This window comes from Chrysemys picta, chromosome 19 (genome assembly GCF_011386835.1).
Source record: "Chrysemys picta bellii isolate R12L10 chromosome 19, ASM1138683v2, whole genome shotgun sequence".
Lineage (NCBI taxonomy): Eukaryota > Metazoa > Chordata > Testudines > Emydidae > Chrysemys > Chrysemys picta.
In genome coordinates this window covers 16,894,637-17,097,094 of record NC_088809.1, presented here as the reverse complement: position 1 = coordinate 17,097,094, position 202,458 = coordinate 16,894,637, and the positions used below count along the sequence as shown (strand labels likewise).

At 41.6% G+C, this 202,458-nt stretch overlaps 4 protein-coding genes and 1 long non-coding RNA gene across 10 annotated transcripts; 1 reads left to right on the top strand and 4 right to left on the bottom strand.

Annotated features, from left to right (window-relative positions):
- Nucleotides 1–9,800: 9,800 nt before the first annotated feature.
- On the bottom strand, nt 9,801–11,870 carry LOC135976610 (uncharacterized). The gene is made up of 2 exons (XR_010593892.1): nt 11,728–11,870; nt 9,801–10,320 (listed from the first exon to the last, which is right to left on the bottom strand). It is a non-coding gene; the product is annotated as an uncharacterized LOC135976610 (long non-coding RNA).
- A 5,463-nt stretch (nt 11,871–17,333) lies between these two features.
- On the bottom strand, nt 17,334–98,416 carry ZZEF1 (zinc finger ZZ-type and EF-hand domain containing 1). Of its 2 annotated transcripts, none has more exons than XM_024103465.3 (55): nt 97,924–98,416; nt 89,914–90,058; nt 87,926–88,120; nt 86,911–87,082; nt 85,806–86,005; nt 84,192–84,402; nt 80,153–80,269; nt 78,672–78,850; nt 77,014–77,112; nt 75,430–75,521; nt 74,317–74,465; nt 73,691–73,802; nt 71,887–72,099; nt 71,092–71,192; nt 70,375–70,544; nt 69,067–69,200; nt 68,112–68,182; nt 67,511–67,625; nt 66,693–66,852; nt 65,492–65,613; nt 65,267–65,389; nt 63,726–63,892; nt 62,995–63,076; nt 62,107–62,308; nt 60,223–60,368; nt 59,694–59,934; nt 58,468–58,547; nt 57,297–57,390; nt 56,286–56,802; nt 55,378–55,542; nt 54,187–54,306; nt 53,054–53,215; nt 52,196–52,325; nt 51,785–51,923; nt 50,657–50,822; nt 49,811–50,070; nt 48,238–48,410; nt 47,510–47,666; nt 44,008–44,144; nt 42,746–43,023; nt 41,424–41,598; nt 40,512–40,644; nt 37,677–37,873; nt 36,906–37,025; nt 35,412–35,597; nt 34,975–35,075; nt 34,263–34,398; nt 32,284–32,664; nt 30,426–30,569; nt 29,160–29,328; nt 26,987–27,085; nt 25,949–26,114; nt 23,883–24,036; nt 21,895–21,966; nt 17,334–20,522 (listed from the first exon to the last, which is right to left on the bottom strand). In XM_024103465.3, the coding sequence occupies exons 1-55, from the start codon at nt 98,281–98,283 to the stop codon at nt 20,448–20,450; spliced, it is 8,964 nt and encodes a 2,987-aa protein (XP_023959233.2). In that variant the 5' UTR covers nt 98,284–98,416; the 3' UTR covers nt 17,334–20,447. The 2 variants fall into 2 exon arrangements, with proteins under 2 accessions (XP_023959233.2, XP_005284527.2); XM_005284470.4 differs by having other exon boundaries at nt 32,284–32,643.
- A 77-nt stretch (nt 98,417–98,493) lies between these two features.
- On the top strand, nt 98,494–109,953 carry LOC101943884 (neuferricin). Of its 3 annotated transcripts, none has more exons than XM_005284386.4 (4): nt 98,494–99,023; nt 99,346–99,486; nt 101,123–101,306; nt 108,489–109,953. In XM_005284386.4, exons 1-4 carry the CDS (start codon nt 98,768–98,770, stop codon nt 108,700–108,702), a joined length of 795 nt encoding a protein of 264 aa, XP_005284443.2. In that variant the 5' UTR covers nt 98,494–98,767; the 3' UTR covers nt 108,703–109,953. The 3 variants fall into 3 exon arrangements, with proteins under 3 accessions (XP_005284443.2, XP_005284444.1, XP_023959234.1); XM_005284387.4 differs by having other exon boundaries at nt 98,497–98,700; XM_024103466.3 differs by having other exon boundaries at nt 98,889–99,180.
- A 2,230-nt stretch (nt 109,954–112,183) lies between these two features.
- On the bottom strand, nt 112,184–166,370 carry ANKFY1 (ankyrin repeat and FYVE domain containing 1). Of its 3 annotated transcripts, none has more exons than XM_005284382.5 (25): nt 166,235–166,370; nt 154,128–154,320; nt 151,586–151,704; nt 147,235–147,370; nt 145,085–145,208; nt 142,974–143,123; nt 141,756–141,921; nt 138,757–138,961; nt 137,827–137,895; nt 136,563–136,762; nt 135,556–135,653; nt 134,948–135,173; nt 133,999–134,097; nt 131,954–132,107; nt 130,592–130,760; nt 127,602–127,720; nt 126,499–126,655; nt 124,833–125,033; nt 122,651–122,827; nt 122,134–122,281; nt 121,782–121,872; nt 121,226–121,350; nt 120,133–120,279; nt 119,356–119,446; nt 112,184–116,992 (listed from the first exon to the last, which is right to left on the bottom strand). In XM_005284382.5, the coding sequence occupies exons 1-25, from the start codon at nt 166,242–166,244 to the stop codon at nt 116,860–116,862; spliced, it is 3,507 nt and encodes a 1,168-aa protein (XP_005284439.1). In that variant the 5' UTR covers nt 166,245–166,370; the 3' UTR covers nt 112,184–116,859. The 3 variants fall into 3 exon arrangements, with proteins under 3 accessions (XP_005284439.1, XP_042713697.1, XP_005284440.1); XM_042857763.2 differs by lacking the exon at nt 166,235–166,370 and adding an exon at nt 165,975–166,108; XM_005284383.5 differs by lacking the exon at nt 166,235–166,370 and adding an exon at nt 165,293–165,416.
- Nucleotides 166,371–178,711: 12,341 nt separating this feature from the next.
- Nucleotides 178,712–196,203, bottom strand: LOC135976608 (ubiquitin-conjugating enzyme E2 G1-like). Its single transcript, XM_065573316.1, has 4 exons — nt 196,079–196,203; nt 189,161–189,258; nt 187,751–187,929; nt 178,712–179,822 (listed from the first exon to the last, which is right to left on the bottom strand). Exons 2-4 carry the CDS (start codon nt 189,192–189,194, stop codon nt 179,811–179,813), a joined length of 225 nt encoding a protein of 74 aa, XP_065429388.1. The 5' UTR covers nt 189,195–189,258; nt 196,079–196,203; the 3' UTR covers nt 178,712–179,810.
- Between the last annotated feature and the right edge of the window lie 6,255 nt (nt 196,204–202,458).

Below are 202,458 nucleotides of genomic sequence, written 5' to 3'. Positions count from 1 at the left end.
CTCTGTGCCTCAGTTCCCCACCTGTAAAATGAGGAAAACAGTCCTTCCTTTGTCTATTTAGATTGTGCATCTGAAGAAGTGGGCTGTAGTCCACGAAAGCTTATGCTCTAATAAATTTGTTAGTCTCTAAGGTGCCACAAGTACTCCTGTTGTTCTTTTTGCGGATACAGACTAACACGGCTGCTACTCTGAAACCTATTTAGATTGTGAGCTCTTTGGGGGTAAGGACTGTCTCTCATTACATACGTTATACACACAGCCCCTAGCACATGGGGGCCCGGATCTCATCAAGGTGTTACCGTAACACAAATAATAATAATCATAGAAAGATATTTAATGGGAGAGTTACAGGAAAAAAAGCAACAAAGCCTCTGTCTACTTACTCAGCATAAAACATCCATCATGTACGATATAGGTTATTTTGCTTCCAGGTAGGTGAACACAATGGGAATGGAGTTGTCTTATTAAACGGAATGGAATCTTATTAAAAGTTCCAGGTAGAAAGAAAGGTTTTGGGGTGGGAAAAGGGGGTTGATTGAAACCCCATTGCTGCACATGAGACAGCCCCCCTTACAACATGCTGCCTCGATGAACAGAGCAACCAGAAGTAGCAGGGGCAGGGAGACCTCTTTAAAAGGGAACAATCACGAAGGTGTATGAACAAAAGAAGTGGGTGTATTTTTTTTTTTTTCAGGTGAGCAGAGAAATCTGACAGTGGCAGAAAGGAGCTGGAAAAACAAACAGGTGTGTCTGGCAACAGAAGACGGGGTCGCTATAGCAATGGGACAGTTGATATTGACAAAAGGCTGCCCGCGTGACCTTATTTACAATGCAGTGAGGTCTATTAACTGGTGACATTTCCTGCATGCGCACATGCACCAGGGGAGGTTGATGCACAACGTGTTAAATGGACAGGCCAGCGTGTCTATCGGTGCTTGGGGAAGAGGCAGAGGTGGGACCTGAATGTCAGCACATCCTCTGCAAGCTGGGGCAAAGCAGGAGGGGCCAGGGAGATTGGGATAAGCAACTTTTCAGTTCAGGATCAGTTGCTCTGTCTCTGCCCTTCTGGAGCAGCCAGAAAGGCTGCTGGCCATAGCTACAGGCGAGAAAGGAGAAGCATCAAGAGCGGCTCCATCTCCTCCCCGACCACTTGCCTGCTGGACTGCAAGAGCCCCTGGGAGCCTGCAGTGGCAGTAGACGTGCTGTGCCACTGGCTTTGCCCAGGTGTGAGAAGGGAGCAACTAGCCTAGGTTGGTGCCATCACACGCACACACTCCAAATATGTAGGCAGGTGAGAGATCTGCCATGACGCCGGCCCTCTGCCGGGGGCCCCATAAGACAATCACATTGAATGCCCCAATGAACCAGACGGGTGGGTGGCATCATTCAGATTCTCGCGTCCGTGAAAAGCTCCTTTTGTAACGTCCATGGAGCAGGTGTGGCATTTCCAGTCCACTGCATGTGCAGAGCCACCGACACCCGGGCATGCCTCCACAAGGACCTGTGCAAACCTCCCACTGACACGAGCAGAGGGCGCCATTAGGGGGAACATGGCCCTGAGACTCCAACGTGAAACTGCAGAACTGGAATTAATTTGCAAACTGGGCACCATCAGATTAGGCCTGAATAAAGACTGGGAGTGGTTGGGTCATTACAAAACCTAAACTTAATTTCCCCAATACTAATTTCTCCCTACTGTTACTCACACCTTCTTGTCAACTGTTTGAAATGGGCCACTCTCATTACCACTACAAAAGTGATTTTTCCTCCCTTGGTATCCTACTGTTAATTGAATTGTCTCATTAGACTGACCTCACACTTGGTAAGGCAACTCCCATCTTTTCATGTATTTACACCTGCTCCTGTATTTTCCACTCCATGCATCTGATGAAGTGGGTTCTAGCCCAGGAAAGCTTATGCCCAAATAAATGTGTTAGTCTCTAAGGTGCCACAAGGACTCCTCGTTGTTTTTGCTGACACAGACTAACACGGCTACCACTCTGAAACCCATGGCCCTGAGCAGCTCAGTTCCATGGACTATTATTTAAAATCAAAGGCAGCCCTCTCCCCAAGAGTCTGACATCTCCACACTAAACTGTTCCAAGTCCTGCAGGGCCCATCACCCGGGGTTCTAATCCCAGCTCGGCCACTGACCTGCTACGTAACTTTGGGCAAGACACTTCCCCCTCCCCCCCCCCGTGCTTCTATTTTCCCTCCCATTCTATTGTACTCTCCTTGGGGCAAGATCTTTATTCTGTGTTTGTATAAAGCCCCGACCTTAGCCAGGGATTCTAGCTGCTATTTGCCAATCTTGGATATTTATATGCATCCCCCCCCATACCATTACTGAAGTATCTGAGTAGGGGAAACTGAGGTGCGGGGAGACTAAGTGACTTACCGAAGGTCACACAGGAAGACTGTGGTGGAGCAGGCGACTGAAGCCAGGTTTCCAAACTCCTAGGGTAGAGCCCTAACCACTGGACCATCCTGCCTCTTTTCCTCCCTCGCCACTGCAATACCAAGAGTATAAGTCATCAGTCCGCAAGACGTGGAAAATGGCATGGCATTTCTAACCAGGTTGTATCTATTCAGAAATCCTGCCTCCTCAAGTGTTTCCTGCAGAGCCTGGCTGCAAGCCAAGCAAAATAATTAACACTGTTCAGGTCAAATCGATGTTTCAGGACTTTTGTGTTGGCTCAGCGAGGAGTTGAGGCAGATCGCTTTGCTAGGGGACATTTTGTTTCACAAGGACAGGGAACGGCATATGTTGCTTACTGTTCACTCCGGTTCCATGTCAGGGAGCTGAAGCAGATCCAGTAAGTTCTGCTGTCCACACAATCCGATGTTTCCGCCCACCCCCCAGGACACACAGGAAGTGCCGAGTATCAGAGAGCCATTGGAATAAGCAAGTTGGCCACATCCTGTGGAGGGAAGGTGTGGGGAGAGAGAAAATAAGGTTACTAATGGAAATGAAACACTTGCAACTTCCCTAAGCCATTAGCTCAGGAGCCAGGAGAGTGTCTCAGAGAAAGTTAACGGCCTTGATTAACTAGCCAAGCAGAGGTGTCAGAGCACTAAGTACTCGGTATTAATCTGTACTCCAAGCATGTGTGGAAGCTCTGCCACGTGCACCGGAACCAGCTACAAAACCATGGAAATTAGAGAGGGAAAAGACTTGTTCCATCCCCTCTCTCCCCCATCTGCCCTTCACTACAGCATCAATTCTAGTTCTTTGTACAGCCTTATTTTAATGCATCTCAAAGGATGCAACTCTCCCATTCCAACCGTCGCAATTGCCCTATCCCATTTTTAGGCCTGGAGATCAAGGCCCTATTGGGCCAGGCACCACAGACACATTGTAACAGACAGTCCCAAAGACTTTACAATCTAACTAGACAAGACAAAGGGTGGAAAGGGAAACTGAGGCACAGAGAGGGGAAGTGACTTGGCCAAGGTCACCCAGTAGGTCAGTGGCAGAGCTGGGTATAGAACCCAGAAGTCTCCTAAATCCCAGTCCAATCCTCTTAACCCTGGACCTTGCTGCCTCCTCCATTTCGTTTATAACCCAGTGTTAACTTGAGGGGTTGTTTGGGTGTTTTGCCATTACTGCTTTCCATGTATCGCCCTCCTTTTGAATCTCTGTGTGCCAGGCTATTTCCCATCAGGAGTATTAAACTAGCAATCACATTTCCTCAGTATTTCTAAAGCCCACATGGTTCGGCCCACTCTGCGCAGTTTCAGCTCACTGAAAAAATCATCTGGGAACATCTGCTGCAGCCAGGCTCGAGAAGGCAGCACTAGGCATTCAATAACTCTGCTTGACATCCCTTCACTCCACAGTCGAAACATTAGAGGGCCAGGCTCTACTCTCAGTCACAGCAGGAGTAAGGTTACCAGAGTCAATGGAATTGCCATGGATTCACAGCAGCACAGCTGAGAGCAGAATCCGACCCTCTGAATCCGACCCCCTGCAGCAGCAAGTCTCTGAACCTGGATCAGAATAGCAGTGTAGGTGTGGGGGCTTGGGCTGGAGCACAGGCTCTGTGGCTCTCCTCCCCAGCCAGGTTTCAGAACCCAGGCTCCAGCCTGAGCAGGGACGTCTACACTGCTACTTTTAGCCCCATGACGTGAGCCGGAGTCAGCTGACCGGGTTCTGAAACTCACCGCTTCACGTCTTTTTTTGCTGCTTAGACGTAGCCTAAAACAAAAAGTTCTCCCTCTCGCTACAAATATGTAGAGAACAATAGAGATCCAAGGAAGGAAAGCATCTGAGTGATGAACCCCCACCATATGAATATTGAATCACACTGCTCACTAGCAGGACTTGAGCTACAATTATCAACTTTGACCTGAGACTTAGCAAAAGACTCGACGGTAATGGAAGTCATACATCAGGGCTGACAACTGCAGTAGTCTGCCTACGTACCCTTGCAATGTAAAGCAGGCTGGGGTAAGTGGATTCAACACTTCACCGTCAAGCATGTTCACTATCACCGGGCTGGTGTTTGAGGCAGCACCGTTACTTCAGCAAATGAAAAAGCAGCAAGGCCAGCCCAAGGGAGCTGGAGACCAAATAATTTAGTGGCGTTGGGAAGTAGTTAACATGCTGTCCAGCTGGATGAAGCCGTAGTTCAGATGGAAGGGGATTCCGTGCCAGCATGCCTGATGTATGGGCTCCCAGAGGAATGTCAAGAGAAACAATCCCCCAAATAAAGCGGTCACTGTGTGAAGCTTTAACAGGGGGATGAGGCAGGGATTCACCCTCGGCCAGGAGCGTAACTTCAAAAGAGTCTCGTGGAGGTGGGGAGAGGGGAAATCAAGTGCCAGAAATAGTTTTTAAAGTTAGGTATTTGCCCAGCCCTGGTGAGATTTGTTCAGTTCATTTCACCTGGATGCTTCCCTTCTTCACTCTATAGTGCCATGAGCTCAGGGCCGGCTCCAGGCACCAGCCTGGCAAGCAAGTGCTTGGGGCGGCCAGTCCGGAGAGGGGCGGCAGCTCCAGCTATTCGGCAGCAATTTGGCGGACGGTCCCCCACTCCCGCTCGGAGCGAAGTACCTCCTGCCGAATTGCCGCCGCAGACTGCGATCAAAGCCAAAACCCTGGAGCCGGCCCTGCATGAGCTGGGCTCAGGGACTGGCAAAGTGTGGCAAGGACTCTGCTGCCTTTCTTTGGGATTCGAGAGCTGCAAATCCTCAGGAGAGACACTGAGTCCCCCAATCTATCTTGGGAAGATCTCAGATCGCTCAGGACAAGGAAAGGCAGAGACTCAGTGGGAGGAGACTGCTGAGAGCAGCAGCTCAGTGTACTTTGGAGAGATCATTGCTACCCTCGCAGTCTGTTTATTAGCAGGTTGTTGAATAAAAAGGGCTGATAACTTTCTGCAAGCTTCTGTCTGACTCCCTCCTCCCCACTGGACACTCTCGCTTTACCAGGGCACCTCCCAGGGCACACAAACACACCTAGAAAGTATCCAGGCAAGACAGGCAGAGAATTCAGTTTCAGCAGACTTAGCTCTCCTGCCCTGGAGCACTATTAACTCACTGAGTGCTGGCGAGATTTGGGGGCAGGAAGGCTACAAACCGTGGGCTATCTAGCCCAGTTTTCTGTACAGACACTGCAGAAGCTCTCCAGGCCTCCCAGGAGTCAGGCACGTCTCGAGTCAACGAGCACAAAGTCTCTTTTTGAATTGACCACGCTGACCAAACTCCTGAGCAATGCGAGGATAAGCGTCCCCATGCCTGAGGAAAGTAGCCCCCACAAGCCAGGGCAGAGAGAACAGCAATATACACACAACCTCCTCTCCGAGGCTCAGACAGCAGCTCTGTGGGTGGGAACCCTCGTCGCTGCACTGAGGCTGTATGTCACATTCGTTGAAATGCCGAGAACAGGCGTTCCCAGTCTCTGCATCAGGACACAGTGTTCTTCACTAGGAAGTCATGGCGTTCAGCTGCCTTGATAGAAATTTGGACACACTTGAGCTAATGTACTTACTCTTGTCTATGCTTCAAGTTTCAGGCAGTTTCCAGATAAGAGTAGCATAAAGTCTCAAGTTGGAGCGATATATACTTGGAAGCTAGGGCAATATACATTATAGTCTACTAATGGCCAGGACAGTTACCACGATAGTACATAGCAATACCTACCCATGTCTAGCATTCGTTGTTTTGAGAGAACAGCACTAGCACTGGACATCCAGAGACTACCACTGCATGAAGCACAAAAAGGGAAAACGGACAAAGATTCTCTAGGAATATATGGAACCAGCAGATAGCTAACAGGCCAACGGGCACCATCTCCAGCCCTTTGAGTTGCAATATTTGGCAGCTAGAATGAAACATCACACAAAGAAACATGGTGCTTTTAACAGTAGCCCACGCACTTCAATCACACAAGTTAAGCCCGAGCTAAGGAGATTGCCAGGGGCCCTGCAGTTAGGTTTCTAATTCCTTGAGACCAGGGCCCCTTATTATTTATATGGCAGTACAACCTAGAAGCCTCAGTTGGGGGTGAGCGCTGTATATATATTTCCTAAGAGAAGTCCCTCCACTGTGAGCTAAACCAGGGGTTCTCAAACTGGGGGTCGGGACCCCTCAGGGGGTCACGAGGTTATTACATGGAGGGTTGCGAGCTATCAACCTCCACCACAAACCCCGCTGTGCCTCCAACATTTATAATGCTGTTAAATATATAAGAAAGTATTTTTAATTTATAAGGGGGGGGGGTCGCACTCAGAGGCTTGCTATGTGAAAGGGGTCACCAGTAAAAAAAGTTGGAGAGCCACTGACCTAAACAGACCAGGTAGACAAGGACGGGAAAGGAAAAGCACAGGACCAGAGAGGAGAACTGAAGGCCCACAGCAAGGTCACATAGTAGGTCAGTGGCAAATAGGGTGACCAGACACAAAGTGTGAAAAATTGGGACGGGGGTGGGGGGTAATGGGAGCCTATATAAGAAAAAGACCCAAAAATCAGGACTGTCCCTATAAAATCGGGACATCTGGTCACCCTAGTGGCAAAACCAGGAAAACAACCCAGGTGTCCTGAATCCCTGCCCCCAGTGAGCTACACGCCAGACTACAGGGCCTCTTTGGGATCCTGGCTCCAGGCTGTACAGCATGATTAAAGGCTGTAGCTTGTCTCAAGAGCCCCAATACATTTTGAGCATTTTGTCAGCAACTAAAAGTCACCAGCAGAATTCTTAGCCTCAGCTTACTCCATTGGCCTCGTCCCTTGGGTTTACATGGTGGACACGTGACTGGTGCAGCTTTCTTTGTGTTTTGTCCCCTGTAGTTGAAGCATCTTCCTGAACCAAATCATGATGCTGTGTGCAGTATCATCACGCCACAGTTTATTTAGGAAGGTATCAAGCCATCAACACACAATAGAGGCATACACCTAGGTGACAACAGGGGAGCTGAAGCCCAATTTCAGCAGTAAAAAGTTGCTAGAGATCAAACACATCATAAACTACACTGAGATGGAAAGTCACAGGGAGGCTGATGCTGTTTTTTACATGCATGTAGGATGGACACTCATTTGTAACGCTAACTGGTACCATCGCCCTGCTAGTGCCCTCAAAACCCATCACACGCCCTCAATCAATCCTTTTAATTATGGAATACTCTCTCCACTTCAAAACTATCAGGAACATTAGCACTCTGGGGGATGAGGAAGACACACAAAAGATTATTCGCAAAAATGAAAATGGAAAAAGCCTGATGTGCCATTCTGAAAAGCAGGAAACCAAGTTCTGCTTAAAAAGAGGAACACCTTGAAAAGATGAGCTTGGGAACTTAAATTTGTAATGCTGCTGGACACTGAAGCGGTCTCCACTAGCACTTTTGGTTGGCAAAACTTTTGGCGGTCAGGGGTGTGAAACTCCCCCACCCCCGACCGACATAAGTTTCACCGACAAAAGCACTGGTGTGGACAGTGCTACGTTGGTGGGAGACACTCTCCTGCCAACGTAGCTACTGCCGCGCATTGGGGGTGGTTTAATTAGCACCTACACAGGAGACTTTACAGTGGTGTAGCTCTGCCACTGTAAGGTCTGTACTGTAGACATAGCCGAAGGCCTTGTCTACACTACAGAGTTTTGTCGACAAACGTTATGTCGACACTCAAAAAGCACTATAATAAAAATCGGTATTGCATGTTCACACTCACTCCCTCTGTCAGCAAAGCGAGTCCACACTTGGGGCACTAGCATTGACAGTGTGAGCAGTGCACTGTGGGTATCTATCCCACAGTCTGGCTCGACACCTTCTGCCGCTAGATCTTGTGGGAAGAAGGCTCAATGTCCCATGATGCATTGCTTTCTGTCCCAGCATTCCATGGGCTTCCGATTTTCTTTCAGGGCATTTTTCAACGGCCCTTTGCTGTGCACCCTGGCATCTTTGTGAGAAGGGATGGATCCCGCACTGCTCTCCTATGCTCTGACAACGGTCATGAAGACATCACGGATGGAAGAGCAGTTAATTGCGAAGTTCCTAACTGAAGAAGACTCCCAGTTGCCTGTCATGCTGTGATATATGGATTGGAGCAACTTTAGATTGCTTTTGGCATTCACAGAACAGTTGCATAGGGTAGACTGTTGCTTTTGGGGTCGGGAAACAAGCACTGAATGGTGGGATCATATCCTCATGCAGGTCTGGGATGATGAGCCGTGGCTTCAGAACTTTTGGATGCATAAAGCCACTTCCGGGAATGCTGTGCGGAGCTCGCCCCAGACCTGTGGCGCAAGGACACCAGAATGAGAGCTGCCCTATTGCTAGAGAAGCATGTGGCAATCCCTGTGTGGAAGCTGGCAACTCCAGACTGCTGCCGGTCGGTTGCAAATCAATTTGGAATCAGGAAGTTGACTATTGGGGCTGCGTTAATGCAAGTGTGCAGGGCTACGAAGGACTGTGATTCTGGGAAATGTGCGTGAAATAGTGGATGGCTTTGTAGAAATGGGTTTCCCTGTGATGGGGTGATAGATGGCACACACATTCCAATTTTGGCACCAGACCACCTTGCGACAGAGTACCTCAATAGGAAGGGGTACTTCTCCATGCTGTTGCAGGTGCTTGTGGATCACCGTGGGCGTTTCACTGACTTCAACGCAGGGTGGTCCAGGAAGGTGCACGACGCACCCATCTTCAGGAACACCGGCCCGTACAGAAAGCTAAAAGTAGGAACTTTCTTTCCAGATCAGAAGATTACAGTGGGGGATGTTGAAATGCCCAGAGTGATCCTGGGAGATCCAGTGTACCCCTTACAGCCATGGCTCAGGAAACCTTACACCGGAAATCTGGACAGCAGTAAGGAGCAGTTCAACAACAGGCTGAGTAGGTGCCGGATGACAGTGGAACGTGCCTTTGGCAGATTAAAGGTGCGCTGGCGATGCCTTTTTGGCAGGTTAGACCTCAATGAGGATAATATTCCCATGGTCATAGTTGCGTGATGTATGTTGCATAATCTTTGTGAAGCTAAGAGTTAAAGGTTTGCTCAGGGGTGGAGTGTTGAGGCAGACTGCTTGGCTACTGATTTTGAGCAGCCAGATACCAGGGCTATCAGAGGGGCCCAAAGGGGGGCAATTCGAATCAGGGAGGCTTTGAGGCAACACTTTGAAAATGAGAACCAGTCATGTATATCTCTGTGGTTGGTGCTGCAATGTTACATTACATGTAGTTTTCCTATGAAGCAATGGTGACATCTGGGGCCTTACATTCCAGTAAGCAAATGATTAAACTGTCTGTGTATGTATTGGTAGTGCCTGCTATCTCAATTTGTAGAAAGCAAATAAAGATGAGTTACCATTCAAAAACTTTGCTTTTATTGCACAACAAATAACACACACACACAAAGATGCTTGATGGGAAAGGAGGTATCCAGGAAGGGCAGACTTTCAGAGCTCTGTATAGGTCCAGCTATCATTGTGAAAGTTGTCCGAGGGGATGGAGTGAAGGGGAAACCGAGAAATCCCAGAAAGCGGAAAGGCCTGTGCGGGTGGAATTGGGGGGGGGGGGGGGGGACATGGAAAAAAGAGTTCTTTGAATATGCTGCAGGGAAGGGCAGGCAAGCATCTGCTTAATCTGCAGCGTTATTAAGGACTTCAGCATCTGCGTTTGCTCCTCCATGACTTTAATTATCTGCTCAGTAGTGTCCTTAAATTCCTGATTCTCCTTTCTGTCCTGCCTTTCGGCTTGCGTTCCCTTTCCTCTGCATTGGAGAAGTGCAGTACCTCCCAGAACATGTCTTCTTTACTCAGTCTTGGGCGTTTTCTTATCTGGCAGAGATGCTCGGTCGGTGTGTGCAGGGTGTTCCTGAAGGCCACATCTGCCGAAGCACAAGGAACAATGCACAGAAGCATGATTGTTAAATTCACGCACAGCATTGAAACATTTCAATAAAACACACCTTTTGTAATGTATCCATCACTTTCTCACTGACTCTTGGCAAGCACACATCTCTGCGAACACTCAAAGCATGTCCTCTGGGTTAGGTCCTCTTTCTGCCGCTTCCAGGTCCAAAGTATTCACGGGGCTCTTGGTGATGGAGGTGCGGGTGGAGTTGCCACAGAGGATAGTGTCCAGCTCCTTATAGGACCAGCAGGTGTTAAGGTGCAGCACCGGAGCGACGGTTTGCCTCCCTTACCTTATGGTACGCCTGCCTCAGCTCCTTTATCTTCACTCTGCACTGCCGTATGTCCAGATCATAGCCCTTTTTGCACAAGCCTCGAGAAATCTGCCCGTAGGCACAGGTGCCAATTTTTGTTGGCGCCTGTGGGTGCTTGTGCCCCCCGACCCCTCCCCAAATCCCTGCCCTGGCCCTGCCTCTTCCCTATGTGCTGCGTTCCTCCTCCTTCCCAGCACTTGCTGCGTGAAACAGCTGTTTCGAGGCGCAAGTGCTGGGAGGGGGGGGAGAAGCAGGACGCGGCGGCGCGCTCAGGGGTGGAGGTGAGCTGGGGCAGGGGGTGGGTGCAGAGCACCCACCAATTTTTCCCCGTGGGTGCTCCAGCCCCAGAGCACCCACGGAGTCGGCGCCTATGCCCCTACATATCAAAATTCCTCAAGCACAGCTGGGACTGCACAGCCTCCTCTCCCCATACACTGAGAAGATCCAGCAGCTCCGCCGTGGTCCAAGCGGGAGAGTGTTTGCTGCGATAACTTGCCAAGGAACCTGGGAAGATGCGATGAGGCCTCTCCACGCCGAGCAAACAGGAAATGAAATTTAAAAAATTCCCAGGGCTTCTAAGGAGGAGAGGCGGATGGTTGTTTACCTGGCTGCAGGGCAGTGGAATTCAAACTGCTGACCAGAGCGGTCCTCAGGATGGGCATTGTGGGACACCTCCTGGAGGCCAATTAAAGTGATAAAATCAAGCGTGGTGCCTACACTGGCACTTGGTCAACAAACATTTTGTGCAAAAAGCCTATGTCTCTCGTCAGGGTGGTTTTATTTTGTCGCCAAACCAGGGCATTTTTGCTACCAAAAGTCACATTGCAGTGTGTATGCATCCACTGTTTTGTCAACAAAAGCAGCCTTTTGTTGACAAAACCTTGTAGTGTAGACAAGGCCTAAAAATATGGATTTAGCAGACAGCTGGGTTTTATGCCTCACTGTAACACACCCTGTCACCTACTAACTCTCCATTGTCCTACAACTGCAGAGGTGTTAATTGCTCACTTCATTTTAAGTGCCGTCTCCTACATCATGTGTGAACCCCTAATGCTTAATCTGTCCCACCTTGTATTTAGCTTGGACGCCTGTTTCCTCCTCCAGACCTGAGGAAGTGCTCTGCGAAGCTCAAAAGTTTCTCCCTTCTTGAAGTTGGTCCAATAAAATATTACCTCATCCACCTGGTGTCTCTTTAAAAAAAAAAAAAAAAATTGAAAAACAGTTGACTTTTTGGTTAATATGAGTTTTACTGTAGCTTGTGTATGTAATGGAAAATGGTGAGAAAGCAAGAGAGAGATGACCTATTCTTAAGCATTTTGGTAAGAACAGAGGTCTTGACTTGTTTCAAGAATTCACAAAAGCAACAAGGAGTCCGGTGGCACCTTAAAGACTAACAGATTTATTTGGGCATAAGCTGAAGAAGTGGGTTTTTTACCCATGAACGCTTATGCCCAAATAAATCCGTTAGTCTTTAAGGTGCCATCGGACTCGTCATTTTTGTGGATACAGACTAACACGGCTACCCTGATACTTCAAGAATTCAGTGCCTCTCTGCCCTTTCATATAGGTATATTCCTGCTTACAATAGCAGGCCAAACAAAACATTTACGCACCTGGTTAGGTCCATCTCCAAGACAAGCACTTAAGTATTTAATTAACTTTAGGTATTTGCATAAGGCCATGCCTTAAGCATGTACCTAAAGTTAAGCATGTGTTTAAATGCTTTGATGAACAGAGAGGGACTGCTAGGGTTGCCAACCCTCCAGGATTGGCCTAGAGTCTCCCAGAATCAGCGTCTATCTCTCAGGCCTGGTCTACACTGGGGGGGGATCGATCTAAGATATGCAACTTCAGCTATGAGAATAGCGTAGCTGAAGTCGACATATCTTAGATCGACTTATCTCCCGTCCTCACAGCGCGGGATCGACGGCCGCGGCTCCCCCGTCAACTCCGCTTCCGCCTCTCGCTCTGGTGGAGTTCCTGAGTCGATGGGGAGCACGTTCGAGGATCGATTTATTGCGTCTAGACGAGACGAGATAAATCGATCCCCGATAGATTGATTGCTACCCACCAATCCGGCAGGTAGTGTGGACGTACCCGCAGTGACTATTGAAAGTAATCTGGGAGATTTTAATAGGATATTTTAAGAAAATGACATTACATCATGTTGGGGGGGAAAAAATCTCCCAGAATAGCTTCAGTCAGTCAGAGTTGGCAACCCTAGGGACTGCTGAAGCAGAGGCCTCACAAAACTACACACGGTGGCTATTCCAGGAGCACAGAACACTGAATTCTTTCTGGAGGGGGACCTTCTGCAATAGCTCGGGCTTATACAGTTTTTCATCCTGAAATTTAAACTACTATTCAGACTACACATACTAGGAATTCCTGCACTGCCCCACGATGCAGCCACTTCTGGGGCAGTATATAGCAGCTTAACAGCACACAGCATCATTATGCAATAGTTCAAAGAGATTTACTGTATCCACCTATAACTGCAGGGGAAATACAGGCAGACAGAAAATCATTACTGGTCATGGAATTTGGCCAGAATACTAGGGTTAACATACTTGGTGTCACACAGTCTCTTTTGCTTAAATCTCTTGCGTTTTCATTTCTGCATTCATTCCACAACCATCATAGTTCCTGCTGCGAGATAATGCCAGATATACAGGTAGTCAGCAGCTCCTCTACACTTGCTGCCTTGGCTGCAATAGGCCTTTTATCACTATGACTCAGCCGCTGAAGGCCTTGATTTATATTGCAGTAGCATCCTATGGTTGGGCTTTTCAAAGAGCCTAAGGGACCCTTCTACGAAATGCCAAATCACCTTTTGGTGTCTGAGGCTATGTCTACACTACATAGCTTTCCTGCCAACAACCCCCCCCCCCCCCCCATCCCCCATGAGCGGCAGTGGCTTTGTCGGCAGGAAAGCGCTCCTGCCGACAAAGCGCTGTTCACACTGGTGCTTTTCGTTGGTAAAACGTTTGTTGTTTGGGGGCGGGGGTGCTGTTTTTTTAACACCCCTGAATGACAAAAGTTTTGCCGACAAAGTGCCAGTGTAGACATAAGGCACAAGAGAGCAGTGACCATTGACCAACATTTCAAGAAGCTTCTATCTCACCCTTCATCAGTTTACTAACACTTTCTGCTCTTGTTGCACACAATACAGGTTAAGTCTTTCCTCTTACTTGCCCGGAAGACGTAAAAAAATGCTGAAGCATTGATGGAAGGACAGGCTGTACGGTGGGGAAATGGAACAAGAAACCAGGGGAGGGAGGAGGAATGAAGTGAGGCGTGAGACAGAGGAAGAGCAGGGGAGAAAAACAGCACCAGGAGAACATCCCACAGATTTGATTAAGCAGGGGGCGGGGAAATCTCTATTCACTGAGACCAACCACTAGCGTTTTTCAGGGTAGCACTGTACTGCTGTACATTGGCACTGCCCTAGAATCATACACATTGGGAAAACAGCACATCTTCCCCTAATTTGCAATCACCATTTACATTAGCCCTTCTGTTACCTCCCTCCATGCGTTCCCCAAACCAAAACACGCCTTCTCTGTCCTCTGTTTTCAAGGAGCAGGGTATATTCTTTAAACATTAAGAAATGCTATCAAGCCATTTGAGGATTCAATATGAATCGTGTACTGGGATTGATAACTCTGATGAGACACATTATGACTCAGATTTTAAGGGGAGACGGGACCAATTTTTGTGTGTTCTGCGCTGCCACAGCACTGTACGCTCCTGTGGGAAGTCCTGTATTGTTGCAGCCTGGTTTTGGAGCTGGAGAAAAGAAAGCACAAGTGGAACAGAACAATGGCAGAACAGGGAAAAGTCCTGCCAAAGAGATCTGATTAAACCCATACATTAACTGCTCATTCCTTTCTTATCTCACTAATCTTATTTCCTTAACCTTCTATTTCATTCCTTCCCTATTTACAGGGGACATTTTTCTTAACTATTTGGCTTAAATAGAGAGGTGATCAAATCTCTGCTCCACTTGGGGAGGCAGAATTCAGCTCCTACTCATTCTGAGTGCGGCCTAAGCTTCACGTGTGGTGGTGTTGCTCACACTGTTACAGTTTGGGTAGGTCTACAGAGCCAACGTTAAAATGCTACCGCAGAGCTCTCCCAGCGCTATAATAAAACTACCTCCACGAAGGGAATAGCTCCCAGTGCTGGTGCACTGTCTACACTGCCACTTTACAGCGCTGAAACTTGCATCGCTGGGGGGGGAGAGGGGTCTGTTTTTTCACACCCTGAGGGACAGAAGTTTCAGTGCTGTAAGTGGCAGTGTAGACAAGGCCTTAGACACAGTTATCAGCCTCCTGACTGAGACTGATCTTTCAATGACTGGCTGGTGTCAGCAGAGGAACTTTGAAAAGTATCCTCTTCAGGAACACTTCATTGTGTGTTTGTTTTTATTTAAAAGGTTTGTTTAGGACTTTTGCCTAAAACCAAACTTGTGCTGTTTAGGAGTTCATGTGATTGAGGTACTTGCCTGTCACCTGAAGACACAACCCGCCACTTGTGACAATCACTTTCAGAACAGCTCCCTGTGATAATTCAGTTGTGTCACAAAGCAGCACAATCCTGTTTGCATGAAATATGCTGTTCATAACAAACAAGGGAAACGAAAAGTATAGGATCAGAACACTGGGCTAGACTGTTGTGGATGTGCTCAGATTTTAGACCAGGGCAGTTCCAGTGATTTAAAATGGAGTCACTCCTAATTTATCCTGTTACAACAGAGAGCAAATTTAGGCTCAAGGTCTACGAGAATTCTGTGCAAGTTGCCCAAAACATGTCAAAAAGAGTCTTTATATTTGATTCAGACTTCAGAGGCTGTTATTCACCACCAAGGAAAATACACGGTCTTTATATAGCACCTGTGACCCAGGAGCTCAAAGCACTTCATAAACATTAAGCCAACCACAACTCATTTGAATTAGATGAATATTGCCCCATTTCACCATTGGAGAAATTGAGCCAACAAAGCGTGCCTCCAGTCAGCAGCAGAGGACTACCAACCTAGAGCCAATTCTCAGTCCTGTATTTTAACCACTACACCACACTCTCCCTACATACATAAAACATTTTAAATGCAGCATTCCACAGCCAATGTTTTTTAAGCTAATGTAACCTACAACCATCCCCTCAAAATGACCCCAATCACTTTCACTTTTGCAGCAAGCAACTACACGTTTCCAGACCTGTGTACTGTTGCATCAACTTCCTCAATGACGTTTAATGAATTTACAGAAGTAAATGTAAGGCAGCCCTATTGGCTTCTGCTCCATTAGAAACCAGAAAATCCATGTTTGCAAACTGAAGACAGGCAAAACTGGCTGGGGGGGAGGGGGGGAATAAATAAAGGCACTGCTCCATTTTGCTAGCAATTCTCCGCTGGCAGCTTCTATATTATAAGGGTTTGTCTGTATGCAGAATTGTCCCACTTTCACTTAGAGTGTGAATTTAAACGAATTTAGTTAAACCAGGGCACACGCTTATTCTGGTTTAGCTTAAATTGATTAGGAACAGACATAAGCTAACTGTAGAAATCACTTAAAACCAAAATAAGCATGGACCCACAGAGATTTGGACCAGTTTAGCAGAGCAAATTTTTGTGGACACCACTTCTAAAGTCAGTCTAATGCATTAAAAGGATCTAGTTTCTTAAAGGGCTAGACAGAAGGAGCTCGGATGCTATCAGCTGTAAGGGGTTGTGGCAATAGACTGTAAGAGCATGTAGGTACAGATGCCTGGGGGGGGCAGGAAAGGTCAATGGTATTTGCTTATTTTGCTTTAAGCATGCCATAGAGTTTTGCTCTTAAAAGAAGCCGGGGTGGAAAAAGCGCATCCCACAATAAACGAATGAAACCAGCTAGTTTACAGCCTGATCCTGCTCACAATAACGTGAGAGCAACATCCCCGCCCTAGATTCTCCTCGCCCCTAGAGGCTCACTCGAGTAGAGTACATTCTACAGTTCAGGTTATCAGTATGTATTTAGTAAACACAGTCATGACAAATCTCTCTGGCTTTGTACAAAAGGGGAAACCAACTTCCGGACTGGCCAAATGCCAGAGGAGACTCCCAACTTGTCACTCCAGGGAAAAGCGTTCCCTCACGTTCCCACCAACCAGCCTCTCAGGAAAAAGCCTGTGTAAATAAAATAGGCTTGGTAGCATGCTTAGAAGGCCAACAAATGGCAGCTCTAATGGACCAGTGGGGAGAATCACCCTGGCCAGCAACCTCCTCCCATGTACAGTATGGGAGCAGTTATGGCACAGGAGTGTCTCTCAATGTAGACAAGACTCACATTAGTACAGGAACTCTATAGGTGTGAACCACCACCTTGAAACAAACTGTGGCCCAACCCTACAACTGGATCCACACAGACAGACCCCCACTGAAGTCAACGGGCCTCTATATAGGCACAGGGGTCAGTCCACATGGAACCAACTGCAGGATTGGAGCCTAAGCCAAGCCTCATGTGATGTTTGTGTGGCAGAGTGTGATATCAGCTACACAATACTAAGGAGGACAAGAGGTTTACTTACAGTCATCCTGTCCCTAATGATTAACACTCAAAGTAAACCCCTAGCTCTTGCTGCAAATTCAATATTTAATCTTCAGTGAGGGAAAGAAAAACAGAAAACTACAGACACAGTGTTGTACTTTTTATAGAATTTTTACAATATATTTCTCTTCATTTGCATATTTTACCCACATCTATAACTTTCTTGTTACATGTTGAGCTGAACTGGAATAAATCTAAAGGTCTGATCTATTTCAAACAACCAAAACCGATAAAAATTGCAAAGTAGTAAACCCGTAAGAAAAAAAAATTAAAAACCTTTTAAAGTGTTTAATGAAAACAAGTCACATGTATCATTAGGAACAATGTGATTTGTGTTAAATACATCGTATGTGATTCAGGACACAATCATTTTTTAATTAGGCACATTTTTTTCTTCAGCATACCTGTTTTCCAGCCAGCTTTGTACTATTCCATAGTACCATCTGCATCCACTTGGAACTGCTGCAGGATTTCAGAGCTATTGGTCATAAATATTCAATTCATTTGGTTATGCCTCCTCCCCTTTTTACATGATAGAAAAAAAAATCAATTTTTCTTGCCCCCTAAAAACCCACAATGAAGAAGCAAGTTTTAAGGCAGTGAAAGACTCCGTGTCAAGCCAAGGGACAGTCCTTCACTTCCATCTAGTGGGTGGAAAGAATATTTAGCAGCTAATGCCACTTGTAGCCCTTTGAGAGCAAGATGGCTGACTGGCAAGGATAGTAAGTGGTACGCCTAAGATAGAAACTTTGGCCACTCCTGTGTCATTCTTACAGCCTTTGTGCATATTGTTATATAGAAAGCAAAAATACAGTGCAACAGAAAAAGAATGAGAATGGGGAAACGCCATGATAGGATCAGTGAAGGATCTCTGTACAGTCTGTAAACCTGATGTAAAAAGAGGAAAAAACCTTCTGTAAATAAACTTGGGCAGATCTCAACAGCGCATCACATGCCTTACAAACGACACAATCAACCTATCACCAGGGATTTACCAACTAGCCAGGGACTCGTTCCGAGACAGTGGGTAGGAAATCCACACTGTCCCAGAGCAGCCGTTTTAAAATGCTTATCTGACCCTTTGATACAATACACACTGTTCATGAAAGTGGACTTCAGAAGATGACCACAGTTTTGGTGTAATAACCCCGCCCCCACCCCAGATTCTCCAGTAGGAGTTCATACTGTCAGACAGAGACATGCATTTGGTTTATCAGGGAAGCTCCTAGCCTCTCCTGCAGTCAGATTACAAACTGAGAGGCATCATTAAGAGGGAACCAAAGGATAAGACTGCAAAAGCCTTTACCTATGAGTTAAAAGTTATGATGCAAGTAAATCTCATGTTTAGTACTCAACAATGTCTCACCCTGGAAAGGAAAAGGGAACTAACTTTCATTATGTTAGACTGCAGGCAAGTTTTCAGAGCAGTCTGCATTTCTCTGCCTTTTTCCAAACTTGAGCAGAGGACAAGTTCTTCCTACATTCTGGGATTTGCTTTTACTAAGAGAGCCGTCCCATCCCCCGAAAGACAGTGATTGCAACTTCTGGTGCCAATGAGGGTCTTCAGTTTTTAACCACTTCATTCAGAGTACTCTTTCCAATTTAAACGTCTCTGCCACAACAGCACTGGCCTTGCATTCTCCTAATGGAATAGGAGCCAACCAGCTACTTCCAAGGCTGCAGCACCAATGACCATCCAAAAAATGGGGGCACTAAAGCACATTGCACATTTCCCTCCCAGAGGGAGATAGCACCGCCTTTAAGATACTCCCAGTCCCAGGTGGCTGGAAGAGCACCATTCCATAGACTATTCCCAAATGCAGGGCTCTTATACATATGACAGTGCTAGCCACTGGCCTTTTTGGGCAAATAAAGCCAGTGAACACAACACTCAGTTCCAACACAGTCATTGTCCTTATGCCATTTTGATCAGCTTTCCAGTCTCTACTACAGATGCATCTGGTTCTGCTTTCTTCATAGTTTCATTCTGGGGGGGAAAAAAATCTAAGCACAATAGAAGTTTTGCAGATTTTACATTCAACAAAACCAACCAGGCAATTAGCACACACAAAATGTAGCCCCACAACCCTTTAAGCTCTTTGCAGTCTTCTTTGGAAACGGAATAACCAGCAAATTTGGGCAAGATTAAAGCCAATTTATTTCAACACAGAGGTCTGCTATTTATTCCACATTCAGCAGGAGTAATGCAGTTATTGCTATATGAGATAAATTGGGTTAATCACTAACCCCCCCCCCAATCATCCCTTGATGCTGGGAATCAGGGTTTTCCAACGTTCACCAGAAGGAGCTCCTGGGCCACCAGTAGCAAAGAATATGCCATGAATAATTTCTTGGAAAGATGCCATATTTGAGAAACATACAAGTTATGCATCACAGCCAGTGCTCCTCAGCTTCTCATACCACCTCTTCGAAAGCTACTCCAAGGGAGCCATTGTGGTTTCTGTACTAAACCAGAAGAATGCATTGTACATATTTAAGACAAAGTAGGGTAAGATCAGTTGATCAAACCAAAAAGAACAGTAGAGGCTTTCACCTCTCAGAAGGGTGCTCTGCCATTGGAATCTTAACTGCTCTTTGAATCTCTCTATATTTGTTTTAAAACCTAAAGTTCAGTAATGAGTTAGTTGCTGCAGGTTTTTCTCCATGGGTAGTGCCTTTCAAAGCAAAGTGAAACATGACAGGTTTCAAGAGTGGGCCATTTTTACTCTTACACAGTCCACCAAGGTTCTTCTTCACCAATTTTACTTCCAGTGAAAAATGGATGCTGCTGGTGGCACCAGCGTAAGTTCAGCAAAACTTTTCAAGCGGTCCCTTCCAGTTATAGTCACTCGGTTTTACTGGGAACAGATAGTACAAGCACTGGGCCTTCTCCATTCTCATACTTCAGAAATCTTCTCCTGTTCACTCTCGGAATAAAAAAATACTTTTCTGTTTACTCTAACATGCTACAATATGTGCGTATGTAACTGTAGGTGATGCGTGAGTTACTCCAAAATGTGCTTTTTCTTTGAAGTGCGCTTTTACTTTTACAAATTCTACATCAAAGTGGAAGGAAGGAAGGCTGCAGAGTACCCATACGCTGAAGCTGAAGGAACTTTTCCTGAACAGAGTGAAGATGTTTGTTCCAAGGTTTCTATGGACAAACTATTCTATCCCATGCACTCCAGCCATGAGCCAGTATTAAACATTCCAGAGACTTGTTGATTTGTTTGGATAGTTAATGGCAAGGCTGATAGCAGCAATGTTTTTCAGGGCCTGGAGAGGAGGAAGAAAAGAAAGTTAAGCATCACAAAGATTATCACCATCAAGTAATGGTTACTTTAAGTTCTAAAAAGCCACCCTCTGCTGTGTGAGTTTAACAGACATAGGAATAGGTTGTTCTCTATCCATCTGATTATCTTTTGGCAATGAAGTAAACCATCATGCATCCAACAGCTCTGGATGCTTAACAAAAAAGCAACTGCATTTCCGATTGCCCAGATGCCTCCCATCTGCTAAAGCTTTGCTTATGTAGAGGACAAGTCATTTAAGGTGGATGCACCAGGCAAATCCCATTGTAGTATCACTTCTAAATGAACAGTGGGTTTTACTAAGATGAAGGAGTCTCATATCAAATGAGCTGAGGGTTAAGAAGGAAGCTGCAGATGCCACAGAGACGTTGGGAGAGCAAAATTGAATTCAGGAAGTGTCTGGAAAAAAAAAAAACTCTTTCAGGGCCAAGGGCTGCTAATATTGAATTCAATAGGGAAGATCCCCTGAATTCAGTGGGAGCAGAATCGGGCTCTGTATGACTTAAGTGATAGGAAAAGGAATGCAGAAAGCCTGATGTGGGACACGAGTTTTGGTTTTGATAACTCATCCACTCAACTGCCATTATCTGTAATACTATTCTTGGGTGGCTAACAATAAAGGAGGACACCATTTGTGAGTAGTTTCATCAGCAGGCGCTCAAAGGGACCCAAACAATGGTGTCAGGAAGGAAGATACAAATAGTGCTGGATCTACACCAATCTTGCAAGACTACTCAAATCATCTGGGGAAGGTAAAAAAAGTTTAAAGAGGAGAGTAAATACTTTTTTTCCATTGCCAACCACCATACTAATAAGCAGACAACTACATTTTATGCCTGGGCTTGTAAATTTCCATCAGTTTTGCAAGGTTGATATAAAAACTTACAAGGCAGTTTTCTTGCTGATTAAATTCACATGGTGGACCACTCACTGGACAGACAACATTAAGTTAGGTGATTTGAGTCAGTTTGTAGCTGCCATTTCCTCCCCCTGCTATTTCATATTGATTTTGTTTTTCCTGCACTGGGGCTGCAGTGCCACTATCTGAAACTAGAAGCTCTTTTTTGTAACCAGCTACATTGAAATATGAATGTCAGATTGAGGTGGGTGTGAAGAGGGAACAGATGGTGCACGGATCAGGGCATTAGCCTTTCACATCTAAGGAATCATTATTTAAACCAGTGACATTGAATTTTGGGAGCTTGTGCTAACAACAGTGACTATATATTTATCTGAAATAAAAGCCTATTCTGCAATCAGGAATGACTGGCTGTCTCTTGCAGGACAGAGCAGAAGAGATACTTTGGACAGGGATTATTTGGTTTTGTTTTTTTTACCTGTGCTGTGCAACGATGAAGATGCTCTTCAGTATTTAAGGCAAGCAAGTAGTCCTGTAGAGATCCAAGCTCCTGAAGCAGAAACATGCTCAGTGAGATTGCTTTAGCAAGGTGTTTTTAACAACGTTACTCTACTGATCAGCATTAGCATTCCACTCTCCATAGGCTCTACAGAGCCAATTCATCAAAATTGTCACAAACCCATAGAAACATAAGGCTAAAAGGGACCTTGAAAAGTTATCTAGTCCAGCATTCTGCACATACACAGACCATCCCTGACAAGTGTTTGTCAACCTATTCTTACAGCCTCCAATGACGGGGATTCCACAACCTGCCTTGGAAAACTATCCCAGAGCTTAACTACTCTCATAGTTAGAAACTTTTTCATAATATCTAACTTAAATCTCCCTTGCTTCTCTATTTACTTCTTGCCCTATCTTCAGTGGATATAGAGAGAAATTTTTATAACAGCACTTAAAATATTTCAAGACTGTCATCAAGTCTTCTCTCAGTTTTCTTTTCTCAAGACTAAACATGTTGAGTTTCTTTGACCTTTACTCATAGGTCAGGTTTCATAAACCTTTTATAATTTTTACTCCTCTTCTCTGGACTCTCTTCAATTTATCAACTTTTATTTATTTATTTATTTATTTATTTATTTAAAGAGTGATGCCCAGAACGGGACATAATACTCCAGCTGGGGCCTCACCACTGCCAATCAGAGTTGGACAATTACCTCCCATTTCTTACATACTACAGTTCTATCAATCCACCCCAGAATGATAACAGGTTTTTTTTTGGCAACTGCAACATATTCTTGATTCACATTAAATCTGTGATGAACTATATCCCCTAAATCCTCTTTGGCAGTACTACTGACTAGCCAGTTATTTCCCATTTTGTAGTTGTACATTTGATTTTTCCTTCTCAAATCCTTTGTACTTGTCTTTATTGAATTTCATCTTTTTTTCAGATCAATTCTCCAATTTATCAAAGCTGATGTGAATTCTAATTCTGTCCTCCAAAGAGCTAGAACCCCCGCCCTGCTTGGTGTCATCTGCACATTTTGTATGCACAGTCTCTACTTCATTATCCAAGTCATTAATGAAGACATTGAATAGTACTGGATCCAGACAAGCCTGTGCTGGACCTCACTAGATACATCTCCCCAGTTTGGACAGCAAACCACTGATAACTACTCTGAGTGCAGCCTTTCAAGCAGTTTTGCACCCACCTTATACCACATTTCCCTAGTTTGCTTATGAGAATGTCATGTGGGGCTGCACCACAAGACTTACTAAAGTCAAGATATAATCACATCTTCTGCTTTCCCCCTATCCACTAGGCCAGGAACCCTGTCAAAGAAGGAAGTTAGGTTGGTTTGGCATGGTGTGATTTGTTCTCAACAAATTCATACTGGCTATTACTTATAACCCTATTATCCTCTAGGTGCTTACAAACTGATTGTTCAATAATTTCTTCCAGTATCTTTCCAGGTATTGAAGTTAAGTTGATAGGCCTATAGCTCCCCCAACTGGTCTATAGTTATGCTCAAGACTACAGGAGTTGAGCACAATTTTGACTTTGGGTTTCAGTGTAGATTGGCCCTGTCTATACTGATCGCATACTGTGTTCAAATCCAGCTCAGAAAGAGTGTCACATTTAAACCATGTTTTCAAATGGTTATCAAACCCAGCTCTCCCCTGAGCATAGGCAGAGGCTTAGAATATCCCTCTTTTAGTACCTTAGGAAGAAATGTGCCCATTATTTAAGGCTGTATAATTGATAAGGAGGTAGCATAGTACAGGTATATGTCCCTGTATTAGAACCTGACATTGAACTCAAGGGAAAATGTTTCCAACCTGCCTGGTGCCTATGAAATCCTGACCTATTTGTGCTGAGGAGCCAGAAAGCAGTCTAACAATGCATTCTACATGCTATGCCCATTGCTGGAGAAAGGGGAGCATACGGGTAAATGGATTCCTTACATTCACTCTGCTCTCTGTAACGAAGAAGAGTTCCGTAAGTGCACGATGAAGAGGAAGAAGAAGAATACCAGGCTTGGTCATGTCATGGCACAGGTTATTTTCCATGTGGGTGAAAAGCTGCCAGAGAGGCTTTAACAAGGTGAGGTCACAGTCCCTGAAAAGAAACAAACAAACCAACAACAGTCATTTAAGCGGAATGAGGGTAACTCAGATTAATGACCCCATTTTTGACATGAAGAACAATATTTTCAAAGGAGCCGAAACCTAATGATAATTTCCTGACAGCACTATGAAGCATGTAACAAGAGGCTGATTACAAAGGTAGACTTCGGTTTCGAAATACTTGGTTACAGAAATGTAACAGCTAAATTAAAACTCCATCCTAAAAGTTTAAGAGCCCTAACTTTTTTTGATCCAAGCTCAAAGCATTTAAGCACATGCCTAATTTTTTCCCCCTACACAGCAACGCACTTATGCGTGTGGTTCACATTAGACACTTTCATGGATTAAGCAAGTCTAAAGCACTTGGTGAATAAGGCCGAATTGCCGAATTGGGGGTCTTTGAAATAAATGAATGCAGCACCTCATTAAATGCCTTGATTCCACTGGTTAGAACTTCGCAAGTCTGAGGGTACATCTACACTACAGGGGGGAGTCGATTTAAGATACGCAAATTCAGCTACGTGAATAGCGTAGCTGAATTCGACGTATCGCAGCCGACTTACCCCGCTGTGAGGACGGCGGCAAAATCGACTTCTGCGGCTTTCTGTCGACGGCGCTTACTCCCACCTCCGCTGGTGGAGTAAGAGCGCCGATTCGGGGATCGATTGTCGCGTCCCGATGGGACGCAATAAATCGATCCCCGAGAGGTCGATTTCTACCCGCCGATTCAGGCGGGTAGTGTAGACCTAGCCTAAGTTATAAACAGAAAGGGTGTCCCCATTTTTTTTTTTTTTTAAATTTATACATAGGTATAGGTAATTAGTATCACTTTGCAAGTAACAGGGTTTCCAACCCTGCCTTTCCTCACACTCCCATTCAAACATCACTGTATTGTATAGTCTCTTCTACACATACATAAAGTAGGCATCATCAAAAGAGAACTCAATTTCAGAGGCCTTGATCAGGGTACTACAGAAGAAAATTTGAAGTATTATTAGGGTATTATTTCCATAATAAAGATTTTTACCCTACGTTAAATTGTTGCCCACAAAGTCACAAGTTTTTTGAGCACAAAATGTAAGAAGAAATTAGATACACAGTCAGTAATAAATAACTGAACAACGGCTATGTACCTTTTAGCAAAGTTGCAGATGTTCAGACTTGAATGTGGGCTAAAGCATCAAAATTCACAATGATTCATACAAATTTTATATGTCATTGTCTAAAATTGCTACAAAAATATTTATATAATATATATATATATATATATATATATATACACACACATACACACACACACACACACTCTTCTGCGTCCTTTGAGCCAGAAAAAGCAGGAGGTTTCTGGCACCTTCAGGATTTTACTTAATTGAACATTATAACTGAAGTGAGGGTCCATATATTGACCAACTGTCTACTTCTGCCCAGCACAATCACCTCTGCCACCCAGAATCAAGCATTAACTTACCTGAAGCTATAGCTCCATTTATACAGCTTGCACTGGCACAAATCAAAGAAAGTTACCACCGTTATTGCAATACTGAATCTGGCAATGTTTTTTCTGCACTTTGTTCTTGATCTCCTCATTTTAACTAAGAGAAGGAGACTCACCCTTGGATCCTTAAATTTATTTTAATACAATCAACATGGAATCTGACTTTATTCTGACTAAAGGATTTGTTCCACAGAATATTTTAAAAAGCCATCTAGAAAAAGAAAAACTGATTTTCAGAACATCACTACTTCAACCGTTTTTGGCTAGCAAGCCATTGCTAATACCCATCAGCAAGACAAACTACAGTGTCTACTTTAAATTATGATTCTGTGGCTCTGCCATGACTTGAATTTAGCAAACCCTCTCCTCAAAGGCATGTTTAGTGTACAATGTGGAGCAATGTGTTTACCTGCGGTTGCTGCATTGCACTATCTTCAGGAGTAAGTGGATGGCCTTTAAACGCTGGTGCCCAATCTGGCGGCATGCTACTCCTACCTGCCATTCCCAGATTTTGGCTAGAGGGAGATGTGGAACCACCCTTTCCTCCGATAGCATTTGTTTCAGAATCTCAAATCCTGGAATTGAATAGAATCGTGGTTATTTCTAGAGGGAGACATTCTACTCACCTGCACAACTGTCCTTTCCCCATATATTTAGAATTGTTACAGCAAACAAAAATAAAGATATAAAAGCCAAAACTTGATCTGGAGAAAGAGAATAAGGGCCAACCCCTGCCATCCTTAGTCCTTTCTTGGGCAAAAAAATTAATGGGAGTTATGTGGCTAAATTCCTTACACCTATCTTTGAAAATCCTAACCCTAATATTTGCAATGAGAGTTTTGTCCAGGGAAGGACAACAGAATTTGAGCCCTAATTAATATTGGAGGTACAGTAGGCCTAAGCTAACTGCAAAGCATTCACAATCCAGATGCATATTTCAAAAGACCATTAAAAATATAATTAATCTGTTAAATAAACCAGCGAAGCCTTTCACACTGCATCTGAAAATGAAAACCAGAAGCAGTCCACCATAACAGATATAATTATTCTTTAAACACAACTTAAATTACCTCCATTTACGATTATCATTATTATGACAGCTCTGGAGTGGCCTGTTAAACCCAGAACATAAATTATGGCAAGTATCCTGGAGACTGTGTGTGTGTGTGACTGGTCTCTGGGTTTTCAAGCTTCAGCAGTTTAGATACTGCCGTCAGTGTTGAGCCAGTGCGAATAGAAGTCACTCATCAAAACCCAAGTCACACAATGAATCAAGTCACAACACTATAACGCCTTTTAAGAACACTTGAGGGGAAAAAGCCTATGCTAAGCAACCTAAAAAAAGTACAGGCCAAGGAATATTTATTTAAAAAAAAAAAAAATTGTGAAAGCATGGATCAAAATCATTGTAATAAGTCCTTTTGGTCATGCTCTGAACGGAGCTTACCTGTCTGGAACCTTCCAAGGTGACCTGCCGTCACTGTAAACTTGTAACCCCATTCAGTATTGCTCATGTCAGAGGTAAACCGATAAAACAGTGTATCTCCTGTGCAGCAGGGAAGGAAAAAAAACCATCCACATTAGAAAAAAAAAAAAAAAAAAAAAAAACCAGTAATTCAATAAGGGACTATAACAAAGAATAGAATACAGCAGAAAAGATTATTAAACTAATTTGCTTCTAGATGAAATCATCTTTTACTCTTCTGGTAATTCCAAAGTGAACAGAACATAAGACAAATGGGAGACTAATCCAGAATGCAGAACAGCTGCCACCAGTGTATAAAAATACACAGAGATTAATGCTTTCTATATTTTTTGTCAGATAGTTGCTTCAGACAAGTCTGGGGGGGGGGTTATAAAGGAAACTGTAGTGCACATTAGTAAAGATGTACAGTACTGAGAACTGATGATTTATGAGCTTTTATGTGATAACCAAAACCCTTGTATGTCCAGCAGAATTTCCAGTACATTAACGAGAAAAAGTAGTAAGTTACTAAAGCAAGAATCACTGCTTTTAATTACCAGATGGGAGTCCTTAAGCTTCTGAAACCTCTTTTCTGTACAAAGGATGTTTTTCAAGAGGCTCCTTTCCAGGAAGCTCTCTTTTTTCCTTTTCTTTGGTGTACTGCCTACGGAAGGCAGTACATAAAGCAATGTGTCTATGGCTGTTCATTTCAATGTCAGTAGCTCTTGCTTCCATGCCATGTCCATAAACTGGCACGTGACACTTAGCTATTCACATAACTTCTGGGATGATGCTCTGAAATGACTTGTCAGAAAAGCAGTGCAGAATTGCAGACTTCCATTACAGGAATTAAACTGTTGTATTTGGCCACTCAGAGTTGGTGACAAGTAAACCCTTCAATTCAAGAAGAGTTTTCAAAAAGTTTTATGATCAGACTGTGGAGCAATTCAAGAAGTCCTTGCTGTTTTTATATTCAAGCTATGACTTTATAAAAGGGCAAGGTAGGTATCAAGCTAATACAAAATACCTCTATCCGCTTGGTTACTTATAGCTGCCACCAGTGCTCCAAGTCAGAAAGCCCTTGCCATGCTGCAGCACAAGTCTATGCTAGGACACTCAATAAGTCAACAGTCAAGTTAGTGCATAACTTGCAAAATGAGTCCAATCACATAACCATAGAAATATAGGACTGGAACAGACCTTGAAAGAGGTCATCTAGTCCAGCCCTGTGTACTGAAGCGGGGCAAATATACCTAGATCATCCCTGACAGGTGTTGGTTTAACTTGTTTTTGGAAACCTCCAATGATGGGAATTCCACAACCTCCCATGGTAACCTGTTCAAGTGCTTAGCTATCCTTCTAGTTAGAAAGTTTTTCCTAATATCTAACCTAAATCTCCCTTGCTGCAGATTAAGCATATTACTTCTTGTCCTACCTTCAGCAAACACAGAGTAATTGATCAGTGTCCTCTTTAACAGCTCTTAACATATTTGAAGACTGTAATCAGGTCCCCTCTCCATCTTCTTTTCTCAACACTAAACATACCCAGGTTTTTTTTTTTTAAACCTTTCCTCATAGATCAGTTTTTTAAAACCTTTTTTTCATATTTTTGTTGCTCTCCTCTGGACTCCCTCCCATTTTGTTGCCCAGATTTGGACACAATACTCCAGCTGAGACCTCACCAGTGCCAAGCAGAATGGAACAATTACCTCCTACATTTTACACAATGCTTCTGTTAATACACCCCAGAACTATACGAGTCTTTGGCACAACTGTATCACATTGTTGGCTTGTATTGAATTTGTGATTCATTATAACCCCCAAATCTTTCTCAGCAGTACTATGCCTAGCCAGTTATTGCACATTTTGTATTTGCATATTTAATTTTTTCCTTTCTAAGTGTTGTACTTTGCACTTGTCTTTATTGAATTTCATCTTGTTGCTTTTCACCCTAGTTCTACAAAGCAAATGGAGAACACAAAATTTATTTGAGCAAAGAGGGGATGGGATAAGAGCAGGAGTTTTTCCATGTATGCCACAAACATCAGGGGATATAACGGACATTAAGATCTTGGTCTCTCACACTATAGGCTATCAGTAGCTCTCTACACTTGTTTGTACTCACATACATTGTATATCTACATGGTCCATTTACCTGGAAGCTCAAAATCAGTCCACTTCTGCAGAGACCCACTGAAACTGTGCCGATCCTGTTGAAAATCACTGCTGCTGGACATGATTAATTCATCACAGCCTTCTTCTGTATTACACTGAGAGTCAAATTTGATTGAGAGATAGATAGCACCAGGGATGTGAACTTTATCCTGAGGAAGGCAAACAGATGACACCCATACCATTGCACTGTGTCTGTATAGAAATACTCAAAAGGCAGATTTCAAATAAGGTATAACAAAGATTACGATATCTCTATTTAGGTATCTTCATTAGTTTGGTCGTGGGCCAGCTCAAAGAGTGCCGAGTGCTGTCGACACTACATACAAGAGTCTGCAAAATCTAATTTCTAGCAGTGCTCATGTTTAAATAAGCACAGTTATATTGTTTGCCTGTAAACTGATGCACTAATCCAGAAGGCCAGTTTCCAAGATACTGACCTCCAGGGCACATCTTAAAGGATAGTATTACATGCACTAAAAAACCCTCACAAAAGAATTCCTACTGCATACAAAAGCGAAGAAAACTCCCAGGGTTGCCATGAGAATTTCTGGGCCCAGGGGACATGCCTCTTTATTCTATCTACATGCCCCCTTTCTTTGCTTCATCTCTTTGCCCAATGTGGGACACTGGGGAGATGTCACTCATGGTGCTCTCCTAGAACAGATGACTGCCTTTTACTCTCTAACTAGTATGGTGCTGCCAACTAATATCAGAAAAAGAGAATTATTAAGACTCTGTGTATTGGAAAGGTAGCCCAAAACTAAAAACACAGAAAGAAGTTTCATACTTAATTTTTCACTGATGCCTCAAGAATTTGAGATGCTTCTTGAAATAGGATCTTGGATGAAAGTACAATTTGTTGCCTATTAAACCCATAAAATTCAGCAAAGTACTTCAGCATGTTTAGCTTTAAACACAAGTATCCCAATGAAGTTAATGGGACTACTCACATGCTTAACTGAGGCACACACTTAAGTACCGCACTGAGTGGGAGCCTTACTTATATATTCTTGTACAAGGTGAAACTTAAATAATCGTGAATGCCCTGTTAACTGAAAGGTCATGAGTGAGATTTTCCAGGAGTGCCTCAACAGGTTAGGAACACAAGTCCCGTTGCCTGAACCCAGTGAAAGGCAACAGGACTTGGTCTCCCTAAGCCACCTAGGTGCTTTGGAGAATCCCACCCAATGTCATCAATTCATGCACAACCTGTACATATCATTGCACTCTAACCTATGTAAATTACCTCGAAGTTAGTATTGTTGTTATAAGGGTGTTTGGATTCCCGCACTTGGATTGCCATTCCGGGTTCTTCCATAAACTGACAGGCAGTCAGTGCCATTGTTCCCAACATGCTCTCACTGCATCCATGCAGCACTTTCCGCAAGATCTGAGGAAATACAACACATCATGCAAGGTCAATTTGCTACCAAATCAGCATTTGCAGACTGATTTGACAAGGATTGACAAAAACGTTGTTTTAGCAACACAGCCCCTCAGAAGAGAGAAAACAAGTCACTGGTAGGAAGTAAAAGAGAAACTCACAAATGAAATTGCCAACTGGCCTCATTAGGTGCACATATGGTCTCCTGTAAATGTGGAAGGTTTAATTTAGTCCTTGGACTGCATTTCAAATCCTGCATGTTACTTTAATGAGATTCTCATGTATTGAGACAACTTTGGAAGGCCAGAAATTGTCTAACCTCACTGCATAGATGTTGGCATGAAGACTAATCCCACAATGCCACAATAGATTGAGATAGGTAAATAAAGCCTAAGCCAAATAAGGAAGGTAATTTTGATCCAAAGAATTTTGTTAACATACCAGATAGACCCTTTACCTTCCATATCTGCTAGGGGTTTCAATTTTAAGAAACAATATCAAATACTTCAGGTTTCAAATTGCACAATCTTACCTACAAAAATGAGTCTTATCAAATATCCTCCTACCACTGTTATAAAAGTACTAGTGTTTTGTTTTAAAATTAGTCTTCTGCTGTAATGAATGTCAAAATTAATGTAGGTCCTATCCATAAACAAAAGTGGTGATAGCGGAAGCAGAGTCTGAAATGCAGACTCTAGACTAAATGGCATTTGTTTGGATTTTTAAGATTAGGATACTCAAAGCTGAAATTTAAAACCATAATGATATAACCAGGATGTTTACTAACAAACAACCTTTGGTTTTAGAAAAATATATGGAGAATTTCTTCAGCAATGTTCTTATATATGTTTAAATTTTGTGATTATTTTTAAAGTAAACACACTACTTCCTTCTTTCAGTACCTGGGAAGTCTGGACATACCTATGGCAATGGATGATTCTGACTTAACGCAAGAAGGCAAAAATTAAGAACATGCGAAGACAAAAATGGACTCAAATTCCTTTATGGAAGTTAATGAGGAAGCCTAGAGAGTTCTTTTTGATTTTTCTTTTTGATTAACAACCAGTTCTTAACCTAAGCTTTAAGCATGTGTACAACAGAGGCCAGGGCTGAGACAAGGCATGGTGAAACAGCCAGCTGAATAATGCAAGGAAAGACATTGGAAGAGCATGTGTTTCCTGGACATGAACACATACACTCTTCCTGTAGCGTCCAAAAGCCCTAATCTGGAGACCCACTACATTAGGCGCTGTATGGATATCTAGGTAGTTATTACTTGTCTTCAGCTACAATTCTGAGACCTTGTTTGCTTGTAACAAACATTTTTTTTTTTAAACGCAGAAGATTTTTAAAATAGATACTGAAACCAAGCTAAAAACAGCACTCAAATTTGGCTCCTTATCCCATTGACTTCTATGCAGAACAGAATTTTCCCCATCCTAATCGCTCATTTATTTGAAACAGCTGCATCCAAGAAGTATGTTTTCCAGTTTTCTGTTGGTCACAGTCATTTTGTAAAAATATTGTCAAACCCCATTGTTTTTGGCTGAAGACGGAGTTTTTATTGTAGAAGAAATATGATTTGAAGCTTAAAGTCTTTGAATGTTTTGTATTTATGTTTTTTTAAAAAGAATCACAAGTATCTCTGGGAGTTTGCTAGTCAGCTGGAAGTTTATGTACATACCAGGTTGATTCAAACATACAAATGCAGCCCACTTACCTTCTCCCATAGCTGCTTCTCCTCTAGCTGCATAAGCATGTCCAAAATGTAAGTCATGTGCGCTGGGCCACTGAGCTCCAGGATTTCTTCATTTACTGCCACATCATCAGGCCATTCAGCCAACAACGAGGCAAGTACATGCCTGGCATAAAGCACAGCAGTAGCCTCATTCACCCGATACAGGTAATCCCGCACCGCTTTTTTGCTCCTGGAATCCAGCTCTTTGTGCAAGAGTATGGAACTCTTAGTGCGACGCTGTTTGGCATAGCTAAGCTGGAGATCACTCTCCGTGTTGGTTATCAGTTTCTGGGTAATGGGATTGGATTCTTCAGTGGCTTTATCACAAAGTACAGGTTTTGACTGCAAGAGACAAGCACAAGCCTGAAAAGAGATTCAGGGCAATTTACTTCTTCATGTCTACAAATCTAGGACCAGAAGTTTAATTCATTGTTTAGAGATGGATAATTAGACTCATTAAAAATTACAAGCTCCAGTCTTTCATAGAGAACACAACTAAGCCCGCCTGTGAACAATTTACCTTAAGTTTGCCCCTGGGTGTCAATGGATATAGTTACAAACTATATACCACTGATATTAAATGCAGGCAAGAACCAACTGATTCTAACACAGAGCATAAACTTAAGCTGAATTGTACAGGTAAAGCAATAGCGATAATGCTCCACACTTTTTTTGTGGTTCTCCTGTTAGATGTATTGTAACTACTGATTATCCCAGTAATCACAGCCACTGAAGCGGGACTAAGAAATTAGCAGCTTTATTTCCTTTCTGACCCTTTGGTGAAGATCTAGCTGGCATTTCTGCCAAATACCACAGTGTTCCACAAGCCATGCTAGTCTACTAAGGAACTCAAATGCTCAGTACCAAACACTGATCTATTACCTTAATTCTTGTTTAGTGGAAAATGGGTCCATTTTTCAGTGTCATTTTAGATAAGCCATAAATGTACTAACTTATCAAGTATGCAAAAAGACTACAAAGGTGAATTTTTTTTTTAATACTGAAGGCAAGTTTAGTACTGGAACAGATTACCAATATATGTGGTTAATTCTCCATCACTTGGAGTCTTTAAATCAAGACTGGATGTTTTTCTAAAAGACATGCTGCACTTCAAGCACAAATCAGTGGGCTAGATACAAGAATGACTGGATGAAATTCTGTGACTCATACAATGCAAAAGGTCATACTAGATTATGATAATGTCCTCTGGCCTTAAAAAACAAAACAAAACAAAAAACAATACTGTGAATCCATGCTTAATTTTTTTGTAGAGGTTCATTAAATGAGAACATCCATAAATTACCATGACACTATATTGTAGATCTTCGCAATACTAAATACAGATTTATCCATTTGTAGAAGCCAGTAGGTATTAAATAAGCTGTTTGTTGTTTTTTTAAATAATGTTTTAAATATGTGGTGCCCATAAATAACTGAGCTTCTCCACTGGATCCATGTTGGGCCCATATTCAAGATTTCCTGCATTTTAGTTGCATCCCAATACATGGCCAATTTGCTACCTAGTTATATAGTCACTTAACTTCTCTTTTGCTACTAGAGTCATGCTATCCATTTTGGCAAAACAGATTCACCATTATTGGGTATTATTGAAGCTATTCATATGGTAACATTGCAGTGAGGTGGTCAGCGTACATGTTTACAGTTGTATATTAGGTAAAATCTCTCTTGTATGAAATAGGGAATTCATAGCATTCCAGTAAAGCCATAATTTGTTCTCCTGATCTAAAATCTAGTTCTTCTAGATCTTCAAGAGAGAAGCTGCAGAGAAGTAAGCTAAGTTCTTGCTGATATCTAGCCTATTCTTTTTAACACAATAAAACAGAAGCTCTAATAACAATCTTAAATTTGGACCTTCTAAATTATTTGAATCACTAAGTCTTGTGATCTCAAATTCCCCCCCCCCCTTTTTTTTTTTTTTTTTTTATAAAAAGAGCACACACCAAACATGGTAAGATGATCATGTCTGTATCCACTGCTTTCGAACTCTGCTCTTCCAATCTCAAACGCTTGCTGGGTTGCCATTTCTGGGCCAGTGTTCGGATCCTTTCATCTGTTGTGATTACATCTCCATCAAACCTTAAAAGTGACAAATTTTGCAGTCAATGAACTTAAAAAAAGAAGCTATATTTGCATTTAAAGCTTCCCTGACTTGCATTAGAAAGCTCTTATCCAAGTACTGCCTTATTCTTTTGTGAGGTCAGATCAACTAACATTCTCGTTTGATCTTATTAACTGAAAAATATGTTCATGTCTTCCAACTTGATTTTGCAAGAAGCAGATGGTACCAGAAGCTGCTCTGAGTGCCAGCAAGTCTATGCACATCACTCTTCCTCAGTTAGGATGACATTTGAGAAATACTGGTATCTCGCTGACTTTCCAGCCATAAAAGCAGTTTCTTCTACAAAGATATACTGTGCATGTGAGTAAAGTTATCCAAAGGAACATACAACATACTTCAAAATGTTAGTTTCTGTCCTCACATCTACAGTTCCAAATGTAACAGGAGTCAATTTTCCAATTACATTTTAGGAAGCACTACAAAGCAGTTCCATATCCTTTTCCTTACAGCAGTTTAGCTTCCCTGTTAACTGAGTAAAAGTTACCTTTCACATTCAATGACTATTTTTCTGCTGGATTCGGTAGTTCACTTACCTCTTTTGAACTTCCAGGAAGAAAGAATCTGTTCTTTTCATCTGCAGCTCATACATGGCACGAAGAATATGCAAAGGTGCATTGAGTGCGTCATGCGTCATCTGAAATAAAACTGAGGTAAGGTTAGGCGAGGAAAGGTGAATTTCACTTGGGGTTATTCTCTACACACATTTTCCTGCTCAGCACATGAATCAAGGACTTATGAATTTCATAATCTCTACAGCAATAATTTTCTAAAAACATTAGTAATATTTATTATTGCAGTCCAAGCATAAAATTATACTTAATCTAGGCAATAATACAAGCATCAGTTCATGAATAACTAAAAATTAAAAGTAAAATCCGCATTAAAGACCAACATATGGAAACAATTGCGTGTAATCCAAATGAGGCACAATATCTTCAAAAATGGGAAAAACAGTTAGTCTAATAAGTACCAAGAAACATATTTTGGTTGCTTCATCCAAGCCCTCTAGAGGATCAAGTTTGCTCTGATCCAGATCAATGGGACTAATGGATTGGTCCACATCCTGATCTCGGTCCCTTTCCTCTAGTTCTGTATCCTCACGTTCAGCCAGGGAGCTGATCTCCTTCTTTGAGGAGTACAGCATTATTGACAAAATCTGCATGGAAAAAGGCAACATATGGTAAAACACCTGTAGATAGTATTAGTGTAGGTGCAACTGGCACTTGTAAGAACATTATAAACACTTGGACCACGTTTATTAACACATGCTTTTCTAAAGAGGAACAGCGCTTAAACAGCATTTCCCATTCCATAAATGCTTTACACTTTACAGGCTTCTATGAAGACATCTCAAATAATTAACCATACATTTAAAAAAAACCTGAGAACAAATTAATTCTTCAACAAGTTTGAGTATATTAATATTCAAGAACAAGATAGGAACACAATAGAGTTAGCTGCAATTATCATCCACAAGCAAAATGTTGTTTTTTAGCCACAGTTCCTTTCCTTAAAAATAAATAAGTTAGATATTTGGCTCCAGTATGCACAGTAACATTAACTACTCGTTATTAGGAACGGCAGCAGGGTAACATCACCTTGGTCTTGCCAATTTATATCAACTGTAAGCATCAAGGCTAGTACAGACACCATGAGAAAAACTTCATAGAGCTTGTCTGTTGCCATAACATAGAAAAGCACACTGCCAATTCTCCCTGCAATAACAGATGTTCAAAAGAACAAAGTGTCCAAGTGTATGTTGGATCTCCCACCAGTTACACTATTGTAATGATTCATGTGTATCTGCTTAAGAACTGTGTACAGCATCAGTATCTAAGGCTTTGTCTACACTTACCCGGTAGTTCGGCGGCGAGCGATCGAACTTCTGGGTTCGACTTATCGCGTCTTGTCTGGACGCGATAAGTCGAACCTGGAAGTGCTCGCCGTCGACTGCGGTACTCCAGCTAGACGAGAGGAGTACCGCGGAGTCGACGGGGGAGCCTGCCTGCCGCGTGTGGACCGAGGTAAGTTCGAACTAAGGTACTTCGAACTTCAGCTACGTTATTCACGTAGCTGAAGTTGCGTACCTTAGTTCGAATTAGGGGGTTAGTGTAGACCTGGCCTAATAGGCCTCTTGGAGAGCTACGGATACAATTTTTGAAGTTAAAAGCTGGGATTTTCAACAGGGCTAAAAGAAATTGGAAAAAAAAATAGCAAGGAGACTTTGGCTCCTACCCCCATTAAGCCCCTTCAAAAAATCTCATATTAAATCAGTTCAACACTAGCATTACTCAAAATGTATTTTCCATCATGTTTTGGGAACAAAATGGTAAATATATTTAATATATAAACAATAATGCTTCAAAGAAGAAGTTTACCATGCGGTGAAAATGCAATGCCTTGAGCTGTTATGCCAATGGCTACATAAAATGTACATTTCACAAAATGTTACTTATTCTCTTACCTCCAAGTCTCTGAGAAGCCATGTCTTACTGAAACCAGTTCCTTTGCTGCACTTCTTCACCAGCAGCTTAAGTAAGCCCGACTGAAGAAAGGCTGCTTGGATCTCCTCAAAACCATGAGTCTGTCAAAGAGAGAGAAAAGTTACTGTGAGAGTTGCCTGATAATACACAATTCTCACTGAACAGGACCTTCTTTATGAGAAAAATAAAGGAGAATTTTTTTTTTTTTAATTCCGGCACAACTATAGAGATTCTCACTATTCAAGTCTTTAGCAGTACTCGCAATGAGATGTGTAATACCACTACCACCTCATTGTTGTTAGAGTAAAACTAATTGTACTCTGCACAATAAAAGAGGCCAGATGAACTCAAATGCATAATTTTTTCCTCAGAGTTTTGAGAATTCTCCCCCCCCCAACTCATATTTCCTCCAATCTGACCCAAATCTACCATTATGGTCCAGCATCTTCACAGTCAACCTTATCACAGAGGAAAATTGATCAAACACATGTCAACAATATTCCTTAATATACTCTTTTGAGCTGTGCTCTCAGCCTCTATGTGCAGAGGCTGCAAGGGGTCAGGTCTGACAAGTGACCTTGACTGTTATTACTTATGTTATAATAATGTCTAGAACCCCTCAAGGATCAGGCCCATTAGGTGAGGTACTGCACACATAGGATGGCACCTGACCCAGACAGCTCATAGTCCTCACTCCAAACTTATGTAGCTGGTCAGACATACCAAAAAAAAAAAAAAAAAAATCAAATCACCTTCAGTGTTCTGTATAATCCTTTAAGAGCAAGAGACAAGACCCAGGTGGCTTCCACTGCCTCTGCATAGCTACTGTCCATGCTGGTCTGCAAAAGGTGGCTGGTTATAAAAGCAAAATGCTGGAGATACTGTCTCAGCTGAGTTTGGGATTCAGTGCTTTCTTGTTCACATTTCTGAGCCAACTGGTAGTCTTTTACTAAAAGACAATAAAAAACCTGTCACGTTGGAATTTTTCTCTAGGCTCAGTTTATTATACTTATCATTTGTATAATCATAGCACCTGGGAGGCCCAGTCATGGACCAGGTCCCACTGTGCCAGGCTGTACAAACACGGAACAAAAAGAAAGACAGTACCTGCCCTCAAAGAATTTATAATCTAAACAATCAAACAAAAGGCAACATGTGGCTAGACACATAGACCAGCAAGAGAGTACAAGGGAGACAATACAGATCAGTAGGATAGGCTGCCGTCTAAGCACACTAGCAGCCTAACTTAAGTTTTTTTACAGGAATCACAGCAAAAGAGAGATCCTGGCAAGTCCTCTCCTAGCACTTAGCATTAAGTTAAAACTAAACAAGTATATTTAAGTCAATGATTAATGTATGAATTACATTCCAATAAAGCAGAATCGCATTTAAAACCGGTGACATGAATTCCTTCATGAGGGCGTAGTTCTGCTACAGCCACACATTTTCCTCATTTTTGTTGGAGTGTATTGGTAAAATGTTTTCTCTTGCCTTTTGGTACAGAATAAAAATGCTTGGATAGTGAGCTGTCATCTTATCACTTCCTTTGTACTGAAAATATCGCAAGTATAGTTAAAAACAGCACAAACTTCTGTTTAACACTAGAGAGAGAGTCAGTGGGCTCAGAAGTACAAGTGTTATCTCATGGAACAGACAAAATCGGGGAAACTGATGACCCACAACTGATCTGGTGAATTAAATTATTATGTCTTCCTTTCACTATTCCTGCTAATCCCTGATCCATTTTTGACTCAACCAATAAGGAAACAGGAGAGTGCACACTTATATGACTGAGCCAGGGGTGACCAACCTGAGCCTGAAAAGGAGCCAGAATTTACCAGTGTACATGGCCAAAGAGCCACAGTAATACATCAGCAGCCCCTCAGCAGTGTCTGGAGGGCTGCGCCGAAGCAAAAAAAAAAAAAAAAAAAAGGTCGGAGTGCCGTACCCTCGCTCCCCCCTCTGCCCCCTAGAGCCGTCCGTGTCCCACCACAGCACCTACCACCCACTGGCAGCCCTGCCGATCAATGCCTTCCTCTCCCTCCCCACATCCCGATCAGCTGTTTTGTGGCACACAGGAGGCTCTGGGGGGGAAGAAGGGGGAGCAAGGGCAGGGCAGGCTCAGGAAGGGGGGGCAGGAAGGGGTGGAGTAGGGGCAGGGCTGTGGCAGAGCCAGGGGTTGAGCAGTGAGCACCCCCCGGCACATTGGAAAGTTGGCGCCTGTAGCGCCAGGCCCGGAGTCGGTGCCTATACAAGGAAACGCATTTTAACTTGTGAAGAGCTGCATGTAGCTCTGGAGCCACAGGTTGGCCACCCCTGGTCTGAACCTTCCCGACTATCAAAGTGAAGCTTCTTAATTGGAAAATCCTTTGCTTTCCACCTACTTTTAAATACTACAATAATTTCAATGTTCCTGGCATGCATAATAGTATTTGTTTTATTAGTTTCAAAATCTTAGTGCACAGGTAGAGTTATATGTTGCCACTAATCACTATATGCTAAAACTGAAAAGGTCAACTTTCATAATCTGTTTTGTTTACTATGCAATTTCTATTTGGGCTTGACCTTGTCATTTTTCTGAATAAGCTAAAATTAAATTTTTAAATAAGTCTTTACTTTGGATTTTGCTTGCAAGATAACCACCATAGGATGTCCAGTACAAACAAAAGACACCCTTTAAAACAAATTTAAAGATTACACTAGCAAGCCATTCTACTGCCATGCCCCAGAATGCATCATTCTAAGATGTCAGAGATGATACATCCTCCCTAGAGTACAGATCAGCACATCTGGTACAGAACAATTATTTTTCCATTGAATGTAGCATGACTGTCAAAGTTTCTTGTCTAATCTTATTTCATAACTTCCGGGGTAGATTTCACAGACTTGAAAAGTTGTGTAGTATTAAAAAAAGTAGGCTTTATCTGACTACATAGCCTCGTTCTTAGCAGTGGGACAGGAAAAAACTGGTTGGGTCACAGCTAACAAGTCCATTTATTGGCAATTAGCATATATCACAGGGCCTTCCCGCCCCAGACTCCATCTGCTAGTAGGTGGTCATGTCATATTTACTGCCAGAATGGCCATTAAGATATTTGAAGATTCATTTCTGGGCAGCAGAGTGAACCGACCAGCACATATTGTATGCTGTGCATGCTCCTTCGAGTGGCAGGGTTAACTATATGCAGGAGGAGCAAGTATTTTTAAATTTGCAATTAATTAAAACCTTTTAAACGCTCACAAATAAAGGACAAGACAGCAGCAGTGACCAAACAAACACTGTCAGGTTAAATTCAGATACAAGTACAGTTTTGTGAGGTCTCTGCAATAACAAAATAATATGAAGTGTTATATTCTGTGCACATTTATAAAAGCAACAATTCTTGTACTGGGTGATGTTATATCAGTGTAGAAGAAACCTAAAATTTTTCATCTGCTTTATGGGTGGAAATCTGATATATTTTCTGTAAGGAATCCAGCTCATAAACCTCTGTATAAAATCATTTACTAAAATTTCAGGCTTTGGGTACTCAAAGATACTGTAAGGAAATATCACATGATTTTTAGATATAACAAAGTCAAGGAACCTGTTTTCCTTTTCCGGGTTTTGATGTCTACAACAACCGCCCTGTTTTTCTCAGTGAAGTGCTTTAGGATGATTACATTATGAGGTTCATTGGCATTATCCATGTACACGGAGCGAGTTCCCATACACAGCACCTGCATTAACAGAACAAAGGGAGACAGAGGACTTCAGTTAACAGTCTAACTTTGTATAATACTTATAACTTTTATTTTTTACATTATCTTGCATACTTGGCTGCATTTTGGTTATAGTTAATATCGTACTTGTTATTTAAACAATTGTTCATTGCCAAATGTGTGCTGGTTCACCTCTACCCCGATACAACACGACCCGATAGAACACAAATTCTGATATAACGCGGTAAAGCAGTGCTCTGGGGGGCGGGACTGCGCACTCCAGCGGATCAAAGCAAGTTCGATATAACGCGGTTTCACCTATAACACGGTAAGATTTTTTGGCTCCCGAGGACAGGGTTATATTGAGGTAGAGGTGCATTTAGACATGAAGTAGATTTTTGTAACAAAATACCTCAGGTGCATATTAACAACTTAATGGTACTCCGATAATATATATGAGATACCAATAGTAAGAATAATGGCTTGTTTTATATTGGTATAAAAGCCCTTTTTTGATGTTCAATGTTATGCTATTCTGGATTTCAAGTTGCTGGTTACAAGTTGCCCACAATGAAATGTATCCAAGCAAAACCCGAGCTATGTAATTATATTGTTTTCCATTAGATAAAGGCCACAACCAACTGTGCAAGAGACGAAGGATGAAGTCTCAGACATATCTTTGAGTTTTATGGCTTTTGTCAATTTTTTGGCATTAAAGTGTAGTTTTTAGTGTTTAAAAGTAGAATTTGTAATTATCATAGCTCAAATCATTATGTATTGACCAGTATTCCAATTACCTCTGGAAATCCAACAAGTACCAATAAGGTGAAGATATTGGTGTGTTTTAGCTGGAAGGGCAGCTGCTTAATACAATGATCTGTGAAAGCTGCAATCACACTATGCCACTGTGCAGAGGAGTTCAAAGCTCGGAGAATATCCGCCATGGAGCACGCCCAGTCCAGACCTACACGGCTGGAGAACAAGGTTCGACAGTATTAGGTGGTTTGACTGCAGACTGTTACACAACTATTCTCCCTCAAAACACAAAATCACTATTACATTATTTCCAACTGTCAGAAGGTCTTATTTTTTCATAGCATCACTTGAGGCTTTGAATTCAACAGAAATATGAATGCTATTAATTCCACTCATCATTAAATCATTTAAAAAAAATCATATTGGCCTGCCATCTTAAATAGGATCAAAGGCCACAATGAATAAAAAAAGTTGATAGAAATTCAAGGAAACACATGGTCTTGCTAACTTTAATTTAGGACTGGAAATTTTTTTCCCTTCCTTTACTTCTCCTTGTACATGAGTAAGACAGACTTGGGAAATCTTTCTTCTAGATTTAATTTGCCGATTATTTAATATTTTGATATAATTGGATGCCAAAATATCTTCACATAATACACAGGATTGTGTATTTCCTTGATTGATGAATCTCTAAGACCAGTAGATTCTCCGCGTATTCTATCTTTATATTCTGCATGCTTTTCTAATTGGTTTATTAACCTTTCCAATCCCTCTTCCCAAATAAAAAACCTAGAGTGCAGAATAATGCTTAGCACAGTATTTAACAAAGCATGCTATTAACCTTCACTCTTCAAGAGTGTTCTACTTCCACTTAAGGTACTGAAGACTGTACTTTCAAAGAAACTTTACTCTCTCTCCACCTTGCTAGACCCCTCTACAAAGACAGCTCCCTCTATCCTCCACTATAGGCCTTAACTCCCTATGTTGGTTCTTTCCAGCTTGACCTTTAGATATGACCTACCTTCTCCTGGACTGAGGAACATGTTGGAATTAGGAGGATAGGGAGACAGGTCACATCAAAAGTTTAGGAAGTAGGACTGGCCCTTGCTCTTCTCTAAACCCCAAAATCCTAACCTCTTCCACAACAGTGTCCTATATTAGCCTCTGAAAATTACCCATCTCCCATTTGATAGCATCATGCGGCATGACCCTAAGAGATGTTGACTTCAATGGGAGCCCTGGCTAATACGCACTTCACAGGACTGGGATCAAGAATTAGCCCAGATCAGGTTACACTCCTCCCCTACTCCTGTTGAGCATATAAAATCAAGAATTATCTTTATAGGTGAACATTAAAAAGCACCTGTCTAAGCATACGGCTCCCAGACTGAACAAAAGATGAGTAGTCTTCCAGCCTTCTGGCACTGTAGACCCATCTCCTGCTGCAAACAGGCTGTGTTTGGCTGAAAGGACCTTTGTCACTGCAGCATCGACTTCTGCAGGCATAAGTCTCAGAATTAACTGGCCCAGAAGACCCAGAGTTAAATGATAGGTTTCATTTAAGTGGCCAGCATTGGAGATTACAACCTGAAACATCAGTGGGAGGATCTGTTCCAGGTTAATCAAAGACATTGTGCATCCCTGGGAATAAGAAAGAAAAATCTCATTAGAACAGGAAACATAGCAAAGCCTTTAGTCATAGTTATACAGTATAATGAGGGGTCGAGCAGAAACTTATTAGTTACTCAGTGTTCAGAAACCGTCACCTTTTTGGCTGAAGTTTTCCAGACTTGTATCTACATAAAGGGGGAAAATTTGAGGGAAAGCTATTCAACCAATTCTCAACATGAGGGAGTAAAGAAAACACAATTTTAAAAAAAGTTAAGAACTTTTGGCATGTAGAAAGTTAAATCCGGAATGGAAATAGCTCTGGCTGAGAAGATATTTCCATTGTTAAAGAAAAAATTGCTTTTGATTTGAGAGTTAAACACCTATAAAAGTCATACGGGATATAGGCAGTGAATTTTTTCTAGCTAAGCTTACCAACTGTGCACCCAGAAAAAAAACAGAGACAAATTAACTGCATAGTGATAAGTCTACTCATTGGTGCAAATCAATAGGGACAACCAGAACTGGGGGAAAAGGGCTCCAAGTCGCCCTTACAAGCTGTTTAGGGGATGGGGCCTGAGGCTTTTTCAAGCTGCTTTCAGTTATGTTCCTTTTATATTGGCAATACTTTTCCCATAAAATAGGATTGGGGGTGGGGGGGGAGGAGGAAGAGAGAGAGACAAGGAGGGGAATTTACTCTGTGGTAAAACCTGGTGCATAAGCCAAGAGCAAAAATGTTAACACCAAGTTTAGTTGGGCTGATTTAAAGTTAGACAAACAAATCTGAACTTTACCTGATGGTTGGTGGTTAATTAATAATGTAACTAAATAATGTAATAAAACACTTCAACATTAGCATTTTGACACAAGCTAGCAAAAAGGAGGAACTAGAGTAGCTCTTCCCAGCCTCTCCTTCTCCCATTACATCATTTGTTTCAGCTTGAATTTTCCCCATTTTTCTCACAAATCAACTAGTTTCCTGGGGGTAGGGAGGAAGGGTTTGTACTTCATTCTTACAGATTTGAAAGGTGGTAACATAGCTGCCAGCAAGCCAAGAATCCTCTTCTGAGAGCATTCAGCAAAGACTTGCTCCTGGCTAGGCATTAGAGCCTTCTCTGCCTGCTTTTGGGATGATTCTTCTGAATTTTCAGCATCTGTGTTTTAAATAAACATGAATTTAAAAACAGTACAACTGTAGAACATAAGTGAAAATTTAATATTTTAAAGTCTGAAATAGTAAGTATAAATAGACACACAAAGACGATGGGCTTGTCTACACAGTGCATTAGTGCACACCAGCGGGCTGTCGGTTCTAGACCACACTAGCATGAGGTGCATCCTGTGTGGACCCTGCTGGCTTGCACTACAAGTTCCTTAAAGTGCGTTAATGTATAGTCTCATTTCAAACAATACAACCTTAATGCATCTTTATGACAAGCCCTATATCTAGTAAACTGGCTCAGAGACAGAGACTTTAAAGTCACATCATTCTGATTACCATCTTGTGTATCTCCTCTTCCAACTTTATCAACCTTATTTCAGAAGCTTTTGTGTCTTGGGCTACTAAAATTAGACCACTGCTGTGTATACAATCTGAATGAGTGGAATCCCAGCTTTTAAATACTGCAAAAAACATTTAACTTCCCACTTCACGGGTTCTCAAGAATACGGACTGCTAAAACTATACCTGATTTGAAATGAGTGGGTGAGTATAGCTGGAAAAGACAGATTAAATCAAAAAGTTTTGCTTTTAAAGCATGGGTTGTGATGAAGCAGGATTTTTTGGAAGTATTTTTATGTATCCTCTGTGTGCTTCAGTTTCTCCCTATATTGGGCACTGCTACCCAGTGTGGGAAATAGGCTTAAGACTGCTTTCAGGGCTGACCAAGAGACACAGGAGAGAGACAGATATGTATGTCCCCTAGCTATCTGAGTGGACTGAATGGGTCACTAAAAGGATTTACCGAGGCCAGCCCATATCAACGGAAAACCCAAGATAACAACGGAAAGCCCCAATCACCAGCACATTTGACACCTAGCAAACAATAACCCAGAGGAAGGAGCTTATCTCTGCCTTTCAGCAGGCCCTGTCCAAAGAACAAAGGACAGAGGTGATCAGCAGGCGATAAAAAGAGTTGGTTTCTAGAGGCTGGCTGCTCTCTCCTGGGACTGACTCAGGAGGTCTGAGAGAGACAGAGCCTGACATGGAGTTCACTACAGCATGGCTAATGAACTGCTCCGTCTTGACCAGAATGGACTACGCTTTAGCCTTTATTTCTCTAGGCTAACCCAAGGACTTCCAATACTGTGTTCCAGTTGACTTATAAACCCTACTCGGTTTTGAAAAATGTTGCTTGGGTGCCACTGCAAATACTTGCTGAGGTGCATTCTTGAAGTGTGTATAAATCTTTACAGGAGTCTACCTCAATGGAACTTGCTGGGCAGAGCTCACAGTATTGAAGCAGGAGTACCAGAGCTCAGAAGCTTGAGTCGGGGAGGCAAGGAGGCTGTGGGGCCTACCCTGAAGGAAGGAGTGGGACTCTGTGGGGGTCTGCCACACTGAAAAGGTTCCTCCAAGAGACACTGTGTAAAACAGGGGTCAGCAACCTTTCAGAAGTGGGGTGCCGAGTCTTCATTTATTCACTCTGATTTAAGGTTCTGCATGCCAGTCATACATTTTAAGGTTTTTAGAAGGTCTCTTTCTAGAAGTCTATAATACATAACTAAACTGTTGTTGTATGTAAAGTAAATAAGGTTTTTAAAATGTTTAAGACGCTTCGTTTAAAATTAAATTAAAATGCAGAGCCCCCCCGGACCGGTGGTCCAGGGAGTGTGAGTGCCACTGAAAATCAGCTTGCGTACCGCCTTAGGCACGCGTGCCATAGGTTGCCTACCTCTGGTTTAAAAGCTGGGGTGTAGCACTGTGACGAACTGGGACTGTTCTTAATGTGGTCTTTGAATGCTGAGTGGGGAGTATTGGCTGGGAAGGCAGGGGAGCGTGGCTAGGATGGTCTGCATTGGGGGATGGGAGACTGGCCATGAGGGAGAATACGAGCACGTAACATGAGAACCCAGGAAGGGGTTAGAGGCCAGGTGACACCTTTGCCCGGGGAAACTGAACAAAGGCTGTGGGAGGGGTTGCTGGAGGGGGGAGTTTCAGAGCTGGCTGGTGGAATGGCTGGGAGGGAGACGGGGCTCTGACCCCCCAAGGGGCTGTGGTACCCTGGGACCCCAAGATGCACCTAATTGGGGGGGGATCCTGTTGTCTGTGCCTGCAAGACCTATCTTGGACTGTGTTCCTGTCATCTAAATAAACCTTCTGCTTTACCGGCTGGCTGAGAGTCATGGTGAATCGCAGGAAGCCGGGGGTGCAGGGCCTTGTGTCCCCCCACACTCCGTGACAAGCACTGTTAATCCATGATATGGCAGGCTCCGAACTTGTTATCTATGAGCAGACTTGATTCCACAGCTTTCCCCATTTCCTTATCACGATGCAAAGATCTCAACAGCAATTCAAAAGGAGTAAGAAATGGGTTTGTAGAGATAATTCAAGTTACAGTTACTGTTAAGTCATCTTTCTTTCTCCTTTGAGAATTGCCTCTACATATCTTCACTCTAGGAAACCCTTCATTTCTGGTTTAGGGAGGAAAAACTGACATTATGAGAACGTTGGCTTGTAATTAGATTCTCCAGTCCCTTGTGAGTACAGTCACACATGGATAATATTGTCCACGGGATCTTAAACCTTGTTTAAATATGTTTAAAGTTATGTCTAACAAATAAATTGTATTATGCAAGAGTGCTATTAAACCATTATTTCATAGTTTACTGACCACAATTTAGTTTTTAAAAAATGTAAGCAGTACTTTCTAGATTACATACCTTAATCAATAAAGGCATCTCTATAAAACCTCTAATTTTATACTAAAAATTTAAAAAGAGACAAGATCATAGGCACAGCACAGCTTTTGATGTGCACTTTCAAGAGAACACAAGGGGAAGGAATGGACTTTAAACTAGTAGAAAAATGAAAACAAAGAATACAGGGAGGGGAAGGAAGAGAAAAAGATTTAAATCATCTCTGCAACTTAATACACAGCAAGCAGATAATGATTATATTGAATATATTCACTTGAGTAATCTAGAGAAATGGGTTTGAAATGCCTGAGAGAAATTTACTAAGCAAGAAAGCATGCTTAATCTTTGTAATGTATTAGATCCAATAGCGCTATAATTTGTATGTAGAGATATACTTTACCATAATCACATAATGTATGCAATTCAGTTTGATGTTTCAAACCTACTGCTAGCTATGTGGTAATCTGTACAAATTGAAATTCAGGTAAAATGCTCTGTGGATGGGTATTCCAAAGCCATAAGATTATGAGGTCTTGATGCAGCAGCCTGTTTACTTCAACTGAATCTATTTACAAACGTACAAGATAAGGATGGACACAAAAATACAGCTGTGTATATGGGTGGAGTATGTGTATGTTGGATGAAATGGGAAATCTCTTACCTGGAAGATGTGAAGCTATGTCATCTACAGAATTAAGAGCCAGTGTCTCTGAATCCTGTCTCAAAACATCTTTCTTTGATAAAGGAGCATTAGAAGGATTGCCTTGGCTTCCTTTTTTTTCTACCGAAGACTGAATTTCATCACGAACATCTTTCCCCTAAAAATAAAACAAAATAAATATAGCAAGAGACTGAAGAACATTTTAATTCACTGAGATAAAGCCAGAGAAAGAAATTGAGTCAATTATTTTCACTTGGCAAAAAAAGTTATTTTAAATTATAAAACCCCTTCATTGATATATTTCATGCTATGTTCAAGTCTTAAGTTTCCATATGCAAAATAAAAATTACACATTTTTCCTATGTTATACGTAACGTTACATCCACAAATAAGTTTCTCTTACATGGGAAACTATTTGGCCTATGAAATCAAATTGTAACAGAATTGTAAGGCTGGGGAGGGGCACTACGTCCCTGAAAACTAATTTAAGCGCCCATGGTCCATTCAGAGGGGAAACGTTTTGTCCGTCTTTCACACAACTTTGAAGAATCAAAGTCACCTTTAGAAATGTGAGGTGACCCAGTGATGCAGGTATAACATGCCAGTTCACTTACTGCACCCCACATCACTGGAGAAAAGAATGGAAATATTTATCACTGTTGAGGATCATACAAGAATGGACATCAACTGAACTGTACTTTGGAATTTCGTAAAGAAGCAGTACTTACATTGCAATGTACAAAAGAGCCTGTCCTTGGCTTTTTATTCATTCCCTTGGCTGCTTTATCACCAGCATGGCCCTCTATAGTGCCACCTGTTGGAGGGCTGACAGAAGTGGTCTCATTCTCTGAGAAAGATTCACCTTCTGGCAACATGCAGAGGAGAGCTAAAGCTTTCAAACCTGAGGGGAAAAGATTACAAAATCTATTTAAGGATTGAATACTAAGACACGTAGCCTTTCACAACCAAAATCTGGAAGCTGCTAGCAAGAGACTCAGATATGTTAATCTATATAAAAAGGTGCCACAAGTACTCCTCGTTCTTTTTGCTGATACAGACTAACACAGCTACCACTCTGAAACCTGATTCCAGGATTGTCACTCTAAAGTGGCCAGAACCAGCTACAAACACAGTGGAGAGCTTAGAATATCACCAGGTTCACTCATCACTGGTACTCACAATCTGTTACCATCCAATTTAAGTTCTCAGCCATTTCTGGCTTTTTTATACTTTATAAATTAGACCTGTATGACAGAACAAGCTTTTTCCAAGTTTTAAAGAAAACTTTTAACTTTCAAACACATTTTACACAGAGCTGTATTCTGCCACCTTATGTTGCACTGAATAGAATCTTAGGGCGTGTCTACATTACCTGCAGCGATCAATCCGGGGGGGTGTGTGTGTGTGTGTCGATTTATCACGTCTAGACTAGACGCGATAATCAACTGCTGAGCACTCTCCCATCGACTCCGGTACTCCACTAGGACGAGAGGCGCAGGCGAAGTTGACAGGAGAGCGTCAGCCGTCAACTTACCACAGTGAAGACACTGTGGTAAACAGAGCTAAGTACGTCGACTTCAGCTACGTTATTCACATAGCTGAAGTTGCGTAACTTAGATCGAGTCCCCCCTCCCGTGAAGTCAATGGGACTGTTTCTGCAGCACCTTATTTCACATCATAAATAAGATTAAAAGTATCTGGCCAATAGTGCAGATCAAGAAACACTTTTCATCATGTCATATATTTTTCTTCCTCAGGGCCCCTGTAAACAAGATAACTGTATCCATATCCAGGCACAGTGTGTCTTCTTAAACTGAAAATTTATGAGAAGTTGTCCCAGTATATTACTCTAATTTTCTTAAGCTTTCTTTTTTTCCAATCACATGTTCCGTTATCACTGAGACTATTGTTACTCTAATAATAAGATTTCTAAATGATCAGTTATAAAACATTCTCTGTACTATTAGTGAAATGCAAAGTAGCTTCCCTCTGATATTAATATAATATATGGAGATATACCTCTCTCATAGAACTGGAAGGGACCCCGAAATGTCATCAAGTCCAGCCCCCTGCCTTCACTAGCAGGACCAAGTACTGATTTTGCCCCAGATCCCTAAGTGGTCCCCTCAAGGATTGAACTCACAACCCTGGGTTTAGCAGGCCAATGCTCAAACCACTGAGCTATCCCTATTAAGCTAGACTTTTCTTTCCTTGGAAAACTGCAAAGTGATTAATCAGAGGTTTTGCACCAGGCTCATTCTAACAACTACTGTGTTTCAATAAATGGAGGATTTGGGTCACCTTTTCCATGCTGTGCTTTCATCAGGCAGTCTCCAATGAGCTGTATACATTGCTGTTGCAGAACTCTAGCGTGACTGAGAATCTGCGAATCAAGTTTCTCTCCTACTTCATCCCCACTTGCCAAGTCTGCACAGTAGAGCGTCAAGGCAGCAAACAGCAGCCAAGAATAGTTGTGGATATAAGGCTGGATGAGTCTCTGTCGGTCACTGATTCGAATGGTCACCATCGGATATATTGTGATGCTGTGAGTGGGAAGGTGACTGAAAGAAAGGGTTTACAGTTTAGAACTTAAGTTTAAATGCAAGTTTTCTTTCTGAAAAAGAAGAAAGAATAGAAAGCATGTTTCAAAATTTCTAACTGCAGATCCTTACAAGGCGTAAACTGTCCGAGTTCCATTGGGCTCAAAGGAGCGCTGATGATTTACACTAGTTGAAGATCTGTCCCTAGAACTCCAGCTCTACAAATCAAGTTTATGTGAACCACTTTGGCGGCAATCTCGGAGTGGTGGAGGTAATAAGAAAGTAAATCTCCATAGGTGTAACGAGTGTCTTTCATGCTCATCAACTCTATCTTATCAATCTTCTGATACTTCTGGGTGATGGGATTACTTTTAGGACTACAAGGTGTGAAAGATTTGTAACCAAGTTACTTTGAAGTTTGGGGTAGGATTTAGAGCTGAAAACTTTTGCTCAACATTTGCTACTTTTCTCCTAAGGACAATAATTAGATGTTCTGGGCTCAGACACAAGTTCCCAAGGAGTGACATTAGAGTGACTGACTGTAGGAGGTGTTAATTGCTGCTGTTCTTGCCCACAAGCTGGTGAGTACGGAATCGCATACCAATACCTGTCAGAGTATTTCTTTGCAGAATAACACCCATAGCAAAGATCAAAGTCATCACACACATTGCAGTTCATCCGGCGACCTATAATAACCCCTTGGCAATGATCACAGGCATATTCCATGTTAACCATTTCATGGTCATCCTCATGACCTTTAGGTTTAACGCCACCTACGTAGAATTAAAAAAAAAAGTTTGCATCTGCAATGACCTTTAGGTACAGTATCTATCTTCCCATTCTTTTCATAATGTAATGCCAGTATATGTTTCTTGTTATTTTTCTTTTCTTTTATTATTATTGATTAGATGAGTACACATGACTAGAGAACTCTGTTTATCCCTGTAAGCAGAGAAGTTGAACTACAAGCAGCATTAGATAATCAATGGAAGCCACCACTTAATTTATAAGCTCTGACACCAAAGTTCTGCTAGTAGTTCGGTGAAAAAGGGGAGTCTGAGTTGTGAAGGTATGTCCAAGTTGCAGCAAGTGATCAGATATGCCATATTAGAGAAACTTTTTTACTATACAAATTAGCCTTACCATAGGATCTACAGTATGTTGTGCTTTATGAACTGAATGATCAATGTCATTCACATCACTTATATTCTCTTTTCCAGCTCACCATGATCCTTTCGTAGAATATTGCAATATAACTGGTTCCAATACAACCGATTGAGTTCATTCCAAAAGAAATCCACACTAATCAAATATGGTTACATTTTTGTTTAGGAGACAAAAACCAAAGATAAAAGGAAGGAGAAAAGATGTAAAGGAGAAATTTTATGTTCAGAATTCCATGCCAAATTCAAGTTCAGATGAAACTGGCAACTTGCAAGTTTGAATCCTATAAGCACTTGTGAATTCAAAATTACTCCTCTAGTTGTACTTATGTTAGTGTGTTCATTAAAAAGCACATGATTCAGATATATACTGAAAATTTAGACGGGTGACATTCAGATCAGAAAAAACAGGAAAAATTACAAGTGTTAAGATCTTGGGAAGTTTCCAAAAAAAAAAAACAAAACAAAACCAAAACACCTTTCCCTTTGCCCATTTCATAGAAAACTTTCTAATGCATGATCTGGAAAGACACTGTTTCGGCTCCAGAAGTATTTTCTGACAAGATCCTTACCTAGGAAACAAGTTTTACATAGATCCATATCATTGCACTGCAAACAGCGGTAGCGATGCCAGGGTGCAATCTCATCACAACCATCACATGATATGTCCACGTTCAATAGGTCACAGTAACGAGCAACAAACATGTGCATCTGGAACAATAAATGGACACAATTTACATGTTGAATCTTGCTTGGTTATGAGAAAGCCCTTTCGAAACACAAAGCAGAATGTTCCCTTCTGCAAGAAAGCATGATGAGATATCTACGCATGCACTTCCAAGGAGATTTTCAAAGGCACATAGGGGAGTTCGGTGGCCAACTCACAGAAAGCCAGTGGGAGCTTGCTGTTTCTCTCTTTGTGCCTTTGAAAAAAAATCTCCTGCAAGGAGCATGAAAAAATAAACAACAAATCATGAGGTCACCTTTCTCTGCTTCTCCGGGTCAGCTTGGGCTATCTTTTCATACCAGGTCTCAAACATTACATCCTGACATTCATCCATCCACTCGGAGTTTTGCTTGTAGTCTGCAATCTCATCTTCTTCACTCCACTGACTAAAAAAAGCTCAAAATTAAGTTTGAATGCAAACAGGCTTCCTAATAATGCATTTTGGGATAGTTTATTTAAAAAACTAAAATTCAGACACAAGGTGCTAATGAGACAAGATCACGTATTTCACCTAAAAACTAAAGCACCGCCACAATATTCCAGAGACCTTCCCACCCCCGCTACAAAGAGGGTTGTTAGTTTTTTTGTTTTGTTAAAAAAAAACCACCACACACCGGGGCGAACACACATCACCTGGGAAATCCAAGCTCATAGAATTGCTGTTGGGTAATTATGATAGAATATAGACAAATGAAGATTATTTCCTTCTAGAACAAACGGGCCAAGGGTAAAAGGGTAAGGTTAAAATGAATGCACTCTGAGTCATGCAGATGCGATGCTCATGCCAGAGGAGTAAGATGATGTCTATCTTGCTGGTAACTTGCCAGTAGTGTGATACTGTATGGCAATAGTCAGTTTAAAAACAAATTTCTGCTAGTGCAGAAGTTACTACTCTTTACATCTCTGTAAAGTTTTCAAAAGCACTTAAGACAATGCGACTTAGGAGGCTAAATGATTTAGTAGCTTTTGAAAAATGGGACATAAATGCTTTTGAAAATTTTACATCACCTGTCTTCAGTGTCTTTACTACTTGTTTCAAAGTTCAGAGCTCATTCTTGCCAAAAACTGTACAAAACCTTAGTTCTATATAAAAATTATAGTCTTGCTGACTTACCAAATCACGCTGTCATGAATACTTATGTTTTCTTGTGACATAGTCATAAGAAGAAGTGGTAACTGAATATCAACAAAAAAGGAAAGATCACTTGGTTCCCAGCTCATATCCAAGAGGTGAAGGAGGGATGTCTGCACGCAGGATAAGGCAGGGAGCAATGATCTAAACAAATTGGGAAAACATGACAGCTTTAATCTGAAGTTGAAGCAGTATGATTTTTGGGGAAAAGAATAAAGTATTTATCACTAAACCCTTAAATAAGTTATTGCGTGTTAAATTAAATGAACAGTAGAACCTTACTTTACTAACCCACAAGCTTTCAAAATGCCAATAGTTCTAATCATCAAGTTGATTGTCTCACTATGCAGTTTTAACAGCAAAGTGTGCTGTGGTGCTGTCTCCTGTCACTAATGCTTTGTTATTCTTGCCAAATGTGCTACAGTACATTTACTATTATTGATATACTCCAAAGTGTATACTAAGAGGCAAAAGTTACATTACATATGTCAAAATAAATGAACAAAGTGATCCAGTACTGCTGAATTTTATCCTTGTCCTTACTAATTAGCAAAATTAAGTAAAAAGTGATTTTCTATACTATAGTAGCACCAAAAAGCCCCAATAATAATTACAGCTAAGGCTAAGATTTTGTCACACATTTTAAGTAAAAGTCACAGACAGGTCATGAGCAATAAGGAAAAATTCTCGGAAGCCCATGACCTATCCAAGACTTTTACTAAAAATATGCAGAACAAAATGGGGAGCTGCAGGCTCCCCACACCACCCAAGGGGTCCCGGTCCGGAGCTCCCACGGTGGCCCAGAGCTCGGTCCCCATAGTTCCTAACTGTCAGGGGTGGTGCAGAACCCTACAGCTCCCAGGCACTGGGGCTCAAGTCATGGAGGTCTCTGGAAGTCACGGATTCCGTGACCTCCGTGACAAAATTGCAGCCCTAATTATAGCCCATCGTGTCAGACTGCATACAGAGGAAAGAATGGTCACACCATACCAGAATTTACACTCTTATTTGATACAAGGCAATAAATGTAACTAATAATAGAAGGGAAGGTGTGAGGGAGGACAAAAGTAACAAAAATAACATTCCATGTTACATAGGTAGGCTATGTTCCGTACCTGTCATTAATGCTGTTAAATCCCTTCATGGCATTGACCAAAAAGAGAACAAGCTGATAGTAGGACTCTCGAATTTCTTTGTGCAGTTCAACACCACAACCTTCCAAGTGTCCAAAATAACTAAAAGTTAAAAAGTCAGTTTAGCAGATGTAGAATCCACCACTTTACTTCACATAGCACACTTTGTTCAAATACAAGTAGAATTAGAAGCGAAGCGCAAAACAGGACACCAAACGCAGATTGTTCCTATGGAACTGTCGGAAGTATCAAGATGACTCATAACATTTGACCACCTGGCCCTGAAAAGTCCAACTCAAATAAATTTTAAAAACACACAGCAAGAAAGCAGCTAACAGATCTTACACAGCACTCTATAATGAGAACTCAGTTTGCGCAGCAAGTCAGAGGCAACCAGCTTTAGAATCTACGTAGACACATTATAATCACCATCTTTTAAGAGTTATGTTGAACACCTATCAGTCATATTTAAAATTAATTTATCTTTCCAAATCCCAATATTCACAGAGAAGCAGCTGAATGACTAAAAAGATGAGTTGGTAAAACACTAGCCATAGGACACTGCCAGAGGAAGCTAGTTCCACAACTAAGTATCTAACTGCAGATTAGCTAATACATTAATTCATGTAGAAAAGACTCAAAAGGGAAAAGAACTCTCCCAAGCAAGTATTGCTGACAGAGCAACTAAAATTAATCTAACCCAGGTAGCCTAGCTCCAGCTTAAATTCTTATTGAAGGAAAAAGATGAACCGATCCTATTTAGGAGCAGCAGTTTAAACTGAAATAATAAACAGAAAGCTAAAGACTGTGAATGTCTAAGACTATTCTAGTCTAATTTTCTGTGTTTTCTGTGATCCAGTTAGATAATTGGGAACATTTTAATAGCTATATGCTGCGGGTAAGCTGCTGAGCCCTGTTGGCATAAATAGGAATACTGAAACTAAATCTCCAAGTACCCATATTAAAATGTAAACGATCAAAATGCACCAAAGAAAGTGTGCACAGAATCTTAAATATTGATCTGGGCACAATATATGCACTTGCTCTTGTATCTGTATTCACAAGGCCATCACTTCTCATTCTTTTCACCCTGGGCAATCAGTATTGAGTCAGGGCATGTAGACATGTTATACAGAATAGTGTTAGCTCCAATTTTCTAAAAAAGATACTTACTTTGTAAAATCTTTCTGGCAGGCCAGAAGTTCCAAGAGAAAGAGTACACAAGGTGGATGGAAACAGTGCGGCTGCCCAAGAGATTCTAAACACTGGCGGATTGTCTTCAGCACTTCTAGGATACTTTGGGCTTGGGCTTTCCTCAAAGCAAGGACCTTTAAAATACTAGGAAAAACACAAACTCCCAATGACAACTTCAAAACACCCGTTCTTCAGTACCTCATAATGCAAATCAACACTTGAGAAGTTAAACAAGTTTGATGAGTTGGCACCTAAAATTATTAACTGTACTGTATATTGCCTTGAACACTATGGTAATAACAATAATGGGTTATTTACAAATATTTTACCCAAAGTCGCAGGGTGAGTGGCAGAGCCAGGAATAGAACCCAGGATTCGCAACTCCCTGTTCCAACCTCTAAACCTTGGGCTGGTTCTGGAAGAATGTCCTCTAGTTAAAATTTGCAGATTGGCCCTTTGAAGATCCCTTCTCTAACTGTTCTAGATCTGTTATCCAAGACCCACTAACTCAGCTAGGCAGTTGTAATTTCCAGAAGCAGTTCCTTCCCCATTCAACCACAGACAGGAAGTAACACCACCTCACAAGCAGATTTGATGAAGCAGGGCAAACTGCAGCATAGGGACAGTAAGGGAATGTAATCACTATTCATAATCCTGAAGTTTTATGTAAGTTAAATGAGTCAGTTTAAATATTCCTTGGCAACCTCAGGTGGGTTGTGAGCCATAAGTTTGATGCCTTGATATCAAAATATAATGGACTGTTTTTCAAGTACCTGAAATTAGAGAAATATTACTAAAGATAAAAATATACTTTATCTCATCATCTGAAAGCTCTGAAGTCACTCAACCTTAAATACGATGGACTGCAAATTTTCAAGTTTGCTCACCTTTCATGGGAAAGTGATTGATCCTTAATAAAGTCTAATATATTTTTCAGTACAGGATATTTCTCCTTCACAGTGGGCAGTGATTTAGGCTCTTCCATTGATCTAAAAGATAGCAGCCTTAGTCTTCCACGGCTGAACTGAGATTTGCGAGTTGGAGTGGAGGGAGGAGATGCTGTGTCCTCTTGCTGTGAAACTGTATTTTCAAGGGGCTTACTTTGAGATTCAGAGGCTACTTCTGTCTGGTGTGGGTCTGGCGCTTGCTTAATCTTTGTGTCAGAGTCTACCACTCGACCCCTTTCTGCAGAAGCAGGGTGAATTACTCCATTCGAAGACAATGAGTTTGCTGCTTGAAAATCTGCTTCTACGATAGAACTAGTCCTTTGACGTTTATCATCGTGGTACTGTTGCACATCCTCTACTTCTGAAGCCTCCCAGTTATCAGAAGCAAGATCTTTTGCCTTTTCTCTCACAGGCAAAAATTTTAACAACAATAAGCTCTTCTGAATACAGTGTTTTGCTGCAGTATAAAAATTGGTGGGGGAAGGGGGGGGGGGAAGGCAAGTTAGTAGAATCACCAGATCCAATCTTGTGTAATACCTTTCCTATGTAATTTAAGTAGAAATTGGCTCTTATTTTTTATCTTCTGGCCAGAAAGTCCTGGAAGTATGGTTTCCTGCCCCTTGATAGTGAGTGTCTGGATCTCCCACTATTAAGTGCCTATTCAAAATATTCACACCAACCATACAAAGCATGCAATATGTGAAGTGTCGTTACAAACAACTTTTTAAAGTGACGGTTCAACCATCAGTAAGTAAGATGATCCAGTGCACTGGTTGTTTTCTCATTCTTTAGGAAAAATCTCTGGAGACAGTGCACATCACATCAGCTAATTTATCCCTGTCCACAAACATAAGATCGCCTAAATTGCTAATTAATTTCCTTGAGCACAGAAAAAAATGAGAAGAGCTACATAAGATAAAGTTAGGCTAAGCCATCAGGAAAGACACTTACCAAGGATTTCTGGGTTCACTTCACTTGTTTCTATATTCTGTTTCTCTGCTGTATCATTTCCTTTACCCATCAGGAACTTCTGCTTCATTTCTAACTGTAGATAGGAAGTTAAGTAAATTAATTAAAAATGTGAAATCCTGCCTATCCAGATGGCATGGCAGCATGAAGACTGTACCACAATTAGAGAATCTCATTAGTCCACTCCTGAGATTCTTAAGACACGCTAAGTCTCCAATACAGGAATAGTCCTTTATGGTCTAGAACGTCTTGCTGGTCAGCCTGTGGCACAACCCAGTGCAATGCACTGAAAAGCTTGACTCTTTCAAGCCAAAAGAAAGCTGAGCTGATGATACCAGTTCTTTCAAAGACATGTTGTGCACAACAAGCGTTAAATCAGGTAAAAGTAAGTATGTGTGTATCTCTTCTCTTTTCAGCCAAGAGATCTGATCCCTGTGCATATCTTTAACCGCAGCTGGTGATTTAAATGACAAAAAACCCACCATTATTTTACTACTCTTTCCTCTCCTCCTTTTAGCACAGCAGAACCAAAATAAGTACATGAGGGAGATCTCTCTTTCTGGCTGATGCATAAGCTCTGGAATAGGCTTCCAGGGGTAATTGTGGACTCCCTGTCATTGTAGGTTTTTAAGGACAGGTTAGACAAATACCTGTCAGTATGATAGAAATGTAGGCCTGTCATTGTGGTAACTCTGCCTCAGCACAATAGGCTGAACTTGATAACTTCTCGAAGTCCATTCCAGCCCTCCATTTCTAGGATACTATAATCAAAAGAATTCCAATTGCAGGGCAAAATTCTACCTCTGCACCTTCATTGAAAAGCCTAGGGAAGAGCTTGGCTCACAGAATCTTTAGATACTGGTAATGATGCATGAAATGAAAGGCCTAAGCTGGACTATTAAAGCCAAAATTGACTTTGCAGGGCTGGCAGTCGGGAAAAACATCTTTTTACTTTTAAGTTGAACAAATTTGATCTGCAATCATTGAGAAAAAATAAAAACAGACCCGCCTCTCCCTCCCCCACACACAACAAAACCATGTTTACAAGGCATTTCAAAGTAAGGTGACACAGACTCCGCACTGGGGCTCAGAAGCAAAAATATATGTGAAAGAAGAAAACCCAAATAGAAATAATCATCCTGAACAACCTTACCATCCATATTCTAATCCCATCAGCCAGAGAATATACTTGTGCAAACTCTTCATTCAGAGGCATCTTGCCTCCACTGATGACTGTGAAAACAAAAAAAGAGGAAAGTCTTTTTATTCACTGCTTCAGTTTCACATCACTCAACGATTAAAATAAAACAAGATACCTGCAAAATGCTGTGATAGACCCTGTCATCTACCTCTTAAGGCAATGCCAGGCAGGTTGTTTTGTTCCCTATTGTTCTTACGGATATACTATAAAGGCTGGTAATGCATTAAAACCATCTCCTGTACCCTGACAGCAGACCTATTTGCAAAGTGGAATAATGAATGAGTATGTACAGTTACAGTCAATACATATGGGTCCTGCAAATGTACAGGCAGGACAAATAGAGGCTATTCCCAGGACTTCAATAGGAGTTGCACGTGCTCAGCACCCCTCAGAATCAGACCCTGAGAGGCCAAATAGCACTTTTTTGTTCAACAGATGAGCACTTACTTCAGATAGCATGTTATGACATAGAAGTAGTGTATTGCATATTAGAAAGAAAAGTTGGCAACCCTATTCCCTGGAAAGGTACAAGTTGCAATACCGAGAGCCAACTGCATGAGTTAGGAGCAGAATATTAACTTAAACCCCACAGTGGGTTGCAAGCTCACTTTCCAAAGCATGACACTATTTAGGGGCTTCATTTGCATTTCCTCCCCGAACAGTACTGTTAAAATGTAAATACTTTGTTCCTTGCTGTTTAGGAAATGTTTAATGAGAGCTGAAAATGGCTGAATTAGAGAGAGTTGTGTTCTAACGACGCAACTCATGGGAGACAGATACCTTTGAGTTACAATCCCGGTTCAAAAACCAATGTCCCTTGTGGACTTGGTCAAATCACAACATCTCTGGCTTAGTTTACTCATCTTTAAAACAAGGATAACCCTATTTGCCTATGCGACTTAGAGGATTTGTGACGATTAGCTAACCTTCGAAAAGAGCTGTGATGATGAAAAACACTAACAAAGCATTATAATCTTATTACAGTCTATTGTGGCACAAAGTCTGCCTAGTTGGTGAGTGCAGTGCTGTAATATTTTCTTTATACAGGATAAAACATCTAACCTTCTGAATATTTTTGAAACTAAATACATTTTTCAAGTTTTACAACTGAATTATAATATGATTTCTTACAAAGTATCAGCCTTCATTATTGATATATTCACTAATATAAGAGTTACCATATTTTTGTAGCTTCCCATATAAATCTGGAGTGAGATACACCAAAGCAGCAAATGTGGCGTTCACAGCTTGATCAACAGTGGAACCAGCAACTATATCTGTCTTTGGGGCCTGTTTTTTACATGCCTGTATAAGTCCTTTGAAAAGCTCAGAATTTTGCCCACAGAAATCCTGGGAAGGATCTGATTTTGCAAAGTTGAGAAGAAAGTTACGGCAGTCATCCACATGAGAGTTCTTAGTCTGGAAAGAGTATTGAAACATTTACTTAATATCAGTTTAAAAATGCTTGCATCTCATTTATATATTTGAACAACCCATACCTCAGACAGATGTTACAGTCAAAATGACAACTTAATATAAAGGGCACAGAACAAAAATTTCTCTTCTTTTGAGAATTCAGCAGCCCATGAGATGGCAACCTCAGCCTAGCAGTGTACAGTTAGAGAGGCGTCAGCTCATTAAGCCTGAATAACACCACTCTCGCATAGTGTTTTCCTACCCATAAAACAGAAGCAGTGGCCTAAATACCTCTTTATTTTGGTGCACTTGACTGGGTTCATTTGCTTCCAAAGTCGCCTCAGGACACATCTGATGCCTGAAGACAGGTTTCCATAAAGGAGAATTAAGAACTGATGTCACTTTTGAAGGAGGCAGCTCTGCTTCACTACCTAGCTCTGCAAAAACAGCAAGACAGACATGGATTTATGTTCAATACTAAATATTTTTGTTCAATTTTATATGACTGCAAAAATGCACAATTTTAAACACCTGCCGCGAAAGGAAAACAAAAAGGAAATGGCATGTAGAACAAAGAAAAGTCTCAGACTGACGGTTACTCATGATGTTTAGTGCCACATATGCAGCAGACAGACATCACACCACTCATGTACAGTCTGACTGCTGACATGAATGCAGATTAAAAAATACAATGCTACAGCATGTTACTATTCTAAAAGGCCCTACATTTAAACATCTAAGCTGTACTCATGACCACAGTATCCGACTACTCAAAGCACTTTACAAGCTACAGATACAGGGAATGTAATATCTGGCATGTCATAACCTATAGCATGCAACAAAACGCATATAAATGGATACACTGAGGTACAGATTTTTGAAAATAGAAACCCTAAACTTAAGTTCCCAAACCCACAGTGAGGCATCTGCCTGACTTTCTGGAGTCCTGAAAACTTGAAAGCTCCTGTTGACCTCAATGAGAACTATAGGATGCTCGGCACTTTTGAAAAATAAAGCACAGGTCTACATATAGACGTAGGTTCCTAACTTTGGGATCCTTTTTTTGGAAATCTTAGTTCATATATGAAACATACAGATATGACTGTGATACCTGTGGCCAACCCTTTGTATGTTGTCTATCTTCACAGGCCTAAACCCCCGCAAACACATGCATTCTTAACTTTACTTATGTCAGTAGCCCAATTGAATTCACTACTCATATGACTGAAGTTAAATATGTGCAGAAGAGATTGTGGCACCAGGGCCTTGAATAGCAAGCTCTTTGGGGCAGGGATTGCACCTCCCTGCGCCTGTAGACAGTGCTTAATATATTGTGGGTGATACCAGAATACATGTAAACAATCCAACAGAATCGTGACTGAAAACTTCAGGGAAAGTTTAGGTAGACAGAGCAGAAATCTGGCCAAATCACATGGACAGGTTCTGCACTACAAAGCACTCATGAAGTTTCATACTGACCCCTCAACACACACAAGCAGAAGTTAATATCAGAAGGAATTTTGCATTATGGTTCAGAGGTCTAGTAAATAAACTACAGATTATGCTGACATATGGTGCTCCAATACAGGAACTGAAATAAGTGTTCCCCCAGCTCCTTTTAGATTTAAGAAATTCCAAATGATCAAAGGGAACATTTTAAAATCAGCATAAATTATGTGCTATGAATTCTTAAATTTGCACCAGAAAATGGAAAAAGTAACAAAATCCTCATGAAATCCACAGAAAAGATACAGCATATGCAATGGCAATGAAAGATTCCCCCCACATAATCTGCTTTGACACTTAACATGACCACCTCCAAGAGTCAGAGTAGTTCTGTCTCCAAGTCCATTCCACTCTTGGCCTCTTAAGACTACAAAGGGTGCCAATAGTGATGGAGTTTTTTTGTAATTTTCCCAAAAAGAGAAGGTTAAAGAGGTAGCATAGGCAGCAACCAAACTTGCTGCACATAGCCCACTAAAAAGTTGCCAGATGGTTAAAAATTTTGGTCATTACGAACTTGGTCTGTAACTGGCAACCTAGTCAGAATTTTCTGTTTTCAAATATGAGTGGGCTGGAACAAGATGTATTCCTTTCAAGAATATAAAATATTAGATTCTTGCACCTCATCCCCATCCTGGAAGCAGGACTGCTAGAGAAACTAATTCAACTTACCCAGTTGGGATTTCAGTGCCATACTCCGCGAAGCCAAGCGCCCCATCAACCTGGATACAAGCAGCTGTAAATCCAAGCCCCAAGAAACTGCGACATCTGGTAGGCCATAAGCAGTGATGGAGAACTTGTAGCCCCACTCATTATTACTGCTGTCAGAGTGAAAGAGAAACTGCAGCCGTGGGCCAGCCTTAAAGGTCACTTTCTACAGAGCAACAAAACAGTCATTTTGCCAAATGTACATGACAGGAAGACATTTTGGGGTCATGAATTTCCTTCAGCAATTGTGTTTTTCAATATTCTCACGGTTTCTCTGTAATATGTGCTAGCCCCCCACCACATGACTGAAAAGCCTAGAGCAATTAAAGTTTCAACTTTCTAGTCAAAAGAATAATTGAAAGTTTCAGCCCACAATACAGCTTTTAATGTTAAAAAAATATATAACGGCAGAGAAAGGTTACACTGCAGTAGCTATGAAGTAGCACCTGAGTGGCCACAAGAAAATAATAAATGAATTCAACTTGCCATCTCAAGATTTATTTAAAATTAATGAGGTACAAGGAGATCAGAGAAAAATTTCAACTGTATGTTTAACTGCAGTGAAACATGGTTTTCTACATGCTAGCTGGTAGTGAGTTAATCAGACATTACTATTGGAAAGGACCTTCTGGGTCTTCATTCGCATCACTGTGGAATTACAGATTTCTCCCCTCCTCCCTACCCCTCTGAGCATCAGAGGTGGGTGTGTGCACACACCCACACCAAAGATAAATTGTCAGATTACAAGGTCTCTGCAGAATCTCTTACCTAGGACGCTAAAACACCACAGAGTTCCAGGGTACCCCAATATTAACATATGTGTATTTTGCACAATATTTTAAAGTCACTCACCTTGGGCCACTTCTCAGTGCCAACCTTTGTATCATAACGAGTTTTTGCACCTCTGGCATCAGTAAACTCCAGGTAATCATATCTGTGGAGAGTGCAACTCATTACTTACACATTTTTATTTTTAAAACTTTTGGGCAAGTTTACTTTGGAATTTCTCAGACTTCCCTAACCACCCCACTCTGGAGACTCAGCAATGTAGACACAATCCCTTCAGAGACCTATTTACTGCTTTAGATGATTATATAAACATTTCATTCCTTCATACAGCACATATATGGTCATTTCTACAACATAGCTCCCTGATCCTTAATATCAAGTTCAAATATTAAGCATTTCTCAGTAGTAAGCCAGAAAGAAACAGAGGTAAGTTACAGAAAGGACTGAACTTTAGCATAGTTGTGCTCAAGTAGGGTAAAGTGAATGCTGGGAACACGCAATGACGGCCACAGGTTTTTTCAAGTGCTAATACAAGAGTAATCAATGGAAAGCATAGTTCCACTGCCTGAGGGAGCATAGCCTTGACACTCAGGGCCTGTGCAAAGAGTTTGTCTGCACCCTTTCAAGTGGGAGCTCAGCTGTGTCAAGAATCTTTAAGCAGAGGTGCAAAGAAGAGTACAGGGTGGGTGGTGCATGCTGAGGGTGGAGTAGGTAATGATTCTCTGCACAGAGTGCAGGATTTTCCCCCTTTGTGAACAGTTTTTGGAGTCAGAGATGGCACACTATTAAGTTACCTCCTTTCTGTTTCACATTTTTCATCAAATTCCACCTCAAAGTAGGTTGCCCCAGGACAAAGGAAGACGGAGACCTCATGGCAATTATTTTCATAGTTGTGAGGAGATTCCATTGTCCATGTTCGCAGCACCACGGGTTGTTCTTGCTGCCAGCTTTCCATGTCCACCTGCATAATTAAATACAACAACTTTCACCTTATAGGGTACAAATGCAAAGTGTTCAACAGGAGGATTACAGCACTGCATTATTTCACATCTGAGTCCATAGTTTGGAGTAGCCATATACACACATACATGTACTGTAAGCACTTATCCCTCTACTTACATCACTATAAAGAATGGTGCCAAGTAAGATTATGAAGCATGTACTAGTATTTTCTTAACTTTTTATTTTTCCTCTTTTACCTCTCTCCTGTCTTCAATCCTTCTCCACTGTCCTATGTATTTTACAGGCTCAATCTCAGTGTCATCATCTACTTCTCTCTCCTCCTCCCATATCCAGGCTCTCACGAAACCTCTTATCTTCCCTTCCTTTTTATCACCTCCAAAACCCAACCTTTCCTATCTATTCAAACCCCCCACCCAGGCTTTGGTTAACTATAAATCATCTCCTCTCTGGACTCCAGTCACTCATCTCTTCCAAAATCAGTCTATCCAAAATGCTGACACTGAAACAAATTTTCATCTGCTGCCATATCAATTGCATCACTACTCCTCAAAACCTTTCACCGGCTTGTTTTTTACTAAATCAAGTGCAAGCTCTTCATTTCCATCTTCAGAACAAAAGCATAATTTCATCCTTAAATATATTTTTGCTCTTATTTCCTCTTACTCTCCTCCAACTCCATACCTTGGAATCCAATCTCCCCTTCCCTTTATCTGCTTTTATATACTCACATACTGCAATGATTGGTGTGGTATAAGAACCAGAACAGATAGATTTCCCACTCTCAGTTCTGCATTTCATCATGCAGCTCCATAATACTTGGAGTAGGTTCCCATCTTGTTTCAAACTTTACAGTACTCTTTAAAAAACTTCCACTCTCTCCTTTAAACAAAGGTATCCCATTAATCTTTTCCAACACAGATCTGTGTGTTAAATTGCAAGCTCCCAGGACAAAGGTCCTATCTTTTGTTATATATTTATGATGCAATCAACAGTATTAATTCACATGAACTTCTTAATCTAAGAAGTGATTCTATTTTTATCACATAGTGACTGATTTATGTTCTAACTAGTGACCATAGCATTTTCATTTGATCCACAACACATTTTACGTAAGTAAACGTGATCTTTTGAAATAAGGTGATGATAAACGCATAATCCCTTTAAAGGTTGAATGTTTGGAACAGTTTTCTTACGTAACCTGGTTGCATACTTATAGATGTGACTTTTCCACTATAAAAATGCTCAAAATCACTTTAGAGAGATCCTGAAGGGACAGGAACTCATCAGATACATGGTGGTGGGTAAAGGAGAGGCACAATTCAAAAGGTTACAGAGAATCAGAGGTGTAAAGTATCTATCTATCTTAGGCTACCTTATTAAGACTTTCTCCAGATTCACTACAAAGGTTCCGCAGCAGCTGTGTCAGGGTACTGAAACCCTGAAGTAGGGTGCAGTGTGGAATGTCTAAAGTGCAGAAATCCAACAAGAAAGTCACCTAAGGAAAAAAAAAAAAAAAACACCACCTATAAGTTACAAAGCCGTCATAAATATATTCACACTAAAGGAAAACTGTAGGACATTTCAGTCATTCACCTACCAGCTGACGGGTTGCCATGGCAAAAACAGAGTTACTTAATTTTTCTACTATATGTTTGCCACTGTATTGGGACAAAAGTGATTCTAAAATTGTTCTGATATTTGTCAGGAACTGGCCCACATCTAAAAAAGAAAGAAAACATTAGATAATAAAAAGTTAGCCAAATTGAGGATTCTCTACTGGGAGTCTGTTTTTACTGTGCACCTCTAGTGGGGTTCATGTTGTGCAAAATAGAGAAAGACAGGTGTTGCCCCAAGGAACTTGCGTTCAAAAGGCAGTTGGGACACAAAAAAATGTTTTGCACATATCCACTGCTGGCAATAGGACACTCTGTCACTAACACCACCAAAAGCACAATTCATAGAGAAACTAGTATTGTAATCAAACTATGTCTCCTTGATCTAAAATGCCTGTTTCAATAACTCTACTGTAAACATCTGATTTCCTGGATCGTTGTTTTACTAAGGAATGAAACATGAATTATAAGCAAGGCCAGCAACTTTTAGCTGAACATTTTAAATATGAATAAAATGATTGAATACATAACTAGTATAAAAATAAAAGTATAGAATATAATCCAGGTTTGAATTTAGAAATAGCCCGACATTACAAAGTACAAATTTAATATCACTCTACCATTACATTTATGGCCCAAGTCGTTATTCAAGTAACTTTGGGTTGCTGTGCTGAGACAAAGAATGCTATGGTGATATGCGCCTTAGAAATGCCTAGATTAATAGGTTTTACTACAGACAAAATGAGTTCGGCTTTTTTTGTGATTACCCAGATCTACCAAAATGACATGCTGTCTCATCCAGGGGAGATATTACTTTTGAGGGAGATGGAGGGAAGATGCCCTAATAATGGACAACTAAGGAAAAATATCTAAAATGGAACTAAATATTGTTTCTTCGTAGATTCAATAGCCAGTGAAATTTTTGGTCCAAATTAGTTTCTCATGATTCTACAGACTCCTCAGACATAACAATCAATCAACAACTTTAACCATACTGATGACTGGAAATTGGTCCAGATGGCTCTGGGCCAATTTTAAAATTTGTTAGGAGCACTATAATTAGAAGGATGCTTAGATACTATGATGAGTGTCTAGAGATAAAAATGCTAATCAGCTTCTTGAGATCATATTTTAAAGTCCTGCATTATTGTATATACTAGGCACTGACTCAGCTCTGGAACTTACATTTTTTAAGAATTTCCATGGCAAGAGTCTTGGCTGTATTACCATTGCCCTTAAATTGTAGGTAGCACCATGAAAGGAGGCTTCCCTGTACAGACCAGAATAAGGATGACAGTACTGTGCCACTCTCCTGCTGGGCAACATCCAGCATCATCATTTCACACTGAAAAGCAATAATACAACAATGATATCCCATGCGCGGCAATAATACATCAATGATATCCCATGCACTGCAGTGTGACAGATTATGTGATACACCACCCTCCTCCCCACCTCACACCACCCGCCACAAAAAAAGATGAAAAGCAAGAGACCAGTCATATATGAACTGCTAGTGGTTTAAAAAACACTCATAAAGAAGTGATATTTGAAAGCTGTTTTAGTAACTCAGTAAGATGAACAGCAAACAGGCTTAAGTAATTACAACTACATTTGGGGCAATCAATTAAGGCTTTCAGCACATTTTGTAACATAGGCTAATTATTTTCACATGTGAAAAGTCCTTACTTTCCCAAGCACAGGTCTTTCAGTCTATGGTACCATGACTAGTTCCCATCCTTCAATCTGGTTTAATTAGCTCAATTCTTTTACAGCTTCAAGGCAGTCACTAAGGGACTCTATGGAAAAACTCCCTAAGGCAACCTATTCAGTATGTTGCCTTGTTTCTTAATATTAAATGTAGTTACTGCTTAACATATAACATTTAAATTAGTGGGGGCCCAATCCTACAATCATACAGAATAAATGTTACTCATGTGAATAGTCCTGTTAACTACTGGCTCCAGGAGAAGTGAGAATAGACAATCTCAAATGATAGCTACCTCTCTCGCTGCCACCAACAGAAGGGTATCCATGACTGACAGCACTTGGCTGATGTCAAAATCCTCAGAAACTTCCTTATCTGGTAACAACAAAAGTCCACCTGGATCCTGATCACTGCAAAAGATAGAGCTTACTGAGTAACAGCTAATGATAGAAGTCTGAAAAAGGTGCCCTGTTGTGATGATAATCTGCAGAGATCATTTACACATCATTTCTGAAGGAAAAAATCAAATGTTCTATAAATTTATCAGTGTGGAGATATTTTAAAGATATAACAAATACTCACTGTTTCCAAGGACAACAGTAGTTTGAAAAAAAATGATCAAGGATAAAACAGTAAACAATGCTACTCAGAGACTCTAGGCAATATACCACAGACTCAGTAATTATTTTTACCCTTGGGCAATCTTTTGTTATTGCCTTTTGAGCCAGTCAGTATTAGTAAGATGTATAGATTTTTATTCTCTCAAAGAGAAAGTGCATTAACAATTTTGCTGACTTGCATCTCTCTTTTCAGAAGAATGTGGAATTATTGAAAAAGATCAGTAGGATGAAGATAATCAGAGAAAAAAGTTATTTTTCAATATCAAAGAGCCTTACCTGAAGTACATACACAGGGATCTGAAGGTGAGATGCACAGATTGCTTATGTTCCTGTTCTGTGATGTTTTTCTAGGAAATGGAAGAGGTTTACGTTTAAAAAAAAAAAATTTTTTTTTTTTTTTTTTTTGTAATAGCAAGGAATTACAAAGAATGACAGGACCAGGAAATACTTTTTGTGGACTACAGGATTAGTATTTGCTCCAAGAGATGTTTGGTCTGCATTTTCTTTATGAGAAATATCCATTGTTTGAGCTTTAGCTTTGGTTTGTAAAGAGGTTTTAAAAAAATTCAGTCCCCATTGAAATTGGATCTTTAAGTTCTCTGCCACTAAGCAAATCTTGATTTTAAAATGGCATTTAAATCACTTTTCCTTGCATCTCCTAATTGTGTTTTCTCTAAATGCTACTGTGCTTTATTTTTATACTATAAATGTAGTATCCCATCACACAAGAAATCCTACAGACCCATATGCACATGCAAGAGTTAAAAAAAAAAAAAAAAAAAAAAAAAAAACCATATATACAGCATGTGAATTTTACACTTCCAGTATTCCAGTAGGTTCTAAATCATGAGGAAAAACAGGATATAAATATTCAATACAATATTCTTTTAAGTTCTCACACAGACTTGGACACTAGAACATATGTAAAGTTATTGCATCCTGTGCCTCAGGTTTTCGCCTACATAAAATGGGGGTTATTATATGTAGAAGTTTTATTTGTAAAGTGAGCAGAGCCTATCACTTAAAGGCTACTAATATGGAACTTCACAATGCCATGTTTCCCTCTTTAAACAGTCACGTTTGAGAGTATAAAAGAGCCTTCCTTTGAAGGTTGACGTTCTAAGATAGACCATCTGAACTGAAACTATAACTTTATGGAAAGGTAAAGGCAAGCTCGCCTCATCTGGAATGAAGTGATTGTGGAGCAATCATTTCTCATTGCATGGTTTACCATCATGGTGAAGAGCTGGTCCCGTCTGGTCTGTCTATCTGGGAAGAAGATAGCTGCTCCATTGAGCAATGTGTTCTTAACTTCCTGCTTTAGCATTGTCATGGGTGTGAAGTTGCTATCACTCATGTCCACGACTGTTCACAAAAAAAGGAAACAGTTTTACAATTTCAAATCAATAACCAAGTATATATCTTTAATACACTACAAAATTTCATTTCTTTTCCATGACACTAGTCTTTCCAAAGTACATAAAATACTTATCACATATACATGTAAGGATCTTCAAGAACATTTAGCTTGCAACAAGCTGGGATATACATATACATTGAGGTAGCCTGCTGCGCAACAACTGTCCATATGGACCCTGTTAACATGCTCTAACAGTTCCTTAATCCACTCTGATCTACCCCACTGTGATATGGGAGTAGGATCAAAGACGCAGCAAGGAACTACTAGGGTGTATCAGCGGAGTCCACATGGACAGCACGCTAGTAAAGGATAGATTTCAACCCAGCTTACTGCAAACTAAATGTTACTTAAGGCTTGTCTACACAAACATGTGAGAAAGACTTCTGAAGTCTAGCAAGAAAGATCTTATGAGAAGACCTCGGATTCAAATGACCTGGTTCACTTCAGGACCTTCAATGTTATATTTATTTATAAGACCAACTGTCAAACCTGGTGAAAGAAAAACAAAAAACAAAAAAACCCTTTCAAAATGTACCACACTCAGTACAAAGTCATTCATCTATTCCTTGTTTTTCATAATCTCTTACTAGGTATACTAGTTATTGAAATCATTGTACTTAAATACATAAGGCAAAGTACTGGCTCCAAAGAAGTCAATGACAATATTCCCATCAACTTCAATGCCATCAGGGCCAAGATTTCACTTGTACTTTCCCAACCATGTGGATTCATTCTAGCACAGTGATGAGCGGTTAGAAATACTCGATAGAAGGATTAGATCCGTTTATACTTATTCCAGTACTGAAGTCAAAGGACCAAATTCTCTACTGGTGCAAGTAGATACAGCTCCACTGAAATAATTTGCCATTGCAACCACTTTCAGGCCACATATTATCAGGACAGATGCAAGATCACTTCATCAGAGGCTCAAAGAAAGTACAGAAGCAAGCTCTCAGATAAACCCATTGGTCTAAAATAGCAATAAAGCACAACAATCCGAAACAGCAGCTGGCTTGGGTTTTGGAAAATACTTGTTCCAAGTTCACACAAGTATAAAATGCCTTTAAAACAAAACAACAACAACAAAAGTTAGTAAGTGACAGCATAATATTAACGAACCTTCACACAAATGCCTGTAGAGCTCTACTGCAGCTTCTATTTGGCCAGAAGTTTTGCTTGGAGAAGCTTCCTGAGATTTAATAGTTTTATTGTTTCCAGTAAGCACAGAGAAGCAGCTTTGAAGAAGTTGCAGTAGCACAGTCTGGGCAAAGAGACATTCTTCCCTTGGGCTAAAAGGCAAAACAAACAAGAGTAAAATCTTCACAGGAAGAACTCATTTCCAGCACACACTGCTATGCTAAAGCAAGCATCGCAGTCTCTGCTCTACGAGACAGTGACACTAAGAGAGCCTCCGAGTAAAGAAAACACAGCCAAGAACTATATAGATATAGATAGATATAGATAGAGAGGGAGAGAGATTTTAAAATGGCATTTAAATCACTTTTCCTTGCATCTCCTAATTGTGTCTTCTCTAAATGCTACTGTGCTTTATTTTTATACTATAAATGTAGTATCCCATCACACATAAGAAATATAAATAAATAAATAAATTGCAAAAACAAAAACCCTAACACCTAGACAGGAATCAAACTTACTGTACTGAAACTTAAAGATTACAAGCATCTATGTAATGTTATAGCTAAAAACCCAGATGACACAACAGAGAGAAGGGAAAATATCGGCTACTTCAGCTTAATGGCAGAAAACATCAGCTGAATAAAATGCACTGTATGTAAACATATTTATGGCTAACTTTGTGATGGAGGAGGGCCCTACTTTTGGTGTAGTTTATTGTAAAAATTCCAGAAAAGCTGCAAGTCAAGGCCAGTGAAGTCCAAGAATGATCTGTACTTTAATCCACTTTCTTTTTGTTGAACCTAAAAGAGGCAAAGAAAATATAGGATTGAAGAATTCATTTTACACAGTGAATGTTTACAAAAACACAATGAAAACTGCAACATATGGAGTATGAAAGAAATATCAAGCTGCATCTGAAATGCCACTCCAGCCTCAGGACACAACACGGTCAGGCTCCCATTAGGATGAATCAGCAATATCTTTTCTTTTGGTTGCGTCAGACTAACAATTTTCACTTCCTTTCGTATGTCCCAACTTTCTCACAAGTCTAACTCACACAAATAGTGGAGAACAAGTTCTGGTCTATACACCTGGTTCTAATCCTCCTGTATGCTTCCAAGAGACGCAGCAGGGCTATTTAAAAGGCAGTGGAACTTTTATATACAGTATGTTGCATTAACCCCACTAAGCACTTTATCATAATGTGTGAGATATGGAAATGCAGTTCAGTTCTGGTTTTCTTAAAGAAGACATATTCCTAACTTATTTAAGTGCCCTTTTATAAGGCATCTTAGTATACTAAAAGTCATTTTCCAGACACTTCAAGTTTCAAGACTTGCATATTATTACCACTGAATGTAGTTACAGCTTGCTCTCTGGCCACTACTTTATTTTATAATGCGTCTTTTAAGTTGGTCTTTGGTGTACCACCATTTATTCTTGTAACAAGACCACATGCTTTAAAGAAGTGAACAAATGTGGAGAGAAACATACCAGGTCCTGTGCAAGTTGTTGGATGAAATGAAGTGTCTTCAGGAGAAGGGTTGTTCCACAAATGCTGTCATCTGTTGCTTTGCATTTCAGACAGTTCAGGCTTCTGTTGGGCTCCCCTACCACAGGCCGAAGATATCCCAGAACATTCAGGCCTTGAACTCCTAGGCGCTCTGCGGTATCTTGCCTTGTGCACAAGAACTTCACCATTAAATACTGGATAGAGACATAAAAATAGCAAAAGCGCTGTTCATAAATCCTGATTTCAAAAGCGAGAGCCACACAAACATTTAAGATCCTATGATATTATTCAGGCAAAGCCAGTGCCCTGGCCTACCACCCCACCGACCGTTTGTGTAAAACACTTTAATTCTGAAGGTTCTATACGAGCTACATACTAGGGGGTTCTGTGACTGCCATGTTCACTTGCAAACTCAGTCATTTAATTACCAGCCTAACTCATTTTGTGAGCTGTGTCTATTTCTTAATCTTATTGCGCCAAGCTTTCCTGCAAGTGGAAAATCATTAGCTTAATATAAAAACAAGTAGAGGATAAACATTCAATGTACATTAAATATATATACATGTATTTAACTTGCAATTCTTTCCACATTAGTATAAAGAACCTGAAGCTGAGAGTATCCATTAAGGAGTGCATCCCCAGAGTCCAAAGGTACACCTCTACCCCCAATATAATGTGACCCGATAGAACAGGAATTCGGATACAATGTGGTAAAGCAGCGCTCCAGGGGGCAGGGTTGCGCACTCCGACGGATCAAAGCAAGTTCAATATAACACAGTTTCACCTATAACGCGGTAAGATTTTTTTGCTCCCGAGGACAGCGTTATATCAGGGTAGAGATGTATTTTTTAATCCTGTAATCACAAAAATTTGGGGAACAAATATGTCCAGTACATGCATAACAGTTCAGACAGCTACTGAATAAGGAAATGGCATGTTCTGGATTCCATTATGCAACGGGGACTTTTCACTTTTGTCCCTGAGCAGCCACCTCTGGTATTTTCTCCCCTAGGAAGAAGAGATTTGGGAACCTGAAAGCAAATTAAAATTGAACCCGAAAGAACAACATGCACTGGAAGACAAGTTTCACTTTTAATTGCTGCAAATTAAGACGCTGAGTAGTGCAGTCCTCAAGTAGATCCATGGAATTACTCAAGGAACAAGGTGCTATTTATCATGAATAAGGGTTGCAGAATCTAGTCTTTATTTTAGAGTGGTGGCCGTGTTAATCTGTATCAGCAAAAATAACGAGGAGTCCTTGTGGCACCTTAGAGACTAACAAATGTATTTGGGCATAAGCTAAGGTGCCACAAGGACTCTTCGCTATTTAGTCTTTGTTTCGTAGTAATTAAAAGTGAGCAAATTAGAATATATGAAGAACTGTGATTGTGCAGCTTGTTTCATGTTCTAATCATTAGGCTTACAGTGTAACTCATCCTCTTGACACAATCCAGTGAGTGGAAACTTTCTACACTTTTGAGACAGTAATGTCCATGCTAAATCTAAATCAACTAAATTAGCTCTAACACACCCGGAACGAGTAAAGGACCCGCCGCCGAAGTGCTGCCGAAGACCTGGAGCGCCACCGGGTGAGTAAAAATTGAAAAGGTGCCACTTGTGCTCAGTGGGAGAGCAGCCGCTGTCCTGCTCCCGCCCCTAGCTACACTACTGGGCCTCTTCTTCGGTAACAAAAACCTGATGATTATTTAACTGGTCTTCAAGAAAGCAGGAAGATGATCATTTCCTCATTCACGCCTCAGTCAGTCTGTTCTAATTATTTCTTACTTGGGAAATTCTGCACTGCTGCATTTTGACCTCCACTTCATCCCATTCTTCTTCCACCTCAAACCAGCCAACAGGATCATCCTCTCCCAGCTCATCACATGAACAATCACTTCTGCAGATAAAAGCACATCAACCAAAGTTATAATAAAAAAAAAACGTAGGGATTGCCCCACTGCTGTTACCCAACTATTTTTACCTGTTAGAAAAATTAAAGATTCAGGAAAACGTAGCAGAAACATTTCACATGCACAGACTCCAGCAAATGCATGTCTGCCATAGATTTTTTTATTTTTATTGTCAAAGTCAAGTCAATAATTTTACAGCATACTTGTAGAGAAAGGCAACAATACTGCTATTAGGAATCAGCATTCTGTATAGACACAGCTTCTCAGAAGTATCAAATTGAGATTTTAGTTCAAACTGGGCTGGTCATGATTCAGTTTTAAATGTAGACCTTTAGGTGTTCAGTGGCAAGTGACTTTATTTGCAGCTACAGCAGTAGGCACAAAGAAATGTTAAAGACTTCTCCGACCTCATCCACACTCTGACTTTTATAAACAGGGTAGAGAAGGTTTGCTGCAATGTTAATTTTTTAAAAAATTAATTACCACCCTGCCCACCTTTACCTGTTTTTTAAAAATTGCCTGAATTCTTGAAGCTTCCACTTGTCATAGCTTTCAAATTTTTTAAAATGTTCCTCTGCATGAAATTTTTCTGAAGAACTGTTATAAGCAAACACCAACCCACACTGGGCTCCAATAGCACCTTTCCGAACCTGAAAGGAGAACATAATGCTGGAGCAACACAGAGAAAACTAGGATAACAATAAAATTATGCTTCTGCTTATAAAGAAGAGTTACTCAAATCAAACCAGAGATCAGCAAAATTCATCTGTGATTCTTTGGAATCATATTATTTATTTCCTTTGTTTTAAAGGAACATGACACAGGAAATGTTTCAGAAAGATTAAACATCTCTGAAAGATTAAGGCTCAAACTCATAGCTAAGTTTCATTTTAGCCACCATCTCACCTGGAGCCAAGCAAGAAAGAAAAAGCCTGCATCTTGATTCAATTTGCTTTTCTGCTGTTTTATACAAAAAGCAGTGGCAATTTTTTTTTTAAATTGTTTCCAAGTATCATTGCACTATAATTTTTGAACAGTTGCCCTCTCCTCCATCCCCAACTGATGAGAACCTACAAACACAAGAGTCTAGTCATCCTTAATTCAGGTGGGCACTACAAAGCATGCACACATGCTTTGGGACAATAAACTATAGTTTCAACAACGGAAAAGCAAGCTGTAAAAACCTCATCACAGCTTCCTTCCTGCTATGAGATTCTACCAATGTTTGGGACATAAGTTTTTACCTCCACACCAGAGTAATGTTGCTGTTTAAATACATGGCAAGCATTATACTACATACACAAGAACTAGAAATACCTCATTGGCCTGAATAAGATATAGACAGAGGCCACATAAAATAGATAGAATGCTCTACAGAGTACACTTGGGGCAGCATTCTGTAACCAGATGTAATTTCTATTTTTCTTTTCGTGCAAGTTTCCTGTGACTCATGCAAATACAAAACAAAACCCAAACTGCTGTCACTCAAATTTCTTGCAAATTAATCACAAAGCTGTACATTCAATCAAAGGTGAACAACTGTCTAAATTCCACCACCAAGAAAAAAAGCATTAATACAAGAATCTGCTTGAATAATGCAAACAAGTTCCTTACCTTTATTCTAATTTGTGTCACCTGGAATGTAGATTCAGTTCCTGTAGAAAGAATGATACTTGCTCTGGTCTTTCCAGTCTCAGTAAGAAAACCTAAAGGAACAATGAAAACAGGATGAGGTTTAGAGGACTGTCATCTTAAAGTAAATGGATACAGAATTATAATGAGAGGAGTAAAACAAAACCCAGCGCTCTGTTCTATAGCAAAGATTCAGCCAGTGAATGAGACTTGAGAGTCCAAATGAAATAGTAAATTATAATGCTGGCATTAGTAATTCTGCTTATAAAAGATGATGCTGTATCAAAAGGTGTACATTCAACACAGTAAAAAGCAACAGAGGGTCCTGTGGCACCTTTGAGACTAACAGAAGTACTGGGAGCATAAGCTTTCGTGGGTAAGAACCTCACTTCTTCAGATGCAAGATGACTTGCATCTGAAGAAGTGAGGTTCTTACCCACGAAAGCTTATGCTCCCAGTACTTCTGTTAGTCTCAAAGGTGCCACAGGACCCTCTGTTGCTTTTTACAGATTCAGACTAACACGGCTACCCCTCTGATACCATTCAACACAGTGTTGTGTTAGTATATCCTTCCTCAGGACCGTGTCTTCACAGCCACAGTCTCTCCTGGGACTATGCTATCAGTAACAGGAAATAATTCTTCCATCTGCTAAATTTTAGTGAAAAGTCACTCCCATTGAATGTTATTGGGACCACTGAATGACAGTGTTTACTTATCTAAATTACAGCTTTTCTGAAAGCCAGAACAACACTGTCAAGACCCTTCTACATCCTCCCTTTCCTCTTAAATGAAAGAAAAACCTCAGAAGAACATGAATTATAAACCTCTCCTTTTGTTACAATATCCTGAAGTTTAATCGGTGGCATCAAGAGCAAAATGCCAGGGCAATGTTACTTCAGATAGAGGCTGAATAAGTGGAAGAAACAAAAACAAAACAAAACAAAAAAACTTTTCAATGCAAACACCCGCAAACTATGACTGCAAACAACCCCAAGAAAGACAAATTGATTTCCAATGTGTATGCCACCTCTACAGTACACAACTTCTATGCCCTCAAGTATGTTGTCGGCTAAGCACCTCAAAAGGCGTTCTAGAGAAGTGCACATTGGCTCTGCAAGTCAAAGCATTATTTACTGCCTCATTTATACTGTTATTTCTGATTTTTAAGACCATTTTGACTAAGATAGACATCAACAATTAAAGGACTGTTGACTCTTGAAACCAAATATTCAGCCACCCGAGGATATTCTATATGATTTTCTCTTCCATCCCTCCATCAGTGTTTGGGAAGCCCCTCGTGATTCAGAGCAAAATGCTGCTCTGCTATGAAGTTTTTCACACCAGCCTGCTATGCACTTTCAGCCAATGCACCAATAACCTGACCTAAGATACCAAACTTGTTTTAGGGAAAGGAACAGTTCCTAAGAGCAATTCCCTGTGAGTGAGAATTACAATTTAGAAGCACTGTGTCTACCGTAGTTCCTTTTTTCTAACTGTCAATCAGTGTGAAAATGTACAGATCTGAACCACTACAAGAAACCATAAACAAAAGACTATACACTTACCATCCCCTGTCCATGGCTCAACAAGGAGGTTTTCAGGCCCTGATTTATCTTCCTTTCCTTTTACGTCACATGCCTGAAGGGTTAGCTGTAGCGGCTTTCCTGAACAAGCAAATCAACAGGTTTATCAGAGCTATAAAACAAACAATATAGAGCTTGTTTGCCAATGGCATTCTAAATTCTTTACACAGAGAGAAGGTAAAAAATTAAGGAAAAAAATTGAAGAATTACACCACCACCGGATCTTTATCTTACACAAAGGAAACAAATGCAAAATCCATGTTATTGCATAACAGTTGAAATTTTAAGTGTACAAAGACAACAAATTAAGAATTGTTACAGCTGGAGGACTGTCAAAACACACACATTTTGAATTAAAGCGTTCACAGCACATGAAATAATACTAAATATCACTTTTATTATACAAGAAGCCAGAGATACAGTTGCTGTGGGAAACAGAAGTGACTTTCCAGAATTCTGAGCATAATGTAGTAGTAACAATATTTTATGCGTAACATGTTTACATTTGTCACACACCAGAACCAGCAGTGGAGTCTGGTGAAAGTATTTCTCTACATTAGGTTCACACCTGCATGACTGCTAAGAATATCCAGTAATTCAGGACTGGAGACAAGTGGTTAAAGTGATACCATCAACCTGAGATGGTCAATTTTAAAAAATTGATTAAAAATAATTTTTGGTACTATATACACCTGTTGCTAAGTCTGCATGCTAATTGTCGTTTGCAATCACATTTTCCGATTTAAAAATGTTTTTCATTCTATGTTGTTGAGTGAAAATCCAAACAAACAAAAGGGAAACTGACTACACAGAAGGAAATGGTGATATTGATCATACACAAAATACTGTTAAATGAGCAATGTATACAAACTGAAAACTCCAAAAAAACCAAAAACAAACAAAAAAACCCCCATCACTTTCAGTCATATTAGCCTTATTTGTAACTACAGAGGTTAAAACACGTCAGACAGAAGTAAAGCTTAAGTTGATACCCACAGAAAGACAATTTACTGCCTTCTGCTAGACCAGGTTCATGTTTAAACCTACAATAAACATCCAGATAAATAAACCTATCAAAATCAAAATCAAAAGAGTTGTACTTAGGTCTGAGTTACACTACATGATTCAGCTACGACAAAAAACGTTAACAAAAATTATAAATAAATGTCATTCTACTCTCAGTAAAACTGGACAGAGAAAAAAAATTCAGCAACTTGTTGTAGGAAGACTAGTACCACTAGATAAACTTAATAGAGATGCAAACACCTTTATCATCTTACTACAGAGCCAACTGCCCATGCATTTCTTGAGCACAGGATTACAGACTTCCTTCTCCAAGGTGACATCACCTTTGGTTCTTGGAAGGATCACAAGGATCTCAAATTCTAGTGCTAGCACTGCTCTGATGCAAGTACTGTTTTAGGAGATATACCTTTCTTTTCAGCTTGATAATATTCATTAAAATAAAATCCTTTTATACCCGGATTAAAAGATCAAACAACCAGTTTACACACAGACAATTTGGAAAGCGGTCTATGATTGATCTCGCGCACGCGCGCACACACACACCTTCTCTCTCTCTAAAGGATGCAGTAACTATTCATTTGAGTAGCACTTAAAGATGTCCCTGAAATATTTACCATATTTATAAAGCAGGTTTTGTCTAACAGTTGCCATGGAAGAGATGAGTGAAGAAGCCTTGTATTGTGTGTCCAGATGATCAGTGATAGTACAAAGTGAACTTATCACTTTAGCAACACTCCCTCTGGCTAGGGCAAAAGCCAACAATGTAAGTTCAACCTCTGGAGTGGCATAACAACTAGGAGATAAAAAGACCATGCATAAATATATATAAGAAAGGAAACCTGCAGTTTCATAATCAAGTACATGAAATGGTACATCAATAATTTCAATTAATACCAGTGACTTATGATGTGGCCTATTTATATAGCCATTTAAGCCATCTGTTTATAAAAACTTGATAGCTAATTGTCCTGTTCCAGTTACTGAAATCAACACTGGATGAATCATCCGCTCTTTTATACAGAATCATTGGAAAGGTTTTATCATCTAGTTAAAAACTAGAAGATTAAAAAAGGCTATTTAGCTTTATCACAGGAATTCAGTATTTGAGTTTTTGTTATATTGTTCTTTTAAGAGTACGCTCCTACTAGTACACCCTATTTCAAACATTACCAGTCTAGAGCCTCCATCTGGCGCCCTTATTTCATTCCCTTATATTTGCTCTCTTTATTTCTTTCAAAATTTTACTCTACTTTCTGTACACCCACATAGCTAGGAAGCACAAAAAAGTTCACATCCCAATAACCTGGTGTAGGCAGACCCGATAAAGACATAGTATAACAAAACTTCAGGTTAAGTACAATTGTATGGGAAATGTGCTTATACCTAACACTTGAGGTTTTTTATGTAAATATATTGCAAACATATTAATTTATTAGGTCTTTTTCTTTATAACTTAAGACATGGTTGACTAGTACCTGATCACATGTAACATTTCTAATAAAGTAGAATTTATGAAAAACGGAGATTAAACAAAAGGAAGCCAGTGGCAAAACTTCAATTGATTGCAGTGGGAGCAGGACAGGGCCAGTCATGTTGGTTTACATACCAAAGTAATTCCTTAAACTATTCATGATGGCAATATACTTCCTTATTACAACAGCAGTTAAGGTAAAAAAAAAAAAACCTGAAAGATGGTATCTCATGACTGCTTTTGGGACCAGATTTTCACTATTTCTAGCATTCATATTTTGGATGAATCACTCAGAATTTATTCTCAATGGAAGAAAAGGAGAAAAATGTTATTAACTCCTCCAAAGGTCCATAAACAGTTTTCACTGCAGAACTAATGTCACACCAACTTAACATTAAATATACCTCATCACTATGCCAACGACGGAGGAATGAGCTTTTGGCTTCTAGGTCAGCTAAATGCTCAAACTGAAGAGCCGAGGAACCAATTTTTCATATTTATCTTTGAGTTTGTCAATGTATGAACAAACAAGAACAAATGAGGAATATGACAAATGGAAGCTATTTTTGCAGTACCCATTTACTCTATATCATGTTCTTACCCAAGTATGCTAATGAGATTTACCTGGTTATTCTTATAAGAAAACTATCTACTTCCTCCAAAACATTGGGAGATAAGAAGCTTGAGAAGTCTGTAGAACCCGACGTCAGGGACAGTGGTGGCATGTGCTGCAATGCCTTCCTAGCAAAGGAAAAGAGCAAGACATTAGAAATAAACTCAGACAGAACTTTAGAAACAGAAGATTCAAAAAAAAAAAAAAAAAAAAAAGGAGGGCCTCTCAGAATCTTTATGCTTATGTGGCTGGATCTCTGTGTTTAGGGTGATTGTCTCTATTGTGTGAGGTGCATTATTAATGTTCTTCCTGCATTAGAAATGCAAAGCATTTGGCTTCTAGATGGAGAAAGTAGGGCATGGATTTTTTTTAATAGAAGAGGCTCTGCAAATATCACACAAACCTCAACCCTGCAATTGGATGCACGCAGGCAGACTCTAGTTTAGTGAGATAGAGCACAACAAAGCCATTTGATGAAAAATCCTATGTACTTCTACCTAAAAAGAACACTAAGTAATTCCTTGTTTGAAACATATTTTAAAACAAAGTAGCAGTCCCTTATTAAGAACTAATGATGTGCACACATTAATTTAAAAATGCAAAAATAGCTTTTCTCTTTCAAAAAAGCAATCCCAAAAAAACTTTTAAAGCTTTAATAAAATCTATTTATTTGCTTCCATAAGTCAAACTTACATACCAGTGACGGTATTTTTTCTGCTTACTCTTTAGTTCCACATAAAAAGAGCACTTTCTGGCCCAGGTCAAAATGAATTCTTATGGCAGAGTTATAAGACCCTGAAAATTGGAAGTTTAGAAAGGACAGGCTGCCAGAGTCTTAATTACTAATACTATCCTAAAACCTCTCAATACTTCGGGTTTGTCTACACTACCCAAACTATACTGGCGTAGCTATGTTGTCCTAATTATTAGGGGAAAACCCTGTAGTGTAGACTCAGCCTTCACTGATGGAAGGTTTTTTTTCCTGTTGGTATAAGATCACCACTTCCCTGAATGACAGTAACTACGTAGATAACAGCACAGCTGTATCTAAACTGGGGGTTAGGTTGGCATAGCTACTTGGGTCAGGGTTGAGGTTTTTCACACCTCTGACCTAAGTTGCTAGGTTGACTTAACTTTTAAGAGTAAAATAGGCCTTAGTTTCATGATCATTTTATCTTTTATATAGAATTATTTTCTGATTGTACATTGTCTAGCTCAGGGTTTAGGCTACACAGAAAAGTAGTTTTGTACAAAACACTTCACAGGATGTCATTCTATGAATATTTAAAAGGTAGTAAAAATGTAAGGCTCCAATCCTGGAAAATGTTTTGTACCTGAGGAACTTCTTCAATGGAACTGCTGACATGCATAAAGTTACTCAGCTGTATAACAGAGTTTTCAAAGTCTGTGTATAGGATAAACTATGCAAATTAGAGGCAAAGTTTTCAAAGATTTTGTCATGTGAAGTAGTGGTGTTTTTAAAACCCACATGGAAACTGAATGCCATAAAGCTGTTGTGGTTGTGTTATGATTTTAGTAAGATTTCAAACCTTGAAGTCATTGAGCAGATGACAGTTTGGCAGTTATTCAAGGAACCATTACGCAGCAAAACAACCAGTCACCACAAAAGGAATGCCTGCATTAAAATACTATAAATACCCTACAACAGCCCAGAAATATTCTGCATAATATTAATGGAAAAAACAAAACTGAAAATCATGCCTGAAAATCAAGGTGGGACAGGCCACCACCCTGACCAGAAACAAGGCATCTACAGGAGATTTTTTGCCTGTCACATGCCTGGCAAAATGTGTTTAGTTCCTTTTTGCCACTGTATAAAAACCTGTTCATCAAAAACATGGAAGAAGTTTAATACTTTACTTTGCTATGTTGCCTTATTGATATGAGAGCAGGGATTGAGGGGCTGCTTACCACTAACTGCAGTGTTTCAGGGAGTCTTCTCCAAATATTTTCACTCATGGGATCAAGGCATCTATGTAGATGCCTTATTCCTATGGGTGCCAACAAACAGAGGCCCTGGAAGAAGAGTGAAATTCCTAAATATAAACCTAAACAACTAGACACTTACATATCAGGGCAGATACTGTTTATCCATGAAAATGGCTTAACTGCAGACTGCTCATTCCATACACCACATGGGACACAGTCCCTTTTTAGTGCCAGAAATATCTGGATATGTTCAAAGAACATTCAAGATTTTTAGTGGCTATTAGGATAGTAAAGGCATAAACATTTGGAAGCCTTTTCTCCCACGAAAGGAGATGCTTTAACAAACTATTAAAATCTTATATAGGTATTGGCTATTTTCAGAGGAATTAATATATCAATATGCACAGGGTATTAGGGAAACAAAGAATATAAGAAAGTAAAAATATACTTGTAGAGTTAAGAAGACTACATTAACACAGTTAAAAGCTATAAACATATTTGAATTGATGTGAAGCAACCACTATGTGCTCTTTGAGACTACAATAGAACCTCAGAGTTACGAACACCAAAGTAACAAACTGACCAGTCAACCACACACCTCATCTGGAACCGGAAGTACGTAACCAGACAGCAGCAGAGACACAAAAAAAAGCAAATACAGTACATTTAACACAGTACTATACTGTGTAAACTACTAAAAATAAGTTTAACAAAAGATTTGACAAGGTAAGGAAACTGTTTCTGTGATTGTTTCATTTAAATTAAGATGGTTAAAAGCAGCATTTTTCTTCTGCATAGCAAAGTTTCAAAGCTATATTAAGTCACTGTTCAGTTGTAAACTTTTGAAAGAACCACCATAACATTTTATTCAGAGTTACGAACAACCTCCATTCCCAAAGTGATCCTAATTCTGACATTCTACTGTACTTTTTAAGCTAACGTGTCAGTGAATAATTATTAGCTTGAGTGGGCTGAAACGACACTATCAGGAACAACGGTCCAAATATCTCACCTCTTCTATACTACAAATTACAATCCAATGGAGAAAATCCCTGAGATTTTAACTGTATTGTTTTATTTTAGGAACTACCCCGTTCCTGAGAAATTACAACTGTGCTGGCTTGAAAACAGACTTTTACTTGCAAATGCAATTCCCAAAGCTGTGCTGGCATTAATTGCTGGTGCATGAACAGACATTTTGGCATACGGCTCTACATGAATGGCTATTAAAAAAAAAAAAACTAAACTAAATTAAGCTCCATTCATAAAGAAAATGGAATATAGTCAACATTTATAAATAGTCAACAATGTTGGAAACAGGAAATTAATTCATTCCAGGCTTCTAGGAGAATACTACAAGTCATGGAAAATAAAAGTGAACTATAGAAGTATCTTGCCAGTATCCATTCACCCATTTATTGGTATAACAAGCATGTTATACATCAGGGGTTCTCAGGACAAATTATTTGGTGGCCTCAGAGTGCAGCCACCAACTATTGCTGGTGGCCGCTCTCACATTTCTTCCTAAAATACTTAATTAGCTTTAGGAAAACAAATAAATATGCACATATATACATCCAAATCCTTTTAATTTATTTATTGCTAGCTAGTAAGTCTGTTGTGAAAACTGATAATAAACATAGAAATCTCACTTTTCACAGCAGACTAACTCAGCACAGCAAGCCAGGGGACAAATTAAGCCTTAGGTAGGGGGTTGGGGGAGGCAGCAGGGGCCAGGAACAGTGGGGGGGGAGGGGGGAAGAGGGTTGATGGCTTGGGAAGGCAGTGGGGGGCCAGAACCTGAAGCCCCATAGCTGGGGGACGGAGCCCGAAGCCACGCAGCCGGAGCCTGGGGCCTGCCACTGCACAGCCACAGCCCAAGGCTGGACCCCAAACCCTGAACCCCACCACCCCTGGGAAGGTAAGGAACTCACTGCCTGCCTTAGCCTCCAGTGTTGTCCCCCGGATGTCTCCAGAGGGGGGCAGGGCCCATCCCCTGCTGGCGGCCCCAGCAACCAAGACGGTGCATTTAGGAGCACCAGGGAGGGGGAGGGGCTGCTTCCCCCACAATCACAGCCCGCAATGAAGGTTGGTACTTACTGAGTATTTTGTAGGATAGTGTGAACAAATGCTGGATTGGTCTCCATGGAAGCTGTTACCAATGAGGTCAGCAAAGACCAGTACCAGATAGCTGAAGCATCACACACTGAGATGCCAAGTTTCTTTACTCTTTGATAGCCAACAGCCCTGAGCCCATGGATTCTAGTATCACATCCATCACTAAGGCAACGCTTGATGTTTATCTGTACATCTGTTGGTAAGATCAAACAAGAAAAAAAATAGGTAATTTCTTCCAGCCACTACTAATCAGGATAGACATAAGAGAATAATTAAGTTCAGAAGAAGAACTTCCTAAAGATCTATCTGCATTACAAAAATGTATAACTAAAGAACACAGTATGAATGTGATCAAGTGTGCATATACTATTGCACACGTGAGCGTACATATGCACAGACGGATTTGGAAAATTTAGGCTTCAGAGGACTCACATGACCTCTGAATAGTAGCTCCTGTAACACAAACTAGGGTCAAAAATTATAAGTGAAAAAAGTAAACAAAATACCCCCAAAAGTGCAAATAATCCATGTATTTTACCAAATATTTTACCAGCTTCATCTCAAAGGAAAATTTATTTGGTAAGACTCTCTGGCACCTCCATCATATGACAGTGAAATGCAAATTATTTCAAAACCAGAACACAAGTATTTAAACACGTTTTCTTAGTTCCTTTGCATAGACAATATACTTGCAGAGTTAGTTTTGAGAAAGGAAGTCCCTCTGAGGGCATGTCAAGAAGCTATGAATTTTTTTTTTTTAAATGGAAAACACCCATTTGAACAAATTTCAGAGTAGCAGCCGTGTTAGTCTGTATCTGCAAAAAGAACTGGAGTACTTGTGGCACCTTAGAAACTAACACATTTATTAGAGCATAAGCTTTTGTGCATCTGAAGAAGTGGGCTGTAGCCCACGAAAGCTTATGCTCTAATAAATTTGTTAGTCTCTAAGGTGCCACAAGTACTCCTCTTCTTTTTTCATTTGAACAAAACCATTGTTCAGCTAAGATTTTAAAGCTTCAGAAATTGTCATTGAGGTCTATTCCAAGAAGGCAGGCACAGATCTGTCATGTTTAAGGTAACTACTCTGAAACCTAACACTAAATATAGTTTGTTAACATAAAAATATTTTAGACTTTTTGTTTAACACTTTACAAAAGTCATCTCACTCCTGTACTGACATAGGTGTGAGATATAACCCTTGAATTACATTAAATTTATTTTTCAGGTATGTTTTTTAACCAGAAGTGGGATTTTTGCTACATGCTAGCATCTAGCATATTATAGCACTGCATAAAAGTCACTATAAATGCATTATATAAGTAAATATATATTTCAGCATATCCTCATATCTTCAAAGTGAGATGCTGGAACTGCATCCAGAATTATTTCAGTGGTCTACCTTTAACAAAAATTAAAACCAGATGCTATGCAAAAAGATTTTGTAAAGTGGGCCAGGAACCACAATCAAAACTCTTTTGGAATCATGGGCTTAGCCGAAAGCCTCTGTATGAACACCACAAATTTCAGCAAGCTACCCAGCCTTTCACTTTCAGAAAAGCAAAAAAGAAAACACCAATTGTGTCTTTATTGACTCACACATCTGACTAATGTTAGCGTTTTCCAACAATGTCACGTAGCCAGTGATATTGCTGGGAATGTGAACATCTCGGACCTCCTGGAGATTGCTGGCATTCCTTCCAACCGCCACCGTAACCTGCTGCGGCATATAACTCTGGTCATTAGCTGCCACCGCAATGGACAGATGTCTCAGAACAACATCTGGTTTCATCTTTAAACTGTAAGATGGAGAGAGAGAGAAAGACATATACATTTTCTTTTCTTCTCTTTAGGAGCTAAGGGCCCGACTTTCAGCCTAGCCTCTGCTAATCTCCACTTCTGCAAGCATAAGCAGCTGCAATGGCATTTATCGGTCTAGATATTCATACCTCATCACCATAGCATGTGAATGCTTGAACTGCAGGTGCAATCAGGTATTGTCTAACTACTAATATTCAAGCCCGTAAATACAAAAGTGACCTCTAAGAATCAGGCCCTGAAACTTCACATCATTCAACACAATCTTTACTGTGCTATCTTGGCCATTACAGGAGTGTGAAAGCAGAACAGCACTACAATAGGACTCTCAGGTTTAGTTTCCGCAGTATACTTGTACCAAATAGAAATTTGGTAACTAACTTACACTACAATTCAATACAAATGTTATAGAGTGGAAGATAAGTTTATAAGAACATATATTAAATGTCATGTCCATGTTTACAGAAGCAGCGATACATTTTACTTCAAATTGTGACATAATGAGTCTTCCTTTAAACACTGTCCAGTACAGGTATGTTAACATTCATATTACAGCTCAAACACTTTTTAAAAAGCCCAGAGATGCAAACAAATAAAAATACGAAAGCAACAACCCCCCAGCCCATTCCCATATACCCAAAACAAATGGGGAATACATATAAAACCCTAAGGTTTAACTTCATGTCTTTTTAACCAGTTGAAACCAAAGTGAATGCTTTTCATCTCAATGTAAAGATTAAGATGATGTATCCTATCTCCAAAAATCATATGTTTGCGTCAGACTACTCAAAGGTACAGTCCAGTGATATTAAAATAATCATCTCCCACTGTAAATCCTAAGGACTGACAACCCTAAAATCCAGATGCCTTTTACTATGCTACTCACCGTATCCAATGTGAGCGAGCACTCCCATCTGACTGCCAGAAGGATGAGGTTTCTCCATTAGTCATCTTGTCAATGTCAGCAGAATTGGATGAGGTTTCTATGTGAGTATAGCACTTTGTGACAGTTTTGAGTTTGTCCATTTCTTGGTTACCATTCAGATCACTAGGGCATTCTGTAAAGACATAGAAAAAATAAGTAAGTCACTGATAAGGAATTTTAAAAACAAATACTACACACAAAAAGAAATCAAGTATCCCAAAATAGGTAGTATTGAGGGTATAATTCACAGCTCCTGTAAAACATTCTCTGCAAGTGTGTTCCATATTTAAACAGAAGATATCAAAGCATCATTACACTTAAGCAGTACACTGAGTGTGCTCCCAGGCTTCATCTTAATCTACTACTCTCATTGTGAAGTATTTCTATATTTTGCCTGGAGTTCTGCAGACATTACCTTTTACCATAGTCTTTTATACAGGGGGGGGGGGGGAGGGAGAAGAAGATGGTCAGAGGGTATTATTATTACAGATAGCAAATGGTGAAAAAAAAAGCAAACTAACAAAATGAGGGAAACCTAGCCAGTCATTCTAGAGAGGGAACAGAGCTCATTGCTTCCATGCACAAATTCGACTTGATTCTTTCAACTTGGAGAAAATAATCAAGTATGGAAGACTAGAAAATGTATAAAGTCAAGATAAAAATTTAGAAAGTGAAGTAAGCTATTTAAAGTGTCAAACACCTATTAACGTAGTGCCAGTCTTACTCAAATTCTAATACAATATGCCGCTTGTGTAACCACAGAAAACACATAGCCAATAAGTTAACAGACTTCTTTTCTACGTGACAATTTGCTTTAGAAAATGTTCACATGGAAATGGGTGTCAGCTTCAGAAGTCACTTCCAGCAGAAGTTTAGAAAGAGGTTAGGGGTTGTTGTTCCTGTTGTTTTTAATTCCTACTTCAAGCCCTAGTTACACCAATCACATCATTAGAGAAATTTTAGTAAGTTCACATACCCTTTTCTTTTAGTAGAAGCCTATCTAAAGAATCCTTCAGTACTGAAGACCGCATAGTACAAATATTATTGAAGTACTCCAACACTGGGTAGGGGATGACAGTACTGGAAATGCGGTTCCGATGCAAGAATCTCAGTATCATTGAAGCATGAAGACCAAGGTGCTCTTTTGATTCAGAAAATATGTCAATAAAACCTAGAGAGACATAAAAGTTATTTCTGTTTCCTGTACCACCTATCTCACCCTGCAGCAACCAAACATCACCCTCTCCCCTCGTCACAATATCTTATCACTGATCAGCTGCATTTAAATCAACTAATGAATCAGCTTGTGGAAGAGTTTTCCAGGAGAAATGGTGCAAGCTTAAGACATTTAAAACTTGACTAGGAAAAGCATAAGAACACAAATATGTTTCCGTCATTGGAATGATTTGGATGGGTTGACAAGTGTTATGATTCTAAATTCTCTATTTTGATGTCTCAGATTAAAAAGAACAGTTAAAAAGTTATTCATTGAACAGCATGATGACTTTAATAGGGCTCCAGTGCATTTATTTTAATACTGATTTATTAGATTCTAATGCTAACTTGATAACACTAATTTGACTTGAACAGTGTGCTACATTGGTGGACAGAATCAGACACTCTCACTCTTCTCTGTTAGCCAGCAAGAAAAGCTGCTTGTCTAGTCCTATTAATCACATCTACATCAAGCACTTCTTGAGAAGGATAATTACAATTGTGAAGAAAGTTAAGTGACCGGTACATATTCCATTAAAGCCTTAAGATGCTGAAGTCTGGAAAGTGACAGATGTTTCAAACATCTGAAATTTGGAAGATATGCAGAAGAAACTGATATACATTATCCTTTTTACTTCCTCTAATCGATTACGCATTAGAACATTAACTACCAGAACTCAGACTCTTACATATTAAAGTTTATAATGAATGGTTCATTTTTTAGGCACTTAACATGATATGGCAGTTTTTGAGTTCTCTCTAATACCTTTACTATATTTACTTTAGATGTGTACAAACTGAGCTATTATAAGCAGTATGAAAGCTGAAATTACTCATGGTCATGATTATCTTTGAATTAACTCAGGAAAATAAAACATACAGTAGAACCTCAGAGTTGTGAACCCCAGAGTTCCGAACTGATTAGTCAACCATACACCTCATTTGGAACTGGAAGTACAACAATCACGCAGCAGCAATGACACACAAAAAAAGCAAATACAGTACTGTGTTGAACGTAAAATACTTAAAAAAATAAAATAAAAAATAAAAGGGAAAGCAGCATTTTTCTTCTGTTTAGTAAAGTTTCAAAGCTGTATTAAGTCAATGTTCAACTGTAAACTTTTGAAAGAACAACCATAACGTTTTGTTTGGAGTTCCGAGCATTTCAGAATTACGAACAACTTTCATTCCTGAAATGTTCATAACTCTGAGGTTCTACTGTATGCAAATGATGCACATCAATCAGGACTGAAAACAAAAATCAGAGAGTCAATTATAGTAGCTAATGGGTCCTTTCACTGCCTGTTATACAAAGAGGGTTGGGTGATGAAAGAATGGATGACATGACTGCAGACCTAGTCAGATGGAGTGATAGATGAGGATATCTCAATTACCAAGTGTGATGATGGCATTGCCAACTACATGACATTAGTCAGAAAAATCACTCTGTGATGGCCAAGTTCAATGAGGAACTTATTTTCTATCTGTGATTTAAACCATATAAATCTAAGAAATTTCCCACTCACAATGAGGAAAAAAAAATGTAATAATGCAAGCTAGCTTGCTGGTAATTCTGGGAAATCATGAGTCTTCAAAAACTTCACTTCCGTTTCTCATTTGAGGAAATGTTAACAGTTCGGGGAGACGGATTTAGGACTAAAACCACTAAATTACATTGTTTATTGCGATAGCCTCCCTTGAGGGGGTGGGAATAGGGAGGACAGTGGTTTCCTCATCTTCTTCTCTCACCTGGAACAAGAGAGCAAGCCTGCAGCTGTCTGATTACATGACTAAGTTCCCCTTGAAGATTGGCTCCACTGGAATTCTTGAGGGCCTCCAGCATGTTCTCCACATCCACAGTGCCATCTCCCTCAGCATCAAACTGTGCAAAGGCCTGCACGAAAGATGAAGCAAGGTTGGTATTTATTGCAAACAGAAAAAGAATGGCTGTCTGCGATATTCTGAACAAAAGAACATTCTGAAAGGATTAAAGAAAATCAGCATTTCCTGAAAAACTGAATTCATGGCAACAGGAAATGTGACTTAGCCGATTACAGATGTCAGTTAATTCTATGGCATTGCGCGGCTCTCCCACAAAAATCAATTAATGAGTTATATCTTAGGGGGACAACAAGCCATCTGCAACAGAGAGTCAGCAGGACCATTTGACATCTCCCAGCAGGATCAGCATCTCCTCCTAATAGGGTGGGTTCACAGGAAAACTCTGTCAATCTGGTATGACTAGGAGATCAAGCCAATTCCCCACTGCACACAAATCCATCACTCACTATCACCACACCCAATTTACAGTGGGTTCCCTTCAAACCAGAAGGAACTTCTTGAGATAGTAAAGGTTTCAGAGATGTTCCCTATATTTAAGAAGGGAAATACTATTAGAACCAGAAGAAACTTTTTAAACAATTCCCACTACACACTGTGCTCCTAAACTAAGTATTACATCCAAATAAAGTTGGCAAAAATATCCACAAAGTCAAAACAAGAAGTGAATAGGTGTTTATAAGATTCCATTTCTTATTCAAGCGATCTATTTCCAGTTTCCCAGTATGCTGACCTTAGTGTACATGTATGCAAATTATAAATGTTTATAACAAATACTGTTCTTTATACACTTAAAACAAATCTTTATATCGTGTTAAACCCTCATCTCCAGCTTTTAGTCTTCCCCAAAACTCCAAAAAGCAGTTGTGTTCAAAAAGGCGGCCTATAAAAATAACAAATGCGAAATGTCTAAACTAAGCCATTTTAGAGAAATGACACACAGGTCTTCAGGTACTTGTCTTATTGTTACAGTGTAGTAAATACAAGGAATCAAATTTACTGGGAGAGCGGATGTTTGTGTATGAATCCCTTGTTTTGTTGTTTGAATATCAAACTTAATATGCCTTTAAAAATAACATTAGAGCAGTGGTCACCAACCCATCGATCGTGATTGACCGGTCGATCCTGGAGCCTCTGCCAGTCAATCGTGTTCTCCGGGCTGCTAAAACCCCAACAGCGCATAGTGCTGATGCAGGCTGCTTGCCTGCCCTGGCCCCATGACGCTCCCGAAAGCAGCTGGCTGCTGGCACATCTCTGCGGCCCTCGGGGGGAGGGAACCGGCCAATGGGAACTGCGGGGGTGGCATTCGCGGGTGCATGCAGCGCACAGAGACCCGCTGCCCCTACCCCGATAGGGGCGGCAGAAACATGCCAGCAGACAGACGCTTCCAGGAGCGGCATGGGGCCAGGGAAGGCAAGCAGCCTGCCTCAGCTCCGCCACACTGCCAACCAGGACCCGCCTGTGGTAATGGCCTCCTGGCCGGAGCCTGCACCTTGCACCCCCTCCTGCATCCCAACACTCTGCCCCAGCTCAGAGCCCCCTCCTGCACCCAAACTCCCTCCCTGAGCTTGCACTCCTCACTCCCGCACCTCAACCCCCTGCCCCAGCCAATGCACATCCTACAATTGAGAATGTGACACGGATTTGTCACAATCCCTGAAGGATTTGGGATCTATAAACCACAAAAGACACTAATAAAAAGTAAAACTCATGAAATGTCCAGTGGATTCTATGAGATTAGACGCAGTGTGACCATATAACCCCTGCATCCAAGCTCCCTCCCAGAGCTTGCACCCCTCACTCCTGCACCCCAACCCTCTGCCCTTGGCTCAGCCCAGAGCCCCCTCTCACACTGCAAACCCCTTGGTCCCAGCCCAGAGCCTGCACCCCCTCCCAAACCCCTGCCCCTGGCTCAGCCCAGAGCTCATTCCCACACTCCAAACCCCTCAGCCCCAGCCCAGAGCCTGCACCCCCTCCCGCACCCTAACCCCTGCCCCAGCCTGGTGAGAGTGAGTAACAGAGAGAGGGAGGGAATGGAGTGAGCAGGGCGGAGCCTCAGGGAAGGGGCAGGGTAGATCCTGGGTTGATCTTAAATTCAAAAAGCAATCTTGTGCGTAAAAAGGTTGGAGACCACTGCATTAAAGAGAGGTCATTTGAAATAACTAATTAGCTCAAGATAGCTATTGCCCACTTAAACCAACTGAATGGGCAAAGAATCCAGAAGATAAAGCCTAAAATCAGGAGCCTAAATGCCCTGACAGCATCTCTATGGCACACAGCCCAGTTTCAGTTGAAGAGTGTTAGAGATTTCAGTTTTTCCTAGAGCTGAGAAACTGTTAGCAACAATGTTCAAACACTGTTGCTAGCAGTTTCAGTGGTAGTGAGGTTATGGCATTAAGTGTAACAGCAAAGCAAGAAACTTAGATTTTGTTTCTGAGTGGAACAATACAGTGGGAATTAACTTTGTCAAACATTACTCAGGTTGTCAAAACAGTTCAAAGTACAGTTTAGAGTCAACCCACTGTTGTCTTAATAAGACTTTTTCTCCTGACCTTTGAAGTCAAAAGATAGTATATCCTTATTAATATTGGGAGCAAGCAGCTTTTATGTTAACAGGGCACGCCCTGAATATGAAGAATCAAACACACACCCTGAAAGCACTTAATGACACTTCCACCCAGCAGTAAGCCTGGAATTATATTTGTAGTTTCCAGAATCCCATAGAAGAATATGTTTAGCCCTCTACCATTTAAGCAGACACTTACAGCTCCTGAGAGGAATAGGCTTGATCTGTTGACAGCTATTCTAACCTAATTGCTTAGGGTAACAATATATAGGTGAGATTTTCAAATATATTTTTTGACTCTGATTTTTTTACATCCTGCAGTCAGATCTACGCACATACTAAACTAATTTTCACCTACTATGAAAGTAAGCCTAAAATAATCCACAATTTAAAACTTGTATTCATGTGATACAGAACAATGCACAATTTGCACAGGGCTGCTTATCTGAGTAATGTTTCTCTGGTCCATAGAGAACTACAACAACGTTTCAGTAAATGAAGCTGCCCTACTATTAATTTTATATAGGTTCTTATTCCATGCTCATCACTGTAGCACCGTAGCAGTAACTAATATTTTGGGCCACTAAAGGTATTCATGGTTGGGATTTTAAGCAAATGTGACCACGATCCCCCTCATGACTCAATCTCCCTTCTGACCTTTTTAAAGTATTGAACTCCTTAATAGAAATATTAAGATTCAATACTTCCTACCAAGATTAATATTGAGTACTAAAAATCAGTGGGAAATGGTTTTGGAAAGCTCTTTTCAGATGGACTAAATTGACATCTCTGCTCAGGAAAGAAAGCATGTGAATGAGTTGCCCCCTCCTCTCACAGAAAGAATAGGACTTGGCTGGATTGTCAACTTATTTAAGACTCCATTCTTATAAAAGTATGTAAATTTTCCTAAACTTCATTCCTCCAAAGCTTTCAGTATTGTGCAGTTTTCAAGCTATATATATATATATACACACACACATATATACACACACATAAACATAATAGCTGCTCAAGCACAATATAAACTCTGCTCTCTACTTCCCAGATTTAGTATACCTTTGCACTTCTAGACAACCCATTACTTTGCATGTATATCAAACAAATAATCTATCCCACCAAGGTAAAACAGCTTAATGCATAGTAATGGGTCAAACTTTAGTCTATATTGGTCAGGATTCTGTTGAACAGAAAGTGAAATCAGCTCACATCCTCTCAATGAATTAACTTCTGAACAATGTAATCTATCTTGGAAATCTAAACTTTTGGATCATATGGGCCTGTCTACAATACAGATACAACTACATCTTCATACAACAGAAATGCGTTTAAAACTGCAGCACAGAGGAGACCTAACCAGGTACCCATATTATCCTAGATCCTTTGAAAGATCTTTGATGAAAGGTCATGGGGATATCAAAGCATATTTTAACCCTATTGAATGGACAATTGTGTTAGCACCTTGTTCTCCAACATAGTTGTATCTCAGGGCCTGAGATAATGTATCAATCCATAGAGCTCAGTGGTTTGGATCATTATAAAAACCGATAAGTAGTATTTCACTTTATTACTGCCATGACAAATGAGAAATAACCTACTTTGCTGGTTCTGATAAAGAATAGGCGAGTCAGTGGTTGGATTTCAGCAAATGAAATAAAGGAACATACACCAGAGGGGCCAACTGAAATAAGCCTCTTTTAAAAAAAAATTAAAATTATTTCTTGTTAATTCCCAGCACTTTTGCTACTTTTGTCAGCATTTATTTTGAAGAGTGCATATGTGAAAATATGGTCAATGCAGGACTTTAAAAATGTACCAGACTAAATCTATTAGCCAGTGGCAATGAAAAAAGATGGAGGCAGGACCACTACTAAGGGTCAGGGACCGCATCCTAGTAAGAAACTCAGAATCATTCTGCTAGCTGAGAAGGAGGATGCTGAAATCCTTAACAGAGCGTTGCCCCTTGACTTTGTCCAGGAAATTCATCTTTTGCAACAGTGTATAGCTAGCAGATGTTTCATAAGCTTGATGTGCTCTACACCCTTTCTGACAGCTAAAAAGAAAGCACTCTCCCTTCAACCTAAACTTCACCTCAGGACGTCTTCACTGCTGGGAGAGAATGCCACTAAACTTCTTTTCTCCAAACCTCAGGTTTTTGGGGTTGTCCCAGCTCCTGCTATAATTGCTTCTTATAACTGCAACAGCGGTGTGAAACTGACAGGATTCTTGACAGTTTAACAACTGAGTTTGAAGAGCAGCCATGAAACTAACCAAAGTCTAGTATAATTAATTCTCCTGCTGCTCTTATGAGATGTCTGCATAGTACTCCTGGGTGAATTCTGCATCAAAAAAAAATAAAAATTATGCACCAGCAAATTAAACATTCTGCAAAATTCTGCATATTTTATTTGTCAAAATAACCCAATATAATCACGCCAGTTTCAATTATTTCGTTAATTTATTTCAATACAGACAACAAAAAAGATTCCCACAGGAGTAGAGTTAGAGCAACCCCCTGCGTCCACATGGATCCTCATTGCAGGATCAAGGTATAAGTACCCTGAGGTAGGAGAGATGGGGAGGAAGGCAGAGAGCAGATTAGTCAGTTGAGAGTATGCATTAGCTTAGTGGGGTCTGTCCCTGGTCTCTTCTCAGGGAGAAGTGAGGGTGCTCCTTGCTTCTTTGAGGGCAAACAGACCCCAAGACTCACTTAGCTGCTCCTAGCTTCCCACCCTTCTTCAGCTCCCCCTCCCTTGGGATCCTTGCCCCAGGAACTTTTCCTTCTCAGCTGCTCCTCCCACACTCACTGCCCCCTCCCTCAGGGCATAGCCCTATGCCCTCACCTTTCCCTTCCCCTGGAAATTGACTCCCCTTTCCCACCGCACTGGCCACGCCCAGGCTCCAACACATCCCACCCCTGGAGACCCTCTGCTTCCCCCCACCGGAGACCCTCTGATTTCCCCCCACCAACCACTGAGGCTCCTGTGCTCCCTTGTGACCCACCCCCAGCACAGGTTACCCTATGCTTCCCCCACCCACTACTAGGTGCTCTGTGTTCCCCTCTCCCAGCCTGACTGATCCCTTCCTCGCCTGCCCCACCCCCAGAGGCCCTAGGAGAGCAGAGGAAACTGACCACAAGAGATGCAGTTGGAGAAACCCAGCTCCTGGAGGAGGGGAACCTGCCTGCACATCACTGCAAGTAAGAACTCTGCCTGGGGCATACACCACAAGCAGACCTCAGGTACAAAACTGGAGGGGGGTGGGTGCCCCCCTGCCCTCCCTAAATATCACCTTGGCAAAGGCTCACCACGGCTTTCCTACTGTTCTATGTGTGAGCCCCATGCCTCTGTAGGGTGAGCATAGCAATGGAGGCAAGGGGTGTGCACTAGAGCTGCCTCCCAGTGGGGAGTGCAGGCAACCGGCTGCACAGAGGTGGGGGAATCACCTTGCAGCCCACCCCTTGGGACACGGACTCCGCAGTGAGGCTGCACCTGACCTGCCTGCCCCTCCACGTCAGGTGCACCATGATAGCAAGCGAGGGGAACAGTCTTGCACGCACACATGCCCACCCAGCCCTGCCTCCCCCTCAGGCAGTGATTTACATCTCTCCCAATAACTGAACTGACACGCGCACTCAGAATGGCTGCCCGGGAGGGGCGCATGACCCCTCTCATCACTTCCATTTGCTTCCCCATCAGAATCTATTATTCTGCAGGGAAACAAAAAAATTCTTCAGGGGACATGAATTCTGTGTGTTGTGCAATGGTGCAGAATTCCCACAGGAGTAGCACTAGGCATTCTTCCGATAATTTACTATCTTTGCTACCACCAAATCCTCTCCACTAAAGATAGCAGCAGCAAAAGTGCAAGTGTAGGTAGAGTACCCAGCAGTCGCAAGTGATTTCAATATCGTTCATCTAACCTTGCTCAATACAGGTCTAAAAAAGTGGAAAATATCATAACAGCCTGTCTACAGTAGTGCTACCATCATTGATAACAATACTTCACACTTGGTAAGGCAACTCCCATCCTTTCATGTATTTATACCTGCTCCTGTATTTTCCACTTCATGCATCTGATGAAGTGGGTTCTAGCCCACAAAAGCTTATGCCCAAATAAATTTGTTAGTCTCTAAGGTGCCACAAAGACTCCTCACTGTTAATACCAGATTTATGTATTTGCAAAAAAAAAAAAAAAAAAAAAAAAAACCACCACTAGTGTAAACAAGGCCTAAGAATGGAGCAACTGCCAAAGAGGTCTCTGTTACTCAGCAGGTAAATCTCACTATTGGTTAGTAATTATATTTCTCAAGCCCTCTGTCAGTTCATTTACATTTAGAACATATGATGTTACTTTGGAGTTTTAACTGAAAAGATGTGTCTTAGTCTATACAGACTAGAAAGACTAGCTAGTTTCTATAGCCTAAGGGAAACCATAATTTCTAAAAAAACATATTATGATATAATTGTTTTGCCATTTTGAGTGGCGAGAAAGCATGACAAGATCAGGAAGAAAGGCCACAGTGAGCGCTCGACACACCCAGCTCTGACACAGCCGGCTAGCTGTATAAAGGTGGGTGATGCTACAAATATCTGTGCAGCATTTCCTCTAATACCACTTCCTATTCTTCTCCGGCCTCTTCTGATTCTCCCAGTCCCCACTCCTTATTCCATAATTCCTTATATGCTCCTCCGGTTCTACTCCCTCATCCCACTGCCCTCAATGTCCCTCCTGATCTCTCCCATCACAGCTCCTCTAGCCCACCCATAACTCCCAAATGTCTCTGATGATCCCTAGCCCCTTGAACTCCCTTTAATCCTATTGGGCCCCATAGTTACCCTAATGTTCCTATGATACCCCGTTGTTCAACTCTTTCACTGCCTCTGACCCCTTCAATTCCTAGGTCTCATCTGATTCCTCAGCCCCAGTCCTCCCTGACACCGCCCCCCACAACCTCCACTCAGCTAACATCCTCTGTGTCCCCAGTGTCACCACAACTTCCCAGTTTCCCTCGCTAACCCCAATCATCACATGACTCCCGCCGCCCATCCCTGTACAACTCCCAGCCCCGGTCCCGTGCACTTCGCTAGCTCCCAATGGCCCCAAGCGCTACTTTGTTACATCCTCCACCCCCCTCAGCCCTCCTTCATTCCTCTTCCTCTCCGCCTGTCCTGATCCTCCCACCGCCTGCTCATTCCCCCCCGCAGCGCCCTCCGCAGGTTCCCCATCGGGTTCCTTCAGAACCGCTGGAGCAGGGCGGGGTGGCCGCCCCAGTCCCTCCCTCCCTCCGCACCTACCCCCTTATCCCCCCCGTCCCACCCCCTCCCCGGGTCCGTCCGTCCGTCCCACCCGCTCACCTCCTCGCTCTCGCTGCGGGCCCCGGCCGCCGGCCCCGAGGCGCGGCTCTCCAGCACCTCGCAGAACTGCTCCAGGCTGACGGCCTCCTCGCCGCGGCCCAGCCGCTCCTCCAGCCAGCGCACCAGGGTGCTGTGGTGCCGGGACACGAGCGACTCGGGCAGGGCGGCCTCCCGCAGCCGGGCCGTGGCCTCCCGCAGCCGGGCCTGCTCCAGCAGCACCGTGGCCGGGGGCAGCGGGGGGAGCGGGCCCGGCCCAGGCGGGGAGGCAGCCCCGGGCTGCTCGGCTGCCGCCGTCCCTTCCATCTCCTCCTCAGCTCCCCCCTCCTCCTCCTCGCTGCTGTGGCTCGCCACGTTCCCCATGGACCAGGCGCTCGCTGCTGCCGGCGGCGGCCTCGGGCCTCGCGCAGCCGCCGCCTCCGACCGACCCGGCTTAGTCAGCAACCTCCCCCGGCCCCTCGACACCTGTCAATCCCGGAGGGAGGGGAGTCATACTGCCGCCAAGCGACAGCCGGCGTCGTAAAACCGGCACCCCGGTCGGCGTTTTTACCAAATGACCGTAAAGCGCGAGCCGTCAGCGGGGTGAACGCGGCGCCGTTGCCACGCTGCCGTAATTTGGCGGCTGCGGTCGTCGTGAAACAACCAGCGACAACGCACCGCCGTTTGTTTGGGGTTTTTTTCGCCGCACCACCGTAAAGCGAGAAAAGCGTCGTAAAAACTAAGGCAAATGTAATTGGCCGCGGGGAAAATGGCGGCTGAACGCCCCGTGGAAGAAACGGGGTGAGGCCAATTGTCATCCCCGCCATTTTGATGACGGGCGGCTTCGGCCCTTTCAACTCAGGCTTGGATGGGGCTAGGGGGGCTCCTGGTTCCCGCTCTGGGCTTGGCCGCCGCTTGGCTGCTGGGCCTCGGGTTCGAGCCCAGCTCCTGGCTGCTCCCTTTTTTCTCCGGGCGGGGCCGGCTGCTGAGCCCCGCCCAGCTCGCGCGGTACACGGGAGCGCAGGGCAGCCCCGGCCTCTACCTGGCGGTGCTGGGGCAGGTGTTCGACGTGAGCCGGGGGCACAAGCACTACGGGCCGGGGGCGGCCTACGGTGTCTTCGCAGGTATCCCCTCTCCGCGCGGGACCCCCGGGGAGAGCCGCCCCCCACCCTGCTGGGTGTTGTCCCTCACGGCTGGCAGTGCCAGAGCCCTGGGTTGGAGACTTGCTTGCGGAACAACCCACCCCCCTCAGCCCCGTACGGATCCCGTAGCCGGGGGCAGGTAGGTCGTTGGCCTCCTTGAAAGAAACCGGGGGGCAAGGGGATGTGCTGTGGATTATAGAGCGGATCCTCAGCTGGACCCCAGCACCATCCTCCCCCCGTCTATCTGCGCACCCCCGGGGCTGAATCCTGTCCCAGCTGGATGTTCATCCTGTCTGTCCTACAGGGAAAGATGCCTCCAGGGCTTTTGCGACAGGAGATTTTACCAACACCGGCCTTGTGGATGATGTTTCTGGGTTATCGCCATCAGAAATGTTGACTCTACAAAACTGGCTCTCTTTCTACAGCGAGAATTACATTTTTGTTGGTACGTGATCTGTAACCTAGTCGAGTAATAATATAGGAGCATACCTGGATTAATCCTCAGAAGCTTGTTTGGTTTATATTATCAATGCTTAATACTGTAGGAGGGGCACTTTTGCATCCAAGATCACCATAGAGTAATGGGCAGGCCAGTTGTCTCTTTTCTCTAGCTGTAGGGTTATTCCAGGGAAAGCATTCTTTTAACATCATCTTAATAAAATTTCAAAGTTACAGTTTGGGCTACCACACGCAAAGCAGCAAAAAATTCCCTTTGAAGCAGGTAGGACAGTAATGCGGGCCATATTTGAGAGAGAAAAGTTGCACCAAACTCTTTTAATTCCTGAATTCCACAGAAAGTAGAAAAGAGTGATGTACCAAAAGTCTGTTTGTAGTTTAGAATATACCAAATTTGCTGATTATTCCTTACAAGCTTGTAACAGGTGGGGGAGAGTTGAAGGAAAATGGATATGTTTGAGCCCGGGTCTTACAAACACACATCTGAATAATCCTATTGAGCTCAATGAGACAATTTGCTCACAGCGAACAGATTTTAAATTGGACCTGTTGACACTGAGCCAGGAATACATGATGGACCTCAGCCATGACTCTTGTATCTATGACTGCAAAGGAATTAGGCAAGAGGATTGACTTTGCCATTTAGATAAACTAGAGTTGCCCTGAGCTGTTGGCTAAAAATTGGAAAATGTAGACTGACTTCTGTAACCCTACCTTCACACATAACAATTGTAAACCTGTTTTTTGTTTCTGATCAGCTCATCTTCTTTCACACTGGATAATAGTGACTAATGTTCTCAAAGTATCTGAAATCTCCTGTGTTCTGGAAATATGTCCCATTGATACCAGGATCCATGTATACATCCATCTTACTCCGTACATTAGCCAAGTACCCTGTTTCCCCGAAAATAAGACATCCTCCGAAAATAAGGCCTACTTACAGTTTTGCCTCTCGTTGTAATATAAGGCATCCCCCCGATAATAAGACCTCCCCGATAATAAGGCATCCACCGATAATAAGGCATTTTTCATTTCTGAAAAATAAGACATCCCCTGAAAATAAGACCTAGTGCATCTTTGGGAGCAAAAATTAATATAAGACACTGTCTTATTTTCGGGGAAACAGGGTAACTGGGTTTTGGGAACATTGCAACGAAGGGAATGAAATGAGTGTACATTTTATTTTCTACTGCTACACAAATGTAATGACATTGCAGCATTGCAACAGTAAGAATAGTCTGATAGACCTCTATTTGGCATTTCAGGAGCAGTATTGTCTAGTGGTTAGATAAGAGGACTGGTTGTTAAGCCTGTTGGATTCTATTGCTGATCTTCAGTGTGATATAACGTCTGTGCCTGTTTCTCCATCTGTAAAATAGGCTTAATTCATTATCTCCATCATGTCTATATGTTAATGTTAGTAAAATGTTTTGAGATTCCTGGTCAGAAGGGACTAAGTTGCGGACACTTAATTCTGTTATTTCTAAAATAATATACGTGGGGTGCCCCAAGGCAGCACTTACATAATACAGTATGCTGCTTTTTTAGAGGGTTTCTGGAGTTTTTTTGAGGCATTTTTAAAAAAAATGCTATGGTCTTAGTGGCTCTTTTTGTTCCCTCAAAAGGCAAACTGGTAGGAAGATTCTATGATGAAAATGGGGCACCCACAAAAGCTCTGGAACAGGCCAACGCTGTCATCGAAGAAGTGCTGAAGTTCAAGGGACAAAATGATGAGAAGAAGCAGTTCCCGCCCTGTAACTCTGAATGGAGCTCAACCAGTGGCAGCAGATTCTGGTGTTCCAAACAAAGGTAAGCATTGCCTTCCTGCTAGCATGGTCAGACTCTGCAGAGCCAAGCACCTTGACATCTCTCATCTGAGATCTTATCTATGCTGATCTAGGTAGCACTGACAGTTTCGGGACAGATCCAGCAAAAATTGTTTGTGATATGGTTAGGCCAGGCAGCAAGGATGATTGTTTTGTATAAGTGTGTGGCCTTGGGTAAGCCTCTTAACCCCCTCAGACAGATGAGACAGCTAAGTAAATTATAGCAGAGAGAGAACTCTGCTATAGCTAAGAACTCCTTTCTGTTTGCAGGTTCATGCTAAGTGCTCTAAAATCTGCAAGGGATTACTTGGATCCTCCCCACATTCTCCCCTCTTTTGGGAACTGAGGGGTCCCTGTTCCTGGAGGTTGGGGGGTCTGAGCCCCTCTCCCTGCTCTTAGGGTGACCAGGCAGCAAGTGTGAAAAATCAGGACGGGGGTGGAGGGTAATAGGAGTCTATATAAGAAAAAGACCCCAAAATCGGGACTGTCCCTATAAAATTGGGACATCTGGTCACCCTACCTGCTCTCGTCATGTGAGTTGAGATCAGAGGGTCCCTGTGCCTCTTGGGAGGTGGGCTGAGCCTCTTTCCTTGAAGCTTGAAATAGCTTAACTCTTCCATTCCTAATTCTAAGAAGTTTTGAGTTTTGCTGAACTCTCATTCTGGATGGGCTGAGATAACACAGAATTAAGGCTGCCCCACGGTAGCAAAGCTTTTTGTCAGTGAATTATATCTAACACACAGGAGCGTTGCAAGTATTGCTTAGCAAGGCACTCGTACAGCACTGTGGAAGTCAGAGCCTTATTAGCACTTGCTCACTCTGGCGAGCCTCAGCTTAGTAGAATGGGTAGGAATTCTGTATTAGCATTAACATAGCCTGGGAAGTGGGATCTTCAGAGACCATAAACGTGGAAAGTACAGGTGCTAACCTTAAGATTCTATTGCGTAGTATGTAAAATGGTGTTTATGCTAACTACTGTTCTGTTGGGGCTTTTTACCTAAAGACAGCAGTCTGAGCAGGCGAGTTGATACCTATGTGTGAGCAGCAATTCCGACAACTGAAACCAGTCACAAGGATCTGATGGAAGCATTAGTACAAAATGAAGGATGCAGTTTCCCAGCAGTTCTGCCCATGTAGTGAATGTTGGAGACAGTATCTGTCTGATAAAATTCCTTTGAAGTTTGGCAGACGTAACCAGCATGAACTGCATTCTAATAAAAATCAGTGAAGAAACAAGCACTGCCATAGATACCAGGGCCAAAGGGCAAGACATATTTTTCTCTACTTACAGAGATGTACACTTGATTTTTAAATTAAAAAAAACCCAACAGTTCTTAGTGCCAGTGCTCTACCATGGCCCTGATCCAACAGCATACTTAAGTACGTGCTTAACTTTAAGCGTGTGAGAATGTAAGAACGGCATACTAGATCAGACCAAAGGTCCATCTAGCCCAGCATCCTGTCCTCTGACAATGGCCAATGCCAGGTGCCCCAGAGGGAATGAATAGAACAGGTAATCATCAAGTGATCCATCCCATCACCCATTTCCAGCTTCTGGCAAACAGAGGTTAGGGACAGCATTCCTGCCCATCCTGGCTAATAGCCATTGATGGACCTATTCTCCATGAATTTATCTAGTTCTTTTTTGAACCCTGTTATAGTCTTGGCCTACACAACATCCTCTGGCAAGTAGTTTCACAGGTTGACTGTGTGTTGTGTGGGGAAAAAAACTGTTTTGTTTTAAACCTGCTGCCTGTTAATTTCATTTGGTGACCCCTTGTTTTTGTGTTATGAGGAGTAAATAACACATCCTTATTTTCTTTCTCCATGCCAGTCATGATTCTATACCTTTCTCATGTTCCCCCCTTAGTCGTCTCTTTTCCAAGCTGAAAAGTCCCAATCTTATTAATCTCTCTTCATATGGAAGCCATCCCATACCCCTAATCATTTTTGTTGCCCCTTTCTGAACCTTTTCCAATTCCAATCTATCTTTTTTGAGATGGGGTGACCACATCTGCATGCAGTATTCAAGATGTGGGCATACCATGGATTTATATAGTGGCAATATATGTTCTGTCTTCTTACCTATCCCTTTCTTAATGGTTCCCAACATTCTGTCTGCTTTTTTGATTGCACATTGAGTGGATGTTTTCAGAGAACTATCCACAGTGACTCCAAGATCTCTTTCTTGAGTTGTAACAGCTAATTTAGATCCCATCATTTTATATGTATAGTTGGGATTATGTTTTTCAATGTGCATTCCTTTCCATTTATCAACACTGAATGTCATCTGCCATTTTGTTGCCCAGTCACCTAGTTGTGTGAAATCCTTTTGTAGCTTTTCGCAATCTACTTGGGACTTAACTACCTTGAGTAGTTTTGTATCATTTGCAAATTTTACCACCTCACTATTTACCCCTTTTTCCAGATCACTTATGAATATATTGAATAGGACTGGTCCCAGTACAGACCCCTTGGGGACACCACTATTTACCTCTTTCCATTCTGAAAACTGACCATTTATTCCTACCCTTTGTTTCCTATCTTTTAATCCGTTACCAGTCCACGAGAGGACCTTTCCTCTTATCCCATGACAGCTTACTTTGCTTAAGAGCCTTTGGTGAGGGACCTTGTCAAAGGCTTTCTGAAAATCTAAGCACACTATATCCACTGGATCCCCCTCATCCAGATGCTTGTTGACCCCCTCAAAGAATTCTAGTAGATTGGTGAGGCATGATTTCCCTTTACAAAAACTGTTAACTCGTCCCCAACAAATGATGTTCTGACAAATCTGTGTGTCTGACAATTTTGTTCTTTACAGTTTGCCCAGTACTGAAGTGAGGCTTACCGGCCTGTAATTGCCAGGATCACCTCTGGAGTCCTTTTTAAAACTTGGCTTCACATTAGCTATCCTCCAGTCATTTGGTACAGAAGCTGATTTAAATGATAGGTTACAAATACAGCTGCGAGTTTGTCACAGAAGTCACGGATTCTGTGACTTTCCGTGACTTCTGCAGCGGCTGGTGCGCCTGGCTCAGCAGGCGCACTAGCCACTGCTGGGGCAGTCTTGGGCCCCCGGGGCCCACCGCCTCCACCAACAGCAGAGTTTGGGTGTGGGAGGAGGCAGGGGGTTGGGGCACAGGACAGGGTGAGGCGGGCTCTGGGTGGCGCTTACCTGGGGGCTCCTTGGAAGCAGCGACATCCCACTTGCTCAGCTGCTAGTCAGAGGCGTGGCCAGGCAGATCTGAGGGCTGCCTCTGCCCAGAGCGCTGACTTCGCAGCTCCCATTGCCCGGGAACCGCGGCCAATGGGAATTGCTGGGGCAGTGCCTGCAGGCGGAGGCAATGTGCAGAGCTGCCTGGCCACGCCTCCGCCTAGCAGCTGAGCAAGAGGGATGTCTCCACTTCTGGGGAGCCCCCCAGGAAAACGCCACCCAGAGCCTGCCTCACCCGGTCCTGTGCCCCAACCCTGTTCCCCCTCCCACACCCAAACTCTGCTGCTGATGCTGGGGGGGAGGCACAGAGCCAAGTAGGGAGCCTGCCAGCCCTGCCATACCCTCCCCCAGCACTACCGGGGGCCCTGGGCCATCCACTGCTGCCCATCCTACCCCAGCACCCGTGGGGCCCCTGGAAAGCCCCCCTCCCCCAGTTTTATTTTCTGGTATTTTTAGTAAAAGTCATGGATTGGTCATGGGCCACGAATTTTTGTTTACTGCCTGTGACCTGTCCGTGACTTTTGCAAAAAAAAATACCTGTGACTAAAACAGCCTTAGTTACAAACTAGTTAGTAGTTCTGCAATTTCACATTTGGGTTCCTTCAGAACTCTTGGGTGAATATCAGCTGGTCCTGGTGACTTGTTACTGTTTAGTTCATCAGTTTGTTCCAAAACTCCTCTAATGACACCTCAATCTGGGACATTTCCTCAGATTTGTCTCCTAAACCTGAGCCATTCTTTTTAGGTATCTCCCTCACAGCCTCAGCCGTGAAGACTGATGGGGCTACTATAAGGTGGGTGCATAACTGGCTGGATAACCGTACTCAGAGTTATTAATGGTTCCCAATCCTGCTGGAAAGGCATAACGAGTGGGGTTCCGCAGGGGTCTGTTTTGGGACCGGCTCTGTTCAATATCTTCATTAACGACTTAAATATTGGCATAGAAAGTACGCTTATTAAGTTTGCGGATGATACCAAACTGGGAGGGATTGTAACTGCTTTGGAGGACAGGGTCATAATTCAAAATGATCTGGACAAATTGGAGAAATGGTCTGAGTTAAACAGGGTGAAGTTTAACAAAGACAAATGCAAAGTGCTCCACTTAGGAAGAAAAAATCAGTTTCACACATACAGAATGGGAAGAGACTGTCTAGGAAGGAGTATGGCAGAAAGGGATCTAGGGGTTATAGTGGACCACAAGCTAAATATGAGTCAGTGTGATGCTGTTGCAAAAAAAGCAAACGTGATTCTGGGATGTATTAACAGGTGTGTTGTGAGCAAGGCACAAGAAGTCATTCTTCCGCTCTACTCTGCTCTGGTTAGGCCTCAGCTGGAGTATTGTATCCAGTTCTGGGCACTGCATTTCAAAAAAGATGTGGAGAAATTGGAAAGGGTCCAGAGAAGAGCAACAAGCATGATTAAAGGTCTTGAGAACATGACCTATGAAGGAAGGCTGAAGGAATTGAGTTTGTTTAGTTTGGAAAAGAGAAGACTGAGGGGACATGATAGCAGTTTTCAGGTATCTAAAAGGGTGTCATAAGGAGGAAGGAGAAAACTTGTTCACCTTAGCCTCTAAGGATAGAACAAGAAGCAATGGGCTTAAACTGCAGCAAGGGAGGTTTAGGTTGGACATTAGGAAAAAGTTCCTAACTGTCAGGGTGGTTAAACACTGAAATAAATTGCCTAGGGAGGTTGTGGAATCTCCATCTCTGGAGATATTTAAGAGTAGGTTAGATAAATGTCTATCAGGGATGGTCTAGACAGTATTTGGCCCTGCCATGTGGGCAGGGGACTGGACTCGATGACCTCTCGAGGTCCCTTCCAGTCCTAGAATCTATGAAGAATTCATTTAGTTTCTCTGCAATGGCCTTATTGTCCTTGAGTGCTCCTTTAGCATCTCGATCGTCCAGTGGCCCCACTAGCTGTTTAACAGATTTCCTGCTTCTGATGTATTAAAAAAAAAAAAAAACAAACACTATTTGAGTCTTTGGTTAGCTGTTCAAATTCTTTTTTGGCCTTCCTAATTATATTTTTACACTTCATTTGCTAGAGTTTATGCTCCTTTCTATTTTCCTCACTAAGATTTAACTTCCACTTTCTAAAGGATGCCTTTTTGCCACTCACTGCTTCTTTTACTTTGATGTTTAGCCACAGTGGCACTTTTTTGGTTCTCTGTTTTTTAATTTGGGGTATACATTGAAGCTGAGCCTCTATTATGGTGTCTTTAAAAAGTGTCCATGAAGCTTGCAGGGATTTCACTTTTGGCATTGTACCTTTTAATTTCTGTTTCACTAACTTCCTCATTTTTGTGTAGTTCCCCTTCCTGAAAATAAATGCTAGTGTGGGGTTGCTGTGATGTTTTCCCTGCCATGAGGATGTTAAATTTAATTATTTTATGGTCACTATTACTAAGCAGTCCAGCTATATTCACCTCTTGGGCCAGATCCTGTGCTCCACTAAGGACTTAATCAAGAATTGCCTCTCCTCTTGTGAGCTCCAGGACTAGCTGCTCCAAGAAGCAGTCATTTAAGGTGTCAAGAAACTTTCTTTGTGTCACGTCCTGAGGTGACATGTACCCAGTCAATACTGGAAGATGTTACCTAGGGATGTTGTGTAATCTCCATCAGTGGAGAGCTTAACATGTTATCTAGACCATCTCTGATGCCTGTTTATCTAATAGTTCAGGCTTGTCTACGCTACAAAATTAAGCCCAGTTAAGTTGATGTACAGTCACCACACTAATTAAAGCCATGGTTCACATGCACACTATGCTCCTTCTGTGAGGCATGTGCATCCCCACCAGGAGCGCTTCTACTGACTGAAGTGGGGCACTGACAGCTGGAGCCCTACCCAGAGGGCTGACAGCCAACAAGCACTGGAAGTAACACAATGTCTACATAGACCCTGTTGCCCTAACTACATTGACCTAAGCGGTACACCTCTTGCAGAAGTGGAGTTATGTCGATGTGGGTGACTTACAGTGGTGGGAGTATCATTGTAGTGTAGACATTTAAAGTTAGGTAGATGTAAGCTGCCTTATGTTAACCTAACTCTGGAGCGTAGAGTAGGCCTCAGTCCTATAGTAGTGCTAGGGCCTGAACTAGCTGACCTATTGAGGTCCTTTCCTACATTTCTATGATGCGGTGTGTTCCAGTGTGCTGTTTGATTGAGGTCCATACCATTTTCCTTGGGGTAGTGTTTGGATCTGATAGTGGATGGTGTCTAGTGCATTCAGCTCCTGTTTAAAAAAAAAAAATACAGGTGTTAAAGGAACTTTGCACCTTGTAATACCAAGCCTGAGAAGAGGCAATAGTACACCTCTACCTCAATATTATACTGTCCTTGGGAGCTAAAAAATCTTATGTTATAGGTGAAACCACATATCAAACTTGCTTTGACCACCAGAGTGCACAGCCCCCCCCCCAGAGAACTGCTTTACTGTATTATATCTGAATTTGTGTTATATTGGGTCAGAGGTGTATATTAGGTGAATTAAATTGACCTTTTCTTCAGTAACTTCAGCACTACAGGCATCTGTGGTGCACATAATAAAAGGCATTGTTTTATTGTAAAAGAGTTTATCCACAAGAATATAAAAGGTGTGGCAGTGGTAGAGGGGTGTCTATGCTGTTTGGGGGGATTTTGAGAAATAAAGAATGGATGTTAGGCACTTGCTCTTTCCTGGGTGAGTATCCAGCGTGAAACTGACTTTACAGGGTCCAGCCAACAATGTATTGCTTAGTAGGTCCAACAAAAGTTACCAGAAAACTTGTGGATGTTGGAGAATATGGTTGCTGACTTCTGGAAATGGTCCTTAATCCAGGTTTCAGCATACCTTTAGTTACCCCAGCCCTCCTTCACAAGGGTCTTCGACTCAGCTGTAGGTTGGAAATACACATCGATTGAATGAGAAATAACAGATTGTATTTGATCATATTCTTCCATCCCTAGTGGGGGAGTGAAGAGAGACTGGATTGGAGTCCCCAGGAAGCTGTACATGCCCGGTTCCCCTGATAGTCACTGTGTGTGTGTGAGAACTACTGGACCTCCTTCTGGAGAATTGGATTCTACTGAGCACAGTGACAGAGGCGACTTGGACAATCCTAACTTGCAAGAATACAAGGGATGCCATCCACTAGCTGACTGGTGTATGTTAAAAGATTGAGTCAATAGCCATGTTGGACTTAATGCATTTATTGTCTTAAAATGAAATAGTTGATCAGGTACAGTCAAAAAATGCATGGGAGCTTTACAGTGGATTCTCTGGTATACAAGACTGGGGAGACTCAGTCAGAAACAGGAATCAGTTTGTATAAAATTACTCAGTAACTGTAAACACCATGCTAAAGTGCCAGTAAAAGTAATGGAAATGTGAGACAGGGAGGGAGCATGGTAAGGAAAATTGTTAAAATGGAAAAGCTTTGCCAATACCTGTTTCTGTAGCTTGTTGGTACTCTACAGAAAAATCCTTTTTTTGTGCTAATTGAGAAATAGCTGTATGTATGGAACGGTGAGTAATGTCTCAGTGAAGTGAGCTCTGAGCTAGCACACCACTACACTGTAGATGCAGTTTCACTTACTGAAGCATAAGACAGCCCACCTCTCTTCACTACCATCACAACATTGCTCTTCTTGTGGCAGAGTTGTGCTAATACTCACTAATTTGCACATGCCACCAACTTACTGAGAAATGACTTGTAACTGAAGCCTCTACAGTGCTTTCTGTAGTTGTGCTATTGAACATCTACACTTATCAGATGAACCCAGGACACTAGGTGATGCAATATCCATGTTTCTACCATTCTTTGGTTATAAAACACCAAGGTATACCTCGTCCTTCTTTTCTACCCTCTCTCTCCAAATACTTCCTATGAGTTGTTGTTTCCATAGTACGTAGAAGCCATGAGTCACCTGTTCTAACTGAACAATGAAAGTGATCCACAGAGAGGTAACTGATTTTACTGCTACAATCCACTGGTCATCCTCCTCCCTTACTTATTTACTACCACTACTTGTTGCATTGTCTCACTAGATTGTAAAGTCTTCAGGGCAGGAATCTGTTACTCTAATTTGCAAAATCCAATAGCATTGTGTGTTGCCTAAATACTAATGTAAGTTAGTGTTATTCTCTACAGGCTATGGGTACATTAAACTATTTTACAAAAGAGGAAAACTTCCAGAAGGTCTGCCTTGCCCAGTTCTCTTCCCCCTCCCCCCCAAAATGCTTAACTAGTGCAAGTCACTATGTGACAGTGAGCACAAGAGAGCAAAGTAGTATTCAAGAACACTCAAGTGCTATGCTATGTACCCCCAACACTTAGAGCTAACACAGCAAGTTCACTGTAAACTGGCTTTAAATAGTGTACAGCAACACACCTGGTCATGGTTTATACATTTATTAAAGTTTGTTTTTCTAGTTGTGTTGCCTCTCCCAGTTTCATGGTACTTCTCTCTCCCCTACGCTCCAAGCTTCTTGCTACCTCCCAGTGCTTCTTTTGGGAAGCTGAAGTTAAATACACCTTCAGTTTGCCGGACTGGAAACAAGTAGCTGAAGCTCCCTTCTTTGTGTGTTATGGGGCAAAACTCCACTAGGGGACAGATCTGAAGTGTCCTGGGGTACGGAATTGAGCCTGAGATTTTTAAACTTGTGCCCAAATTAGACTTCAGTATAGCAAGCTGCAAAATCCTCACTCAACTGCAAATGACAAGGGATAGTCATGGTCCTTGTAGTGATAAGAGTATAATGTCTGCCCTTTTCAGGGAATCTACTGTTGGAAAAGACAGTCCTGTCCCCTTGAAGCAGGATAATCCTTACTTTGCCTAGAACAGTAACCCAAATTAAAGGCAAAATGCTTCAAAAAGGAATTTCTGCATTTTCTGCCATTTGTAATACAAGATATCTGATGCACATTTCAAACAAAGGACACTTAATGTTTGGGGACTGAAGGTAACTTTAGATTGTAAAGTCCAGATAAGGGGTAGTTCATTCTCTCCCATGACCCACAACAGAATATGAACTTTATATGATGCACAACTGAAATAGAGACAGGATGTCCAAAAGCCTGTAACAGCAAGTTACTTGCATTGCCTGTCTTTTCATGGTAGCTGTAGGGAGGTGTCTGATGGCAGACTGCTGTACTGAGATTTCATTTCAGCCTCAAGGAAGTGGTTTGTAGAAGATAAACAGCTCAAGCTGATAGGGTGCAATAATCTGCTAGTCTCTCCCTGGGTTAACTGACAGCAGCAGGGTCCCAGGGGGGGGACTAGGTTATTGACCCATTGCAGTATAACTGGGTGCGAGTAAGCCTATGACATTTCATTATATTATTGCCAAAAAAAGTTGGTTTGCAGCAGGAAGCTATTTTTGACACCCGAGTATAATTTATGTTCATCTTTGCCTCACCCCACGGACATCTAACGAGACACAGGACTGGAGATAGTTAGCTTTGAAGCAGTCTGCCAAAAGGTACAACTAAAGGACAAATCTGTTCAACCAAATGAACAAGGCAAACAGTAAATTACTACCAATGCTTGACTTAACCTTGAAACCCACATTACTGTAGGAGTCCTCAGCTGAACAGCCCTTCCTGCTTTTAGAGGAGAAATAATCAGATTGCTTAAGAGCCTTAGTATTCTATCCTAGTGACAACTGAAGACAGGAGTGAGATTAATAACCAGCTAATTAAGTGCCACCAAAGAACAGGAATTGTATAAAGAAAGGAAGCAGTAAGATCCCTTCAAGTACTTATGCAATAGCTCTCCAGGGGAAAACTGTGGCCAAAGGCTGAGTTGATCAATTATAACAGATTTTAACTAGTGACCGATACATTTCATCCTACTGTAGGTTTGAAGCTGCTGAGTGCACTATGAAATCAGTAATAGCTAACTTAGAAATTGAATCATAAATCGGGTTGTCTGGTTTTGAACCAGAACACCTGGTCGGAAAGGGACCCTCCCCCAGCCTGGGGGGAGTGAGCAACAGAGGGAGGGGATGGAGTGAGTGGGGCAGGGCCTCAGAAGGGGTAGGGCAAAGGTGTTCAGTTAGAAAGCTGGCAACCCTAATCATGATACATACCAAAAAAAAAAAAAAAAAAAAAGTCAGATTCACATCAATATGAACACTCTTGAATGGGTAAGGAGTGACACTATACTCTTGGGAACCAATGCTCAGCTGCTGTAATTTGGCAGAACTCCAACACTGAGCAAGAATTCACTAGATGGAGATGGTTATTAGTCACTGAATATCTTCCACTTTGGGGGGTGGGGAGGGGAAGAGGGAGGTATTAAGAATAGCACTTTCACTTCAGTTATGCACATACTGTTTACAACAAGGATGGGTTAGTATGTGCAGTTATATACCCACCCGAATTATATAGCCTCATGCTTGGACTACAGCAAACAAAGTTAGCTTAACGTAAATTACTCCTGTGGACGTTGTAGCATTCTATAGCTGAGGGCTCTGTTAACATTCCTGGAAGGATGATGGGAATTCATCATGATGATAAATCAAGGGGCACTTAGGTGCACTATAAATAAATACATCTATAGGCTAGCATGTAGTTCAGGGAATTACTTCTATAATCAGATGGATCAATGATAATGATCAAGGTATAGTTCTTCAATGAAGTTCATAACATCTCAATTAGTGATTTTTAGCAAGTATTTATTGTTAAAACATATGCATCAAACAATCCTAGCAAAATGCTTTTGGCTGGTTTTACAGTTACTCTGGAGCATCCCTTTTTGAAGTAAAGCTGCATGGATTAGATGACACTTAAAGAGGCATCTGCTAAGTATAACAGGACTTTGCACTCATGGTTTTGCTTATTTTCTTTCAATTAACTTTCAACTCTATTACATTTAATGCATCTGAAGTTAAAAATTGGTTTGGGAAAAACATGAACAGAACTAGTTGATTGAAGGTCCAGACCTGGGCAGTACAGGAAATCAGGACTACACAGGAATGACTGCAGCCAAGCCTATTATTGAAAGGTGTTTGAGTGCATAATTTAATGTCAATTAGGAGGACAGAAGAGTCAGTCTGCCAAAATAATGCTAGTTAAGCAATTATACAAGAATTTTACAATACATGATGTCTGGAATAATCACTATTTGGTTAAGATAATCATTTACAAAACAAAAGGCAAGTTGAAATATAATTAAATCTTATTCCCAGGGTTTACTGGTAATAAACATTTTCCTTCTTGCTTGGAAACTGACTAAGGGTGTAAGACTTCTCTTGATGCACTTTGTCATTACTGGTGCAATAAATGTATTTTTGTATCAAGGTTTACAGCCCATGATGTATTTTATCTAGTTATCCTCAGTTCGTTACAAGACTCATTACAGAGTAGGAATATTGCAAAAATACATTCTTAGAATGGACTGAACAGAAAATGCCATTGTTCTAAGACTTTCTATTTCATAAACAGTAAGGATGACAAAAAAGTTTCACATTATAGTTTGATCTTACCTTTACACTTGGGTAAAACACGCAACAGTAAATTTGTTGCAATAGCCAGGTCTGCAGCAAATTGCTGTTGAGGGGAATCAAAATATAAACTACACTTGGTCTACAAAAAAACCTCCCTATGTTCATTTGTTATACAGATAATCTTATATATGCTACGTGACAAGTTGTACAAGCCACTGGTCTCCATACAGGAAGTCTTTAAGGCATCTGTAAACTTTTAGCAAGTGAATTAGTAATGCTTTGTTAGTACCTTTAACACCAGTAATTTCAAAACACATTCTCATATTTACTAGAGTGAAATAGGTTATTCCCCCCCTCCAAGACTTACTTCAATTTCTAATTGTAAATTAGAATGAGTTTTGTGCTTGGACAAGGGGCTGGATTGACCATGCTGGAGACTGAATTCCTCTTTCGCTACAGAACAAACTCCACAAACTTTCCCCCTTCAGCCTTAAGTGCCTGAAGCCCTAACCTAACAAACCTGCATGTAGGGCCAAGAAGGGAGTTCAGTCTTGTGCTCATCCAACCCTTGACATCTGCAAGCAGACTGATTAACATTTTCTAAGTTGTGAGTATCCAAGGACAGGGGTGGCAGGGTTTTTTGGTCACAGTCGTAAATATACCACATAAAAGGAAGTGCATTATTTGTTTGCCAAGTTAGAAATGTACTGACCACCACCAGAGATCTTCAAGAGCTTTCCACTTGATTTGTGCCCTTTAACAGAGTATGACTACCAACCCTAACACGAAGAGCTGTGAGAAGAAAAAAAATGCACACCAGGTAGATAGTGTTTACTGGAAATGAAGCTGAGGTGTGGTAAACTTCACACCCTGGGGTGGGGTGGGGGGGGGAGGAAATGTAAACATTAGGTCTTTAGTTATGAGGTAAAAGATGGGGGACACTAGGTAGTTTGGGCTGCCTATAGCTCAACTTGTGTGTGGGGGGGTTAAATCTGGCAGAAAACAATGTTTACAAATTTGTTTAATAATTTCTAAGATAGTTGCCAAGAAAACACAGTAAAGGCACTTTAAATTTGTCAAATTTCTGTTAAGAGAATGTAGTTACTTTGAATTCAATCTCAGATGCACATTTCAGGTTGTACATGGAAGGGCTATTTCAAAACAATTGCTGGTGTACTTTAAAAGTGCTAGGTAGGATTTACCAGAGGATTTAGGATTGTTGCATTTTTAAAGCCATCATTAATTTCTATCCCACCCCTCGAAAGTGAGTTTGCAACATGTAAGAGTAGGCTAGTATGAGAAACTGAACCTGCTCTGGATCTACTGTAAAGACTGCCAAGCACATCCCAGAAGCCTTCCCAAATTGAAGTAAAACTGGAAGTCAGATCTGCCTTACTGGACTTTAAAAGCAAGCCTATTAATACTGCTAAGGGGCCAAATAACTCAATTTTACAAGTCAAATATTCTAATCCTTTTGAGACTAATTGCTGTAAAGCACTCGACAGATCAAGTCTTGTCAACTTCTTAACAAAGTCCATTTATGAATCACTATGCAAATAACTCTGGAATAACCACTCCTATCCTCTAGTGCTGCATCTTTCCTCCTCTTGACAGGTTTTAAGTGGAAAAGACAGCAAGCAAATGTGAAAAGTTACACTTGATCACTGGATGTGGTTAGTCAACCAGTTAAACTGACAAGACAATCATTTCTTTGAACTGATACTTTATCCATTTGCAATTTTAACATGGTAAATGGGAATTTAACTTATGCAAACCCATGAGTTACTGACATTTTAAAACAATCAGAAGTGATACATGATTATTCTTAGATTGTCCAGGATTTCTTTTGATCATTTAAACTGTCATGCTTTGTAATTAAGTGCTTTTGAGACTCATTCATGCCATCCTTCTCAAGTGTCTCAGAACAAGTCTGCTGCAAGTTGATATTCAAAGTTAGATATACTGAAGGCAGACACTGTTTATATTAGAGAAGAATACCACCTTTTAAGAAAGTGGCAGTATTTGTCCTTTATTGAAAAAACAACCAACATGATTTGCACTGATAGAGAATGAAAACAAAGTTGGTCCATTATTTCACTCTAGTGTTAAGTTCAGGGTTCCAGTTTTTGCACCAACATATGTTGGAAGACCGATCAGTGAACTAAGATTCCATCTGAAATGCACTAGATGGGTGTTAGGTCTTTATTTTACTGCACAAGCCCAATTTTGCCTAGCATAAAGCAAATATCCTATAAATCACAGAAATATAAAAAAAGTAGCACTCTGGTTTATCGGCTCATTTTACATATATAGGCAATAGATACTGGACATGTCACTATTCCAGAAGACCAGGAAATTAAAGTTATGAATATCTGCACCCCTATTGCACGCACTGTATCACATAGTAGTGGTTAATGAATACTAAAAAATATATACACAACTGATTTGTTCGTGGAGCAGAGATGGGGAATGCTGCATGTAGTCTGGTCTACATTTATCTCCCAGGGCTAAAAAACTAACAAGGCAAGTACACATTAAACTGACACTTTTGCCTATCATACAACAGCCAGTTCACCAGAGTAAGTGCTTACTAGCAGCTAAGTGATTTATGGGCTACTTCGGGGGTGGGGGGGACCTGTGTAATTGTTTCATAGGTTCAGCATATTTAAGAGGGACCACAGCCAGGCCAGAAAAAACCATTATAGTGTGCAAAGGTTTGACACCAGGCTGTTTCACAGTGCAGTCAGAACTCCTTCCTACAACCCCCAACCAACTGCCTAACATTTGATACTGAACCTCGAAATACTGCCAATAACTGGCCATTCTGCTGGATTTGGAGACCTGTTCTGACAGTCTAGAAGTGCAGAAGCAGCTTTATCTCAGTGGAGTTGCTGGTTCCGTCGTGCACTGATTAACCATAGTCTTTAGATCCAAGAAAACTGCTACTAGTAACTAGCATCTCGTAAGATTCATAACTACAGCTCCAGCCCAGTATTCCTTTGCTCCAAGTACAACTACCCAATCTGTTTTCCTTTAGTGTTTCTTCTTCAATTAGTGTAAGCTTAGGTCTGTTCTTGGAGCACTTAAGTTACACAAGAATTGTTTTCAAGCCAGAAAGACCACTGATGCAAATAGTACAACAAAAATGTGGACTTCATCTGTTCTAGCAGCCATGAAGAATGTCTGCCAATTAAAAGGAGCCTGCAAATCCTCTTGAACATGCTGGAGCTAATGAGACATTTACTCAGGAGGTATCAATATGTGGAACTGCAATTCTGAGTCCTTTATAATCAGAGATATTGGAAAGCTCTCTCTTGTAAGGCCACAATTCTTCAGCTATGCCCCTTTAAACCCTGTTTAAAGATTTAACTAAAAGTAGGTCATGGCTGTCACAGCAGAATCCAGTTTTATAAAAAAAGAGCCTTCTATGGAGAAAGGGAACACTCATCTTTGAAGACAATGCAAAGTTACTATTTACCCCTGAAAAACTTAGTGCCATCTCTTCTTAAATAGCCTGAAAACGGCAAGACTTTAGAGTAGCTCAATGCAATCCACTAGGGCAAGCACAGACCTGTTTGTTATTCCTATCAGCACAGGACACCAGGCTAATGCAATTTTAATTCCCAGGCCTGTGGCAACTAGGAGGGTCTATCTCAATTCAGGTTTATCACTCCAATTCATTTACCAGTGAAGTCTATCACAGCCCAACATACTTATAGTCATACAAAATCATTTATACTGGAATATATCATAACATGGTCCTTAATTAGTTCAGTCTATTGCCAAAGGAAGACATGTATAGGCCTCCCCTTTCCTGCGTACAGGGCTTGCTAGCAGAGCTGCTGTCTGAAGAGCACTGACCGAGAATCCCCCTACTCCCACAACATACTAGGAGACTCCTCCCAGAGTCAAGACGTCAAAGCAGATGTTGCAAACTCGAACAGGCTTGTTTAAGTCAAATTTTATGATGGGAATCTCCTTTGTTGAGCATCTATGGCAGAGCAGACGTCCACAGTGGCGGCTGTGGGGGGGAAGAGAAAAGCATGAGTTAGTTCAGGGGTCAGCAGCCTTTCAGAAGTGGTGTGCCAAGTCTTCATTCATTCACTCTAATTTAAGGTTTCAAGTGCCAGTAATACATTTTAACGTTTTTAGAAGATCTCTTTAAGTCTAACATATAACTAAACTATTGTTGTATGTAAAGTAACGTTTTAAAAATGTTTAAGAAACTTCATTTAAAATTAAATTAAAATGCAGAGCCCCCCAGACTAGTGGCCAGGACCTGGGCAGTGTGAGTGCCACTGAAAAATCAGCTCGCGTGCCGCCTTCGGCACATGTGCCATAGGTTGCCTACCCCTGAGTTAGTTGTTTATAATCTCAACCTCAAAACAATGAAGCCCATGTTATATGCTCAGACACCCTGGTGAGAGTGAAGAGTCAATGTTTTAGTGTTTGAGAGGTTACAAAAAGAAGAGTCATCCTTTACAGTAAGTGGCTGATTCCTTTATATAAGAGACCCCAGTGTCTGGTGGCAGAAAGAAGAACTGCTTCCACTAGAGTTCTTTACTCGTCACTGGAGCCATCTTCTTGCTAAGACAACACTTATTATAGGAGCAGTTAACAGCTCCAGCTCTTCACATACCAATAATGCTCTAGAATCCAATTTCATTTTCTGTATCAAACACTAACTAGAATCAGTTCTAGCTTAGAGAAACACGCCAGCCTAATCTGAGGAGAGTTAACTAACACTAAGTGAGTAAGGGCTGGTCTACACTGGGAGGGGGAATTGATCCAAGATATGCAACTTCAGCTACGCGAATCGCATAGCTGAAGTCAAAGTATCTTGGATCGAATTATCTGGGGTCCACACGGTGCAGGATTGATTGCCGCAGCTCCCCCGTTGACTGCGCTACCCTCGCTCGCTCTGGTGGAATTCCGGAGTTGACGGTGAGTGCGTTCGGGGATCGATATATCGCATCTTAATGAGACGTGATATATCCATCCTGGATAAATCGATTGCTACCCGCCGATACGGCGGGTAGCAAAGACATACCCTAAGACTCCATAAATGAGAGTGTGTTACTAATTCCTCAGATTATCTCAGATATTGATCCTTAAACACTGGAAGCTGTTTTGCTAGTCCCACCAAGGGAGCTACAGCAGTTAAATAACTTTATCTCCCCATCTAGGTGATGTGTCTCTTGCATGCACCTTGGCTGTATGTCTCATCAGTCCCTACTGAAAAGCCTAATAATAGCCAACATATTCAAGCCTGGATTACGATTAGGTTTCTACTACAGCTTCCCTGATGAGTGTGGGATAGAAGTCTTCACTTTGAACCCAATGAGAAATATTAGCCAAGAGCAGGCTACATCAGCTTTGCAGATTAGTTCAGAAAAAGCATCTATGGCCACATAGGGCAAAGAAACTGTGGTAGACTCCTGCTAGGAACACCTGCATTTGAAGCACTTTTCAGATACAGTAGAACCTCAGACTTACAAACACCTCGAGAAAGGAGGTTGTAACTGAAATGTTCATAACTCTGAACAAAACATTATGGCTGTTCTTTCAAACATTTACAAGAAAAATGCTGCTTTTTTTAATAGTTTACATTTCATAGTACTGTACTGCATTTGCTTCTCCCCCACCCCTTCGTCTCTGCTGCTTCTTGATGGTGTACTTCTGGTTCCAAATGAGGTGTGGGGCTGATGGACAAGTTCGTAACTCTGAAGTTCTACAAAAGTGTGTATGGGCCCAAAAGCCAATAGACGGTCAGACTGCTTTCAGAGTCCCTGTGGCTTTCCTTCTTGGCTACAGCTCGGGAGCCCCACTATAACCAACAGCAGTTTCCCAAGACAGGATAGGTGAGGTCATCTCTTTTATTGGCCCAACCTCTGTTGGTGAGGGACAAGAAGTTGGTCCAGTAAAAGATATTACTCACCCACCTGGTGTCTCATATCTTGGGACCACCATGGCTACAACTACACAGCTTACAGCAGGTTTCCCTCTCCAACACCCCAGCTCTCAACACTGCAAGTGGCTTCTCACCCCTGATGAAAAAGGAGTTCCCTTGACAGTCAACCGCCTTCCTTACATGCAACTGCAGGCAGCTTACTGCCCAACAGCCAGACATTCAGATGGTAGCCATGGGGCTCGGGGGGGGGGCCCCCCACGGGGGAACCAAAACAAAAAAACCCTCTTCTCCCTAGCAATTGAAGTAGGATATGGAAGAGGGCTTTAATTCAGACAGATCAAGTACTCATTTATCCACATGCATTTTATACCTCTAGAGAAGATTAATTCTTCCAAGACTACTTAAACCAAGCCAGCTATATTCTGAAAATTAGTCATTGGGGGAGAGTAGTAATGTTTAATAAATTAAGTTACCAATGATGCTTCCTTGTTGTGACTCCGAACTTGGCAGTGCATTCATAGCAGTTGGAGCCATCACACCAGGGAGGTTCTTTTGACAGCATATCTGTAAGGAAGTGGAGATACAGGTTCTTCAAGGGTGTAGGTCTCTTGAAACAAGTCTCTCCCCTTCATAGCTCAAAAACATTTTTATGGACTATATTTAGAATGGTCACCTTGCCCCTGTTTTCAGAGCTTAGATTGAATCTGTGATAGCAGCAAACAGCTGAACAAGTGCCCACCAACCTTAATAAAACTGTATTTAGTGCCAAAGTTCAGACAGTTTAGTAGAATTTTCTAAAGTATTAAGTCAATGGAAGCTGGATTCTCTTGCAAATGTTTGCAATTAAAGTGCAACATTAAATGAGTACCAGAAAGGTGTTCTCATTGTCCAAGACACATGCAAAGAGCACACAGCAAGTGGTCAAGGGGTATATTTAACAAATGTTTCACTTTGAAAACCAATGTGATGTTAGTAGATTACCTTCCTCTTTTTTAAAAGGGGGACAGTTTTAAGAGTTATGGCCAGAGTTTAAGCCCAAGTGCCTGAAGTTAAGCACAGATCCACTGAAAAGGTCAGGCAAAGGTATGAGCGCTTGCAACTCTTGGTGAACGGGGTGGAATTTGTGGGAGCCCAGCCCCCCTCAAAGTTGGGACCCTAAATTAGTGGTCTGACTAAGCAGGTCTCACTGATAAAAAAGCCTAGGCTTTTTTTTTTTTTTTTTTTAAAACTTGAGTGCTAAATGTACTTACCCAAAAGTCTAAAGAGAAGCTGTTTTGTAGCAACTTGGTAGTTGAAGATATTGACTCCTTGGTTATTGTTAACCCCAAGACGAGCCCCAGCTCTCACTATAGCACGGCACAAGTTAGCATTTCCCTTCATATAGGCCAAGAGAAGCACTGAAAAGCAAAGGCAGACATTTCCCTACTGGGGCAGACTAATTTTCCCACACTCACAGATGCAACACATGGAGATACTTGTACGACAGATGGTATGGACACATGGAATATTCAAGGACTACTGCGTCAACTTTACAAGTGTTATATGGGCTAGTGATTGTATTAATAACTCAATGGGCAAGATACAGGGATTCCTGCAGGAGCTGAAGTCACTATGAATAAGTAGTGCAAATCCCTAGGCAGGTAATAACTCTGGAGAAAAAAGGTCTCAACCCTTGTGGGAAATTGGACAGACTACTTTTACCTGGTTCAAGAGGTGCGGCAAGCAAAGAATTGACAAATGCATGGAAGCGACTACTCTGACGTAGAGAGAAGTCACATACACTGGATCCAAGAACTGACATAGAACTATGACCAAGAGACAGACCCTGCACTACTTTAATCCTATCAGAATCCCTAGGAAGATGATGGGTAACTGGCTGATAAGCTAGGCCTGCTGTTTATTCAGAGAAAACAAGTATCTTTACAAACAATAAATAGTATTTCACTTTACGAAACCGGGGTGATCACCGGTTAGTCCTGTCATTATCTCATCAGGTCTGACTTCAGTTCAGCATTATCTTGAGGATAAATTAATGAATTGCAGGAGTTTGCAGTCTAAATCTCTCTGGAGAGAGGTGGTCCTGATGGCTAGAGGTCCGGAGTGTAAGGGAGGCAAACTCTAAGAGCCCATAAAGAGATCACAGGTGCCGTTATCTTGGAACTGTGACAAGTTTTAATTTGGTCTTACAAATTAGTAATAGATTTAAATTTATTAATTGAATATGTGCATCTCAGTTTTACAAGTATAATGCCAACTAGTCATGCTTTCCTCAGTTCACATCAATTGCATAGTATTTTTTAAAACAGCAACATTCAGATTCAAGAAATACTATATTCTGGTTACCTGTGTTTCCTTCAGCATCAGGTTTGTCTAGAGGATATTCTGGCATACATTCTAAGAAGAGCTCACAGATGGCTGCTGCATTATCTTTCCCATAATGTCCCAGAATGTGCATTGGTGACTGACCTCTGACAACACAAGATACACAGATATTACAACAGATCTATATGTTATGCAGACCAAGATGCATTTATACTCTTATTATTGATCAGTCAGCTTCAGATGGACTTATCCATAAAGCAGTGTGGCAGCCAGTTTTAAAGCACATCATGGGTAATTAAAGTTCATTGTTTTCTTGAATTAGTGATTTAGAGTTCAATGCTTAATTCATGCTGAGAAAAGATACTGAAATTGCTAAGAGGTGTTTGAATGAAGTGATTTTGAACATTTATTGCTTTGTGCACCTGGAAAGTGCATCAATTGTCAACTTTTAAGTTAAAGCTACAGAACTGAAAAAAGTTTTGATGCAGTTGTATTTATATGCACACATTTTTTGAAGTTACTTATGATCTAATAAAGTCTGTGTTCATGAAGAATAATATGTAACAGCAGTATTTACCGAAGATTAAAGGCTTCAGCATCCACATTACATTCTGTCAGGAGGATACGGATATTGTTTAGACGACCATGCATCACCGCCAGATGAAGAGCTGGGGATGGGGAAAGAGAAATCCAAGGTTCAAGTGGCATTCCTGACATCCCAGAGTCATTAGGAAGCCTGGCAAAGTCACGTAGCCCCCCCCCCACACACACACACTTTTTAAGTTCGATTTCTATGACTTACCCTGTTCCTTTCATACCCTTGAAGAAATTGCAATCCACCCAGCAGCCAGCTCCCAAACCAGGGGATACCAAGAGCTGGATTGCTAAACTGCAAAGATTTGCAAAAGTTTAGAAGTAGATACATTTACCATTATTTCCATTTTCATCCACAGCCGCAAAGTCCACTCCATTCTCTAGAAGGACGGAGCAAATTGTGGGCAGGTCCTGCTGAGCAGCTAGGTGGAGAGCAGTCTGGCGGTGCTTAGTCAGCTCGTTCACCTTCGCACCTGCAAGAAGCTGGTGGGAGACATGAGAATGAAGAGATCCCTAAGAGGTCTCCTTTGAGAATATTAGCAGCCAGTACACTAGATCATTTCCACTTCAATGCATTACATAAATGCTTTCCAATTAATTCTCACACCACTTCTAGATGTGAGGCAAATACTCCTATTATACAGAGATGAACTGAGGCAGATATTAAGTGGTCATATCAAATTAGGCCAAGACTTGGTACTATGACAGATGGCTCTCAACTCCCAGTTTAACGCTGTAGACTCTAGGTGACTGTTGAGCTATTTTAGAAAGGTTTATAATTGGTATTGAGACACTTAAAGAAAAATCAAGTACATTAAGTTCAAATTCATTAGAATCTTCTCCAGTACATACCAGATTGCGCACAATAATTTCTGAGCCCGCTTGTACAGCTAGATGTAAAGGTGTTAGCTTAGAAGCATCCTGGACTCTAGAATTCACATTAGCTTGGACACTGATCAGGAAGAGCACACTCTCGATATCAGAGTTCTGAACAGCTATGTGGAGGAAGTTCCGACCTTTGTTATCCACCTGAGGCAGTGAGAGAGAATATGTGCATACAGTGAAGCCTTACATAAAGGCATTTCTGAAGAGCAAGACAGATCAAGTCTATTGTTGGATGATCACTGGAGCTCTGTTTATCTAGACATATGCTCCAAGGCACAAGGTCTCAATTATTGAATCCTCTTTTTCTCTAGCTTTGAGAAATGCAATCTTGCCCCACTCTCATCCTTTCAGAATGCTACTGCAAAGATCATTTTCCTACCCTGTCACTTTGACCACATCACCCTTCCCTGTGCACCCCCTCTACCAGTTCCCCTTCAATCATACAAAACATCAGCTACTTGTTTTCACCTACGAGGCCCTTCAGAGCTTACCATCTCTCATTCAGTATAAAAAAAGGTCAACCTCTCCCTGAAATGGCCAATGATGCCAGCCTCCATCGCCCACCTGTTAAGCTTCCAAATAAGAATTGTTTTCTCCCATGCTGGAGCTTCCTTTAAATATTTGCCAAACTCCTTATCCTTCACATCTCTCCTTAAAGACGACTTAGCTGTGCTGCCCACAAACTCGACAATCTTTTAGGCTGCTGGTGCACTGAGACATCTGCCCATCATGCTGACCAATAACGCCCCATTGTTTCCTTGGGGCTGTCTATATCCACACGTTTTCTCTGGTCTTGTATTTAGACTAAGCTCCTTGGAGAAAAGGGACTGACGATGTTCTGTACAAACAGAACGTCGTCAGTCACCAAGGCTCCTACATGCTACAATACAAATAAGAGATACCTGCTGCCCTCATCTCAGTCATTATCTGCAAGCAGAGAGCCCATTCTCATTCTTTCACTGTAAAACCAGATGTTAGAGATGGAGACCACCCACTGGATAGCATCAATTCCCTGCAACTGATTCTAAGTTGCCATGAAATATGGTTGAAAGCATTTGCTAAGCTCTTAAAGAGGTCCTCCATTTTCAACCCAGTATTTTACAAGCTTGTATTGTTTTCGATTTTTGTATCTCTCTACATCTCCTATCTTGTTATTAATTTCTAGGTCTAATTGCAGGTTGGAGAATATTTTAATGAAATAGGCAAAACAGGTTAACAATTCTGTTATTTGTGGAACACATTATTTTGGTTAAATGTATTTACATGAGTATAACAGTTAGTGCAAGGGAAGGCAACATACAATCCCAACACACTAATGCAAGATGTGCTCACATGATTATACTTGGTGAGGTGTGTGTGTGTGGGGGGGGAAAAACAGTGAGTGCATGGCACTGTTCACATGTGCCTTAAAGGCAGCATTAAGTAGTGCACCACAGATTTTTAGGATTATATTATACTTCACGGAAAACAAGGTTTTTAGATAGTGCAGGTAACGGATTTAACTATGCACCCAAAATACTCAATAGGTAGTTAACTTACACCAGGTAGGAGGAGAAGACTGCTGAACAGATGTCCGAAATTTCCACCAAAAAGCCTGACAATACAGGTGAAGGTTCCACAGTTTTACATTGCATTGCTAAGTCACAACTAAGAGTGGTGTTTTCCTGCTTCAGAATAAGCTGTCCAAATGCCAGTACTTAACTTAAAATTAAGAATTTATAACACTGTTCTAGCCTTTTACTTCAGTAGAAGTCTGTAACAAGACAGCTTGAAACAAGTTTTATTTCACTACCAAGTTATTGGCACCCTGCTTCTCCTGGCTTTTTTAAATTTTATTATTATTACTAAATAAAGTCTGCCTGGGCTCACCCTTCAATTTATGCTGGGCGCAATGTGGAGATAACATGGCTATAAGAACTGACAAGACACTATATAGAACAATGAGGACGCCAAGGCTCAGCACACCACTTCAACACAGGTAGCCTTTGGTTTCCAGGAGGCCTTGGTTTCATGCCACACTGGATTAATATCTGGAATAAACCAGCTAAGAGCAAAATAAAGCATAATCTCTGCAGGGCATAGGTTACTAACACACCTGTGCATCTAGTCAGTTAAAGAACCTAATACGCAGATCATGTCCCCACCTTACCTGTTCAGCAGCTCCTGCCTCCCGCTTCAGGATTGCCTCTGCGGCTTTGTTATTCTTGTAGGTCATAGCACATGCAAATGGAGTCATGCCCTGCCGGTCACGCATATTCAATCGGATTTCTGGATGTGAAATCATCAGCTGAATGATGACATTATGCTGGTTGCTAATGGCAACATGGATTGGAGTTCTTCCCTCTGCATCCTACAAATAGAGACCACGAAGTTCACATTGCATATCAGAACTATAGCAATAGGCAGAAGCTTCCTCTAGTCTCTAAAACAGACAGAAGTAGTACAGCAAGTGTGGGATATATAGTCCGATGGGGGGGGGGGATGGATTTAAAGGTACTAAATTATTTAAGAAAAACTGTTAAAGCCTCTGTTATTTTAACAGTAACACAGATTAGCTTTGTCCTTGGGAAATGGACTTTAATAATCTGGGCTACCTGTTCAAACAAGCAAATTCACATTCTCAAATACTGCTTCTCCCTGTCCCATAAGAGCCACATATTGTTGGATTCATGAGTATTTAGCAGTTGGGTCCACAATGTGCCCACTGAAGAAACCCTCAAGCAAATATCAGTAAGACTTATTATTTCAGCTATCGACTACTTGAACTTTCCCCTCCCCTATACCTCCCACCTGCCTATTTCAAGTTAAAAAATGGTTTCTTTGCACTTCCTGCATCATGCAAGCACATTGTGTTAACACACACCCTAAAGTAAATATACCAAATAGAGTAGATGAAAACAGTAACTATTGAGGCATTTAGGACTTGTTTCTAGAGGAGAAATAAGCACTGAACATACCAGAAAATTCCATGGATCAAGCAAACACTAAGAATCTGATCTAAAAAAGTGTCTTAATTGATGCAACATATAAAAGAAGATACTTTCTGGATTACCGGACATGCAGACTATGCTAAGATGTGTTTTCAGATTGGTGGAAGTTTTGGAATGGATCATATGAATCATTTCCTACATACATGTAGTTACATATGGGATTGCAGTTCTAACAAACCAATGTCATACATCTAGTCAAACAGAACATTTTGGATAGTCAGGCAGGACCTTTGGGGCATGGATGCACCCTACATTCAGGGTTTTATTAGAATTCTTAATTGTTTTTATTATTTTGAAAGTTAACTTTCTATAATCCAGAGGAAAGAATATATGGAAAGCGATAAACCTCTCTCATCAAAAAGAACTATGAGTACTTGTGGCACCTTAGAGACTAAAATTTATTTGGGCATAAGCTTTTGTGGGCTAAAACCCATTTCATGCATCCAATGAAGTGGGTTTTAGCCCACGAAAGCTTATGCCCAAATAAATTTTAGTCTAAGGTGCCACAAGTACTCATCATTCTTTTTGATGATTAAGACTAACATGGCTACCATTCGGAAACTCTCTCTATTATGAAGTTGCACACATGTATGACAGCAGTTGAGTAGATCTCCCCAGTCCAATCAGACAAAAAACCTTCCAAAACGTGTGGGTAGGAAGGGAGAGCACTGAATAGTCTATTTTAAAGATGCAACATATTGACACCAAAATAGTGACAAAAAGATTCCCATGATAAATCAAAAGCGGCAAGGAAATTGAAAAGAGATTGTTTACAAGAGTGTGTCTACTTTTTTAGAAAGAAAACCTACATATATTTCTACATACCTGTGCATTTACATTGGCACCAAACTCTAGAAGGCACTGTACCACCTCTTCCAGCCCCCAGCAAGCTGCCAAATGCAGAGGTGTCTGTCCATCACGAGCTTCCTCTTCTCCTTCTCCATTAGCACCTGGCTGTCTAGGACTATTTACATCACAACCACTAAGAGGAAAGCAGCAACATATCATATTTCCATGGATGAACTGATACTAACAGCTCCAAACCAATATGGAAAGCTCTTTCCTTACAAGACCTTCACTAGCAGCTATTGTGAATATGTTAAACCTCTTGCAAGAGTTCATTTTACCCTCATCTATGGTCACAGTAGCATCGTTAACACTAGCGAGAATTTACACATTAACATGCATCTTGGGGAAAAGCACTTTTACTACAAAAGTGTTAAACTTTTCATTGTTAGACTACTGAAGGAAACTGAAGTCACTTAAATAGTGTAACTGACATTTCAAAACAGCACTGTGTGAGCTCCCATGCAGTGTGTACCTGGTCGCTTTTGTCAGTGCTTCATAAATGAAGCCTGTTCCACACTAAAGAGTAAAATCTAATAAAAAAAAAAAGACTGAGTTTAATGAGAATGATCAATCCATTAAGATTAATGAAGGGTGCATACCCACTGTTAGTGCAAAAGAAAAGATGTATATTTACCCTCTGCTGGTACACCTATGCTTTGTTTGCAGATGTTAAAAGCATCTTTCTGGAGTACATTAAAAAGTTACCCAACTGATGTGTTGGTTAATGCTGAAGACAGCACCACCCTTCAGTATGATGGACAGTGCTGTCTGAAGGTTCTAAACAAGGAAGATGTGGTGCATAAACATTTAAAAAAAGTTTCCTTTGCAGTGCAATAAGATGAGTGAGAATCTTTTATTGGATTAACTTCTGTTGAGGGTGAGGGGGGGAAGAAGAAACAAACAGACACAGACCGAGACACTTCTGAGCTACACCAACCTGAAGAACTCTGGGTAGCTCAAAAACTTGTCTGTCTCACCAACAGAAGTTGGTCCAATAAAAGATACTGCCTCACCCACTTGGTCTAAAGTCCCGGGACCAACATGGCTACACCACTTTGTAAAACAGACTCATATCTGACCTGCGAATAAGGAAGCATGCTATTTGTTCACTGTTTTCATCAATAGATCTGTGCAGAAGTGTCTGTAAGCATCCACCTGGTCCTGGACCCCAGCAAGTTGCATCACAGCCATGTCTTACCTGAATTAAGAATGAAGCACAATAAGCTAAGATGCCTGCATCTCCGTTATACATTCACTTGGCTATTTTTTATTTTTAAAAGAGCAGCAATGAAACACCTCCCTTCCACCATGATAGTAACACTGCAATTTAGGGTTTTTTTTATTTCTTTTTATTCCTTCAGTAGTTCTTGGCTTTTGTAATCTATGCCCCTTGTGAAAAGGTAGATTAGGAACTACTGTCTCTAGTCCTGTGAAATATTTTTATGAGATTGCAATAAGGGGAACAAGTTTCAAATGTGTTTGGGACCAGATTGGTCATCCATTCAGTAAGTGCAAGGTGGTTTGTAGCTCCAGCTCATCAGATCCATGGTAACTCTCACCACACACAGCAGTAAGTGGGAGAACCAGTACATCCAATACCACCTTCCTATAACCCTGTTCACAGGGAAAAATCCATTGTACATCAAACTTTAGCCATGCTTAATGAAAAGGGACCTAGAGCAGGACGAGGAACCAAATGCAAGTTGCATTCTTCTAGGCAAGAATGGAATAATTAATTCAATTAAAAATCATTCAGAATTATAAATACAACGTTGCCAGAGGACACTCATTCTTTACAGAGTTAAGACATCACCCGGCCCCAACTCTTTCATGCACATGGAAAGTAAAGTAATCTACAACTGTCTGAACTTAAATTGCTATATCCAACCCCGTTTGTTTGCCAACAAGATGTTCTGGAAATTTTCTGGAACAGAAAAAAAAAAAAACAAAAAAAAAAACACCCACCTTGAAGCCAGAGTTTCAAAGGAGCTTAAAAAGTAAAAGACTGGGGGGAAGCTGGCCAGCCAGTTCTCTCAGAGGTATTTTGAGATATATTAACTGTTCATAAACTTTCACTAAGAAGCAAGAAAGCCTTTTTAACACCACAGGAACATACCTAAGCTAAAATTAAAGTAAGCTCACTGGAATAATGTAGCCTTGCTATGAATAATGTAGTTGCACTTCCTTTTGTTAAGGGGTTAGTAACTTTGGCTATAAAAATTGCTTCAAGTTGGAGTTTGACATGTGAGGTGATTTTTAAATTAAATGGCTATTATGATTTATTACAAGTGATCTGCTTGCTAAGTAATATCTGTAGCAAAAGTGATCCAGTTATGCAACTACAAAGGTGTCTAAAGAATAGTTATGGCAATTGAGACAACTTGGAGACATTGCTATTTAACAACTGGCCGCACATAAACCTCACAGAACCTTTACCTAACTTCACACAAAGCCAGCAACAAGACTGGCATAAAAACTGGTCTAAAGTTCCCCATCATATTATTGGGTCAGTAATCAGTAACAAATTGACTTACAAGAATAATTCTAAAAAAGCTGCAGTCGAATATTCCCAATATATCCTCAAATTCCATGCACACTTAGGGCACTGTTTCCCCCCTCCCCCAGAAAATAAAAAACAGGACTAATTAAATTTCAGTGACAAAGTAAATACCATTTTACCATGCATTTCAGATTAATATGTACTTGGAATCTTGCTCTGCTATGCAACCATGAACACAAGAGTCAATGCTTAAATTTCAGAAAGTCACATCCCATAATCTGAAGGAGGTGGATAGAAAATTTTAGAAAGGAGTACAGTTTAAATTTTCAAATGTAAGGGCCTAAAAAGTGACTTTACTTTCCCCGATAGAGTGAGCACCCCCAACTTTAAGGGAAGCTAATGAGTTTGAGGTGTCAATACCTTTGATGGTCAGACCACTTACATCAGAGTTTTAAAAATTTTACCTTTCCAGTTTTGACCCATATATTTATGTTTATTTTACCTTCATATGCTGGAATGCTTAGAACAAGCTTTTAGATCCTTCCAGATAAGTTGCATTGGATTTTAGTAGTGCTGTACTACAGATATATTAACTAATACTCACTGCCATTTCATCATATGCCTTATGTTTAGGTCATTCTCTACAGTAATAGCTAAGTATTTACTTATTTGAAAGTTAGTCTTCCCATCTTAATATAGTATGTATGTATTGGTCCCACACAAAAATCCTAGGCTTAAAAAGAAGCACTCTTATGGAGAAGAGTTATGAAGCCAAAATTTCTCAGCTTGTCAGCTTTTTAAAAAAAAAAAAAAAACCCTCTGATTTAGAGTTACTGACAGTTCCCCCCTTTTTTCTATTTACAGGGTCCCCTGCGGAAGTAACCACTGAAATACCCTCATGTCTCCAACAAAGAGGACCCAATAGTAGTAAGAGCATTGCTGGATCACCTAATGGCTGCATGAGTTTTTTTTTCCCCCTCCCCCCAGACAAAAGTTGAAGCCTGTAAGCTTTATAAAAAACACCAAGTGTGTTAAAAACCAAATTCAGCAGTAAGAGTTACATGGAGGGTACATATAAGCTTTAGTGTAGCTTTACAGACTAGATCCCATACAGAAAAGTTAGCATGTGGTCCAGCAAATACTTAATTCCTGCCATAATACTATATTTTTGTTGGTTCTTTACATTTTCCAACAAGTTCTCAAGGAACCTAAAAAAACCACTAGGGAGGGTAAAGGATGATAGAGATTCAAGAGTCATGAAAGTTTAAAAACTGCACTGGGAAGTGTGTGTTGGCGGGGAGCATTTAAGTTTTCACTAGGAAAAAAAAAAAAAAAAAAGCCACACAAGAGTTTAAAGAAGTCTTCCAAAAAAAAGTTTAAAAGCCCACTTTGGATATGGTAGACTGGTACCAGATTTGACAATGCTACAGAAGCCCATGTTGCTATTGATTCCTACATCATTAGCGTAGGAGAAATTAATTTGGCTTCTCCATAGCATTTGATTATTAGTGAGCCACAAAATCTGACAAACTAAAAAATTGAAGGGTACAGTGAAAATGCTAGTCTTACCAGAGTCGATGCAATATCTTCCAAATTATTTTCCAGGGCAAGCCATAGCGGAGGATTCCCTTTCTCATCTGGCACGGACATGTCTGCCCCTCTGGTACAAATAGCATCAACCACAAGCGGAAGCTGGTTTTTTATAGCTAGCTGAAGAGCAGTCTCTCCATCCTGAGTTCTGTAATATGTACAGTTGCTGTATAAGGTCTATTGTTGTCACCTCATTAAAAAGAGAGCTTCTGTTGCAGTGATCTATTGGCAGACCAATCAGTATCAGCTCTTGATTCATATACTTGGGTTTTAAACTCCTTGGTTAGAAAGAGTGTCTCGTATAAGACACGTTGGACGGGCACGTCACCACATTTAGTCACTAGCCACAAGCTTAATGTGTCTTTTTGTTTCTATTTTTCCTCCAACAGTTAACACTGCCATAAGGTTAAAGCTGCTGTATTAATGGACAGCATCAAGATGCGGTTCAGCATGTCTGTTTCCGGTGCAATTAGGTAACATCTGTTGAAACCAAAGATGGCTTTTTAGGGCAGTTACTGCCAGGGAGGAGCATGAAGTCATCCATAATGAACCACTACTTCAGAGCAAAGGTGAACTAGAGGCAATGGACTATGACAGGGAGGTTTGGCATTAGTCCAACGGTGTCACTCAGCCTATTGACTGGCTCCCACCAATGAGGTGTTATTACATTTAATTTTATGTTTCTAGCCATAATATTTGGAAGAATGCCTTCCAAGGATGAATCAAGTGTAAACCAATGCTAAGCTATCTTTGAGTCTGCAGACAACAGCAGCTCTAAAGACCTGAGGTGCTTCCATTCCTCTTACTGGGGTGAGAATTTTGAAACCTATTGCTGAAAATTGGATTCTCAGATTTAAGGATGCACATGATTTTGTAAAGTTACTAGACCTGGGCACCTATAAAAGACAAGTTTCAAAAGAGAGCAGATCTAGCACTGAAAGAATTTCATGTCACTCCCTCCCCATACCACTACGCTGAGTGATTCAGAATACAAACACCAATAGTAACTAAAAAGTTGAGTTACTGCTAGGGCCATGTTCTAACCCTTGATCTTTGGGCAAGCCTCCCTTTGCTATCTGTAGGAAATCTGACATGGATAGAAGATAGTATGTGTGTTACCAACTTTGTAGGTGGTCCATCAACCATAATTAAAAACTCATTTTGGGACAAGTTATATCCCTCCCAATATCTTTGATTTGAGATCAAGAATTAGGCACTTTAACTCTTGAGCTGTTCATTTAGAGGCAGTTTAAGTCAACCACTTTTCCTATGTATTCTTCCAATTCAGAGCTACAGCAACTGATACACACCCCACCACACACAAAAACCACACACACTTACCTGACATTTATATCTGCTTGATGTTCCAGCAAGAAGAGAGCACTCTTGCTATCCTGTCTCTGTATTGCCATATGTAACAGAGTCTGTCCGTCTGACATGGTGTCATTGATGGATGCACCAGACCCAAGTAGCTGAGCTGCTATGGTGTGCATGCCTGCGAAGTGACAACTTGTTAATATTTATCCCTTCAGAAACGGAGTTACAATAAGGATCCTCTGTAAAGTTTTACTCATGAAGACATTACTATCAAAGCCTTTCCGTTTTTAATATACTGAAAAAGTTAACCTAAAACTTTCAAGTTGCTTCAAATTGAAGTAACGATCTTTAAATACATTTTGATATAAAGCAATAGGTAAAAATCTCAGTCTCTACCTGTAAACCATCACTAGCTAATTTTAACATTAGTACAATTATCTTCACAAGTAGGTGAGGTGGTTAATTTTTTCCACCAGCCACACTGCTAATGCCCCTGTTTAAGGTTGTTTGTCAGTCTTAAATGGAAAGTGGATTTAGTATTCATTAAGATTAGAACACTTGGAGCCAGGCATAGCACAGTGGCTTCCAGCATTGCTCTGATACTTCTTTAGCTTGACCATCATCACCATGGCTAGTCTAACGCTAGGCCTCTCCTGATCAGTGTGACAACTGCTGAACTGCAATGGATTTGTGTTGTGCATAAAAATGTAGCTAGAATGAGACCACTGTTTTTCCTCTTCTAACTGAAGACAGGATTTGAATTTGGCTAACACGTTAGTGCACCAGCTTTACATCTTACTGACATTTCGTCTTTGGCACTCATCTAATCCTAAGTGTCCATCTCTATAGTATTTAGGTGCCTAACCTATCGCATTGCCATAGTTCCAGAACTGCACTTAAAAATGCCAAGCTAGAATAAAGATACATAGCCATAAGATTCAATCACCCTTTTGCTTTTAAGATAATTAAACTGATCCAAAATAGGACAATAGAATGCATAAATCTCCCAGCTATTACATGGATCTGAAGTAGCTGTGTACCAAAATGTCTGACTGCAAGGAAAATTAAGCATACTGGCTTGTCTTTCATAAAGTTCAGATCTCACTTACACAGCCAGAAAGCGATCCTACAGTACATGGAGGCCACACAAACTAAGTGATGGCTAGATACAAGTGTCAGAGCAAGGAGTTATGACTTGTCTGAGTCATTTAAGTGGAAAGTAACTTTGGAGAAATAGGGAAAGGAACATATCCCCACCCCTAGATTGAGGAAAGGGTAAATTTTCCTTTTACATGTAGAACACTATATAGTCTTTCTATCTGCTGGCTCATTATTCTCAGTGTATTAAGCAATCCAAAAGACAAATCTGTCACAAAGTAGATACAAGGCTTTAAAAAAGTGGCTATAAAAAAAAACTGAACCCTAAGTGTTCCATGTGCAAAGTTCAGAGAACTACAGTGAATTTCCATTAGTCCCCCTGATTAATTAAGATTTTATTTCCTCTAGTTTAACAAGGTTTCTAAAAAACCTGAAGGACATACTTTAAGTCTCTGAAGCCTGAGTTGGACAGTAATGTTACTGATTTTTCACCCAAATTTTGGGCCACTCAAGTAAATGACCATACTTCTTATTTTAAGAAAACCCAATAGGTTTATTCCCCTTAATAAATTAGGTTAGCGTAAGTGTAAATGCAAGGCTGTCTGTTACATAAAAGGCAGTGTAGTGCAAGATATCCATGCATGTGTACACATACGGTTAATGATCAGTTCAAGAATTAAACCGAAGCACTAAACTGCTTTTACTTTCAGCACTTCGTTCTCTATTTGTTTTTTCTGTCTTCTTGTCCCAATGTTAACCCTGATACTTACTCAGAAAAGTGAAATGTTTTGAACCTTTCTACCCACTTTTAATTTTAAACAAAAACACAGAGAGCCTTGACTATACAGTAGTTCCATAAACAGAAAAAAGTGATGTTCAATATGGTTCCCCTCCTGACTTGTGTGTAGGATGCACACTAAGTCTTTCACAACTGTTTTCCCTACACAGACTAAGAATTTATAAACCCTTACCAGTCCATAATGCTAGTCCCAATACGGTCTGGTCTCTGGAGTCCTTGAGACTGAAGTCAGGAATGATTTGCAAGTTGTTGGTAGCATGAAGGGCATTAGCTGAAAGACAACACCATAGAATTAACCAAATGTTAAACAAGTGTTCCTGTAATTCTAAGCATCAATGTTACCTTGAAAATGCGATCTCAAAACCTGTTTATTATACTTGGATTTCAATAAACCCAAATGACCATGTCACTTTTTGGAAGCGTTAATTTTCTCCACTTTATGTAGCTCTTAGGATGTTTAAGGGAAATTTGTTGGCACGGCTCAATGCTAGACAGCCTTCACCCATAATATATATAAAAAATTTTTTACATACATATTATATATATATATACACACACACACACACATCAATAACTTTCCAGGATTTTAATCAAGTCCTGCCTTCCAAGGAAGAGCAGAAATATCATGTATTTGCTGCAATTAGACATCTAGACATAAGGACAGTGGATGGATAAGTGGTTACAAAGATCCTAGGCTTGAGTCCTGCCATCCACCTAAACTGAATATTTTTTCCTTAGTGATAAGAGTTTACAATTTTCTATTGTCAGTCTGAAACACAGGGCTAGAAAGAAACTGAAGGAGTTAGTATTTGTGTGAGAGTGTCTTGTGCCTCCCCCATTCTAAGTCCAGCCTCTAAGACTACAGATCTATACTGGCACTGCCTTTACACATCAGGGGAGTAGATTAAATTATGGAAGAATGCAGAACTAGAAAAATGTTCCAGAGTCTCAGCTTGTGCTAAACAAGCAACTGAGAAGTTACTCTTGGAAAAGAGTAAATCTAAATCTAACTCAGTCTATGGGAGACAGATAAGACTCATACGATACATAGCTTGCCATGGTATGAAAGTTGTGTAATCACGCCATCCAGTAGTAGTGATACAGCTTGAACAAAAGCCTACCTTTTTGCTCCAGTATGACTGATACCACATCAGGGTGGTTATATGCTATAGCCATATGAAGGGGAGTTTGCAGATACACATTCTCTGATGCAGGTGGTGAGGATGCATCCTTCTGACTAGGCACTGCTTCTTCAGTCTGGATATTCGGATTGGCTCCTTGTTGCAGAAGCTCTGCCGTAAGGTTTGATAGGCCATGCCGACAAGATGTATGCAATGGAGTTTCTCCCTTTAACAGAAATTAAAAGTTTAGGTGTTCCGAAAAACCAGGAAGCCCCCCAATTAGAGTGGTGTATAGCAGCCTCCAAGACGGTTTTTGTTTATTGTGTACTAGTAAACACTATGCTCAGCTAGCCTATTTTTAACTGAATTTCAGCATCAGCATTTCTAAACATGGACTGATACAGGCATCATTGGGAGATAAGTGTTAACACATCACTGCAGGATGTAATGCCATGGGAACAGAGAACAATTATCTGTTCACCATAATATGGTCACCACCACTCTAGCATTAGAGATTTTCATCAATGGGCAGGAAAAAAGCGCGTTTGGTGGGGTTAGTTATACCTGGATTCGGTTTATCGCAATATAAAACAACCCTAACTTCTTACCCATTTGTTTCTATGGTTCACTTTTGCCCCATGGGTTGCCAGGAAGAGAGCAGCTGCCTCATTTTCTGCTCCAGCTGCTCTCTGCAATAAGCAATTTCCTAAAAGGCAATATGAAAATGCATGCAGAGTTAAAGTACTATCCACCGATTTAAAGTTATAATTTGAAACATCTAGTATCCTTCCCCAAGAGATTTAGAACTCGAAAGACCAGTAGCAGAGATGCTGCTTATTGAACGATAGGCATGTCTGATCAGCCCCTTCAACATTACATTTCATATCACCACAGAATAAGCCACACATTTTGGAAAGGAAGGGAGGACAACTCCAGGACTTGAACAGCATGGAATATTCCTGACTTCACAGAAAGCCTCAGGATTTTCCACCCATTCTATAAGCCTCCTCCACCCCCCGTGACAGCATCTGTAATTCTCATCAGGGAGAGTATACATAATTTTGAAAGGAGTTCATTTAGCCATTTATGTTTTAAGTTATTTTAGGTTACATGTGCAGCTATGAGTCAGAATGCTAGACAATATATAGTAAGGTTCAGAGTCCTTAGGAGGATAGACTTGGAAGGCACAGTGATTTTGGACCAATTCTATCCTGTTAAGGTAACAAAAATAGGGCCAGTGGCAGTTCAGACCTCAGTAGAACAAAAAACCAAAAACCATCACCACACCCACCCACCTTACTTTGAAGCAAGATGACAGATGAATTCATGTAGGCTAGGTCCATCAATGGCTATTAGCCAGGAACGGTGTCCCTAGCCTCTGGTTTGCCAGAAACTGGGAATCAGCAACTGGATGAATCACATGATGATCACCCGTTCTGTTCATTCCCTCTGGGGCACCTGGCACTAGCCACTGTCAGAAGATAGGATGGACCTTTGGTCTGACCCAATGGGGTCATTATGTTCTTATTAAATGAGCTTTTATGCCAAATTTCTACATTTGTGACCTTGTCATGCAAACCTTTTGCCTAAATATGAATACAAACCTCTGTTTTACCTGTTACTGTGTCAGGTGCATCTGTATTGCTGCCTCGCTGAATTAGTCTTGCTGCAAAGCTATTGTCATCAAAGGAGGTTCCATTTACAACAGGGACATCGTCAAAAGGATTTATGGACAGGTCAGAAGACACTTTGATATACTGAACTGCAAGCCACAGAGCTGTGCTTCCCTCATGATCCTTCAATTCTAAGTCTAATCTAACAAATAAAAAGTTAGATTTTTAGATAGCCCCTTATTTGTGCCTCTTAAAAAACCCCTGCACCAAGGAACACCTTCCAAGAATCTGATAAGCAAGACTCCATTAAAAAGAATCACCATTACATAGTTCTATGAACACAACTGCTAAGGTCTTACTAAGACCACTATTCCTTAGATCTGTATTTATAGGCCTTTAAACCCAATGGTGAAGTTAAACCCACAAGGGAAGAAAATTCTGAGGCTGTAGTGAAGCTTGTCTTATGACCACTCTAAGATAGTCACTTAAAAGAGGCAAGTTTCTGTTGGAGATATAGCACTAAAGACTCTCAGTTGTAGATTCTATACACATGTACGTACACATTTTACCTAGCGCATGCACGAAGGGATTGCTCTCCCTAAGGCATCTGAAGTGCCTTATTCATCTCCCAAGAAGGTTAATGGGAGTCACTCCCCATAGAGTTGAACTGGATCCAAGAAGTATTTCAGACTAGCTATTTCAGGAGCCTGATAATTGCTCATCCATTTTGCAATTCTAGTTCAGAGTAGTACTGCTTTATTTTACCTACCCCCAAAGACATTGCTGTGCACTTCACTTCCTTGCAAACTAAGGTAGCATGGGGCGGGGGGAGGAAAAAGGGGTCTTTTGCCTCATCTATACCAAGCCAGAAGACCAGCTTCCTCAGCAATACAAGTTTTCATGTGAAAATCTAATAGCTAGCTCTTACATAGCTCTTTTCATCAGTAGACCTCCATAATGCTTTCCAAAAAGGAGGTCAGTAACAGTATCCCCATTTTTACAGCAGGGAAAAATGGAGGCACAGAAAAGGTGAAGTGACTTGCCCAAGGTCACCCAGCAGCAAAGCTAGAAATAGAACCAAGGTGACATAGGACACACTACTTCATGCAGACTTACACGATGTTACATCCACAGAATCTAGCAGCTGAGGAATGCTGAGTGGCTAGGATTATTGTTTAACAAAAGAACTAGCTTACAGCTATACATTCCTCTCCACTGTACGCTGTGTTTTGGAATACTGTATTCAAATTAAAAAACGAGACTTACTGTTTGCACTGGAGAAGCTGACTGAATACAGGATCATTCCTAACAACAATTGATGCATGTAATGGGGTCCTGCAGAGAGAGAGAGTCAATTACAATTAGGAAGTAGTTGCAAGCTGGTGAAAGACATTTTTCTGACATCGAGATTTCATTTTACATTCCCATACAAGTTGAGACTCAGGTCAGACTTTGACAGTCAGTGGGCAGGTGGTGGAGGAGCAAAGGCCAAGTACAAATCTGTCAACAGAAACGGGGGGGGACACCAGAAGCCTGTTTGGACTGGTGCAGACCCAAACAGTTTAGCTCTATGTAAATCTTAAGCAGCACCCTAAAGATTTAACTTCTCCCAATGGTAGATCACTCAGATCTAGCAGTCTTGCACATTCCACAGCCTACTACTTTTCTTCGATATGACATTTGTTACTCTACCAAAAAAAAAAAAAAAAAAAAAAAATACAATGAAAGTTTCAAAATGTTTTGTATATGGGACTCAAGTGTGGCTGTGTCTAGAGTATCTAGCAAAAACTCTGTGTCATCTTAGCTTGCTATCCAGGGGATTCCAACACTTTGTGACAACTGTTGGCTGTGATGTCTCCCCTCTTATTTCCATTGCTTAACTATATATTGCTGATCAGTAAAGCGTACAATTGTTCTCCATGTATTTCACCAGCCGGTTCCCTCCACCTCATTTCCAAGGCATTGCCTTCAGTACAGTAATGCCTGACAGAAGAATGCCATTTACTAAAATACCACTGGCTGCAAGTTAAAATGAAGGTATTTGCAGGTCTCCCATTGAAATAATCTAGCTTGATTTTTTGGTTTGAGACATCTTTGTCTACTCCCATGACGGTACAGAGACTTCTGAATAAGTTGCAGCACACTGATTAGATAGAAGTGGTTACCAAAGCTAGACATTGCTACCAATATATTCACCTTCCTTTGCAGTCTTGCATGTTTGGATTGGCTCCAGCCTGTAAGAGGGACTCTGCAATCTGTGCCATCTCTGACATCACATCTGGCAAGTGCTTCTTGGGGCTGTACGATGCAACAAGGTGTAGAGGAGTCTCCTGGTCTCCCAGTGTAGCAGCATTCACACGGGCACCATTTTTAATGAGAAAATTGGCAGAAAACTTATCTCCTTTTGGGATGTGCAAAAGGAAGAGATTACACATCTGATTTTAAGATTTGTTATATGCTCTACATAGGCTGTTTTCAGTTAGTTCCATAGGCATCATGAAATGCATTCTTATACAAGTGTTGGTCGATATTAAGTTCCTCCCTGCTAGAAGCCAACAGCTGCAATGTACACCATAAAGCTTATGTCAGGCTGGCCCCTCCAAAAGATACATTTCCCCCTTATTAATGGGCTTCCTTAGAAAGCCAGTGTTTGCTATTTAAAGATTAACTTAACTCTGTTTGAGCTAGGATGGAAGTACTTGGCTAAAATATTTTAAAGCATACCGGAGTGAGTTCTTTAGTCCCTATGCCAAAACTGTAGCTTTTCAGTTAGGGAAAAGGTTCTCCCTGTTGTCCTGCTATGGGACTAGAGCCTTTACAGAGTCATAGGACAATAGCAACAGATAGGAGCTTGTTTACACAAGTTAAAGCTGGTTCTATAAAGTAGTAGGAAAGTCTCATTCTAACTATTCTTAAGCTTTTCAGAGTGTAAGTCTGTATGACAGAGGCTATACCTATAGGTCATTTTGGTTCAAACTTCCCTCTAGTTCAGAAGCTATCAGCCTGGGTGACATCAACAGATGTCAGGGGTCGCAACCATCATGTTACTAAACAAGAGGGTCTGGGTATGTGGAACAGCTTATGCCATTGCTATAGTTATTTTTTTTAGAGATATTTACATTACACTAGTGCCTACAGAAATCAGGGCCCTATCATGGTAGGTACTGTACATCAACATTTTAAGAGACATTTCCTGCCCCTCAAAGGCTCTAAAGTCTACCCAGACAAGCCAGAGGAGAGTCGTATTCTCCCCATTTTACAGCGAGATGAAGCATCTATGGGAGACCTGGGAATTGACCCATAAATGCTAGGTCCCAGTCCAGTGCCTTAAAGCCATCCTTCCTTCCCCGGCCATCCCTGGTTAAGTACAAGAATGTACTGTACTTCCATAAGTTACTGGTCTTTCGAAGTGCAACCTTGGAGAACGCAGAGGAAAAAAAATTTAAAAGGCCTCCCAGTTTACAGGTAACAGTTTTGATATGGCAGTGAATCATACATTATCAGCATGCAGCTTTGTATGCTCTCTATAGAGAGTCCCATGAAAAGTGTAATTTTTCAGGAATCTGAAGAACTTCCCTCAGTCAGGAGAAATTGGGCTGATCCTGGAAGTACTATAAAGTCAGATCATTGGTTTGACTCTACAGTCTGTTCCCCCAGAATACAATGGAGATGTCAAACAGTAAACTACTTGATTGCATCTTCAAGTACCAGGATGTAGTTATCTGAAAGACTTTGAAAGATCAATTTCAAAGTAACTGACAAGAAACTATAACTGAAGTAATCATGTTTAAAGGCTAAATTAAGATGTTTGACAGTGGTGAAGCCCTTGAGGGTTGCCCTTCTGCAAGGTTTCCATGGTTTTATTAAATGCAACCTTCACACAGATAAAGCCAGTTCCTAGAAGGCTTAGCCTTGGCAGTGGGAGTTGAGTGTAATCAGCTCCCTTGCACTTGCATGCTTAGTATTTCCTAGGATCATGCCTGCCCCCCATCCTGTACTTTACTGGTAGAGAGTTAGTGTGACTACCTGCAATTAACCTAAGGCTAATGAAGGAAGTTTGAGCTCCTAAACTACTTCAAATGTAAATAAGCTGTTTGTATGAATACTGAGAAACGTCCCTGTGAGAAGCATTAATTTATTGTTCACCATGTGTGCATGCAAGCAGCAACAGCAGCATTCTACTGCAGCCGGTCAGAGCAAAGAAATAAATGCCTACAACAAAAGACTACGTAACATACAATGAGGCCACTAGGGTTTATACCAGAGATTCATGCAGCCCTCTCTGGTCAGGGAAAGATGTAAGCCAAGAAGGTGTTTCTCCGTTCTTAAGCCTCCTGAGCATTACTGCCATGGCAACTATTTCCTATTGGGTTCTGTGAATCCTCACATGTATCCGCTTTCCTTCTCTTGTGTTGATAGCAGCTCAAGAGTTTCCAAGTGCAGTAATTGAGTTAAGTACCAATGAGGTTTTATTGCCCACTGGAACTTGGAGAAAAAAAAGTCAGTCACCTACACAGACATCTACCTACTATTGACTGTCATGAAAGACTAGGGTCCTCCTCCAACCAGCTGATAGGGAGGACTACTGTCTGCAGGAAGGGTGAGAAACTACTCTCCCTATTAACTAACTCGCTACTGTACAAATAGCTACTACACTCCTTGCAACCCTGAAGGAAAAAGAGGGAAGAGAAATTCTCTCTGCTCACCCTCTCCTAGACATCTGTATGAGCTACTGAGGTTTTAGCCAGTCTAAACGACTTATTAGGCACAGAGTATCACTCCTCCATTAAATGGAACTAGGATTCAAACATCCATGTTCTGAATTCTCCCCTCTCCCCCCAATTTTATTCACCTTGAACTAGGACAACACTGACATAGTTCCTATGAGAGAAACTAGCAGATTCATTTCAGTTGCCAACCCAGCAAGCTAGCATTTACTTCCAAAGAGAATCCTTTTCATGAAGCTTAACGCAGTCATTTCTATTCATGGTAATACATTTATATGAACCTAAACCTGGGGCTTCAACAGTCTCCTTTTGTGAAGCAATTTTTGAAACTAAAATTGAGTCATTGGCAGAAGATATGAAGAGATGCATAAAACCAGTCTCAATTAGGATATACTTCCTACTGGATGAAAGTTGCAAAAGCAAGTTATCCTATACTGTAATGGTAACTTTTGTATTCAATATCCTTACCTCTTTGGATGGCTTTGTGTAACAGACTCCAGCCTTTGTTGTCCACCATATCCACATCAGCTTTGTAATTGACTAATGTTGTTGCAATACTTTCCAATCTTCGAGAGAGGGCTAAATCTAAAGCAAGGTCTCCATTGTGATCCAGTTCATTGAGCTTCCCAGGCAGCTACAAAAAAAAAAAAAAAAAAAAAACAACCACACACAAAACCAACACAACCACAATTTAGTGGGTTGACATTAAATATATGCAAGGGAGCACTCAACCAATATGCAGCTTTAAGTTACATATTGGTTAACTATGACCTACTGTTAAAGAAAAGTTTCAATGCTAGTACTATAGCTAATTAAATCTCTTTAGAGACTTGTCTTACATACACAGAGTAAACAAAGGGACTATATCTTGAGACTGAATTAAAGAGCAAGTACATCCAAGAGCAAGTTCTCTCTAACTGGAAAGCTGATCCTGAAGTTTGTTATGAAACAATTAATTAGTTGGGAAATTTGGTCTTCAATGTTTATGAGAAGGCAGAATCTATCCATCAGGGATTCTCTACTGTCAGAGTTGTGTAAGTGGAGATACTGAAATAGATTCTCAACAGCTCTCAAGTCATATGTTTATATTGGATCTGAATCAGATAAGGAAACTAATATTTGTGACTTCAAAAGAGAGACTTAGCAGTATGTTATTTCTTCAGATGTAGTTGTTTCAAAGAAAGTGGCAAATATACAATAGAAAGGAACTGAGCATTTAACTAAAAAAGGGTGACATTAGCACCATATTCCTAATGGCAAGAAAAATACAATTTATATTACTGTGTAAAGGATATTAAAGGTACTGGATTTATACTGGTTTTATCCATGGATGTAATTTCAACAACTGTAGCTTGAATCATCATACCAGACAAGCCATACTCCATCCTCATTCCTATTAATACATGGTATTTTTATACAGCACTTTGCAAACATTAACTAGTGAATTCAGTACCTTTTGAGATAGGTAGCTAAACATTATGTGCTTTCTAAACAAAGTCTCAATATATGTTTTTTCTTTAACTTGTAGGATTTCCTTCACAGTATGTCACTCTTCAGCCCTACATTTGTCAGCCTGAGTAAGTCAAATTGACTGTTAAAGTGCCCAAGCACATACCTAGCATCAAAGTAAAGAAAAATGTGTCTAGTTCACTCCATTTCAGATAGATACAGTAAAGCTCATCATACCTGTGAATCCATTTCAATAAGATACAGGAAAACAACATCTTCTCTCTCCACTTTAATAGCTTTATGCAAAGGATATTCAGTCTTGGATTTGAACATTTTATACAACAGCTGAGCACTCATACTGCTGAAGTCTTCTTTCCGCAAGTCATCCTGTGAGTAACAAGAAGAAATCAAAGTGAAATTGGTTTGTTTCCATATTGATACTTGTACTTTTTGTTCATATTAAATGGAGTTTTGGTTGTTTGCCCTTCAGCGAAGTAACGTTGAGTATGGAACACTGAAGATAACGGATTCAAAGGCTCCATTTGGCTCTGCTTTGGAGAGGTGTGTGACATGTACAAAGAGCCCACAGGAACTGTCCTAGCAGATTTCTGCCACCCAGTGGTAATCCAACAAGTCTTTCAGTAAGTCTGGGAAGAGATAGTTGTGAATATTCTCATTTTACATCTACCTACTCTGAAATTTCAACTTTTAGTTCTAATGGAAGTTGCTTAAATTTCCATATTTACAAGAGGCACCCCAAAAATGCATTTTTACATCCTCCTCCTGAGGAGAGATAAAGGGGATGTCATAAAAAAGGACAAAGATATTACAGATTGAACTAGTAAGAGTTCCACAGTTGTTACTTGAGACCTTCCTCCAAAAAGTTGGTCTGCTTAAAACAGTCTTTGCACACCTATCTAGTTTAGCACAGTTTGATACTTGACACTTTCCATCAACTCCCACAATTGTAGAAGCAAGGAGTGTTTTAAAGAAGATACAGAAAAGGAGCGATATTTATTTATTTAATATTTGGAGAAAGCGTATTCCCCGAAATCTAAATACTGGAATACCAGAAGGGTCTTTCTAGTAACTGGGACTATTCTAGACACAGGTCCATTTGGCCAATGAAGAAGGATGGTTTTCACAGAGAGGTTTGGATCCTGTCCTCAGGATTTATGAGCAAGTCTATTTACTTGAAAGCAGAGGTGAACAGTTCACTTTTGGAAAGTAATAGTGAGCTGCCTGGTGTGTTCTAGGATGAAGTGCCACCCTGAAGTTCAGATGACAGTAGGGTATCAAGAGTTCCTCTTTACTGTTTCTAGCCCATAAATGCTGCCAACAGCTGCACTATGTGGTTAAATACAAAAGCCTTCAGCATCTAAGGTAGTGAAGATGAGCCTCTGCCAAAAATACAGTCACCATTGATGGTATTTTTGGACAGAAGATAAAATCCCAATAAATCTGATTTCCAGAAGTTACAGTAACCTTCAGTGTAAGTCTTATAAATCCCTAACATAGGAGCCTGCTGTTAGAGAAGAGACAGACTTCGTTATGAACAATCCTTTATCACTTGGTTAGACAAACTTTCATAATCTCCCCTTGGAGAGAAAAAAGTTTTTATATCAAAAATGCAAGATTTCCTATTACTCCTGTGCCGGAAAAGGAATTGGAAGCTAAGTACGTAGCTTTTCATGGTTTAGCTACTACTTCTGATGGCAATTTTAAGAGGGGAAATTTGTTTGTGTAAAGGCAAGAATCCCAAATTGTCCACAGTCCAGTGATGTGGAAACTTCAGACTGTTCAAAATTAGCTATACTGATAGCTGTCTGAACTAGTGGAACCCATTAAACTTGGCTGAAAACTGAAATGGCTTTCCAGCAAGATTCAGTAGCTAACTTCTTGCCATATTTGCATTTCTACTAAATCAGTTTCAGTGTTTTGGTACTTTGATCCTAGAAGGAAACAGACACAGGAAGATGAAAAATTCAAAGAATGGTTTGGGTTGCTTTCTACAAGTGGGCAAGCTTTCAGGGGAGAGGTTGGGTTGAAAAACAAAGACACGAAGAAGGTCCCATCTCCTCTCTTCCCCTTCTCCCTCACAAGGTATGCCTGTTCCAGGAAGACACTGGATGTGATGGAACAGGCACTCTCTTCTGGGACAGAAAAGCAATTCTTAAAACAGCGTGGGTTTAGATCCATTAACACACAATACTAGCATTTAATGGGATTCTGAAGTTTGAAAGTGCTATGTTTCAATACAATCCAACACTAAATCTAAAGTTTAAATCTTTTCAAAGTTTCAGCCTGCAGGCTACTCTTTCCCATGCCCCTTCTATTACAGTACTTACCCAGTGACTAGCTATTATTTCAGCACAGTAGTTCAATAAAGTGCTAGCATTTAGCTCCTCTGCAGTCTGATAGAAACGAATGCAGTTCCTGACGTTTACTAGTGACATGACTCCTTTTTCACACCTGCCAGAATGAAGAAATGGAGTTTGGATCAGTTTTTAGGAAAGAAAGGTCAGATTCCCATTTCCAATGAAAGCTGGTCATTCAATTACAGAAACATCTGAATGCTAACAGTGGTGAAGCAATGTCATGTTCACCAGTACTATACAAGTGCTTATTATTTATACAACTGCCTCCTTAGAAAAAGCTTCAACAGAAATGGCTTTATAAAACTGACCAACCTAAAGACTCCTGTAATAGTGTATTTCACACCACTCTGGAGAGAGCGGCACATTAAAAAGTTCCCTCCAACGTAAGGGAAGACACCCTAATCTTCCCACTGAAGTAGGCTGAAATACATTTGCTCCTGTAAGGACAATAGTTGCAACAGTCTCACATCACCAAGTTTTTGTGGGCTAAAACCCTCAAATAAATTTGTTAGTCTCTAAGGTGCCACAAGTATTCATTCTTTTTGCCGATACAGATTAACACTCTGAAACTTATCACCAAGTTTGACACTCAGTGGAGCTTGTCCAGCTTTCATGCTTAAGAATGAACGAACACTGTAAAAAGTACTCTAAAATGCAGATGTGTGGAAGACAGGAAAGTGAAGACTTTCATCCTTGGGGAGCAATCATTCCTGTCACACTCTTTGGGTGTATGAGAACATTCATTTTTGCTAAGCCTACAAACTTACAAAACAGCATGTTGTACAAGTCAAGGAGACTGAAAGTAGCTTTCATATGGTCAAGGGATCTAGTTATTTTGGACACACCACTAATGGTTATCAGCATACTTGTATAATTATACCATTGCCTCCCATCAATTACTGGAAGCTTAACTAGCAAAATGGAGAAGTACAGTAGAAGACACCGGAAAGTACCTGCATTTCTGCTAAAGGCTGTAGTAAGACACTGGATAATAATTGTTAGAATACTGGATTTTTTAGTACTAGGAAAAAGAAATCTACAATAAAGGATTACAAGCCAAAATTAGACATTGTTAGGCATAATGAAGGAAAAAGTGCCAAAATGAGGTTAAGTGCTAGACTTAAGGCACCCCTCAGTAACTGGGCCAAAGGCAATGGAAGATCACTAGGTACGAACAGCAGTTTGTGAATATATTACTTGGGAGTTAGATCAGGGAAGTTTGTTCCTGTGGATTGAGACTGATCTGTTTTCCAGGAAAGTGTTCACACTATGCTAAGAGCCCTACTTAATGCTGCCAACAACTGCGGGCAGGTTAAAAAAAAAAAAAAAAAAAAAAAAGAGGAAGAAATTGAGAGGCCATTTGAGCAATAACTGACAGAAGCCCAGAATAAGAGGATGCTTTATTTACTGACCTTTAGAGTCATTTCATCTCTCTCCCCTTTGGAAGACTGGGTGAGGAACAACATTAATCCCTGTGATCATTTTGCCCTGCCTCCCTCTTACTCTCCATCCTCCCCAAGCACGTCATTTAGCAATATTCATTTTAGTTTTAAAAATCTGATGCGATTTATAAATTAAGAGGATGGCCAAAATTTGGCATTTAAAATAGCCAATATGTTCAAGATATATTGCTACTATAGATAAGGTTGCATTTTCATTTTAACCAGTCACTGAACGGTGAGGGAAAAAAGCTGAAGAGTGAAGCTTTTATTTCTAGTAATTCAAAAGTCATTTCTTGTCAATACTATAACAGATTTGCTTTGTTTCTAGTCCTGTCACATCGGGGCCTGGGTTTATGAGTAATTGGTGAGTTGAGGGATATACAGGATTAAAGAGTGAACTACACAAGGGAGTGGCTTGTGCAACAGTGCAAGGACAAAGCTTGATTTTTCTGCTTATGAGCAGCTGAAATTCTTGTTCTAGAATTAAAAAATCAAATTAAAAAAGTTTAAATAGTATCTTCCATCTTCAACTCAAACCCATGAGTTAATATCTGCTAACAATAGGATGCAACTTAACAGCTATTTACATTAGCACAAATTAGCAGATTTCCAAGAGCCCGGCTAATTAGAGCCCAGTCACAACATTCTAGAAGCTTGAATATAGTCACTGCAACTTGCCTTTCCCTGAGGAGTTGTAGTTGAAACCGATTAGCTAATTTCATCAGTTCTGTCAAGAATACATCATCTTCTCTCAGTTCTAGCTCATCTGTGTAGATCCAACGCAGCATTGCCATAGTCACCTCAGGATCAGCATCTGGTGAAAAAAGTGAAAAGGTGAAAAACCAAGCTACTTAAGTCTCAAATATTTGCAGTTCAATTGAAATAGCTGTAATTTTACCAACCAAATCAAGTGTTTCTAAAAGAAGAGAGACATCTCTCAGACCTCCAACTAAGCAGGGAAAAGGCAGGTCAACAGTTACATGGGGGATGCTCCTTCCGGACCTTGCTGTCCATTACCCACTGTTAAGATGAACATACAGTGCCTGAAATTCACACTAAATATACCAAAACCCAGTTAGCTCCCACCCCCCCAAAATGTGTAGTTTTGCAGACTGGGCTTTATGGCCCAGCACAAAATAGTGTAATGTAATATATGGAGATATACCTATCTCAGAACTGGAAGGGACCCTGAAAGGTCATTGAGTCCAGCCCCCTGCCTTCACTAGCAGGACCAAGTACAGATTTTGCCCCAGATCCTTAAGTGGCCCCCTTAAGGATTGAACTCACAACCCTCGGTTTAGCAGACCAATGCTCAAACCAGAGCTTACCCCCCCCGTACATACTGGATAAGTGGGGGACTTAACACCATAAGATCTTTGCGCAACTTACTGTTCTAAGAATGACACCAAGTGTACTAAAACAAAGAAAACTGTAGTTGGAATGAAGGAGTCGAATGGTTAAATCTGATTCAATTCTGGTTGGAATCATCAATATTTCTTATCTCTGCAGTTTGGTTCCAGTTCAAACACTAACCTAAAATGATGGTTCAGTAGCCAAACAACTACTTTGAACCGGTTTGAACCAGTTCAGATGTTTCCTGTAGGTTAATGTCTCACACTTATGCTTGTACGGTAACTCCTAGCAAAAGAATGCAATGAAATATTTTTCCACTGTAGAAAAATTTTTTAAACACGTTATTTGCACTCACTAGTACAACATCCTCCAGATCTCGGTCAGTCATATTTGACTGTTAAGGTGACAGAAGCTGGGACTAAGCGACAGGGAATGGATCACTGGATGATTGATGATGACCGAAGAAAACCCATGGTGCTGTAAGCAGTGTTCTTGCAAGTCAGAAGGTGGCACACTTCCTTCCTTAGTACTGATCCAACTCAATGTTATGTGACACTCTTGCTCGAAGTTATCATATTAACACAGTGGTTGACCTCACTGCACACAAGAGCCAACATCTCTTCTCTAAAAGGGGATATTAGCCCTGACGTCCTAGTCAAATTCCAACATGGAAAATTACTTTCTGCCAATTTCACTTGTATAAGTTACTCTTCCTGCCCTATACTGTGCTATAGTGTTGCTGCATGCTATTAATAGCTGCTTATTACCACCCAAGGGTGGCTCCAGCTTTTCTTATATCTAGTTTGCAATGCTGTTTGGGATCCTGCCATAGGAAAGGTGATCGAGAAAGGCAAGATATTTTAAGTTAACTTCAAATGGTTAGATTAGCAGAAGACATTTGATTTACATTTCTTAAGTCTGCAGGACTCTTACAGTTCCTATACTCCAGTGAAACCCATTGTCACAAGAGGACAGAGGTATCAATTCTTCTAACTCTGCAAATTGCTACCTATTCTAAAGAGTTTAATGTGGAGCTGTCCAAACTAGGTTTAAACTTGCTCCTGATAACAAGACATTAACACAGGTGTACACAAGAGCTTGATGAGTAGCAACATGCATGCCCTCATAATTGGAGCAATAAAATAAAGATACTATTAGTAATATTCCATCAACTGAGTTGCTTTTAAAAAAAAGACACTTAAAGTACTTCTCTGTTGAATAAGCAAATGTTTTAAAATCAGGTTTGTTGGACATAAGCAGGGGAATCCCCGATACTTCGCTTGTATACACTGTTAGGATGTTTTAAATAGATGTATCCTGTAGACTCAAATAGTAGTTACAGGCCATGCATTAACTATTCTTCCAGATACCACCTGGTACAGGACTCCCTAAGCAACAGCACTCTGTGCCAGCACAGGAAGGTAAACATCTCAAGCTGAACAGGCCAAGCTACTTTAAAGTAGCTAAAGACACAAGGTGGATGAGGTAATATCTTTTCATGGACCAGCTTCTGAGCTTACACAGAGCTCTGTGTACGATCTAAGCTTCTCTCTCATCAACAGAAACTAGTCCATGAAAAGGTATTACTTCACCTACCTTGTCTCTAACATCCTGGGACCAATAAAGCTATAACGCGGCAAGCAGCTAGAGAGCAAGTTTTATACAGCTCTTCAGTTTGGCCACTGTCATTTAGTGTCTCCTTTTCCAAAAGGAGGGAAACCTAAACAATATTTAGAAACTATGTTTTACAGATATTTTACCATATGGACTATGGAACTGTACTATTTAGTCAATTACAGGAGGCTTTTATGAAACAGCCAATATGCTCAGAAATGGAATGTGCATGTGAAACTAGTCTCAAATCTAACAGTTGGGTGCATGTCTGTCTGTGTCTCACTCTCAAAGACTAACAGATACACTAGGTGACCCAGCTTCAGGTGAAATAGTCCTAATGAGCATCATGACCATGTACAATTGACAAGACAATTTTAATAAAGATTACTTTGTCCAGAGGGAAATAGCTTCCTTTTACTACAGTCCCAACTTAAATGTTAACGATAACTGGATATTCAGTATTTGTATGGTACAAGTCTTGAAATGAGGATATAAAACGGCTATTCCTTCATCTCTCAGTGACTAAATTCAGGGTTTCCCAATCAAGTGTTAATGCAAGTTATCCTAACACTTCGCATCAGGAGCTTTGTAATGCTAGCACTAAGGTTATCACAACCAGAGGTACAGTAACTGGCATGAAGAGCAGTTTATGTAATGTCTTCTGACTTATTTCTTGGGCTGTTTGGATGGCAGGAAGGTGTGGGAACTTTTCTGAAGTGAAGCTTCTGCAAAGAAGAAGATTTGCTATGGCTTGCTTCTTCCCAAAGTGTGGCTTGTTTCTAGGATTCATGATTAATCAAAGGCTTTGATAGCAGTGCCGGAAGTTTAGTCTTGCAGACTGACAGGCCATACTTTAAATTTTCCATCCCTTTCCATCTGCAAGCTGCTCTTGCTCAAAGGATAAGATCTTTTCTTCCACTAAAGTCAGGTTGAGGCCAAGTCATCTTGTTAAGAGGTGCACAAACTTTTTTAACTAGCCAGCAGGGATCACCATGGCAACAGAACAGAGGAACGATGTACAATCCCTGAACCAAGATACTATCTTTACCAGGTAAGACTAGTTCAATAGATGTGGTATCATTCTAGCCACATCAACTCCTGCACTTTTTGAAATGGACACTGTCCAACCTTCCCTTAAGTTTCAGTTCTCTACAGAGTTTAATCAACATTTTCATCTAGTTAGTAAGCTAGAAGTTAAGAAAACTACTTACTCAGCCTTTTTTCATCATGAAAAAGCTACATTTAAGAAAGCTTGTGTCAGTTGGCAATTCCAAGACTCGCATTGATTGTACTAGTGTTGAAGAGTGCTTTCATGCAACACTGTCACTGAGCAGCATGAAGAGGCAGTCAAACAAGTTTCTAGTGTTATGATGAAACAACTAAAAAACTTACTTGATCAATATTAGTTCAGATAGCAGAGCAAACAGAGGAGGAAGTTTTCAATGTCCACTTTCTCAGAGTGATAAGTAGTACCCATCACTGTACGAGCACATGAAATGAAAAGCCTGCTAGATCCTGCTTTAAACTCAGAAATGTTATTGTGAATGGCAATTTGTGACTATTCCTTTTTACCAGAAGTAGAGAGTGCTTCTCAGAGAAAAATTCACAAGCCATTTGGGTTCAGCAGTAGGTGCTGTTTTTGCAGCCTGGATAAGCTATTTGACCACAGGTCTCGAAAGAGGATGTGCCAGGGCACATTTTCTCAAAGATATCAAGCAGGCTAGATTCATAGAATACTTAAAGCAAGGAGTAATCTGGCTCTTTCAGACAGCTTTGCTTATTACACTATGTTTAACTCCCTATTAAGGAAGCGAGTGAACCACACCACACTTAACTTCCATATCATTAAAATGGAGAGGGTGGATTATTGATTTAGACTAACATTAAATTTGCAAGCCTGTTACCATGTTACAGAAACAGTCCAAGCTCCATAATTAATGGAAAACTCTCTGTAGTCAGAGTAGTATTCTGAATGAGGAGATGTAACCTTTTCCCAAAGGGCCCTTTCATTAGTTGTTCCAAAGACATTCAAAGCATCATACACCGACAAGCAGCAACTAACCTGACAGATCCAGTTCCTCAGTTGACACTAGGTTGGCTAGACTCCAAGTCTCACTGCGGGCTGCCAACACAAATTTGTGAGCTCTGATGTGCTTGTCCCCAACCTTTATCTTCAGATCACTGATAGAAAGAAAAAAAGCACACATATATACAAACATAACCCTCTGTGCTTAGGCACTTATGGACTCTGCATCTGTCACAAATATCTACAAGGTAAAAACATTTAAAGCAGCTAAATTTAGGCTGAATTGTTTACTATTCGGTAGAAGCCTCTTGCATTAATATATTAATGCAAAACGCTAGGTTCATTCTTTCAACTAGTTAAGTAAGATATTTTTAAGAGTAACCCAACTGTCATTGCCACAAGGAAAATACAAGCTAAGCCCTGTGATTAACATTCATTTAAAAAATATATATATCTCTAGTACGCAGTTCATACAGCACAGACCAAAATGAATAATTGACGAGATGGGGAGTGTAGAGACCCAAGAGTCAGCCCAGAGAATACTATGTTGCAGTCAGCCACACAGGCTTTCAGGAAAGATTACTGAAAGGACTATAAACAAAGCACATTTGATAGAGCAGTCAACCTGTATGAAAGCAAAAACCCAGAAATACCCCATTTCCAGTACAGCCGCTGTCAGGGAACACTGATCCCATACGGATCACTTTTAGTCAGAGCATTCTTTTTATTCAGAAACAGTACACAGACTGATCATTTTCACCATCTAACATATAGCTAAGGTGTTATGTTCTTGAACATGGATTTTTCATCCATTTGTTCTCGCTAACAAAAGCAATACTTTAATTAACCTTCACCATCACTACTCCCCACCCCACCCCAAACCTAACAAAGCCTTCCTTGGGAACTTAAATGCTTATTTCCAAAAGAAATCATTTCTTTTTGGGTCTAACATTTGGACCACTACCCTATTCCTAAAAAAAAAAAAAAAAAAAAAAAAAAAAAAAAAAAAAAAAAGGGGGGGGGGGGAAGAGGGGAGCAGCTAGGAAACCCTCACTCAAAGCAGAGCAGATCTAGGTTATGATTCTTTTTTGTGTATCAATGCTTTCATACAAACTCTTTTGGCTATCACTTGATTAAATTTGTACATGGCAAGATACAAGTTAAAAAAAAATTAAAATCAAATTTGCAAAGTAGTATTTATTATACTAGTTCCCCAAACAGATTGATTTTTTCCTGACACTTGTGTGCATTTTTGCAGAGGTGGTAGTGTTTTGTTTGTTTTTAAGACAATCAACTGCTTACTTGATAAAGTCAAAATTACCTGGCTCAAAGTTTTCAGTGCACAGTGTTAGACTATTAAGAGCTGGCCTTAACACATACTCCATAATCCATTTTCCATACTGCACTTTGCATTAAATCTGTACTGGCAAATGTAATCTTTTCTTAGAAGTGGCACATACCACTGTCCAAGATTTTATTACCTGGATGGCCAGAACACAGTCAGCTTAGAATCAGATTTCCTGCACACTAGAAAAAGATGAAATGTAGAACCTTTTCTGGTCCTCTCCTTTTAGGAAGTGACAGACTTCTACTCAGATTAATAGAAGATAATGCTTTTTTTTTTTTTTAAATGTATTCGCATATTTCACCCAAACCTAGGGTCTTCCACTTTAAGACCTGGTTACTCCTATTCAGAAGGACTTGAGCTCTTGCACAGGTCCTTAAAAACTTTAAAATCTGTATCATCACTGCATTATCATAAATAAGTAGCAGAGAAACATTCCCATTGCCTTGTTTTTTCCAGGGAATATTTATTCCATGGAAGTCAATTTCCACATGAAATATGACAAATGCAAAAATGAACAAGAGGTGTTCCAAGAAAAAAAAAAGCCTGAAAGAGGGAACAAGGCATACAGTTTTATTCTCCAAGCTGTGTTTCATTTCCAATAACTTCAGAAATAGTACAAAAGTCTAGCTCTACACTATGTTGCCAATACAAACAGTGAACAAGGACTGCTCTTTCAGGATCATCCAAGTGTCAGATAAAGGACTGTCTACAAAGTGCCAGCAAAGCGCACTAGAGGGATGTGATTTGTAAAGCGCTCCAATTGCCCCATGCAAATCCTGCTGGCCCCCTCAAAAAAGGTTCACATTAATAGTCAGATTAGGTACCATTTAGACGGCCAGAGGACACCAGCAAGGTCAGTGGGGGTGGGGAGTTAGAGCGCTTTACAAATCACACTCCTCTTGCATTGTTACACCATGTAGAAAAGCCTAAAGAGATGGTTGGTTTTAAAAACACTTTTGTAAAAATAAGCAGGTGTTATCTGAACTAAATAAGACACCAGCATCAAACTTCACACAGTACGTTTCCCATTAAGTTATCCTGAAGCATACCATGTTTGAAGAGAACTGATTGATTAGATTCATCAGACAGGCTGATACTATACTTGATTTTAACCAAATACACAATGAAGGACAGTCCCTCCCCCTTAGAGCTCAGAATCTGAAATAGCTGGTGAGGAAGAGATTTAGAGTTTCCTCAATATTGCTTCTATTCCCAAGATGCACTTCTTACCTATATTGCTCCTGTTCATAAAGCTCAGCTACAATGGTGAGAAGTCGACTGATGAACGAGTCACTGGCATTCTCTTTGTTAGACTGGGCAGCCAACAGAGTACATCTCCTCTCTGTATCAGCTAGCTTCTTCTGCAGCTTTACATACTCCTGGCGGAGAAGCATTAAGTGCTTCTCTAACTTGGCCACCTCCTCTGCAAAACAGACAAATATGTAATTCAGTTGAAAGGCTGAACAAGCCTTGATATGCTTCTTGGCAATTCTGTGGATATCCCCTCCCCCAATTTACTACTTATATTTCAGCAAATCTAGACCCCTTAATTTGCTCAATCATTATCTATTTGACCAGCCACATAAAAATGAAAGTTTACCCGTCACACCCTGTCCCTTAGAGTGAACGCCTACAGTGTTATACCAGCTTAACGGGAACACTTTCCAAATTCATAGTTAAGTAATTTAAACACTAATTCGACAAATCCTCAAAGATTAACACGCTTCAAAAAAAATCCACGTCTTTTACAGACAAAGCAAAAGCAGACATTTGGAATTTTTGAAAATTTGATGCTCTGCTTTGTGGAGCACTGGGATTAGTACAAGCTCAGTTCGGTCACTTCTCCCGTACTGTGGATTGGTGGTTCAAACCTTCCCCTTGTCTCCCACCCCTAAAGCCAAAGATCTAGATGTTTCTACTGCACTCACCAGGATATCTGACTAAAAGGCTCAACAGTACCTCTCTCCAGGATCCCACAATCAATCGTGTTCAGGGAGTATTGCACAAAATCATAAGTCACTAAAGGATACATATATCCCACTTTAAAACTTCTCCAGTGTTACCATCACCTAATGACCTAGAAACAGAAGGCCAAAATTTTCATCCCTGCCTGGCCTGGCAACTATTATATTAAACTTAACAGAAGTCCCATCTCCCAGCCAGTGCAAAACATTGTTAGATTGTGAAAGAGCTTATATCCAGAAAGTTTCTAGGTAAGGCCATTTTTGTTTTAATGTGATTTTAAGACAGTGTATGCTATTTCTGGAATTAAGAAGACCACTATGCATCGTCCATATCTGGACAAAGCGCTAGCAAAGACATTATATACCAAATATATAAAAAAAACTAATGACACAATCCATCCCATACTGGCAGGGGAAGATTAGATGACTCAGGTTTTCTCCAATTATAGTTTAAGATGCTACAAAAGCATTTCATTCAGAGTAGTTTGCATGGACAAATATGTAGATATTGACATTTTTGCACAAATATGTAAATAGCTTTTAACAAGAGTACCATGGCTTGAATGGTCCCCATGATCCTTGTGCTAAAGATAACATTACTTTTTATGAATGAAAAGACAGGTGGGTCACTTGTTAATGAACCTGGGCCAACTTTAGGAAGTTTCCTTCGAACACACTAGCTTGTATCTTGGAGGTGGAAAGGGAGGTCACCACTGAAATAACTTGAATATTCTGCTTTCCTGCATCATAGATGCTCTTCTTTTCAACCTTACCTCCACCTTGTGAGCCAAAGACTCACATTACTTTCTCTCACTTGCCATGTGAAAGTTTATCTAAAGGCAGACTTAATTTGTTTTCTTCAAGTCTAAAGAGCCCTACCATGTATTTAAGAGAGACAATAGAGCACCTTCCATGAAATAGTCTCAAGTGACTTAAACCTAGAAGAGATGCAATGTTCTGTACAGTTGGGTAAATAGAGATAAGTGACTTGCCCAAAGTCACATAGCAAGCATGAATTTGGGTTCTGTTTCCAGAGTTACCAGCTCCAATTACTAGACCAGGGGTTCTCAAACTGGGGATTGGGACTCTTCAGGGGGTTATGAGGTCATTACATGGGGGGGTTGCGAGCTGTTAACTTCCACCCCAAACCCTGCTTGCCTCCAGCATTTATAATGGTGTTAAATATATTTTAAAGTCTGTTTAATTTGGGGGGGGGGGGGGGGAGGGGAAGGAAGCACTCGGGCTTGTGATGTGAAAGGGGTCGCCAGTAAAAAAGTTTGAGACCCACTGCACTAGACAAATTTTATATCAGTATTCTTGGAGAAATTTCCAAAATGCCATTTTCTCTTCTAATATGCCAATATCTTACATGGAAAGCAGAAGCCTCCTAATAGAATGCATGGAAAGAACTCAAGAGCTACCCTGACCCTTATACTAAAGAGGATAATACAAGACTGTTTGCTCTACTTGGATTTGATTTTAACATGACGAGGTGCAGCTGTTTACAGTGACAGCTTTGTTCTAGAAAGCACATCATGAGCTACTCCAAGAAAAAAAAGTCTTCAATTTCCATTGCCCTGTCACTCTGGGGTAAGACAGTGCCTATCAGCCTACCCGGAAGTTTTACAGCTCTATTTGCCTTAGCAAGGATGTACGCTTAGTTTTGAAAGTTGATTTTGTGCAATGCCAATGCACAACTAAGCCATCACCCACAGAGAAATGCACAACTTTTTTTTAAAAGCATCAATATATAGAACCATCTATCTAGCAGACCAAAGATTCCTACCAAACATACATTTGTTATTATTTTTGTTACTGTAGGACTTCAGTGCCTTAATCATGGACCAGGACCCCACTGTGCTAGGGGCTGTACACACAACATGATCCCTGGTATCAAGGCTGTCTTGTAAAGGTCAGCATGAATCATGGCATCCTAGGCTAAACAAAGTTTTTCATCACTCCACTGTATCCTATCTGAAATCTCCATGCCATTGACCAGCTAAAGGCTACAGCATCTGTACATGATAGGAAATAGTTTTCAGGATCAATTTGGGCAGCTCTCATTTTAGTTAAGAATCTGTATTGACTTTTGATATAAGGATCAAGTATTCTGATCCTTCTACTATAATCCAGACCAATAAGACAAGAACTTTCCAAATAAGGTACATGCATAACACTCCATCTTTTGAGGATATACAGTATATTTTCCATTGCATAAATGCCAAAGAAACTGTTATAAATGGATTTAGGTAGTACTTCTACAAGCTTTAATATTCTTTAGAAGAGGGTGAGTCACACTCCGTGGTGCCAAATGTTTTCAGCTTAGAAGACAACAGGAATTCACTTTTACTCTGCCCCTTACAACCAAGGATCCATTGATCAGTACAAGGGGACAATTAGCATCAAGAGGAAGTGAGTTTTGGAAATACTGTTTCATCAATACCTGAGTTATCACTAGAAGCAGTGATCAACAGAACTGAATTCTATTCTGTAGTATCTACACCTAGACAAATGGGAACTCAGCTGAGCACTTGAGATTCCTGCAAGGCAGGGCCCTTAGGACAAGTCATCCCCCACTCTAGTTTGACTGCAGATAGAATGCAACATTTAGAGATCATGCCAACATTCAGTCTTGGCCCAGGGACATTTTAACGAATGCTGCTTTAAGAGTTCTTTAAACAGGACATAACCTTTCATCCAATAAGGCAATTGTTTACATCAATGCTTTGCCATGAAGAGTAACATTAAAATTCAAACTACAGCGCAGGTTCATTGGGGGCACTGCAAAGTTTAGCTATGCCATTAGAACTAGGAAAAGCCGAGAAAGATAGAAACCTTAGTCTGCACTATCACTGGTTTTACCAAGTACAGTACAAGTTTAAGCGTCTGCTACGTAACAAGCTGTATCTTTCTTTAAAGAGGATCATAAATTGTTTTAGTCTTTAACAAGGAAAGCCCATTTCACAACACAGGCAGCAGTTACCTGTGTTGCTGTACTTAGCTAGGTTAGCTGTTTTACTTCATTAGTTACCTTCTGTGGATCTTCCTTTGTTTTGTTGAAGTAGATTGAACTGGAATGCATTAAGGTCTTTCAGAAGGCTGCAACCTATACTTACATCCTCAAGGATGCATCATTAAGAACAAGCTTCCAGCCTTTTTTGGACCATCTCTGTACGTAATTCATAAGTAAGCAGTTTATGTTTTACTAGAAACATTGGTCTGTTACTAGATGGAAATAGTAGAATTATCAATAATTCACAAAAGGCAGAAGTGTTCAATAGTATTTCTGTTCTGTATTTCAGGGGAGGGGGGAAAAACAGAACACTTTTGATTCCACTAGTATCTCAGGAGGATGCTAAACAGCAGCTACTGAAGTCAGACATTTTTAAATCAGCAGGTCCAGATAGCTAGATCTTAAAACTGGTGGACAAGTTGAGGAGCTCATGGACAGTTAATGTTGATTTTCAATAAGTCTTGGAACACTGGGGAGTTCCAGAAGACTAGAATAAAGCTGATGTGACAATTTAAAAAGGATTACTAACTTCATATCTTTTTTGATATTAGAAGTTTGGCTGATAATGGTAATAGTGTTACTGTAATACAGACTTCTGTAAGGCATTTGACTTGGTACTGCATGATACTGGTTAAAAACTAAAAAGATAAAATTAACATGGCACACATTACATAGATTAAAAGTTGGCAAATGGATAGATCTCAAAATGTAATTGTAAATGGGGAATCAAACAGGTGTTTCTAGTGGGGTCCTGCAATCATCAGTTCTTGGCCCTACACTATTTAAAGCTTTTATTAATGATCTGGAGAAAAAAAGAATCGCTGATAAAGTTGCAGAGGACAAAAATGAGAGGAGTAGTAAATAGCAGAGATAACAGATCTCTGATCCAGAGCAATCTGAATCACTTGGTAATCTGGGCACAAACCAACAATATGCATTTTGAATATGGCTAACCGTGAAGTGTATACATCTAGGGACAAAGAACGTAGGCCATACTTCTAGGATAAGGGACTTTAATCCTGGAAAGCAGCAACTCTGAAAAAGATCTTGGGGGTATGACGGATAGTCAGCTGAACATGAACTTCTGGTGTGACACTGCAGCCAAAAGGGCTAATTGAATCCTTGGATGGTAAACAGGGGACTCTTGTAGCAGTAGAGGTTATTTTCCCTCTGTATTTGGCATGGCAACCGCTGCCGGAATACCGTGTCCACACTCAAGAAGGGTGTTGATAAGAGATAAGGAGGTTGGTTTACAGGGGAGCCATGAGAACAATTCACGGATTAGAAAACATGCCCTAGAGTGATAAGCTAAATGGACTGGGCTCCTTGAGCCTAATAAAGAGAAGGTTAAGAGGTGACTATTACAGTCTATAAACAGCTACTCATTTAATAACATACTCTTCAGTCTAGCAGAGAAAGATAATACGATCCAATGGCTGGAAGTTGAAGTTTGACAAATTCAGATTGGAAAATAAAGGCATACTTTTTTACATTGTAATTAGCCATTGGAACAACATACTGTACTAACAGTCATGGTGGAGTCTCCATCACTGACGATTTTTAAATCAAGATTGAATGGTTTTCTAAAAGATCTGCACTAGGAATTATTTTGGGTAATTTCTATGGCCTATGTTATATAGGAGATCAGACCAGATGATCACAGGGGTCCCTTCCGGCTTTGGAATTTATTGACACTGACACATCCACAGGCAACAAGAGACATTGATTACTTAAAGCGCAAGACAGCAGAATTCAGAATTAGGTAGGAAGCAATGTATATCAGTCATTTTAGGTCAGTTAAAAATGAATAAGAATTGACATTATGATATCTGCAGTAGTCACATTAGGAGCAAGAAAAGATTAAACCTGAAGTATTGAAAGTCAAGAGTAAAACAAGAGTTATCCAAATATTTGACACCTCATAGCACATATTCTATTTATAACCCCTCTCACCATGAGGTAAGTTTCTAAAACAGCACACACAGTTAACAGCCCTTTTATTTTTCAAGCATGGCCCAAACTTTTATAAAGGGCAAAGACTGACAGAAGCCAGGAACCTCTTTACATCCTGTTGGACAGATTTCTCTGGCCTTGGGAAAGTCATTTATTCTATTTACCTCAAATTCATCACCTGTAAATTGAAACACTTATTGACAAGCATGTCTCAAACTGACTAATAGAGGTTTCCAGAACCATTTTGAGGAAGAGTGCTTAAGCATTAAGTTGCTACTATTACCTACAGACACAGCCTCATGTCAAAACCAAACCACCTCCAACTAGTATGGTATGTTTACAACAGGTGAAGACTTCTAAATACAATAATCAAAATTTCATCCTTATTCTCTCCTACCTGAATCTCTTAAAATCAACCTCAAAGATAGATTGAGCTTGGATAAGTATCCAATACAAGAAAAGACGGCCATAACAAAAACAGCTACTACTGGCAGCTTTTGAAAGAAGTCTATCTGAGACTGCTAGCCCAAGTTAGAGACTTAAGGATGGAGATTGCCCTTTATTAGGTTTAAGGGCCACACGTTTGTTAAAAACCTGCCCCCTTGCCAAGAAAGATACTATTTACCACGGTGTTGGCCTTGAACTATACATGAGGGTCTTCATTTTTTATATTGACTTCTGGTTAGTGGTCATAAGTGTCATTGCACTCCACCTCCCTCTAGCTGCTGATATCTTTTTGTATCTTCTATTCCCCCCCCACCACCACCACCACCACACACACAAGCCCTCTGCAGTCAGGAGACTAGGAGGGATGGGGGAAGATAAATCCCAGGATTTCCCTGACCATCACCAGGAGAGGGGAAAGCGCAACATTTGCTACTTCCTCTATCTCCCCCTCCCCCAACACACACTCCCAATCCGCCTCCCCTTTGAATAATTTAATTGGTATTTTCATGCAGCTAAGGGCATTACCCAATCTGTAGCAGCATGAAATTAGTAGGCTTGCTCCTATCACTATTGTCCACAAGATTCTGAATAAAACCTGAAACTGACCAGAGTTTTCCTCGTCTCCCTCTGCTTGGCAGACCACTCTACCTGTGGCTTACACTGGTTAGTTATTTTCACACCCAAAAAGAGGGTTTGTTTTTAAAACTGAAACCTTACATTCTCATAAAACAGTTTATTTCCTCACTCACCAGGGACAAAGAATTAGTCAAGCCTTGAAAGACCACTATTTCCCATTGTTTGCTACAAATTCAGCAGAAGATCTGCACAGCAAAAGCTAGGCATTCACTTCTTATCAGGCATTCATGGGTGTGTGCACTCTACACGTTTGTAAACGTCAGCTACCGCACATCTGCAGGCATATACAGTATTAACCTTGTGAGTTGTATGGAGTCAGCTGTTTTTAATATGAAGATGAAGTCCTGAATATCCAGCCACTAGTAATAATGGCAAACTAATATAAACTTCACAAAAGTTTGTCACAAAAATACTACTTTGGTCCATGGTGAGATTGCCAATTTTCAGCATAGTTATTTCACTAGTAATTTCTCAGAAAGCACATAGTAGCATTCAAAGTTGTACAGTGTCAACTCTGTACATTAATCTCATTACAGCTACACATTAGCATGAAGATTCTCCTGCATATGATTTCCAGGATAATTGTGGAACACACTTTTATACAATTTATGTTTAGTACCCATTCTGCAGAAGCAGGACAGTCAAAGTCACAATAAGAAAGCAAGAAGAGTACTATTGAGTTGCATATATACATGTAAGGACCTATAGAAAATATTAACTAGGGTTATATGAACATTTTAATACTAATGTTGATACTGTGTGCATTTCTAGCCCTTTCATTGAGATGTAACAAAGGATATTATGATTCTCAGACTACTCCGAGTCTGGTGTTTGGATAATGAAAATTTAAGCAAGTTTCACTTTCAGATTCTGAATGGTTCAATGTTCAGGCTGTAGACATGGCAGGGAAAACTTGTTTAGAAAGCTTCCACCTGGAATGTATGAAGTCAGGAAAATTTCTATTACTCTTTGGTTTTGAGGAAAAAAAAACAGTGTAAAAAACTTGACGTTTCAGCCAGCTCTGAGTTGATCATGTCCTTTTAAGTATGCCAGATACAGAGCACACTAGTATTTAAGCATGAAGCCAGAAATTAAAGGAAAATTTTCAGTACAAGAACTTCAAATTACACTATCAAAACTGAAGTTTAAGGAATGAATAGCTGTTACTACTACAGTAAGAACAGCTTAGAGCAACAGAGCTGAACTGAGGGGGAAGGACCTAGTTGGTATCAGCCATATGAGTAATTCCTTGTGAGAAGCAAGTGGGACCAAGAAATTCACTCCTGAGCATGGCTGTTAGGGGAAGAGAAAAAGTTTGGGCTTGTTTAGCAGAAATGACTGCCTTTGAGCTAGCTGACAAGCAAGCAGTTTAATTTTCCAGAAAAGTCACAGTAGCCTTACAAAAGTACGCTATAATTTGATTTCAGGAGGAAGATTGTATCTTGGTTGAATAAAAATATTTTCAAAGTATGGAACACAAGCCACCCTGTTTTTGTATCCCAATCCTTGAATCAGCAGAAACCATTATTAAAGACCATGGAGACAAGCAAGCACAGAGCACATGGCACTATAACACAAGAAACTAACTATTTTCCAAAATTCATGGTAACCTAAATATCAATACTTTTCATGACAGATAAAGCTGTTTAAGTCACAGGAAGTACAAGAAGTCTTGGGCCTGGTCCACACTAACCCCCCACTTCGAAATACGTTAACAACATAGCTGAATTTGAAGTACCTTAGTTCGAACTTACCGCAGGTCCAGACGCAGCAGGCAGGCTCCCCCGTTGATGCCACGTACTCCTCTCGTCGAGCTGGAGTACCGGCGTCGACGGCGAGCACTTCCGGGATCAATCCAGGATTGATTTATCGCATCTAGACAAGATGCGATAAATCGATCCCAGAAGATCGATTGCTTACTGCCAGACCCGGAGGTAAGAGTAGACCTACCCTTGGGATAAGGCCAGTTCTTTGTGAGAGCCAATCTTCACATGAGAACAGAGCAACCATGTACACATAGAGAAGGACAGAAACAATGTGTCCCTTGCCCTTAAGCATGATATCACTACATTGGATCTCCTTGTATTGTCTTATGGAGCAAATCTTTGCCAGTGCTTCCATTTGCTAACCTGGATTTCAGAGACATTGGTAACTCTGCAGCTTGCAGGAGAAAAAGTGCCCTTAATCATAGATCAATTTACATCATTCATGGAGTGGAAGACCTTACTAAGGCAGGTTTCTTAGAGTTGCATCTCAGATGCTTGCAGAAAGCTAGACTTATTCCAATGCTTTCTGATGGTGGCACTGATAAATCTGTAACTAAACAAGAATCTGTGAACATCTGAGTAGGATCGGGAAACTTACTATTGCTGATAGACCTGAAACTGAACTGAGTATCAGTTAGCTAAACTTTGGGGGAAGAGCTCTCTACGCAACATCCCTTCAGGGACCCTGACCTGTTCTCACTTGCAATGCCAACTGGGTTCCCTCCACCATCCTTTGCCCAGTACTCCTTCCTCCTATCCCCATCTCCTCTTTATCCAGGGTTTCCCACACCCTCATGTGTTAGTCCAACAGCAGCTATAGCATTGCACATCCTTGGGATTCATCTAGCTCCCTCTGGTGTTGCTGGGTCCTACCTATCAAAGGGGACAGCATATTTCTTTGACAGAGCAGCCACAGAAGCACACCAGAGTGAGACCTGACCTTGCCCCTCCCAGCGTGGGCCGGGAGCCTAAGTCTTGTCTACATTAGAGACATGGATTAGTGTCTCAATGTACTGGAATGCACCTTGAAATACTCTTTCACGTGGATGCTATCAACTGAAGTTACCAATAACCTGTAGGGACAAATGTTGATCAGCATCTGCTCAGGTGACTATGTGCCAGCTGATGCCCCCTCAGTCAACAAGCCTCCTTGATTTGCCAGCTGAGTCTTCCAGTGCTAGAAACCCACTGACAGCCAATCAAGTAGGAGGTGCTGCTCCAACAGAGCAGTACCCTAATGAGGCAAAGTGAGTCTCTTAATCTGGCCTTGTAGAGGGCCCACCACCACCAGCCTGCACCATGGTCCTTGCTTTACCTTATTATGAACTGACTGCAATCCAATTGCAAATCACTGGCTTTGTGCTTTTGACTCAAAGCTAAAGAGAATTCATTCATTCAGGAAAATTCTTTGAGGAGCATGGCTCTCTCCTTACTAGTGGAAGCTAGTGAGTGCAGTCTCAGCCAGCAATGCACAGCTGGCTCACTGGTCCAAAAACCTGAAGAACAGAAGGGGCATTTCAGAGCCTACTGGGGACATGGTATCATAGCAGCACTCAGCTGACAAACTAAGGAAGTGTATCTTTGACAACTACTTCACCTGACTCTACAAACAGCAGTCCTCCTGGTGAAACTGGGGCAAGCCTAATAAAGATTGAGGGTTGGTAGGCTGGACACACAAATCAATTAAGTTCAGTTGGTGTAATAACAATTGCTTCAAAAAAATACACTTGCCTACCATTTAATTCAAACACTAAATTGGAAGTCTTAGCTGCCCATAGACATTCCCCAGGATTAACTGGAATACAGACAATTTTAAAACACCAACATTTGTCTGAAAACTGTGCTTACTTTTCTAAAACACAAACCTCAGTTTTGATAAGATTATTTTGGTTAAGTTTTCAGTTTTATTCCCTGTTTACATTTAACAGGGCTTTGTATTGAGTCAGTTCCCTGTGTATAGGAATGCAGAATGAAAACATCAGCCAAATCCCTACATACCAACATAAAATCAATAAAACCCTTACAAATATTTTAAATTATTTTTTAATAAAAAGTTTCAGGATACACTATTTAAAGGTGCTCTCAAACTGGATTTTATTAAAGATAAAATTCCAAAACTACCACATTTGTGTCTTTAAATACTAAAATAATGAGATTTAATTTTTAACTAGGCTTGCAAAAAATTAACATTCATGTGTTAGAAATTGCAAAGCCTAACACGGGCTAAATCTGAGGCTACTCTACTGCCTCTTACAAGATTTGATTTTCTTCCAATAAAAACAATATAACTGTAGAGTGTTGTGGCCCTAAAAGATCATATCAAACTTCTCTTTCCACAGAAAGCCTGATAAGTGAGAGCACCACTAAATTTTACTGAATTTGTTATAACTGTACACTTTAACAGGTTTCAGATTAACAGCCATGTTAGTCTGTATCCACAAAAAGAACAGGAGTACTTGTGGCACCTTAAAAACTAACAAGCGCACAAAAGCTTATGCTCAAATAAATCTGTTAGTCTCCAAGGTGCCACAAATACTCCTGTTCTTTGTACACTTTTTGATATAAATGATTCATCAGTTAGTTTGAAATTGGGTGCCTGTCACAGCAACAGCTCACCTGTATGATGCCAGCAGCCACCACTTTACATTATCTGAATCTTACATCTGCGGAAGGCTTCCCAACCAGAATCAACAGTGTTGATATCGCACACCCTGACTCAGGAAAGGAGAGATGAATGCTAACCCCAGTATCACCACCACTTCCTCCAGAGACAGAGGAAAAGAAAACCAGGGAACTGACACTATCCTAGACTCTCTCCTTCCTTGGAGAAGGGAAAGAAACAAGGCATGCAAGGATAGTTACCATCCAAGTTTCAGAGGAACCGACTAGGGAGAGGCACACCTCAGTTGCCTGACACACCAAGCAAGTGGAAATAAGACAGAAGAAACCTCACCCCCATAACAGCTCAATGTAACAGTGAGGCAGACACACAGCAGAGAGGTTTCTAATCCTAATCCCTTCCCTCCCACCCCACCTCGCCTCACTTTAGAAATGAGGTGACTGTCCCCAAGGCACAGGAGGGGTCAGTCTCTCCCGCACTACCAGGTTCAGGGACAGAGCAGCACAGCCCGACCTGCCCGCTCAGGAAGGAGGGGCTGGGATGCAGAGCAGGGGCTGGCAAGGCACCAGCCAGACATGTACCCCCCCCACACACACACTTCAGAGGCAGAGCAGGGGAAGGAGCCCACCTCTCTCGACTGGCGAGATGCCCCCCCCGGGACACGGGAGGGGGACACACCTGCTTGCGCCCCCCCGACACGGCTGGGAAAAGCAGCCCCCCTCTGGGCTGAGGAGAGACTTCGCCCCTCCGGGCTGACAGGGGACAGGGACACCCCCGGGGCCCCACCGCGGAGGAGACGCCCCCTCCCCCTCAGGAGAAGCCGCCTCCTCCCCCCACTTAACGGCCAGGACCGAGCAGGGCACGGGCCAGCCGCGGGGCAAGCGGCGGCAACCCCAGCCCAGCCCCTCACCCAGGGCTTCCGCCCCCCCCGCTCTTACCTTCCGCCATGTTGGGTCCGGCCGCCTGCGCCTCTCGCGAGAGCCGCCACGCAGGGCCCCTCGGCCGAGCACTCTCGCGAGAGTGAGACCCGACCTCGCCCCTCCCAGCGCGGGCCAGGAGCCTACGTCTCGCGTCTGGAGCTCGCTGAGGGTGGGCAGCGCCCTGGGTGCCCCTTTATACAGGCGGGCCCGGCCGGCGCTGCAGCGTCGCCGGGGGACACTCCTCATCCCCATCCCCCCTACAAGGATCCCCCCGGAGCACACTCCCCATCCCCCTCCTGGGGCACTATCCCCATCACCCCCCGGGGGGGGACACTCCCCATCCCCCTCCTGGGGCATTATCCCCATCACCCCCCGGGGGGACACTCCCCATCTCCCCTACAGGGATCCCCCCTGGGACACACTCCCTATTCCTCTCCTGGGGCACTATCCCCATCACCCCTACAGGGATCCCCCAGGAGACACTCCCCATCCCCCTCCTGGAGCATTATCCCCATCACCCCCCGGGGGGACACTCCCCATCTCCCCTACAGGGATCCCCCCTGGGACACACTCCCTATCCCTCTCCTGGGGCACTATCCCCATCACTCGCCATCCCCCCTACAGGGATCCCCCAGGAGACACTCCCCATCCCCCAGGAGAAATTCCCCATCCCCCCCTACAGATCCCCCCTGGGACACACTCCCTATCCCTCTCCTGGGGCACTATCCCCATCACTCCCCATCCCCCCTACAGGGATCCCCCAGGAGACACTCCCCATCCCCCTCCTGGGGCATTATCCCCATCACCCCCCGGGGGGACACTCCCCATCTCCCCTACAGGGATCCCCCCCCCGGGACACACTCCCTATCCCTCTCCTGGGGCACTATCCCCATCACTCCCCATCCCCCTTACAGGGATCCCCCCGGAGCACACTCCCCATCCCCCTCCTGGGGCACTATCCCCATCACCCCCCGGGGGGCACTCCCCATCCCCCTTACAGGGATCCCCCAGGAGAAATTCCCCATCCCCCCCTACAGAGAACCCCCAGGGCACTATCCCCATCACCCCCAGGGGCCCGACCCTATCACCCCCCGCAGGGATCCCCCGGCTTCAATCCCCATCTCCCTCTAGGGCAGGGGTCACCAGCCTTTCAGAAGTGGTGTGCCGAGTCTTCGTTTATTCACTCTAATTTAAGGTTTTAACATTTTTAGAGGGTCTCTTTCTATAAGTCTATAATATATAACTAAACTATTGTTGTATGTAAAGTAAATAAGGTTTTTAAAATGTTTAAGAAGATTAATTTAAAATTAAATTAAAATGCAGAGCCCCCTGGACCGGTGGTCAAGACCCGGGCAGTGTGAGTTCCACTGAAAATCAGCTCGCCTGCTGCCTTTGGCATGCATGCCATAGGTTGCCTACCCCTGCTCTAAGTTTAGAAGCGTGGTGGGGCTGCTGTCAGCAGGTCACTCCATGAGAGATCCTTGATTCTGGAGCTTACATGTTGGAGCATGCCTCTCAAGTGTCCCTCGTTTTGAGGGACATCATTTTAAATCCCAGAATTACCTTCGTTCCCCACACATTTGGTGTTCCCGCACTTTTATTGTTGAGATATACATTAGAAATAAAGAATCATGACACTGATGTTATAGATTTATTTACACTAATGGAACAAATCACATAGCACTTTACGTTTCTTACACTAGTAGTTTTGTGCTGCTAATTTTAGATCCTTGTCGAACATTGCATCCCATTTTTGAACCTTTGCAAGTTGAGAGGTATGTGCTGGGGAGATGCGGTGGTAGCCAAGTTTGTGGAACTTTACAGTGATGCTGTCAACTTGAAATCTAGTGAGCTAAAGAGAAAAAAACAGCCCCAACAGTATGCCCCTGATTGGTAATCCTGGGAATCTACAAAGTACAGTACTGTCAAAATACATAGTAAACAAACAACAACAAAAAAGAGGAAAATAACCTGTTTCTCTAACCTATTTCCATTATAGCTAATTTAGGTATCAGTTGGAACAGATGTATGATTTTTAATCTGATTTTATACTAGAGCACTTTTGTTATTGTTATGAACTGGGTGAAACCTTGTTACGAGTTTGTTTAAACCTCATTGAGATTGGGTGTGACTGCACCCTTTAATTAACATAACTGTCAGGATGAGTTAATCAGAACCCCCCACCTAAGACAAAAGGGGATTGTGAGCCCAACCAGGAAGGCTTCTGCTGAGTATTGTTTGTGTTTTGTGTGTGTCCACGTGTCTGAAGGAAGGAAAGCAGAACAGAGAGAGGCAGAGACAAAAAGCAAGAAAGCTGTAGTCAGCGCGTTCAATGTGACCCTAGAAAAAGGAAGAGAGGGAGCTTTTCGGTCTGTTGCTTAAAGAGGCTTGAGGCTGTAAACTAAGGGCACGTCTCCACTGGCAATGTTACAGCACCAACAGTTACAGCACTGCTCAGAGCGTGCAGAAAGAAAACCGCTGTTGTGTGTTCACACTGATGGCTGCCTGCACAATAGCGTGTTCACAGTTGCGGCACTTGCAACGCTATTCGGAGCCGTGCAGCTATCCCACAGAGCACCTCTTTCTCTTTTGCCGCTAAGACTTGTGGCAAGGCGGAGGGGGTCGTGGGGCATCCTGGGTCCTGTCCCAATGCCCCGTGATGCATTGCTTCGCATCTCAGCAATCCCTGTGCTTCCATCCGCATTTGGCACCATCTTTCAACTGTTTGTGTACTGCGGTCCCTGCCTCTTTCAGGCTGCAGGAATGGATCCCAAACTGCTGACCAGTATGCTGCTCGCTCTGACCAACACATCACGAGTGGCAGTGGAGTTATTCCTTAAGCTACAAAGGTAAGAGGAGTGCGACATTGATCTTGCCACACGTGGTAGCTACGACACAAGATTGCTTGTGGCATTCACGGAGGTGCTGACCACGGTGGAACGCCGCTTTGGGGCTCGGGAAACAAGCCTTGAGTGGTGGGATCACATAGTAATGCACATCTGGGATGGCGAGCAGTGGCTGCAGAACTTTTGCATAAGGAAAGCCACGTTCATGGGACTGTGTGATGAGCTCGCCTCAGCTCTGCGGCGCAAGGACATGAGAATGAGAGCTGCCCTGTTGCTGGAGAAGCATGTGGCGATTGCACTGTGGAAGCTGGCTACTCCAGACTGCTACCAATCAGTCGCTAACCAGTTCAGAGTCGACCGTTGGAGTTGCATTGATGGAAGTGTGCAGGGCCATTAATCGCATTCTGATCTGAAAGACTGTGACTTTGGGCAATGTGTGTGACATTGTGGATGGCTTTGCACAAATGGGCTTCCCTAACTGCAGAGGAGCGATAGATGGCACGCACATTCCAATTCTGGCACCAGACCACCTAGCCACCGAGTACATTAATCGCCAGGGGTATTTCTCAATGGTTTTCCAGGCGGTTGTGGATCACCGTGGACATTTCACAGACGTTAACGGAGGCTGGTCCAGAAAGGTGCATGACGCACACATCTTTCTGAACACTGGCCTATTCAAGAAGCTGCAAGCAGGGACTTTCTTCCCGGACCAGAAGATCACTGTAAGGGAAGTCGAAATGCCCATTGTGATCCTGGGAGACCCTGCCTACCCCTTAATGCCATGGCTTACAAAGCCATACATGGGGCAACTTGACAGCAGCAAGGAGCGGTTCAACAACAGGCTGAGCAAGTGCAGAATGACTTTGGAGTGTGCATTTGGCCATTTAAAAGCCCGCTGGCGATGCCTGTATGGGAAGCTGGACATGGCCGATGACAATATTCCTATGCTTATAGGCGCGTGCTGTACGCTACTTAATATTTGTGAAGGGAAGGGTGAAAGCTTCACTCAGAAATGGAGCACACAGGCTCAGCGCCTGGAAGCTGAGTTTGAACAGCCAGAGACCAGGGCTATTAGAGGGGCATAGCATGGGGCCATAAGGATCAGGGATGCCTTGAGGCAGCAATTTTAAGCTGAAAGCCACTAATATTTGTTTCTATGCTCAGGATTGCAGTACTTGTAATAATAATTAACGGAGATATCCCATCTCCTAGAACTGGAAGGGACCTTGAAAGGTCATCGAGTCCAGCCCCCTGTCTTCACTAGCAGGACCAAGTACTGATTTTTGCTCCAGACCCCTAAATGGCCCCCTCAAGGATTGAACTCATAACCCTGGGTTTAGGAGGCCAATGCTCAAACCACTGAGCTATCCCTCCCCTCCTAATGTTTGGAGGTGATTGGTGCACATGATGCAAGAAGGGGGCTTAACATAATTGTATGTTGCTTGCAGTGCTCTTTTTGCTTTCATTTCATAGACTAAAGATTGCTTTCAAACCAACACAATTCTTTTATTAAAAGACAACAACTGGAGGAAAGAGTCAAACGAAAAAATTCATCAGCAGGGATGGGGATGGGAAGGTCTTGAGAGGGGTCCTGGGACGGCTACAGATTTGTGTATATCCAGAGATCATACCCAACCTTCTCCTTTGGAGTACAATGCAGCGGGTGCTGTACTTCAGCAGGGCCAAACTGCAGAGGGATGGGTGTTGAGTTCTGTGGGTAGTGGGAGTCCACACTGCTGAACTGTGAGGAGGGAGGAGTTGAATGCTGCAGGTAGAGAGTGGAGCCAGGAGGTTGATAACAGTGGGGGTGGGAGTGGAGGTGGAGTGGGAGGCACATGGGAAAGAGTTTTTCAACAGTGGCTGCAGGGGAGGGCGGGCGTGGAGCTGCTCGGTTTGAAGAGCTAGTATCGCTTGGTGCTCCATAACGTTTAAGAGCTGCTCCATGACTTCTTTCTGGTGTCCCGCGTTCTCCTTTCGGTCCCTCTTCTTGCTGTCCCGCCACTCCTTCAATTCCTGTTTCTCGGCGGTGGAGTGCATAACATCAGGGAGAAAGTCCTCCTTAGTCCTTCTTGGGCGCTTTCTAATTCTGCGCAGCCGTTCTGCCGCCGATAACAAAGAGGGAGGCTGGGCTCGCAAGGTCATCTCTGTGAAGTTTAAATGCAACATTTTACAGAAGCAGTATTGTTTGCAACACAGACAACACTGATTCAGTGCTTTAAAACACAGCCAGTACTCACACACCTGTCACTAACTGGCTGACCCCTGGCAAGCACACATGAGCCACAAAACCCCCAAAATGGTGAATAGCTGCAGGGGCAGAGTGAATCACTCTTCCCGGACCCTGCTGTACATGGGGCATGTGGCTCTTGGGAAGAGCCAGCACTGTAGCGGGGGCCTGATAACCATTCCTGTCCCCACACTTTCCACAGGATGTGATCATTATGGAAGATACCTCGCTGCTGAGGGTCAGCAGGGAGTCAAGGGAGGGTCTTCTCCCAGACTGAAACTTCCGCCCTAGGCCCCCCCGTGATGGCACACAGTGGCACGGGAAAGTTACCGTTAATGGGGCAAGAAACAAAGCAGCTCTGCTGAAGAACCTGCAGCAGCAGATTGCCCAGTATCTCCACGAGAGTTTCCTGGAGATCTATGAGGGAGATTCCCGTGAAGTGAGGGAGTCTATCAACAGCCTGTTCTGCCGCTCAGACTAGGCCTGCGGTGGGAGACAAGCCTGCTTTCTGCAACCCTCCTGCATACAACAACTTGCTTCAGCAATTCCCAAAATCAGATCCACTTACCAGGGGCCTCCTCTCCTGTTTGCGCTTTGCCAAGATCCAACTGCTGTGACTGGCTAGGCTCCTCCGGGGTAGGAAAGAGCTCCTGGCTGCATGCATCTCTGTCCTCTGAGTCATCCTCTGCTTCTGGGTCCTCCTCCCCCTCTTTGTCCAAGATTTCCTCCTCCTGGCTCAGTCCACTCTTGACTGGCACACAAGCCAACTAAATATCCACAGGGGCCTTCACAGTGGAGGTGGGGTCGCCACTGAGTATCGCGTCCAGCTCTTTGTAGAACCAGCAGCTTGTGGGCGCAGCAGTGGAGCGGCAGCTTGCATCCTGTGCCTTATGGTAGGCGTTCCGCAGCTCCTACACTTTTACCTTGCATTGCAATGTGTCCCAGTCGTGGCCCCTTTCTATCACGCATTGTGAAATCTGCCCGTAGGTATCATAATTCCTATGGCTGGAGCGCAGCTGGGACTGCACAGCCTCCTCTCCCCAAATGCTGATGAGTTCCAGGAGCTTGGCATTGCTCCAAGCGGGGGATCGCCTGGTGCGTGGAGCAGGCATGGCCACCTGGAAAGATGCGCTGAGACCACTGCATGCATCACCGAGCAAACAGGAAGGGGACTTTCAAATTTGCAAAGGAATGTACGGGGTGAGGATGATGGTTGGTCACCTGATGGCAGGGCAGTAGAGTTCAAACTGATGACCAGAGAGGTGAGAACATGCATTGTGGGACACCTTCTGGGGCCAATCACAGCCCTGTAGTCACCATGGTGTCTACACTGGCCCCATAGCACTGTAGACCCGGCGCAGAAAGCTCTACGCCTCTCGTCGGGGTGGTTTTTTTTAGAGCACTACAACTGCACAGTTTCTGCATACTAAGTGGCTTGGCAGTGTGTACACCTCAGGAGTTACAGTGCAGAAATCTGCTTTACTGCGCAGAACCTTGCCGGTGAAGACAAGGCCTTAGAAAATGCTCCTCATGTTCTTGGTTCCTGCTACATTTGGAGACACAAGACTTGTACATTTCTTGTAAAAGACAGCATCAAAGAAAATACCAGATTCCATCAGTTACTTCCTAGTGGAATGTGCCCCCAGGCCCTGAACTTTAACTAGTCGCCCTGATTGAAAAGGGGCAACAATATGCATTTGTATTCCAGCACTGTCATTTTTTCAGGTGCTGTACAAACATTTAGTAAAGATGCAGCTCCTGTCTCAGGGATCTTATAGTCCTGGTAAATGACAAGACACAACAGATGGATGAAATAAACAAATGTCTTAGAGTGGAAGATAGGGAGGATGAGGTAACAGTAATATGAGCATGTTTTTGAGCAGATTAGCAATGCAAGTCTGTAGCTTGCTACCTGCCCTTTTTATTTCCAAAGGATCCTACAGGTCTTTGCAGCCTCCAGAATGATAATGTAATATGTTGTGCATCTATGGCACCTTCTATCTACTAATCTGAAAGCACTTTGCAAATAATTCATTAATATTCACAACAGCCTATTAATATTGTCTTTGTTTTAGAGATAGGGAAATGGAGGCACAGAAAGGGTAAGTGACCTGCCCAAGGTCATGCAGGAGGACTGTGTGGCAAGGTTGGGCATAGAAATCATATCTCCCGACCCCCACCCTCCCTGTGCCTTTACTTCCTTACTATATATACAGATATCACTACAGATAACTACTGGGGTGGGATATGACAACTCTGGCAATGCTACACAACATTCTATTGAGAGAATGAGCTAAACCCACCTGCCCAAGAGCAGATTGTGTTTTTAATACTGAGGCCTTCTGGTGATAATATGGAAGGATGCTCACTGAGCCCAGGTCTACGCTCAAAAGTTAGGTTGACCCAGCTACACCAGGGGTGTGAAAAATCCATACCCCTTAGCAGTGTAATTAAGCTGACCTAACCCCCAGTGTAGACAGTGCTAAACTGACAAGAATTTTTCTGCAATGTTTCTAATGAAGACATAGCCTGAGCTTATACATGTCACCCAAAGATGTTGATAAAAATCCAGGCATGTAATAATTTAATCTATGCAGAGAGCATTTCATCCACAAGGATTTGAAAGCCCTTTAGAAATTTGACAAACTGATACAACAGTCTTATAAAGGAATTTTTCCAGACAATGAAATCCATCCACCTCTGGGCTGTAACATGACAACTATTTAATAGTGCACAGGAAGGGTACACATCACAGTTTAGTTTAGGACAAGATGTGTATATTTTCCAAGTACTTTATACTTTCCACGGCTGTATATGCTGCCCTGGAGGTCAGCAGTCTCAGGCTATGTTAGACCAAAGAAGGGGGCTAATTCTAGAAGTGAGGACCCTTCCCTCAGGACATGGGCTCTAATCTCCAGATCCTAACTTCTAGTGACTGGTAGCAAGAGCACCTTTCCTGATCTCCACTGGCAGGGCAGTCCACTTGGAGAGAGAAGCCTGATCTAGTGGATAGGCCCCTGTCCTGGATATTGGGTGTCATGGCTCAGCTACTGATCCACTGGCTTATCTTTGGCAAGTCATTTCACCTCTCTGCCTTTGTTTCCCCTCTCACTCTGTATTATCTATTTAAGGGCGGAGGTCTAGACTAGTAGATAGGCATTGAAATGAGACTCCAGAGGACTGGGTTCAATTCCCTGCTCAGCCACAGACTTCCTGTGTGTGATTTGGGGCAAGTCTCTTAAGTTACCCTGTACTTCAGTTTCCCATATGTAAAAATAGGAATAGTATTTCTCTACATCACATGAATGAGGTGATGATAAAATCCATTTGTAAGTGTGAGGTGCTTATGACAAAGGACATACAAGTATCCTGAGAGAATGACAGAGAAGGGCTGTATGGTAATATCCAAGTGACTTCTCTCATGTTCTTTATCTTACATCCATCCATCAGTTGCTTTCCTTGCTATATCTCCTTTGGTTCTCTGGTTTGTAAGTTACACTTGTTTTCCACCCCAATTGAATGCCAAAGGGGTGCAGGTTACACAGCTTTGCTATTTACATAATTTATAATGCACACAGCATACTTTATACATCTCACTAACTGATTTGTTGATGTAGCTGTGAAAAATGATCACGATGTGGCCATTTTTGGTCTGATTAGTTATTAATAATCATCACTAAATAGGTCACTTTGGTTGTGCATGATTATAGGTGACTGGAGGCAGGAGTGCAGTCAACAATCCCAATCCTGTCTCTTCGCTTTCACCGGGCACACTGCAGTGAGATTGGAGAAATTTTTATTTTAGATTTCCTCATTCCTGAAGCCCCAAGATCCTTCCCTTTTTGGAGTGACATCACCAGTGCAACCCTCTCTGGAGATACACTCTCACACGACATGAGACACTGCCCTATTTGTATTGCAATAGCACTTATGTGCCTCAGCCCTATTGTGCCAAGCACTTTACACATACAACAAAGAGACAGTCCCTTGTCCAGGGAAACTTACATTCTAAGGGTACATCTACACTTAAATGACTACAAAGGCACAGCTGCAGTGAAATAGCTGTGCCACTGTAGGGCTTCAGTGCAGATGCTCCTTATGCTGACAGGAGGGGTTCTCCTGTCAGCATAGGTAATTCACCTGCCCAAGAGGAGGTAGCTAGGTTAACAGAAGAATTCTTCTGTCAAACTAGTGTTGTTTTATGCTGGAAGTAAAGTCAGCATAATTATATCTCTCGGGGTGTAGTTCTTTCACACCCCGAGACATAGTTATTCTATTGTAAGTTTCCAGTGTAGACCAGAGGTAGATACAACACAGTATGCTAATCCTAACTGCCTCCCTGTTAATATTCTCCAACCACTATTTACCAATTGCCTAGCCAATGGTGAGCATTTTCTAGGCATTGCAGCAAAGGATAGATTTGTAGGACAACAGTGCAGTAGCCTCAGAAATGTTTATGCCAAGATCCTCTGATGACTAAGGGGCAGCCCTGGTGGAAAGTGCAAAAGACACTGATGTGTGGTTACCATATTTTGAGGAAATTGAAACCGTTAAAATACCTATTAAAATGTCCCCCATGCTCATGCATTTTGTATTTTCCAGTCATGTCTTGACATCTCATTAGGAAGGAAACAGAAGCACTATAAATAACTAGGAGTCTTTCCCACTCCAAAACACAGAGGAAGGTGTAGCTAAATAACAAATGCCCAATATAGTGGTGATCCATGTAAAATTTGTACTGGTTGCCAGATCTCACAGTGAGCCACAGATTACTTTAGTAATTCACCTTGTGCTCACTGATGGCATGGTGTTATTCTGTGACAATGACACTAATTACTGTAGGGCACAGGGTCACAAGACCACCCACTGGCATCTACATCAATAATACCCACTATATCTGGCAGCAGTGTCTATAGCCCCTACTACACTTCTCCCTGTGAGTGTAGGTAGAAGACAGCTGAGGGAGTAAGAGTTTTTACTGCTATTGACCATGATAAACTGACCATTTCCATTCACCTATCAAGGCAAACTCAAGTATAAGCAAATATTGATTTTTTTACTCAAAATATACATACATTGGGACCCACCTTACCAATAGCTTGACCCGGAGACACCATTGAGATGCACATCTGCTGTAGCTCCTCTCATCTACACAGCAGATGTCACAGCAGTAATAGTTCTCTTTCAGCATTTAGGGGATTTAAGAATAAAAACTACGGTGGATCACTAGTTTAAAAATCCTGGATGCCCCAGAACGTAACAAGCACATTACCAGGATTCCCAACAAGCTCATAGTACCAGTCTTGGTATTTGCTAGATTTAGGTAGCCCTAGGTAAGTGCTCAGATGCTACCTTGGAGAGAGCCATACAAGAATCTGGATAAGCCAACTACTAGAAATTTCATATTTGAAATATTTACTGAGGTAAGGGCAGTGCCGTCTCTAGTAATTAACATTACACCCCCCACAAGGCCAACCTCCCAGAAACTTAGCAGTTATCCAGATTTCTGTGCAACCTTGCGCTAGGCCAACAAAACTAAAAGCTATTGCCATATAGTGCAGCCTCTAAATTGCAAGGGACATTTAATTTCTCCTTTTAATTTTGGTAGTATGATAGCCTACTTAAGCATTTAACTCATATTTTACCAAGTGTGGATAACCCTCTCAGCTCCAACAGGGGTGAGGGTAGACTTTTTTATATATAAGTCATTTAAAGATAAGTTGCTATTCTGGGCAGAAAATAGATGTACACAAACATTCTACTTTGCCCCTGCTCATGTTTCTGGCACTTATGCACTATAATCCACAAAAGAACTCATTGTCTTGTGTTTCTCTTTCTGATGGTGCTGGACATCACAGTAGTTCAACATGCCAGCTACCCAGGCAAGGTTGTCCTAGCTCTCCCCTTTCAAAAGCAAGCAGCTATGAATGTGGAACATAAGCTAACTTTTAAAACCTAAGCTTAAACTGATTCACAAATAACCGTCAGTGTAGTTATGATTATACCTACCCATTTGTTTTTAAAATGGGCATCAACCTTGTAGGAACACAGAGCTCAACCTGCTATAACAGCAGCTATCTGGCTAATTCTGGGTGCAGCTGGCTTTCTGGAGACCCCTCTCTTTTAGGTCACAATAGTTGTCCTAGAAACAGTGGATTTTTCTTAATGCTTTAATTATGGAATAGATGGCACCATGCTGCTGGGATGCAGTACAATCCTGAGCCTTCTTCTGTAAGTGAAAGGGAGCAAACGGTAGCCAGCTGGCTGGCATGAAGCCTCATCCCCCTCAGCAGGAGCCAAGCAATTTTAGTTCTCATTTGCATGTGTCTAAAAATCAGCTATTGTGTCTGGACACTAACAGCTCTGAAGCACCAGATACATCTGTCTTCCTACCAGAAGAGGCCACTTAATTAAAAACAGTTGAATTCATGGTTTGCTGAAGTATTTTTAATGACCAAATATGGAAACAGATAGTACAGTAAGTACTTCTATGTTTATCTAAAGCCATAGAAAGAACCTTCCATTTTACGTTTTAATTAGTTTTTGCTAATTGGCTTTTTACTGTGTGGCTGCTGTAGCACCACTAATTAGTGCAGCAACTCTTCCCCCTCCCCCCCCCCCCCCCCCCCCCAAGCATGCCATATGCCTTTTTTGGTGCTCACTTTTGTGAAGCTGCAACCTAGAATTAAGTCCAGCCAACTGTTCAGTCTAATGATTATTCAAGGATTTATTGCAGGATGACTTCTAGGACACAGGGTTCTAGAGATTGATTTGGACTTTACTAGACCAGAAGGGGAAGAATTTCCAACTAAAAGGCTCAGAACTAACGTCACCTTGGCACCAGACCTCAGCCAACTGTATCTAGGGAAGAGATTCTATTTCTTGCAGCATATACTTCACAGTATAGAGCCTCCTGTGCATGGCTCCCACCACCCACCTTCCATTACGTTAGTTGTAGAACTAGAGATACTGTCTTTAAGTAAGGTATTAGAGGAACTGGCTTTAATGTTACAGTGTCTTGTTACATTTCCTCCTTTACTGAATCTCTAATGTTAGTTTCAATAATTTCATAGTGCATCCTCCAATAAGGAGAGACTTAGTACTGAGTGGTCTGAACCTTGAAGCAGAACCCATTTTCTGCTGCTTTGATATTCTTAGTGATAGTATTAAATCTTCAGGGCAGATGCCACGCCCACTGGGCCCTCCTCCAATGGCTTTTGGGTTTTACTATAAACGTTTAGTTTAATATAAGACAGCACCCAACAGACAGATGGTCTTAAAAAAAAAAAAAAAAGGGAAAGAAAAAAAAACCCATACACCACACCTCATTAACATGGAAGTAAAGCACCTACTCAGGCCATGACCTATTTGAGGCCTCTATCTACACTTCTCAGATACTAAAAAAGCCATCTTGACACAGAATTATTGGAAAAAATTATATTTTGGAAGAACTCACTACAGAAGGTGACAGAATTCCAAAATCAAATTACATGAAAATATACATCGCAATTCTCTTTGTACATTAGGTGAGGAAAATCTGCAGTAGAAGAATAGAAGGCAAAAAATATGAAGGACCACAGAAGAGAGAATAGGGATAAGAAGGGAAATGGTATTTCCAATACCAGACCCAGAATTTACTAATTTGAAAGCTTACAGATGTGCATACCTTTTAAATCCAAAACTTAAAAACAAAGGCAAGAGGCAAAAACCAGAGAAAGCAGCTTATCCTATCTTGAGCTTAGTCAACTGATCACTTCCAAACCAAAGCTCTCAGCCCTTTGAAAAAAAAAAAAATAGCAGGCTCAAGGGTGCTCCACAGCCAAGTTTTATTGCTACACCCAATCCAAGAACTGTGTGCAACTGAGTCAAAAAGAGGGGGGGAAAGAAAATGACCTTTGCATTGTCAAAGGTCATTAGAATCAGATAGTTGCTTATAGATCCTTTCAGTGTTTGTTTAGGAAAAATCTGAACCTTTGAGGAGATGCAGGGGTAAGAAGGGAGTGTTTTTTCCAAATAGATACTAAACTTTAATAAGTGAAAATATTTAATTATGCCTCAATTGTTCAAAGAAATAAAATGGAAAAAATCTTTAATCCTAATTGGTTTTAGTTTGACATGCTTCAAGAGGTTTTTTTTTTTTTAAAAAACTGATAAGAAAAAACAATGAACAGGGAAAGAAAATTTGCTAAAATCTTTTAGAATGTACACGATTCTTATCCTAACTACAAGACAGCATTATTTGGTACAATGTGTAATTGTGGATGTACATGAACAGTATATATATTATCCGGATCATGTTGTGCTATGTACACATCTTTACAATTCTTCCTGAAGGTTAAAGCAGTTCATTAGATTTCAAAATGCGTAATCATCTTTTTATGTTGGCACTTGTTAGGCTCTTGTCAGCATTGATAACTGGCATGTTTTATTGCAGCCCAGTTCCAGCCAGTGTTTGCCAACATGTACAACAGAAGTCCAGCAATAGGTGGGTAGAGTGCAGGAAAAAACAGTGCCATGTTTCTCAATTGGAGACCTACAATACAGAAGATAAAGCCATATTACCACATTGATGAAACGCAGAATAAGATGGGAAATAGTATTTGTAGCCCAACAGGAAGTCATTTATGGCTTTTGTGCTCAAAACCAGTTCACTTGAATGTGCGTCTTTTGCTTGGTGTTTAGCATTAATTATACAGTCATCTCTCAAGGAGAGGAGTCTAACCAGTGCAATGCTTTAACACTGGTGGTAAATCTGGGCCCAAAACCTCTGTCAAAGTTAGATTTTAGTAAAAATGTCTTAAACATTTGAGTGCATTATATATGTAGGTTTCTCATATGCATCCAGGACTAGGCTATAGTTGAGTATTTTGTATAGCAAGCCAACATTTTAGCTATTGAATGACTGAAGTCTAGTCTAGTAGTATTTTACAGAATAGAACAGGAGCTGCAGCATAAAGCATCGCTGTTATAAAAGTGAGTGTGCTTATTTTAAGTCTGTCATTGGAGCCAGGTTCTTCGTTGTCACACTTCTATAACTCAGTGGTAAAGGACTTGCCTTCCATCAGCAAGATGGCCAGCTGACTACGTAGTCAGCATTACTTCCTTCTACTCTTGGACATCATTCATGCCAAGTATTAAGTTGCACTATTGCACTTTAAAAGCATGTTGCCATATTGAACAAGTGAATTGGGGCTACTATGGTACCTTGGAAACAGCACATAGTGCCTTATTTGGTATACCCACTCCAGTTATACTAGAAACAGAATTCCCATGCTCTAGCTCTGGTCACCTTCTCCTGAGCGAGAAATATCAAAGGAAACTGCAAGTCTAAGTTATTCATGTGTTTCCCCATCTATCTTCTTTAAATTTTACTAGAAAGAACAGTCCACTTGCTCATAAGCACTCTTTGAATTTAAAGTCAATCCTGTCTGAAAGTTTGCTATGGACAGAACCAGTATCAAGTGGGACTGACTTGAGTAACTGTATAGCTAAAGTACATGAAATCTTTAGAAAAGCTTTGCTAATGTTAAAAGCAGTAGGTCAAGAAACCGAAAATGGAACTTGTGCTAATTGTACTAAGTTGTGAAAGGTTCCTTGAGAGGTCAGTTTGTTAAGACAATCTCTTCCCATAGTGAGGTCATTCAGCAGCCCAATTTTTCCATGCAACTACATTCAGGGTACTGAATGCAAGGAATACAGGTTTGTTGTGGTGGATAAGATGTGGCTTTAAGATTGGAGGGAATATTTGCACCAAATCAGCCATTTAACACAAGACTTCTAAATAAGTGACATCTCACTCTGGAAGTCAACTGACCTATCTGAATGCAGAAGGGCATTCTGCAATTCAAGTTAAAAGGGTTAAAACCCTTTTCAGGTGAAGATAAAATTCGACAACAGTGAAGAGACAAGAACACTCAACAGAAAAGTTTTAGTCACCTTACTGACCTGGAGACCAGTTACAAAGTAGTAAGAGTATAGTACTTTGACAATTAGTAATGTGGATTAGCAAGATGGTTATATAGGTTGTATCATTCCAACACAGTTTGTCCTTTTACAGCATTAGGTCTGGCAGCCTGCCACAGTTTACATTTTAAATGGAAGCTTCCAGCTTAACATCCCCCTTGCTTTCAGAAGTAGGTTGCTTAAGGGCAATGGTCTCCATCCTGAAGCTTGTGATCTCAGGGCATAAAAAGAGTTACAGAAGTAGAGTGCTTAGTAGTCTAGCCTCTCTTCTGCGGAGAAGTTACTGTAGGAGTAAAAGTCGTTGTGAAACATCTCTAAAAGCATTACAGTTCTTTGTTTCAAGTTACACTGAAGAACTCTTAAGTCAAAACCAAAAGTTGTCTGGGAAAAAGATGACATTTTTTCAGTCTAGAGCCTGGTGGTAATAAATATTTGACAAGTGGTATTAAGCCCTGAGTTAAAGCTTGCTTGAAGAGAAATTCAAGCATGTTCTAATTCAGCTCCCAAGCAGAATTACTGCAGACTACCAAGAGTTGTCAGGTAGATTTATTTTCCCTGAGGAGCTACTAACATTAAGCATCTTGTAGTATTACTACTATAGGGCAATGCAAGACACTTTCTTGGTGCCATATGTCAAGACTGATTGGGGGGGGGGGGAAATCTTAGAAATGCTACAAGATTTTTAACTCAAGAGAAAGACAGTTTAAAAAAGGCTGAGATGTCTTCCCAACCACTTGACTGATCCGAAGACCCTAAAAAAGACTAAGCCTGCACGTGGCCTTGCTATCAGCATCTGTACACAGATTGACACCATATGTACATCAACATTGGCAGTTTTGGGCTGGCAACAGACATCTGAATTTTAAAGTTTGTTGGGAAGTCTGCTTGGGCAGGAATCTATAGTGAATGTCCACTTTTGATGCTAAATATGTTACAAGTGTATTTGTAGCCACTAATGAGATTAGTGAACTGGTATAAAATACTGCCAAACCAAATCTAATCTCAGGCTTTGGCCGGTGTATTGAAGACATGCCAATAAAACAACAAGTTTACCAACCCAGGCAAAGAATTTAGTGGACAGTAATGCATGAATGAAAAAAGTGTTACATTCAGTGTCTCCATAGCCTTGTAGTCTTTGGCAGTGCTGGTCTACAGACATGAGGCTGAGGACATATTGTCAGTGAAAGTGGGAGAAAGCGCCAAGTTTGTTTGAAAGACGAGGGGAAGGTATTTATGCCTGAATACAGATTGTGTCATACTGTTAGTTTGTCCTTCATGCCTCCTACTAATGCAGGTGAAGGTGACTTTCTTTGAAGACATTACTTACCCTGAAAAAAAGTGAAGCTACTAGCTGCTGAATAAGTGTCACTCAAAAGCAGTCTCTTGGCTTTTTCTTACACAGCGGGCAACTTTCCTTTTGAATTCTCCATTTCTGTCTTCTCTCCATTCTTTCTGTAAAGTAGTTGGACAACTTTGATGTTAGTGCTGTGATAAACTTATTCTAGCAAGAAGTTCCATATTTAAGTTTCCAGTACCTAGGTGCTCTGAGTCCAAGAGATTTTCTTAAAATGTGTTTAAAGCTAGCGAACCTGTTCCTGGAAGCAGTCATAGCATTTGAGGCTGGGAGATAAAAAGATCATCCTACACTCCTGGAAAGCCTGTCCCTAAAACCGTGGAGGCCTAGGCCATTTCTACAGTCTAAGCTTTCATCAGTAGAAGTTTTTAGCCCTTGTAATTGCAAAACCCTTCTCTCCACCTAGTTTCTTCCAAACAAGAGCGAGATTTCAGACTATAGTGAGTTGTTTGGTCAGTTCCAGGGCATCTGCAAAGCAACAGCAGATTCATAGATAAGGCCAGAAGGACCATTATGATCATCTCATCTGATCTCCTGCTTAACACAGGCTATAGGATTTCCCTGAATTAATTCTTGTTTCAACTAGAGCATAGATCCCCCCCCCCCCCAAAAAAAACCCTTATATAATCTTGATTTAATTGCTCATAATGGAGAATCCACTACAACCCTTAATAGTTACCCTCAATGTTTGAAATTTGCTTTTTTTTTTTTTAAATAGTCCGAGTTTGTCTTGCCTCAACTTCCAGCCATTAGCTCATTTCACATTTGTTAGACTGATATAGGGCTTCTCAAATTTTTATTCTCCACGTAAGTACTTACAGAATGATCAAGTCAGCCTTTAATCACTCTAAGTTATGCCCATTATCCTGCCACTTAAAAAGGGTCCCAGATTTCCAAGACTGGCTTATACCGCATGTGTACGGTGTTGATCGCTGCTCTGTACAGACACTATGTAGGCCATCTGTGCAGGAGACCGCTCCATTCTTTCCAATAGCAAGTGTTTGAGGTATTTCTGTGTAAGATATTTACAAGTCTCACTACTGTTACTGCACTCCAGCTGCTCAAGCCATCAACTAGTGGCTCTTTGAAGGGGCTTCCTGTTTTCCCCTCTTTTGGGGTAAGAAAGCCAAACAAAAAACTTAAGAGCTGTTAAATATGAGGTAGAGGAAGAAAAATTAAGATCCAGAATGAAGAGACAGGCAATAGAAAGGACAGTAAATGCCCACTTCTAAGGAGGCAGGCAGCTGCTGTGAGGTCTCCTGTGTGTTCAACTGCAGAATTAGACACAGAATTCCATCTTTTTAAGGAGTTGTGCTCCAAAATCTTAGCTTAAAAAATGGTTTCTAATCCTTATGGGTACAGAGACCTCAAACATGAGTAGAGCATCAACTGAAACAGGGATGCCTTCCCAAGTCAGCAGAGGACCTGAAACAAGAGCTCTGAAAGACATCAACTGCCTCAGACATAGCAGGCAGGACCCTTTGGACTCCTTCTCATCTCCCCCTGATGCCATGGCAAATTGAACAGCAAATGCAACAAAATGGATTTCAGATACTGCTTTTTCATTCCCACCCTGCCAGCCATTAGCCATCTCTTCAGAGAATATCAGGGTTGGAAGGGACCTCAGGAGGTCATCTAGTCCAACCCCCTGCTCAAACAGATTTTTGCCCCAGATCCCTAAATAGCATCCTCAGGAACTGAACTCACAACCCTGGGTTTAGCAGGCTGATGCTCAAACCACTGAGCTATCCCTCCCTCCGCAGGGAGGGTTGCCTGCAGCCATCTGGTCTCCAGATTCTACAATAGGAAGATACACTCATCTAATTATCAGGAAATCAGGGAGCCAGATGTTGAGTATTGTAACCAGTAAGCTGGGCAAACCAAAAACAGAAGCTAAATAGAAGATACCAGTGTAGCAGAGACCTAAGGAGGTGAGCTGCTTAAGCTTTCTCTAAGCTCCATTCTCTCGGGCACAGTGGCCAAGGGGTAAAAGGGAAGAAAATGAGACAGGATCCAGTGAGAAATGCTGGCTTCCTGGACTGCACAGTAAAACCCCACTATCTTGGGGGGGGGGGGGGAGGAGAGGGAGTGTGTGTTTCACATCAGTGAGTATTTCTGACTGACTATGCACTAGTTTTGCATGTTTCTGTGGGGATGGAAATTAAGGGTATTACACTAGGCCATGCAAAAATGCCTATATTTAAGGACTAGAATCCAGGAGGCTATTTTCTAGAGACACATAGCATGTTTACAACCCCAGCTCAAAGACTTAAGAGACCTGACAAACCCACACTACTCATGTGGAAGTTAATATGAAGCATACCACAGGATGAAACCTGAAGCCTTCCAACTTCTTGCTAGCAATTTTCTCACTACCTTTGAAATGGCATTCAAAAGTTTGGACATTTAGTCTAGTATGTGCTTTATAGATTAGTGAAAGGAGTGGCCCTTTCCCAAAAATACATCCTGATAAAGCAGTAAAGCTAGTTACTGGAAATTTTGAGGAAAGAGCACCAGGTTTAGTGTGTAAAAATCAGTATGTAGAAACCAGAAACGTCAGCTACAGATTAATGTTAAAAATCATTAGAGAACTAAAATATACTATATACTATTGGGCATTTAAAGCCTAGTTTGCACCTCCACAGCATTCAGATTTATAAAAATAATATATCGATATACCTCTCTCATACAACTGGAAGGGACCTTGAAAGGTCATCAAGTCCAGTCCCCTGCCTTCACTAGCAGGCAGCAGCGTATTATCGCCTAGGCCAATGAGGCCTAGGCTGGCAAATTAGCTGGGGTGGCAAATTTGCTCTTGCCCCCTCCCCAACTCCACCCCTTTCCCAAATCCCCAGCCCACCTCCCTCCCACAGGCACACCACGCTTCCCTCCTTCCACCTCCCTCCCAGGCTTGCCGTGCTGGGAGGGAGGGAGAAGCGAGTTGCAGCACGCTCGGAGGAGGTGGAGCAGAGGTGAGCTAGGGCCTGCGGAGTAACGGGGGGCTGGGAAGCGCTCCCCGGCCTGCCCCAACTCACCTCTGCTTCCCCCCCCCCGGCTTGCCACACGAAAGCGCTGGGAGGGAGAAGCGAGTAGTGGCGTGTTCAGAGGATAGCAGAGGTGAGCTGGGGCTGGTGGGCACGGAGAGTAACTCTTGGGGGGAGGAGGGGGGAAGGGAACCACTCCCTGCTCCAGCTCACCCCTGTCGCCATCCCCTGAGCACACAACTCCCCTTTGGGAGGGGGTTGGGGGGCAAAATTTGTTAATCCAACCCTGCTAGCAGGACCATTTTTTTTTTGCCCCAGATCCCTAAATGGCCCCCTCAAGGATTGAACTCAACCCTGGGTTTAAGCAGGCCAATGCTCAAACAACTGAGCTATTCCTCCCCCCCAGATCTGTGTCTCCTTGATACTCCAGTCTCCAGTAGTAATATGCACAGCATAAGTGGTTTGAGGTGTACAGAAAGAGAACCAAAAATAGCTATCAAAGAAAGCAGTTTTTGGTTATCAGGAAAAGATTGTTTCCACCACTGACTTAAGGACAAGTCTCCTAATCAAGACTGACCCCCATACTGTACCACTGTCTTTCCCAGACTTGGGAAAGCTGAGCTCCCACTTCAGCAAAGTGACACTAGATGCACATCCCTACAGCCTCCTGCATTATTCAAGACCTTTGCATCTTAATTTAGCTATCTTCTGCATCCACCTAGGTAGTCCTTTCTCCCCTTTTCTTCCCCTCCACCTCCCCCAACAATAAGAGGCTACTTTAGATTTTTATGATCTTCCCTCTTTTCTTACATGCTTGTTAACCGCATCATTGCTCAAACGTTAACATTTCAAGTGCCATTGACATCCATGTTAGTATGCACCAAAATGAGTGGGGCCATTCCTATCTCAATGTGTTTCAGGCTCTCCTAAATTATTTTCAACACTGAGGATTATTCTCCTCCTCACCCTGCAAATAGCATTGAGACTATTGTTCTTCAGATAGGTTTTCATTGTAGAGGTGTGTTCATGCATCCCACACTTAGGAATCACTGCTCTCCTAAGTGAAATTCAGTATTACCCCAACCTCATATGCAAGTGTACCCCTTTACATGATGGATGTCTTCACGGCAGATTTAACCCAGCCCTGCATGTGTGGATGGAAGAGGCATGGGGTGGGCAACACCCAAGAACCTGTCACCTAAGCTTAGTGGTGCTTTCAACCTGGGGTATTTTGTTCATCTGGGTCTGCAGACTGAATTCTAAGTGAGGCTTTTATACTGCCACTTTGCATTGAGGACACATGCTAAGTCACCTGAGGGCTGACACTCCAATGCCTTCCCACAATTCCTCCACTATTTCAAGTCTGTAAAAGGAGGCATTACCTCCTATGCATGCACTGTTTAAATCTATACTCGTGACACTGACATGGCTGATTTTTTGGGGTAAGAGAGAGAACAGTTACATTTTTAATCACTAACTTTTCCTGCTAAGATCCCTGCATCAGTTTCTGTGGTTAGTCTTGTCCAAAACAACAAAAAAAAGACTTCCTGAACAAACCTTTTCTGCACTACATGCAAAGTAGCATATTAACCATCAGAAAGGGTTTCCAGCGTAGACCGAAGGACACTGGAGTTGTAAAATACAACTCCTGTAGCTCACATCTACCAGCCAACACTGGTTGGCAAATTGTATTAGTCATATAGCCACTTACATGAAGCTTCATTGCTATGGAGATAGCTGAAGTTTTCTTATTACATTTGAGCACCCAAGCCTCAAAATGTAATGCAGAAAGTCTCTACCCTGCCTGTTTCTGTATCCTGGGCAAGTTGCTATCTGACAAGTCTGCTTCAGTGTTTGCCTCGTTCAGCCTATAAAGCAGGAGGATTTGTCTGTAGTTAGCAACCAATACTTGTTTATCAAGAAAAAGTAATCCTCAAAGCAATTCTGGGGCTGAATTTCAGACACTCTAGCTTTTAAGGCTAGCTATTAAGCTTCATTACATGTACATTTTTACTGGGCAAGAGGACAGTCTTTGCTTATCAGTCATCTAATACCATGCTTACCAAGTCATAAAATATGCCCTTCAGGTTTTTGCATTTAGAATGAAGTAAGCTTTCTGCTACACATAGCACCACTGTATTTACAAACTAGGAGTCTTACCGCTGCATCGACATTAGCAGGAGAGTCACCATTGGGATCTGCCAGCATAGAAATGACACTAATCATTATAGTTTCGACTGTGTGGATGGGAAGCCAGCGTTCCTCAGGTTTTTCATAGCCATATTTGTCTTCTCCAGGCTCATGAAGAATGGAAATGCAGACATCACCGTTCTTGTCAACTACAAAGTCAAGCAGTCACATTAGGTACATTTCAGTGGTGATTAAATTGCTGGCTTCAAGATATTATATGGGGATGCTATTCTCCATCCAAACAAGTCTTCTATTTAAGTACCTTCAAAACAGTTAGCTGTGGAAAGTTTCAGGGAAGACATTTTCTTTCAAGACACTGTCAAGTTTGTATCACTGTTTGAGGACTTCTTACAAACAAGTTGCAAAAAAAAAAAAAAAAAAAAAAAAAAAAAAGAAAGAAAGAAATTTGGCAAGAGACAGCAGACCTGCCCTCGTCTAGTTTATTTAAAGCAAATATCTGCCTTAATATGGGCACACTGAGTACTTGGACAGTTTAATTGTAGCCCTTTCAGAGTTCTACAAAATCAGATATTCACCTTTTTCATATCAAAAAGGTTATAGTATAGCTGTAGACTATTCACATCACTGATCTGATCCATGAAATAACACATGGAAAACTAAGTGGTCCTGTGGACCATTTTGATATCTCCATTTTCAGTTTAGTGGCTATTTTTCCCCCATCTGAAAGCATAAATCTGAGTTCAGAGTCTTAGATGTACAGCCAGCAACCCCCTGGCAGGGCAGGTGTTCAGTATCTTAAGGAGTGGGTATAAAGCAGCATCTTCCCTATGGAGGTCAGTCAATACGTGTGGAAGTTGGGATTTGACTTGATGTCACTATTAGGCCTCCCTCTCTCCCCGCCTCCAATGGAGGCATTTTGTGCTGGTTTGCTGCTAAGCTGTATTACAGATTTACAGAACTCAGTAAAGTTCTTCAGCCCAATTATGGTGTTACTATAGAAGCAGTGTCTTCAGAAGACACCAGGGATGGAAATCGCTTCTTCTCACCTTCCAGCTTGTATCTGCCAGGCCAGTGATGTAAAGTTAACCCTAGGATCCATTTTTTTCCCCAGACCAGAGACTTACATTAAGGAGATGGCCCCGGCAATCTGTCTGGGCCAGACACTGCCCATCAATACATACTGCCTAAACCTTGGGAAGACTGATGCAGATGCTTGGAGAACAGACCTTGAGACCAGTGAAGTGTCAAGTATGGAGAGGAGAAATAGTATATTACAACAAGTGGCAGTTAGCTAAATGGGGGGGGGGGGTGTTGTTACAGGTTTCTTACAACACAGGACACAACTCTGGCTAATCTTGTAAATAAAACTGAAGATGTGACTAAGAAGTACAGAAAGCTAAAACTGTAGCAAATTCTTACCATTTGGATGCCAGATTTCTGTGATGAACTTCATTTTCGGCGGCCTGAGAGGATAGTCTTTTGGAAAAGTGAGATGAGCCTTGAAGACGCCACCTTCACTGGGGAATTAAAGAATTATCAGTAAGTAGATCTTTGCAAGTCCAAAACTAGGAAATTGAGTCAGATGACACTTTAATCTATATTAGATTTAAACAGTTTGTAACACTGGCATTCATAGTAATAGCATTAGCATACACAATGGATGGATAGCTTTTTACAAGCTACTCGCCATCCCCTCCAAATACTCAGACTACAATGTTTAGGAGTATTTTATTTTTCCAGAGGACAAAGTGTCATTTTAACTCAAAATTCCATAGAGCTCCCAGCTAGCTAAGTGAGGAAGTGAACATTTAGAGTCACGGCTTACAAGTTAGCTTCCAGGCTCCCACTGCCGTCTCATGACTGGGGATCCCATCAATACCCCCAATTCAACTCCCAGAAGAAAAAGCAAGCATAGAACCCTGATACCTGTTCCACATGTGGGTCACCTCATCAGTGGACAGGTCTGATCTATAGCTAGGTTTACTGGTGCAATACTCAGATTTAGAAGTACCTACTAAGTCAAGGAATCTCAGGGAAATTTGCCAAATCAATAGTCTAAACAGTGTTCTCGGGACCCTTAGCACCATCATTCTTGACCGATGCTTCCAATGAAGGATTTCTGCACTCTGATATCAAGGGCTCATTACCAGCACAACCAAGTTATTTTCTAGCATTAACAGAGAATCTATATTTTGACCAATTTAACTGGGTTGGAGTTAAACAGAATTAGGTACAAATGTACTTAAACCACCAGATCAGTTAAATTTGAGTCTAAGTATGGAGGTTTGAAGCCAAGGAAGATATGGTCTTGGTAAGTGTGAATCCCTACATAGCTAGAAACAAGCAAAGGTGTCACGTTAAAGCTTATTTCCTCTTACCACACACTGCCCTTATTCCTACTACTTCATGGAGTAGACGTTCAGTTTCAGTAGAGAAGGCCTGGCATTGGAAGTTGGGAGAGGAGGTTGTTGCGACTCTAGTGCTATGAGTGGACTACTATGACAAGCTCCTCTGCAGTTGCCATCATTGTCAGCTAGAGCTTAAAAAGGCTTGGACTTCTAATGAACATTAAGACACTACAATTTGAAGAGGAGACATTGATTAGATGTTGGACACTCATGATAGGCAAGTTACTGCCTCAATATAAAGAGGAAAAAGATTGAAGCAGCAGAGTGGTGTTCATGAAGAGATGGCTAAATACTCAACACCTTTGCACTATTTGTATATTAGCGTGCCATCAAGAAATCCCAAATCCCTGGAGGAAAACATTGAATTAGGGGCCTGGGTACTGTAAATTGTAGAACCTTTTAAAGCTCAATACCCTCTTGGTAATTTTTTTGCAACACTGATGCACCCAGCTGGGAGATTTTTTTTTTTTTAAAAACAAATCTAGAACTCAAGTCCCTAAAGAAGAATGCAGTATTCTGAGTCATGCACTGAGCCAACAATAAGCCTTTAACCCATTCAATTAGAAAGGCTATTGCCATATGCAAGCTGCTGTACCTTTATAAACTACAACTTTGCAGTTTATACTTATTGCCCTGTCAAATGTAGTGACTCATAACAGGTGTTTCCCATGGGCATAGTGAACAGGACTGACAAGACAGGACTGGCTGCTGAATCCAGATGCTTATGGGAGCAAGCTAGAAAGATAGGTTCTGTATGAGCAAAGTAATTAAGTTGCATAGTCTAATGGTTATAGCAGAGGAATGAGTCAAGCACCCAGGGTTCTTTTAGTTTGATCCAGACTCACTTAGATCTTAAACAAGCGGTGCGGACTTCATAAGGGAACTGAAAAGTTGAGTGATAGTCAGAATAGCCCATTTCCTGAGAACAGGAAATTGAATCGAGTGCAGCAGTGAAATTAAACCCGTGGCATCCAACCTGGGTGCTAAGTTGCAAAGTGACAGAATCTTATTGTAAGCTCCCAGCATTCTGAGCCCTGAAACTTAGAGACAGTTGCCTCAATCAGTCACGTAGGGGCAATGCCTCCCTCACTGAAGCAGCTGCTGTCCTTTCCCTGCTGCAGATGCTTAGCAATCCCTTGCAGCAGGCAAATCTGTACTATAGGCAAGGGATTAGTCCTGGCTGCTCCACTAACAGGCTGGGATGGGGGCAGGAAGCTTCTCAGAGAAAGCAGGATACTACTTTGTTTGCCTGAGCATAAGGCAGCATTTCTCAAACTGTGGGTCCTGACTCAAAAGGGGATCACAAGGCCATGGGGGGGGGCAGGGGAGATGAGGGAGGGATTGCAGAATTGCCACCCTTACTTCTGTGCTGCCTTTAGAGCTGGGCAGTCAGAGCAGCAGCTGCTGGTCAGGTGCCCAGCTCTAAAGGCAGAGCCACTGCCAGCAGCAACACAGAAGTAAGGGAGGCATAGTATTAGGGGCAGGGGTGTCAACTGCCTGAAATATTTTCAAAGGGGGCCCCAGCAAAAAAGTTTGATAATCCCCTGGCCTAGTGAATACCTAGCAGAAGGTGGTTACCCTTCTCCACACAGACACCCAGGAGAAGGAGGAGAAAGAAAACAAAAAGGTGAGAACCTAACAAGTTACAGCCCCCAGATGTAGTTATAAGCAAATCAATAGCTACAAAGTGCCACCTGAACTATGATTTACATATGTCTGTCTGCCGTTATGAAGATTATGTCATGGTATCTGGTGTCTGCGTAATTCAACTGGCAAGCAGCAAGGTTGCAAACAGATGTCCTATTGGCATGCTCCCACTGGAGACATGGCATGATGCTTGGCTCTTCCTACCCACCTTCACCCCCCCACCCCCCCAAAAAAAATTCTCTTCTTCCCATGACCGTCACTCAAAATGTTTAAGACCCTGAATAGTTGCTCTCCATTCAGGTCTATCCCTGGCTCTGTTTTCACAGGGAGAGGGAAAAAAAAACCCACACACACCACACACCACTTATGCCCCATGAGTTGAGATGCTGCTTAAGGCTGGCTGAGGCACTTACGCTGACCACCTCTTGCTGCACTTTGAGTTACAACTCATCTTATATGCCCCAGAAAGTCCAGCACCCCCACTTCTGATGTGACCTGTCCATCCAAACTGAGCTTCTGATAATAATTTGTCTCAATGTGGTTTATTCCATTTTTCCACATCCTGCCGCCCGGATGAAAAATTTGATACTTGGTCTTGCCAGCAGACCTTCAGAAGAGAGCGAAGACAGCATTTCTCATGCCTGTATAAAGGGATGCTACACTGTACATCCATTTGGATGACAGTGATAATCTGCTGATTGAGTATCCTATGATGAACGATTCAAAAAGCCTGGACTGCCTTTCATTTTCTGTTTGGTATTTCCTGAACCAGGGAACCATCACTTGGGATGGTACTATCACAATATGTGACATGTTTGACATTCTTTATACCATTGAGGGTGATGTTTGTGCAGTGGTTGATGGGACTTGTTAGAAGAGGATTTCGTTTTTTTCCAAGTTGATGGTGAATCCTAATTGTTTAGCTGCCTCAGAGAGCCTGTCCAGGATAAGCTGTAGATCACTTCCACTATTAAGAAGAGCACAATGATCCACAAAAAGGGCTTCAACATACTAGTTCCTTGAGGACTTTTATCATAAGCTTTTGGAGACTGAAGTTTTCTACCAGTTCTTTGCTTTATGTATAGGGCCCTACCAAATTCGTGATCCATTTTGGTCAATTTTATGGTCATGGGATTTTAAAAATTGTAAATTTCATTGTTCCAGCTACTTAAATCTGAAATTTCAGAGTGTTGTAATTGTAGGGGTCCTGACCCACAAAGGAGATGGGGGTTCACAGGGTTATTGTAGCATGTTACAGTACTGCTACCCTTATTTCTGTGCTACTGCTGCCTTCACGGCTGGAGAACAGCAGCTGCTGGCTGGGAGCCCAGCTCCGAAGGCAGAGCCACTGCCAGCAGCAGCGCAGAAATAAGTATGGCATAATAGGATATTACCACCATTACTTCTGTGCCTGCAGAGCTGGGCCCTTAGTCAGCACTCCTGCCACTCTCCAACTACCCAGCTCTGAAAGCAGCAACACAGAAATAAGGGTGGCCTAGTATGGTATTGCCACCCTCACTTCTGTGCTGCTGGGGTGCTGCCTTCAGAGCTGGAAACCCAGCCAACAGCCACTGCTCTCTGGCTGCCCAGCTCTGTAGGAAGTGCAGAAGTAAGGGTGGCAATACCACAAGCCCTGTAAAATAACTTTATACCCCCCCCCCTGCAACTTCCTTTTGCGTCAGGACCCCCAGATTGAGAAGCACTGGTCTCCTCATGAAACCTGTATAGTATAGAGTAAAAGCACATAAGACCACATTTCACGGCGGGAGGCCAAATTTCATGATCTGACACACGTTCTTCCATGGCTGTGAATTTGGTAGGGCCCTACTTATGTAAGTGCCCTTTTGAAGGTTGTCAGTTGCATAATTCAGAATGGCTGTGAAGAGACTCAAGAGGACTGATGCCAGCATGCAGCCAGTTTCACCCCATTAGATATGGGGGAAATGGCTTGAGAAGCTACTATCAGAGATTGATTATATGGGTGTAGAAGGAGAAGGAGCACTTCTGAAAAAATCAGGATAGTTGCACTCTGAATGTTTCTTTTTAAACTTGTCCTCACTTCACAGCCTTCACTCACATAATGGCCACACTGGGTCAGACCAATGGCCCATCTAGCCCAGTATCATCTTCTGAAAGGGACTACTGCCAGATACTTCAGAGGGAATCAACAGAACAGGGCAATTTATTGAGCAATCCATCTCCTATCATCCAATCTCAGATTCTAGAGGTCAGATGTTTAGGGACATGCAGAGCATGTGTCTGTGAGTATCCCTGACCATCTTGGCTAATAACCATTGTGTGTACTTACCTAAACATGCAGGCAACCTATAGAACTCTTTGCCAGGGGACGTTGTGAACATCAAAGAATTAGATCAATACATGGAGGACACATCTATCAATGGCTATTAGCCAAGATGGTCAGGCATACAACCCACACTACAGTTGTGGCTCAGTGGATGGATCACTCAATAACTGCCTTGTTCTGTTCATTCCCCGATGCATCGACACCAGTTACTGTCAGAAGACAGGATACTGACCCATTATGACCATTCTTATGTCAGAGCTGGGTGCAAAGCAAAGATGAAAGAAAAAAGTGAAACAAAGTGTGACTGTCCTGACTTTGAGGTACTACCTCTTTTACACCCCAAGTAGCTGCCAGTAGGCAGCCGCAGTAGCTGCCATGCCCCATGACACTGGTTCAACTGGCAGGCTAAACCAGGTAGAGAGTTGCCACGTGGGGAAAATGCCTCTCTCAAACATAGTAAGTCTTCTTTGGCACCCTTTGGAAAGTCACTGTAAAAAACAGTATGGAACACAAGGTTTGACAAGGCACAAAAGAAGTCAGTGGCTATCTGCTGCAGCTAACCAAGTTCCCAGTTGTCTCAACCTTTTGTGCCACTGGTCTTTGACATTCTATGAAGGATATACTTATTATGGTTAGAGCCAAGTAATGTTTGTAGCACTCAAAAGGCTTCAGTTGACTAGTGACACTAGGGGAAACAAAGGGTTAAGTGCACATGGGTGACTGGGCAACAAAATGGCAGATTAAATTCAATCTTGATAAATGCAAAGGAATGCCCACTGGAAAACAATTCCAACTATAAATATAAAATGAGGGTCTAAATTAGCTGTTACCACTCAAGAAAGATCTGGGAGTCAATGCAGATAGTGCTCTGAAAACATCCACTCAACGTGCAGTGGCAGTCAAAAAAGTCAACAATGTTGGGAATCGTTAAGAAAGGGATAGATAATAAGACAGAAAATATCACATTGCTTCTATATAAATCCATGATATGCCCACATCCTGAATACTGAGTGCAGACGGGGTTGCCCCCCATCTCAAAAAAAGATATTGGAATTAGAAAAAGGTTCAGAAAAGGGGCAACAAAAATGATTAGGGTTATGAAACAGCTTCCATATGAGAAGCAATAAGACTGGGAGTTTTCAGCTTGGAAAAAAATAGAAGTGACTAACCAGAAATATGGGAGAAATATGATAGAGATCTATAAAATCATGATTGATGTGGACAAAGAGTAAACACTTCCTTATTTACATACACCACAAGATCTAGGGGGTCACCAAATGAAACCAAGACAGCAGGTTTAAAAAAAAAAAAAAAAAAAAAAAAAAAAAAAAAACACGAAGTATTTCTTCATACAATGCAGTGTCAACCTGTGGAACTCTTTGCCAGAGGATGTTGTGAAGGCCAAGACTAACTGGGTTCAAAAGAGAACTAGGTACATTCATGGAGGATAGGTCCATCAATGGCTATTAGCCAGGTTGGGCATGGATGGTGTCCCTAGCCTCTCTTTGCTAGAAGTTGGGAATGGGTGATAGGGAAGGATCACTTGATTCCCTGTTCTGTACATTACCTCTGGGGCACCTGGTGTTGGCCACTGTTGGAAGACAGGCTACTGGGCTAGATGGACCTTTAGTCTGACCCAGTAGGGCCGTTTTTACGAGCAAATAGAGGATCCCAGAAGCTCCTCTATTCCCTCCCCTCCCCAAAGAGAAGTCAAATAAATGCACAAAGAAGGATCATTTTCCATGTTCCACAGAACTTGCAAATAGTTTTGCTATTAGAGGTATTTGCAATATAAGACTCAGCAAATGTCCAGTAATCCAACAACTACAATGTCTGCTGTGAAAAGAGCACCAAGCTATTAAAACCTTACTCTTAAACTAGGGTTAACGTGATCATGACACATTTGCTGAGATTCTAACCACAGAAGTTTAAACAAGCTAGGGTACACACTGTTTTACTAAGATTGCTAGTACTTACTACAATGTATCTGGAGGACCAATAATGAGGACTTCCCATCTGTAAAGATCATTGTCGTCTATTAAACCTGCTGAAAAACCTTCCACTGGATTTTTGTTGAGCTCTGTTTTAAAAAAAAGAAAAGAAAAAGAAAAGAAAACAAACTTGTGAGCCTTTGTGCACTTTATACTAGTTAAGTATGCAGATCATATTACAGAGGTTGGGAAGAGGACTGGTTATAAAAAGAGTCACTTTTAGATCACTGGTCGGGGTCTGGTGTCCCTTAATGCATCATCTGCAAATATTTTTTACATGTAGTAGGTCCTTAGACTCAGTCCTGTATCTAGTGACGTTACTGTCATGATCCCTGATCTGCCTGCTCCAGAAGAAAAAAGTCAAAGATCTAGGGGGGAAATCCTGAGAAGGTAAGTGTCAGAACAAGTTTGAGGCTCAACAGGCAACGCTAGAGGACTTGTAATTCAGTAGTCCGTCTTGCAGACCCAATAGCAATGGTACTTACTATGTGGGGTGGTATTCCTAGTGTTGGAGGTTACATTTTAGCCTTATGAGACACAGCAAAGAGCAAGATTGGGGAGATTATTCTTGCTGTATTTGAAAAGTTAGTATTTTTAATCAATATTTGTTTCTTTTGAAGGAACTGAAAAGTCTCTCAGGATCCAGAAGAGTAGGAGAACCACTTAAGTGTCCCTACAACTTAGTCACAACATAGTGGTTCACAAGGACCACAGGTAGTTTAGCAGGATTAGGGTTGGGAGAAAGACTAGAAGAGGCTAGTGCCAGGGTTGTATTTTATGTCCCCCGCATTTGCTGGGAGGCTATTTGTATCTTGCTTGTTGTGCTTCCAGGCTGGTCATATACATTATGGCAGCAGTTCTCAAACGGTGGGTCAGAACCCCAAAGTGGGTCACGACCCCAATTTAATGGGGTTGTCAGGTCTGGCTTAGACTTTATGGGGCTCAGGGCTGAATCCTGAGCCTCACCACCCAGGGATTCAGCCCTCAGGTTACAGGCTGGGGCTGAAGCCCTTGCGCTTCGGCTTTGACCCCTTCCCTGCCCAGGGTAGTAGGGCTCAGGATTTGGTTCCCCCTCCTGGGGTGGTCTAGTAATTTGTGTTGTCAGAAGGGGGTTGGGGTGCAGGAGGGTGCTTGAAGCCACCTTGTTTCCAGATAAATGATTAAGTGAAGTAAATGCAGATAACCCTGGCAAATGACCTGTACCCACATGCTGCAGAGAAGGTGAAGACTTCACAAGGTCACTGCCAATCTGACCTAGGGGAAAAATCCCTTCCCAACCCCACATTGTGATAAATTTGACCCTGAGCATGAGAGCACAAACCAACCAACGAAGTGCATAAAAGAGATAATGCTCAGTGCCACCTGAGAGCTCTGGTCCACCACATCTAGTGTACCATTTCCAGCCATGGCCATTCCTGATGCTTCAGGGCAAGGAGATAAACTTCCCAGAATATTGGGGGGGAGGGAGGAGAAGAGGAAGAATCCCTTCCTGCTCCTCACAAGTACCTGATTGAAGCCCCCAAAAACATGAGCTTTAGGAATGTAAGAAACTAGAAGTGAGCCCCAAGGCTGTTGACTCCTGCCCCCTACCATCACAAGCAACCCTGTAATTCAATTGCATCCTATTTCTCCAGCTGCCTTAAAAAGCTAAGCAAGTTGTCTGCCCCCACAACTTATTGTGAGTCTGTTCCTGAACCTCACCCTTCTGATGGTTAGAAACCGTCTGCTAAATTTCAATCTTAATATATTCATGGGCAGTTTATACCCATTTGTTCTTGTGGTCATACTGTCCTTTAGCTTAAATAGCTCTTCACCCTCCCTGGTATTTACCCCTCAATATAATTTATAAAGAGCAATCATATTCCCCTCTCAGCATTCTTTTTGTTAGCCTAAACAAGCCAAGCTCTTCCAGTCTTCCTCTCATAAGATAGGATGATTAGGTTAATGGAGGACCTACTAGCTTTCTGTACCTTTTTTTTTTAAATATGGATGACCAGAATTTTACACAGTATTCCAGATGAGGTCTTCCCAGTGTCTTGTACAATGGTATTCATACTTCTCTCTCTACTGGAAATGCCATCCTAAGATTGCACTTGCCTTTTCACAGCCACATCACACTAGTTGCTCATAGTTATTCTAGGTTTGACCTACATACTCTGGTGTGTCTCCTCCTCTGTTGCTTCCAACTGATGAGTCCCATGCTTGTAGCAGAAATTAGAGCTTAAGTACATGATCTTGCACTCTGTAGTATTGTGGACTACAGTGAGAAGTGGGATGAAGTTTTGATGTCATCCAGATCTTCCTGTAGAACATTCCCATCCTCCTCTGTATTGACAACGTCTCCCAACTCTGTATAAGCAAGTTTCATTAGCACACCTACTTTTTGTGCCACAGTCATAAGTATTTTCACTAAAGATCCATCCTTGAGGAACTCCACTACTACTGACTATCAGTCTAACATGCCAGATTTCAGTATTCTGGAAGGTGGAAGAAAAACTTGGAGCTTGGTTTCTATTTCTAGACATTTATTTCTATCAGCTGCACTGCCTTCATGCTCCCTATTATTGAAAACTGAGTATTCATTTAGGTTTTGGCCCACACCTAGTTTATCTTTAATCTCCTTCTCATCCACAAAGCATAGCAGCCCGACCTCATCCATCTTTATAAAACTAAAAAAACCCACTATTTTAGTTTCCTTGATAAGCACTAATCCTGCTTGACTTTGCAAATCTCACTTTATGCCCACATTTTCTAGCTTCCGCAAAGTAGTTTTCTTTGCGGATCAACCCTTCTCCATTCTTTATAGGCTCTCTGCTTACTCCTAAATTTCTGAGGTGGTCATTCATCCAGTGGGGTCAGGACCCTTTCCCTACAATTTTTTCCCCCCCTTGCTTAGAATGACAATTTCAGATGGAGTTTCTTCCAATCAGCTATACAAAAACTAAGCCTCCTTCACATTTAAGTCACTGAGCTTTTCAGCTCAGTTGACTTCTTTAATTAATTCCCTTGATTTCCCCCCCAAGTCTGCTCTTTTGAAATAAAAAGAGTCATAAGTGACAACATGGTTGATTATCCTTCTATTTAATTCCAACTGAATTGACTCTTGATCCAAGGTTATTTCTGACAGCCAGCTCTAAGATGTTCTCACTACTTACTAAAACCAGGTCTAACACTGCACCACCTCATTAGCTTTCCCCCCCCCCCCTCCTCCTTTAATCAAGAAAAGCTGTCATCTATCACATCCACAGGTAAATGGGCCCTACCAGTGCTGGTAGCATTTATTCTCCAATCTCTATCCAGGAAATTAATGTAGCCCATTATGGCATAATTCCCCAAAGAGTATTTCTTTAATATTAAAAAAACACTATTCATATCAGAGAGTTCCCAGAATATCTAAAGTATGAAGTTTTGCCCCTTTAAATGTATTGACTCAGGTGAAAGTCTAAGACCTTGCCTAAAGGTTGTTTCAGAGTTGCTGTCCTTGCAACACAGAGTAGAATGACCACCACCAAAGCTTCAATCTCACTCATTCTGCAAGCTGAAGTAGTTGCCACTCAGAATGCAGTCTAACTTGCTAGGTAAAACAATCTGACACGGTTTGAAAGGCAGTTCTGTCAGAAGCAAGGACCATACTGGAGTCCCATACAGAATGGCTAGAGAGGAAATACATTTGCTGTTTCAGGAATCTAGGACTATTGAGAAATCTTGTATGGGAGGATAACAGGCCGATATTGTGGCCAAGTGGACTCTCAAACCAGTTAATAGCTCAATGTCTGAGGAATGGAAGTCTCCAGTGGATGAAGACAATGTTCCCTTTTTTGCCTATTTTAACCTGGTGGATACTTACCTGCTCCGAATCGGAAAGTCCTGAACCTGTACCAAGCAGCTTCTATCCATGGAAGTCAACCAACCAGCATTCAAGCTGTCAGATGCAGAGCCAGTGTTCCCTCTAATATTTCCAACGCACATGCAGAATGAATTTTGTTATGTGCCCCAATATGGAGGTGGTGTGAGACAACCTGCATATTGGTGCACATAATAAAATTTATATGACGGGGTAGGGCTGAGAAGCAGGGAAAGGGCTCCGTCTGGGGCTACAGGCTCTGGGGTGGGGATAGGGGTTTGGGAGGTACAGACTGCCCCAGTGCTACTGTGGGGAGAGAGAACTTCCCCCAGCTCTCTCCTCTGGCCATGGCAGATGGAGGGGTGCCCCTCCCCCGGCAGGTTCAGGCTGGGGCATCTCTCCCCAAGGCAGCCTGAGCAGCGCTTAAGAGGCTGCTGTGCAGCGCACAGCCATGCAGTTTAGAGGAAACTTAGATGCAGACTGCAAATTTGGATGAAGGATTAGATGGTTTTGTGAAATTATGTCCAGAAGAGGTGGTAACAACAGGTGGTTAACTGCAAGATGGAAGAGTTCCAAAAATCAAAACTGGTGTGGCTATGAGTATCAAAATGGTTCATCTCATCCTTCCAAAGGACTCTGGGAAAGAGTGGAGATGGTGGGAAGGCATATATGAAGTGGCTGCCCCAGTGAATCAGAAAAGCATCTTAGCTGGCGCTTGACTCACTCATCCATGCAGAAGATGTTATATTTTGCCTTCTAGTTGGTCAACGTTATTTATGAGTGGGAACCCCAATCCCACAAAAGGATATGGCTCTCAAGCGTTTAAGTCCATTTGTGCATTAGAGGAGCTATTTCTGCTGATGTGGTGAACTAGACTGTTGTGTCCCACAATATATGGAGCTAAAAGGTCAATTTAGTTCTGAATATACTGCTCCCACAAAAGAATTTCTTCCTGATAGGTGTTGATCATGCCCCTCCTTAGCATCATAGAAACGTAGGGCTGGAAAGGCCTCAGAGGTCATCCAGCCCCCAATGCTAAGGCAATACCAGGTATGCCTAGACCATCCCTGACAGGTGTTTAACTTGTTCTTAAAACCCACCAGTGTTAGGGATTCCACAACCTCCCTTGGAAGCCTATTCCAGAGCTTACCTAGCTTTATAATTAGAAAGTTGTAAGTCTCCCTTACTGCAAATTAAACCCACTACTTCTGGTCCTACTTTCAGTAGACATGCCAGATAACTGTTCACAGACCTCTTTACAGCCACCCTTAATATATTATCCTATCAGGTTCTCTCCTCCCCTCCCCTCCGGTCTTTTCTCAAGAAGAAAGAGGACTTTTTTAGCCTTCCCTCAGATTACGTTTTCTAAACGTTTTATCATTTGTGTTGCTTTCCTCTGGACTTTTCAAATTTGTCCACATCTTTCCTGAAGTGTAGACAATTCTAGGCACCACAGTACCTCAAATTGTTGTCTCATCAGTGCTGAGCAGAGGACGATTACCTCCTGTGTCTTACATACAGAACTCCTGTTAACATGTGAAAAAGATGAATATTCTTAGTCAAGTGCACCACATTGTTGACTCATTTAATTTGTGATCCACTTCAACCCCCAGATCCTTTTCACTGTCCTAAAACATACAGCTAAGGGTAGCATAAAATCCCTCTTTACCCTGTAAAGGGTTAATTCCTCTTTTACCTGTAAAGGGTTAAGAAGCTCAGATAACCTGGATGGCACCTGACCAAAAGGACCAGTGGGGGGAGGGAGAGAGGAGGAGGAGAGAAGAGAAACTTTCGAATCTGGAGGTGGTCTGTGTCTCCCAGAGTCAACAAGGAACCAGGGCAGGGAAAATACATCTAAGCTAAGCGTCTAATATTGCAGAAATAGTAAGTAATAGCAAAGAAATGAGTTAGGTTATCTTTTGTTTTAGCTTGTGATTTTCCCTGTTTTTGTAACTTTGAAGTTTTGCTTAGAAGGGAAATCCTCCGTGTTTTTTAATCTTTTGTTATTCTGTAAAGTATTTACCATCCTGATTTTACAGAGGTGATTCTTTTACCTTTTCTTTAATTAAAATTTTTCTTTTAAGAACCAGATTGATTTTTCATTGTTCTTAAGATCCAAGGGTTTGGGTCTGAGTTCACTTGTACCAACTGGTGACGATATTATTCTCAAGCTTTCCCCAAGAAAGGGGGTGCAGGGCTTTGGGGGGGGGGAGGGGGAGAGAATAGGACTCCAAGTGGTCCTTTACCTGATTCTTTGTCTAAATCACTTGGTGGTGGCAGCATACTGTTCAAGGCAAGGTGGAATTTGTGCCTTGCGAAAGTTTTTAACCTAAGCTGGTTAAAATAAGCTTGGGGCGGGGTCTTTCATGCAGGTCCCTGCATCTGTACCCTAGAGTTCAAAGTGGGGAAGGAACCTTAACAACCACCTAGCCAGTTATTCCCCATTTTGCAGTTGATTTTTCCTTCCCAAGTGAAGTGCTTTGTGCTTCTTCCCTCCCCACCCCCCCAATTTCATTGTTGAA

What these genes read in the sequence shown, in the direction of transcription:
- LOC135976608 (XM_065573316.1), bottom strand. Translation starts at nt 189,194, where the DNA reads ATGAAGTTCATCACAGAAATCTGGCATCCAAATG. An exon ending in AGAAATCTGGCATCCAAATG is followed by an intron (nt 187,930 to 189,160) that starts GTAAGAATTTGC and finishes TTGACTTTGTAG; the next exon opens with TTGACAAGAACGGTGATGTC.
- LOC101943884 (XM_005284386.4), top strand. Translation starts at nt 98,768, where the DNA reads ATGGGGCTAGGGGGGCTCCTGGTTCCCGCTCTGGGCTTGGCCGCCGCT. An exon ending in GGCCTACGGTGTCTTCGCAG is followed by an intron (nt 99,024 to 99,345) that starts GTATCCCCTCTC and finishes TCTGTCCTACAG; the next exon opens with GGAAAGATGCCTCCAGGGCT. An exon ending in TTCTGGTGTTCCAAACAAAG is followed by an intron (nt 101,307 to 108,488) that starts GTAAGCATTGCC and finishes TTCCATCCCTAG; the next exon opens with TGGGGGAGTGAAGAGAGACT.
- ANKFY1 (XM_005284382.5), bottom strand. An exon ending in TGAGGAACTGGATCTGTCAG is followed by an intron (nt 147,371 to 151,585) that starts GTTAGTTGCTGC and finishes TTTTTTCACCAG; the next exon opens with ATGCTGATCCTGAGGTGACT. An exon ending in GCATGCTTCCTTATTCGCAG is followed by an intron (nt 126,656 to 127,601) that starts GTCAGATATGAG and finishes CTTTCCTCTTAG; the next exon opens with TGGTTGTGATGTAAATAGTC.
- ZZEF1 (XM_024103465.3), bottom strand. Translation starts at nt 98,283, where the DNA reads ATGGGGAACGTGGCGAGCCACAGCAGCGAGGAGGAGGAGGGGGGAGCT. An exon ending in ATGGGATTAGAATATGGATG is followed by an intron (nt 57,391 to 58,467) that starts GTAAGGTTGTTC and finishes TCCTATCTACAG; the next exon opens with TTAGAAATGAAGCAGAAGTT. An exon ending in GCTCTTTTGTACATTGCAAT is followed by an intron (nt 47,667 to 48,237) that starts GTAAGTACTGCT and finishes TTTTATTTTTAG; the next exon opens with GGGAAAGATGTTCGTGATGA.